Here is a 202,167-nt window from a genome sequence, read left to right as displayed (position 1 = left end):
CCAAAAATAAAATGTTTTAAAATGGGGTGGGGGGGGCGCCTGGGTAGCTCAGTGGATTAAGCCTCTGCCTTCAGCTCAGGTCATGATCTCAAGGTCCTGGGATCAAGCCCCACATTGGCCTCAATGCTCAGAAGGGAGACTGCTTCCCCGCTCTCTCTCTGCCTGCCTCTCTGCCTATTTGTGATCTCTGTCAAATAAATAAATAAAATCTTAAAAAAAAAAAAAAAAAAAAGCCGGGGTGGGGAGGCAGAGGGAGAGTAAGAAATGGACTCCTCACAGAGCAGGGAGCCCAAAACAGGGCTCAATCCCGGGACCCTGGGATCATGACCTGAGAGAAAGGCATACACTTAACCCACTAAGCTACCCAGGCATCCGGAGATCAAGCATTTTTTAAATAAATGCTGATGAGAGGAATACAGTACAGAGAGAAATTGTCTCTATAGAAAAGAAAGATTAAAACAATTAGCTTTAAGATAAGGACATTTATTGAAAGCCTCCATTGTTCTAAATCCTAGATTCAAATGAACACATGGTATTAGGTAGACGTGTTTATCATTTTCTTCTTCATTTTACAGATGACAAAACTGACATTTGGAAAGTTGAAATAACTTGTCCAAACTCGCACAGCTAAGTGGCAAGTTGACATACGAACCAGCGCAGTCTATTTCATTTGATTGGCCTCTCCTAATCTCACAAAATACATTTCCCTACAATATCCTTTGAGGGAAAATCTGGGGGAAAGAAGAGAATTAACAAAGCACTTTGACACATTTCCTCTAAGTTTTTGTGTTATCCCAGGGATTCTTCCAAGGTGTTCTCTATTGCCAATGCTGTAGTACTTGGTATGTGCCTTTGGATGATTTTGCATTTATTTAATTAAGTTCTTCAACCACCATTTAACCTGATATTGCCCTTCAACCTAATTACAGTTGAAATGGCATTTCACCTTACTCTCCATGCAAGATTCATATTTTTCTGGTTGCCAGCTGCCCTGCATTAAGTGGTATTTTGTTCTTTGGGCACCCATATGCCCAAAGAACATCCAGAATATCATGTTCCAGAAAGGTTGTTTCTTCTGCTAATAGAGCAAGCAGCCTAAAAGCTGGAGCCTGGCGCCATTTGCAAACCATCAGTGCATTTATTTTTCTTTTTTTTTTTTTAAAGATTTTATTTATTTATTTGACAGAGAGAAATCACAAGTAGACGGAGAGGCAGGCAGAGAGAGAGGGAAGCAGGCTCCCTGCTGAGCAGAGAGCCCGATGCGGGACTCGATCCCATGACCCTGAGATCATGACCTGAGCCGAAGGCAGCGGCTTAACCCACTGAGCCACCCAGGCGCCCCCATCAGTGCATTTAGATGCCCAGTCTCTGTCAATCCTGTGTCATTCAGAGCTATTCTGAACACTCAGCCTCCATTCCAACCGTAGCCCAGTCAATCGGTTCCATCCTCCCAACAATTCTCCTTTCTCTGTCCTATACCAACAATTTTCTCCTCTCTACCTGGTCATTGCCATGAGCAAACAAAAATCTTTGATCTTAAAAAAGAAAAAAATCTTTTCTTAACCCCACTTCTCTCCCCCTCTTCTGTTACCCCTCCCTTTTGCTCTGCTCCCCTGGAAACATGCATATATATTTTTTTCCCCTGGCTTTTCTCAATTACCTCTCCTCTCATTCTCGCTCTATTTTTAAAGATTTTATGTATCTGAGAGAGAGAGATAGAGCATAGCAGGGGGAGCAGCAGGTAGAGGGAGAGAGAGTAGCAGGCCTCCCACTAAGCAGGGAGACCCATAGAGGGCTCCATCTCAGGACCGTGGGATCATTACCTGAGCCGAAGGCACACACTTAACCGACTGAACCATCCAGGCACCCCTCTCTCTCTTTTAAGTAAACTCTACACCCAACCCAACACTGGACTCAAATGCACAAGCCTGAGATCAGGTGCTGCATCTGAACCAGACAGTCGCCCCATCTTTCATTCTGTCTTTAGGTTTTCACCTAGACCATGCTACCTGAGCTGTCAGGTGTCTCTGTCTCTGTCTCTGTCTCTCTCTCTCTCTCTCTCTCTCTCTCTCACACACACACACAGCCTCCAGGACATAACTCCTGTGACACAGATTTTTGTCCATTTTCTTAATTCACGTGGACATGGCCTGTACACAGCATATGAATAAATCCCCATTTCTCCAACAACCGCAACACTTCTCTCTCAATTTCAAGAGTGATGTGATTGAGAGACTTCAAGGGTGATTAAGGGTTAAAGGGCACAAAAGGCAATCTGGGAGACTATAGCTGACTACGCAGCTTCTCCTCCCTTCTGCTTTTTTCTCGGAAAGGACTGGCCTTAGGGAGAAAATACTAACGGAGGTTCATAGATGGGAAATTGGATCTACTTCTCAGGAGCACCGACCCAGGGAGTACCCCTTACAGGAGGCTCACATAAAGCAAAGGTGCAGACTGTCGGAAAACGCGGCCCACCGCTAGAACAAGCCAGGGAGATACTGGGAGAGAATCTGCAAGCCTGAAACCAGAGAGAACTAAAAAGGCACCCATTCCGAAGTCAGAAGCTAAGAGGAATAAATAAATAAATAAATAAATAAATAAATAAATAAATAAATAAATAAATTCTGCCGCTTGGCCTCATGGGAGTTGTAGTCTCTCAGGGCTCGAAGGGCTTTTTATAAAACTTCGGCAGGAGGCGAAGAAAACAGGATATTTATGGGAGTCCAAAAGGATCATTATGTCCACGCAAACTTAAATACACATTTTTCCTTTCCCTTAGCCTTGGTCATTCTCCGGAGCAGTTTCTCCCCAGCCCACCTCCAACATCCCCTGTATTTCCGCACTCTGGGCCAATCTAGCATTCCGCTCGTTCGCTTTTCCACCTCCCTATCCAATCGTAGGTGAGTTCCTGGTCAGTTCCCGGAGTTCCTTGCGGCTGTAATGGCTGCTCCCAGCCGTCGCGCGGCTACGCTGTTTCGGGCGGTGTCAGGGGTCCGGCAGTTGGGCCCCAGTGCCGCGAGGGAGTGGGGGGTCCGGCTCTCCTCGCTCTTTGACTGTCAGCGGAGGTGCGTGTCCTGTTTCGCGGGCGCCGCCTTCTCTGGTCCCCGCCTGTCCTCTGCTTCTCGCCGTTATGGCCAGAGCTCAGCCTTGGACCGCTTCCTTGGACTCTCTCAGCCGGACAGTTCGTTGACTTCTCACCCTCCCGGCGTGTCTATGCACAGAGGTAAAGCGCCCAGATAGGCTTGTTCCGGACTGTCCCCACTTTAGCGAAAACGTGAAACTTCTGGGTCGGGGAAACTCCTCAATCCCTGGGGATATCGTCTTTGGTCCTATATTATGGAAAACGATCTTAAGGCCCCGAGAGAGAGGCGAGCCTTGGAGTATCTCACAGGAGAGAGATAATACGTTCTAAGAGTTAGGAGCCAGAGGGAACCGATGTGGTCACAATCAGACGCTCACAAAGAGCAGGAGATTGAAGGGACACGGGCAGGGCAGAACTGTGGCTCTCTGTCCCGAAATGGGAAGCGAACTGGATCCAATAAGTGCCCCATCTCCTTGTCAAGAGACTGAGTTACACCTAGGAAATAGCACCCTCTGTTTCTCAAGCATCTGAGACTACATTCTGGTAGGGAGGCTGGACACAAAAACTGGTCATGGTAATGCAGTATTATAAGAAACTAATACTTAAAAACACTGAGAAAGCTTGCAGAGCCTTTATAACACCCTTAGTAGGGTGAGATTGTCTGAGCTGGAGGGATTTCTGACTTTATCTGTTCTGGCTGTGCTTTCACACATGTACACATGTACATACATTTATCAGGGACAACTACAAAGTACAATTCCACACAGTGATTGAGTATTAAATGCCAGGGATTGTGTTGATGGGTTTTGCAAAATTGCCAATCATCAGAAGATTTTAAGGAGGCATTGTTAATATTATCTCCCATTTTACAGGTGAGGAAAACTAAGGAGATTAGAGAAGTTAGAGAATTTGAGAAAATCATATAAACAAATGAATGGGCAAACTAAGTCTTGAAGCCAGGTCTCAGCTTCAGCCTGGTACACTAAGCTTGTATTCCCTATTTCCTTTGTGGGCCAGTAGGACTGAGTACCTGAGAGGGGATCCAGATTGCATTACCTGTCACTTCCTTCCTGCCCCTACCCCACACACAGATGAGCAGGATCTCCTATTGGTCCATCATCCCAACATGCCTGAGAACCCCCGGGTCCTACGAGTCGTCATCCTGGGTGCCCCGAATGCAGGGAAGTCAACACTCTCCAACCAGCTGCTGGGTCGGAAAGTATGCTGCATCTTTGACATCCCCTCCTACCCCGCCCCTTTCATCTGTCACTATTTCTGTTTCTTTATGATTGTCCCATAGTGATCTGGGAACTCAGTTGGGACTTACTTGTTTTTGGCAGGTGTTCCCTGTCTCCAAGAAGGTGCACACCACTCGCTGCCAAGCTCTGGGGGTCATCACGGAGAAAGAGGCCCAGGTGGTGGGTACCTTCAAAGGAAGTCCAGCATACTGGACAGGGGGTGAACTTAAGAGGGTCTCCCTTACAGTTAGACCTGAACAAAGTATTTAGATTCACTTTTTTTTTTTTAAAGATGTATTTATTTATTTATTTAAAAGAGAGGGAGATCACAAGTAGGCAGAGCAGCTGGCAGAGAGAGAGAGGGGGAAGCAGGCTCCCCACTGAGCAGAGAACCCCATGAGGGGCTTGATCCCAGGACCCTGAGATCATGACCTGAGCCAAAGGCAGAGGCTTAACCCAGTGAGCCACCTAGGCGCCCTGAGATTCACTTTTCTGAGGGAAGGGGAGTCTCCTCTTTCATCAGGCCTAGTGCAGTTCTCTCTACTTTTTACCCTCTGGCTTATAGTCAGAAAGATCTATTTCCCTCTTTACTCCTTCCTAATCTTCCATATATTCACAGTCATTATCTTTCTCTTAGATCCTGTCTAGAATTAAAACAAAGCTGAAGGGTAAAAATCTAAAGTCATCCTGTCCTAGAGTGGGTGCAGTTTTCTGACATCAGTGGTGGCCTTTCTCTCACTTGCTAGTCATAATTGTTCCATCTTGGGGGGTGGGCATCTCTCTTTCCTGATTTTAGATTCTACTTGACACCCCTGGCCTCATCAGCCCTGTTAAACAGAAAAGGTAATAGCTGTGGTAACAGGTATGTAGAGGGAAAGGTGTTGAGGAGAAGGTGGGGAGATTCCACCATAAGGTCTGGAAAACCATCTTATCATACCCTATCCCTCATTAGGAGTATATCAGTCATAAGACCCTTTCTGACCTGTTTGTCTGTCCCTCAGGCACCATCTGGAACTTTCTTTGTTGGAAGATCCATGGAAGAGCATGGAATCTGCTGATCTGGGTTAGACTTATGATGGGAATCTGGAGCCCATATCATGGACATTTTGGAGGGGTGGGGAGAGAGTGGTCATATATTTTTCCTGTTCCCCACCCTGCCACCTTCTAGTTGTGGTCCTTGTGGATGTCTCAGACAAGTGGACTCGGAACCAGCTCAGCCCCCAGGTGCTCCAGTGCCTGACTCAGTTCTCGCAAGTCCCTAGCATCCTTGTCATGAACAAGGTGAGCACCACCTACTTGATGAAGGGGTCTACTCTCCTCTGTGGGGCCCATCTCACTGACCACACACCCTCCGCCCATCCTCCACGCCCAGGTAGATTGCCTGAAGCAGAAGTCCGTTCTTTTGGAGCTCACAGCAGCCCTTACTGAAGGTGTGGTCAATGGCAAGAAGCTCAAGATGAGGCAGGCCCTTCGCTCACAGCCTGGCACTCCGTGCCCCAGCCCAGCAGCTGAGGGCCCAAAAACACAGTCTGTGGGAGGCCCTCAGAGGATCGGCTGGCCCCACTTCCAGGAGATCTTCATGTTGTCAGCCCTAAGCCAAGAGGATGTGAAAACACTAAAGGTCAGTTAGCCTTGACCGGAGCCTGGCCTTTGATTTCTACCATGTGAAGACAAGCCTCGGAGTTCCTCCTGAGAGTGAGTAGGAAAGTCTTGGTTGGGACTGAGCTGCCCACCTGTCCCTCTCTGTACCCACAGCAATACCTCCTGGCACAGGCCCGGCCAGGACCCTGGGAATTCCACAGTGGAGTCCTCACTAGCCAGACACCTGAGGAGATCTGTGCCAACATCATCCGAGAGAAGCTCCTAGAGCACCTGCCCCAGGAGATTCCCTACAGTGTGCAGCAGGTGTGGGCACAGTGAAGGAATTTGGGGGCTCTTCACCAGGCACAGCACCCAGGACCAGACACCTGGGGTCTGGAGAGCTAGGAATGCGGGTCCGTCTGACTAATCATGATGTCTCCCTGTGCAGAGGACAGTGATGTGGGAGGAAGGGCCAAGCGGGGAGCTGGTGATTGAACAGAAGCTTCTGGTGCTCAAAGAATCTCATGTGGTAAGCAGGGTTAGGCTTGGAGAAAGGACCAGGGCATTAGGCAGGGGTTCTTCCTCCACTGCTCAGGAGCCCCGAGAGCAGTCTTGTGTGTGTGTGTCTCTCTCTCACCCCACCCTCAGAGGATCCTGATTGGTCCAAAGGGGCGCTTGATCTCCCAGATTGCACAGGAGGTGGGCCGAGATCTCATGGACATCTTCCTCTGCGATGTACAGCTGCGGCTCTCTGTGAAGCTTCTCACATGACCACCCTCAGCTGCCTTTCCCATGGCATCCCAGCCCTAGCTGCTGGCAGGAGCCACTGACCAGGATGGCCCCTGCCTGGGATGGGGACTGGTGAGAGGCATGGGCACTGCCTGATGGACTGACTGGCTGGCATGGCCTTAGTGAGTCTGCCTAGGCCCTGCCTGACCACATCTGTTGGAGGAAGAAACTTAGCTCAGTTACGGGGTCGTGCCTCTGCCTGGGATTCCAGCTGCTTAGGTCTAGAAATTGGCTCTTCAGTAGGAGCAATGCCACTCTGCTTCTGGCTGGCATCAAACCCAGAGTTTCTCCCTGAGTTGCCAGTTTTAGCAGAGAGGCCTTTTTCCTATCCCCTCAGTTCCTCTACCTTAAAACCACGCATAAGGACTTGTGGGTCCTAAGGGAGATAGTGCCACTTGCCCCATCCCTCTTCCCAGGCTCGAATGCTAATAAAATTAAAAGACAAGCATACTGGTTCTCATCTTTATTTCTTTAGAACAGGAAAGAGAAAACCCATTCCCTCACCCCCACCCTGTTGTCTGAGCTGGAGTCTCCCTCCCTTCCAGTGTCTGCTCCAGGGTCCTGAGCTCTCTTCTTGACACGTATTCTGGGTACAGCAAGAGAACCGTTACCATTACTAAACTCAGTAATGGTAACGGTTTCCTCGCCATCCCCAAGCGTCCCGGCGGTCAGCAGGCTGTGATAGGCTGAGCGGCGAGCTTGGTGGGTTTGCAGCATGCCCTGCCCCCCTCATCTGGCTCCAGAGCTGTGGGGACCCGGACTAGTACATCATCTATACTGTAGTATCTCATTGCAAACTTACAGTATATGATGATATCCCAGCCAGGGCCCCGCAGCAGGCACAGGGAGCATGGCTTGGAGAGCACTGAGGCAGGGAGAGACACGGGCTGGGGGCAGAGCAGGACCAGTCAGTGCTGGATACGCAACACTCCCCACTCCCTGCTCCATAGCTTCTGAGCCAACAGCTCCATGATGGCTGTGGTCAAGGTCAGGTAAGGAAGGGGACTGGCCGGGAAAACCCTGCAGAACTAGGGTCTGTTGAGATCTCCCTGGGGACCCGAGTGTCAGAATTAAAGAAGCCAGAGATCCCATGATGAGGCAGAAGTTTCCCTCAGGTCAGACCAACAAGCAGACAGGCCCAGGAGAGGGTACTCACCTGGAGCTGGAACTGGAGACGGGGAGGCCTTCAGGGGTGAGGAGGCCCTGACCCTGCCTCTCAACTCAAGCTGCCCGCCTTTTAATCCACTGGCCCCTCCCTTGGGTGGGACACTTTCTCAGGTTCTAGAAAGCCCGGCCTCTTAACCCTTTCCCTGCTGGGCTCCTTGGAACAAGGGTGACTGGTCACTCTATCTAGTAGGCCCTTTCTCCCATAGACTTTATGGACCTTTCTAAGGCTACGGTCTACCTTTCAGTCCTGTCCCCTTGAAGTTGATCATCTGTCTGCCAGGACTGGGAGGAGGAAGGACAGCCTCATCCCATCCTTTAGGGTTTCATTGTTGGCCATAGCCAGGTGCCGGTTGTTTCGGCCATGGCACTAGTGTGGTGGCAGTGGAAATGTTAGTTGAATCCTATAAAGCAGGAAGAGTCCTGAAAGCTGGATTCCTAGGGCAAGCTCTGGCTTAAATTTCAGTTCCTGGGCCCCTGCCTATGTTTATGTAGAGCCCAAGGAGGGTAGACCTAGGCTACCACTGCCATGCAAGCTCCCCTTGGTGGAATGGTCCTCTGCTGGGTCATTTGAGGGCAGGGGGATTCAAGCTCTTCTGAGAGCCAGCATAAGAACAGGTAGGGGCCTGTTGAGATCTAAGCCACTTAGAGTGAGAGCTTGGCAATATTTAGTGCAAGATTCCTAGTGTAGAGACTTCTCAGAAAGCTGGCAGGGTGGGGGGAGGGTCTGTTTATTTCATTTTATTTAATTTTGGGATCAGAAGGAGAAGCAGAGCTGGGAGCCCAATGTGGAACTCATCCCAGGACTCCAGGATCATGACCTGAGCTGAAGGCAGTTTGCTCAACCAACTGAGCCATCCAGGCACCCCTGATTCTTAAAGATTTATTTATCTGAAAGAGAGAGCATGTGCTTGTGATGTGGGGGCGGGCAGTGGGACTAGGGGGGTGCAGAGTAGCAGGATCTAAGGGAGAGGAAGAGACTCTCAAGCAGATTCCCGGCTGAGTACAGAGCCCAATGCAGGGCTCAACCCCACAACCCTAGGATCACACCCTGAGCTGGAACCAAGAGTTGGACACACAACCGACTGAGCCCCACCAGGCACCCTGCAACTGTTATTTTAGACCCCCCATTCTGGGAGACACATCTGCTGCTCTGCTCCCTCCCCTTCTCCATCCTAGACAATCTGATCTGTGTGCTGGGAGGCAGTTAGACCCCAACTCTGCAAGGGCAGATGAGGCCAAGATGCGGAGTGGGAGGGGAGACCAAACCTTTTGGTTCCTGGGGGATGTTCTACTTCCTGCTGCCACAGAATGTTGGCACATGCTCTTCCCCCTGGTTTTGGTTTTGGCATTTATTTATTTTTAAAGATTTTACTTGTCCATTTGTCAGAGAGGCAGAGTGGCAGGCAGAGGCAGAGGGAGAAGCAGGCTCCCCACCAAGCAAGGAGCCTGATACAGGACTTGATTCCAGGACGCTGGGGTCATGACCAGAGCCAAAGGCAGCTGCTTAACCATCTGAGCCACCTAGACATCCTGGTTTTTGTTTTTAATCTTTTTTTTTTAAACTTTATTTTTTTAAGATTTTATTTATTTAATTGACAGAGATCACAAGTAGGCAGAGAGGCAGGCAGAGAGAGAAGGAGGAAGTAGGCTCCCCGCCGAGCAGAGAGTCCGAAGTGGTATTCGATCCCAGGATCCTGGGATCATGACCCAAGCTGAAGACAGAGGCTTTAACCCACTGAGCCACCCAGGCGCCCCTAGTTTTTATTTTTTATTTGAGAGACTGCAGACCAAGAGAGAGAGAGATCATGAGCCAGGAGGAGGGGCAGAGGGAGAGGGAAAAGCTGACTCCCCACTGAGCAGGGAACCCCTACACAGGACTTGAACCCAGGACTCTGAGATCATGACCTGAGCCAGATGCTTAACTGACTGACCACCAAGGTGCCACTGTTTTTGTGGGGTTTTTTTTTAGATTTTGTTTTTTTAAGATCTCTATAGCCAGGGGCGCCTGGGTGGCTCAATGGGTTAAAGCCTCTGCCTTCCGCTCAGGTCAGAGTCCCAGGTTCTTGGGATCAAGCCCCACATCGGGCTCTCTGCTCAGCCAGGAGCCTGCTTCCTCCTCTCTCTCTGCCTCTTCTCTGCCTACTTGTAATCTCTGTCAAATAAATAAATAAAATCTTTAAAAAAAAAAAAAAAAGATCTCTATAGCCAACAAGAAGCTTGAACTTACAACACCAAGATCAAAAGTTGCACGCCCGCCTGACTGAGGCAGCCAGGTGCCCTGCTCTTCCCTCTGGCACAATCTTCGCTCCTTTATCATCTAGTTAACTCCTGTTCCTCTTCATATGTAAGTAACACTTCGCAGGGAAGTCTTCTCTGGCTGGTTAAATCTCCCTGTTATGGGGTCGTTTATTTGTGTGATTAATCATTTAGGCAAATAATCACAGAAGCCTGGTTATTGGCCGATCATGTCAAATGACTGGGAGCTAAACTGTTGATGTGGGGGAGGAGAAAAACTTTGGCCTGGGGAGGAAGGCAGACAAAATTGTGGCTCTTAGGCAAGTCTTTTTCTCTAGGCCCTTCCTGTTCTCCATGTAGACAGTAATAGCCATCCCCAGTTCAGTGCTGGGAACTCGGTGACTAGCTACCTGCAAAGCACTTAGCCAAATGAAGTAGCCAAATGCCCCTCATGGAATATTCTTGAAAGCTGCTTAAGGCCACTGAGAGCCCAGGTTTAGAAGTAAAGGGCCCTGGGACAACAGGCTGGCTCAGTTAGTGAGGCATGCGACTCTTGACCTTGGGATTGTAAGTTCAAGCCCCACACTGAGTGTAAAGATTGCTTAAAATAGGGAGGACTGGGTGGCTCAGTGGGTTAAGCATCTGCCTTTGGCTCAGGTCATGATCCCAGGGTCCTGGGATTGGGCCCTGCATCGGCTTCCTTGTCAATAGGGAGCCTGCTCCCTCTGCTGCCTGCTCATACTGTCACTATCTCTGTGTCTCTCTCTCTCAAATAAATAAAATATTTTGGAAAAATAAATAAAATCTTGAAAGAAAAGAAGGAAGGGAGGAAAAAAGAAGGAAGGAAGGGAGGGGGAGAAGGGAAGGAAGGAAGCAATTATAGACCCCGAATGACATCCGTCCCCTGCATCCAGCTCTGTGTCCTTGGACCAAGCACACTCAGGTTCAGTTTTCTTTTATGTACAGTGGGAGCAATCCATACCCAGCTCCTGTGGAGGTGACCAGGGTCATGTCAGTGCTCATCAAACCCCCAGGTTGTGCACCTATGGAACCAATGTCCATGTGCTTCCCTCTTTCCTCTGTCTCACTCATTAGCTGTGTGACTAGAGGCAAAGTGCCACTTCTCTGGGCTTTGCTGTTAACACATAGTTCACCAAGTTTTAAGAACTGAGAAATATGGCTGAAAAACCTTTCTGGCCCTCTAGCCAGGTGAGGAATTATCATATGTCTGCTCCTTGCCCCCTTTCCTGTCCTGCGACCCCTCCTACCTCGCCACCTCTACTCCGAGACCTCACAAGCAGGTCAGGCTCCTTTACCAGAGTAAAGGCTTTATGCAGGGAAGCCAAGATTTACACCACTCATTGCCTAGGCTCCTGCCTGGTCCTCGCTTAGTTCTAAGACCAAAGGTGAACATGGGCAGAAACCAGGGGTCTTGAAGGTAAAACAGAGATACCTCAGCCCGCCAGAGATTCTGAGGCTGTGGCCCTGGCTGGGGTGGAGGGTGCTCTCATCAGGGTGTGGACTGGAGTAGAGTCTGAGCCTGGGTGGGGTAGTCTGGGGACCATGATAAGCAGACTTGAGACTATCAGGGTGGTGGCCCTTCTTATCAGGAGACTGCAGATGGCACAATAGGACCTGGGGACACTTCCCGCCCAGCGCTGTCTCCTGGATGGCCCTCTTTCATCCCTTTGCCTCCTTAGAGCCCTTCAGGAAGTCATATACAGACTCTGCCCCTTCTCCCTGGCTAGCATGGGGGTGGGGGATACAATCTATTTCCTTGGGTCTAGTCTTGCATTCTAAATTTTATTTATTTATTTGAGAGAGGAGGCACAAGCAAGGGGAGCAACAGAGAGAGAGAGAGGGAGAAGGCAGGACTCTATCTGAGGACCCTGGGATCATGACCCGAGCCAAAGGGAGACACTTAAACAACTGAGCCACCCAGGCGCCCATGACCTTGCATTCTAACAACTGTTGCTTCAGATCAGGAGTTCCATGGCTCTCCTGAGGCCAGTGTGGACTGGTCTGGGACCTTAACCTTCTCATGTCTAATTCCAGTCCCTGCATGAGCAGCAGCTTCGAGTCCTTTACTCTTATTTTGATCTTCTTTGGCTGAAATCCTTAAATAGTACGGTGAATGACAAAGTTAAAGAGGGTCAGATCTGCAAGAATTCTTCAAAATCATGGAATTTGAGTAATCCATGCATAGAGGAGAGGAAGCCGAGGCCCAGAGAAGAGGAATGAATCACCCCCAAAGCCTCAGGGTTCTGTCCACCTCTCCACACCTAGGAACCCATGTTCAGCAAGGCAGATATACAGACACATACAGCATGTGGAACAGACACACATGTGCACAGCACACATGTGCAATGCCTGCAAATACACAGATATACAGAAATACACAGTGCACGTATTTTTAAAAAGTCAGGTAGTAGAATTGCTCTTAATTCCCTCTTCCTCACTCTTTGAAGTTCCATGGAGTTGACAGTTGTGCACAAAGATGGTGGCCAAGTCACAGGGTCACTAGTGTCCCACTCACAGTACAATCAGCAGCAAAACTCATCCTGGAACCAAGGACTAAATGAGAAGTTCTGGGAGGTTCTTGCTTTCCTGTTTTGCTTTACCTACAGGGAATCCAAAGCGAGAGCCTGGTACAGTCCTAGGAGCTCAGCAGGTGTAAGAAAGAAAAGCTGAAACACGGTTCTAATGTCCACTCTCTCTGTGATGGACTGGGGCTTGAGATCTAGGGGAACTATCAGAGATGATGGCTTGGTTTCATCGTGGGCAACCCGTGAAGCTTCCCCTAACCCTCCCTGACACCTGCTTCCTTGTGTCCAGGCTTTGAACCTGCTCTGTTTCCTTCATCACGTGGAGAATTCATGTGATCCCTTATTTGTCCCCAGTTACCCTGGGTGCAGGCACCATTGGAATCTTCTCTGTGGCCCCCACAGCCCTCATGGGTCTTGTCCTGCAATGTGCTCAGAGGACATGTTTGCACTGAAAAGACGCTGCCCCAGCAGATGGTGTCCCATGAGCGTGTGAGTTCCTGCCTTGCGCCTTCACACTCTCTGTGCCTTTCAGCCCCATGAGCAAGTGTACGTGTTGAAGATCAAACAGACACAGCGGAGTCCTAGCCCTGGCTTCTGGGAGACTTTGCCAATGTCCATCCATCAGTCTCCAAAAGGTGACTACATGCCAATTTTATTTGTTTGGTAAAGATTTTATTTTCAAGTAATCTCTATATCCAGTGTGGGGCTCAAACTCATGACCCTGAGATCAAGAGTCACACACTCTGCTGACTGAGCCAGCCAGGCGCCCCATGGGCCAATTTTATCGTAGAGAAATTGAGGCTCCTGGAGTAAACGCGTGGCCTGTGTGAGCGAGTATATTGGGAGATGAGGCAGGACTTCAGTTCTGCTCTCCAGACCCCAGGCCCCAGACTTTGTGCACAAGCTTGCTACGAATGAGGTGGATTTTGTGCGTGTCTCTGTGGGGACTTTTTGAGTTTTTTTTTTTTTAAGATTTTATGTATGTATGTATGTATATTTTTAAAGATTTTATTTATTTATTTGAAAAAGAGTGAGAAAAAGCATGAGAGGGGAGAAGGTCAGAGGGAGAAGCAGACTCCCCTTGGAGCTGGGAGCCTGATGTGGGACTCGTATCCTGGGACTCCAGGATCATGACCTGTGCTGAAGGCAGTCGCTTAACCAACTGAGTCACCGGGCACCTCTATTTATTTATTTGAGAGAGAGAGAGCTTGAGCGGGGTGAGGGGCAGAGGGAGAAGCAGACCCCCTGCTGAGCAGGGAGCCCCATGCAGGACTCAATCCCAGGACCCCAAGATCATGACCTTAGCTGAAGGCAGATGCTTAACTGACTGAGCCACCAAGGCACCCCCCACTTTTTGAGTTTCAAAGGAAAGAGAACGAGACCTGAGTTTTAGCACTTACCAGTAATATGTTTCTGAGCCTGTTGTCTCATTGCTCTGAGCCCTGGTCTCCCCATCTCTAAAATGGGGATGACAGGGACGCCTGGGTGGCTCAGTTGGTTAAGCAGCTGCCTTCGGCTCAGGTCATGATCCCAGCGTCCTGGGATTGAGTCCCGCATCGGGCTCCTTGCTCAGCGGGGAGCCTGCTTCTCCCTCTGCCTCTGCCTGCCATTCTGTCTGCCTGTGCTTGCTCTCTCCCCTTCTCTCTCTCTGATAAATAAATAAAATCTTTAAAAATAAAATAAAATAAAATGGGGATGACAGGGGCACGTGGGTGGCTCAGTGGGTTAAGCCTCTGCCTTCGGCTCAGGTCATGATCTCAGGGTCCTGGGATCAAGTTCCACATCGGGCTCTCTGCTCGGCAGGGAGCCTGCTTCCTCCTCTCCTTCTGCTAGCCTCTCTGCCTACTTGTGATCTCTCTCTGTCAAATAAATAAATTAAAAAAAAAAATGGGGACTACAGTAATACCCACCCCACAAGACCCTGGGAAAGATTCGGTGAATGAATGTGTGTGAAGCCTCAGGATGCCCTTCTCGCTCCCACTTGCTCTGATTTTCCCACCTGTCCAACCCCCCCCTTTTTTTTTTAAGATTTTATTTATTTATTTGACAGGCAGAGATCACAAGTAGGCAGAGCAGCAGGCAGAGAGAGAGGGGGAAGCAGGCTCCTCGCTGAGCAGAGAGCCTGATCCGGGGCTCCATCCCAGGACCCTGAGATCATGACCTGAGCCGAAGGCAGAGGCTTTAACACACTGAGCCACCCAGGTGCCCCTGTCCAACCCCTTTTTGAACTTCCTCCACAGCCGCTCCAGCCAAGGAATAATCCTCCCTCTTCTGGTTCCTGCCGTTTGTGGACCAGGCCCCTGTGCGGGGTTCACCAGCCCTGGACTACCATGCCATCCTTGGCTTGAACCAGAGCCTTAGCCTGTATAGTTCCGGGTTTATGCCTTCGGGTTGCTTTTCTTCCAGACCACCTGCCCCGGGGAGGGACTCAGAGCCCACAGGGAAAAGCACAGCTCCAGATTTGTCAGACCCTGGACTCCGCTCCTCCCTGCTGGGTAGCCCCAGCGCTTGCCTATCCTTGGAGCCTTGGCTTCCTTATCAGATACATGGGCTTTAAATGGCTTTTTTTTCCAGGACTGGTGTGCAGATGGAATGAGATCGTAGAGGTGAAAAGTTCTAGGTAGAGTCTGGCTCCCATATCCTAGGAGCTCCACAAATGTGGGATTTCTTCCATCCTGGCTTTGCAGCGGCCTTTCCCTTCTAGCCCTCCCCAGTGTGGTAGGAACCATGGGCATGTGTGCTCGCTCAAACGCCTATGCCGGTGCCCGTAGTAGGGCACCCCTCGCACCCCTGCCCAGACACACACTGAGTCAGAAATAGAAACTTCCCAATCAACACCTCCCTAAGTCTGTTCATTCATCAGCTCCCACTTCCTGGTCTCTGGATCTGTGGGAACCCCCACGTTCGGACTCGGGCCCTGACCTATGGCTTGCAGGCACAGTCCTAAAGGTGGCTATCGGGTGGGAAAGGATCCCCAGGGAGCCCGGGTGTCCCTCCTCAAATCCTTCCCGCCATCAGCCAGGCCCTTACTTCCCTCCCTGCCAGGACAACCTGTCCGCCTCACAGCTGCTGTGGAAGAGATAGGCAGCCTGGATTATCAGGGCAGACAAGGCTCCTTCTGACAGTTCCCCATGACCTCCCCACCCCCCTGCAAGGCAAAGGTTCCAGGGCCCTTAACTCCCTCTGTGCCGGGCCCTCAGGCCTAGGGACTGGGAAGAACAGGGAAGGGGGTAGGCCTCTGCCCCCCCCCCCCCCCAATAATCAGTTCCCAAGACCAGAATCGTGAGCACAAGGAAGTGGGGTACAGTATCACCTGTGTCCTCCAGGAGCCCAGTCTACACACTGGGCTCTCTCCAGCCCGTCCTGGATCCATGGCAGCCTAGGGAATGAAGGGACAAGCCACCCCGGGGCAGGCCATTAAGGGCTTAGGCCAAAGGCTCTATACTCTCTACCTCTCTACTCCCCCTTCCCGAGGCTGGTTCCAGGCTCTGGGGACCCCTGGCTTCAGCAAAGGTCCTGATACATCATCCCTCTCCTTCCTCCCCCACATCATGGCTGCTTCCTCCTCTGCAGGATCTTTTAAGCCCCTGTCAGCAGGTCCCCTGTTTTCTTGCCAATTGCCTTTTTCCGGGTCGCTCCTGTCATCTCCTCAGGCTAGCCGCGGTCCCAGATACTAAGGCTAACCAGGACCGAGTCCTAGTTGGTCCCCACTGCAACTCCCCCAGGCCTCCCTTTCCTGAAGTCCAGCAGGAAGGTATGAAAAGAGCAGGAGCATGGAGTCTGGGAGTCTGGCTTGCAGTCCTGGTTCAGGCTCAGACACCATGTGACTTGGGCAAGTTCCTTGAATTCCAGGCTCCTCTGTGTCCTCATTTGATAAAACAGAGGGCAGGAGCTCTTTTCACAGGGTTGACTTAGGGATTAAATGAATTAAATATATACATATATATATATGTGTGTGTGTGTGTGTGTGTGTGTATACATATATACATGTATAATTTTAGTAATCAGCTAGAAAACAACATTAATATCTGAAAACATGAGGTAACTGGCTGGCTTAGTTGGTAGACCATGCAACACTTGATCTCACGGTTCTAAGTTTGAGCCCCATGTTGGGTGCAGAGATCACTTAAAAATAAAAAACATAGGGGCACCTGGGTGGCTCAGTGGGTTAAAGCCTCTGCCTTTGGCTCAGGTCATGATCTCAGGGTCCTGGGATCAAGCCCCACATCGGGCTCTCTGCTCAGCAGGGAGCCTGCTTCCCCCACTCCCCTCTCTCTGTCTGCCTCTCTGCCTACTTATGATCTGTCTGTCAAATAAATAAAATCTTTAAAAAATATATTTTAATATATTTTATTATTTACTATATAATACTAATATAGAGTATAAAATATATTTTAATATATTATATATATTTGTATGTGGGGATGTGTGAGTAAAGTGATAGAAGTTTATTAAGTAAGGATACAGAAAAAGCTCTAAAGAATGAGAGGTGTCCCAACAGGGTTGCCCTAAAATATATTTTTTTAATGTTATTTATTTGAGATGGGGAGAGAGAGAGGACAGACAGGGGGATCAGGAGAGAGAGAAGCACCATTGTGGGGCTCCATCCCAGGAGCAAGCTCTGCTTGCTTTTTGGACTTCAGATAATGGAATGATACACTATGTATTCTTTTGCCTGGTTTCTTTGGTTCAATGTTATGTTTGCAAGATTCAAATTGTTGCGTGTATCAATAGTTCATTTTTATTACTACATGGCATGCAAAGTCATGAATATTCTATGCTTTATTTATTCCATCTTTTTTTTTTTTTTAAAGATTTTATTTATTTATTTGACAGGCAGAGATCACAAGTAGGCAGAGAGGCAGGCAGAGAGAGAGGGAGGGAAGCAGGCTCCCTGCTGAGCAGAGAGCTCAATGTGGGGCTCGATCCCAGGACCCCGGGATCACAACCTGAGCCGAAGGCAGAGGCTTTAACACACTGAGCCACCCAGGCACCCCACCCACCATCTTTTTTTAATATATATTTTTTAAGGTTTTATTTATTTACTTGATAGAGAGAGAGAGATCACAAGTGGGCAGAGAGGCAGGCAGAGAGGGAGAGAGGGAAGCAGTCTCCCTGCTGAGCAGAGAGCCCAACTAAAGACTCGAACCCAGGACCCTGAGATCATGACCTGAGCCAAAGACAGAGGCTTAACCTCTGCCATGTAGTAATAAAAATGAACTATTGATACACGCAACAATTTGAATCTTGCAAACATAACATTGAACCAAAGAAACCAGGCAAAAGAATACATAGTGTATCATTCCATTATCTGAAGTCCAAAAAGCAAGCAGAGCTTGCTCCTGGGATGGAGCCCCACAATGGTGCTTCTCTCTCTCCTGATCCCCCTGTCTGTCCTTTAAACAACTGGTTTGTTTGAATTTAGAGGACATTATTGATAATACTGCTAAGAATATTCTTGTATGGACATATATGTATATTTCTGTTGGGAGTGGAATGGTTGTATCAAAAGATATGCTTATGTTCAACAGTAGTAGATGCCATCAAATAGGTTTTCTTTTTAAAAAATATTTTATTTATTTGACAGAGAGAGAGACAGCAAAAGGGAATATGGGCAGTGGAAGAGGGAGAGGGAGAAGCAGTCCTCCCACTGAGCAGGAACCCTAATGGGGGGCTCGATCCCAGGACCCCAGGATCATGACCTGAACTGAAGGTAGACACTTAACTGAGCCACTCAGGTGTACCTCAAATAGGTTTTCAAAGTGTTTGCATCAATCTTCATTTCTTGGGGTGCCTGGGTGGCTCAGTGGGTTAAGCCGCTGCCTTTGGCTCAGGTCATGATCTCAGGGTCCTGGTATCGAGTCCCGCATGGGCTCTCTGCTCAGCAGGGAGCCTGCTTCCCTCTCTCTCTCTCTGCCTGCCTCTCCATCTACTTGTGATCTCTCTCTGTCAAATAAATAAATAAAATCTTAAAAAAAAAATCTTCATTTCTTCTGGTAGTATATGAAATTCCTAACTGAATCACATCCTCACCCGCACTCGAAATTGTCACTCTTTTCCATTTTGGTCATTCTGCTGGATGTGTAGGGACATCTTTTTTTTTTTTTTCTTTTTTTTTTCATTTTGGTTTTAATTTGCATTTCTCTAAAGACGAATGGTTAGGCTGCCCTTCCCATTATTGCTGTGTAAGAAATCATCCTCAAATGTAGAAACTCAGACAACGAACAGTCCTTTTACTATCTCACACTGTTTCAGTTTTGAGGGTCAGGATTTCGAGAGGTTGGTTTAGCATTTCTCGTGAGGATGCGTTCAGATGGGGGACCAATATGGGATTTAATACCAGGACTCTGGGATCATGACCTGAGCTGAAGGCAGGCAGTTAACCCACTAAGCCACTCAGACAGAAATGGGCTCTTTTAGCCTGGTATAATCCCCTGGAGATTAATATGTCTTTTGATAAATATATTTTTTAAAAATTACATTTCTTTTTTCTTCTGGGTGTTTATTTAAGGTAAACCCTTAAAAATTAATAAATTAGGTAAATTAAGGTAAACTCCCAACATGGGGCTTGAATGTATGACCCCAAGATCAGCATTCACAGGTTCTACTGACTGAGCTAGCCAGGCACCTAGGTAAATAGATATTCTTTTTTTTTTTTTTTTTTTTAAGATTTTATTTGACACACAGAGATCACAAGTAGGCAGAGACATAGGCAGAGAGAGGAGGGGAAGCAGGCTCCCTGCCAAGCAGAGAGCCCAGTGTAGGGCTCGATCCCAGGACCCTGGGATCATGACCTGAGCTGAAGGCAGGTGCTTAACTGACTGAGCCATGCAGGTGCCCCAAAGTTATTGATTTTTGTATTGGTCTTAAAAAATGTTTGCTTAAAAAAAAGTTTGCTTACCCTAAAGTCATATTGTTATTTTCTATATGTTTATTTGTTTTTTAAAGATTTTATTTATTTATTTGATAGAAGACACAGCGAGAGAGGGAACACAAGCAGTGGGAAAGGGAGAAGCAGGCTTCCCGCTGAGCAGGGAGCCCAGTGTGGGGCTCCATCCCAGGACTCTGGGATCATGACTTGAGCCGAATGCAGATGCTTAATGACTGAGCCACCCAGGCGCCCCTTTCTACATGTTTATTATTTTACTTTTCACATTTAGATCTACAATCGATCTGGAATTGATTCTGTGTATAATGTGACGTTTAAGTTCAAGAAACATCCCCCCACCCCTAGATGTTTAGTATTTTTTTAAAGATTTTATTTATTTGAGAGAGCCAGAGAGCAGGAGCAGGGGGAAGAGCAAAGGGAGAGGGAGACACTTAACGACTGAGCCACCCAGGTGCCCAAAATGTCTAGTATCTTTTATTGAAAAGACTGTCCTTTCCCCACAGCTCTGCATTGCTACTTTTCTCATAAAACAAGTGTGGGTTTATTTTTGGACTCTGTTCTATTGCACTGGTCTACTATGTACCAATTTCAGACTGTCTGAATGACTAAAACTTTAAGTCTTGGTATCTGATAGTTTTAATCCTTCAACTTTGCTCTTTTTCAAGTTTGTCTTGCTTATTCTTTGTACTTTGGCATTTCCCTCTAAGTTTCAGAATTAGTTTGTCAATTAAAAATCTTTGAGGGATGGCTCAGTGGCTCAGATGGTTAAGCATCTGCCTTCTGCTCAGGTCATGATCTTCAGGTTTGGGGATTAAGCCCCACATCTGGCTTCCTGCTAAGGGGGAGTCTGCTTCTCCCTCTGACTCTCCCCTCTGCTTGTGCTCTCTCTCTCTCAAATGAATAAGTTCTAAAACAAAACAAAACAAAACAAAAAACAAAACACCTCTTGGACTGGGGCACCTGGCTGGCTCAGTTGGTAGAGCATGTGACTCTTGATCTGGGGTTTTGACGTGGAGCCCCATGTTAGGTGTAGAGTTCAATTTTTTTTTTTTTTTAATAAGAAACTTTTTTTTTTTTTAAAGACTTTATTTATTTATTTGACAGACAGGGATCACAAGTAGGCAGAGACACAGGCAGAGAGGAGGAAGCAGGCCCCCTGCCGAGCAGAGAGCCCGATGTGGGGCTCGATCCCAGGACCCTGAGATCATGACCTGAGCCGAAGGCAGAGGATTAACCCACTGAGCCACCCAGGCGCCCCTAGAGTTTAATTTTTTAAAAAAGATCTTTAACATATCTGGGTTTTGATGGTGTTAAGTTCTTGTTTGCAAACCAGCAGACTGGAAACTCAAGAAATACAATGATCAATCCAAGTCTAAAGGGGGAAAAGACATCCATGTTCTCACTCAAGCATTCAGGCAGGAGGATCTCCTGTTTTCTGAGCGTTTGTGTTCTATTCATGTCTTCACTTGACTGACTGGCATTCACTCACATTATGGACAGCAATCTGCTTTACTCAGTCTACAGATAAATGTAAATCTTATCCAGAAACTCTTTTAGAAACATGCAGAATAGTGTTTGACCAGATGTCTGGGGATCCTATGGCCCCATCAAGTTGACACTTAAAATTAACCATCACGTGGAATATATTTGTTACTGCTTTATGAACTCCTGTTTTCTGCTTATCATCATATCTCATATGGACAACCGCTTAGCACCCCTAAGCAGTATGTCATGATGACTATTTGCCAATTGGAAAAAAAAAATGATTACAAAACATCCCTTCAGAAGAATGTATTAAAGACCAAGTATAAACTTTGAAAAAAAATAAAAAATAAAATAAAATTAAATTAAAAAAGGGGCGCCTGGGTGGCTCAGTGTGTTAAGCCGCTGCCTTCGGCTCAGGTCATGATCTCAGGGTCCTGGGATCGAGCCCCACATCGGGTTCTCCACTCAGCGGGGAGCCTGCTTCCCTTCCTCTCTCTCTGCCTGCCTCTCTGCCTACTTGTGATCTCTCTCTGTCAAATAAATAAATAAAATCTTTACAAATAAAATAAAATAAAAAAGGCCTTTAAGGGTGCATAGGTGGTTCAGTTGGCTAAGTGTCTGCCTTTGGCTCAGGTCATGATCTTCAGGTTCGGGGATCGAGCCCCACATCGGGCTTCCTGCTCAGTGGGGAGCCTGCTTTTTCCTCTCCCTCTGTCTGCCGCTCCCCCTGCTTGTACTCTCTTTCTTTCTCTCTCTCTGTGAAATAAATAAATAAAATCTTTTAAAAAAAGATCTTTAAAAAACCTCTTGGGATTAATTTCACTCATGTGGCATCTAAAAACAAAACAAAGCAGAAACAGACCTATAAATACAGAGAACACACAGGGTGGTTGCTGGAGGGGAGAGGTAGTAAAGAGAGGGGAGATGGGCAAAATGGGTGAAGGGGAGTAGGAGATACAGGCTTCCGGTTCTGGAATGACTAAGTCATGGGGATGAAAGGCACAGCACAGGGAATACAGTCAATGGTACTGTAATAGTGTTTTGTGGTAACAGATGGGAGCCACACTTGGGAGCATGGCCTAATGTGTACAGAGTTGTAGAATTACTATGTTGTACCTCAAATGTTACATTGAGTGTCAATTATACTTCAGTGAAAAAAAAAAGATACACAAAATAACAAATATTGTTAAGTGTAAAAAAGAAAGGGAAAAGAAGTGAAAAAAATCTCTTGGGATTTTGGTTGGAATTGTGGAGAATTGGTATCTTTGCAATACGGAGTCTTCAAATTCATAGGCATGGCATATTGGAGACATATTTTCTCTTTTTATGTCACATCTATTGTCCTCCACTCTGGCTAGTTCGAAATATATCCAGAATTACAGTGCTTCTCACCACCCCCATTGGTCTAAGTAGTCATCCTATTTTGGCTGTATTATTGCAGTATTGGTGAGAAGCAACTGTCCTCCCTGCTCCCTCCATGGCCCTCTTCACTTTTTTTTTAAAGATTATTTATTATTTTTAAAAAATATTTTATTTATTTATAAGATTATTTATTTGAGAGAGAGTGCACAAGTAAGCGCGAGCAGGGGGAGGGGCAGAAGGAGAGGAAGACAAGCAGACTCCCAGCTGAGTGGGGAGCCCCACTAAGGGGATCAATGCCAGGACCCTGAGATCATGACCTGAGCCAAAGGCAGATGATTAACCAACTGAGCCACCCAAGCATCCTGCCAGACCCACTTCTACCTCAGGGTCTTTGGACAGGAAGCTCCTCATTCATGGCTCATGCCTTTACTTTCTTCAGTGCTACCTTTTCAGTGAGGCCTTCCTTTGACAACCTAAAATTTCACCACCACCCCAAACTTTCTATTTTGTACCTCCACCTGAATGTAAGCTCTAAAAGCCAGCGTCCATATTGTTCACTGTGGTCTCCTCACCATCCAGGACAATGCCTGGCACAGAGCAAGCATTAGAGAAGTTTGTAAAATGAGTAAGAATATGAAAGCCCAGACAGATGACGTTACTTGCTCAAGATCACACAGGGGAATACCAACAGAGCTAAAATTTAAACCTAAGCAGTCTGACTTCAGAGTTCATGCTCTTAAGGCTGAGAAATGGGCTCCATTACTGAGCGGGACTCAGGACGGACAGCGAGGTGCAGTGAACCCAGCAGCCCCCACCATCTTCTGCCTGCAATGGAACCATGTCTCCCAAGGCTCAGCTCTGGCCACAGCACCCGGGCCGATGGCCTCGCCGCCCCAGGGTGCTACTGGGGACAAGGCCGGGGTGCTGATGCCCCCCAGTGGCTATAATGGGTAAGAACAAGGTGTAGCCTTCAGGCCGAATGTGTGTATGGGTGAGAACCTGGTCCATCTTTGCTTCCTAGTCCCTCCCCTCACAGAAGACACAGTCTGGGGTATAGGCATAACAGATCTTTATTTTACTAGAAGGGACAGGCAGTGGGGCAGTGCAGCATCCAAGCCCCAGACCAGACATGCAGCATCCACATGCAGGAACAGCTACACAGGCTGGGGCAGAGCCAGAAGTGGGAGACAGGGACCAGCGGATGCCCACAGCACCCCCACCATGACGCTTGGACTCTGGGTTCTTCTGTCTCCACTAGAGCCAGGAGACAGAGGGCTGGGCTGCTTCCCCATGGCTGGAACCCTATCACTCTGGTCAGAAGAAAGATGGCACAAGGGGTATAGAGTCTGGCCAGTCTACAGCACTTGATTCTGCATGGGGTTGGTGCAGTCATGCCCACTGGAAGGGCCTGGCCCCATACCTGGGACAGCGCAGGCCTAGCAGGAAGAGGGTCTACACACCTTCTAGTCCCCAACAGAGCTAGACCCTGATCCCAGAAAGGCTTAACAGAGTTGGGACTGAGCCCTACTCCACCTAGTAGGGACATGTCCATGAAGGGGACTTCCCTGAGCACAAGCAGGGGCCTCCTAAGGCAGTAGTGAACTGAGGGAGCTGCTATAGACAGGAGGCCTTGCCTCTGTGCCCCTAGGTAGGGAGAGAGAGGGAAGGTGCGAGTGCAGGGCTGGGGAGGGCGATGGCCAGCGAGGCCTAGGGGCTCAGGAGTGGGTAAGGCTGGGGACTTCCTGGGGTAGGGCTTAGGGCTGGGAAGACCAGGCCAGGAGAGGGGAGGGGCGCCATCCAACCCAGACCCTCCACACCCATGCCAAGTCTGGGCAAGGGCCACGGGGAGGATGGTCAGATGCACAGAGAACTTCAAGGCACCAGGATTCAGAGAGGCAGCAGGGCCACCGCCCCCCACAAGACAAGACAGTGATTATAATAAATGTCTTCAGTTTGAACTACATGATCTGTGTAGAGGGTGGGAAAAGAGAGGGAGAGAAGACGACAAAGGGAGAAACGTCCGGGGAGATGGGAGACGAGGGCAGAAGAGACGAACCAGATGGATGTGGCAGTGAATGTGAAGGTGTGGGAAGGAGAGAAGTGAGAGGACACAGCCAGAGACAGGAGAGGCGGGAAGACAGCCAGAGAAGGCCTGAACACGCAGCACTTCTGGTCCCTACGAAATAAGGCACCAGAGTCAGTAATGTTCCTGTTGTCGCTGTGGTAGGAAAACGGCTGCTGAAAACGGCTCCTTCGGGAGCCTCACGCCTGTGCACCGGTGGCCTTCTTGATCAGGGGTATCTGCCAGGATGGGAGATGCTGTGAGGCCGGGGCTCTGGGGCCGGTGATGGCTCCTCCTGCCACCAGCCAGGCACTCACCTTGGACAGGTCCACACCTGTGAGGGCGTGCACGGAGGCTGGCAGCTCGGCCAGCAGCCGGTTGACTTCTGATGTCACCTTGCTGTTGTCCCCGCTGAGGATCACAATCTCATCAACTCTGGTCAGGGGGGCGGCGATTTTAGCAGCAATCTAGGAGGTGGGGAGGTGGGAGGAGAGCTTGGCTGGTGCTGACTCGGCCCACCCGCCCCATCCGCTATCTCTCCCTCCTCCTTCTACCTCCCTCCATCCCAGCGCAGCTTGGGGCTTTTAACCCCAAGCCACAGCAGAGACCCAGGGGGTCAGGTGAGCCCATGTGTGTTGTAGGGGTCCTGCCCAGCTGCTGGGCCCCTCTGCGTTGAATGCTTCTAGCCAGCCTATGGCTGTGCTCTGGAAGAGGCCCCCCAGACCCACCCCAGGGTGGGGGCCTCACCTGGGGCAGGGCCTCCAGCACCAGAGCCATCTTGGCAGCATCCCCGTATTTCTGGTAGGCCTCGGCCTTGAGCTTCATCCGCTCAGCCTCTGCTGTGCCCATTGCCTCGATGACCGCTGCCTCTGCCTCCCCGAGCTTGCGGATCTTCTCAGCCTCTGCCTGCGCCAAGAGGACCTGCTTCACCCTGTAAGAGTTCACACCAGGCAGGATATAAGTGGCAAGAACCAGGGGCCCCCCAGGCCTTGCCTGGGCGCCGACAAATCCTCAAGCCCTCTGCTCTGATGGGTGTTGGAGGGCGGGGACCCAGGAAAGGAGGTGCCCCCGCTTTCTGGCTCTGGCCAGGGGAGGCCACTGGCTGCTTAGAGGTAAATGGGAGGGGGGACTAGCCAGGATGCCCGCTGAGCCAAACCCCACAGCGGGCCCTCAAACCTCCATTATCCCCTCCGGCCCTCCCAGTGCCAATCCCATGGGGGAGGCAGGTCACCTCCACTTCAGTCAGGAGGCTCCGGGAGAGGCGGCTTCCAAGCTGGGGCTGGGAAGCAAGCAGGGTGCACGGACCAAGGAGCCTGTCTAGTGCCCACCGGGCTGCAGCCAGAGTACTCACTTTTCACCCTCGGCAATCTGCTGTATGCGGTGGGCCTCAGCCTCAGCAGGGCGGCGCACTGTGGCGATCAACTCCTTGTCAGTGCGAAGGATCTCCTGCGCCTCCACTGCGATCTGCTTCTTGCGCTGTACAACCTCGATCTCAATCTCTTCCTGCCGGATCTTCTGCTGCTCCCGGGCGCCCTGCAGCTCATAGGCCAACTGGGCCTCTGCTGTCTGCGGTGGGAGGATGGGCTGTCAGAGGCCGGCTGCCAGGTTCTGAGCCCTGAGCCCCGAGCCCCGACCTGGGATGCCCGATGGCACCTCACCTTGATGTTGACCTCCTCACTAAAAGCTGACTTCTGCAGCTCAAAGGCTCGCTTGGAGTCGGCAATCTTGGTGTCTGCCATGAACTTCACATCCAGCATCTCCTTCTTGCACTCCGCTTCCTGGCAACCGCAGGGGCAGGTGCTGAGGGTCCCCCGTGCCGGCAAGGTCCCACCAGCCCTGAGATCCCTGTCCCTGGGGGTGGGAAGGAAAGACCGTGTACCCGGATGCCTGCGTCCCGCTCGGCCTCGGCCACCCCAATGTCTGCATCTCTCTGCACCACGGCGGTCTGCGTCTTGCCCAAGGAGCTCAGATAGTCCACTTTGTCATACACGTCCTGGGAGGGAAGGGGGGAGTCATCCTTGGGAACAGGCACAAAGGGGCCAAACACCCAAAGGGGGCCTGCACCCATCACCTTGATGGTGAAGCTGAGGATCTCGATGCCCATGCGGCCGACGTCAGGGGCAGCCACCTCCCGCACCAGCTTGGCAAACTGGTCTCGGTCCTGATAAATCTGCTCCACGGTCAGGGTCCCTGGGGAAAGAGGGATCGTGGGCTGGCTTCCTGGGGGCCCACTGGGCAAGGGAAGCACCATGCAAGCAGTGGTCTGAGTGTGTGCACACGTTGTACTCTGAGCTGGGCCTTCCTTGGGGTTCTTCTTCACAGCATTTAACACCGAGCCTCCTTCTGAGAGCCCAGGCTGGATGAGGAGAGGTGTCCCAAGCAACACCAGGTGCCTGACCAGACTGGCAGCCCTCGTCCCCCCCATCGCAGCGCCCTCCCCTTCCCTTGGGCCACCTAAAGTTTTGAAAAGAAAGTCTTGGTGGGACTGACGGATTCCCTTGCCCTGCACTGCACCCCTCCCTGCCCCGGCCTTGGAGATTCTGTGAAGTTCTTGAAGGCAGCAGAAGGGTCCCTGGGCGGGCCGGGGCCTTACCGAGGATGGAGCGCAGGTGCCCCTCCAGGGTCTGCAGAACAACGTTCTTGATGTCCTGCACATTCTTGCCCAGAAACTGTTCACAGGCCACTGCCAGCAGCTCCTTCTCTGTCATGATCTTCACCTGCCAGTGATCACAGAGGTGCCTGAACCAGGCTGGAGTGGGGCAGGCAGAGGCCCCAGACCCAAAGGTGTGGAGGATGGTGGCTGTGCCCCTCCCCCCTCCTTTTACAGACCTGGAGGCCCAGGGGCCGGGAGGTGGTAGAGACTGACCAAGGCCTCTAGTTGGGACAGCACACCAGGAATTCTTACACTGACAAACCTGATGTTCACAGGCAGCCTCATGCCCTGACACGGCCTGTCTGCTAGGCATCTGGGGCTCATCTCTTCACCCCTCAGCCCATTCACTCTTCCCTCATTAGCCAGTTCCTCCCATGCAGGCTCCCCACAGGTGGGACACCTGCAGGCTGAGGGTCAGAGAGGGTGAAAAGGAGAAGGAGTAGTAGGGACACAGACAGACAGGCTGAGGAAGAGAGCCTGGACAGGGCAAGAGACAGGTCTGGGGGGACGGCCACTGAGGGTGGGTATCTTCCTGCCTTTCCTTCCCCAGGTACTAAGGCAACCACCCCCTTACCAGAGGCCTCTAACACGGTTGCACCTTGCTGCTCTGTGAAGTTGAGAACTGGGCTAGAGCAGGAAGCCCCTTGCCCAGGCCCTGAGCTGGGAATACTAAGTAACCTCCCAGAGAGTTGCTCTGCCTTATGTGGCCTTGTCCTCTGGTCCCCTCCCCTTTAGACCCCAACCCAGGCACAGGGAAGGCCTGGATTCTGGGACGTGGCACTTCCAACACCTGCAAAGAATCGGGGGGGGTTAGTCAGATAGCAGCCCTCAGCACTGTTTCTGTCCCTTGCGGGCCCCGCTGAGGAGAAAAGGGGTGTCTGTTAGTCCTGCTGAGTGGCCAAGGGGCCGAGTGAGCACGTTCCAGTGGCGACGACCCTCTCTTGGTGGCGGGGGGTAGGGGCAGGGGCACTGGAGAGAGACTGCCCCTGGCTGCTGTCCTCTCCTCCTCCTCCCACACCCAGCAGAGGGACGAGGCAGCTCAACGGACATGCGCAGGGCTGCTGAGTTACTATACCTGGGCGACACCCGTCACAGTTAAAGCTACCCCCTCGGCCGTCTCTACGTCCTCGCAGCGGGGCTGCAACGTCATAATCTCTAGGGAAATCCTGCCAAGAAATGCAAAACAGGGGCATGGGTCTGGGGGCCCCGGGCCTGGGGTGTGGGGAGAGTCCAGCACCTCACTGCTCCAGCTGGGATGGGCTAGGGTCCTGCTACAGAGGGATGGGGGGACGCTTTGAGGGCTTGTGGGGAGGGGTGTGTGAGGAGATGCGGGAGGAGGCAGAGCAGCACCGGTGGAGTGTGCTACCCACAGCACACATGTCCCCTGCTCAGGGCAGCGTGGCTAGCGGTATGGGGGAAGGAAGCCGAGAAGTGGGTGGGGGTGGCCTGGGCCGGTTGGAGGGTTGCAGGGGTAGCTGTATGCGGATGGCCTGGGAATGCTCCGGAAGTCCTGGTACCCCCGGCTGTGCTGTGTTGGTCGTCTGCGGGCGTCATGGGAACATCCCTCAGAGGCCTTCGTCTGATCCTGGGTCTGCTCGGTACCCTGAGATACCCTGGAAAGCTCTGCCTACTAGCCTGGCTTGCTCGAAGTCTACCCGCAGCTGGACCTCGAGGGAGGTGATCCTTCGTCTGCCCCTCGCCGGGGAAGTCCCGGCTGGTCCCTTCAGCTGGCGGCAGGTTTGCCTTGAAGCCTATCCTCCAGGGCTGGTCCCGCGTGGCTCAAGTGTGGAGTGAGGGCAGAGGTCACATGAAAGCTCCCTGGCCCAGACCATCTCAAGGGACCACACCACCCAGCTTGAAAGGGACTTTCCAATTCCTCTGCAGACTTGGGGATGTGGGCACTTGCAGCTGTTCCAAGTAGGTAGTGGGTTGGAGGGGGAGTGGAGCCACTTTTGCGAGGGAACCGGGGACTCTGTCCACTCCACACAAGGTGCTCTGGGCTTCTCAGGCCTCTGTGCTGAGGCCCAACTGCCAGAGGCTACAAGCAATGTGTGAGGTGGGGACAGTCCTCCACCCGGGAAGAGCCAGCAGGACAGGCGAGGCAGAGGAGAGGTGGTGTAGGGTTTTGCCTGAGAAACCTGAAGGGCGATTTCACGCAAGAGAAGGGGATGGGTAAGAGGATGGTTAGGGCTCTTCCAGTCTGGGGACCCAGCGTGTAGGCTGAGGGGGGATAGGGGCTTTTTGATGCTCACTGCTACATCCACAGTGCTCAACAGAGAGCTGACGAGTGAAGCGGTGAAGGTGAGTGTTGGCACAGCACAAGGAAAGCACTGGGAGGGGTCAGGAAAGGGTTTCCCCGGCCATGGCCAGCTGCACAGCAACGGAGAGTAAGATAGCCGGTCACTTGCTTTTCTAAGTGAGATTGGATCCATGATAAAGCCTGGGTTTCTCTAGCACTCCCTCTTCTGCTGCTTTTTTTTTTTTTTTTTTTTTTTTTATTAGGCTCCATGCCCAGCATGGAGCCCAAACCGGGGCTTGAACTCACGACCCGGAGATCAAGACCTGAGCTGAGACCAAGAGTCAGACGATCAACCGACTGAGCCCCCCAGGTGCCTCTCTGTGGCACTTGTTTTCCAAAAATCCCAAAGAGCCCTCATATTGCTTTACTTGCCTTTCCCAACTCCCTACAAAGCACAGAGGACAGGATTCCCCTATCTCACATGTAAGGAAACTAACACAAGTGACGAGAGATTTGCTCAGAGGTTTCTGCACAAAAACGAGGGGTAGGAAAGAGCCAAGACTGGTTTTGCTAAGACCTGTCAGGGAGATCAGAGGAGGCCAAGGAGTTGGGAGAACAGAAATCTTCAGGAAACCCATCTTCTGGCCCTTCGAGGAGGAGGGCTAGGACTCGACGTGTGTCCAGATGGACAGGTAGGGGCTGGCTAGCAAGGGGCTCCGTGGTGCCTGGAGTGGTTGGACTGAAACCCCTCTACCCCGACAGCCTTGCTCTGGCACACAGGGGCCCTGTGTCTCCTGCCTCAACTTACCCCTTGGCATCCAAGGACACCCCCCTGGCAGACTTAGGCAGGGCTTCCAGACTCCCTTGCTCTTTCCCCACTAGCAGCCCCAGTAGGTGAGGGCAAGGGAACTGGGGATCTACAGGGGTCTATCCTGGCACCCAGAGCAGCGCAAGAGAGAGCAGAGGAGAGGGAGGCACACTGTCAGGAGGGGAGTCCATCTGGGTCTTGCCTGCCGGGCCCCACAGGGCAGGAAGAGAAAAGGTTAGACACAGAGGAGGAAGCAGGTGGGTTATTACCTGTGCAACCCCTGTTACGAATAGCGGGACCCCCTCCGACGTCTCAATATTCTCACAGCGACACAGGATGGTCATAACCTCCAGAGACAGTCTGAGGAGCGGCCAGGGGGAGGGAGAGGTAGGGACAGGAGGGGTAGGAGGGGACACAGCAAACACACACAGTGGTTACCAGACTAGCAATGATGCCTGATGCCTGGGGGCGGGGGGAGATTGCTCTCAGTATTTGAGCCCTCTCTTGCCAGCTCAGCCTAGGACTGTAGGGGGACAGAGGAAACCCCCTTGCTGGCCTGGATGCTTTCCCTAGCCCCCATATCCATCTAAGGAGGAGCTGTTGGGCTGGGAGTAAAGCCTGCTGACACCCTGGGCCTCCCCGAGGTGGGGAGGCCTATGCACAGGGCACCAAGGTTGCCCACCGCCTCACTTTCTCAGGACAGTCCTGGCACAGTCTGGGAGACTTGGCCTCACTTCTACCTTCCAAACACAGGCAAACCTCTGTGTCCAGAAACTGGGCAGGAGAGGCCAATGTGGGGATTCACAGGCCAGGGAAAATACCAAGTCCTTCTTTGGTCTGCGCTCCCTCTCACTAAGAAGGGAATTTTGGGCCAAAAAAGCCTAGGGAGAACCTGGGATTTTCTGATTTGGGGGGACAGGTGTCAGGGAAGGCTGGGGGAAGAAGTGTGTCCCTGCCAGGATATTCACAGGGACAACAGGGAGGGGATGGAATAATTCACTTTGGAATTTCCAAAGTTGGGCCCAGGTAGAGAAGGGGTTATGGCAAAGAAAGCGAGGTGCCTTGAAGCTGCTCGGCCCACCCTCGCTGGGCCTCCCTAGCACAGCCTGTGTGAGTGTGAGTGTGTGTGTGTGCTGGGTAGCGGGCTGGGCTAGGCTGTGGGCAGCGTGGGAGGTTTCCTGAGATCAGAGGAAAGGAGGACAGTGGCTGAGGCCCAAGGAGCAGAAGCAGGTAGGCCGGGGGATGGGAGAAGTAGGCCTCGTGGAGCACTGCTGGCACAGGTCACAGTGCCAGCCCTGGGGGCCCTCAGCCATGCAGGTGTGCAAAGGCTGCCTTCATTCAAGCCCCTAATCCTAGCACTCCTGGGCCTGAGAGGACTCTAGACCCGGCTCAGACAGGAACGCACCAAGCTCTCTTCCAGGGAAGGAGGAGAGAGGGAAGGAAGGAGAGAAGGAACGAGGGAAGGAAGGAGGCTGCAACTCAGACGCCAGAGGGGGAGCAGTCACTCAGGGGAGAGAGAGGGAGCCCACAGGAGGGCCTCAGGATCCTATAGGACTTGGCAGCAAAGAGCAGTAGGAGCAACTTCACGGAGGCTGGAGACGGATGGCTGACAACGGAGGTGGGGGACGTTGAGGGTGGCTGTGGGATGGGAGGCTTAGAATCCAGCCTGGGGTTAGAAGCCCCTACTCTGACCTGAGAGGCTCCTGTCAGCCTCGGAATATTGAGGCCCCAGCTTGTAGAGATGTCCTTCATATAGGCCAGGGGTCTGGGAAGGGGCGGGGCTACGGGCTCAGACTCCCCAGCAAGTGGGACCAGAGGGAGAACGCTAAGCTTGGGTGGGGGAGATCCGTTTCCTAGGACAAGGCATGAAGCCCTCTTCTCCTTACCTCCAGACTTACTGTCAGAGAAGCCTGGCCCCTTGTCTCAGGGGCTCTGCTCCCTAGAGTAAGCAGCAGGGGATGGGGGGGGTGCCAAGAACACTGAGCAAGGGCTGTAGGGGTGTGACCCTAGTGGTGGATGGCCGCGAGGGACAGGTGTCTGGGTGAGCTGCGAACTCTCCAGGGCCAGGCGTGCAGCAAGGTCTTTGGACAGGACACTATCATCCCGGGACAATGCCTCTGGAGAGGGCAGCCTGTGACTTCCGACAGGCCAGCTGGCCCACTCCTGAGAGGAAGCTGTGACCAGTTGTGGTTATTCTCGGACACTTTCAGCCTCGGGCCCTAACAGTCCCCTAGGATCCCTCAATTCAGGTGGAGCAAAGTGAGGAGAGGGCTACTGGGAAATCAGTGAAGTTAAACAGTTGATCTCCTGCTCTTGACCCTAGCCAACACCCTCAACCTCTGTGTAACCATGGGGCTTCCCTCTGCTGACTGGTGGAGCTGGGGCAGAGGGGGATTTCCACTGGAACCGCCACTGCCCCTCCTACCCTCCCAGTTCTGCTGCCCCTGCTGCCTGGGTCTGGCCTGGAAGGATCTGGGCACAGTCAGGAAGAGGGTGATGGTGGAAAGGTGGCTGGCCTGCCTCATTTCTTCCTGGGGGCCGGGGGGGCAAGTCTGGGCCTGCTGGGGGTCCTGGGGGAGCTCCAGGGAGAGCCGGATGACATCTCCCTTCGTTTAGTGAGTCTTTCCAGACTAACCACAGAGGTCCAGATCTGTTTTGCCCCGCCCAGCACCAATTCCTTGGCTCTCCTCCCCCTGTCTGTAAGTAGCCACTGCCTGCATTGTCTGGGCCTGCACAGGTAAGGGCGTATGTGGGTCTTTTCAGCCTCTCCTCTGCACAGGGAGGAAAATTTAGAATTCGTGAATAACTGAGCTAAACTTACGGAATGAGGATTCTGTCTGGGCATGACCCCCAGATGCTCTGGGACACAACCAATGTCTCCAGCGAAACAAAGCATCCCCACTAAGGAGAAGGTGCCCAGACGAACCCCCTACACCCCTTCTCACCTGCACCTTAGGAGGTCCCACCCCCCAGGATGGAATGTGGCAAGTGGTAGATGCTCTAGCTCACTGCAGGGGGAAGCGGGGCTAGGGGAAGGCTGGAAATCCTTCTTTCTCCCTTGCCCACCTGGATGCCAGGTTCCTGGGGGCCCCTGAACCCTTACCTCTGAGTGTCGGAGATACACCACCAGGCCCAGGCCCAGCCGCCAAACACGTACTGTTTATAGTCAGAACCACAACAGCCCCCTGGAGAGCAAAGCAAACCACTGCTGGTCAGTCAGTTCTTGGGTCTCTCTACTCCCCGTCCCTTCACCAGCAACTCTGGCCCTTTACTGGCCCTGACCCTTGACAATTCCCATTGTTGGTTGCTGAGGTCACACAGAAGGGGAAGAGAGCTCCTAAGGGCCTGAAACTCAAGTTCAGTAGATATGTGATTTGCATAAAAAGCTATCCAATGAGTGGTTCCGAATGTAAGTGTTTTCAGGGAACAGAGGAAGTCAGTGGGCAGGAGTGAACGGGAAAAGCTTCCATCTTTCATTCAACCATTCATTCAGCAAACTCGTTATGTAGGTTTCTGGGCTAGGAAGTCAGAGATGAAGACACGACTCCCATCTGGAAGGAGCTGGGAACTTCTCCTGAGATCATTAATACTAATACTGTGTGATCTGCATGTAATCAAGGCGTGTGCAGGCCAAGGGGGAACGCAGGGGACCCTGGGCGGGGGGCACGGGGCACTGGGAGCCCGATGGGAGGGAGGAGTCTCGGAGCCAAGATGGGATCCTCACTCACGCCCAGCAGACACATCTCAGTAAAGCTGTTTCTCTATTTCCAGGGCTGCACACTGACTGTGGGCCTCTGGGGAGTAGAGTGAAGAGGGAAGGCAAGGCCTCCAAACAAAGGCCAGCCTGTGGCACCCATGGGATAAGTGAAGAGAAAGGGGAAAGGTCGAAAAAGGAAACTCTATCAATTACACAGAATGTTGAATCAGGCCCCAACTTGAATCTAGCCGTAGACATGACCGGCACGCTGTCTGTGCAGAAGTGAGAAAAACCAATTCCTGAAATTCTTGTTGTGAACTCTCCTGCAAATGCCAAAATTATTCATCAAGTTCAAGGAAACTTTAGTAAAAGCTAGAAGGCAGTTTCCTTGCAGCGCAAAAAAACCAAAAAACAAAAAAAGAAAAACAAAAAAAACCCCAAACCAAAAATGTACAGGAAGTAGATGATTCAAAGGAAATGTGATTTGGGAAAAAGCCAGTGGGTGTCGTCATTTCTGTATTTACCAGCTTGGATTTTCGGGAAAGACTTAGCATGTGTGCTTCCAATGGGCAAGGGTCAGGGGTCGTTTCCTGTAGCTGGGTCACAGCGTCTCTGAGGACCCAGAGCAGGGAGAGCAGATCATAGGGTGTCTCAAGTATCAGGCCAAGAAACTGTGTGCGTGCGTGTGTGTGTGTGTGTGTGTGTGTGTGTGTGAAAGAGAGAGAGAGAGAGAGAGTGTGTGAGAGGGGGTCACATAGGGATTTAAGCGGGGGGAGCAACAAAATTACATTTGCATTTCAGAAACACCACTTTGCACATGGAAGATGGGGATGGGGTGGTCTAAGAGACTGGGGAGAAGACTTCTGCAGTGACCTAGGCAAGGCATGGTGGCTGATGTTGGGGAATTAACTTCCAGAGCAATCTAGTCCGAGAGGATTTCCTGTGAGGGTTGAAATGTTGCATAGTTGCAGTGTGTAATACGGGGGCTTACTTCACACCTGAAATGTGGCCAATGTGACTGAAGAACTAAATTTCTTTTCTTTTCAAAGACTTTATTTATTTATTTGACAGAGATCACAAGTAGGCAGAGAGGCAGACAGAGAGAGAGGAGGAAGCAGGCTCCCTGCTGAGCAGAGAGCCCGATGCGGGCCTCGATCCCAGGACCCTGAGATCATGACCTGAGCCGAAGGCAGAGGCTTTAACCCACTGGGCCACCCAGGAGCCCTCTTTTTTTTTTTTAATTTTTTTAAAGATTTTATTTCTTTATTAGGGAGAGTATGAATGGGTGGGGGGCGGGGGAAACGGGAGGAGCAGAGAGAGAGGGAGAAGCAGGCTCACTGCTGAGCAGAAAGCTCAACACGGGGCCCATCTTGGGACCCTGGGATTGCAACCTGAGCCAAAGGCAGACACCCAACCGACTGAGCCACTTTAAGTTTCCATTTCTAAATTTCTAATTTAGAAATTTAATTAATTTAAGTTTAAATGGCTAGTGGCTACCCTATCAGTGTAGCTGTGGAGTCCAGGTTGGAGTGGGTGGGGACACCAACAAGGGAGAGAAAGACAACAGGGAGCTGGAGAGGAGTTCTGGACAGGTGGAGGCGAAGGGGCCCCCACAAGGGCAGAGTGACAACCAGCACAGAGAGCTGGTGCCTGAGCCAGCTCATTGGGCGGCCGGCCCACTTGGCCTCCAGGGCCTGCACTGTGCACAAGGAGCCTTACCGGAAGTTCAGGGAGCAAACAGCCGGCATGCAATATGAGTAGGGGAGGGAAGAGGAACTCTGTTTCTCTGTGATGGAAATACCAGCCTGCAGGGCTGCTGCACAAGGGAAGCTACTGCAGGCTTCTCTGCCCTGGGAGTGGGGTGGGGAGGCTCTAAGGGTAAGTGATCAAGCTGAAACCTAAGCCATTTTAGGATATGAGAACCTGAAAGGGTCACACATCACAGCCTGTTTCACTCTGGCCTGGTGAGGGCTAGGGCCTAGCTGCCTCTGGCCAGTGATAGGGAGCTTCTTCAGTGTAGGGGGTAGAGGTGGTAGGGGTGGAGAGGGAGAAGCTTAAGTAATGGGAGGTGGGGAGGTCCATGCTTTACCCTTAACTTAGTCTTTGACCTTGGGAGCAGGCTGTCACCACTTAAGCTGGGTCTTGGCCAAGGGCAACATGGCCAGGTTCTCAGGGGTAGCAACAACAGGAAGCTGGGCCTTCTAGTCTGCCTGCTCTGCCCACCAGCAGGCTCCTCCCCCTGAAGGCATCCTCCTCCCAGGTTCCTGGTCACCCTGAGTCTAAGAAGCACCACTCCCCAAGGAGACCATGTCCCTTCCTTGATCTCCCTTGCTCTCACTCTTTTCACACCTGGAAGTTTCTTCTGGTTTTATCGTACGTTTTCTAACCCAACTTACTTTCCTTTGTTCTGTCTTTGCCCAAGCTGAAGAATCACAAAACAGGGGTGCCTGGGTGGCTCAGTCATGAAGCGTCTGCCTTCGGCCCAGGTCGAAGGGTCCTGGGATCAAGGCCTGCATCAGGCTCCCTGCTTAGTGGGGAGTCTGCTTCTGCCTCTGCCCCTCTCTTCCACTCATGCTCTCTCTTTCTCAAATAAATAAAGGAAATCTTAAAAAAAAAATCATGAAACATCCCACAATAACCTCCACCCCGCTCTCGGCCCCTCCAGACCCAGCCCACCCCTCTGCCCTCTCAGGAACACTCTCCTCCCTTCCTGCCTCTTTTCTACCTTCTTCCCACTACTCCAGAAGACCATACTCTACAAGGGGGATTTAGCTGTTTTTGAGTCACAACCCCCCTTGGCCATTGAGCAATGCTGGAGTGTTCATAAATGCATAAAAAAAACAGGAAACACATCTGGAAAGTTATAAAAATATTAAAATAACCAAATGTATGGCATGTAATACGTGGTAATACATGTGATACAGTAAAACATTAAATAATAAAATCCAGTGGTAAATTTAATAACTAGCTTAACTTCAAAGGCATGATGAGCACGAGTGACTTTGATGGTACCTACAAAAACTGTGGTGTGGTGGGAAAATATCTCCTAATACTATCCCGGGTTGTGGCCGGCATTTATAAAGTGAAGAAATGTTAACTTTCGATTCAGGTTAGTGAGAATAAAAATTCACGTCTCTCCCTATCCAAATGCACACACCTCTAAATTCTCCCCATGGACCCCAGGTTAGGAACCTCTGATTTATTGTAGAGACAAGAGAAAGGTGTATGGGGTTTGGATTCTCCTTTTAGGTTCCTGACAGTAGAAACAGAGAAAGAGGTTTTATATTACAGATGGGCAGAGGGAGGTAAGACAACCAGAAAAACTTCCAGCCTTTTCAGGTGGAGAAGATGACCAGGGGATATATCAGCATCCTTCTCCAATTGGGCTGAATGAGATGCTTCTAGACTTGGACACCAGCTTAAGTAACCAGGTGGGGGCAGGGCTGGGAGGGCTGCTCCCCTCTTCCACAACTTGGGTGCAGGGAGAGAGAGGGATCTCGGCAGGATCAACTCAAATCCCCAGGTACTGTGATACTCCCTCTTCTCACCCATCCTTCCTCGACTCCAGCACCCTCAATTCTCAGCTCAGCCTCCTCTCCCCACCCCTGAAACAGCTTCGAAGCTACAATGCACTGGCCTCTAGCCAGAAAACCAGGATTCCAGCAAGGGGAAGGTACACAGTGGCCCATGTTAGGTGCTCCTCTCACCTCTCAGTCTCGAAGCTTGCTCTCTCAGCCCAGAGTCTCGGCTTCCAGAAAGAAACTCCCCGAGAGAGAAAAAGTGTGGTGCAGATAGGTTCTAAAAGTTGTCTTTAGGATCAGGGCCTGGGAGACAGGTTCAAGTCTGGCCTCGGTGCCCTCCCAATCCCAAGGCCACCTCTGGTTTTATCTGCTCTCCCCCCAGAGAGGAGCGTGCTTGTCAGGAAGAGTGGGGATTTCCTGTCCTCCAGGAGAGACTGATTCTGAGATCCAAACAGCCACAGGCCAGGTTCTGGGGTAAAACCTCCCAGTGCATTGATCACACCACCCCCAAGGCACAGCTCCAAACCCTGGTCTAGTCCACCCCCTTCTACAGCCCTAACAACTCTTCACACAGGCTGGAAACTGGCATCCATGGGGGGATCACCTGAAGGATTCCTGCAGCAGGTCTTCAAGCTGTCAGCAAACACCACCCTCCCCAGCACCGGTGAGCCAGGAGCTGCACAAACGGGGCTTCAAAGGCTTCAGCCATCTCTCAAGATACCCAAATATACCAAATTAAGCAGCCTTAAGGCAAAGGTACATCTGCCCTCCCCAGTACAGCAGTCCCACGGCCCTGTGGAAGCTCCCAGAAATTCTAGAGCCTGTAGCATTTTTGCAATCAGGGCGATACAGCCCAGAACCCGATTTCTCAACCTGTAGAGGCCGCACCCGCATTTCTGGGGCGGGCAATGTCAGTAAGCCCCAGCAAGCCCCAACCTGCTCAGAATTAACGGGAGCACAGGGATCCCCGTCTCAGCGCCCCTCCCCGGGCAGGCACCTGCCCTCGGAAGCTGTAAGACCCGCCCCAAGGCCTGGGCGCCGGAATCCAGCCAAACCGCTGTGTTCCGGTAACCACGGGTTCACTCTCTCCGGCCTCAGGTCGGGACCCCCTAGGCCACGGTGGAGTAGAGGGGAAGAGGCGGAGAAGGGAGAGAATAAACACGAGAAAACACGCAGTGGCAGGGGGAGTCCCGATGGGCGCCGAGCACCGCAAGCGTGAGAATGGGGGGGGCCCTTCCTGGAAGGTTCTCAGCCCGACACCCGCGCCCCTTACCCCGTCCCTCACCCTCCGCGCCCTTCCCCGGCCTAGCCGGTCCCCGCTTGCTCCGCAGCCCCGCACTTACCCCGAACCCCCTCCTCGACCACCTCAGCGGGCACGGCCGGCGCGTCCCAACACCCTCCAGGCCCCTGAGCCCCGGCCCCACCTCCCTCGCAGCTCTCTCACCTGAAACCACCAGCGCCTCGTTGGGCCCCACCGTGTGGCAATTGCCCATGGCGCCAGCGGGACGGAAGGCCCCCGGGCACCGCAGGGACCTGGACAGCACCGCGCGCACCACCGGCCGCGCCCTGTCTATCCCGCCACCCCCAGCGGCCGCCCGCCCGCGCCCCTCCGCGCTCGCGGCCCCGCCGGAAGTGTGGCGGCGGAAGGCGGGACCGCCGGGCGACAGCGGCGGCCGCAAAGCTTCGGGCGCCAGTCCACACGTTTTATTTCCCTGGGGTCCAGCCCCGCAGCACCCCGGGACAGCGCACCCTACTCCTGCGGGCCGCCCGCACCCGACGGCGCGGCCCTGCCTCACCTCTCCGCACCCAGCCGACCGCCGTGGGCCCCGGAGTCACACCGCTCCCGCCCTCCCCTCCGCCCCACCACCGGCGGTGAGACCTTGGGCAAGTCCCTTACCTCTGCAGCCCAATCCCGCCTCAGCAAATGGGGGGCATGTAACTACGTGGCAACATGGTTTTGCAAAGGGCCCAGTTCGGTAATTCTCAGTGTTGCACTGTAATTAGAAATTACAACCCCCGTACGCCCTCACCCAAAGCTGATCAGCATCACCCAGAGTGGGGACAGAGGTACGGAATTCATATTGCTCAGAAGCAACGTCTGGCGCATTAGCCCTCACCTCTCAATCTGGGATTATTGTTATTCTCAGGAAGAGATCACCACCCACGATTTCCTTCCACCAGGAAAAGAGCTGTTCAGGACACAATCTGAAGCCCCAGCCAGGAGGCATGGAGGTAAAAATTGCAAACCCCTCAGTGCCCAGGGCAGGGTTTGACATGCAGTTAAGGTTTTCCAGGGCCACCAAGTGTCATGGAAAGCATCCCAGCCTGGGGATTAGGAGATTTAGGGCTCAGGTTCAGTTTTAACGTGAATTCTGTGTGTGACCTTAGATAGGTCTGGTGAACTCTGAGGGCTGGGGTGGGATTCAGAAACTGTGGGCTCCTTAGAGTGGGGTCTGCTCAGGGAAGATGGGGCCCCTGGGTCCTCAGGCTGGGGCTCTTCATCAGGTTCGGCCTCCTCTCCAGGCCCAAGGCCTGCCAGCCTCTTGCTGGCCTCCCATAGTCGGTGAGCTGCACGGTCATCTCGGGCAGCTGGGGACACCTCCTCCACATGGCAGTTGGCAAAGTATCTCCCACTAAGGGGCTCAATGCCCTCCTGGAGAGCGCAGTACAGGGGTGTCTGGGCACCTCCTCTTGGAGCCCGCAGCACAAGCCAAGCTAGTGGGCGCAGAAGTGGGCGGAGCCATCCAGGAACATGGCGCAAGAAAAGCTCCGAGTTCACAGGCCCTGTAGACAGGAAGAAAGGAAGGAGTAGTGAGGATGGTGGGCGAGGGCGCAGGGGAAGAGCAACAAGAACAGGGCTAGAAGCGAGTGGGGAACAGAGTCCAGTTCCAGGGAGACCAGGATAGTATTGAGTGAGCATTCAGGGTCCCCACAAGGTGACCTCACTCATTTCAACAGCAAGGCTCCTCCTCTCCACCTGTACATCCCCCATCTCCCAGGTTTTCCCACATGTTGAATCCCCTGCCCAAGGGGACCTCTTTTCTTCTAGCTCAAGTCCTATTCCTTTGTTTAACCAGCAAATGTGTACTAATGCCTATGGCAGACCAGCCACTGTTCTGGACATTAGAGATGGGAAGTGTAATAAAGGCTTATAAATGTTAGCTGTGATTATTATTGTCACTGTTATAATTACTAGTGAGCCTCAGGCAACGACTTTCTAAAGTGCAGTATGGTTGGTGTCTCACTCAGTCGTTGGAGTGTGACTCTCAACCTCCGGGTTGTGAGTTTGAGCCCCATGCTGGCTGTAGAGATTACTTAAAAATAAAATCTTAAAAAAATGCAGTATGGCAATATGGGTCATCCTATAATGTGTTCCATAAGGCAGAGATGGGCCTTATTCATCCATTAACTCCCTCAGACTAAAAGTTAAAATGCTAGAAGTGGACTTCTAGACCCTAGATGACCCAGCCCATCTCTATACCTCATCTCTCTCTCTCTCTCTTTTTTTTTTTTTTTTAAGATTTTATTTATTTATTCGACAGACAGAGATCACAAGCAGGCAGAGAGAGAGGTGGAAGCAGGCTCCCCGCTGAGCAGAGAGCCCAACGTGGGGCTCGATCCCAGAACCCTGGGATCATGACCCGAGTTGAAGGCAGAGGCTTTAACGCACTGAGCCACCCAGGTGCCCCTATACCTCATCTCTTGCCACTCTCCTCCTCTAACTCTGTTCTAGCCTCATGCGGTCCCTTGTTCCTTCTCAGGTATACCAGGGACTTCTGCCTCAGGGCCTTTGCACGTGCTATCCACTCTGTTCTTTATGCTCTTCTCCTCTGAAGACCACATGGCTCATTCTCATCTCCTTCAAGCCTGTCACCTTTTCGTCTATGCCTTCCTTGACTGCCACAGAAAAATAGCACCTGCTGTCATTTCCTATCCCTGTCACTCTGCTTTATCTTTCCCATAGCATTTTATCGCCACCTGTCATTGAATGTATTTATTAGCGATCTCCCCTTCCCTTAAACTAGAATGTAAATTCTACAAGGAAAGGGCCTGTTTTATTGACTGCTGTCTTCCCAGCACCAAGATTAATGCCTGGTACATAATAGGTAATCAGTAAAAGCTTCTTGAATGAACAAGTAGTTATTAGCCATCATCATCATTATCCTCCTATTATAGTGAGTTCATTCATATGGATGGCTCCTTGGGGTGAGAACCTGGGCTTCAGTTATTACATACCCTATCCAGTAGCCAGCATCCAGGCTTACTGGTGTGAGAGGAAGAGCTCAGACAAGAAGAACCTCCTTCCAAGACCTTCCAAGGAACAGGTCTCTCCTCATACAGTGCTTCCTTACTGTTCTGAGAGTCTGGGGCTCAGTGAGAGGTGGGGGGTGCACAGGATGGGCCGTGGATCGGAGAGGGGACTCAAAGCACAGTCAGAGAGCCAGGCCTCACCTGGGTGGGCTGCATAGCAGGTGACACCAGTACCCTCCAGCTGCGTGGCGAGCTCCCTGGCAAACAACACGTTGGCCAGCTTACTGTCGGCATATGCCCGTAGCTCCTGCCGCCAGCCCACCACCGGGCGGTCCAGGCGCGTGAAGTCGAGGCGCCCTCGCCGGTGGGCGGCTGATGATACCACCACCACGCGACTTGGGGCGCATGTCTTCAGCCGGGGCAGCAGCAGATGAGTCAGCAGGAAGGGGCCAATATGGTTCACTCGCAGCATCAGATTGAACGGCTTGTGGGTCCGGCCACAGGAACTGATCCCTGGGGCAGGGGCTCGACATGAACCACTGCTCCACTGGGACCCCTGAAGACCTCAGTATCCCCATCTGTGAGAGGGTGGTAGGGGGCATCCTTCCCATGGATCCACTGGCCCTTGGCATACACCTGGCTGGAGGGGACAGTTGCCCACCCGCCGCCCCCCCTGCAGGGCCTGCTGCCCCTCACCGGCATTGTGGATGAGGATGTCCAACCGTGGCTCAGAGCTCAGGAAGGCGGTGGCAAAGGCCCGCACGGAGGCCAGACAGGCCAAGTCCAAGGCCATGAAGATGACCTCATTGTTCCCACTTTCCTGTGGGGCAGCAAGGGCTGGGCTTGTCACCAGGCACCTCTCTCCTCTTCCCTGTCCCCAGGTACCAAATTTTGAGAGTCCTCCTCCTCCTTTTACTAAGATCTGCCCTTATGCATTAGAATATAGTGGACAAGTATATGGACTCTGGATGCAAAATCCTGACTCTGTCTTTCATTAGAGCGTGACGTTAGACAAGTGTGACATTCATCTCTCTGGGGCTGAGTTTTCTCGCTGTAAAATGGGAACAACGTAGTATGTATCTCATGAAGTTGTTGTGAAGATTCAATGAGTTAATAAGTGTGAAATACTTAGAACAGTGCTTGGCCACCAGTCAGCACTGTGTAGGTAGCTCTTGGTATTATCATCATCATTCCCTCTGACCATTATTGCTTATCCTAACATTTACAACTGACTTCTTTCTCCTTGGTCTCCCCTCACCCATTCTTGCCCCTCTCTTGCCCCTCCTCTCACCCACCACCCCCACCCTAGTCCGGGCCTGTACAGCCACTGAGGGGTTTTTCCCATAAGTCTATTTTGACAGTCCATACCCTGCTCAGGACCCTTCACTGGATCTTCACTGCTCATCCTATAAAATCTGAGTTTCTCAACAGAGTCTGCAAGGGATTCCAGAATCTAGCCCCGGTTCAGAGCTTCCAGCCTCTTTATTTCACCTCTTTACTCCATATTTTGTGGTCCATCCAGCCTCAATAAACCTTTGCTTTCAGTTTTTAAAAAATCAATTCAGCTATCTTGCCTCAGGGCCTTTGCATATGCTGTTCCCTCTGCTGTTCCCTTTCCTACTGTCTTTCATTGATGTAAGTTTTACCGATCCTTAAACGTCTTCAAAAAGCGATCAGTTCTTTCAGAAAGCCAACGTACTAGCTAGCTTGAGTCTGGTGCTCCTTCCCTGTATGACCAGAGCACCAGCCGACTGTTTTCTGCAAGTAACGACCAGTTAAGGAAGCCGCTCTGTTCGCCCTTCCGCGTCCTAGTGTGTTTTCCGCTCACCCTCTCCCCTTCTCCGGCCTCTCCCCCGACCCCTCACCTGGCGGAGGTCGAAGGCGGCCGCCTCACCGCGCTCCCGGCTGCGACAGGCCAGCACCACGCGCGCTCCCCGGCGCGCCAGCTCCAGCGCCGTCATCTTCCCGATGCCGCTGTTGGCGCCTGCGGTGGTTGGGCGGTAGCCTCGCTGAGCCCCGTGGGTCACTGACCCCGCCGTACGGCCTCCCCGCCACCCGGCCGCCCGCGGGCCTTCTAGCACTTACCGGTGACCACTGCCGTGCGGCCGCGCAGGCTAGCTATGCCGCCGCAGGGCGGGGCCTTCACCAGGTTGTAATAGACAAGCACGTAGGCACCCAGCAGCAATCCCGCGCCCAGCAGCAGCGCCTCCATGCCCGCCGTGCCGCCAGCACCCCCACGCCGCCCGCACAGGCCCCGCAACTCCCTGGATCGTCGCCCGCCCGGCGGCTGCCGGCCCGCCCCGCACCCGCTCGCGCCTCCTTGGAAGGCGGAGGCGGAGGCGGAGGCGGGCGAGAGGCAGGACAGGGGTGTGTGTGCGTGCGTGTGAGCGTGGGCCCTACGAGCGCCCCCTAGGCATGCGTCTTCGTCCTCCCGGTGTGTGCTTGTGGAACACCTTCTAGGTGCGCGTGTGCATTTGGACCCTGGCAGCGCCCTCTAGGCGTGTGCCTGTGGGAACTCCTTCCAGATGCCTGTTTCTGTGCATTCACACCTACTCTTGAGAGTGTGAATGACTCTGTGAGTGTGTAATGTGCCCGTGGGCCCCAGGATTGCTCTTCAGGTTGTGTTTGTGCCCTTGGATCCTAGATGTAAGCACCATGGAGATGTGGGTGTACTTGCAGGCCCAGGAAGTAACCTGTGGCTGTGTGTGCTGCGGAACCACCTTTTACGGGTTTGTGCCCATGAGTGCCAAGAGTCCCTCCAGGTTTGTGCATGCATCTCTGGTCTCTGTCAATGTGTGCCCTTGAACGAGCCTCTATGTAACTGTCCTTTGTGCGCATGCGCCGTAGCAGAGGCCTTGCCGGAGGGGCTCACAGGGTGTGTGTGAGTCCTCTGGGTGTCCTCTGTGCTTAGCAGAGTCTTCCCCTTCTGGAGAGGTGTGTACGTCAATGCTGTTATGTCTGAGAGGGAGTGAGTCTGGTCCTGGATGCCTTGGCCTCCGTAAACAAGTCCTTCAATTCCTTATCCTCACTTCCAGCCCTCAGGTTCTAGAATTCTTCCTCATTTTTCCTATAAAGGTCAGAGAGATGATGCCACACTCATTCATTACCTGTCTTTATCTCCCTGCCTTTGGTACCCTCTGATGCCCCCCCATCCCCTACATTTCTGAAGGGAAGCAGCAGGAAGACAATAAAACACAAAATCTATTATCTGACTTCCAGGAGGAAATTTCTCTGGAGTGGTCCTCACAGGTGGTAGAAAGATAAGAATCTCCATGACTCAATGCAAGAAGAGACTATGAAGGCAAGGTGGGTGGGGACAGCTAGGGAGGCTCGGGTAAGGGGACTGCTGGCCAGGTGACTTGCCAGGACAAGGACTTGCCTGAAGAAACCATTACAACTGAGTACCCACTGTTTGACACTGTGCCCAGCAGTGTGGTTAGCCTTGGAAATACTGAGAGGAACAATGTGTTTCTGCCCTCAAGGAGTTCAGGAGGCCCATCAGGGTAGGAGGAGCTGAGTGGTGGAGACGAAGCTAGGCGGGTAGGTAGAAGCCAGGGACAGACCCGATTTGGGGAGAGGGGATGTTTCCGACTTGGCTGCGCTATGGATTTGGGGTTCAGTTGTAGATGCTGTGCAATGAAGCTGGTAAGAATATTAATGAAACAAATCGGTGCGCTCTCCATCCTCAAGGCAAATTCCTGACACACCAACAGGTACCACTTCCTTGAACACTGCTGGGATAGATAAGCAGGTATCTCTAAGGAGTCAAAAAGAACTTCCCAGAGAAAGTGTCTCATGGCAGGTCTAAAAGGAGTTGAAAAAGGATTAGAGCTTGGTTTGATGAGAGGATTCTCAGGGCCTTAGAATTAAGGTAACGCAGCAGATTCTACTGATGAGCTGTGATTATAGGGAAGTTAGGATTGCTAGTCAGGCACGCTGCGGCTCCACTGGTCTTTTTCTTCATCATGCCTCCCAGAGACGTTTGAATTGACTGATTGCTCCCCACTAGATTCTAAGCTTCAGGAGGCAGGAGCCATACCTCTTGACTGCTCATATCGAGTTCCCCAGACGAAGTCCAAAGTCCCAGCAAAGGCCATGCATAGGGGAGGGACTCTAGTGATGCCTGAATGAGTTGCAACGTGCCCAGTTCAGGCGGACAGCTAAAGGACAGAGCCAGGTGTTGACTTCTCCCAGAACTGATGACTCAAATATGATAGCAAACAACTGAAACTAAAGGCAGCCCCAGCTCCTGAGGTTCAAGTTTCTAGACCAGCATGCAGAGGTCTCAGAACAGCTCCTGTTTTATTATCTTGGTTTTGGAGTCATCAGGAAGGAGTGAGGGCCTGCACGTTCTCAGATTCTTGCAGTACGTGGTCATGTCAAATGATTCCAGGTCACTCGGAAGGCCAGACAACAGCTACCCCCCACCCAACCGCAAATGCACCCCTAGCCCTCCACTTTCCCACACCCACCTCGGGCTCTTTCCTCCCAGACCTCTGCTTTTCTGCTTTCCCTTGGGGACTGAGTGTCTGGGAATGAGACTAGTTCAATAAGACTGTGACCAGAATCTTGGGGAGGGTCCCCTCTAAGGGTGATGACAGGTAGGACAGACAGGCAGAAAACATAATTTGAAGTATTTTTGTTTTTTTATATACAGAATACAGGAAAGTTTCTGTAAAGTCTAAAACATTACAATTACTATGTACATTGGTACTACTTGGGGGTGGGGGTTGGGGGGAGAGGAGGGAGCCAGGGGTGGGAGGAACAGGAGAAGTGGCAAGAGAACAAAAAAAGAAGACGAAACAGGTTTACGACAAAAACGTTTTTGCTACAATAGACAATTTGAAGAAAACGCTCTACCACATGTAGTACTGTACAGTTTTTAAAAACATTGAAAAAAATGTCATCACTAGATGTATTTACACAAAATCCAAATACACTTTTCCTTATTTGAAATAAAATAGATGGACAGCCAGAAAAAGAATTCATTTCTCATTTGTCCATAATACACAGTAGCTACCTGTAGTGCAACCGCTGCAGAAAGGGAAAATAACTTGGAGGGTGGGAACCACGGAAGTAGGGTGGGTAGCGATCTTTATATTAAATAAAACAATGATATTGTATAGATTTTGCTGTATGAAAACTGTATTTTTTCTTTTAATATAAAACTATTGTCACTGCCACAAAATAGAACAAGTTTCTGATTATTTTACAACGGCGGGTGAGGGGGAGGGAGCAGGAGGTGGGCAGGAGGTGGGTGGGGAACGGTTTCGTGTTGGAGGAAGTGTCCAGACCGTGGGCCTTCCCCTCCCTGCCCACGCTGTTCCTCAGCTCGGGTCTGCCGCTTTCCCATGAAATGTTGAGTACAAATATATGTGCAAATGCCCCCTAAAACTTGAGAAAAGAAAAAGGATTTTTAAAAAACAGTCAAAAGGTTTTCTTCATTTCATGCAAAGATTGTAGTTGAAGGGTTTCTGGTGGAGTATAGAAAAAACCCGGGCTTGGTTTGTGTACATTTTTGCATTGCAGGAGTCTTGGGTTGGGCGGACAGGCGGGTGACGGGGTAGCCGCCAGTCCTAGGGAACGGAGTTGGAGCGCAGCACAGGGCCCTGGTGGGGCTTGAGAGACAGCTTCTCGGCCAAGACCCCATCCTGCAGCAGGCCAGCATCGCCTTTGGGCTGTTTGGTCGCAAACTCAGTGATGCTGAAGACGAACTGCAGGCACCCCAGCTTGATGTAGCTGCCGTGGTGCAGTAAGGCCGTGCCCTCCCAGCCGGCCCCACTGCCCCCAATCAAGCTCGAGCTGCTGGCTTTGCAGTTGCAGGGTCTCCGCGGCGGCCCCTGGGCCTGGGAGCTCATCACGGCTGCCTCCTCACTCGGCTCTTCGTCCTGTTTCCGGTGCCGGCGGCGCCCTGGGAAGGAGGAGTGTGGTCACTGGGAGAGGAACAGTGAAGGGGCCGGGGCTGTTGGCTGTGGCTGGGCCCCTGCACCTCCCAATTCTAACTGCAGGGTGACTAGGGCTGGGGGATGCTGTGAAAGGACAAAGGGAGTCTGAAGTCCCCAAGCAGGTGTGCACATGTATGGCACTGGCTTCTCCGTGGCTTTCCCTGGGCCCATGAGCAAGGAGAGTCTGCCCAGTGGGACCAGGAAGGCACGTGCCAGTCATTGGCGGCAATCCAGAGCCACCCAGTTGGGGCTCTTAACACAACAGGTCCAAAAACAGCCGGCTCTGGGGCCACAGGGTCCAACTTACTGATGACACTCTGCACTTTGGCAACAATACTGCTTGGGGGGGTTGGCGGGGTCTTCTCAGAGAAGTCACACGAATACAGCACATTGTCCACCGTTGTCCCGTGCTCACTGTAGTTTAACAGCTCATAATGTTTGGTATTCTGAGGAGGAGGAGGGAAGATAAGATGTGTGGTCTGCTGCGTGGGGCCTGGGGCTAAGGGGAGAGAGGACACATGGAGAAGGCTGTGCTGCTCTACCTGGGGAGCTCTCTTTCTTCCCCAGTCAAGCCCCGCTTCCCTGTCTCTTTCAAATAGGGCTCAAGACTCACCTCCTCTGGGAAGCCTTCCTTCCCAGTGGCCCCCACCCCCCTACCTCACCCTCCCCTCTCCCATTGCTCCTTTACTCTGCCTCCTCTTGAAATGTTATTCACTGGCACAGAGGACTTGGCTTCCTTCTATGCTGGTCCCCTGCCCTGATTTTGGGGGAGCTCCCCCTGCTGAGCCCATGACCAACCTCAGGAGAAATGGCAGCCCTGTTCCTGGGGAGGGTAGCCATGGTAGGACACCTTTTCATACCAAGACTCTTCTCCTCCAGGAATGACAGGGACGGAGGAAGAGACGACCTCCCCGCCCCGCTTCCCCACACCCAGGACACTTGAACAAAAACCCCAGTGCCTAGGAGAGGGGTTGGGGAGAGCCCCCTCCCACCCCACCCCCAACCCTCACCTCATCATAGAATATGCAGGCGTGTTTCCCGGACACGTAGTTACAGTGACCATAGTTTGTAAGGCACACGTCCATGTCAGCTCCTGCAAGTGGCAGGAGTAGAAGCAAAGGCAGGCAGAGAACAGACTGTAAGGTGTATGCATGGGGAGGGTAGGGGGCAGGGAGTTAGCTTCTGGGCGGCTACTGGTAAGACCTCACGGTGAAGCTAGCTTGGGGCCCCTTCCTTGTATTTTTGAACAAACACTGACTTCTTTTCCAATCCCCTTGGAAAGAACAGCTGTCCCTGCCAGCCAATCTCATTCAGAACATGCGGCTACTGCCCAGAAGGGAAGAGTGAACTCCTGAAGAGGGGGGGTTATTTCCATGAGGGCACAACATGGGCTGCAGGGTTCATAAATCCTATCATCGGAAAGAAAGGAGATTTCTTGGGTCACAGGCTAAGCTGACTATCCCTCTGTACAAGATACAGGACTAAGGAAAGGTTATGGGTGTGTGAGCCCTATCACTTTCTTGAAGACCTCCAGGGACACAGTGTGTGCCCTCTACACAGGTATTTCCTGCACGCCTGGAATGGCTTGCTGAGCAGCAATCAGAGCTGACTCCCCTCTCTCCCGAGGTCATGCTGGGCCCAAGCAAAAGAGCTGGAGCGGGGAAGACAAGCAGCTGATAATCTCCTTTCTTAGTCCCTCTTGCCTGGATATCTGCTGGGTTAAACCAGTCAGCCCTGGAGAGGGTTTCCCTCCCCCCTTTCTAGCCTCTGTGGGTAAGGATATTAGTATTTGGGGCTGAAGAGATTTCGGTGCCTTCCCCAGATGGCTCACCTGTCCCGATGTATAGGGTTCGGTAGCACATGTTCACAGCTCCTCCCAACCCTAAGAGAGGGTAGAACACAGCTCGGGCCTGTACCTCCTTTCTTTGCACTACAAGACAAACACAGGGATAGGATCATTCAGAAACTCAGAACCTGAGACCCAAACATAAACCAGAAGAACCCAGACCTTTGGCTTGTGGCCTACAGAAAAAGATCCCACTAGATGAATTATCCCACCAAACACACCTTGGACATTGGGCTGCTTCAGTGTGACACTCTCCCCCCACCCATAGCATTCCCAACATGGGTTAAGCATTTCCACCTTAAAAGAAGGTCACAGAAGTCATGGATGAAAGTACTCTAAGTTCCTGGGCTGTTGACTGGCTTATCAGGGACAGACCAGACGATACCATAGAGAGGGATGCCAAACAGCAGAAGGCACAGACCAGCATTTCTCAAACTTTGGTGTGCACACAAATCAACTAGGGATCTTGCTTAAATGTTGTTCTGATGCCGCAGGTCAGAAGTGGGGCCTGAACTCTCTGTTTCCCACAAACCCGCTGGTACTGCTGGTCTGGGGACCACATGATTTCAATCAGTAAGGCTCAATAAGGGTTAATGCTCAGAAAAAGAACCTAAGCAGTTAGACTTGTGGGAAGAATTTCAAGAATTTCCAACTGTTATTTTCTTTCTTTTTAATTTTTAAAGTAGGCTCCATGCCCAAGACGGGGCTCAGCCTCATGACCCTAAGTTCTAGAGTCTCTATCAACTGAGTCAGCCAGGTGCCCCTAGCCCAACTGTTATTTGGCTTCTCACCTTGAACTTGAATAATTCCCTCTTGGGAAATCTTTGTAACCCAAATATCTGAACACCGTTCAGCAGAAAGCATACCATATATACCCAAAGGCACCAGTAGCTGCCCTCTGTGTCTCAAAGCGGATGAGCATGAAAGAGAGTTAAGCAGATTTCCCTGAGTCTGAGGTGAAAGCTGTAGTTGCTTTTTGTTCCTGTTTTCTGGGGAAAGAAACCACGATGCTTTACTGAGCCTGTGAAAGGCACACACGGGGCACTGTGATTCTGAAAACCGAGATGGCTCAAGGAGTGGAGTCAGCTGCTCACACACAGAGGGGAGACTGGATGGTGGGCTGTAGCGGCAGATGTGTGCACGCGCACCTTCAGTGTGGTGCCCTCCAGAAGCCAGCGGGTGTGCCCCGACACTGCCCGGTGAAGCTTGGACCCGGGAGGGGAAAAGCTGATGTATTCTCTGCAAGGCCAGAAACTTGATCAGCTTCTCGTCCAGCATATTTATCTCGATTTCTATTAACAAAAGAGAAAGATTAAAAAGCAGCTGAGGAGGAAATACAACGTGGAAATAGGTGAGGATCACACAGCGAATTGTTTAGCATTTCTGCATTCTAGCCAAGTGACTGTTCTCGAACGGCAAAGAGTACAAAGTGGCGTAAGGATCCCGAGCTGGGCATCTCTCACGGCCATGTGCAGTGAGAGACGGGCCCCACTGCAGCCAGTGCAGCTGTCTCTTGGAGGTGGGTGGCCTGATTTCGGGTCGAGTGGTCCTAGAAGGGCAGAGCAAGATACACCACTTGCCGCCTGTCGGGGGAGGGCTGGATATCTGACCTGAGAATCAGATTTTTCTACCCAGCCTCTCTTCACAGAGGGCCAGTGGCGCCTCCGTTCTCTCTGACTCAGGGAACAAGGACCTCCTGGTTTTACTCTGCCCTGGGTAATTATCCTTTTTTATCACAGGCTCAGCTGGCTCTGCTCTCCCTTCACCTTTGATTATGAGGTGTAGAAGGCAGAGGAAGGAGGGGCTTTCTTTCTTAACCCACCTCCCCAGCCCTTGGAGATCAGGCATCCCTTCTGTTCCCTTCTGAAATGAGCTCGAAGGCGCAGGAACAGCACCTCCACGCAGTAGCTCACTCACTCACCTCCATTTCCATCCATAAACGCTCGCAGTGAGCTGGTGAGGTCCACCATGGCAGTAGAGTTGGCTGGGAAAGAGGGTACGGTTAAAGCGCTTCCTATGGATAACGTGCCGGGGCTGACCTTGCCATCTGGGGATGGAGCAGGAAGATGGTTACTTACGTCGCCTTACGAGGGAAACCCACCGGTCCAATCCCCCACTGCCGAGACAGGTCTGGATTTCGGACCCAAGGTGATGTTCCCTTCTTGATTCTCACCCCATAGGCTCTGGAACTCCTAGAGCTAAAAATGTGTGGTGAGGAAGGGCAGATGGAACAATGCACCCGGGCACGCAGGAGTCCCCAGGGCACCGGGAGCTGGTGAAATCTACTGCTCTGGGGAACGTGACGGGGTGGCTCTGTTCTCTGGGCCACCGCTACCTCCCTGCACTATGCACTCACGTAAGCAGCGCCTGCCCCTGTAACTCCTGCCTCCTGACGCTCAACTCACAAGGAGCAAAACCTATCCAGGTTGGTATTAAGAGGTAAACAAAGACAGGAAAAGAGCCTGAAGGTAGGGGCCATCCTGGGACCAGGGGCCCCCATGCAGAGAAGTCACAGTCACCTGGTTACCGAGACTCCCAGCTGACTAGGAGGCCAGCTTCAGTTCACACGGGAGAGACCACAGGGGTTTCCAGCAGCATCTGAAACCTGGTTCAGATGCTGGGGTCAGCAATCTCGAGGTCCAGAGTGCTGACTGGGGACAGCTGAGAGAGCAGGCCCACACTAGGCCAAGTATGGGTACAGGGGACTGCCTTTTTGCACGTGGCCTGAGGGAGAGTGTTTGGGCCAGGCCAACCTCTGCGGGCATGCCGCTGTGCTGCTATTCTGAAAGGCAGTGTTGCTTTCTATCCCTGCTTCCCCCGACCTGGAAGTTCCTTCAAATGAGCGGGCTCTGAGAATGTAGATCAGGTGGGATCTGGTCTCTGGTGCGGATACTGAAACTCGGGAGGCCACTGCCTAGAATCTCCAGCTGGCCACAGTGGCTGAACAGAGCATGCTGCCTTCCTCTAAGGAGATAGAACAAGAACAGGCAGAAGACTAGGCCTGAGAGGTGTGGGAAGGGGAGTCAGGAGACCTGGCTGTAGTTCCAATCCTGCCATTGACTTGGTAGGTTACCTGGAGGAAATCACTGAACTTTCAGAGCCAAAGCTTTCCCACCAATAAAACGGGGACAAGTTAAAGCATGCCTTCCCCTCTACCACCTAAATGTGGGGAGGGCAAGTAAGAGAGAGACCAAAGTCCTCTGAAATATTCACAGGAATACAAGTGTTTTTTGAAGTTTAACTGCCAGGAGGAGCACGAAAGGACTGGATCCAAATTACCCCAAGGCTGAGCAGCACTCACCTGATGATGGCGCTGGTGAGCAGAATCGTTGGTTGGCTCCTGTGGCCAAGATACCATCTCCTGCTGCTTGAGGGGGAGTGAGCACCCGGGTGGCATTTGGGGGTGAGCCCAGTGGCCTTGAATCTGTCAACGGAGGTCCTATCTGTGATTGGACAGTCTTTCTTTGCAAAGTGCTGGTGTTCTCGATGCTGGCACAAGAGCTGGGAATGGAAGGGGGCAGGCTTGGGACAGGAACCAAACTCCTCTGGGGGCAAGAGCTGGGGCCAGTGGCATTCTCTGTCTTCACAATGATGCCGACGGTGTGGTTCTGAAGCCCCCCAGCCGCTGGTGGCGTGAGGGGCCGGGGCCAGCCTTGCCGGTGGGAGAGGCCTGGTAAGGGGGTGTTGGCGCCTGGAAGTCGCCGGGGGTCCGTGGAATCAGTGGGGCTGCTGTAGAGGTGTGGGCCATTGGCTTTCACCTCTGTGCTCACTGGCCCGTTGGCAGTCCCGCAGGGGGCTTTCTTGGATTTTTCCGCACAAGAACTGCAGCTGATGTCCTCTAGGGCTGGGGGCTGGTGGGGTGGAGAGCAGCTCAGGGAATTCTGGGTGCTAATCCCTGAGGGGCAGGACAAGGGGCAGTGGGAAGGTGTAGGTGCCTTGTCAGCTGTTTGCAGGGAGGTGGTGATTGAGCTGTCAGTCACAATAACAGGCTTAATATCAGCCTTCTCTGTCTGTTCAGAGTCCCAATGCGAAGGCATCTGCTTAGCAGATAAATGTTTCAATATGCTGCACTGGAGCGCAACAACACTACAGAGCCACTGCAACGGAAGGAGAGGAGAGGAGAGGAGGGTGAGAGGCCTGGGAGGCGCTGGTCCTTCCTGCCCCAGTGGCCGGGGCTAGAGCAGAGCCGATAAGCGCCGTTTCCGAGGTCCCATCGCGAATGCCCAGAAAAGGTGTGCTGGACTTCCGACAGGATTCCACTTCCAGTCCCAAGTGAGACTTGTTGGTGCACTCAGCAGGCAACACCCTGGTCATCAGAGCTTGGGGTTCCCGTTCGGGCTCTGCCCCTAAGGCTCACCTCGCGAACCAAGAGGCGGCAGGTACCCTAAGCCACTGCTGTGCGCTCAGCACTACCACCTGACCTCTCTGGGGGTCTACTGCGCTCTTTCTACGAGACGGATGTGCCCGTCTCGCAGCACAGCAGGGGGCCAACGGAGAGAAGCAGACTGGTTGACTCTGTACTTCTTTTATTTGCCTCAGAATATTGGCCAGAAGTTCTCTCCGGAATAGTCAACTCTTGGGGGATGGGGGAGGGGTGGGTGGGGTTGCAGAAGATGGGGATGGGGATGGCACTGAGGCTACTTCCAGTAACAGCTGTGGTGCGATGGAAGGAAGACTGGCTGCAGGATCCCGGCCCTGCCTTCACTCACCTCTTGCTGCTCTGCCTGGGTGGCTAAGTGCTCAGAGTTCAAAAGGTGCGTCTGCGATTCCTCAGGGATCCCATTGCAGATCAGCTCCCCGTCCCGAATGGCCGCAGGTGCAATGAGAGGGGGTGGAAACTGGTACTGGGATTTGATAGCATCAGGAACCTGTTTAGGATAGACAGGAGGAGGAAGGAGAGGGAGATGGCGTCAACAAGTCCAGCGGATTCTGCCCCGACTGCGTTTTTTCTGCTGGTGGAGCCAATGCCCATGGGACCATCATGCACTCTGGGGTCCACTAGGACAAGGAGGATCCGTGGGCTGCAACTGCTCTGTGCCTCAGACACACACTCGTCAGCCTGAGAAGGCACAGAAATGGAGACAGCAGGCACATGCTGCCACCACCCCCCCAACTTCTTCAGCAAGGTCTAAGGCCCACGGAGGGCAGAAACCACTGCTTTGGCCTAAGAAGTGTAAGACTGACTCTGGACACAGACTCACAGCAGTACTCTAGGCTCCCACTGCTCGGCATCAAGTTTGGGAGGGGAGTGAGCAGTATCTGACAGGCAAGAAGTTGAAGGAGGTCATGTTCACAGTGGAAATGCTCGGCATGAGGCCTGGCCTGTGACAAGCACTCAGTCAAGGTCAGTTTTCTTCAGCCATTCATTCAAGACTAATCAAACAGCTAAAGACCTCTTTGTTGTACAAAGACAGAAGACACATTCTGAATCATACCACGTAAGAATGAAAGAGCCACACCACAAGCAAAGAGTCACTCATACATCCGACCAGTATTTACTGGGCACGTCCTGAGTCTGGGTACTGTCACAAGTCCTAGAGATCCAGAGACTAATAAAACTTAAGCTCTGCTCTCAAGGAGCGCACAGTCTACTTGGGGAGATAAACACAGAAACATTACAACACAGCACAATGAGTCCTAGGATAGAGGCATGGCTAAGGAACTATAAAAAACATAGAGGAAGAGTGCTCATTTTTGTCTGGGTCGGGGGGCACAGGAATTTGGGATTAGGAAAGATTTTACAGGAAGGCAGTATTTGATCTGAGCCTTGTTGAGAACTTCCAGGCAGAGGAAGGGGAACTAAGGGCAGTGGAGCAGCATACATGGCACAGAGATGTGGAAGCACTTGGTCGATTTGGAAAACATTTGGAGGACAGATTTGGTGATCAAGTCCTTATGGAGCATAAGGGGAGAAGAGCTGAAAATGGTTTCCAGCATTTTGGTTTGAGAGGCTGGGTGGAAACTGTGGTTATTTACTGTAGAAACAAGAAAAACAAGAGAAAGAGCAGATTTGGAGGCAGAAGACTTTTGGTCTTGGGCAAGTTGAGACTGAAATGCCCGTGGGATGGGTAGGCAGACATAACTCTGGATATGAGGAGAAAGGCAAGGCAAGTGGAATTAAGAGTCAGCACCATTAATATTGATGGCCAGTGCCAGGGGCTTGTCTGAGGTCATCCAGGAATGGGAGGCGGAGGAATGGAATGGTATGCAAATCTAAGGTTGTCCCCTGGTGAAGAGTGAAGACGTAGCAGGAAGATGAATCCCCAGCAAAACTACAAAGTTCTTAAGCTGATTTTGCTGCACTGCTCGGTCAATGATAGAGATGTTCCAGGACAGAGCTGAGCAGTCCTTGGCCACAGTCCTCAATCCGCTCCCAGATTGTCTAAGTACAAAATGCTTCTCAGAAAATTCATGGCCTTGGATTTTCCTCAAGAACAGGGAACCCTTTATAGAAGGGGAGGGGGTGCCTGGGTGGCTCAATTGGTTAAGTGTCCGATCCTTTTTTTTTTTTTTAACAGATTTTATTTGAGAGAGAGAGAGAGTGAGAGAGAGAGCGCGCGCACATGCATGAGGGGAGAAGGTCAGAAGAAGCAGACTCCCGTGGAGCTGGGAGCCTGATGCTAGAGTTGATCCTGGGACACCGGGATTATGACCTGAGCCAAAGGCAGTGGCTTAACCAAATGAGCCACCCAGGTGCCCCTAAGTGTCCAATTCTTCTTCTTCTTCTTTTTTTTTTTTTAAAGATTTTATTTATTTGACAGACAGAGATCACAAGTAGGCAGAGACACAGGCAGAGAGGAGGCAGAGAGGAGGAAGCAGGCCCCTTGCCGAGCAGAGAGCCCGATGTGGGGCTTGATCCCAGGACCCTGAGATCATGACCTGAGCCAAAGGCAGAGGATTAACCCACTGAGCCACCCAGGCGCCCCCCCCCCCTTTTTAAAAGATTCTATTTATTTATTTGACAGGCAGAGATCACAAGCAGGCAGAGAGGCAGGCAGAGAGAGAGGGGAGGAAGCAGGCTCCCTGTGGAGCAGAGAGCCCGAAGTGGGGCTCATTCCCAGGACCCTGGAACCATGACCTGAGCCGAAGGCAGAGGCTTTAACCCATTGAGCCACCCAGGCGCCCCAAACAGCAGGGTTTTATCAAGGCTTCTTGACCTGTTCATTTTAGTCATCAGGTTCTCTTCCTAATCTACAGTGCAGATCTCTTTTAAATCTATTTCACTAAGGTATGAGTCATGCCACCTCTATAATACCCCCAACTGAAAACACCTTCATTTAATTTTGGAAACTGGTGTTTGCACTAAAGTGTAAATATTTACATGGTTAAGAGATTGTCATACAATTTCCAACAGTTAGCATCTTGCTGGTGCTGACATCCACTGCCAAGTGATGGGAGTGGTGTGAGTGCGTTAAAGCGAGGATGCCACCAAGTGGCCCTATTTGAGAACTGCTGGTCTCCACTGGCACGGAGCACCATCTGTGGGATTTCTCAGAAGATAAAATTCACCCCTATGTTTGTGTATACAGTGCTGGGCTCTCCAGGTTAAATAAGGGAACTGACTGGTTTATGAACACAGCCTCAACACCCCCAAATGCTTTTCAACAGAGGGATTTTTTTTTCCCCTGTTGATCTCTGTAGACACATTTTATTTATTATTTTTTTAAGTTTTTTTTTTTTTTTAATTTGAGAGAGAGAGAGAGAGACAGACAGTGAGAGAGGGAACATAAGCAGGGGGAGTGGGAGAGGGAGAAGCAGGCCTCCTACTGAGCAGGGAGCCCGATGTGGGGCTCAATCCCAGGACCTTGGGGCCACCACCTGAGCCGAAGGCAGATACTTAATGACCGAGCCATCCACATGCCCCCACACTTTATTTTTAAAAAGCTTTTATTTATCTGACAGAGAAGAGAGAAGCAGAAAGCACAAGTGGAGGGAATGGCAGAGGGAGAGGAAGAAGGAGGCTCCCCACTGAGCAGGAAACCTGATGAGGGGCTCAATCCCAGGCCTCTGGGATTGTGACCCAGGCTGAGGGCAGACGCTTAACCATCTGTGGACACACTTTAGCAACTGTCAAGTGCATATGAATGTTAGGTAATATTACAGCCAAGGCCACAATTTGGGGGTATTCATGATATATTACCAGCATCCTGGAAAAACTGTTCTAACTCTCCTTTAGTCATTCTCCTCTTAAGTTCCTCAGCCGGGACAGGTGGTCCTCTGCTTCATCACCACCGCCTTCACCCCACCAGGCAGCTCTGGGACGGGGGTCATCTCCCAGGAACAGAGAGCATGAGTGCCCCATGAGGGTAGCAGAGGCAGAGCACATCTGTTTGGCAGAAGGGGCTAAAGAGCACTGATCCTCAGAACGGGAGACTCGTAGAATTTGGGGCTTGGCCTTCGTAGTCCTGATCTCCATCCTCAAACATGAAAATGTATGGTCACATTCACCACTTGTTGAGACACCAGAGACAAAAGTCGGGGCTTCAGTCTCCCTATCTATAAATTCAGGCCCATGATCCTGTCTGTTCCCTGAAAACAATCAGAGCCCACCATCCTGCCTGTACCAGGCTGGGACTCACCTTCAAGCTTCTTCTTTTGACTGACTGGAGCACACGGCGGTTAGGAGGGTGCTTCTTATGGATTCGGTTCAGGAAGTCCACTTTGACCACGTGCTGTGAAATGGTGTCCTGGAAACGGTCAAACACCTGGCACCGATTGCTCAACGTCATATTCTTCTGGTTCAGCTAGGGACAAAGGAGACACACTCTCGCAATGAACCTCAAAAGGCATCCCCTTCCCAATGACCTCTATTCTCTAGGTTCGAAAAATAGAAGCTCTTGGCCACAGAGGCTTCTTCTATCAAGAGCTGGTATTATAGCAACTCTCCTATCAGAAGGCCAGGGGAACATGGGTAAGACGTCCTCCCTCCACTCTGCCTGGTCTAGCCAGGGAAAGCTGGTATGTTCTATTCCCTAGAGAGGCTTGAGGGGGACAGGAAATAGGAAATTAGCCAAGAAATGCCCTTCAAATTCAGCCTCTGACAGCTCACACCTTTTGTCAGCATACCCTAACAGAGCACAGGTTTCAGTGGAGATGCAGGCCTTGGCCCTCAAGACCCAGACTCCCTTTCTAGAAGGCACTCTTGCCCACAGGAAGCAGGATAGTTTCCTATACAGGAGTGTGGCTGACAGCAGGGATCAGCACCAGAACGCCTCTTTCAACATAACACGGAGTAGCAGCAAGCCCACTTGGCTCCCACAGTCCTGCTCTACAAGAGGTGGGAGACTGGGACTGCTCTCAAGAGGCCAGAGGGAGGGAAGAACGAAGCTGATGCAGTGGCACACAGAAGGCATACAAATCCTGAGCCACCTTTCCGCTTCCATGTCTGATCCACTACACTGTAACTCAAAAGAAAAGATCTGCACCACAGCTTCCTAATTAGTCAAGTAGGAAGAACCCCTAAGTGGCTAATAAAAAAATTACCTAATTAATTTTTCATCTGTAGGAAAGCTGCTCTTTAAGATTCGTATTTGGCCATACCACTCATGGTTGCTTTTTTTCCAGTTCAGCAGGAGGCAAAATGAAACACTCATAACTGCGGCTCAGAGAAGCATCCTCCTAGCTGAGCCCTGAGCAGCGTCAGCCGAATGAAGAGGCCGAAGCAACACGCGTACAAGTCTCTAACTACGGACGGTCCCTCAGTGCAACGCGAGGAGCACACGGTCACGCTGAGTGTCACAAGACATTCCATGGTTATTACCATCTGAGAGACAGTGTCTTAAGCAATAATCTCTTTTTAATCTGAAAGGCTGCTCTTCTGAGGGAGCTGCTCTTCGGAAGCCCTCACCCATTCAACCTTGTAAATGACTGTTCTTAGTGCCTAGCAGGAAAGGAACTAAGCTTAAGCCTCTTTTGGAGACAGCAAACTAGAGTTCTGTTTGAGCCCCAGGAAGCATCTGGAAACTGCACCCGAGACTCCTGGGAGAGAAGATAGAAGGACCCTCACACCATTCATTCATTCGACGAATATCTATTATGTACCATGACAAGGTGGGTGTCAAAAACTAGAGAAAGGAAAGAGACTCATGTGGTGCCCAAAACACATTAGGGTTTAGTCACTAGCTGACTGGCTGTGACCCATGCCAATTCTTCAACTCTCCTGAGTTACTGGGAGTTGACTGCCTGTGATAATTCCTAGGATAGAAGAATAAATGTTTTAGAGTTTCTTATTTTGTTTCCTCTAAAAATAAGAGGTAGGAAAATATGGAAGCAACTACTACAAGAGCATTTATTCCCCTTTTAGAGCTGTAACATCAGCTGCTTAATTCACTGTGGCAGAAATTATACATAAACAACCAAGTCTGCCTGTACAGCTAAAACAAGGCATTGCGGGGAAAGGCAAAATGCACAGCTGAGGCATTTCAAAATAATCAAACCTGAAGAGGACGGTCTACAGAACCCAGTATCTGCGAGATTATGGTGAACTCTGGTACAAACCTGACCCTACTATGCTTTCTACTGAATCAGTCCACATGTTCCAGCTGTGCCCAAAGAGAACTGAAGGGGCGACGCTATACTTACCACCACATGTTCGATGTGATTCGGACACATCCATCTGCCCAGGGGCATGGCAGTGAGCGGTGGCTCGAGGCAGTCCATGTGGAACAGGAGGGGGCAATAGTCACACTGGATGAGAGGGGCCACACGGCAGCTCCTGCAAAAAAGAGTTGTAGGCCATTTCTGTGGCAAGTTGGGAAATTCAAACCAACTCTGCACTGTGGAACAGCCTCTCCTCCTTAACCCTCACTACGTTCTCCCAGAGCCTCCTCCCCAAGTGATCAGTTCCACTCACGATCAGGAAGATGGATGAAGTTCGGGGCTGCCACCAGGCTCTCCATTATTCTCTCTTTTCAGAGGAATGTGTCTTGTGGGGAAGGGAATGTTTATTTGGAGTACAGCTACAGTGGCTGTCAGAGCAGGAACGATCAATGCTCAGTACCCACAAGGGGAAGACGGCCAACTCTGCTCTGATCTTTCTACTCCTTAAAAGAAAGTTAACTTCTACCTCATTAAAAAAAAAATCTCTAGCCATGTTTCTAGAGTCTTACACTAAAGTAAGAAAAGACGTCTCTTCTGCACGAAGCACTCAGCAAAAATGACACACAGAGATCCGTGTGCTGGGGAAGGATTTTGTAACATATTACTGTATGCATGGTTTAAGGGAGGAGCTTCAGCAAACACCAACTCTGACTTGTAACCACGATTCTCCTCAGGTTTCTGAGATGCATGGGAGCCTCGGCCTGGGCCTGGCTCAGAGTTCTACTGCTCTACTATCTAGTTTCCTACAGCTTTTGTTGTGGAACATTTCTTTTTTTCCCTTTGGCACATTTCTTTTTGATAGCTATTTTCTCCTGCTATCCTGCCCTTCTAAGACACCCAAGTCACAAAGTCCGGCTTCAGTAATTGAAGCAGCAGGTTCCTGTCACTGAGGAGATCCTATCTGAAGGAAACCAGTGTCTCAGGAAAGCTACAACTGGGGAATCCTGGAGGCGTTTGGAAGTCATCCAGTCTGATGCATACTAGCTACATGGACACTTGAACTACTTTTAAATTCACCTTTGGTGATTTAAAAAATTATCTGCCTTTTCCAGGGACCTGTGTCTCTGCTGGCCAGAGCTGCTCCTCTTAGCTAGTTTAAGTATCTCCTGCTTCTGTTTAAGTCCAACTCCTCTCACCCAAGTTTCTGTAAACACAGTCTCAGGTACTTCAGGGAATTTGTTAAGACAGTCAAGGCTCTGGTTAGTCGGTCAGCCAGTCTCTGTACTCACACCATCAGAATACGGGTTGTCCACATTTAACAGAGAGGGTTTGGAAGAGGAGACAGGAGAGAGAAAAAATATCATTTGCTGACTATGGAGAAGAGTCCTTAGGATGGAAGAAAAATACCTGTTGCATGTGAAGCAGACTTTGACTGGTAGGGGAACAAGACCATTGTGATCTAACTCGTGCTGTGTCTTTTTAACGTTTTTCCCTGTGGTTTCCTCCTTTCTTCTCCTCTTGCTAGAACCTAGAAGAGAAATTGATGGTGCTGAGCTTTCCTGGATGTTGAGTTCCTAGTCTGGGACACAGAAACAACAGTATGTGAAAGATCAGATCTCAGGAAAAAGCATGTGGCATGGCCTAGATATGGGTCTCTCTCTGAGACCCCTTGGGATGGCTTCAAATGAGAAACAGAATAGGAAAGCAGGGAAAGGAACACAGATAAAAATCAGAACCATGGTCAGAGGTCATTTGTTCTGGGGCAGAAACACAGCTAGCTCTATGTTTGGCAAATATGAACCAGTCAAAAGCCCGGGTTGTTAGATACTGGTAACCTAAGGAAATATAAGGGCCCGAGTCAGTCTACAAAGACTGTTTGATGGAGGTGCCTGAGGAAAAGACTGTAATTTTACTGCATTTTTAACAGAAATCAGAAAAGCTTGGATTCCATATACAACCTGCTGACAACCAGGATTTTTTTTTTTTTTTAATTTTAATTATTTATTTATTCATCTGAGAGAGAGACAGAGAGAACAAGCAGGGGGAGCAGTGGGTAGAGGGAGATGGAGAAGCAGGCTCCATGCTGAGCAAGGAGCCCGATGTGGAACTCGATCTCAGGACCCTGGGATCACGCATGACCTGAGCTGAAGGTAGCTGGTTAACCAAGTGAGCCACCCAGGTGGCCCCTGACCAGGATTCTTAAGACTGCCAATTTCACCTTCTCTGGGAAAAAGAAAGGAACATCTAGAAGCTTTGTGGTATCAAGTGGAAGACATGACTTGATTTAAAAAAAAAAAAAAAAAAAAAGTATGGAGGGCAATTTAGTAACATCTTACCAACCGATAAATGCATAGTTATAACCCAGCAATTCAAACATTAGAAATTGAAATTTACCCTACAGATACAATCACATGTACACAATGATATAATTATAAAATTTGTTGAAGCACCATCTATAGCAACAAAAGATTAGGAACAACCGGAATGTCCATTACCAGGAAATCAGTTAAATAAATTATGGCATGTCTATATAATAGGTCATTATGTAACCATTAAGAAAAACTGAGGAATGCCTACATTTAATATGGAAAGACTGGGGCGCCTGGGTGGCTCAGTGGATTAAGCCGCTGCCTTCGGCTCAGGTCATGATCTCAGTGTCCTGGGATCGAGCCCCGCATCGGGCTCTTTGCTCAGCGGGAGCCTGCTTCTCTCTCTCTCTCTGCCTGACTCTCCGCCTACTTGTGATTTCTCTCTCTGTCAAATAAATAAATAAAATCTTTAAAAAAAAAAAAAAAAAAATATGGAAAGACTGCTAGAGGATATCGTGAAGTGAAAAAAGCAAGGCGTAGAGCAGTATGCCAAGTAAGCTAGTTAGAGGGAAAATACTGAGCATATTATCTATGACTGCTTGTATATGCACAAAGAAACTCTAGAAGGAAATACACAAGAACCAAACAGTGGTTATCTGTGAGGGGTCGGAAGGTAGGAACAAGGCAAATGGCAGACGGGGCAAAAGGGAAAATTTTCACTTAAAGTCTTTGTATATTTTTTCGCTTTCAAACCATGAGAACATATTACCTGTATTTTTAAAAAGGTGATACACTGAAGGGCAGAAAACAAAAAACTGAATAAGCAGAGTAAAAGCTAAAACCTTAAAAAATGTCCAGGAAGAATGAAGAACAGGAACCTGAGGGCAGCTCCGCGCACAGTGACCCCACAGGCAGCACAGCCCTCCAGCCCGACAGCAGCCCTTTGGGGAAGCTGGGGTGAGGTGGGGGTGGGGTGTAAGAGTTTGGCTAACCTGGTAGTGCGGTGGTACAAGTCAGTTCATTGGGCAACTGAAACTGGGTGGGGTTCCGCTCCATGGCGGCAGCGATCAGCAGCTCAAAGGGCCGCCTTAGCTGGGGCTGCACGTAGTCCGGCTCCGCTGCCACTGGCTCCTCGTCCACGTCAATGATGTCCTCGTCGACATCATTCTGCTCAGAAGTGGGGGTCTCTGTGCTGGCATTGGATGTGGGTGTGCCAGGCCGGCTGGCTCTCCTTTCCAGGATCCGGGCATGGGCAATGGCCTTGAGCTCAGTTTTGCTGGCTGATCTGTCCAACAAGTCAGTATCACTGCTGGGGGATGTAGTCCGTTTGCCGGATTTGTCCACCAGTCCATTAACGTGGCCCAGCTCCTTTTTCTGCTCTCGTTTCTGTGCAAATGAACAGGCAGGACCATCACATCAAGTACCACAAAAGAGAAAGAAACGGATACTACCAAGTCCTTGCTAGGCCACTAGCCAAAATTATGAAATTTTCTAACCTGTCAGACTCCTCCACCTGGAGACTCGGAACACCGGTCTCACACCTGTCTGTTCAAGTTGACAAAACTACACCTGAACTACACTAAACAAACTACAGCAGCAGAGAATCACCAAACAGCAGGGAAAGTTAGAAACAATTATACACGCTTCTCATACATCCTTTACTCTAAGTCATCGTATGATCCACACTATCTCTATACAAAGCACGGAGGCAAAGGGATAAAAAGTTACCACAGTGAGAATAAAGAGTGAGGCTAAGTGAGAACAGTGAGAAAAACATAAAGGGATTCAACATCACTGTAGTTTGCCTTGAAGCATCCTGACCTTCTGAATGGTTTTAAGAATTTTGCTCCAAATAAAGTCTGCAAATACAAAGGTAAGAGGTAAAAAGGCAAGCATAGCTCCCTGTCCAGGGAGGCTGGGTGCTAACATGTAAAGTAACTACACTACAAGGTGGACGGCGGCTGGTGTGTGGAAGATAGCCACCACAGTGACTGAGACCGGTGGCTTTCAATGTTTCAAGTTTAACTAGAACTCTGAAAGAGACACTTCTTTCAAATGGGATGATGGGGAAATGGAAAAAGACTATGTTTACTCAGTAGGACTGGATGGCTGGTATTACATTTTCCTCTAGGACTCAAAGGAGTGGTCAAATGAAGGTTTAACACTGGTCCCCAGTCAGGAGACCTGGGATCTGTCCCTGTACTGCCTGCCAATGATTCCTTATGACCCTAGATGACTCAGGTTGGTGTGCAGGAATTTCTCTGTTTGGAAAGTAAGACTTATAAAACCTTTCTTCTCCACCTTTCAGAGATATGGTAGAGAATGAGGGTCCCATATATGAAAAGGATGAAGGCTCTGAGTCAGGGGAAGATCCAGCCTCCACTAGGAACAGGACCTGAACATCAGAGGTTGCTGAGGGCCAAAGGATGTATCATTTCAGTCTACTTCAGCATAACTACAGGAGGTCAAAGGCAGACAGAGATAGCGGTGCTTGGCAAAGGCAGACTTGACAATGGGCAAAGAGCGCCATCCGAGAGCACGTCGGAGTGGCACTTTGGGGAAAGCACACTATGTTAGAAAAAGGCTACTAGAATCCCCACCAAGCAGCTCTGCTTCTAGAAAACTGATGAAGAGGTAACAGAGCTTTGGAGCGAAGCAATTTGGCTCAAATCTTGGCTCTGTTAATTCTTTACTTCTAACTTGGGAAAGTTACTCTACATTAGTGAGCCTCAGTTTCTTCCTCTTTAAAATGGAGGTACAACTCCCGTACCCACAGATGGCTGTATGGATTAAATGAGACAACATATGCAAAATACCCGGCACATGATGGGCACCAAACTAATGTTAATTCCTCTTTTCCACCCTCTTTTCCTGGCTTCACTTCTCCCTGAGCTGTTCCCAAACCTTTCACATCCAGCTTCTTCAGTGGCAGGTTTCTGAAAGGCCTCCTGGCTGGCAGGTGCCACTAATGGGCCCTGCTCTAACCTAACCAGAGACACACAGGAAGAGATCTTGTGAGGTGGACAGGCTGGAGGACAGCCTGGTTTGTGGACCTTAGGAGATAATCAAACTACAGCTGGGGCTAAGTTGTTGACTGGGCCTTGCCTTGCCTTTTAATAAGAACCCTTGTGCACATGTTGAAAAATAAAAGTCTATCTGTTTACCTTCCTAAAGGCCAAAAACTGTTATACACATAAACCACAATCTCTGAATCATCTCATCCTGTTTCTGCAACCAAGGAAATCATCATTCATTGTGACATCACGTTCAGGGGCTGGGAAAACAGAGGTGATGTCACAACGAAGGCAAGTTTCTTGCTGTGTAATTAGTGTGATGGGAGGGAAGGAGATAGTTTACGATTCATAGACAGATTCTAATCCACAGTCTATAATTTGAGGATTGGGTCTCTCATAATCTGGATGGAAACACACCTACTTCCTTTTTTGAGAAAGAGGAATTTAGCTTTTGCAAGCCATAAAAGGTCTCAAAATAGAAAATCACGTTCTCCAAGCCAGTGCTGAATTATCAAAGACAAGGGAAGGGGAGCTAAAGAGGGATTAGGCAACCTGGGGTGCAGATGGGTTCAAAGTCTTCGGTCCCTCATACACCTAGCCAAGCCTCTGGATATCAGTGATTTATTTGCCTTGGGGTAAGGGAAATCCTTTTTCCACCAAGCTAGAAAAGCTTGTTTTTCTTTAGCCACTTTCAGTCATGGATATAGCTGCCACATTCAAGCCACTTATCAGCCTACTCCTGTCACTAGTGAATGAACAGGGCTCAGTAAATTAACACACCTCTTCTGCCCATTTCAGCAGCTCATGTTTGGATTTTAGGCCCTACTGGATTCCAAAGAGTCACCATGGGGAGAATGAGGGTGATTCCAGGGCTGGAAAAGACAAGAAGAAGGGACGAAAATGCCTTCAGGGCCAGGCCATCTTAGCTCTAGAATATCAGTGCTCTAGATCTGGCATTCTGAGCAAAGCCTGCAGGAAGCAGCATTATTACCTTTCGGCGAACAGTGCACCGGTGACACATCCACTCCCCAGGAGGCAACATCTCTTCACTCAGTGGAGGGTTACTGTAGGGAAAAGACAATGGCAAGACTAATTACTAACCTTTGATGCAGCATGAAAAAGCCTGCCTAGGTCTGGCACAAAGACGAAAGTCCCCGATTCTGGCCAGTCCTGCAAGCACTGCTAGGGTGCTCTCTTCCTTCAAAATGGTTACCTGGCATTATTTGTAATAACTTCAAGAGTGAGGACCCCCTCCCACATCTCAGAAAGAGAAGAATTCTATAGCTATGAACACTAGGCTTACAGGAAAAGACACAAAGAGCTAGTTTGGAGCCTTAAGAATCATTTCCCAAACTGTACCATGCTGATAAAATCATTGCTAGGTCCTCCACACTCCTCAAAGTCTGTCAGTGTAAGGCTAAGCTCTTCCACCTGCTATTCGGAGCCCTGTGTAGCACAGACCCATCACCCCTTCCCAGGACACCCCCCCCATCCCCTCCTGTCAAACCAAAGATTTGCAGATAACTCTTTCTCTACACTACTTTTTCTCCTAGAAAGCTGTGCCTGTTAAAACCCTATTAATCCTGTAAAACTTGCCTCAATCAGCATATGGTAGATTAAAGATGGCTGCAAATTCTTTGCTACTCCTACTCTCCAGAGGTAGGCCATTTCCTTCCTCTTGAATGAGGCTTGTCTTGTGACTTGTTTTGACTAATAGAATGCCCCGGAGGTAACCATGTTGTAACTTCCGAGGCTGGGTGTTAGGAGACCTGCAGATTCCATTTTTACATGTTTGGAATGTTCCATCTCAGAGCCCTGCTGTCATGCTGAGAGGCCACACTGTGGAGACTTAAGGCACTCCAATTAACAGCTTCCTCTGGATGCCAAGCCAAAAGCCAGCATGAACTACTGCTGTGTGACTAAGTCCTCTTGGACCATGCCAGCTTAGACGAGCCTCTAAAGGACTGCGGTCCCAGACAACAGCACACTGAGCAGAAAAACCACCCAGCTGAGCTCAGTTAACCTGCAGGCTTAAGAGAGATAATAACTAGCGTCTGTTTCAAGCCACTGAGTGTTGGATAGCTTTTTACGCAGCAACAGAAAACAGAGTACAGCTCCTCCATACGCTCTTCCTGGGTTACTCAGACATCCTGGACCTCTGAGCTACATGGTTTAGTTCTCTTTTTGTACTTTCTCTACCCTCACCGCTTTCTCTTTGTATTTCTCTTGTTTTCCCTTGTGTGACAGGTTTTTTCTTTTCTTTTCAAGTAATCTCTACAACCAACATGGGGCTCAAACTCACGACTCCAAGATCAAGAGTCATATGCTCTTCTGACTGAGCCAGACAGGAACCCTAGTTCTCTCTTTTCTTATTTATTACTTATTGTAAGCTCTATGCCCAATGTGGGGCTTGAACTATCATTCATTCATTCATTATAAGCTCTACGCCCAATGCTGGGCTTGAAGTCACAACCCTGAGATCAAGAGCTGCACGCTCTACCAAATGAGCTGGCCAGATGCCCCTCTTATTTCTTTCATTAGAGGGCCCAACACAAAGACTGGATCTCTTCCCTCTCTGTAGGTTTATATTATAATACAGAGGTTGTACACAGAGTAGTCACTCAAGTCAATACTGAGTCAGAATCAGAGCTGTGTAGGGCAGGCTTTACTGATCCTCCGCTGATTTCCATTAAGGTAACACCAAGAACCATATAATGAGACTTTATTAAATCCTTGGGAGGGTTACATTTCTAATGTCTATACAGTAGTGGTTCTCGAAGTGTGGTACCTAGATCAGAAGGAAAAATCAGTATCATCTGGGAGCTTATGAGAAATGCAAATTCTGAGGGACACCTGGGCAGCTCAGTCAGCTAGATGTCTGCCTTCGGCTCAGGTCATGTTCCCAGCATCCTGAGACTGAATCCCCATGGGGTTCCTTGCTGGGTGGGGAGCCTGCTTCTCCCTCTGCCTGCCCTTCCCCCTGCTTGTGCTCGGTCTCTCTTTGACAAGTAAATAAATTAAAAAAAAATTTTTTTTTAAAGATTTTTATTTATTTACTTGACAGAGAGAGAGAGAGAGAGATAGATCACAAGTAGGCAGAGAGGCAGGCAGAAGCAGGCTCCCTGCTAAGCAGAGAGCCCAATACAGGGCTCAGTCTCAGGACCCTGAGATCATGACCCAAGCCGAAAGCAGAGGCTCAACCCACTGAGCCACCCAGGCGCCCTAGTAAATAAATAAAATCTTAAAAAAAAAAAAAAAAAAAAGCGCAAATTGAGACCTCAGTTCAGGCATGCAGAATCAGAAATTCTCTTCTATAGAACGAGGCGGCTACATTTATGCTTAAGAAAATCTTACATTTGGTTCCTGGGAATCACCTATTTGGAATGGGAAGGAGGAAGTTTTTCATCAAAAAAGGATGAGAAAGGGGCGCCTGGGTGGCTCAGTTGGTTAAGCGGCTGCCTTCGGCTCAGGTCATGATCCCGGCGTCCTGGGATTGAGTCCCACATCGGGCTCCTTGCTCGGCTGGGAGCCTGCTTCTCCCTCTGCCTCTGCCTGCCATTCTGTCTGCCTGTGCTCACTCGCTCTCTCTCTCTCTCTTTCTCTCTCTGACAAATAAATAAATAAAATCTTAAAAAAAAAAAAAAAAAAAAAAAAAAAAAAAGGATGAGAAAGGGGCACCTGGGTGGCTCAGTCGATGACACATCTGCCTCCAACTCAGGTCATGATCCTGGGGCCCTGGGATTCCGGGGCCCAAGTTAGGCTCTGCTTTAGCAGGAAGTCGGCTTGAGATTCTCTCCCTTTCCCTCTGCCCCTGCTCCCACTCATGTTTTCTCTCTCTCTCTCTAATAAATAAAATCTTAAAAAAAAAAAAGAACCCCCCCTCCCGAGAAATACTAAAAAATAAATAAATAGATAAATAAAAAATTGAGGGCTGAATAACATAAGGACTCTTCCTGAAGTCCCAGGGCTTAATATTACATTGGTCTGTTTCTAGCTAGGAGAGCACTTGACTTGGCAAACATTTCTCGCTCCTGCTTTGCCATGCTTCCCTGCAGCCCTAGGTATTCCACCAGGCCTTCACAGGTCCTTGCTTCCTTTTCTCCCTTTTTCCTTGGTGGAATCTCAGGAGATCCTTACTAGGAGGCAGAAAACTGGAGCACAGTGGTCTACTGTGACAGGTCTTCAAATCCCAGAGGACCACAGATGAATGTCACCTGTAAAGTCTTTCCCACTTCTCTCCAATGGATTTTTACATAGGCCACATCCAAACTAATGAGATGCCTGCATGTAATCTGCAAAGGCCTACAGACTGCTATGCTTCAGCAGCTGTCATATTAAAATTAACCCTGAAAAGGCTGTCACTTCTGATTCAGTTTTTCATCCTTTCTTTTCATCTGCCCGCTTGGCTTTGTACCAAGACACTATCCACCAAACATGTAAAGCAGAGATGGGCAAGGCAAGGTGGTTTGAGCTTCGACCTTTTACCAAGATGTAAATGGCCTCCTGGCCATCCTTCACACTTCCCTCAATCTAGCCCCAACCCCTGCTGGCAGAATTAGTTATTTAAAGCACAATTCTGACCATATCACCCTCCTAATTAAAAAGTTCTTCAGTATCACCCCTACCCTACCCTATCCTTTATTACAGGATAAAGTTTAAGCTTTATCAGTATTAGTATTATAGGTTAAGACTCCTGTGGCCAGAATTCTCCATCTTTCTCCAGCTTCATTAACCAGGCGGCTCCCCACACAGTCCATACCCTTCCTCCACACTGCATGTCTATTCATTCTGGAGCTGCTCCCTGTAATCACAAAAGCTGGGCCTTCCCTCATGTCTTCACTCAGTGGACTCTTTATGTTTTGGGGCTCAAGTCAGGTAGTGCCTCCAGGAAGCCTTCTCTGGCAACCCCTGATTCCCTATAGCAGTTCTGTGCCACACTGTACCAAAATCCCTTTCTTTATGGCTTATTTATCTTTGTACCTCCACACTCTGCAAGATGCCTGGCACATACTAGGTGCTCAATAAAGCTTGAAAGAACTGAGGGACACGAAAAGAATGAGCTTCTAGGAAGTGAATGTAACCCTCCAAAGTCATGAGGCAAGGCAATGCAATTGGGAGGACCCTTGTTTTGGTGGTTAAATCACATATGAAATAATTTGTTTTCTAAGTCACAAAACAGTAAGACATCAGAGTCAAAGTCCACACTTGCAAACCTGAGACTCACTGAACCACCCCACCTGACTCATTTATATCTTCTTTAAACAATTTGATTTCTCATTTCTTTTTCTAAACACGTGGGTCAAATGCTTAAAAATTTTAAGAGTTTTTTTTTTTTTTAAGATTTTATTTATTTATTTGACAGAGAGAGAGAGATCACAAGTAGGCAGAGAGGCAGGCACAGAGAGAGGGGAGGCAGAGCAGAGAGCCTGACACAGGGCTTGATCCCAGGACCCTGAGACCATGACCCAAGGCAAAGGCAGAGGCTTAACCCACTGAACCACCCAGGCGCCCCTTGAGAGGTTTTTTAAAAGTAGCTCCTGGTTGGTTTCTAAAGGATCACTTTCAGGGAAACCAAGTTTAAGAACACTCATTTCTCAGAATTCTAGATCACGGCTACAGGCTCTTCTTGTCTGCCCTAAAGTGCATGATGAGGGCTGTGAGTTTGGTTTTGTTTTGTTTTTTAAGATTTTATTTATTTATTTGACAGACAGAGATCATAAGCAGGCAGAGAGAGAGGGAGGAAGCAGGCTCCCCGCTGAGCAGAGAGCCCGATTCGGGGCTTAATCCCAGGACCCCAGGATCATGACCTGAGCCGAAGGCAGAGGCTTAACCCACTGAGCCACCCAGGTGCCCGAGGGCTGTGAGTTTAGGGAATAGCACAAGAAAGTCAGAGTACTGTCTCCAGGATGAACACAGAACATTTAAAAGAGTGAGGCCTTGTTGAGATTTTGCTGCTTTCTCAGAGAAAGAATGTACATCTTGAAATAAACGTGAAAATGTGTATTTTGAGAAAGCAGTAACTGTAAGATAGGATGGACAGGGAAGGAAAGTCTGTGTTTCTAGACAATGCTTAGCGCAGGTACAGCAGGAATACAGAAACTGCCCATCATAAAGTTTTCTCGGTGTTTCCTCTTTGCCCCTAGCAATTCCTTTTAAGATATTTAGTAGGCAGTTTCCCCCCCCACCTTTTTTTTCCAATTTATATGACAGCAAGAGAGGGAACACAAGCAGGGGGAGTGGGAGAGGGAGAAGCAGGCTTCCCTCTGAGCATGGAGCCGGACATGGGGCTTGATCCCAGGGTCCTGGGATCATGACCTGAGCCGAAGGCAGATGGTTAGCCATCTGAGCCACTGAGGCGCCCCAAGCAGGCAATTTTTCAACTCAATTATCTAGAGCAAAAGGATTCATGAAATGGATCCAGGAAAGAAAGACTGTTGGAGTAATCAGCTCAGGAACTATTTTGGAAAGAGGCTGCTTTGCAAAAGACTAGTTTTGCTCTATGTCAGAAATACTGCCAATAAGGAAAGGATTCTAGGGAGAAAGGAGATTCTGTAACCTCAGGACCCTCATCCACATCCTGAAGACTTTCCCATCTCAAAGCTCTTTCCCCCATAAGAATGATACTCCCTTAAGTTTTGTGTGCAACCCTGAAACAATTATACACATGCGAGTCTTTAAACCATGATACGTTTGTCAAGAAAAACAAGGCTCTGTCTCAGCATCCTCTTATCCTTATGTATCAGTGAAGACAAGGTGCTAAGGGCCATTCTCTATAAAAGGAAATCATTAAAAGTTAAGAAGTCAGGTAATGTTGGAAATGCTCTATCAGAGTTTCCGCTGCTCAGCAGTGAAAACCATGAGGACGCTATAATGAGCCAGTGCTGCTTGTAAAGACATCAATATGCTTCCTAATCACTAAAGCCTAGAAATAGCAGAACGATTATCTCATCTTACATCTACATAGTGTACTACAGTTCACAAGTGTTTTCACAGATGGTCTTATTTGATCTTCACCAGCACACTGTGAGAATTCTTACTCCCATCATGCAGGTGATGAACAGGACTTATCTAATGCCACAGAACCAGTGAAGTTGCAGAATTACAACCCAAATCAGTTTCCTGGCTCTTTCAAATCTTGAGTCCTAGCTGTTTGCAAAAAACAAAACAAAACAAAACAAAACTCTGGTAGTTCTCTTATTTCTGGGGGACACAGTGGACTATCCATCAAGGTAGCGTTCTCAATCTCAAGGTTGAGCACTTCCTTCTCCATCAGTCAATATTTATTGCATTCCCACTGCTTACTAACTAAACTAACTAACCAGTGCCATGCCAGAGGCACCACACTGGAGGAAAGACACAAAGCAGACAAGTTATGATCTATCCCACCAAGAAACAGCCTTTGGGGAGAGAGGATCAAAGTCATTCAAGCATTTAATGAACAATTAATTATTTCACACTAGGCAATGTGCTAAGTGGTGAGATTTCAAAGTCTTTGTTCTCAGGGATCATAGCCTAGAACAACTTGAAAAGGAGAGCTGACAACGAGACCACATACAATCAACTATGAACTGAACCTACCCTAAAGACCTACAGAGGACTCAGCTGTTCATCTAGAACCCAAAAGTACGTAAGACTTTAGCATTCCTTCTGAGAACAGTCCAAGTCCTAGAAAGGAAGGTGAGTCCTGGAAAGTCTGTGAGCTGGCTTGTCTTGGGAAATGTAGCTCTTTAGAGAGTACCCTGCGAGGGCAGAGCTTCTGCAGATATCCATCTGCCTTCACTGCTATAAATGTTTCCTCTCAGATCATTTGTTAAAAAGCCCCGGCCTGGGGCGCCTGGGGGGCTCAGTGAGTTAGGCCTCTGCCTTCGGCTCAGGTCATGATCTTGGGGCTCTGGGATTGAGCCCCGCATCGGGCTCTCTGCTCAGTGGGAAGCCTGCTTCCCCCCCCGCCCCCCACCGCCTGCCTTTCTGCCTGCTTGTGATCTCTGTCAAATAAATAAATAAAATCTTAAAAAAAAAAAAAAAAAAAAGGCCCTGGCCTGCAATTCCTGGCCAGAAAGTGGCTATTCACAGCTTTCTAACTTGCTGCTTGACCACCACCTGATCTCAAAGACATTCTGTCAGCTATAAAACAGTTCGTAACAATAGAGCTCTAATTCCTCAAAGACTCTACAACTGAAAGATATGCATCTCAAAGCCTGGGGTGGCTCTCTGTGAGGCCTGTCAGGGCCTATAAACCGATGACAGTAATACCTGTACACAAACCAATTAGAAAGCTGGTCAAAGCATTAATTTTTCTAAGAAAGATTTATTTATTTTAGAGAGAGAGGGAATGTATGCAGGAGTGGGGAGTCGGAGGGAGGGACAGAATCTCAAGCAGACTCTGTGCTGAGCGCAGAGCTTAATGTGGGGGTTCATCTCACAACCCTGAGATCACAACCTGAGCCGAAATCAAGAGTGGGTCACTTAACTGACTGAGCCACCCAAGTGCTCCTGGAGATTTTATTTTTTAAGTAATCTCTATATCCAACAAGGGGCTGGAACTCACAATCCTGAGGTCAAGAGTCGCATGTTGTTTTGACTGAGCCAGCCAGGCATCCCAACGATTTTTTTTCTTTTTAATTCTCTTTGGGAGAATGGGGACTGACTTAACTGACTCTGCCACCCAGGTGCCCCTGCATTTATTTTTCAAAACTAAAACTCCTAAAGCCAGCCTCTGCGGTAGGACTCCAGCATCCAGACTCCCACAAACAAATCCAAATGACCTGACTCTATAGCTGATGACGCTGCCTAGGTTGGAGGAGTTATGGAAGAGAAAAACCACACACACACACACACACACACACAACCCCCCCCCTCGGCTCACTGTAATGCCTGTGCTGATAGCCCCCCCCCACACACACACACACAACCCCCCCCCCCCCCCCCCCCCCCCCCCCGGCTCACTGTAATGCCTGTGCTGATAGCCCCCTCAGTGTCAAAGATTCAAAGCCCAGAGCCAGATGATCCCAACTCACAGCCAAAGGATGAAGTCCGGTTTTAATTTAGAATGCCTCTTTCATTCACTAATGAGGCGGCAGCCCACCACTGCCGGTGGAAGGTGTTAGTTGTCATGGTTCTTGGCTCTCTAATTAAGAGGATCTATTTCAAGTCATACACCAGAGTGGCTGATCTGAGTCTCACCTCACTCATCTCCCTCACCTATTAATACACACGTGAGCCTGCACCACATTAACATTTACTTCAGATTTAGTCGCCACCAGTGGGACCTGTTGCTCCATAGCTCTGCGTTAATTATCCATCCAGCGCAAGCAGTTTTTCAATATGGAACTGGAAGGGAGCAGGGGGAGGGGAATGAGAGAACAAAGGGAGGAGGGGAGAGGTGAAGGGAGAGAAGGAGACAGGGAAGCAGAAAGACTGCCTTTGATTTCAGAGACCTGTTTTTTTTTTTTTTTTTTCCCATTACAACATGCAGATAAAAATGGTGGGGAACAAAATGGTGTTAGGCTCTGGACTTATTTTTTAAAAATATGTTAGTTTACTGATGTATGGCCTGCAAATGTCTATCCAGCTAAGTGACACTGACATTTTTAAAACTTGAGCCAAAGGCAGCTGGGGAGACATGGAAATATCACTTAACCAAATTAAAAGCTTTGGTATGTGTCTTAGGACAAAAGGAAGCAAAACAGATGAAAACTATTTAAGAAAGAAGACATTTTATTGTCTCTTCCTAGACTGACAAAATATTCTATTTAATATGAAGACTGAACAGGAACACTATGCAGACAGCGTATCTGTACACAATATACATACAGCATTCCACTCGGGTTCACTTCTAAAAGAGGTCAGTCGCGTGAACTGCTAGGGTCCCTCCTGTCAGAACCCATCATTCTCCAAGAATCAGAAGCTCTCTAGCCATATATGGTAGTCTCAGTTAAAATATCAGACTAAGAAAGATTTCATTGACCCCTCCCCGCATCTGGATGTCTCCTCCCTTTTTTGGGTGGTGGTAAGGTATTCAGCCAGCAAACAATAGCACCGAGCAGTTTTGATTTTTAATTTCACAGTTCATGGGTCTCGTCCATCCATCTGAGGTCCACTACCAGATAAAAATCCTGCAATCATATCTAACGGCATTGTGTAAGAGTGACTGCAAAAGACAATACATGCTCAGAACAGGCCTGCTCTCCCTCAAACCAGCCCCGCTGCCCTTGGCCAGCTGAGGATCTGCGTTGGTACTAGCCAAAATGGGAGGGAAGGTAACCACTGATAGGACCATCATCACATCTCTGCCTCCTGGTAGCTATCTTATCTACAAAGAACCTATGAGCACAGAAAACAAGCCTTTTATAAACCGAAACCAGCTTCTAGAACTGAAACCAGTTCTAGAAAAGAGATGCTGAGTAAGATTTAATTTAAAAATTATCTTTTAAAGCATAAAAGCTGTATTAATGTACCCCAATTTAATGGCTTGAAACAAAATCTAATAAAATTTAAGTGTCAGCATAAATAGCCAGCTTCCCCTGGACACTTGTATGGGCATCAGTTTTTATTTTCAAGTACAGCCTACCTTTCAAAGGCTAGGAAGACGGCCACACTGGAAGATGCAAGAAACGAGAGCAGAAAGGTCCTGGGGTCCCTGATCCTTAATTCCTTACCCTCCTCCATCCCAGCTACTGACTCAAATACAGCTAATGTCACAAAGTACATAAAAAGTGCAAGGACCGCTGGCTTTTTCATGCAGAGCCTCAGGAGCAGTGTTAACAAGGAGACCAATGAAGTGCCAGGCCATTACAAGTGCCCCATTGAGAAACTTCGCTAGTTGCGTCACTTCCACAGGCGTACGATCCTTTCAAATTAGCGGACTGGGCCCCCAAATTTCACTGCCTTCTATGCAGAGCTGGGCTGTGGTGGCATCCTCCCAGTGAAGGACACCTGGAGAACAGGGTTATGAGTCAGGGCAGCAAAAGGAGGGTGGGAGGGTAGAGTACCAACAGTTACACTAGGTGTTGCCCCTGCTAACTTCTCGACAAGCTGAGACTGGGTGCCACAGGGCCTTATCTATCATTAGTTTGGCTATTCTGGCAATCTTGGCTTCTCCACGATGGAGAGGTGGCTGCAAACATTTTAAAATGGGTTTCGGGGAGCCTGGGTGGTTCAGTTGGTTGGGTGGCTGCCTTCGGCTGAGGCCATGACCCTGGAGTCCCGGGGCCAAGTCCTGCATCGGGCTCCCGGCTCTATGGGGAGTCTGCTTTTCCCTCTGACCTTCTCCCCTTTCATGCGCTCTCACTCTCTCTCTCAAATAAAAATAAATAAAATCTTTAAAAAAAATAAAAGAAAGAAAATGGGTTTCATTTATTCACCTCCCTCCTGATAAGATTTTGGAGCCTAAGTGTTTTGGAAGAGTCACCATTCTGGCCTCAGCAGACACTTTCTGATGTTCCCAGGGAATGTTCTTCCTTGGAAGGAAGAATCAACAACTGTAATTGTGTATTCCAGAGGAGTCTCAAAGGTATGGAAAACTGGGTACTGTTCCATGGTCAAATCAAGGAAAAAGGCAGGACACACACACACACACACACACACACACACATATTTTGGCATACGCAGCTCAGGCGATCTCGATCAGTTTCTATCTTATAGATACTAGATCTAAAATTGTATAAAGGCTGGGAAAACTAAAAACACTAACAATGTCTTGGGGTAACTGCGTGGCTCAGTTGGTTAAGCGGCTGCCTTTGGCTCAGATCATGATCCTGGAGTCCAGGTATGGAGCCCCATGTTGGGCTCCCTGCTCAATGGAAGTCTGCTTCTCCCTCTTACCCCCCACCTCGTGCTCTCTCTCATAAATAAATGAGTAAAATCTTAAAAAAAAAAAAGAAAAGAAAAGAAAAGAAAAAAAGAAAGAAAGAAAGAAAAAGAAAAAACTAACAATTAAAAAAAAATTTTAAGTTAAAAAAAAAAATCTTTATTTGAAATTCAACTAAATACAGAGAGAGCAGGTTTCTATTTAAGACCCAGCTGCTTTTCCCTAAGGAGGATTTCTGCTTCATTTACCCTCCTCTGAAAGGGTCTTCTTAAAAGGAAAGATAGAGAATAATGATATGATTTGCACCAAAACAGCACAGGGCCTATTCCCTCTTTCTTTTTACTCATAAGCCCCATTTTACTCATAAACCTCAAAACTCCCCACCTGACACGACTGAAGTAATCTCCTGGGCATGCTGTCAAACTGTGCTGTCGTGGTTTGATGCCACAGCTAAGTGCTGACTTGGGCTTCTGAAGCCTTCCAGTTACACCCCCAGTGACCTATTTAGGAGGTGAACAGACCTCTCAGAGACAGAGCACCATAGTTTTTTTTCCCTTTGGCCCACTTTTCTCTCAGATGATTCCTAACCAAAGAATGATCACCCCAAAGGCCTGAAAGTATGCACACAAGAGGTAAGATTTTGAGGAAAGCTCAATGCAGGAATGCAGCAAGCATTCAAGTCCTGAACATAAGCTCTTTCCCACTAACTTAAACTGCAGATACTTTTCTTACCTTTCAGCTTACTTCAGCTCCAACAAACACTAAGGCCTGCAGTCAAAGATGTCTCATGAATTAGTGTTAATAATTAAGTTAAGCTAGAATGGCTAAGTGTTATCTAAGCCAGGCAAAACCATGAGGACTACAACCAAAGGATTAACAAACAAACAAACAAACAAACAAAAAAGATAGAGCAAAACAGGGGCACCTGGATGGCTCAGTGGGTTAAGCCTCTGCCTTCAGCTCAGGTCATGGTCTCAGGCTCCTGGGATCAAGCCCTGAATCATCCGGTTCTCTGCTCAGTGGGGAGCCTGCTTCCCCTCCCCTCTCTCTGCCTGCCTCTCTGCCTACTTGTGATCTCTCTGTCAAATAAATAAATAAAATATTAAAAAAAAAAAAGATAAAGCAAGACAATGTCTATCAAAGGCCAAAATCATTAACAGAATTCTCCCTACATTTAAGATGCTCTTTCAAAAAAATGGCCAGCAAGATCAAGGAAAACTGAATATAGCTAATCTATGTATAGAAAGAACTACAAAAAGGTATAGATTTAGACACATTTAATGAGATTAACAAAGTATAATTTTCATAATGCGTTCTAATAACTGATGATTGAAAACCCGAAAAAGTTCACTGTAGAATTTCCCTCTAATGTCTCCAGAGCTTCACTAGAACCAAGAATCAGTAGAACTCTATCTGCTGGTTCAATGAATGTGGGAATTAAAAAGCACCCAGCTCATCACTGGAAACCTCGTCTGGTGTAAATAATAAGAGTAGCTGCTCACTACCCAGTTTTGTAATGAGGAGACTTACCTACAACCACTTAAGAGTTCTATGCATTTCATTAGCTTCTCTGCTCTCTTCTCTGCACTACTGCAGACAGGAGAAAAATACTATTCAACATCTATCTAAGGATCACAGCTGGATACAAGACGGCCAATGTGTTTGTGCTGCTGCAAACAGGGTTCCTTCCACCCCGAAACTCAAGCTTGCTAGTAATTGAGAGATTCCCTCACCCTTGCCTGGCCTGGTGGTAGAGTGATGTCTTCCGGCTATGGTTAAATTCAAACCCTGTGAAGAATCCTCTCTTGCTCACTCCAGCTTATTTCAAAAAAGAGCCTCATGCAGAGCCCACATCAGTGGGAAACACTGACGCTAGGTACAGGCTTGGAGTCCCCGCCCCACTGTTACATTCCCTGTCTTTTGACTTTTCAAGACTGGGAAACATTTCCTGGGAGATATATCTTATATAGTTTGTCAGAAAAACAAGGGAAGGGCAAAGACTAAATACCAACGCTATTAATATACAGGAAACAAATCTAATTAAGGGGAAAGGAATAGTGACCGTGTGTTCCTGTTAAAGGTATCATCCACTTGGTAGCAGAAGACATCAGTTCTGTTCCCCAACTAAGTGCTTATCTTTGCACGTCTCGCATTTGTAATACCACTACATATTGCACAGCAGTGAACAGAGGATACATGTCAGCCCCTGGCTTTTGAGTAGTGTAGTGTGCATTTAATACATGGTTGCAAAAGGGAAAGTAGCTTTTTTTTTTTTTTTTAAAGATTTCATTTATTTATTTGACAGACAGATCACAAGGAGGCAGAGAGACAGGCAGAGAGAGAGGAGGAAGCAGGCTCCCTGCTGAGCAGAGAGCCCGATGCGGGGCTCGATCCCAGGACCCTGGGATCATGACCTGAGCGGAAGGCAGAGGCTTTAACCCACTGAGCCACCCAGGCGCCCCGGGAAAGTAGCTTTTTGAATGAGCGAGTCAAGTTCTATACTACCCGAAACGTCATCAATCTGTAAGGTGTACTTGGAATTTGCTTACTATGAATGCAATAACAGGTCTACATAGTAGGTAAGTTCTTTTTTGACAAGGGGTCAAAAGCAATGGTTTTTCCTTTTATTGGTGTCTACTGTAACCCTCAGGGTCTTCTGCCTCCCATGCAAATGTGCTAACACTTCATCTTTATACTTATTTGCTGAGACCTAGATTCAGAAATAATGTTAGACTTAAGGGATGAAGACTTTGACACCTATAAATGGCAGGCAGAAAAAGGAGTCACCTTCTTATTCTTCTTAACTGCTCTCAAGTCATGGGAAAAGCAGTGAGCTAGTGACCTGTGCATGTGTCCTGGGCATGGTGACAAATCCGCAATACCAAAGTGCCTTTCTGAAATTTGGTCTAGGACTTGCACTGAATACAATGTCCTCCTCTTTCAGGAAACTGGCAGGGGGACAGCTGTACTCCTGTCCAGTCTCTTGGGAGGCTATGCAGAGGTGCTCTTATAAGTGTCACTCACTGAATGGCAATGCAGCTGGCCATGTTTGTACTCCTCAAGGACTTTTTTTTTTTTTAAAAGATTTTATTTATTTATCTGCCAGAAAGAGAAAGAGAGATCACAAGTAGGCAGAGAGGCAGGTGGAGGGAGAGGGGGAAGCAGGATCCCTGATGAGCAGAAAGCCTGATGCAGGGCTTGATCCCAGGACCCTGAGCCCATGACTTGACTGAGGGCAGAGGAAGGCAAAGGCTTAACCCCTGGAGCCACCCAGGCGCCCCCTCCCTGGGGACTTTTAAGTCAAAGGAAGAGCACAGTAGAAGTGGGAAAGCAAACCCCCCCTCCCCTGCTCTGGTGACTTAAAACTCTGGCACCTTAAAATAGGAATGCATTTCCAGGAGCCAGTGCTGCATTATCATAATAATATAACCATCACAATTCCAACCAGGGTCCTGGTGGGATCATGCCCCACAGCAGGAGCCTGCTTTTCCCCTGCCTGCCATTCCCCCTGCGTCTGCACACTGTCAAATAAATAAATAAAATCTTTAAAAAAAAAAAAAAAACTGGACAAAGGATCAAAACAAACATTTCTCCAAGAAAATATACAAATGGTTAATAAGCACGTGAAAAGATGTTTGGGATCATTAGTCATTAGGGAAATGCAAATCAAAACTATACCACTTCCTGCCCATAGGATAGCTTTTATCAAGAAGACAGATAATAACAAGTGTTGGAAAGGATGTGGAGAAACTGGAACCCTGATGTATTGGTGAGGATGCAAAATGGTGCAGCCATTTTGGAAAACAGTTTGGCAGTTCTTCAAAGGTTAAACATGGGGGCGCCTGGATGGCTCAGTTGGTTAAGCATCTATCTGCCTTTGGCTTGGGTCATGATCCCGGGGTCCTGGGATGGAGCCCCTGCACTGGGGATTGAGTGAGGGTGGGTGTCTGCTCAGCAGGGAGTCTCTGCTTCTCCCTCTCCCTCTGGTCCCCCACACCTCATGCTCTGGCTTGCTATCTCTGTCTTTCAAATAAATAAATAAAATCTTAAAAAAAAAAAAAAAGGTTAAACATGAGTTACCCTATGACCCAGCAATTCCATTTCTGGGATATACAACCAAGAGAAATAAAAACAGATGTCCACACAAGATTTGCACACAAATGTTACAGCATCCTTATTCACAATAACAAAAAGTAGAAAAAACCCCCAAATGTCTATTAACTGATAAATGGATAGACAAAATGTGGTATATCCATACATGGAATAGTATTCAGCCACAAAAAGGGATGAAGTACAGATAAACCCTACAAGGGTGAACCTTGAAAACTCACTGAGCCCTTTTGAGTTATCACTTGTCCTTTCACTCAGAGCTTAATAAAAACCATTGTCTCATTCAGTAACACACAGTAGTGACTATTTGGATCCTTTTTCAGTTCAAATTACATAATTTGTTTCTATTTTACGATTTGGCTTAAAAAATTCTCTTGGAGGGGAGCCTGGGTGGCTCAGGTGTTAAGCGTCTGACTTCAGCTCAGGTCATGATCCCAGGGTCCTGGGATCGAGCTCTGCACCAGGGCTCCCTGCTCAGCAGGAAGCCTGCTTCTTCCTCTCCCACTCCCCCTGCTTGTTCCCTCTCTGGCTGTGTGTCTCTCTCTCTCTGTCAAATAAATAAATAAATAAATAATCTTAAAAAAAAAAAAATCTCTTGAATACATACTTAAGAATTTAAAACAGATCAACATGAATCCCTTCTCCAGTTATAAATGAAGATGCTACCTAAATATGTCTTATACATGATTTCACATGTAAACAATATAAGCAGTCCTAATATTTTAATATAGCCCACCTACAAAGTACTGTGAGAGCCTTAGAAAGCAGCAGGAAACTGCTGAGTTTACAACTGTATTCTACCTCTCACTGAGTATGGCGATTAATCTCGGGACAGACCCCCCCCCCACAAAAAAATTTCCCGCAATAGTACCATGAAATGCTTGCCTTACGTCACACAGACACTGTTACTTGTGAGGAGCACTACCTCCTCCTACAGTTCAAAAAAATTCCTGATGCTTCTTTTCTTTTTAAAAATATTTTATTTATTTATTTGACAGACAGAGATCACAAGTAGGCAGAGAGGCAGGCAGAGAGAGAAAGGGAAGAATGTTCCCTGCTGAGCAGAGAGCCCCATGTGGGGCTTGATCCCAGGACCCTGGGATCATGACCTGAGCCAAAGGCAGAGGCCTTAACCCACTGAGCCACCTAGGCGCCCCATGCATCCTTTCTTAACCAAAGCCACCTAGATCCTAGATCACACCCATTTTTTTTAAAAGAGTTTATTTATTTGACAGAGAGAGATCACAGGCAGGCAGAGAGGCAGGCAGAGAGAGAGGGGGAATCAGGCTCCCTGCTGTGCAGAGAGCCTGATACAGGGCTCAATCCAGGACCCTGAAATCATGACCTAAGCCAAAGACAGAGGCTTAACCCACTGAGCCACCCAGGCGCCCCCAGATCACACCCAATTCTGAGCAAACATTTCATACTAAATGTTATCATTTTTAAACAGTGATTATACTTTCATCACTGAAACAAAGCACTCTGATCACGAGAATGAGCCCAAGCCCCACGTTAAGTTTACAAAGCATGTATATAAAACTGAGCTAAAGCTGAATGTTACTGGACCCTCCCTGCCGGAGTGATTTAAAAACAGTAATACACACCCAGATTCCAACACAGTGTAGCAAATGCAAAAATAAATAGATAAAATACACATAAAACCAAATTAGGTTTGTTTATTGTTGAATCATTTTACTACGGAGGAGGCAGGGTGACAGGAGGAAGTCCAGATGCCGACCCCTCCAGTTCTTCAGTGCCAGGTTTCCAACTACCTCAAATGTCAGAAATAACAGATTCGTAAGATAACATTAAATTAAATGTATTTTAATTCAGCACTAGCCTGTTACTTTTCTAATGAGGAGCTAAATGCAACAAAATCAGAAAAAAAAATCACCTTCTGAAAAGTTCAAATAGCAAAGATGTTCTGCAACACAGTTTTCTACTCTATGTGTGAAACCTTTCTTGTTATGACTCACTGAAAATTAAATATGCAAAACTCCAAGCTGAGCTTAGTTTTGCCTGTGCACAGAGACCTTTTTACTCTCATTCTTCGAAAACCTCATTTTGGATCTCACTGCCAACACCGAAGAGAGGAAAGCCGGCCAACAATTCCAAATATAACATGCGGAGGCAAATGCTACAGAAATCTGTCTGACGGGAAGCAACCATGCTGAGGTCTGCTGAGGTAGATGCGTTTCTCAGACCATTTTGATCCCTCAGTCCGTTTGGAGCAAAATGCCATGAGAAAACAATCAGAGAAAAACATCCAGTTTTTTCAGCCTCATTACTGATGGCCTATGGTGCTCACTTTATCAGTGAGAACAATTCAATCCATTTCAAACAGAAAGATGGTCAGCGGCAAATAGAGCTCCACCAGTTATTCCTTTTTTTTTAAAACCAATTCTTAGGGACCATTCCATGGAGACCAGTATTTTCAGAAAGTTCAACTAATGGCATGACAATTATGATAGGGGTCGGGTTCACCAGAAAACACTTAAAAAGATACCTCTTTCCAGTTCGTGGGGCAGGTTTAGTAACCCCCACTACCACTCTGAATAACTGATAAGCCAGTTAAGCTCAGATAAAATGATCACACTGTTACTTAAAAACTAAACGATCACCTCCTTAAGTTTAATTCTTCAGCGAGGTCATGGTACTGAGCACAGGACAATTCATTCCCTCACCCAAAGGCTCATGACAGGGAACCCAGAAATAGGGCTCCCAGTCTAATTGGGAAGAGAGAACAGTTCCTCATACAGAGCCCTGGCCCCTGAGAAAAGACAAGACAATTAACAGTTTATCTTACCAGTCATTTCCTACGGTAGTTTATCTAAAAAAAATACCCTGTGGTTATGACTATGTCACTAAGCCCAGGAGGTAAAGTTTGCCTAAATCACTTTTGGAACATTTTGTTAGATCTTGTTCACTGTGAGGCAAGCTGGCAAGACGCACTGGAGACAGAGAAAGGATTGTCTCAGAGAATTTTGAATGAAGACCCGCAATAGCACTACAATTATGATCAACTGGGTTTGCAAAACCTCCATCTTCACTCTTGTACATTCTGTACGTAAGGAAAATGATAATTTTTGTGCTTGTCTAAATACAGCTGACCCTTGGAAAACATGCATTTGAACTGCAGGTCCTCTTCTATGGAGATTTTTTAAGAGTATGGTACCGTACGTGCATTTTCTCTTTATGATTTCCATAACATTTTCTTTTCTCTAGCCTACTGTGTTGTAAGAATACAGTGTACAATACATACAACATGCAGAATATGTGTTAACTGACTGCTGATGGTACCGGTAAGGCTTCTTTCTGGTCAACAGCCCTGTAAGGAGTTAAGTGTTTGAAAAATCAAAACTTATGTAGATTTTTGGCTGCATGGGGGTCAGTGTCCCTAAGCCCCCAGCATTGTTCAAGGGTCAACTGTAAGCCAGTCATAGCCAGCTGAAAAGGAAAACAAGAGAAAATATAGCCACACCTAACTGCACTCCTACAGGGCACAAGTAATCAGTAATGGCATGAATTAAAGCAGGCACACTCAGGAATAAAAATGGTCTAAGAATGTCAAAGGCAGGACCCGACTACTCTCGTGGAGATGGTTAACGAAGTAGTTCACTTGGGCTGGAACGAGTGTGGAACAGGAGGCAGGAAAGTGGGATAAGCCTCACTTGAAAGAAGACTTCTTGTCTTTGTACCAATATCCAGAATGTTTTGTAATTTATATAACAACTCTGCTAAGTCAATGGTACCTTCAGTACTGGCATCTTCAAAGAGGGAACTGGAGATGTAAAATAAACCCTGCCTCACTTACTAGGATTCTCAAATCTCTGATTACCAGTTCCCATTCATGGTCTTAAAAAAAAAAAGAAAGTATTCAATGAAATGCACAGTCTGGGCAAGTCTGAGTCTCACCAAAGCTACAAGCACCTCCCTCTTTCCTAGCAGAAGCAGAAACTGTTAATTGTTACAACTTGACAAGTCTCACACTCATCTAATTAGAAGATCCAGAGGTTAGGTTTTAGAATTTGAAGCCCAAACTCAGGCAAAACAGCACACTTTTTCCATACCTAAAATTTCGAATAAACAATCTCAGCTTTGGGGCGCCTCGGTGGCTCAGGTCATGATCCCCGGGTCCTGGGATTGAGACCCACATTGGGCTCTCTGCTTGGCAGGGAGCCTGCTTCCCTTCCCCTCTCTCTCTGCCTGCCTCTCTGCCTACTTGTGATCTCTGTCTGTCAAATAAATAAATAAAATCTTAAAAAAAAATCTCAGCTTTACTAAACACAGGAGACTAAAGATAAAGAGCTTATAAAATTCCCAATATGGAGATCACCCTTCTCCTTTAGCTAACCCTAGCTTCATCCTAGAGGTGAAACACCCACACTTTACATGAAGAAGCCTACAATTCAGTACGAGCATATGCATCAAACAAGCACAATAAAAAATGTAAGCAACAGGGAAAAAACTGATAAACAACATACATATCCAAGTACAAATCTCTTCTTTGCTCAAGAACATGGGGAAACTTGACCAGAGGTATTTTCTCCAGGTGGATTACACCTTACAGGAAGCAAAGCTAAAAACCACAGACCCTTCCTGCTGGTATTAGTCACCTGGTAATAAAAATTTAAAACCAGCAACAAAGCTTCCTCCAGGATAACCATTTTTGTCCCTGCAACATTACAAGCCCAGATGGGGTGCCCTCCTGGGCAAAAGTATCTGGGGAATAGCAATGGGAGCTTCCTACATAACTTCTGACCACAGACTTAATTTGCCCAGTATCAGTCATCTGTCTAATAAGTGTTCCAAAACCTGCAATTAGTACAAATACACAGTAGGCACTAGTCCACAAACCAAGAGACGGAATGTGAAATGGAACAGTGTAGAGTTTAAGAAAAACCTCATTTTTTCTTTTTAAACAGTAGACTTAAAAAAAAAAAAAAAAGGCAACATCAAAAACGGGTGGGAACAAACAGAAACCCCTCTCTTTCCCGCTCTCACAAACGCCTGCATCAGTCAACTGTTGCTGAACAGCAGAACAAGACCCATCACAACACGACGCAATCTGAGTTCCCTAAGCAGATGTGGGATTTCTGTGGAGATGGTTTCTCCAGGCAGAAGCTGGAGTTTAAACTCTTCCTGGCCGGATTGTTCTGGGCCGAGCTGCTGAGGAGGATCACGCAGCAGGCGATCAACCCAGGTCCCTCCCTCCCTCCCTCTCTCTCCCGTCTCTCCCCTCCTCTCCCCTCCTCTCCCCTTGCGGGGGGGGGGGTGCGGCGGAGGGAAGCGCACAGCTTTCCAGCTCTCTGCTCCTTAAAAATGCCCTCGCAGAGCTAACCGCACACAATCCCACCCCGGCAGCAAAGAATTTTGCCGCGAAGGGCTCGCCGATCCGGAGCAGAGACGTGAAATCGGCGCCCAAGGGCAATTTTAATTGTCTAACCCGGCCCGATTTCCTAAGAGGCGGCAGCGCGGGGAGGGGAGGGAGAGAGTGAGGCAGCTCCGAGAGGCAACAGGGGGCAAGCGGAGCCAGAGAAAGGGGACCAAAGCGGCGAGATCCTAGCCCGGGTCCCCGACGAGCTTCTGCAGAAAGGACTCCAGGCCTCTACCCCCACCGTTCCCCGGGAGACGTTTGCAAATCATATATGCAGCCAAAATGGCGCTGAGAATAAAAATATAATTTAAAGGCAGGTCGCCATATTGTAAACAGAGAAGCGGAGAAGAGGCGGACTCGAGAGACACCCTCCATGATTTCTTCCACAGCCGCAATCGCCCGGGTGTCCGGCCCCCCGGGTCTGGACACCGCCAACTCCGGCGGCCGAGGGCTCCGCGCACCCGCCCGCAAGAGAGCCCAGCCCGGCAGGAGCCCGAGGGCGGCGGGCGCGCGGGCAGGCGAGCGGCACAGGGCCCGGAGCTCCTCCCCTTCCTCCCCCGCCACCGCCGGCCGTGCCCTGCCGGCTCTGTCCCGGCTACCCAGAGCCTTCCAATCCCAGATGGGGCTCTCCTCACTCATCCCAACCCCCACCTCGGGGTCCGGACCCACTGCTGCTCCTCCCCCCACTCCCAAACGGCCAGATCCCGGCAGACACCTGGGGGCGGGGAGGCGCTCGCCCCAGCCGCTGCAGAAAGTCAGCTAGCGGCTGCAAGCGCCCGTTATTTCGGCAACCAGGGGTAGGCCGGGTGAAGGAATGTGCCGAGAAGGGTCCGCCAAGGAGCTCCAAAGGGGTCCCCAGACCTTACCAGCACTGGAGGTGGAAGGCGGCCGGGCAGTGGTCACAGCACAGAAGATCCCCACCTTCTTTGCAGCTATCGCAGCTGTCGTGGTTGGTGGCCCTGCCGCTTCTCCGGGGCTCTTTTTCAGGTTTCCGACTCCGCTTTTCTGCCTCGTCCGTCTTGGGGGGAGCCAGCAGAGCTTGGATTTGCTGCACACACATACAAACGGCGTGTGTGCACACTCGGAGCTCCCGGGCGGTCCGTCGCCCCCCCGGCAAGGCTTCTCCGTCACCCACCCTTCTCCCCCCTTTTGTCCTTCTTCCTCCCATCCAAGCCGCTCCCAGAACCTCTCAGCCCCCGGAACCGGGGGGAGCCCACCCTAACAGCTTTCCTGCAGCACAACGAGAACAGCTTCTTCCAAATGGGGAGGATCAGGGTAGGGGGATGGGGAGAGGGTGCGCGGTTCCCTTCTCGCCACTTCCTTGTATGGACAGTGGGGGACTCCAAAGCCAGGCTCTGAAGAGGCCTGAAACCCGGTACCCGGACGTGCTGGGGGAAGCACAAAGGGGCCGACAAGAAGGGGGTGGGGAGGCCCGCCGGTGCAACGACATGGAGTGGGTTGGTGCCTCGGGAGAGCGAATCCAGGGCGGCGGGTAGGTGAAACTGCTGCAAACGTCCTCGGAGGCTGAGCTCAGCCCCTCGAATTGCAAAGAAGGGAGGGAGAGTCTGGGTGAGGAAGAAGCCCCCCTTCCTCTGGCCCTTTTGCGCTGTGAGCTCAGGACCGGCTTTGTGGGGCGGAGGGCGGAGGTTCCCTCCCGGCGCTGGGGGAAGGGGATGAGGAGGGCCACTCTTACCTCCATCAGCCCCCCCGACGTGTCCAAGTCGTACACGATCGTCTTGGTCTCCATTTTCTCCCACATTCATCCACCTCCCGGGCTGGGCGCTCTCTGCTCCGGCCCCCCCAACCCCGGGGGGAGGGGGGAAGCGGGGGGAGGGGGCGCTCCTGACCCCGGCCCCCCTTCTTTTTTCCCAACACGGGTCCCGACTTCCTCGCCCTGGCTCCCCCCCACCCCCCGGCCCCCAGTCCCCGGGACGGCAGCGTCCTCCCCACGGGCCGTGAGGGGGGAGCGGCCCCTCAGCCTCGGCCCGGCGGCTGGCTGCACGGTGGGTCCCGGCTCCCGGGGTCAGGCCTCGGCGGGGCCTAGTCCCACAGGCTAAAGCCGGCGCTGGCGACCGCTGGTCCGGCCGGGAAGGCTGGCGGGCGCTGCCATCCCGGGGTTGGGGGGATCGGAGGGGGGGTGAGAGGTTAGGTGAGGTTGTGGTACGTGAGGTGACTGCGGGGAGGGTGATGGGGGGTGGTCCCCGGGCTCCGCCTCTCGCCGCCGCCGCCGTCTGCGTCCCGGCTGCCGCGCACTTGGCGCAAACTTACCGCGAGCGCCCGCAAAGCCACCCGCGCAGGCGCCCCGGGATCGCCGCTCGCCGCGCGCAACCGCAGTGACAGCCGGCGGCCGGGCTCCCGCGCAGCCGCAGTGAGCGGGTACCCCCCGGCGCGCAGCCGCGCTGGCATTCGTCTGGAGGGCCGAAGCCCCGCCTTCCTGCCTTGCGCCAGCGTACTAAGATAAGAGGGCGGGACCTGAGGTCTCGCGCAGGCGCCTCGGAGAGTTTCTAAGGGTCATAGCGCAGCCGCAGGAACATGGGGGCTCTTCATCCATTGGTGTTTGTGTATAGACCAAGACTACTCTGTTCCTGCGCAGGCGTGTTGAGAATGCTCCCCTCCCGCCCCACAACACAGCCGCCTTCCGCGCAAGCGTATTGTCATCTGCAGGCCCTAACAAGAATGCTTCTACTTTCGCCATTTTGGTAATGGGATCTAGGCTACCATGTCCTTGGAGTCCTCAGGCAAGAACAAGAAGGAGCAAGGTGTGGTGTTGGCTGGAGCCGATAGGCTGTCGGTGACAGCAGTATTCCTAGGGATATTGTACTGGATCGTTTAGTTCCCAGCATCAGGTGTGGCAGAACTAGGCGCCATATTGGTAAAGAGAAAAGAAAAGCCACCGCGACGGAAAACTATTCTTTTGGTGACGGGTTGGATGACTGCTGTACACACTACCCTCCCGCTCCTGACAGTTAATTTTAGCCTCAGCATCCCTGCCTTGCGTAATGAAGACACCGTGGAGAGTTTAGCAGGCTCATTACTACCCTCTCTTGATCACTGTCCCTGAGAACTGTTCCAGGGGAAGCCCACAGCGAAGAGTTAGTAACGCTGACAACGCCCAGCTACCTGTCTATAGCGGACTTCAACTCCCAGTTTGCAACGCGCAAGACGTCCAAAGGCCGAACGGGAGCGCACTGCACCCTGGGAGCAAGAATTCGCGAGGGATGTGGTGGGTTGTGGGAGCCGTAGTTCCGTGTGCATGCCGTATATGCACTGTATGGTGGGATGGACTCGGGGAGGAGAGATTTGCCTGCCAGGAAGGGGATGCTTTTGAGAGCTGCTGTGCTGTATGCTGGGATTTGTAGTCTGAAGGCCTCACCTCGAATTCTGGCTTCCTCCACGGCACGCACCCCTGCCCTTTTTATCGCTTTCACAGATGGCCAGTTATCTTGCCTGACTGTAGGCGAAGAAGTGGAGAAGGGGATAACGTCTCTGTGCTTGCCACTAGGCGTTTAGTTGGCATTGTTGCCAGGTAGTTGTGTCCTGCTCACCTGTGATCGTTAGGGTGTACTTAATATTTGCAGAAGAATAAAACCGGAAAGGGGTTAAATACTATCTTTGTTAATCTCATTTCCAGATGCATAGAGAGGAGCGGTGATTTGCCTAGTTCTCATAGTGAATTTATGGCAGACCTATGAATGAAATAGATTTGATTCCCAGGCCAAGACACTTTCCACTACACCAGGTTAACTGTCTGTGAGGAGTTGTTGCTGCTTCTTCTTTTGGGATAGTAAGGAGGATGAGTTAGATACGGTGGGGATGTCAGCGTGTGGTCTTGGGTTTCCGTTTTTCTGACTTTTCTGATGATCCTCTTGGTGCTTAGGAATAATGATAAGGTCATGGGTGTGTGTCGTGTGTGTGTGTGTGTGTGTGTGTGAGAGAGAGAGAGAGAGAGAGAGAGAGAGAGAGATTAGCTGCTTTCTGCCCTCTACCAGCCTCAGCACACAAGAAATCCTTGTGGTTATAGATCAGAGAGGTGGACTTCAGAGAGAGTAGGGCTGAGCTAGTTATATGAAAGTGGCCAGACCTCTTCTAGTCTGAGGTTTTGTTTCATGCCATGGGTCCTCAGAAGTTGGGAGCACATGTGCCCTCTTTACCTGGCTTCTTACTGCTGAGGACCCAGCTGTGCTGCTGTGCCAGCCTGAAAGCATTATGGGGCAGATAAATAGTCCATTGGCCTATGCCCAATGAGAAAGGCTTTGCTTTGATCAACATCATCATTTGCAGCGGAGAACAGGAACAGCTGTTGGGCTAACCAGGGAAATAATACTTGGCTCTGTTGACAAGTGCCAGGGGGAACTAATCACTCTACACACCTTCCTCTTAGAACTTGGAGGGGGAGGTCAGCCCAGTGGTTGAAAGTTGGTACCACCTTGGAGAGCTCCAGTCCTGGTTATTCAAGGGGGGTTGAGGCGAGCTAGCAGGTGGGATACAGATGTCTTCTGAAGTGACCTCTTGTGGCTAGTCTAGGGACTGCACTCTGCATGGACGAGTTTCTCAGGCCTGCAAGGTGGTCTGTGGTAGAGCCAGAAGGTGGCCAGCCATGAGTGACCGGGACTTCTCTGCTGGAAGACTGTGGAAGTAGAACGTGCTGGTGGCTGTCATTATTTCCTTCAGGGATTTTGTTTTCTGGCCTCGGAGTGTCCATAACTCCAATGCCTGTCTCTTGCTCTTACTCTGGAGAGCAGCCATGCATAGTGCACCTCTAAGCACAGATGTGCGTGCTGGGGACCAAAACTGAGCTAACACTTTCAACTCAGGAGGTGCTTGGGAGACATAGGGAAGGGGCATTGGGGCTGCAAGTGACCAAACATGGCAAACTTAAGCAGGTCCTTTCCAGCCAACTTCTTTCTGGAGCCCATGGAGAGGGCTTTTGCTAAAATAGGAGCCAGGTCCCTACCCTAAGCTGCGTTGCCCCTCCTCCTGATAGTCTGGATATTCCCAGAGGCCAGGACGGACTGGAGCCTCACGTTTTAGGGGTTCAGACTCTGATTTTTATTCCAATTTCCTAACCCTTGCTAGCTGGGGACGAAGGGGAAGGAGAGAGGTGTTAGGCTTCCTGGGCCTTGTCAACAATACAGTGGTATTGAGGAGGGGTTTGGGAGTGTGTTGGCCTGTAGTACTGGACCTAGCAAAGAGAAAGAAAGGAAGCATTGGGGTAGGTGAGCAGTTGGGTTCCTGGGCTTCCACGCCCCTGTGGGCCAGCCACTGGGGTCTCTTACTTCACCTGCCGTCTGTTGCATTGACCTTGTTGGGACAGTGGTCCCTGAAGTATCTGCATGTAACTTGTTTTGGATGAAATGTGGGAGTGATCAGTTGGTGGGTCCATCATGCCTTCTGAAGTTCACATGGCACTTATTTCCCACCTCCCTTCCCTCCAAGAAAGCACCATCTACCTGGCCATTACTTTTTTTTTTTTTTTTTTCCAAAACACTGTTTTAATAAGGAAACAACAGAAATAGAAGATTGTTCTCTGGCTGGAGCCCAGACCCCATATAATACATTACATGTACAAAGTGGCCTGTAGCCAACTCCTGGGTCTCTCTCTGGGTCTCTAACCCCCTGTTCCATGCCAAATTCCTGGGCCCTTGGACCTCAGCTCCTCTCCAGAATATGCCTGCCCGCTCCCCTTATCCTAAAACCCAGTGGCCAGGAAGGGAGACTGGTGAGTGGCTGGGGTTGGGGGAGGGACTAATGGGAAAGAAAATGTTTGTAAAGCCAGATCGACATCAGGGGAAGGTCTCCCTCTCACTGGCATGTAGGGCTGCCTGGGAAGCAGTGGGGTGTCCTGCTTTGGTGTGGAGCATGAGTGCCTACGGAAGCCCAACCTGAGCTTGGGATGGGGTCCCTAAACCCCTTAGGGTCCCTTAGAATTGTTGCCTCCAGGAAGCAGAACTGTCCATTCCTAGGGCCTTAGAGAAGGACTAGAGACCTCCCCGAGAGGCTGATGTCAGCGTGCCAGGACTCCCCAGAGGTCACGGTTGACAGCAGATTTGGCCACTGGTGATGGCCCCATGAGGAGCACCCTGGAGCAGTTTCCACCACCATCGAGTTCACCCTGCTGCAGGGTGCCACATGCCAGGCTGGATGGTGGTCAATCTGGAGAGAGGTGCTCTTCCTCTGCTTGTGAATTCCAGGCTAGAGGTCCAGGCCATGAAGAAGGGTCAGGAGAATGCTGGTTCTTGATGCGTGTACTCCAGCTCTGCTCTGCCCAGAGGAAGATGCCGCTTGACTTGAACCCAAGCAAAGGCCCTGTGTGGGCAGTGGTACCAAGAAAATAGGCCCTGGTGGGCATTGCAGGTGGGGAAGGGCACAGCTTCTTGAGGGACTGGTGAAATCTCTTCCCAGATGGTATGTACAGGAAGTGTAGGGACAGCAGGAAGCTGGAAACTCTGCTGCTGGGCTGTGATGCTGGGCTGAGCTGGCCTCTCCAAGCTGCCCCCACCTAGATGGAGACTTCATATTCTTTCGTCTCCTGCAAAGTAAAGAGACTGCTGGGAGTTGGAAACTTGTATAAGGTTTGCCAGCCCATAATCCGCTTCCCAAGGAAAAGGGGAAGAGTGAGAGGGCTTGGAGGGACTCTCAGGGGTACCCACCCAAGAGAGCATAGAATTAGGGCCTGGATAGGGTGCAAAGAATGGCATGGGTACTTACTCCAATCTCGTAAGTTGGATTGTCAAATGCTGACTCCACAGTAATGCGGTCGTAGGGACGGGGTCGTGTCCGGGGCAGCCGCAGGGGGCTTTTCCCTTGGAGCCTGTGGGACGGAGATGCCTGTGAGTCAAAAATGCTGGGCAGAAGTGAGTTGGGTATGTAGGGCAGGAAGGGAAACCAGACTCACCTAGAGAAGTAGAGGTACACACCTCCCACCAAGAGCGCCATCACCACCAGGGGCAAGAAAATGGCAGCTGCAATGTGGGCGGCATCCAGGGAGCTGGAGGGAGCAGGTGCCTTGGCAACTGAAAACACAGTGGGTGGGATTGGGGCAGAAGTTCCTGTGACCCAGAGCCCATATCTGTCCTCACCTCTGGCCAGGAGAATCCAGGGACCAGCTCCCTGTAGCTAGCTGGGGGCAGCAAAGGGAAATTTTGCTTTGCTGGTCCCAGACCTCTCTCTTTCTCTGCCCTCCCTTCTGGGGGAACCCATGGCCTGGGAGCTGTGAGAGCCAGGGGCAGAGAGACTATTTCCCTGACCCTCAAGGGGGGGGCTCACCATCCAGGCTGCGGCCGCTGTAGAACCCATCCAGAGAGGCTGGAACAAGAGGGGAGGGCCAAGGGCAAAGGTAAGACCAATGGGCCAAACCACTCCAATGGGAGTAGACTGATCACGGCAAGGATTTGTCCAAGGAGAGCCCACACTAGCATTGTCTTGTCACCAGGTCAGAAGGATCTGGCAGAGACTGGAGAGACTAAGGGTAACATGAAGGGGGCTGTGGACAGGTCGTTCAACACTTGGCATCTTTGCTAAATTCTCTGCTAGAACAGCCCTGTGGGACGGGCAGGAGTTTTGGCTTTTTTTTTTTTTTTTTAAGATTTTTAAAATTTATTTGAGAGAGAGAGCATGAGCAGGAGGAGCAGAGGGAAAGGGAGAGGGAATTGTAAGCAGACCTCACACTGAGCTCAGAGCCCGACGCAGGGCATCATCCCACAGCCCTAAGATCACAACCCATGTGAAAACCAAGAGTCAGACACTCAACCGACTGTGCCACCCAGGTGCCCCGGGGCAGACAGGAGTTCTGAGGGTGGCAGAACACTCACCAGCCCTACAGATGGGTGGGGGGTCACTCCAATGGGAAGGGTGCCCGGGCACACACTTGATGCTGGCCTGGCCCTTCAACACGTAGCCAGGGGCACATGAGAAGTGGACAGTAGCCCCTGCTGGGTGAAGCCGCTTCTCAGGACTGTGGGCACCGTTCTCAGGGTCGCTGAGGCCGTGGCATGGCTTGAGCTGTTCCACTGCAAAGCAGGCAGAGCCCAGTGAGGGTGCCAGGTCCCGAGCCCCCAGAGGTGGCATCTTTTGATCTTTTGTCTCCTACAAAATGATTCCCCTCTTCCCCATTCAACACTTACGGAGACACTTGGGGGCCCGGTCGCTCCACTTGGGGCTGCTGGCCTGACGGTCGTGGCACGTGAGGATGGGACTACCGGTCAGTACAAAACCCTGGTCACAGATATACTGCACGGTGGCCCCCACAGGAAATTTGGGGCTAGATACGAGGCGTCGGCTGTGCTCCACATCCCCAGGGTCATGGCAGGAAGTTACTATAGGGAGAGGGTCATGGGGGAAAGTAGCCCAGGTAGAACTCAGCAAAGGCCAGTCCACCCTGGCTTTGCTCCAGGCCAGCCCATTATCTTCTTGTCACATGGCGCTGCTGCCTATTTCTCTGTCCCTGCCATTTGGCTGGGGTGCCTCCCTCCTTTGTCCCCTTCCTACCCGCTAGAGTCAACAAACACTGGCTATCTACCAGGAAGGAAATATTTGAAAGGCTTGGCGGTGACCCTTTGAAAAGGTATCATCCCATATCACAGGGTAGGCAACAGAAGCTACAAGAGGTGGAGGAAATTCAAGGGCACTAGCTGGTAACAGCCGAAGTCAGGTTCAGGATCAAGGAGAGAGGCTAGTGTCTTGCACTGAGGAGGGGACCGTTGGGAACAGGTACTCACCTCTCTGACAGGAAGGCAGGTCCTCGCTCCAGGTTAGGTCCCACTGGCACATAAGGACACTAGATCCTACCACCTGGTAGCCAGGGTAGCACTGGTAAGTGACGACTGTGCCATGTACCAGCTCAGGCTGAGACGGGCTCTTCCAGCCATTGGGGATCTCTGGCAGCTCTGGACATGTGTCATTGCGGGGCACCTCTGGGGGACACAGAGGCAGCAAGATACAGGCCCTCAGCGAGCACTGAAATAACTGTGATTACTTTCCCAACTGCGAGGGCACCCCACTTCCTGCCGGTTCGGCCTGGGCCTCGCCTGGCCTGGACAGGCATAGCAACGCATTCCTTCCTGCCCAGGGGCCCCTCCTGGCCTGTCCCCGACATCATTCGGTTTCTGAGCTTCGTGGGTTATCATTTTGGCTTTGGCTTTACTTTAAAAAGCACATTGGCCGGTTCCCCGGTCCCGAGATGGGGGCTGGGGAGGGTGGGGAAATAGTCACTTCTGTTCAAGATGGTCAGAAGGTAGAAACAAACCCCTTTCCTTAGTTTGTCACATTTGTGACAAAGGTCTTCCTGCTGTCTACCCAAATCTCTTCAGTGGAAGGCTCCCTATCACAGGGCCCCGAGGGACGATGCAGAATTAGACTAGCTTCCTTCAGGGGCTGGGATGCCTGGAGCTTTTCCCAGCTTTCCCTTGTCGAATAAGAGAACCAAGGCTCATTGCCTTGGTCTCTCCAACTTGCGGTTTAGGATCCATATTCGGGCCTCCCCTCTCCCCTGACTCCCCCAAGGACAACAAGCTCACCAAAGAAGTGGATGACAAAGCCCTGTTGGTAGCCCAGCACCGAGGCCCCGGGGTCTGACTGGAACTGTATGGTGACGTCGGCCATGGAGGTAAAGAGCTTGAAGTGGCCACGGGGCCCTGAGTACTGGCCCAGGACCCGGGCCGTCAGGTCGTCCCCATCATAGAAGGTAAGCACGTCACCAGGGCCTATGCGCAGCCTGTGGAGGAGGACTGTCAGGGAGGGTTGGCCTGGGGACTCCAGGTTGGGCTGGGGCCACAGATGGCCCCAGAGCCCAGGAGCTGGCTCGGCCTCACCCAGCGGGCACTCACACTCGGACGTCCAGCAGGACGCGCTTGTCCTCCTCCACGTGCACACCCCAGATGCAGTCTTGCCCGCGGCTATAAGGCTCCGGCCAGTTGGGGGAGAGCACCACACCAGCTGAGTCTGTGATCTCCCCACTGCACACAGCTGGAAGGCAGGGGAGGCCCCAGAGGTGTGTCCCTTCTGCATTCCACCCACCCCCCCCGCCCCCTGTGCTATGTTCTTGGGCTGCCACCTGCCCACAAGAGTGCTGACCCATGGCCAGGAGCCCCCACCTCCTCCTTGCGTTGGGGGTGAGCTTGAATCTCACAAGTCACAGGGCCCCTATGGCCCCGGGCTCTGCCGTTGGCTCTGGTCCCCCACCTTGCTTCCTGCCCCCAGGGCAGGCCCATCCACAGGTACCTACTGACCTCGGCAGGCTGGCTCTGTCTCGTTCCACTGCGGGTCGTGGGGGTCAATGCACTCGATGATGATAGAGCCCTGCTCCAGAGTGTAGCCAGGGTCACAGCTGAACTCCACGGTGGTGCCCACAGGGTAAGAGGGGGCGCTGCTGCTGAAGTTGCCGTATTTGACAAAAGGTTCATAGCAGTGGCCCTGCTGGAAGGCTGCAAACCACGGACCGGCACAGCTTAACCTCAGCCAGGCCAAATGGGGGGTTGGGGGAGCAGGTGTCCTTCTGCCTCCAGCCCCAAGGTCTTTATCTTCCCGACCACAGTCCTAGGCTTGCAGCAGAGAAAGGATGCCCAGAGCACCATACCCTATCATGTGCGGGAGACAGGCTTGATCACTGTTGTATTCCTAGCACCTAGTTTTGTGCTCCATACACACGAGGCACTCAATAAATGGTTTTTAAATTAATTAATGCATGCATGCAGGAGCGATTCTAGAATATCTCTTGCAGCAATTGTCCTTCTCTATGGGTTAGGGCCTTTTTTGCTCTTCAAACTCTAAAGGATTCATTCTCTCGGACTCGAGGGCCTGGGTCCAGGCGAGGGTCTCCTGCAAGAATGGGGTGGGAATCCCTAAGGACTCGGGGAGGGGCACCTAAGTGCTAGGTGAGCAGGGGCTGAGTTGGAAGGAATGATGATGGAATGGAGGCAGGGGCGTGGTGTGAGAGGAGAGGACCTAGGAGCCCTAGGAGAGGCCTAGGCTCCAGCCCTTCAGCCCTGCCGGCCCCCTGCAGGCTCACCCTCATAGCGCAGGGCCATGCCGGCAGCTGCCCCGCTGCTGTCAGTGCTGAGCTCCACGAAGAAGTGCCGGCCGGAACTGAGCAGTCCCTCGATGGGCAGGTACTCTACCTCGTAGGAGTCATACACTGGAGGGGCCTCCACGTTGTCTCCATTGCGGATGATGAGTCTGGGTCAGGAGAGCAGGAGGGGCACGGCTGGTCCCACTGTCCCGGCTGGGGTGTGGCCCGGACTTCTGTTCTGTCCCCACAGCAGGAATGCTGGCTGGCCTGGTGCTCCCAACCCCCCACAGCTCCCCTCACCTGTCGTCATCCTCTGCCAGGGAAACCTTCTCAAAGTGTAAGTGCAGCCTCTGGCCTTCTGGGGCCTCAAGCAGCCAGTGGCAGGTGAGATTGTTGCTGTAGTTGCCCGGGAAGCCCGGGGAGACAATACGGCCAGTGGTGGCATTGCGGGTCACTCCACCGCAGGCGGCTGTGAGACAGGGCCAGGACTGTGGGCTGGATTCTGGATGGCCTACCAGACCTGCCAGCCCACCCCGGCTCTTGTGCCCTCTGCACCTTTGTGGTTCTGGAGGTCCATCCTTGGCCTCCATGACCCTTCAGCCCGAGACAGCCCGGTTTCTAGAATCCTAACCTTCCACACCTCTGGGATTATTCATGTGCAGCTCCATTGACAGTGGTAGATCTAGCCATGTGGCCCTGGGGAAGTCACTTTCCCTCTCCGCTGACTCCCCTGGGACACCTTCCCTAACTCCCTCCAGGAAGCCCTTTAAAGGCCTTCACACTGGGGCTCCAACCTTCTTGGATATATCTGCCTCTTCTATCTCATGCCACTTTCCTGCAACTAGTTATTGCTTGGATATGTCCCTTCATTAGGACTCCCTCGGGCACGGGCGAGGTCTTTTCAGGCCAGGAAGAGTTGGTATTCAGTGTCTGTTGAATAAAATGAGTGAGTGGGGGTAAAAAAGAGGGCAGGACCCGCTCTGGCCTGACAAACATCTGGTATCCCTACCATCTACCTCCAGATGTTGCGCCCTCAGCGGACACTGCTGGCCAGAACCTGGCCTTATCTACTTTCAGAGATAGCCTCACTATCACCATTGTTTCTGGGCTGACCCCTCTGGCCTGGGACTGTCCTTTTTCAAGGGGAAGCTGAGTAGCCCACCCAGCCCCATCACCGAAGACTTCTGGGTTATGTGGCCACAAGTAATTGAGCGGGGCCAGAGAAGGGGTTTCAAAGGCAAGAGGAGTCCAGGAAGCACTTTCCTCTCCTGGGCACTCAGCTCTGGACCCTGCCTGCTCTGAGACCAGGCTGTCCTGGCCAAGACACAACACCCTTGTCTCTAGATATTTAAGATGGCAGAATATTTTAACTTAATAAAGTTCTTGGGGAGGGGCTTGTGGTGAGTTTCTTCTCCACTTCCCTGCAGAGAGGGCAAGACCCATCTTTCTGCCTGGGCTCAGAACAGAACTGCCCCGCGAATGTGATCATGCCCACCTTCACTTGAATTTGTCTGTGGTTCCCCCAGGTCATCCAAGCTCAAGGTGGCCTTTAAGCCCTTTACGAAGCTGGCCTTCTCCTGACTCGGCTTCAGCCCCATCCCGCATGCGCTCTTCAGGCGCACCTTGTCGTGTCCTCACTGTAGCATGCTTTGTGCTTTCCACACCTTTGCATGTTCCGTCCCAAGAATCCACTCCACTTCCCTGAGCTAACATTCTTGTCCTTCCATGCTTTCTCCCTGGGAGGCTCTCTTTGCCTTCTTCTTCATTTTGGAGCAGCTCTCCCTCCCTTGGATCCCGACCATGCCCTGAATTCACCCCATCCCAGTACAGTTTGCACAGAATCTGCTGCATGCTGGTTTCCCCACTGGCCAGAGAGTTGCCGGAGAGCAGAGACCACATCTGGCTTATTCACCTCTGCTTGTTCCTGGCACCCAGGAAGAGTTTATAAAATGACATAAAGGAGGCGCCTGGGTGGCTCAGTGGGTTAAAGCCTCTGCCTTCAGCTCTGGTCATGATCCCAGGGTCCTGGGATCAAGCCCCAGATGGGGTTCTCTGCTCGGCAGGGAACCTGCTTCCCCCTCTCTCTCTGCCTGCCTCTCTGCCTCCTACTTGTGATCTCTGTCTGTCAAATAAATAAAAAATCTTTTTGAAAAATAAAATGACATAAGGTTTAAGAACCTGAGCTATTAAAAAAGAAAGAGAAGAGAAAAGATGTCCAAGCACCACCCCCCTTACTCCTCTGCCTTTTACACTGCTGATTAAACGCTCCATCTTCCTTCTGCCAAGAAGCCCCTCTCCCTTGGCAACAACCTCAGAATTATTCATTGTCCAGGCCCAGAACCTGGGAGAAAGTCTCCTTTCACTTGTCCTGCTTTGCTCGACAGTGTCTCTGGGACCTCTTCCCTCCTCTCTATTCTCAAAGTCACTGTCAAGTTTGGAGCCTCTTGCCTGCCTGGCCTCCTGGCCTCTGGATACCACCTAGCTGGCTCTCCTGCAGAATTGTTCTGAGCTCCTCCCTGGCTGTTTTCTGAGCCCCAAACACTGCCTCACCTTGTTGCCTCTGTGCTAAGTGCCTGTACTCTTGTCTATTCACACAATTAATATGTGTCATTTGCATAATATGTGTCCATATTTTAATGGTCAAACCTTCAGGGGTACCTGGGGGGTTTAGTCGGTTAAGTGTCTGCCTTCGGGTCAGGTCATGATCCCAGGGTCCTGAGACTGAGCACCATATCAGGCCTCCTTGCTCAGTGGGAAGCCTGCTTCTCCCACTCCCTCTGCCTGCCGCTCCCCCTGCCTGTGCTTGCTCTTGCTCTCTCTCTCTCTGTCAAATAAATAAATCTTAAAAAAAAAAAGTCAAGCTTTCAATGTCAATTCCCCCAAGATGCCTCCCAAATACCCATCCAAGAACCATTGCTTCCTCCCTGCCCACGCCATTGGTGTTTTTTTATGACTCTTCATTGGTGTTTTTTACTGCCTGCTTTGGAAATTGGTGATCCATGTGCTTCCTTCTTCTTCCATTTCCCAGAATTGTGGACCCTTTGAGGGCATGGTTTCCATTTAATTCAGTTCTGTATACCCGTAGTGCCTGGATATAGGAGGTACTCAATATAGGGTTTGGATAAATGCTACAGAGGTATGTGACCATTTTCTGGCTTCCTTTCAGAGAGTAAATGAAGATTCCAGACAGCAATGTAGAGCAGGGATAAGCACTACCCCCCTTACTCCTCTGTTTAGCCCTGAGTCCCCTGGAGCCACTTACCAATGCAGACAGGCTCCTGGAAATCCCAGAAGGGCTGGGTGGCATTGAGACAGGTGAGAAGCCTGGCACCCTTCAGCTGGTAGCCAGTGGCACAGCGGAAGCGGGCGCTACCTCCTGGGTGGAGGCTGGTGACGGTCACGGCTCCATAAGCAGGACGCCGGGGAAAGTGGCAGCTCAGGAGGTAGGCTGCAGAGAGAAATTGGGTGACATTGTGTGTGTGTGTGTGTGTGTGTGTGCGCGCGTGTGCACTAAGGGGCTGAGTCATAGTCAGGACAAAAGAGGTCTGCCACAGCCTGCCTGGAGGTGTCACTCGGGACCGGAAGAAGCATCGGGAATTCCAGGAAAGACTCTGCTCCCCACCCCAGAAGGGGCCAGAGATATTTCCAGCATCCTGGGCTGGTGAGTGGAGCAAGCGCAGAGCTGGAAGTTAGGAGGCTTGAGTCCTGGTCCAAGCTTCCTGACGCTTTTGGCCAATTTTTCAGCCTTTCTGTGTCCCAGTTTCCCACTTGTTAAATGAGGTTCAAAATGCCAGGCTACCTACAGGGTTATTAAGAGAATAAAGGGGATAGGATTTTATTCAGCTTTGGCGTCCCTGGAATCCAGCTGAGAGCACATCTTTAAGAAAGGTTTATTGAATGACTTATAGATGGGAAAGCACTTGAAACAGTAAGTCTATCCTCATGTAAAGTATTGATGCTATTTTTCCTGTAGGGGATGGATATGAATTACAGCTAGAACGACTGAAGTCAGACAGTAAAAGCTTTCCCAGTGTTCACTGGCAAGGACTGTGGACTTCTTTTAAAAACAGGATGGGGTGGTGAGTGGTGTGAAGTGTGTAAACCTGGTGATTCACAGACCTGTACCCCTGGGGATAAAAATATATGTTTATAAAAAATAAAAAATTAAAAAAAACAAAACAAAACAGGATGGGGCAAGGGTGGGGAGGCAGGGCACGCCTGCCTTGAAAGGTGGGGGAAAGACAAGTTGCCTGGGAAAGCTTGGTAACTTTTGGAATTGTGATACCAAGTATGACCGAATGGTGGCAGCAAATCCTACAAGACAACCTGGCAAGTCCCAGCCCGGTGCCAAGCCAGGGAGATAGCTAAAAATGAGGGTTAGGGCTTGTGTCCCACAGGGGGAAAGAAGGCTGGAGGAGGTCAAGGAGAGAGGCCGAGTGAAGGCGTGGGCTACAGAGTCTGAAAACCCGTGGGGGTAGTAAGAGGGATAGGGATTGTCTAGACTGAGGATCTTGGGGTGGAGGGGCCCGCCCTTACTGATGGCACTAGGTGGATGGAAAGAGAGGTCCAGGCAGTTCTAGAGGTCCTCGGCTAGCCTCCGTGTGGTTTGTGTAAATAGACAAAGGGGCCGCCTCTGGGCAGAACAGGATCCAGAAATGAGTTCCATGATTTTTACCCATCCTGGCTCTATAGTCACTGGGCTTACGAAAAGGGAAAGGATGATTCTTATTCTTCCCTCTCTCATAGCCAATGAGTGGTTCTTTGTGATTGACAGGGATGAAAGGGTAACGTTTAGGGAGTGGGTTCTGGGGTCTGACTGCCTGGGTTTAAAGAATACAAGCTCCCTTACTTGCTGTGCCACCTTGGGCAAGTTACCTAACTTCTCTGTGCCTCCATTTCCCTGTTTAGCACCCCCTCCCCTTCCAGTACTGCATCCAGACTTGTTACATGAGAGGTTAACTGAGAGGACATATGCATAATTCCTGGCACAGAACAAATACCAAATGTCCCAGCCTGCTGTTATTGTTCGGAATCTCAATTAACAAAAGCACCTCACATCTGCAGGCACCTTCCAGCTTCTAAAATGCCTTCACACTTCTACAGTATGCTTGGGAGGAAGGAAGGCAAAGTATGGATTATTAACACATTTCCCAATAAGGAAAACTGAGGTTCAGAGAGACTGGGGGAATTGCCCTGATCACATAGCCAGTAAGTGGTGGAGAAGGCATTTGAAGCTCCTGGCTCTAGAGCTTTCCATCTCCCGTCTCCCACCTGCTTCCCCTGGTGAAGTAAAAACCAGGGCTCAGGATTCTGAGGAACCCATGAGTGATAGACAAGATTGCCCTGGGTAGTTGGTGAGGGTGACCCCTCACAATGACCTGAGGAGAGACCCCTGGCCAGAATGGGATGCGGAAAAGAGTGTGGGGCACTCCCAACCAGAGTGCAGGGAGTGGGGGGTGATACCCAGACAGCTCCTGGTCATGAGTCAGATGTCCTTATATCTTCCCTGTGGGTCCTTATCGCAACCCTGGAAAGAGCGGTCCCCCATTTCACAAATTAGGAAACTGGGCTGGGAAGAGGTGAGAGCAGGAGGTTGGGGGCAGATGAGGAAGCCCCCAGACTCCATAGTGGCCACTTCCCAGGAGGAGCTTCCTCCTGTTGCCATGACTACCGTTCCCAGGGAGCCTGGATGACGGCAATCTGTTGAGCTATTTTCTCCCGGCGTCTGTTTCTGGGGCCAAGTCCAGTGCCAGGAATGCTCAGGAGGGAGGAGGGGATGCCTGGCAGGGCCCTCTGCTTCCTCACCCTGCCTGGGGCTGTGGGAGGGGAGTCGGAGCCTGGTTCTACAGATGAAGCCCTTGTGGGGGCCCTTCCTTGTGATCTCCAACATTATCTTGGATAGCTCCGGCAGTGCTGTGGGTACTAGTCCCCTCGCCCCCTCTTCTGGCACCCTCTTTCTCCAGCCCAGGGAGACACGCGTGTGAGCACATGCTCCTCCTGTTCCCATCTCTGGGATCAGGGCTAATTACAGCCTATAATTAGGGGAATTACACTCATTAAGGAAAGAGCTGATCATTGACAAAAACTGGGCCGAGGAGGGAGGGCTTCTGGGAGCTGAGCAGAAGGCAGGACTGGGCCAGCTCTCCCAGCCCCTCCTTGGGGTCTGTACCCTTTGCCGGGTCTCCAGCTCACTGTCTTTCAGCCACCTTTGTCTGGCCCAACAGAGAGAAGGTCCGGGGTTTTGTGCAAAGGAATTTGCGGCAAGAGAGGTTACCATGCCGTGAAATTATGCCCGCTGCTGGGGAGGATTGATGAGCCATTAGGGAGGCTGGACGGGCCGCCTAGATGCTCACCCTTGTCTCAGCTGGCCCCCTGCCTCTGCCAAGCCCTGCTGGCCATTCCTGATGCCAGCACCAGACTGCTCTCCCAGTTTGGGTGGAGAGGCTAGCGAGAGGTGAGTGCTTCTTAGGTGGGTTCTAAGCATTTCCCTCTCCAGCGCCCCGTCCTCCTCCCCCTCTGGGCTGCAGAATCGGTCCCTGACAACGGCAGGGGAATGCCATAATCGCTCACACCAATTATTTCCCCATTAGCACTCCCCAGTCTGAACTGGTGAGTTACCCTGTCAAGAAGACTTTGCCTGGGGGGAAGGGGTATCAGGAGAGATGCTGATGGGAAAGGGGCAGAGGCGAGCCCCTTTTCCTCCCCTTCCCATCCTGCCAGTTCTTTAACCCTTGTTTCTGGTTCCTTCATGGAACACGCTAAGTTCACGGAACGGGCTAAGTGCTAAGCATTTGCCATGAACCCTTTTGTTTAATCCTCCTTGTGACTTTATGGAATAGGCATGTTGGTCACATGTACAGCAGAGGAAAGGAAGGGTTAGAGAGGTCAAATGACCTGTCCAAGGTCAACAGCCAATGGGAAGAGGATTTAGACTCAGATCTGCCCATCTCTTGAGTCTGTGATTTTTCCCATTTTATCTGGCCACTCCCCTATTTCCAGAGGTTTTCTGAGCTGACTGGGGCATGAGCCAGGTCTAGAGTGGATGAGGTGGTTCAGGAAAGCCACGTTGGTTGCTAAGAACCTCCAGAAGGTCACATCAAGCCCCTTTGACCTTGACCCCCTTGCATTTGGGAGGTAGGCCTTCTATTGTTATTGCCTATTTCAGTGTCTACCTCCTCTAGAGATTCTGAACTCCTTGAGGTCAAGGAATGCCTCAAGGCCCTCAAAGATCCTTGACATTGTCATTGTCTAGCACAGCCTGGCAAAGAGCAAAGAGCGGATACCTAGGAAGAGTTTACCGAATGAATAAGTGAGTGAATGAGTAAGTGGAAATGGGCCCCCTGGGACTACAGGGTTCTGTGTCAGGCCCCCTTCACAGCCAGATTTCTACAAGGTAGTAGGTGGCAGAGGGAAGGTTCTGGAAGTGTCAGGTGTGCAATAATCACCTTTAGTTGTACAGAGCGTCACAGGGCACCTGCGCCTGTTCCGCTGACTCCCCACACCCATACCTATAATGGCACCAGAGATCCCCAGGAGGACACCCAGTCTGGGCTGGTTCTTCCCCCAGCTGCCCAGGCCTACCTTGGTAGTGGAAATGGAAGGTGCCAGGCCCAGCAGGTGGTGGGAGGCTCTGGAACCTCAGTGCTGCTTGGTGGGTGGGGCTACGGATGACTTGCCCCCTCAGTAGGAAAGACTGGTTGGCCAGGGGCAGTGGGTCAGGCCCCCCCAGGCCCTCCACAGTCACCGTCTCCCCCTCTCGGAGGCTGATGTTCTGGACCTGTCATGGGATAGACAGTGCAAAGCGGAGCAGTCAGCCTTCTTCCTGCTGACGGAGCCCTGCTGCCCACAGACTCCTAGGGGCCCCAGACACAGCCAATCCTCAGCGCCCCTTGGCCACTGGAGCCCCCAGGCCCTGAGCTGGGCACTTGAGCGCAGGAGGGGCTCATTTCACCTTCCCGATAACCCTGGGAGAGGGGATCTGAAGTTCATATCCAAGGTCACACAGGGATGATTAGCAGAACTGGAATTTGTAAGCTTGTCTTTCTGTCTCCAAAACTTTTCAGTGACACCAGGACACCAGCTGCTTCCCGTCCCTTCACTTCTCAGGGCTCAGTTTTCCCATCTGCAAAGTGGGGACGGAGTAGGTGTGTTGAACTAGAGGGTGTCCAAGGGCCTGACCAGCCCTTTGAGGTCTTTTTTTTTTTTAAAGATTTTATTTATTTGACAGAGAGAGAGAGATCACAAGTAGGCAGAGAGGTAGGCCAGGGTGGGGTGGAAGAAGGCTCCCCGCTGGGCTCGATCCCAGGATCCTGGGATCGTGACCGGAGCCGAAGGCAGAGGCTTTAACCCACTGAGCCACCCAGGTGCCCCTTTGTGAGGTCTTTTAAGCATCAGACCCATGTACCCACTTTCCCTGGATGCCCCCTGTTGGATGTCTCCCAGGCACCCCACCCCCAGCCTGCCTCACACTGAGCTACCCTCTTCCTTCTCCCCTCCACCCGCCGCCCTGTTCCCCTCCACCAGCAGCTTCCCTCTCCATCCATCCCATGCCCAAGTTTGAAACTGACATCTTGCCTCCTCCCTTATTCCCCACAGCCAATCAGTCATTCCCTTGGATCTATTGGACCCAGATCTTTTTATTACTCTTCATCCCTCCTGCCACTCCCAGCTCCTGGCTACTATGGTTCACTTGGAGCCGGCAGCAGTCTCCCAGCCGGCCTCCCTGCCTCCAGGGCTTCACCACTCCTCCCTCCTCATCAGTACTTTCAGAACTGCGGCCGAATAGCCCCAACCTGTGGCCAGCCATCGGAACAGAGTGCTTCCTTGATGAAATCTTTTGGTGGCGCTCCACAAAGCCCTCACTACCTGGCCATCAAGGCCCTGCCCAGCTTGGCTTCGGCTGACCTGACTGCTCAGCCAGCCTCTCTTGCACACACTGCAGCCTTCCCTCCCCTCCACTCCCCTGGGTATTTGCGTATGCAAGGAATACCCTCTCCTCCTGCCCTCCAGGTGAAGCTGGTCATTCTTTCCCATCTCAGGACCCTCACCCTCTGCCTACCAAGCCTGGCCAATCAGTTCTTTTGCCTCAAGCCCTCCCTACTTGTCCTCTCTGCATTTCTTCATTAAAGCCCAGGGCAAAGAAAAAAAAAAAAAAAAAGCCCAGGGCAAGATCTGGGGTCACAACACCCTCTTCAGTGGTGAGTTGCAAAAAAGATGCAGTTGCAATCAAGATGGAGACACTGAATGTGTGGACCCCCTGGAAGTACATTCTTCGCCTGATTCCTGTGGGCTGAGAAGTGCAAGGATGGATGCTGAGCTCAGGCAGATTGGAGGAGACAGCCGAGCTCTGGACCCCTGAGACTCTGGGTGCTGACAATGCGGACAACTGAGGTGCCCTGGGGACATCTCTGCCTGCCCGGGAGAAAAGACCCTGTGGGTCTTTGGGGCCCCAAAGACAGCTCATGGCAGGGCAGCAGTGTTGGCTCTCTACAAGGAGCTTCCCTTCCAGGGGACATTCTGGGGGAGGCTGCCTGACCATCTGCCGGGGACATTCCTCAGGGAATTCCTGCCGCCCCGCAGAGGCTGGATGAGGTCCCTTCAAACTTGGAGATTCTATGATTCTAGAGTTGGGCAAACAAGACTCACACACGTGGAATCTGTAATTATTGAGAGATGCTAGGCAGCATATAATTCTGCCTTAAGTGGCACTGAATGCATGCGGCAGGGATCCTCTGGTGGGGGGGAGGGGTTGCAGGCTCGAGGAGAGTGTAGAGCAGGTGGATCTCAGAGGGCCTTGGGGGGCTGGACCTGGGGGGAGGAGGGGAAGGGAGGGAGGACATCCCTGCAGGGAAATCACTAAAGAAACAAAAGCAGAGAAGCAGAGATGAGTTTAGCCTTGTGTCTCATTGCTGTAAACATCCTTTGACCTAGAGCTTCCAGTTCTGGACCCTGCCACTCCCCACCAGTAATGAAAATATGGCAAAAACAATTAGTATTCATGGAGCACCTGTCAGGTGCCAAGCCTTGTTCTGTTCATAGGCATGATTTCCTTGCCCCCACACTTCTATAAGGCTCGTGGTGAAATCCCCATAAGTCAACAGAGGCTCAGAGAGGCTAAGGAACATGCAAAAGGTCGCCAAGGTGTTGAGTAGAAGAATCTTGCCTTGTTGGAGGCAAAGGCAACCCCTTCCCTCCCAAACTCCCGCCGCAGTCACCTGCAGACAGACATCCAGATGTCCAGATGCTTGTTCCTAGGCCCTAGGCCCATCAGCTTTAGCGCTGGCGTTTGGGCCAGACTGAGCTTTTTCCAAGATGTTAAGATTTATGTTTCTATCAGCTATCCTAGCTATCCTTCCACACAACACCCCTCCCCCCATCACCCAGAACCCTGTAAGGCTGGGAAAACTGGGAGCTGAGGCTTATGGCCCCCTCCAGCCAGCCTGGCTTCCAGCCCAGCCATGGTGAGGGCTACCTCAAGACCATGGGATGGAATGGGCTTGGACTACCCCGGGGCTCACTTCCTGAAGGCCTCCTGTTCTCAGCTAGAGGCTGTCTGAGCGGCTCTGCTCCCCTTGGTTCCGAGCACCCACTTCCAGGCCTGCCGCAGTGGCTGCAATGTAATTTGTCACTTTTTCGAGGGCCCGGCCTGACAGGGGCCAGACAGGGCTGAGTGTTGGACAAGGAGGGTGATGGAGTCTTGATGCAATTTGCAGGCATCGGAAGAGCTTGGGAGACAGATTGAAATGTCAGCTCTGCTCACAAGGGCCTTCTTCCCACACCCCCTAGCCTGTGACAAGGGGTGAGGAGGAGGGAGCTGGGGGCTGGGTAGGGGGAAGGAGCAGAGGGAGGTGAGGACAATTCTGACAGGACCTAGGGCTGTCTTGCACTGCCTGGCTTCCTGCTGCCCCTGAAGTCAGTACAAGGAAGGACGTGGGGTGGGAGGAGGGGACACCACTCCTTCCTAAACTCCTGGGAGGCAGGGAGGATTTAGGTTGCCCTCTCCTGGCCCCCCCAGATCATCAGGCTTGACTGGCTTGTCTGTCCCCATTGAAGCCACCAGTCAGGTTTCCAGAACATGCCCTAATGGTGTGACTCATAGGTGGGACAGTGCCACAATTCCCCCCAGTAAAAACCCTGCACAGGCCAAGGACAAGCTCAAGGGTGACTCTGGTGTGTGAGCCCCTCCCCCAGAAGATGGCCACAGGCCCTGCTCCCCTACGCTCTTCTGGTCACCAGCACCCACGTGTGTACTCTGACACAAGCCCGGTTGCACACATGCAGCTCCCTCAAACACATGGCAGGGCACACGTGCGCCCTCGTTCCCATGTGCTCCCCCACATACATGCCCCTCCTCACATGTGCATGCTCCACAAAATCCATGTGCTCCCCCAACTCCACGTGCTCCCCCACACCCACGTGCTCCCCCACTCCCCACAGCAGGAGAGGCACAACTTTTCCCAGGAGACCCTTTGTCGTTTCAAAGCTTTCACACCCTTTATCCTTTCCTGTATCACAAAATCTCAAGGAGGGAATCCGAGCAGATTTTATTTACTTCTGCTCTATAGACAAGGGCACCTCGCAATCAGAAAAGTGCAGAGTTCCTCTTTGTGTCATACCATACACCCAAAGCAAAGCCAGGATTCTGGACTGGGACCCCCCGATTCCTGGCCTAGGGCTTTGTCTTCATGCATAGCCTCCTAGGCCCTTCCCCAAACTGGAAGAATTCCAGGTGGGCGTCTTACAGGCGCAGGCAGGGAGGAGCTGAGGAAAGGGATGCACCCCCATGCACCCCCTGTTCGGCTTAGCCATGCCTGGGCCAATCTCCTAGGCCAGGGGAAGAACAGGGGCTCTTGAGTCCTGAAATAGCTCTATCACCAGCTCTATCACTGACTAGCTGAAAGGTCCTTGGGGGAAGTTACATGACCTTCCTGAACCCCAGTTTTCATGTGTGGAACGGGATGGTTGTACCTACTTGATAGGGTTGTAAGGATTAAGTGAGATCCCACCTGTAAGGGACTGAGCACTGCCGAGGGGTCCTCTTCCCCTTTTTGGGGGGGATCTGGGCTCTACCTTGGTGAGACTAATGCTTTTGACGTGATGGTAGCTGGCCGTCAACCCACCACAGCCCCAGCTCTTCTAGGGCTCTGCCTCGGGGATACTGTCCATGGGAGCCACCCTCTCTCTGGACCAGGTTCTACAGCTGCTAGGAAAAGGAAGCAGGGTCAAGAGCTTGAAAGACCACGGCCCTGTTGGCCTAGAAGGGGGCTTCCTGAACCCGGGAGAGGGGACATGCTCAGAAGGACTGACTGGGAGCGCCTTTCAGCATCATCTGATTCATCTTCTTTTACAGAGAAGCAAACAGTTCCAGGGAAGGCTGGGGGCTTTGCTGGTCACCAAGGGACGGGCTGCCGAGGCTGGAACCCCAGTCCCACATGACAGCCTCTGTGCCTGTCCACAAACCCTTATGGGACAGAGTCTGCTTTAGGGATGGGGAGAGGGGTCTAAATGCATGGGGCCAGACCTGCCTGCACCTCCCTAATTCCTCTCAGACGAGCCTTCCAGAAGCTGGAAAAGAGGAGGTTGCCCAGAAATCTCACCCCATGGACCCACCACCCTATTGGTGTCCCTATCAGGCCTGGTCCTGGAGTTCTGGCTATCAAAGTGGCAGCTGGCCTGGCGTGGAAGAGCTATGTTCCAATGGGGCCACCTGGGGCACAAGGGTGGGGATAATGGGCAGCTGTGCCCAGGCTCCAGATGGTACAGAGAGCAGTCAAGCCAAGATGGAGACTGGCAGTGAGAAGGCTCTTGAAATGCCAAGTGCAATGAGATGCACATGCCAGGCCCATTTGAAAGGCCTGGAGCCCTCAGGGGAGACCGGCTGCCTGGAGAAGGGATGGCACCCACATGGGCCCAGGGTCTGGTGTCCAGCCATCCTGAAGGGACTTCTCAAGAGAGCCTAGCCCAGTGCCTGACCCCAGCTGAAAGAGGTAAACCTCCTCTGTTTACGGAGGACCTGAGGTGGCCTCCTCCCTCTGGGCAGCTCAGACCCTCGGCCACAGTGCACAGATCAGTGCAGCGGCCTGAAGGGAGGTGGGGGCAGGGGATAAAGCAGGTTATGAAGGGCTGGACATGGAGAGCAGGGGAGTTTGGAGTTCTGGAAGCCCTGAGCCTGTTCCTCATGAAAAGAGGCCCCAGACTTTAGCCAGAGCTATGGTCACATGGCAGGGGCCCAGCATGGTGTCAGGGATGTGAGCTGTGGGTCCTTCACATGCTTCTTTCCTCCCATGGTTTCTCCCACACACCCGTGCCTGGATTCCATCCCTTCCACCTGCCCTGAACCGTACCTGTGAACTCGAGGAGGGGCAGGCCAGGGCTCACCCACATTGGAGGGAAGCCACAAGTCTTTCCCCAAGTCTGAAGAGGCCACGGGCACCTTCTCAGTCTTCCAGCCACCTCACCCATTCCATTCCCCACTGCCCAGGGAGACCAGCACTGTTTTCAGGCCTAGCCTCTGGCAGGAGGGCGATCCGGAAGCACCTAAGTTCACCTCTTGCTCGCATGCAATGAAAGTCACCTGTCCCATGCAGTCCTGGGAACCATCAACAGCCAGACCACCTTAGCCATGGCTTCCTGATCCTGGTGTGTCAGCTGACCTCTCCTCTGTCAGGTCCCAGAGCGGCTATCATGGCCTCCGGAAGGCCTTCTCTGACCCTCCAGGCTGAAAAGTGTGCCGTATCCCTGCATTCCTGCCATGCCCCTGCTTCCCACTCCATCCCAATGGTGCCGAGCCTTCTCCGGTCAGTGCTTCCGATTTCCATCTCCCCCAGGAACTGTGTCCAGCGCCCCCTCACACAGCCTGCCACGTAATAATTTCTCCATTTATGTTTGTAGAGCAAAGTCATTCATCAAACAAAAAAATGTGAGTTAATGGCTCACTGAGTGACCTTAGGGAGTTGCCTTTCCTTGCTGGCCTCAGTTTCCCCAACTCTCCATTGGTACCGGTCTGCAGGATCGATAATTAATTCTTCTGGTCCCCAGGAGATCTGGGTGGTGTGGCTGGGAGGCCCAGGAGGAGCAGAGGTTCCAGATCTGGCCCCCGAAGGAGATGAACCGTAACCCTTGCTTCAGCACTGGCTGATGCTGTCCCTTCTCCCCCTCCCCACCCCCTGGGCCTTCCTGCCATGGTCTCAGACTCTTAATTCTGGCCATCAGGGCCAACTGGATCCCTCAAGGACTCTGCCCCACGGCGGTGGGGTGGAGGGCGGTGCCAGCGTCTGGCTGCCACATTTCCAGACCGCCATCCCGGGCTGTGACAGGTCTTCATCTCAGGGTTGCCTGGTAACAGCTTTTGCATTCTGATGGGAAAAAAAAAAATGTGGCAGCCCCAGACGACAACAGACATAGGGCTTATGGTGGGGGGCAAGCAGGGTGGGGCTCATGCCCGGGGCCAGGGCTGGAGCCCACAGAGCCAGCATCTTGCCCCTTTGTGGAGAGGACCTAGACCGGGCCCAGCCTGGTTCAGGGGGCTTCAGTGGGAATGGCAGCCTTGGGGGGCAGGTGATGCCAGCTCAGGCTGGCAGGAGGGCCCTTAGCCTGGCATCTGCCCCTTCCCACCCCCTTCCCCACACCTGCAGCTGGTGCCTTCCACCCGGTGAGCCACAGCCGGTGCCACCTCTCATTAGGTGATGATTTTACATTAATTACCTTAATTAAGCGGCACTGAGTGCTAATGGCTTGGGGGGGTGGTGGCGGAAGCTCCTAATCACCCTCCCTGTCAGCCCAGAGCGAGGGGCCCAGGGCTTGGCAGAGCAGGAGCAAACAGTCACAGAGAGAAGGGGAGGGGCCCACTGGTGGGGGGAGAGGGTTCCCCTTCCTCTGGGCCTGACTCAGAGACCTGGCCTTGACATCCCCAGGACAGGCGTAGCTGGCTCCAGGCCCAGATCCAGGGGTTTAGGGATGGGTGGGGAGCATAGGGACGGGTAGGGAGCAGGCTGAGAGCTAGGAGCGGCCAGCACTGCCCTGTTTCCCAGACTCCTCCTCTGCCCCCTTCCCTCTGTTCTCAGTCACTTGCCTGATACTCTCAGCTGGGCCGAATGCCCACCTCTACCTCCATTCTCTCTCCATACTCAGGCCGCTGTTACCTCTTTCCTTCCTTCCTCCAACCATCTGTGCATTCATTCAGCCAGTCCACGGAGACCCCATTCTGGGCCCCCACTCAGGGTACTCCTCAAGGAGCCCACAGTCTGGCTGGGGATGTGGCCAGCTATTAACAGACTCATAGGATGGGGCCTCAGGAGAGAAGTCCCCGAGAAAGTGACACCGAGAGTGAGTCCCAGAAAGGGATAAGAGGATGACACTTCTGGGCAGAGGGACCAGCATGTATCATTGGGGCTTGTGGGGAAAGCAACCTTGGCCCATCCAGCTAGCTGGTCAGTGCAAAGGGTCAGGGAGACAATGAGGGAGGGAGTGGTTGGACATGGGCTGGAGGGACTGGCCTCCATTCAGAGGCCTCTGGGGAGGCGTGGAGGTGAGGACTGTCTTCATATGGGAAAATGACTGCAGTGGAGGGGCGCCTGGCTGGCTCAGTCTATAGAACATGCGACTCTTGATCTTGCGGTCATGAGTTCAAGTGCCACGTTGGGTGGAAGAGCTTACTTATATAATTAAAAAAAAAAAAAGATAAAAGAAAAGTGACTACAGTGGAGGGGGAGGACAGTGGGGGCAGGCAATAGTGGGGTGACCAGTGAGGCAGCCACTGCTTCATCTGGGGAAGGGATGATGGAGGCTGGACCACATGGTGGTGGTGGGATGGACGGGAGAAGCCGGCAGATCTGAGTTTTGGGGAGTGTCATGATAGAATGGAGACACCAGTTGATGGGACTCAGGGAAGAGGAAGAAAGAGGGGCCAAGCTGGCCTCCAGGCGCCATCCACATTGCATGGTGGCGGCCCTGCTCCCTGTTTCTGAAGGGTTGGGGTGTCCATCTCTGAGGTCAGGAGTGGTGTTTGGCAAGCAGGTTTAGGGGAGCAAAAGGGAAGAGTTAGCTTTGAGGCTCGTGGAGGTGGAAGAGCCTATGGGACATCCACGAGGACCTGCAGGCTCAGGGTTGAGGAGCAAGAGAGAGTCTTAATCCCAAGGGAGGGATGAGATGGCCCAGGGAGGCAGGGGGAAGGAAGCTGGGGCTGTGGGTCTGACTTGCCCACCAGATGGTTCTCTCTGATGGTGTGCCATGTCTATCTTCCCCAGCTCTGCACCCCAGGAGCCAGCACTGGGCCTGGCCCAGAGTTGCTGCTCAGGGAGTATTTGCTGAAGGAATGAGTGAGTGCGTAAGTCAGTCAATGAGGCCCCCTGGCTCTTTCAGGCCCAACCATGGAGCCCTACATTCACGCTCCCCCAACCACATAAATTCAGACCCTCACACACTCCTCTGCTCATCCAAGAGTTGAGCCCCTCCTTAAACTCTCCTGAGCTCCTGATGAAGCCCTTGGGAACAGAAACTCTTCCCTCTCTAGAGCACAGGGCAGAAGCTGACCAAGTTTTAGGCCCAGCCCCAGCTCTAGGCCAACCATGCCGCTGAGCATCCTCACCTCGGCCAGTGGCCAGCACGTTTCTGGAAAAATAACACACTAGTCCCAGCTTTGTCCCGGTGGGAGCCAGGTTGCTTACCTTGATTTCTACACCGTAGCCGGGGTAGACGGAAATGTAGTAGAAACAGTCCAGGCCGACATCTGTAGGTGAGCTGGGGGCCGTGGGGGAGTCCAGAGAGCCCTCCGGGCCTGAGAAATTCCAGCTACAAGGGCCTGGGAGGCAGGAGGAAACACAAGGCTAAGCCCAGCTCTGAGGGTGTTGGTTCAACTAAAACTGACCACTGTGTGTGTGTGTGTGTGTGTGTGTGTGTGTGTGTGTGTATGGTGAAGCCCAGCTCTTGGGGCACCTATTTCCCTGTTGAAAGAAGGGGACCACCTTTGAGCACCTACTAGGTGCAATTTTATCTCAGTTGTCACAGTGGCTCAGTGAGGTAGGTCTTATCACCATTTTACAGATGAGTCTCATCGAAGTTCAGCAAAATTCCTAGGGTCTGTTGTCATTGCTTCAGATCCGGATTAGAACCCAGGCCATCTGGTTCCCATCCACTTGCCTACTGCAGGCTGGCCCTTGGTGCCAAAGAGCAAGGCAGACTGGCATAGTGACAGGGGCAGGGGACTACAGGGGCCCCGCCGTTCCCCCATACCCATTTCCAGATCTCCAAGCCAGCGGGGAGCTGACCTGGTGGCTGGACGGTGGTGATGGTGGTGGTGACAATGGTGGTGGTGGTCTCCTCATCGTCCCCTGAAGCCGTGGAGGTCGTGATGGCTCCCTCCATCCCAAGCCCCAGGGTCTGGGACTTGACCTCTGGAGCCCATGGTCTGCCCATATCTCCAGGACCCTCTTGGGTCGGGGTCCAGGCTCTGCTGGGGGGTGTAGTATTAGGCCTTTCCCCGGAACCCAGGCTGGGTACGGGAGGTAGGGGAGCTGTGATATGATGTATGGGGGGCTCAGACTCCCGGCTCCAGGGTCTTTCTCTGGCCTGGGGGTGAGTGGGAGCTGCAGCCATGGCCGGAGTAGGGCTGGTGAAGACAGGGCGGCTGTCCTGGTTGGTCAGGCGGGGAAGGGGACTCGGGGTGAACGGTGTTGGTGGGTCAGGCTGGAAAGGCAGTGCTGGCCTCAGCCCCTCCTCGCCACCCTCCAGCCCTTCTTGTAAGAATTCCTCGAGCAGTGGGTGGTGGTTGAGCAGCTTCAACGTAGGGGCTGTTGTGACGAAGTGGACGCCTCGTTCTGGCTGCTCAGGTGTGGGGGCCACAGTCAGCTCCCCGTCTGTCTCCTCGATGCCTGGGGCCTGCCCGTCCCCCGTGGTTGGGGTCTCTGAGGAGAGTCCTGAAATAATAACGCATGATCAGAGATTCTCCCCCTCCCCCACGGAGGGGGCACCACAGCCCATCCAAATCGTAGGAGACCCTATGATTTGTTGAGATCCTACGATCTGTTGAGAACCAGGAGCTCTAGAATCCAAGACCCGGGAATGAGATGATATCATCTATTTCCAGGATGTCTCATGAGATATCCTTTCTCCTCCAACACCAGAGGTAGACAGACATTACTGATTTATCTTGCCATGAGTTCCCGCTCTTCTCAGATTTGGCCTCAGAATCCTTCTCAACACAACACTCTGGGCAGCCATGCTTGCCACCTTAGACTGACATGAGAGAGAAATATTTGCCACACCTAATCGGGGTCTCATTTAATAGATGAAGAGACAGGCCAAAGAAAGGAAGTGGCTTCAACCAGTGAGTTGAAGCCCTGAGGTAAGACCCTTACCAAGAAGGCCAGGCCCCACCACAGTGACTTTTCTGCTGAGATTATAGGTCATTCAAGTTCATTTTCTATTCTCAGTGAAGCTGCTGGTCATTAGTCTCAGCAAATGTTTCATATATTTGGGGTTTTGTTTTATTTTCAATTTTTTTCCCTTCATTTTATTTATTTATTTGAGAGAGAGAGTGGGAATACCGGTGGCGTGAGGGGAAGAAGGAGAATCAGACTCCCTGCCAAGCAGGAAGCCTGATGTGGGACTCAATCCCGGGACTCCAGGATCATGACCCGAGCCGAAGGCAGACACTTAACTGATTAAGCCACCCAGGAGCCCTGGGGTTTTGTTTTAGATTCCCTCATGGGTACACGACATCTTTGTTAGGGTCCCATTATGTCCTATTTCTCTCACTTCTCAGTCATTTATCTTTTTTTATTTTTAAATCCTTTTAGAACAGTGATGTGAATAGAGGGGGGAAGAGACAAGCTCTAGAGTAAAGCCTGTGTGGCTTCAAATCCCAAATCCATTCCACTTCCGGGCTGTGTGACCTCAAGCAAATAACCTAAACTCTCTGAAACTTCGTCTACTCATCTGTAAACCAGGGTTTCATTTTTAGGATTAACTGAGGATTAACTGATATTACTTCTTTTCCTCATTTGACACATCTTTCTGAATTCCCATTATCTTTCTTTCTCCGCCCTCCCCCCATTATCTTTCCTGTGTTACTAGCCAAAGCAGGGATAGAATAGTTAGTCCTAATCCATGGCAGACACTGTTAACCAATTTTGGGTATTTCTTGCTGAGCCACATGGGACTTCAGAATCCTTCTCAACACAATTATCCCAGCAGCCACTACCAGTCAATTAGATAGGCTCTGGAAGATGAAACTTAGTTGCTCTTGCTGGTTCGAGGTACAGATTGCTCTGCCATTAATTATTTTGACTTTTACAACCCCATATCTGGACAGATGATGCCTATTCTGCTTGTGGCCCACTAGGCTCTCCAGCTCCTCATCTGCCGGGAAAAGGTCAATGGATGCTGGCTCCAGATTCAGCTCCTGTAGAATTTTGCCTGCCTGAGAAGGCTGGGAGGAGATTCTGATCCTAACAGCTCTCAAAATGGCTGCATGAGCACTTGACGGGAGACACAGCCAGGGCGTTAACAGTTTGCAAGAAGAAGGTTGGTTACTCTGAATGTCTGATGGTGGGGCTGTCATTTCACAGACTCACACCCACCCCATGGATTGGCAGGCACAAGGAAGTGGCAGATGGCCTACATTCTGTTCAGGAGTCCATAGCAGCTCTGATGTGTCAGACAGAGGGGAGGAGGGAAGAGATGTGGTGGGAGAGGTGGGTGGAGGTCAGAGGGCTGGCTCTCCATTGCTTTGGGTCAGAGGGGTCTGGATGCCCCAAAGCACCAAGAAAACAGGACCAATTGCATCTCCTGAGATGTCCAGCAAAGCAGCCCATCTGTGCCTTGGCATTCTGTGCCAGTCACCAACAACACAGCGCCCAGGCAGGCTCATACCCTCTGGAGCACATGATCTGCCAGTGGCCCCGCGTCATTCATTTGAGTCATCGATAGAGGGTCTGAGCAGTGGCTATGACATGCCAGGACATGGTTCCTCTCTTTGCCCACCTCCCAGATGTCACACGGTCTTTGCCAGGTGAATAGAGACTGATCTTAGCCTAGTACAAGGAAGAGGAGCCTTTCTCATCACATAGACTGAAGACCAAGTGTCTCTTTCCAGGATTGCCCCCTAAGAGATGTGGCCTGTGGCTCCCAGGGTAGGTACCTGTGGGATTCTTCCCTGGGGGAGGGAGGGCAAGGAGACCCTCTGCCTCAGGAAGACAGCGCAGCGGGCAGAGCTCCTCCCGCTGGCTGCCAGGTGGGTGCTGGGCAATGGAGCAGAGCTAATGGGCACCTCCCGTGTCACTGTCAATTGCACTGACTGTGTTATCTGGGGGGACTGAGCTCTTGGTTAAATGGGATCGAGATAGCATATCAAAGGAGCAAATTGATTCCGTAATCAGCTGCCACTTGGTCCCGGAGGGTGCTACCCACTGTCAGAGAGGGTAAGATAATCTCCAGGAGACAAGCCATTTCTGGGGACAGGGCATCTCCGGATATCTTGGGTGATTCTGATGGAAGCTTGAGGCCCTGTGACCTGCCCTCCCTGCCACCAGGCTCCCTAGGTTCTCCGCTGGCGCTGAGTTCAAAGGTACAGAGATTGACAGAGAGGGAGCATGTGATGTTGGGCATAGTGAAAGGGATGGCAGGGACCCACATGCTCAGTCAGGCTGTTCTCAGATCTTGTATTATATCATTGACATTGCAACTCTGGAGATGGGAATTACAAAGAACCTGAAGCCCAGATAGGTGGGGTAAGGACTCGTTGGGTCATACAGTGGTGGAGCTGGGGTTTGAACCTTTGCTTAGTCTTCCCAAGATACTAGCCTGTCTCACAGGAGGAGAGAGGAGCTGTCCAGTAGAGAACCCCCCTAGCCAGCCTGAGTGACTGAGGCTCAGAGAGAGAATAGACTTGTCCAAGGTCTCATGCAATCTGGAAGTAGAGCTGGGATCAGAATTTCTAGTATCTAGAACCTGAGTCGAGCCTGACCTGGTCCGGACTCTCAGGAAGCCTCCTGGCTGGGACCCAGAGAGCACACACCCAGTGCCCAAACCACATCTGAGTCTGGACCCCAAATCAGAAACCCTTAACACTGGTTTCTCTGGGCAGGGGCAGGGGCAGGCACCCCTGTGTTCAAATGTCAGCCCAGGAAAGCTGCCTCTCAGAGCTTTTGAGGCTACAGGGACTCAAAAGGGCGGGCAGCACCCCCCACCATTGGGGCAACATTGAGGCAGGCCTGGGGTGGGGAGAGGACAGCTATAGATGAGGCCTCTGCTGTCGGAGAGAATGTGTTGACCCTGAGCGTATCAGCATCCTCATCTTTAAATGAGGATATTACTGCCTCTGTCAAGCAAAGGGCAGCTGCGTCTAAGGCCCCCGTGTAGGACGTGGACGGGTTCCCCCAAGGTCTCCCCACCTGTGTGCTCTGCCTGGTGCAGGAAGGCCCAAAAGCACTCCCAGGGCTGCTCCTCTCTCCTCTTCTCCAGGAGGGATGCAGGGCCTGGGGCCTCTTCCTTTATGAGGGGTGGGTCCGGGGAAACACCCCTTTCCTCCCCGCCACCGCCATCCCCACCCCGGAGGAGCCCCGGAACTCCCCGGCAGCCCCCCGCCCCGGCTTGGCCCTGCCGCCGCCTGGGCCCTCCCCCCGCATTAGCTCTTAAGCTATGCAAATAGACATCGGAGGGAGCCCTGTTTAAAGTATTTAGACGAAATGAAAAAAGGCTTTCATCGGCACTAATGAGCCATTCAGGATGCCTCCCCGGTGGATTCTCTCCCGCTCCCGCCTCCCAGCCCGTGCCACCCCCACCCCCCAACCGTGGCCCCTCTTGGGATTGGAGGCCCCTCCCCTTCCCCAGGCCCAGACTGGGCCTCCCGGGGAAGGCCACCTGCCCTGGCCGTTCCTCCCCAGGGCCCAGCTTGGTAAGGGGAGAAATGGGAGTCGGGTGATCCACACCCGGCAGCCTCTGATTGCATGTGGGGGCGGGGTGAGGGGTTGTCTAGCCTCTGCTTAGGGGAAGCTGGAAGGACTGGGGACTTTTCTTCACAGCATCCAACCAGGTAGGCATTATCGTCCTTGTCTTTTAGATGGGGAAACTGAGGTGCGCTGAGGCCCAGGAGGCTGCCGAGGGTTTACAGTGCTGGTGGGCTGTGGAATTGGTCTGTGGAGGGAGTGATGGAAGGATTGGGGTCACAGTGGAGTGGTCCTGCCTGGAGCACCTGCTGCATGCCTGGAACAGACTCCAGATGCCCCCTCAGGACCAGCTGGGCTGCCCCAATTGGTGCTATTGTTTCTGCAAATCTTTCTGCACCAGCCAGCTGGAAAACTTCAGGTTCCAATCCCAAATCCATATGTCTCACTGCCTCCGTGACCTGGGCAGGGGGCCGCCCGCTTGGGCCTTGGTTTCTCCCTCTGTGGAGTGGTGACATCTGGGTTTGGTGAGGGCCATCTAGAGACAGGCCTCTGCTCCCATCTGCCAGCCCCACCTGGTTCTCTGCAAGGGCAGAAGGGGCCCCTGTCAATCTGGTAGTTCCTGCAGAGGGCCACAGTTGCTGGCCTCCTAAGGAGGAAGCCAAAGAGGGCACAGGGAGGGGAGCCCAGAGTTCTGAGCTGAGGTCAGCCTTGATCCCTTCTTTGTGGTAGCAGTGGCTCCCAGCTGGGGTTGTGGGGGAGGGGAGAGCTTGACAGCAGGTGGGTATACAGGGGTGCCTGGGGATACAGTGGGCTGGGAGCCCACCCCTCTGGGTTCTGGAGGTTAAGCTGGCGCAGCATAAGAATGAGAATTTAATGGGATACATTTATTATCCCATAAAAGTTAATGAGTTTATTCTGGAGGTTCCCTGGCCCCTTTCAACTTTTAATAGGGGATTAGTGAGGGCCTGGCCCCTGCAGACCCTCATTATCCCAGAGCCCAAGGGAGGGAAGAGAGGTTCTGAGAGTGAGAGAGCCTGGGCCCCCAGAGCGGCAGCCTGGTCTCCATAGTGACAATACTACTGGGCCCAGGCCTGCCGCCTGAAATAAGAGACCCCAGCTAGAAACTAGCAGGGCCACATAGGGCCCCTGAGGCCTGAGGTCCAGTTCTGGAGGCTTCTGATTTGATTCTATGTGCTCCTGTGGTATTTACAGCCACTATCCCCACATCTGAGGTCGGTTTGCTGCTGTCTGATTACTTGTATTAACAGGAAAGGCGATATAAACCCCATGTGACAAATGGGGAAACTGAGGCCCAGAGCGGGAGTGTGGTTCTCCAAGGTCACCCAGAAGACATGGCAGAGCCTGAATGGACACATTCGGCCTCATCTGGAGCTGGATAGCTGTCAGGACTCAGTGTTGACCCAGTACCTTCACGTGCCACCCTCCTCCTCCCCTTCCTCTAAGGAGGTTTGTATCATTATCCCCAGAGATAAAGACTCCCAAGTCCAGAGAGGTTAAGTAACACATCTAAGGTCTTGCATCTAATGACTGGAACCCCGAGCTGGACAGCTCCATAGCTCATCTCTGTCCACTCTCTCCCTGGGGCCTCCGGACTGTCTTTCCAGCAGCCTGGCCCCACTATCTTAGGGCACTTGTCATGGGAGCCCCACAGCATGCGGCGATGGGGGAAGGAAGTCCCCATGGTTTCCCATGGGGACAGTGGTTAGAGCGGACACAGAGATACACTCAAAGGGACCTTCTCAGCTAGAACAGGTGCCTTCTTCCTTCTGCCCCATTTGCTCACTCTTCCTTTATCTCTTCAAACCCTCCCCATCCCACTAGGCCCAGCTCCTATCCCCCTTCTGGAGAGCCATCGGTGCTGGCCAAATGGGTCACAATAGCTCCCACCTCTGACCTCCTGGGTGGGGGGGACTTCCTGGCGGGGGATGCTCCGCACATGTACTGATTGGGTCTGTGAGCAAGGGTCCAGCACAAGGCCTCTCTCTTCCCACATCTCTGCCCACAAATGCTGACCCCTGGTGCTTGGCACAAGGAAGGGTGGGCTCAAGGATTCTGCCTGTCTGCATACTTGGAAGGCTCCCTTCTCCCCAAAGTGCCTGGCCCTTGTCCAGCAGGGGTGGGCAGGGGAGGGCAGAGGCGGGCAGGGGCGGGTCCTACAGGGAAAAGATGGGCAGCCATCCCTTGGCAGTTCCCCAGCACAGCCCCAACTGGCAATTGAGGAAGAGTGTCTGCTGACACAAGCTAGTGGGCCTCCCAGTCCCAGACCACCATCTTCTTCTCTGCCACCGTTCACCTTCTCATCACACCCTTCTACTACCCTCTCTTGGTCAACCCCTGGCAGTCCAGTAAAATCTGGAGTGCAGATATGAATAGAGGCACCCCTTCTTGGCCAGGCCCCAGGCAGGGAAGACACTGATCCCCAGAATCTGAGCCCACGGAGCCTCTGTGAACATCTCATCCCTCCCTCATTAATACAAGAGGAACCTGAGTCCAAAGGGCTTTCCCAGGTGATGCAGCAAACTTGGATCAGGGCTGGGGGTCAGGATGTTGGGGCTCAGGGAGCATCTTGCCTAACCGCTCTGAAGAATAAACTCTCTAAAACTTCTGGGGCTGTGTACCATCTGTAGGCATACCTCTGGGGACAGAGAGCTCACTACTTCATAAGCTGCCAGGGGTAGATTTGTCTCCCAGCATCGTGGGTTGGGGTGGTGGATAACCCTGGGCTTTGGCATCTCAAGGTTGGGGTCTTCTTGCTAGATGGAGAGAGCAGGTGTGGGGGTAAGTAGAGACCACCAGCCAGGAGTCAGCCCACCTGGTCCTGGTCCAGTCCCTAATAGGCTGGGGTCCCCTGCACAAATCGCTTCCCAAACCCGAGTCTCCATCTCCCCACTGGTAAAATGGGAGAAGTATCTGAGGACCCTGGCAGATCTCACCTCCCAAGATCCACTGAGCTAAAGAGGACTTTGTGAATAAAAATATGGAATGTTGGGGTGCCTGGGTGGTTCAGTGGGTTTAAAGCCTCTGCCTTCAGCTCAGGTCATGATCCCAGGGTCCTGGGATCAAGCCCTGCATCGGGCTCTCTGCTCAGCATGGAGCCTGCTTCCCCCCCCCCCCCCGTCTCTGCCTGCCTCTCTGGCTACTTGTGATCTCTCTCTCTCTGTGAAATAAATAAAATCTTAAAAAAAAAATATGGAATGTTACTGTTGATTGAAAATCTGTCACATGTCCAGCACCATTTGAAGGGCTTTACCAGCATTAACTTGTCCAATTCCCACAATAACTCTGTGAGTTACGAACTTTCATTATTCCATTTTACAGACGGAGAAACTGGGACTCAGGGAGCATAGTTCGCAAGATGACTAATTTGAATATATCAGATTCAAACACAGGGGTGATCCAGCCCTGGGGCAGTGCTATCTAACAGAACTTTTTGTGATGAGGGGAAACATTTTATATCTGTGTGTCCAATATGGTAGCCAGTAGCTACACATGGTGATTTGGGCCCTTGAAATGTGGTTTGGGAGACTGAGAGACTGAATTTTAAATTGTATTTCATGTAACCGAACTTACATTGAAATAGCCACATGTGGTTATTGCTATCATAACGGAAAGTAGCTCAAACCTAACCTTACCTCCCATAGTTTTCACCACCTCTCAGAAGGGAAGAGTCTAGAGCTGGGGTTCTGGAGAAGAGTTAAAATGGCATGGCAGTCTCTGCTTTCCTCCTTTAAGCTTAGAAAACTGGGGACTGGGGTTGGCAGGGAGAAATGACAAGGAGCCCTGGAGCTTCTTCAGATTTTCCAAAAGGTCTTATGAGAGCTGGGCCTATCATCATTCACCCTTTGGGGAGGATGCGTGCTACCCACCAATGCTGTTGGCTTCCCAACCTTGGCTGAGCACTGGTGTTCTGAGGAGTGGGGTGTTTGATGGGCAATTTTGGAAATACAGATAGAACCAGTTTAGGAGGGCTTTGTGGGTGGCCAAAAGCCAGGAAGCCTTGGTCTCTTGGGATACAGTCCAGGATGGGACCAGGGTGTGTGAATGTCCAGTGACAATGTCCTCTTGTGCTTTGTTGGCTTGCCGCAACTCCCTGCCCAGTCATTAGCACAGGGGGTAGGGAGCCTGGCCTGTCCCTCCACAGGGCTCCCAGGGCAGCCCCAGAGCAGCTGGCTGACCTTGAGGCCATGGCCTCACAGTTACTGAGCACCCTCTATGGGCAGGGGAGGACCTTTGAGAGAGCTGTCTTCCCCCGCTGGAGCATCAGCCTTTCATGCTTGGAATCAATATTTTCCGCTTTACATATGAAAGAACCAAGGCTAAGAAGCAAAGTAAATCATCCCAGTTCATAGTGGAAGAAACTGGCGAATGAGGGGTTTGAACTGGGTCTGCCTGTTCCCCCGTCTGGGCTTGAAATTTCTACCACACTGGGTTGCTGCTTGTGTATGCGTGTATGAGTGTGCGGATCTAGGGGTATATGTGAGTGTGTGTATGCGGATCCAAACACATGCATGGGCTGTAAGTCATTACTATTTGTCCCTGCCCATGGATGGCACACCCTGGAACATGGCTGGCTTCCTACAGTCCTCAAGCTCCAGAAGGCACTAGCTCCCAGAAAGGATGCACTTTTCCCCAAGATGGCCACTGTGCTCCCTCCTTTTTACTCTGCCCTTTTCTTGGACCGTAACCTGACTCTTTCCAGGACCATGTGGCCTGGACAACTCAAGGGTCTGGGTACGTGGGCTGGGTAGGGGGCAGTGGTGCGGGGGTATGGGGAGACAGGACTCTGGACTGCAGGGGGGCGGCTTTCTTCCCTTCATCCCACTGCACCCTTTCTCCCTTAAGGCTATGACCAGGGGCCCAGGGTAGAGGGAACTCCCAGCTAACTGCCATGTTCTCTGCTTTCCAATTTAAAATCTAATATGGTCTTGCCACTGCAGAGCTGGGGGATGGAGAGGTGATTAATGAGGCCTCTGGAACAGTGTCACCTGCTGCGTGCTCCACCTTCCCCTGTGGCCCTGCACTCCCCTCTCCTGCCTGCCTGCTGGTCCTGGGGACCCAGGGGTCCTAGCCCTGCCCACCCTCAGTTCCTTGGGGCTGGGAAAGTGACACTGAACTTGGGGAAAGGATGGGGGTGGCCCTAGAGGGAAAGGATAGGGGTGGCCCCGGAGTAGAGGTAATAGAATTGACCTCCACCCCTGGGGGAGACCAGAGGAGTGGGGGAAGCTGCTGGAGTCCCAGTGGCCTCACCTCCCTCACCAGCCTGTTAACTCATTAATCTGCCATACTCCACCCCGATTATGTCGCGTAGTGTGGCCAGGGCAAGGGAGGGACTTGGCCCTGAGCTGGATACTCAGGTCAGCCCTCTCCCAGCTCTAATGCTCCAGTCACCAGCCTGTTAGCAGCAGGGAGGTATTTCTCTGAATGAAAAACCTTGGGAATGTTAGCTGGGCCGAGGAAGGCTGTGAAGGCAGGAGCTGCATTCTCCCTGGAGCCTGTGCTGGGGCCAGCTCGGCCCAGCCCACTGGTGAAGTTGGGGAACAGGAGTTGATCTCAGGAGGAACAGCTATCCCCTCCTTCTTTTGCCCGCTTCCCTCTATCTACCTACCATGGACAGTTCCTCCCAGCCGCCCAGCCCAGCGAGACCCGGCCACAGGGTGTCAGGGCCTCAGAGTGGGTACCTTCCTGAGTTCCAGACCAGCATCTCTGGGCTGCTGCCCTTTCCCTGAAGTTCAACAGCTAACACCACTGAGGTTGCTCTCAGGGCCTGTGTTTGACATGGAGTGAATGAACAGCGCGGTAGCCCGAAGATTCTGAGGCTTGTTTTGTGCACAGAGGCCAAAGTTATGTCCCGGACCTTGTGATTTTGGCCCTGTGGCTGCTTTTGTGAGCCGCCTCTGAGAGGAGATGGCCTGGGAGAGTTGGCTAGGGATGGAAGGGAGCTGAACCCAGACCTCTGGGCTGTCCTGGTCCTTAATGCTGCTGTATGCTTCTGGCCACTCTCTGCCCAGGAAGTCACTTGAGTGTCTGTTCTTAGCTGTGAAGCTGAGGAGCCTGGTGAGGTCTTGTCAGAACTCTGACTCCAGCATGAAGGTGGCTCTCTCCACTGACAAGCTGTGTGACCTTGAGCTTGTCTTGCCTTCTCTGGATCTGTCCATTTTTTTTTTTCTTTTTAAAAAAGATTTTATTTATTTATTTATTTGCCAGAGAGAGAGAGAGATGGAGAGAGAGGGAACACAAGCAGGGGGAGTGGGAGAGGGAGAAGCAGACTCCCTGCTGAGCAGGGAGCCCAATGTGAGGCTCGATCCCAGGACCCTGGGATCATGACCTGAGCAGAAGCCAGACGCTTAATGACTTAGTCACCCAAGCGCTCCCCGTCTCTTTTTTTATAGAGTACTTGGACTCTGGTGTTTTAGAGTCTTTGGATAGGTTGGGTGGAGACTCAGCCCCGCCTTTGCTGGGGCTGGATAGAAGGCTGTTGGAAGGAGAATGGATGGGTGGATGAAGGATTGTCAGGCTAAGTTCCTAATGGGAGTTCCCACGCTCAGGAGCTGATGGAACCACTTGGGCAGGAGTATATGTGCGGGGTTGGGAGAGGGCTGACAGCATGGGACACTGTGCTCTTTTGACTTACCACTTGCCTTCTGTATGGCAGTGGAGCTCAAGATCCTCACCTCTCTATGTTGGTCAGTATTTGTTGAGAACTTGGAAGACTAGGCTGTGTGTATGTGCGTACACATGTGCAAGTAATTATGTGTTTGTGTTATGTATGAATATATATATTATGTGCATTGGGGGAAGACAAGCTGGGAGGTGGGGGATGGAGGTGTGAGAAAAGAACCCCGGGAGGGATTGAATATTTTTGAGCACCTATGGTGTGCCAGGATCTGCTGGCCTATTCACCCACACTGCTTGATTAATTTGCCCCATCCCATAGTTAGAGAACTTGACAGAGGTGGGAAGTGCTCTAGTGGGTCCCAGAAGCTGACCTGGGGCTATCCCTGCCCTGCTAAGCTCAAGAGACAGGCAGAAGAGAGACAGAGGAACAAAGGCCCTCAGAAAGAAAGGGCGTTCAGAGCCCAAAGGGCAGGCACCCACTCCAAGGAAGCCAGCTGGGGCTGCCTCCCTGCTCCGTCCTCTTTGGACTGCTGTATCCTAGCCCCTTTCAGCTGGTGCCAGTTTCCAGAGCAGATGAGGCAGTGGTGGGGTGGGACCCAGGAACACCAAGAGTCTGGGGCTGAAATCACTTTGGGAAGTGCCAGGGCAGCACCAGAAATCGGGGGTGGGGGTCTTGGGGGGAGGTCACCTAGTCCAAGTTAGCCCCCTACACTGAAGTTCCCGACACTTTGAGCCCCCCTCTGACTTCAGCTTCTATGGGCGAAGACCTAGGAGTTCTGGCCTTACTTCCAAAGAGCTTAGGGAAGAGTCACTGGAGACCTGGGCTCTGCTCTTAGAAGCCTGGGGAGAAGGGAGGGAGAGAACAGCCTGGGACCTTCTCCCAGCCCCAAGCAGATGGGATGGAGCCTAATCTGCCCCAGGGTATGGGCCCTGAACCTACGGACAAGCCCAGGCTCTCCTTGCCTCCATAGACTTGTAGGACTGAGGGGAGAGGGCCTTACCTACCCAGCATTCCAGACTGTGAGGCTCCCCAGCCTCTGCTCATCCTCCCCACTTCCCCAGCAAGCTGAGTGGGGGAGGGGAGGGGTGCAGAGCTACTAAAAATAGCAGCAGCAGCGCCAGTTACAAGTCTCCTTGAGGGGTCAGTGGAGCCCAAGGTTGGGGAGGAAAAGAATGGAGGGGGCTGCAGGGAGGGAAACACACCAGCCTCAATTGGGGCCTCTTGTGCCTCCACCAGGACCACAGCCCTATGGTGCAGAGATAGAAGCATATGCAGGGACACACGGACACGGACACTCAGGGAAAGAAGAATAAGCCAGGTGGAGAGGCACACAGATGCAGCTCTTTGCACATCTGGGGCTTTTTCTTCCCAAGACCCTCAGGAATACCAGAGAGATCCAGCTCTGCTGCCCCCAACCCTTCAGCCTTCTCTCCTGTCTCAACCTTGTTTTGACCTCCAAGGACTCTGCCAGATTGGGTGTGTGGTCGCTTTGAGTTGAGAGGGCTAAGTCTTCCTTCTCTGATCTCTCCAGTCTCATCTGCTTGAAGCCCAGGGTTGGGAAAGTCCAGTGGGCAGTGTCAGTGACACGGCTGCAACAGCGACCAGACTCAGGGTACCACGCAGGTGGTTTGAGTCTCAGGAATACCACCTCAACTTAAGCAGCAGGTGTCTTCCTGGCCTGGCTGGTAAGGACCCAGCAGGGCAGGACTAGAGATCTACCAGGGGATGGGCAAGAAGTGAATGGGCAATGAGGGAAGAGGAAGAAGCAGAGGCAGGATAAATAAATAAATAAATAAATGACCTCTCTCAGGCATGCCTTGTTTCATCCCACCTTTACACCTTTGCCTGGAGATGCCAGAGGCTCTTCTGTCCTCAAAAGAAGGCGACTCTCTTTCCCCCATTTCCTCTAACCAGCCAGAAAATAGGGCCTCATGACAGGAGGGGGCCTGCCAGCTGCTGGACCAGATGTTTCAATTCACGAACACATCCCCTTGCTAGATGCAAATGATTTCTAAGACAGTGTCCATCAGAGCAGCAAGTGAGGGTCGAAGGCCCTTAGAAGCACCCTGAATCCAACCTTCCTCCCTCTGAACTGCTAGTCTCACCTTCCCGGTCAGGCCTGGACCAGCTGGTGCTCCCTCTGCATTCCTGCCTTAACAGTCTGTCACTGGGCTCTTCCACTGACAATCTGAAAATCAGCCCTTCTTGGTGCTGGACAGCTCCGGATCCCGGAGGACACCGCCCCAAGTGGGGCTTTTGGTTTCCTTCCAACACCACTGGCTCTGATTTCCTTTGATCTCCGTGATGTTCAGTGAAAGGTGGGACAGGTGCCATGAACCCCCAAGGAAATGGAGGCAAAGGAAAGTGACGTGAATTGCACAAGCTCACCCAGCCAGCAAGAGCCAGAACTGGGTTTAAGTCCTGGGGGGTCCTGGTTCGCTGAGCACTCTTCTGCTCTTCCTTAGAGGATGTCCCCTCCTCCCTGAGGCAGAAGTTGGCTCTCCACACTGCCCCGATAACCCCCCTCCCAGGCTCTGGGACTCCCTAGGCACCTGCTGGCTGATGGGACCCAGGCCAGACACTCAGCAGGTGGCTGCTTGGGGGACAAAGGAGCTGGTGCTCAGCTGCTGTGCTGGGAGGGAGGGAGAAGCAATGGGGGGTGGGGTGGAGGGATCTGGTCTAGGAGTGGGGAGAGGCAGGGTCTGCTTCTGTGCCTTTAATAGGGAGCAAGCATGCAAAGGGGGGGGCTAAAACAGCATGCAAATGAGCATCTGTGTGGAGGGGGTGCTCAGTGGTTCAGGCACTTTTCATAGGGGCTCTCCAGTTCTGTCCTTCCAGCCCAATGACCAGCTGAAAGGAGGATCCTGAGGGTAGAGGGAGGATCCCGTGGGGAGGGAAGGATTGGGGGACCAAGGAAGATGCTGAGGTTGATGTCAGGATTCTGACTGGGATCCTGGAGAGGGCAGGGGATGTGGGAGGGTTGGGGGAGGAAGGGAGAGACCCACTGCTTGCATTCTGCAGCATGGACATGACTTGTTGCCAGGAGGGGCCCTGCAACTGCTCTTTTTGGGGGTTAGGGGACACCTAGTCCCAGCAAAGATGGGAAGAGTTGTGATGAAGGGCACCACAATGGCCTGCCCTAAGGGTCCCAGAGGCTTACTGGACCTTCAAAGACCTAAAAGGTGAGCCCTCTAGCCTCAGACAAGAAACTGACCCAGAGCAGTCCCTGGCTAGGAATCTCCTGTGCTTCCGAAGGCCAGGGGTTGGATCACGTAGGTGCTGTTTGGCATTTCATTTGTATCTCATTTCATTAAAATCAGAGGGTCCAGGTCTAACTGAGAAGGCAGTGACAGCTGAGTTTATCATTAAGAAGGCAGCTCCCCCTCTAAACTGGGTTCCTTTAGGGCGTTGATCATGTTGTATTCCTACTTATCAAACACCTGATGAGGCTGGATAGAAGGCTGTTGAATGGAGAATGGATGGGTGGATGAAGGATTGTCAGGCTAAGTTCCTAATGGGAGGTATTTAGCTTTTAGAGGACAGAGAGCCCTCTGGGCTGGAGGATCAGGAAAAGAGGGTGTGGGAGAACAGAAATAAGCAGAGGGACACAGGATAGCATTTCAGGAATGGAAAAATGGCTAAGCAAAATTGTAGAGGTTGGCCCAAACAAGACACGAGTGGGGTCTGGGGTTTACCCTAGCATCTTCAACCAGTCTCTCCATGGCCCTCCCCTCCCATCACCACTCAGTTTCTTCTCATCTCTTGGCAAAGTCCCTTGTCCCTGCTGGGACCAGCCAGGACCTCCCCCGGCCCTCCCCCCACCCCTCTTGCCGGTCTGCCTGCCGGCAAGACTGCAGACTGAAGCTGGAGACCCAGGTTGTTGTTGGAGAAGCGGCAGATTTGTTTGCTCCAGAGCCCACCGAGAAATCTCAACAATCAATGGCCAACAACACTGCCGGCGGCTGCAGCATCGATCTCCCCTCCCTGGGCTGGCAGCTGGGTGGCAGGTAGGCAGGTGGAGGGAAGCTGGGGCAGGCTTGGCACCCGGCCCTGTCTAGGAGCTGAGTTGAGCTTCAGGCAAGTTTGGGCTTTCCTGCCCGGTTGGGGGGAAGGTGGGGGAGGGGTGGGCCTCAGCAATGGGGCTAAGGGGTTAGGCTGGGGCAGTCTGGAGGCCAAGACAGGATTAACTGGTCCTCTCATTCACCAAGGTCCCCAAGACCAAGATTCACTTGACTCCTAGCCTCTGCTCTGGGCTCCAAGTGTCTGAAGGGATGTTTGATTCATTGCCACTAAGAACTGAGCAAGATAAAATATCCCTAGTCTACAGCAGCAAGGAAGAGAGTAGACAGGAAGCTAAGCCACTGCCATCATCAGAAATGTGCAAGAAGAAAGTTAGGTGATATTTACAGTTCTGTGCAACCACATGGGCTTGAACTTGGTCTATGGAATGCAGGTAGTAACTTCTATCTAGAGTTGGGATGATAACTAAACGAGCTAAGGTATGGAAAGCGCTTAGTATGGTGCCTGGCACAGAGCTGGTACCTAATAAATGTTTGCTAGTATTGCTGTCATCATGGTGATGAGAATGAGTGATAGTCGCCTGGGTTCCCATGAGCTTGTACTAAAGCTTTGCCTCCATCTGGGCAGCACTGGACACAGTGCTGTCTGTAGCCAGGTTTTGCAAAACAGGGAGGCACTTTGGAGTAGCCTACTTAATGGCAGTGAAGCCCAAGTTCAGTGACTTAATCTCTCTGAAACTCAGTCTTCCCATCTGAAAAGTGGGGATAACTAATCTCTTGTATTAAATAGAAAGAGCATGTGAGGGCACCTGGGTGGCTCAGTGGGTTAAGCCTCTGCCTTTGGCTCAGGTCATGATCCCAGGGTCCTGGGATCGAGCCCTGCATCGGGCTCTCTGCTCAGCCAGGAGCCTGCTTCCCCCTCTTTCTGCCTGCTGCTCTGCCTACTTGTGATCTTTCTCTCTCTGTTAAATAAATAAATAACTAGAAGAGCACGTGAGAGGCTCGTCTGAGGGTTCTGGGCCAAGCCTCATGCTTCAGTACCTGGCTGTGGCATGAATGAGAGAAGTATGGATACAGGTACTCTAGGGACTGTTCTCTCAGGAGAGGTGGAGGGAAGCTGGGGCAGGCTAGGCACCTAGACTGTGAAAGCTCTGTGGACATGAATTACTAGATGACCCCCAGACCCTCACTTTCCCATTCAAGGACATGCTAGGCTGAGAGCTGCTCCCAAGGTTTCATGCTGGCCCCTCTGAGCTTTGTGAGGATGTCTGAAGCTGAGATGGACGGGGAGCTATGGTGAGAAGTCTGACAACATGGGGTTGCCCCTCCCTTTCATTAGTCCTTAATTTCATACAGGGCACCTCTCTCAGCTGGCAGAGGTGGTAGGCAGGTGCTGTGGGAGGGAATCAAGAAGACCAGGCTCTGGGCTTACCTTCACTGCTGTCTGCCCGTGCAACTCTCATGAAGTTATTCAACATGTATTTAATGTCTGTCATATGCCAGGCTCTGTGCCACAGGGGACACAAGCAGGGGTGGCTGGAGACAGGCTTGAGCTTTCTCAGAATGGCCATCAGCATCCCACCCCCAAGCCACCTCAGGCTGACGATGTGACAGCATAATTTGTGGAACGAAAAAACTAAGTCAAGGCTATAATTTATAGTGGGGATAATTGGCCAACTGTTAGGAAAAGGAAAAAAAAATCCTAACATACAATCTATGTAAAAATAGTGTGCTTGCTAGGCAAACGCAGCCTCAAGGCACAGGCTCCGCTGCTCTGCCCCCACCTCTCCTTACTGACCCTGAACTTGATCCAAATAGGACTTCTTGGAACTGCCCCGAGAGAGAGGGGCTGAGCAAATCAGACTTGGTTGCCTCCTTTCTGAGCTCAGTCTTGCTCCTTGGAGAGAAACAGCAAGCAGCTGGGCACTTGAGACCTAACAAGATGGGTACCCTGATGAGGGAAAGCGGGGGCTGGTGGAAGGCCGAGAGACCCCTGACCCAGGCCAGAGGTCCAGTCGGATGAGATTTCCCCTGAAGAACCAAAAATACTGCTGAAGAATTGCAGGAAGTGCCAACCAAGGCAAAACCCAAAGCATGAGATAGAGTGAGAGTGGCCCAAGAGGGGAAAAGAATTTCATGCAGAAGGAATGGAAAGAGCCCAGAAGCTGTTGGGAATTTGGATGGTTTGGTGGATTGATTGGCCTAGCTGGGTGAGTGGGCTTCCTAGACCTGGTGCTTCCTGCTGGAATTAGTCTGGAAGGGGACTTGAAGACCCCCTCTGTCTTTCCCATACCTCCCAGCTGCTGACCATGGCTAGCAACATTGTTTCCCCCATTCCCCAGACTCTTACTTCTAGATCCTGGCTCTTTCTCCCTCAGAGCAGGCCAGGAAGCTGGGGGCTCAGAAATCTGCATGACTTGACAAGCCCTTGGAGGCCCTGATATGCTCCTAGACTTGGCAACCATCAGGTGGTGCAAATGTACGTTGAGCACTCCAGACAGTGGAGACTCAGAGAGGGCAGAGGTGCGCCTTGGGCCACCCAGGGGGCCTGTGCTCTTCACCATCAGGGCTGAGAGTTCCTTCACTAAAGTAATCCCTTTTTTCCCATCTTTCTTGTTTGGGGGGGTGGGGTCCCCCGCTCTGACACTTCTGCCCAGGTGGGGGCGTAACATCCCTGAGCGGAGATCATCCAGCACATACAGACCAAATGGACTAGGAGGGATGGGGACAAGGAGGGAGGGGGCACGCTGGAGGACTTGGACATCTACGTCTGGGTGGAGGGAGGGGGTAAGGAAGCTGACATTCAGAATTCCTCCCAGCATTCAGGCAGCCAAGGTGGGAGGGGCATGAAAGCTCTAATTAAGCCCAGTTTCTAATTAAGCCCAGCCCCTGTGTCGCCTCACTCCCCATTATTGTCCCCAAGGCATTTTAAGCTGCCACCCTGCTGAGGAGGCTGGGACAGCCGCCAAGGCCTGCCAAGCCTGATGAGCCTAGACCCAGGAGGGGCAAGAAGCCAGCCCAGACTTCCCTTCTAGTCTCTGGGTCCTCTAGTCTCCTCAGAAGCCTAGGCAAGCCTCTTGTGTACCATGTCTACCTCTGGGGCTCTGAGTGACATGTGACTGCATCCCATGGGGCCTTATCCCCAGCAGCCACTTCCTGCCCCCAAAGTGCCAGACTTGGGGCAAAGAGCAAGACCTGGCTTGGGCCTAGGCTGCAGCCCCCAGATTTTGAAATGTACTGTTAGAATTCCACACCTCCCATCGAGTCTACAGGAAACCGCAATTACCATTTTAGGTTAAAGCAGCCCTGGTTTGTTAACCCTTTCCGCACTGAGACTCCTGAGGCCAAGCCCTCCTCTTTCTCTCCTTCCTCTTCCAAGCCTTGCCTCCCAGACACCATCCCCTGGTTCCTGACAGAGAGAGCAGTCCCTGTTTGTGGTCCCCTCCCTCCCTCCCTCTTTCTGCCACACACTCTCATCAGAGTTTAGAGACTGGAAGCATTGGGTCCAAGGTCACAGGGCCAGCAAGGCAGTCTCTGTCCCAGGAGAGACCCTACCCCACCCCAGTCTGTACCACTTCCACCTTCACAATCTCCCCAGGCCACATTCACACACGCAGAGTTTAATTAACTTTATTGATATTCAGAAATTAGGAGAATGACTAAAGGTAATTGCTCATTAAAAATCATTAAACTGACACAGCAGGCCCAGGCACACACCACCCCTCCCAGAGAACGGCTTTCCTCCATGTGGCAGGATCCCTGGGGTACCATCCTCTGGTCAGGAGGATCACGGTGGCCCACAGTGGCCCTCAAACCAGAGACCGATATTACTGCACCCTCCCCCGACCGTACAACTGCGGGGTGGGATCCAGAGAGGGGTTGAGCCAGGCCCAGGGTGATCTTACCCTTCCTCCCCCCACCCCACTTCTAAGGCCTCTGACATCAGAGGCCCTTGTGCCACTTCTGGGCGGGTCCCAGGGCATCTCATGGGCTGCCCAGAGCTGTCCCTCAACTTATGTGTGAGCAAAACTCTGAGGTGGGGGCGATCTTGAGGCCACAGGCCTTGCGCTGTACCACCTAACCCTAACCCCAGGTCTTTACTGCTCGAGGCCTGCCTTCTCATGGCTGGAGCTCCCAGGAGCCCCGAGATGGCCAAATGCTCTGCCTCTCAATGAGACAACTCAGTCCCCCAGCCACTAGGACCTGGAATCTCCACGGAGATGGAGGGGCATGCCAAGGCTTGCTCTGGTCCAGGTCCTCTCTCCTCATGCCTGGCACTGCATGGCTGCTTCCTTTTCTCCCTTGGGGAGTGAAAATAAAGGTCTTGCCCAGCAGGTGAACTCCTAGCCCCTTGGGCATGTGGCCCCATTGGCATTGGAGAGGTCCAGCTAGGTCAAGGAGGGATCCTGACTGGGGGCACCCAGACTCTTGGCCACAGTGGACAGATTCCTCCCAACACTTGCACACTTATGCCCAGTGGGGGTCCCCCAACTCTCAGCCACACCAGCCATCCATCCTCCTGGAGACCCACAGTCTCACTCCAGCCCTGCAGGGAGCTCTCTGGCATAGGCTGCGCTGCACACTAGCGGCCTTACACACTCTTCTCACTGGCTCACTGCTGAGCCCTCACCCGACATCCAGACCTCCGGAGGGGCAGACATCCTTGGTTGGACCTGTTATTCCAGACACACTGGGCCCTGGTTCACATGTTCACACTCAGACCCACACACCTGCAAAAGAGGCTTCAGACACAGGCTCTGCGCCCCAGGGGAGGTGTCCAGAGCAAGATGTGGCCAGACCTGGGAGTCCCGGACGCCCAGGGACATCCTCAGATGGCTGGGCAAGGATGCAGGCTTCTTCCTTCCTCTTCCTGCCCCCAGCAGGGTGGGGTTTTGGGGGTCTCCTTGCTTTCCCCCACCCTCCAGCCCACAACGTGAACACTAGGTTCTGAGTTCTGGGCACCAAGGGAGGACCAGGCGTCAAAGGAGGAACAGAGGAGGGCAGCCAGGGGGCGAGGCGAGGACACCCGGCTCCCTTCCACCCACACCGATCCAAGCCTGGGAGTCTCAGAGAGCAGCTTCTGCGTCCCTAGGGACGCAGAGCGCAGAAAACTGCCATCCAGAGGCCCAGCCTGGGCCTGGCCCCGCTGCCCTGACCTCCAACGTGGCCTGAAAAGATCCAACGAGTAGATTAGAAACTCCCACCTTCTCCCCACTCTACATCAGAAGCTATGAACCATATACTTTGAGGGACAGCAGGTCCCAATTCCAAGCAAGGTGCAGGCGAGCCCACCAGACTACCGGCTGCGGTGGAAGAAAGACCTGGGGGTCTATAGCTTTGGTGAATGTTTGTTTGAGCCGGGGCCGCGCAGGTCCCGTCGAGACTTGGAAACCTTCCTTCCCCAGAGGCATAGAGCCTTCATCCTCTCCCTAACACTCCCTTGCTGCTCACTTCAGGCCAAGCTTCCCTCGACCCGGGACCAATTAAGTTGGAGACCCGACTGCGAGCAGAGGACCGGAGGCAGCAGGGTAGGGTGCCTGCTCTCCTGCGACGAGTCTGCGGCCGTGGCGTGGGCGGGGGCTGAGCAGGTCCGCGGGCCGGGAGGGAGGAAAATCTCCGGGAGTGGGCAAGGCGGAGAGTGCAAGGAAAGGACTTCGGAGAGGGAGGCTCTGGTGCAGAGTCCCTAGCCCAGGACCTCAGCCGTTGCGGCCCATCAGAGCAAGTAGCCGAATCTGGGGGCCCCGCTCCCCCGAGTTTCTCCCTGGAATTGTACTCTAGGTTCCGACTCCGGCGTGGCTGCGCGAAGCGGAGGGAGGTGAACGACTTCCCAACCCCGGGGTCCGGCCGCCATCCGGCTCCGTCCCTCCGCAGTGAGGACGCGGGGGGCCCCGGTACGGGCAGCAAAGTCTAGCGAAGTTTGGCGGGCAGTAGGGAAGGCGGGACCACGGGCGGCCAGCAAGACCATCCAGACTCACCGCCCCTTGCCCTCTCCCCCTTCCTGCACGCGCCCCGGCGCTGCTAGACGCCTGGAGTGTGGCGAGGTAGCGCGCGGGTGAGCGCGTGAGTGTGTGAGGGGAGGGGGTGGCGTGATGAATTGCAGCAGAGAAATCCCATTAGATCCGGGGAGATGATTAAAGGCGAGGTCTTGGCCGGGCGCGAATGGCGGGAGCCGCGGCAGCTTCCCGCCGGTTGGAGCCCGCGCCCCGCCCGGCTCGGCCGGCGCGGGGGCCAGCGCAGCCGGCAGAGCGCGGTGCTTGCGCTGGACAGCCAGATGCGCGAGGCTGGGCGGCGGTACGGTCCTCTCTTCCCACCCCCGGGACCCCGCCCCCGCCCCCGCCCCCGTCCTGCCGCCGGACGCCGGGGTCCCTTACCGTGAGCCAGGAGCGCCAGCAGTGAGGGCAGGAGCAGCAGAGCTACCGAGCGCATGGTGCCGGTTGCGGCCGCGCCCCGGGTCGGAGCTACGGCGGGGAAACGGGGGGTTAGGCGGGGCGTAGGCGCGGGGGACAGCGGGGTCCTGCCGGGTAGAGGGAGCGGGGCCGCCGCCGCCGCGCCGCCAGCGCCTGACAGAATCAGCACCACGGCCAGCGCCTGGCGTCGGCGCCGGGGATCGCCGCGCGGGGCTGGGGGCGGGGGCGCGGGAGGAGCGTTTACCGTAAAGTCTCAAGCAAAGGCGCAGAAGACCCAGCGGCGGGAGCACAGGCTCCCGCGCCACCGCCCGCTCTGAGGAAGAGCTGCCCTGTTCAATGTGGGCACACGGCCTCCTCCCTTCCGTGCTGCCCACGCCCAGCCAAGCCTGCCACCCTTTCCCTTATTAACAGCCTGCCAAGGAAGTGGGGTCCTCACCTGATTTTCCATGAGAGAGCAACCACCTCTCCACCTCTCTCCACCCCATCCTGGTACCTGAGGGCACCAAGGGTGACCTGGGAAGATGTTCTCGAGTGAGGCAGCTGGTGAGGCCTGCGTGCCCTTGTGGCAGCTCCGTCTTGGGCTCATAATGAAGATGGCTTTTGAGCATACAAAAGATAATAAATTATTACTTTGCGCTCAATAAATGCCAGGGCTCCAGGCAGCTGCATCAGCAGCAAACTGTGCTCACAGAAAAGCTTAATTATTCGATATTACAGTTAAAAGCCAGTGGTACTCGCGTCCTGGGAAAACATTCTTCACAGGAGGCAACTTGGGCCAACCTGTGGGCAGCTGAAGATAGTATTCTCGGTCCTCATGCAGCCCAGGAGCTCCAGGACCCTGTTTTGGCAACATGCACCCCCCACCCCCAGGACCAGAGAAACCAAAGAACAGCCAGTGAGAACAGACCCTTCATGCCTATCCATGCCCACTTTCCTGGAACTGGGGGAGAAAATGGGACAGGCATGGAGGATGGGAGCCTTTCCCTAGGGTTATTTTAGATAGAAACTTGAAGCTCAGGGGAGTAGCCAGGGAGGCTCTGCCATTCAAGGACATGGAAAAATAAACTTCCATGGCTCTGCTTGGGCTCAGGAGCTCCAATGAGTCATAGGGCAGCAGAAAGGGCAGTCAGAGCTGTGTCATCCTTGAGGGTGATGTTTAGACTTAGGGGTTTCTGGCTCCATAGACAGGCTCACTTGAGCCTCAGTGGACACAGTGGGACATGACCATGTGACTGATGATATTCCCCATAGAGGAAGAGGAGGGCTGAACAGCTTTTTTATTAGTGCTTTTCACATGAACTTGACTCTTCCCCAAAGCTTTCAGAACCTAGTGACTGTCCAGTACCCTTCCTGATTTCATCCTGGAAGCAGGTGGCAAGACTTCTCTTCTTAAGTCTCATTCCTCAGAGAATCTTTTGATCCTTACTACCTCCACTGTCTTCCAGCTCAGCTCATCACAATCTCTCCAGATCCTCTTGCTGTGGGCTCTCGGGAGTCACCTTCAACCGAACCACTACCATAAAGAATCCCAGGCAGCAGGCAGGTGACTTGCGGAATGGAGGATTTTTGGACAGTCTTTTCAAGAAGCTGAGAAAAAAAGAGGACAGTAGCAGAAGATTGGCAGAAGTGTGTGGGGGGGGAAAGGTTGACAAAAGAATCAAAGGTGAGGAGAGGAAGCCAGGAAAGGTGCAGAAGAGAGAAAAAGTTGTCAGGACAAGAGGGAGGTAGAAGGTTCTGTGGCTGAGGGAAGTTTGGGGAAATGCTGGTAAATGGCATGAGAGTCCTTCTTTCCTCTTTAAAGGTATTCCTGACCTTCTCCTTGATTTTTGGCCCATTTGAACTTAGTAGCTTGGGAAAAGGAGGGCGAGTCATGACCCAGGGATGAGCTTTGTATGACAGGATGATTCACGGTGTTTTGGAGGCTGGTGGGAGGCTTGTCTCCAGGCAGCTGTGGTGGACACTACTCACAAGAAGGGTAAATGGAGACACCCAGGAACTTGCCAGGTCTCCTTCCCTATTGCTTGAACTAAGGTAAGCATTCAGGAGAGAATCCAATGGAGACTACAAGTCCCAGAATGCAGCACTCTGCCCTGAGCTCAGAGGATGGGTGTGTACTGCATTATGGGAAGAATAATGCTCCCGGGTTGTCTCTCCCTCCTAAATATGGTCAGCGTTGTCCCTGTGAAATGGGTTCCCAGTTAGGCTGAGGTGAAGACTGGCCCAGACTGGGAAGCAGTAGAGTTTTTGTCAAGCACCCTGTCTATGTCCTCCAAGAGACCCATTCTGCCTAGAACTCAGAGAGAGTTGCTTAATTGTCTGTCTTCTCCATTCATTGTCAACTCCTAGAAGGCACAAAACATACCTGTCTCCCTCATTCCCAACCTAGCTCACTATGTGCCTGGCACTTAGTAGGTGCCTCATAAATATTTGTGAATAAATGATGCGGGAGTAGCGGAGGTAGGGTGGTGAGGGAGGATTGTCTAAAGCCCAACGCAGGTCATTGGTGCCAAACGAGTGCTGTGAGATCCTGGAAAAGGGGGACAGGATCTTCTTGTGGCGGTGAGGGGAGGTCATTGAAAGCATCACACAAAAGACAAGTGGACTGGCACAAAGTCTTAAATAAGTTTTAGGTTTCAGTCAGTGGAAAGGAACGGGGAGGACATCCAAAGTTGAGGGAGTGGCGTGTACGAAGACAATGTGGTGGAAAATGCGAGAGAGTCTGGGGTCAGTGTGAAGGCTTGGCTCTGGTAGAGTGGGACATCCTTGTAGAGATCTAAGAGGGAGGATGTGGGGCGGCTTGTGGCCAGACGTGGTGGTCATCTGAGTTGCAAGGCATTCTTGGGGGCTCTACTGAAGGATTTATCCCATCACAGAGATATCTGCACCAAAACAAGGGAGTCTGGAATTATTAAGGTGGGTTTTTAAGCACCACAGCAAGTGGTAGTAACTGAGAAGGGTTCAGGGCTGACCCTGAAGGTTGGAGGGTAGGGGTCTGAGTTACAATGGCTGTGCTAGGACTGAGGGCCAGAGAGAGAGAGAGAAGTGGGACTCTCCAGTCCCAAGGACCTTTGCAGCTTCTGCCCAGACAGTGGCAGACAACCAGCCCATGTCTCTGGAGAAGCCAATTCCAAACAGCCCATCAATTTGCAGGATCACAGGCGCACTGGTGACTTATTTTGAAGTCTCTGTCTTCACATGGATGACACTTGCTTTCTGAGTGAGAGGAGAAGAAAATTAGTCTCCTCCGAGATAGTTCTCGAACCAAAGCTACATCTTCTGTGGAGCCAAGGGGGTTGGGGACTTTAGAGAAGCAGGGGCAAGAGACTGCCTGACACCTGACTCTGGAGATTCCCGGGGACACAGAGCTGTGGGTTCACTTCCACCCACTCCTCAGAGGGGGCTCCCAGACCTGGCAGCATCTTGAACAAGCCGGGATAGTATTTCCTGGAAGGCAGCTATGCTCACCACTATACCACCAACGCAGGGATAGTATTTCCTGGAGTACCTGAAGTCAACCCTTTGAGTTTAGGGGTAGGAGGTGGGCCCTACCCTCATAAATGGGGAGTCCTGGAGCCTGGGCATTTGCTCTTGCTCCAGGAGCAGGACCACACTGCAGCAAGAGCCCAGGATGGATGGAGACGGTAGCACATAGTGGTTTGATGTGAGCTGTTTTCCAGCTCCAAACCAAGGCCTCCAGCCTGCCCGTCACCCCCAGCCAAGGCCTTTGATCCTCTACAGCTCCATAAATGTTTAATGCCACTGGCTGGGCAGAAATGAGGCAGGTGCTGGGACAGAGAGACTGGGAATAGGACTTAAAATCCACAATGCTGGCCAGATTATTATCACGTAGGAGCCCTGGAATGGGTGGGAGGAAGCCTTTCCCCCTCCACGTGACAGAAGTCCCAGGGTTCAAGTTTGTGGCACTAATAAAGGAAACTCTTTGAAAACCCACCAAGGGGCTGAAAATAAATGAATAATCAATTGCAACAGCCTGATCCGGAGTTTGATTGAAGGAGAAAGATGGAAAGTTAAATGACAATCAAATGCAAATACAGCTCAACAAACACCATAGCAATTATCAGGCCAAGGAACCACATGGTGTTTGCAGGCAGCGGGGGTTGGCAATTTGGAAGCCTGGGCCCGTGCAGAGGTGACGGGCGTGGGGCCGTTTTAATGGACAATTAAATAGATGCAAAAAATCCCTGCATCTATTTTGCATATACTGCTAATGAGTGGGGATCCAGAATCCTGGCATCCAAGGGGAGGCTATGCCGAGGTCTGTAGCTGCCTCTGCACCATTTCCGAATCGAAGAGGCCCCGGGTGCTTGGGAGGTGAGACTAGGGGAGGCGCATGAATCAGAGGACCTTGAGAGGGTCACTCCAGTCTCATTGGAATCTTCACACCAGCTGGTGCTGAAGGGATGAGTGTGGAAGTTGAAGGGAGCCCGTGGGGTCCTCCAGGAAAGAGCTTAAGGTGTTGGCCTTCCAAAGGCCCAGAGGCCCGTGAGAGCGGCCTTCTCCTCTAGATTTGCATAATGTTTTGCATCTCATTTGAATGCTATTAATTTGGTGTCAGGCTAGGTTGGCATGGAGTAGAAAAAAGAACAGCTGGCCTTCTCCCTCCCCTCTGTACCCTGAGGCTCACCCTGAGCCTAGCCCTCCCTAACTTGGGGAGATAGAGGTCTCCCTTCCACCACCACACCCCAATGTTTCCTGGCACTTGGGAGTCCCTTGGTGAAGCCAGCTCCCAAAGGCCAGGCCTGCGTGGGCAGTGTGGACACGTTCAGGGTGATACGAAGAAATGATCCCTTGAGGTCACTCTCACCAGACCCACAGATACCATGGGATGATGCTGGCAGCCTTCTCCCCAAGCAGTCAGGTGGCTTGGCTTGGAAAGGGTCCAAAGATAATAACCAGGAGAGGGAGGGAACCAAGACAGGTGATAATCCCAGAGAAATACAGAGGGCTCTAGAAATAAAATTCCCTGAACTCAATATTTCTAGTACTTGAACTTACATAAAATACACTTGTCCAGAGGCATGGGGTTCATGGTGGTGTGGCTCTAGGCCTGGGGCCCTGGTACCAGGGTGATGGTCAGTGAAGAAGGGGTGGGGCACCAGACCAGGTAGGGCGAGCCCCTGAGAAAGGAGGAGAAAACCCTCTGTGTATCCTGAGGCTGCCCCTGGCAGCTGGGCCTCAGGAAGCTACAGTCAGCTGGGGGCGTGGGAGATCAAAGCTTCCCAGTCTTCCTCAAAGGCATCTCAGTTCTTTCCTATGGGGAACCCGCTAGGGTGCCCAACTAACCTCTTGCCTGAGTGGTCTGTCCTGAAATCTTGGTCAATAGATGTGAGGGTGTTTATGCATCGGACCAGCAAGGAGGAGGTGTTTGACCCAAAGGTGGTCTCCTTTTTGTCAGGGGGAGCCCCTCAACCCGACAGAATCCCTGGTCAACTCCTCCCACTTCTGAGAAATAGGGCAGGAATGGGGGGGGGTGGGCGTGAACAATTATCCCAGCCAGATTGACCTCACACCCCTGTCCCAAACAGTACTCACTCTGGGGCAAGCCATAGCTGGGGGCAAAAGATGCTCTGTATCCTTTTTATGACTGATGCAAGATTGTTGGGGGGGGGTTGCTTTGAATAACGCAAGAAGATAATTGAGTTTTCCTCTTTGAGCAAACCCAGGCAGGAAGCTTTGGCATTACATAAGGAATGGGCTCATAACTGGCTCATATTTTATGGAAAGGGTGTAAGTATTGCCTCTTTAAAAAGATTGCCACACAGGGGAGCCTGGCTGGCTCAGTCAGTGGAGCATGTGATGCTTGATCTTGATCTCGTGGTTGTAAGTTCAAGCCCCATGCTGGGGGTGGAGATTACTTAATAAAACTTCAGGGGCTGGTGAGTGGCTCAGTCAGTTAAGTCTCTGCCTTAGGCTCGGGTCATGATCCAGGGTCCTGGGATTGAGCCCCGCATCGTGCTCCCTGCTCTGTGGGGATCCTGCTTCTCCTTCTGTCCCCTGGCTCATGTTCTCTCTAACTCAAATAAATAAGTAAAATCTTAATAAATTAAAATAAGATAAAATCTTTAAAAATAAATACATAAAAATTTAAAAAAATTAAAAAGATTGCCACCTGCGTCTAAAACAGATTCACAAAAATGTATTATATTCTCATTTTTTGGGAAATTAGCCCCTGAATCCAATGGGCTATTCCTGACCTTTAAAAATAAGAATACTAGCACCATTTATTACTTGCTGTTACCGGACATCGGGCTGAAGGATTTAACTACATCTTCACAACAATTCTCTGAGGTATGTACTGTTATTGTCCCTGTTGTACAGATGAGGACATGGAGGGCCTGAGTGGTTGAGTGATTTGTAGGCAGTTCATGGTTAAACCAAGATGTATTAACAAGGCAGAGCAGAAAGGCATAGGTGCCCGTGGGCCTTAGAAGGGGGAGGTGTGGGAGGGACCTCAGGCTCCCTAAACCTCTGGCCTGTGTCCTGGGTTCACCTGCAGGGGGCCTGTGCCTACCTTTCCTCCTCTGGTGCAGTCCAGGGAGGGTAGGCTGCTTGGAATAGGGGAGGGCAGGGCTGGTCACTTATTAACTTGTTCATTAGACAAATATTTATTACATATCCAATGTCCTAAGTGCTGGGGGTACAGAGGGGAATGAAAGTAGACATTGGCCCTGCTGGATCGGAGCTCACAGTCTAGAATGGAGACCCTACCCAGAACCACCCAAGTAAATATAAACTGTTAACAAACCAGGTACTCAGGTGAGGTTCACAAACTGGGGGTTTGACCCAGTCAGGGAAGGCTACCTTGAGGAGGCAGTGATTGAGTAGAAAGCCGCAGGAGGGGTTGGTGTTAACTTGATTGAAGAGGGAAAGGAAACACCTTCCATGCAGAGGGAACAGCATGTGCAAAGTCCTGGGGTCAGCAGGACTAAGAGATGGTTGATGTGGCTGGATCACAGAAAAGAAGGATGTGGTGGGATGCTGCTAGAGAGGTAGGCAGGTGTAGAGCTCCAAAGTTTAGTGGAGCTATACGTGATCTACCCTTCTCAGCTGCCTGTACGTCCATCCATCCATCAGTCCATGCGTTCCCTCCTCCTACCCAACTTCCTACCCATTTCATTCATCACCCTTTCACTCATTTGTTTACTGAATGAGGGAACATCTTTTTGTGCCAGGACCTGAGGGGAATAGGGAGAGGCAGAGCCTCAAAGAGCTCCCAGACCAGGGAGGGGAGATTGAGTGTCAGGTCACTGTGATGCAGCGTGTCTATCTCTGCAAGGTGCTTAAACAGGATAATAAATGCCTAGAGGCTGTCTCCCATGGTTTGAGCTTCCTAAGGCGAGGTGACATCATTCCTTCCATGGGGGTCTTCCAGTCCCGTGGTTCCTCTTCCAACCTCATTCCTTTCTGCTCCCAATGCAGCCCACTTCTTACCACCCCAGGGTGGGGACTGTTTCTGATGTTTGTTTTCATTGACCCCTCTTTTGGGTCTCAGAGGTCTCTTCATCTCAGGAGAACATAGGGAAATGTGGCCAGGTCTCCCTCAGATATTGGAATACAGCTCCAGACACTTCCTTTCCTGGGCATAAAAAGAGGACAGAAACCCCGGATGTCCCTCAATTCTAGCCATGCATTTCCACCCTCCACTCCTCCTTGAACTACTTGTCCTCTGCATGTGACATCACAATGGTCTCCATGGCAACCAACTGTGAGGTCACCAATCCTTAAAGCAACAGAATCTATGGGTCTGGACAATGGTTTGGAGGAGAGAGGGTGTGTGCAAAATGCGGGTCCAAGAGGGAAACCATCTTCTCCCGGAAAAGGGCCACCTAAAACCTATGGGAGGGAGGAGGGTTCCACTTCAAGCCCCTTTGCAGAGAGGGGTTTAAAACAGTTTCTTGGTCTTGTCCCTCACTGAAAAGCTTCTACACTGACACTGATCCCCTCCAAAATTGCCCATGAAGGTAGAACTTCATATAATCTGACTCAGATGGGCTGCAGAAATTGATGGGGTTGCTGAACAGAATCCTGGGATCACTGACTTGGCCCCATGTACCACTGGGAAGTGGAGGTGGGGGAGTGGTTCTGGTCTCAACCCCACTGAGTCAGAGGGTCTGACCAAGACCTGACATATGTTTGAGCCTTGATTTCCTCCTCAGAGGAGGAGTGAAGGTGCCAAGGAACCTTGATTCCTGACTTAGAGGATAAGCAACAGCTTGGCTTAAGGCTGTTGGGTCTGCCCTCCGTCTTCTGTGAGTGAGTGGGGGAAGTGGCTGTGAGGGGAGAAGGGTAAGGGTGGGCACACGGGTGTTTTTGGATGGGCTGGGACAGCTGCTGGTGTCTCTGAAACCATGTTAGTGTTTTGTGAGAGCAGGACCCCCTGGAGAGGGAGACCACTCATCCAGGTGCTTAGTGCCCAGGCTTGAAAGTCAGGTCTGGGTTCAAGTTATCCCAACCTCATGCTTTCCTTGGGCAAGTTTCTGGGCCTCACTGGGCTTCCACTTCCTTACTTAGAAAGGGAATACAGGGGTGCCTGGGTGGCTCAGTGGGTTAAGCCGCTGCCTTCGGCTCGGGTCATGATCTCAGGGCCCTGGGATCGAGTCCCGCATCGGGCTCTCTGCTCAGCGGGGAGCCTGCTTCCTCCTCTCTCTCTCTCTGCCTACTTGTGATCTCTGTCAAATAAATAAATAAAATCTTTAAAAAAAATAAAAAAGAAAAGAAAGGGAATACAGGGGTGCCTGGGTGGCTCAGGCAGTTAAGTATCTGCCTTTGGCTCAGGTCATGATCCCAGGGTCCTGGGATGGAGCCCCACATTGGGCTCGGTGCTCAGCAGGAAGCCTGTTTCTCCTGTTTCTCCCTCTCCCTCTCTGCTGCTCCCCCTGCTTGTGCTCTCTTGCTCTCTCTGCCAAAAAAATAAGTAAAATATTAAAAAGAAAGAAAGAAAGGGAAAACAGTACTACTTGCCTTTGAGAAAAGTATTCAGTGAGATAAACTGTAGGAAGGCTTGGGACAGAGTAAGGGACTCCATAAATGCTTGTCATATTCACTTTTATATCCCCTTAGCTCTTAGCTGAGGGTTTTGTATATTATATGTGCTTCGTTAATGCTTGTGACTGTCAGAACAGCATGAGGAATAGAGGACAGTGCTTAGAGCAGGGGAAGTCCACAGGCCTGGGTTCAAATCCTGGTCCTTATAATAAGCCAGGCACGTGTTAAGCGCGTGGTGGATGGTGGCACCTGTCCTCAGTTTTGAGGAGGGCTGTTTTTGGCAGTTTCTGTTCCCTGTCAGCTTCAAGGAAACGAGAGTTAATCCGTGGCGTGTCCGGAACTGGAGAGTGGGTGAGCCTTGAGACTGGGGCATAAGAATGGCAACCTCAAAAAAAAAAAAAAAAAAAAAAAAAAGAGGCCACCCAGCTCATGCTAGTCACAGGCGCTGGGGTGCTGGCTGGCTTGGTACTCCTTGAAGTCACAGCTGAGCAGTGTCTCACTCATCGGTGAAACCCAGAGCCTGGCACATGGCAGAGGCTCAGTAGTGGTTAAGGTCCATGGAGTTAGACCGTGTCTTTATGGTCACGGGCTGGCTAACATATCGCATGTACACCCTGTCCCAGGCTCTTTTCTAAGCTCTTCGCCTGTTGCCGCGCCCCACGCAACCAGACAGATGATATTAATCATCTTTAAAATGAGGAAAGAGGGGCACCTGGGTGGCTCAGTGGGTTAAAACCTCTGCCTTCAGCTCAGGTCATGATCCCAGGGTTCTGGGATCGAGCCCCGCATCACTGGGCTCTCTGCTCAGCAGGGAGCCTGCTTCCCTTCCTCTCTCTCTGTCTGCCTCTCTGCCTACTTGTAATCTCTGTCTGTCAAATAAATAAAATCTTTTAAAAATAAAATAAAATAGGAAAATAAAATAGGAAAGAGAGCCCAAGGTCACACAGCTGGAAAGCAATGATGGGTCTGGAATTTGAACTCAGGCTAGTTCTAGAACCTACCCTCTCCATCCCCAGGGTCTCCCCAGCCTCAAGGGGGCCCTGCCCATCCATTCTGCCTCATTCGGCCTCCCTGAATTCCCTCCCCTGCCTCTCCCTCCTGCTCCTGGCTTCTTCCAGCTGAGCCTGGATCCCGGGCAGCCCAGTGCAGGATGCAAATTCTACCCCCACCGGGCTCAGCCATCTGCCTCCCCCTCTCTGCTGAAATAAAGCTGTGACTGCCACTGCCACTGCCACAGCCGAAGCCACTGCCGGATCCCTTGCTTATTTCAAGTCCTCCTAAAGCTTGTTGAGTTCTTAACTTATTAAAGATAAGCACATGGAAATTGGGAGCAAATCTCTTTATTTATGACATAATCTCCAGCCCAGAAAAGCGGCAGGAACAGTGTTGCCTATATTAGGGAACCAATAGGAAAAAAATCAATTAGATCCGCCAGAGCATTTCGCTATTAACTTTCTTCTGATGTTTCTCTTAAGGCTGGCTGTGGGGGTCCCTGCCAGCCACAAGCTGCAAGAGAGAGGAGAGCTTTGCAGGTACAGAGCAAGGAATATCGCAAAGAAGGCAGCAGACCAGGCTCCCAGACAGGCCTGAGAGTCTCTCCATCCAGGGTCTACTTCACAGCCCTCCAAAGCGCGGCCGGGAAGTCCTGATGTCGGTTCAGCCTCCATGCTTCTTGCTGCTCATCAGCTGGTGTTGTCAAGGACAGCTTGTTATTTTTTGCTTCTTGCAGACCTGAGCCCCAAGCCTGATCACATTTCTGCCAGATCCTTAGAAGAAAGGATTCTCCTCTTCTGGAATAACGTTATTCTGGAGGGGCTCTTTTTTTTTTTTTTTTTTTTTAAGATTTTATTTATTTGACAGAGAGAGAGAGTACAAGCAGGGGGAGCAGCAGAGGGAGAGGGAGAAGCAAGCTCCCTGCTGAGCAGGGAGCCCGATGTGGGGCTCGATCCCTCGACCCCAGAATCATGACCCGAGCCGAAGGCAGATGCTTAACCGACTGAGCCGTGCAGGCACCCCTGGATTTTTAGTGGAGTTGTCTACTGATGGGGGACATAGCCTGGGACTGGCAGCCACATCATGAGGTCCTCAGGCTCCTCTGCTGGCCTCCATGAGCTACTTCCAAGCTGTCTCCCACCCATAGGGCTCCCCCCTTGTTCCTGAGAGCCTACAAGGGGGGCTATTCTGGCTCCCATAGTAACCCAGGCTTCATCTCAAAGGCAGGGGATCATGGCTCATTCACCAGTGTTTCCTCGGGGCGCTCAATAAATATTCATCGAATCAATAATTATGATAATAACAACTCCATTGATTGAATGCTTACTCTGTGCCAAAGCTGAGAAAGGCAGACGCTTTTTTACCTAGAGTCGGACCCTTTTGCTTCTCTCTGAACCAGAAGAGGCTTCCAGTGTTTTGCTTTATGCTATTTTCCAGAAGCAGCTACAAGAAGTATCATAAACCCCACCTTACAGAGGAAACAGACACAGGAAGAACTAGCCTGTCTCAGCTAATAAGTGAATGGTAGGCTCTATCCATCTCTTTTAGTCATGAGGAAGTCCTCCTTAAGGTCTAGCCTTAACCTTTCACGTTGCAACAGCACCAGTCTCGTCTCTGTCCCGTGCAAACTTCCCCCAGTTGCGGAGGGTCCACCCACTCTTTGCCTGGGTTGGCCTGCAAGGAATATTAAACACAAAACCTCACAGAGGCCAGCCCTCAGGGCAGGCAATGAACCAGCCCTGCTCATGCCTGTTCATTATTATAATTAATATTGAGCCAGGCTTGGTGGTGACCTCGCCCTGGCCAGGTATTTGCGCTATTTTAGAAGCTTATTCAGATCAATGACAGACAGCTCCAAACAGATAAACTCCCTGCCATCCAGACGAATCAATTGTAACACTGCCGTCACAACAAGCCCAAGAAATCAATCTGATTTCAGGCGACATGGTAACTCAGCACTGGGCAAGCTGGTTTTAATTTCCGTGTGGCTAAGACCCAGCTTCCGCTGCGCACTGGAACACCGAGCGCTTTCCCAGCCCGTGTTGCAGACTCTCAGGGGGCCTGGGCAGGCCCTCAAGGGGACTCAGGCCAAGGGGGCGGTCATCACATGGAGGGCAGGGTGACTGGGAGGTCGTGTGACCTTGAGGAAGGCTCTGGAACCCCCAGATCCAGGAGGAGTTGACTCAGACCCGTGGTTGGGATCTTTTTTGCTGGCTTCAGCTCCATTTTTTTTTTTTCTTTCCCGCTGCCCTCTGCAAAAAACCAAGCCTGGAGGCCTTTCCGGGCTGCCTCCCAAATCAGGGAGTCAAAGAGAGGGTCTGCCTACCTCAGGAGGCGGGACAACTGCCCTTCTTGGTCTTGGAGATGGAGTTTGTGTAGCAGAGCAGCAAATAGCTCACCAGAACAGAAACAGTCTTTTACTGGGGGCTTACTCTATGCTCAGGCACTATGCTAAGTGTTTTATACCTCCTTACCCCTCACAGCAGCCCAAAGAGATAGGGAACAGTTCTCCACATTTTGTAGAGGAGGAAACCAAAGCTCGGAGAAGTTAAGCTACTTGTCCTGAGTCACACAGCTGACAGATGATGGAGCCTGAATTTGAACCCAGGACTGTGAGACTCCCTTCCCCTAAGCCTTAGCCACTGACAATGTCTTAAAGATGACACCAGAGAAGCCCTCATTCTCCACCCCCACCCTTCCCTGGATCCTGTCAGGTGAAATGAAACCATTGCTTTACCTCCAGGCTGCCAGGGAAGAGAGACTCTCAGACATCCCCACAATCAGTAATTATTCCCTGAATGTTCCCCCTGATTTTCGAGGTACTGAGTTGAGGGTGTTGAGGACACATGAGGGTCAGGAGGCCAAGCTGGCCATCTTCCCACAGTACAGTATGTACTCCCTTTCCCTCCCCCAGTCCTGTTAACGTAACTAGGTGATGAGGAGTGGGGCCTGGGACAGGCTGCAGGGTGTGCACTGAACGGCCAAGGTCAGGGCTTTTCAAATATATTCTAGCTAAGAAGCTCTCTAATCAGGAGACTCCTTATGAGGAAGGCAAGGATACAAACAGACAAAATGGAGCCGGTCAGCTGGCAATAGGGGCCTGGGAGCTGGACCCTTCTCTCACCCCAGCCTTGGAGCAGCAAACCCCAGGCCCCTCCTTCCCACACCTTCCAGGTGCTTCCGTTGAGCCTGGGGCCTGGCTGATTTTCCAGCTTCAACACTATCCCTCAGCCTGTTCTGGATTTAGAGCATGGTAATTTAGGTGCTAAGTGAGCAAAGCTGCCCTTGGCCCCAGCGAGGCCCCACATCTATCTCCTTTGGGGGCTAGCATTGGGTGTTGTGGGGAGGTACAAATCTGGAGACCAGAAGGCCCTGGATCATGAAAGGGGTCTTCTTTTTTTTTTAATTAAAGATTTTATTTATTTATTTGACAGAGATCACAAGTAGGCAGAGAGGCAGGCAGAGAGAGGGAGGAGGAAGCAGGCTCCCTGCTGAGCAGAGAGCCCGATGTGGGACTCGATCCCAGGGTCCTGGGATCATGACCTGAGCCGAAGGCAGAGGCTTTAACCCGCTGAGCCACCCAGGCGCCCATGAAAGGGGTCTTCTGTCTGTCCTGGGGAGCAAAGGGGCTGGGCAGGCCCTTGTGGGAGATGGATGCCTGTTCATCGAGCTCAGCCCCCCATGTCCTCCCAAGGAGGCAGGGACGTCCAGATTCTACACCCTAGCAATGGAGAAGGACACAAAGGACCACACAGCTAGAGAGTGACTGAGGAAGATTCACACCCAGGCCTATCTGGTTCCAGAGGGCCATGACTGCCTGCCCTTCCACCCACCAAAGACAGAATTTGGAGAGGAACTCAAATTGTAGCAGGAGGGAATGGGATTAGATACGGGCAAGGACTTCCTGACTCAGGAACTTGCATTCTAGGATGGGTCGGGAGGCAGGCAGGGGGCTCTATCCTGAGGGTTTTCAGGTAGGCTCCAGGTACGTCTGTGCCCCTGTGGCTCTCACTTCCCGAAAGCTCCTGAGAGTCAAGAATGTCCTCTGCTGCGTGTGGCTTTGTCTTTTATTTATTTATTTATTTTTGAATAGGTAATAACTACCCATGGTTCCAAACATAAGGGTGGTCATAAAGCCATTGGGTGAAAAGACACCCCCCACCCCCGTCTCCCAGTTCTCCCCAGAGGCAAGAGCATTATTATACGTTTCCTGTCTAGACATATACAAGCAAATAGGGACACATATTCTCTTTCTTTCTTCCTATTTTTAATACACAAAATGTAGCCTACCCCGCACACTGTTCTGTGCCTTGCCTTTGTCACCTGACAATATATCTTGGAGATTACTCCGAATCAGTACATAAAGAGCTGCTTTACTCTTAGGTGTCTTTTTATGGTCGCAGGCTTCTGGGGAGCTCAGAAGTAATCACATCTGGTTTGATTAGCTTCACATTTCCATTTACGACGTCCCCGCCCAGAGAGGGCAGAAAGCTCTCCAAGGTCACGCAGCAAGGACTTAGGGGTGCGCGCCGGGCTTCTCCCCCTCCTCTGTCCCCAGCTCGTTGCCCCCAGCCACCTCGAGGCTCCGCGCGGGCCTGGGCAACGGGGGCGGGGTGGGGGGAAGGCCAGGGAGCGGGGCGTCTCTAATTGAAATGCTGGCCGCGCGGCTCCTCGGCAATCGGCACCTGGCGGTGAGCGGTGCGGGAGCGCGGCGGGCCCGGGGCGCCAGGGTGCAGGGAGGACAGCGGCGGCCGCGCGCCACGTGGGAACAGGCGGGGCCCGCCGATTCCCCGGGAACCCCGAGCCGCGTGCTTCCTGGTAATGAGCTCCCGGGGCCCGAGGTGAGCTTCCCCTGCTGCTCACACGGCAGCCGCGTGGCACCAAAGGAAACGGGTCCTTTTTTTTCTTCCGCGCCTGACAGCTCATTAGAAGAATTAATTTACTCCAGCGTTTGCAGTTTAAAGGACATTATTTACTGGTTAATTGTTGTTATTACAAAATGTTAAATATCATTATTTATTTCCCAGGCCCTGACAGCCTCTCTGACGGGAATTTATTAGGTGAGTTGGCATCACCGGTGGGCGTCCCTGTGCAGGGCAAGGTGAGGCGGCAGGTTTGCTCCTGGACCTGGCGCTTTGAGGGGCTGCCCTCTGGCCCACCCTGGGACAAGCCAGTCATTGGCTCCTCCTCGCCCGGCTTCTCTGCCTGCTGTGTGGGGGCGGTTGGTGATAGATGGGCGGGGGACAGCACTCGCCGGGAGTAGCAGTTTGAAGGTCGCGATGGAAGTTGCCAGAAGGAACCCCAGACTTTTGACTCTGGCCCTTAAAAGGTTACCCCCCGCCCCCAGAGGACGCCTGGGTGGCTCAGTCAATTAAGCAGCTGCCTTGGGCTCAGGTCATGATCCCAGCATCCAGCTCCTTGCTCAGCGGGGAGTCTGCTTCTCTCTCTGACTCTGCCTGCCACTCTGCCCGCCACTCTGCCTGCTCGTGCGCACGCTCTCTCTCTCTGATAAATAAATAAATAAAGTCTTTTTTAAAAAACCAAAAAGGTTGCCCCACCTCCCCCCAACATAAGTATCCAGGCCACTTTCTTGAAATTCCTGTAATTTAAGAGCCAGAAAGGAGGTCAAGGGTCACCTGGTATTTCATCCCAAACTGGCAACCTCCACTTGGCAAAAGGTCTACAGGTTTGAGTTAGACCCGGTCAGCGGAGCCCTCACGGAGAAATCTAGATTTCTGGCTTGTCTCCAAAAACAAGATGTCGCCACACCAAACCCACGGTTTTGTATCAGTTGACAATGACCAGCTGGCGGTGAGGGGTAGTGCCGTTCAGAGGACACGCTGGTTACCTGACTGCACTGTCTTCCACCCTCTGCTTCCCTCTCCGGGTTACTTTCCTCCGTAGGTATCCCCGAGTTTTCAGTGGCTGATCTGATCTAATGATCACATGTAGATAGATGAAGGAGCTGTGTCGGAGCAGTTAAGTCTCCGATGGCGATGGCGGGGACAATAGCCCAGCATGCTTTTGACCAAACTGGGGGCGGCCCCTGCAGCTGGCTGCCCCTGCCTCCTCCAATGTCCAGTCTGGAGTGAGCCGGGGCAGGGAGCTCAGGGCTTAGGGTAGCCTCTGGGCCTGGAGTGAGATCCCTTAATGAGAATTTACAAGAATTCCTGGGCCCCAAAATTGCGTTTATTTATTCAGGAAGTAGTTTCTGAGACCTACTATGGGATGTATTAAAACTGATTTGGATATAAATCTTGCCCTTAAGTAATCCGGTGTGGTGAGACTGTGTGTGACACAGGCATCCAATCGTAATTCTGGGAGGCAGAGGAGTGGAGAGGGGTGGGGCAGCCCAGAGGAGGAAAGGGGGTGACTGGTAGGAGGGGAGGCTACCTGAAGAGGAGGCTTTCCAGGGGAGGGAATGAATACTTCAGGGAGCACGTTCTAGGCTGGATGGGCTCCCTGTGTCCTCATACACAGACACACGTCACCTCCTGTACCTCTCATAACATGGTCGATTAAAAATGTCTGTCATTGGGGCGCCTGGGTGGCTCAGTGGGTTAAAGCCTCTGCCTTAGGCTCAGGTCATGGTCCCAGGGTCATGGGATCGAGCCCCGCATTGGGCTCTCTGCTCAGCAGGGAGCTTGCTTCCTCCTCTCTCTCTCTCTGCCTGCCTCTCTGCCTACTTGTGATCTCTGTCTGTCAAACAAATAAATAAAAAAATCTTAAAAAAAAAAAATGTCTGTCATCGGTTGATACATAGTTTTTTCCCAGGCCTCAGGGAGCCTTCATCCGCCATCTACATCATCCCCCACAGTGGATGCTGGGAAGCTGCTCCAGCTTTGGGGACCCTCTGCTCTGACTGGGCGGCCACCTTGCTACAGGGTCTGTCAACCATCACCCACATGTCACTGCCTTCTACGGGACAAGGTGGATTACCCTCCTCTGACAAGCTGGGAACTGAGGGAGGCACTGGGGGCTGATGGGAGCAGAGGGGCCCTGCACAGGAGGGAGAGCGGACTCTTGTCTGAGACCCAATGCCCAGCCCTGGGAAACATGGATCTTCGGGGCAGACTTCAAACAATGGCCCTTCAGACAGGCTTTGGACCCCGTCCTTTCCTGCCCAGGCATCAGACAGCAGCAGGTAGCCTCAAGGAAAATTGGGAGAACTAAAAGGAGATGAAAAATACTTTGAAAAAAGTATGAAAACGGGATCAACCGAGCCATTACTGTTGCCGTGCTGTAAATTATTACAAAGTTATTTCTGGCTGGCAGCCTGGTTTATTTTAGACCCTACCTCATTTCTTCCAGGTTATGGGCCCTAATTCCTTGCCCGGTGAGTCAGAAAGAGACTAGCATTACTGGAGTGAATCCTGAGCGGATTCAGAACCCGTTACTACAGCTGGAAGGATTCCACAGATTTCCAGAATACCAAGGCATGCTGCCCTTTGGAGAGCTTCTCCACCAGCCCCCTCGTTTTATTTTATGGCCATATTAAATTTTAGAAAATTTTATTCATTTTTTTGAATAGGTAATCCATGTCCAAGGTGCAAAATTCAAAAGACATAAAAGAATATCTGGGCACTCTCTCTTCTCACTCCTTGGAGGCAGCCAATGGTATGAATTCCTTGTGGTTTACTCTGTTTTAAGATAGCATTGTTTCTCTTTTCTGTTCATGTAGAAAATGCAGTGATTTCTGCAGAAGGAAGAAGTAAAGATCATATACAGTCCCACTATTTAGGGCTGAATACTGTGGACATTTTGGTGTAGAAGCAACAAGACTTTTCTCTTTGCATGGATGTGTCTCTAGTTACCAACTTGCATAACCTGGGTTTCTTATTTGTTTACATTAAATGCGATTCTTTAAAATAACATGCTAAACTGCTAATAATGAGTACTCAGAGGGGAGGAATGGGACTGGGTTAGGATTAGGGAGGGGGAGGGTGGTTTACCTCTATTATTTGACATTTTTTTAGAGTGAAAATATATTTGTATATTACTCCCCCCATATTGCAGAATCTTATTTTAAATGACTGTATCAGCAACTATTCAGGGGCACCTGGGTGGCTCAGCTGTTAATCATCTGCCTTCGGATCTGGTCTGGATCCCAGGGTCCTGGGATCGAGCCCCACATCAGGCTCCCTGTTCGGCAAGAAGCCTGCTTCTTCCTCTCCCACTCCCTCTGCTTATGTTCCCTCTCTCACTGTGTCTCTTTCTCTCAAATAAATAAAATCTTTGGAAAAAAAAAGTGACTATTTATCTGATCCTTTATGAATGTGGTGTTAAGATGTTTCCAGGTTTAGGGGCTCCTTGGTGGCTCAGCTGGTTAAGTGTCTGCCTTGGGCTCAGGTCAGGATCTCAGGGTGCTGGGATCAAGCTCCTTGCTCAGTGGGGAGTTTGCTTGTCGCTCTCCCTCTGTCCCCCCCCCCCCGTTTTCTGTCTCTCTCAAATAAATACATAAAACTTTAAAAAAAAAAAAAGTGTTTGTAGGCTTTGCCATTATCAACAAGCTGGAATGGACATTTTTTTTTTTTTAAGATTTTATTATTTATTTATCAGAGAGAGAGGGAGAGAGAGCGAGCACAGGCAGACAGAATGGCAGGCAGAGGGAGAAGCAGGCTCCCTGCCGAGCAAGGAGCCCGATGCGGGACTCGATCCCAGGATGCTGGGATCATGACCCGAGCCGAAGGCAGCTGCTCAACCAACTGAGCCACCCAGGCGTCCCAGGAATGGACATTTTTGTACAACTTTGTACACCTGTCCAGTGTTGCCTTGGAGCGCTTTTTAAGAGATGGACTTGCTCCGTTAAAGGGAATGTATGCTCTAAGGCTTTTTGATGTGTGGCGTCAAAATTCCTTCCTTCCAGGCTGTTCTCATCTCTCATTCCATCAGCAGAGCCCACTCTCTATTCCCACGGCTGCACAAGTATGAGGTTTGTGAGATAGTGAAACAAAAGCATGGAAATTGGGATGGTTTCTTCTCCAGGTGAGGTTTAAGAACAGGGCAGTGCGTGATTTTGGGAAGCCTGCCCTGGTGCCTCAGGATGCTGGGATGCTGGCAGGAGCTCACAGGGGACCTCAGTGGCCAAAGGGAAAAAGGAGGAGCAAGGAATGAAATGCAGAACCCTCAGGGGCCTCCACTTGTCCCAATTCCAAGGCCTATGGGTTGTGTCTGATCTAGAGCCTTCCTCCAGGCATCCAGCTATAGGGTGAGTTCAGCCCCTCCATCCGCAGTGCAATTTAGAACTAATAGCATGGCTGGGATGCCTTCTCTGAGAGCTCTTCTAGCCTATGAGGGTTACATCCCTCAAGTTCAAGGTGGTACACCTTCCAGGAGCGAGGTCTCCAGCTCTTGCCTCCTGAGGGTCACAGTTATTCTTTGATTCCAAGTGTCGGTCGTGCCCACTTCTGTGGGTCTCACGTGCAGCCTTTGTACCCTTGGATTCTCCGCCAAGCTGACCCATCCCATTTGGAAAGCTTCAAGAGGAGATAGAAGGAGTGGAGACAGACTTACTGATTTAATATTGAAAAGATGGCACTCTGGAGGTGCCCCCGGATTTCTGGAGCCCAGCGTCTCCACGGTGGCTGAGGGTTCTTCTTGGTGGGGGTGACAAGGGAAAGCCCAAGACCGCATCTCATTGGTGAGATGAATAATACATTTGAAGCATCTCGCAACCTATGTTTGATCCGCCTAAAGCTTCAGCGGTTAACGGTTTTCTCTTTATCCCCAGCAAAGGAGGGCTGGGAACTGTCAACATTTTCCTTTCTGCCTAATTTGTGCCTTCTCCATCAAGAGAAAAACAGGGGCGAGGGAAGGGAAGGAGGCAGAGGAGGAGGGTGACACACTCCCCGAGCAATTCACTGAGCCAGGGTGCTGGGGCGGGGAGGATGCTCCCACAGCCTGGGAACCCCCGGGGATCACCAGGTCAGAGAAGGGTAGGGAGGCTCTGGGGTGTGGGGCTGTGTGGTGGGTGCAGGGGCTCTCCTGTCTGCAGGACGGCATGCCCCTAAGACATTGATCCCTGGGTGGGCCCATCTCCAGCGTTGCTGGTGGGGGGCCAGAAGTGCTGCCAAACATGGGAGAGGCTCCCCTCCTCTCATGGGTGATGTGGAGTAATGGCCGTGCCTCTGACTGAGCTCAGGGGCCAGGTGCATTCTGTGAAGAGTGTCCTTAAGTTCTAAGGATCTCCCCCTCCAAGGTCCCTCTGCCAGTCCCTGTTGGGCTGTCTGGCCCAAAAGTTCACGTTCTTAAGCACAGTGCTGCTCTCCCTCTTGAGTCATCTCTGATGCTTTGCCAAACTGGTCTCCTGTTCTGGAGGGGTAACAGAGAAGTGACTAACCTCTCCCCGTGCCTCAGTTCTCTTGGGTATAAAATGGAGATGTTAACAATCATACCAACCTCATGGGATTGTGGTGAGGGTTAAATAAATCATTACACTCCAGGCTCTGCATAGGAAGCACCGTGTGCCTTTGTTCTTTTTCCCAGCTTATTTTTACTCCAGGTCAAGTTGCGACGACACCCCTCCCACTGACCTTGACCGATCGTCCCACTTGGGACTGCCTATCTTTGTCCCAATCTACCTTTTCTGTCCAGCCGTCTTGGGGCCCCACCGCCTGACTCCCCACACCCCCTATTGACTGGTCCTCTGCTTCCCACAGACCTTGCTGATTTCCGAGGCTCTTTTCTTTTCCTCGATCGTGGCTGGTGGAGGGAACGCCCATCCCCTAGGTCGCTGACAGCACACTTTTGCAGGAGGCAGAGCAGAGGAGAGAAGTCCTCCCTGGGAGGAAGCGGAACAGATCGTCCCCACTGGGGAAGGAACAAGAGATGGAAGAGCGACAGAGATTTTCCTAATAACTGACAATGTGTCTCCACCCTGAGCCATTCATTCCTGTACTTTCACAGGCTCCTCCTCCCCCTGGGGAAGCTATTCATCACATCCACTCTCAAGCCCTCTAACTGCAGTGTGACCTGGGATTTATGCAGAGAAGCAAAGAGATGCCTCTGGATTCCCAAGTGTGGAACAGAAGGAAGGCATCTGCCAAAGCCAGTACTGAAACTGAATTTTGGAGGGGACCTCCTCAAAGCCTGAGTGGTGATAGGGGCGTCCTGGGAGAAGGGAGACCTCTCCCCACAGGGCAAGGAAGGCCCAGTGGACCCTAGCAGCCCGGCCTGTGTGCTTACCCCGTGCCCCCAGAGCCCTTCTGTTCAGGCCTGGCGTCCCACGGAGGTGGCATTCTGCTCCGCAGCTCAGAGCACAGACGGGAGGGCGGGCATTGCCGAGAATCGATTTGCGGGAGCAGCGGGGGCTTTCTCTTCCTCCTTACTTTTCTGGTCTTTGATCTCCTGTCCTTCCTCTGCAGTCCCATTTTTCTCCTCCTTCTTCCCTTGATCGCTCCCTCTTTCTCTCCCTTCAGCCAAATCACAGCAGCTCCCTGGAAGGGGGGTGGGGGGCAGCAGTCCTTTGTCCTCCTGCTCCTTCTGACTGGGCGGGGCTCGCTGCCCGAGGTGCCAGCCTCCTGCCCCCCCTCACCCCGTCCCGCGGGGCACATTTGGCCCTGGTGGAATGACACAAGCACACACATACACACACGCACGCATGCACACACACACAGGGTCCAAAGGCAAGAACGGAAACAGAGCAACCAGGAAGAGTGGGAGAGGCAAAGATAGAAAGACGGAGACAAGATTCAGAGCATCAGAAAACCAGGGAAAGAGAAGGAGAGAGGCAGAGACAACGGAAAAAAGAGAATTCAGCAAATTAAAAATTTTACAACCATCCAGCAAGTCTGCAAAAATGATCTTCCCTGCGGTCTTTCATTTATCTCATTATCTGACTCCTAATGTGCTTTTTCCCCCCTTTCTTTTCTCGCCACACTTGGTGCAAAATCTTATTAGCTTTTTTTTTTTTCTTTCTTTTTTTTTTTTTTTTTTCTGGCAGGGGCTTCATACAGTCTTTTCATTACATTTCCTAATAAAAGCAATCACTAGGAAGGCACGGCTGGAGGATTAAAAAGCCACCTCAGCAGCCGCCTGGCCAGCAGAGCCATGACTTGGGATAGGCTGGTTCATGCTGCTAGGGGAGCTGGCCAGTCCCGGTGGGCTGGGTCAGGGAGACCCAGGCTGCGTTGTGGAACATTTCCAGGGTCTGGAAGGTGACTTCGCAGCTGCAGGTGAATAAGGTTATAGGAAGTGTCAGAACGGAAGACCTGGAGGTGTAACTTCTCTCCCCGGAGTGGCTTTGGAGCCACTCCGTGAAGGCTGCCTGCTTGACCCCTCACCCCCACCCCAGTGAATAACATCAGTGATGTCAAATCTTCACCTTTTGAGAATAGATGATTTTTTTTTTTTAATTTGTGGTGGTAAAATTCACATAACTTGGGGCACTGGGTGGCTCAATCAGTTAAACCTCTGCCTTCAGCTCGGGTCATGATCTCAGGGTCCTGGGATTGAGTCCTGAGTCAGGCTCCCCACTCTGCTGGGAGCCTGTTTCTCCCCCTGCCCCTCCCCCAGCTTATGTTCGCTCTCTCAAATAAATAAATAAAATATTTTTAAAAAAATTCATATAACTTCTTATTTGCCATTTTAAACAGTTTTGAGGTGAACAATTCATGGGTAAGTGCATTCACATTAGTTTTTTTTTTTTTTTAGCTTTATTAATTTGAGACGTAGAGAGAGCATGAGTGAGGGGGAGGGTCAGAGGGAGAGGGAACAGCAGGCTCCCCACTGAGCAGGGAGCCCAGTGCAAAACAGGGCCCGATTCCAGGACCCCTGGATAATGACTGGAGCTGAAAGTAGATGCCCAAGTGACTGAGCCACCCAGGTGCCCCTAAGTACATTCACATTGTTGTGTAAACCTTACCACTGGCTATCTCTAGAACTTTTTCATTTCCAGACTGAAACTCTTATCCCATTAAGCACCAACTCTCCCATTCCTTTTTTTTTTTTTTTTTTAAGATTTTATTTATTTATTTGACAGATAGAGATCACAAGTAGGCAGAGAGGCAGGCAGAGAGAGGAGGAAGCAGGTTCCCTGCTGAGCAGAGAGCCCGGCTTGGGGCTCGATCCCAGGACCCCGGGATCATGACCTGAGCCGAAGGTAGAGGCTTAACCCACTGAGCCACCCAGGCGCCCCCAACTCTCCCATTCCTGCCTCTCCTGGTCCCTGGCAACCACCAACCTGTTTTCTGTGTCTGTGACCTTCACCGCTCCAGGTACCTTGTACATGCAGAATCCTGCAGTATTTGTCCTTTTTGTGACTGGCTTATTTCACTCAGCATAACGGTTTCAAGGTCCATCCGTGTTATAGCCTGTGTCAGAATTTCCTACCTTTTTAGGGCGGAATGATCCTCCATTGTGTAAATACACCACCTTTTGCTTACTGCACACTTTTTTTAAAAAAAAAAGATTTTATTTATGTATTTGACAGAGAGAAAGATCACAAGTAGGCAGAGAGGCAGGCAGAGAGAGGGGGGGAATCAGGCTCCCTGCTGAGCAGAGAACCTGATGCGGGGGCTCGATCCCAAGACCCTAAGATCATGACCTGAGCTGAAGGCAGAGGCTTAACCCACTGAGCCACCCAGATGCCCCTGGTTTGTTTTTGTTTTTGTTTTAAACAGAAACACTTCTATCCATATAAGGAAAGTGAAAAGAAGCGAGAAGGGAGAACCCACCCAGATCCCATGGCATCAATATAATGGTCCCTCTCCCTTTTTTGTGTTTCTCTCTTATGCTAAAAATTATATTTCCACCCCCTCAATGAATAATCCTGTCCTCCCAGGGCCGGTTCAAACCACTCTGAGCCGGCAGTGTGACAGAGGATATAGTGTTTGGAAAGGGCAAAGTTACCAGGAAACAGGCGTGATAAACAAGTTAAGGCAAAGGAAGGAACCTCTGTGAAGTAGTAAGACATTTTATTGCGTAGGTTATAAACTGGTTCTGAAGTATTAACATATGGCCCTCTAGGATGACATCGGCCACACATCCAGTGACACTGGGTTAACTACAAAACCTCTCAGGGGGGTAACTTTGAAGAGTACAGCAGTCATTTGGAAATATTCGGCTTATGTTTTTAAAAATAAAGGTACAAGGGACACTTGGGTGGCTCAGTTGGTTAAGCCACTGCCTTGGGCTCGGGTTATGATCCCAGCGTCCTGGGATTGAGTCCCACATCCTGTTCCTTGCTCAACAGGGAGCCTGCTTCTCCCTCTGCCTCTGCCTACCACTCTGTCTGTCTGCTTACTCTCTCTGACAAATAAATAAACAAAATCTTTTTAAAAAAAATAAAAATAAAATAAAGGTACAAGACAATGCAATTCAAAGTGACGTTTCAATGCCTTGTTGCTTTGGGAATCACCGTAGTTGCTCGGCTGGGATGTCAGAGTGGATCCCAACCAGCATTTCTCCAAGGCCAGAGAGCACCACACATTTAGAAGACGAGCAAGAGGAGGTATTACTGAAGAAGTGTGCCCATCAGTATCTACTACGGTACCTTGGGCAACTCCACAGCCTTTTCCGGGCACGGAGGCTTCCATCTCAGCTGGTGGTTCGGTTCATAATGGCAATGCCTTGGATCTCTGTGGTCCTTCGGGAAGCTTTTACTTTTCATTTCTTGCTACTCTCCTCCAGGACTCTCTTGCTCTTGGTCTCTGCCAGTCTCTGTCCCTGGCCCAGACCCTGGAAGAGAGCAGACTTTGCTCAGGGAGGGTAGACACCTAGAGGTTACAGAGACAACCTCACAGATCGCCTTTCCTCCCCCCGCATCTGGTGTCAGAGCCCCTGAAACAGACCACGGATTTCACTACCTTTCCTCTCTCTATAGGAGCAAAGGTGTTTATTTTCCATGTGGCCTTAAAAACTGGATCTTTTCCTTATACACTCACACACGTGCACACACACATGCACACACACACACACCCTCTCTGTTTCCACTAACATCAGCCTAGAAAAGATCACGCCTTTTCTCTTCCAGAGAAGCTGCCCCCTCCCTTCCATCTGTGCTCCAGGGGGCTTTTATTTTTCTTTTATTCTCAGCTTTCTATCAATCAAGGGGAGGGGGAGACACTTTATCTGAACCCTTAGTGAGCCACAGCAGCAACCGGCAGCTGCTAGGGCAGTGGGAAGTTCATTTCCGGCACTGACGTTTATAAATGTGGCACAGAATACCAGTAGGGACTAAAATAAATCAAACAGCTTCTCCAAAGGTCCCTAGGGGCTGCTTTAGAATATCTTTCCATTGGGGGTCATGTTCTTTCTCTTTCTTCGCAGGGGAGGGGTGGGAAGGGCCACGATTTGCAACATGGAATGAGCCACCTTCTTGCTCCTTCGTAAAAACGCTGAACCAGGGACCCAGGATGGTCTGCATTGAGAGCATTGGGTCTGTCTCTGGATGCAGAGAAAGGCTTGGGGTTTCAACTCCTGGGTGGGTGTTAGAATGCTGGCTCTGTCACTTCCTAGCAGTCAGTTTCCCCGTCTATAAAATGGGACTAAGAATGCCTCCTCTACCCACCTCATGGGCTGCCTTGCAGATTGAATGAGATGTCTAGACAGTGAGCACCCTGGAGCTTTTAATGAGGTCACGTGATGTGGTGAGGGTCCCTAAGGGGCAATGATAAGGACCGGGGTCGTCTGGGAAGCTTTAGGGATGGGCTCCAGGCAGACCTTCCCTAGACCATTCCACAAACCTTGGCTGTTTCCTTTCCTTTCAGAATTCTGGGCAAGGAGCACGGATAGTCTGTTCCAAACACAGCTGGACTTTTCCCAATGCGTTTTCTAAGCCTTCCTTCTTCTGCCCCTCTAAATCCTGAGAAAATAAAGGTGGACAAGTATGATAGGGAGAGGGAGGGAGAGAGAGGGGCTGGGGTGGAGAGACACTGAGAGAGACAGAGAGAGGGCTGCCAAGGACGAAGGCAGGAAGAAGGGAGACTTCGGTTAATACCAGGCTACTGTGAATTCGCAGGGATCCTTCCAAAGTTCTGAATGAGAACCCTGCTCAGAGAGATGAGACCCGGCGCAGGCGCCGCAATCTCACCCCTTTTACATTCCCTACATTTCAAGATGCTGCACACGCCTTTCAGCTGTTTTTGGGTCTTTCTGTGGATTTGGATCCTCTCCAGGCCAAACCCTTGCTGGGGCTGGGAGCTTGGGAGCAGGCAGGATGCTGACGATGCCCTGAGCCCCTCAGGATGGCAATTACCTGTACAGCATTTTCTTCTAAGCCTTTTTCTGTAACAAGATTCTACCCAGCTTCACTCCCCAGAGGCAACTTGTGTTGCCAGTTTCTTCCTATAGTTATAGAGAGAAAACTGATTTTCTTTAAATATTTGTTCAACACTTTATTTAAAGAGGTTAGGTGCTGCAAAGAAGGATGAACAGAGGACCGGGCGTCTCTATTGTTCTCAGCAAGGCAGCCTCCCCGTGGGTGATTGCCTGCCCGTCTTTGAAACAAAAGCTGTAAATAAGCAGGACCCACTTTCTTCGGAAAGCAGTTAACCTTGGAGGTCACAGCCTGTACCTGCCTCTGACCAAAACAGTCCTCCTTTCGAACAAACACAGGGATTTCCCTGAAAGCCACCAGGGCAGCTAAATTCTCTTCTATCTTATTCCAATTCATGATGAGGCTTTAGGGTCACACATATTCTGGCCCTTTACTGAAGTCTGGCTGGTCCACTCCTAAATCCGGTTCAGCTGGTAGCTATTATGAAATTCTCACTCTCGCTGCTCTCTGAGGGAGGTGTTTTTTTTTTTTTTTTTTTTAGATTTTTTGTTTATTTATTTGACAATGAGAGAGAGAACACAAGTAGGGGGAGTGGGAGAGGGAGAACAGGCTTCCTGTGGAGCAGGGAGCCAGATCCCAAGACCCTAGGATCATGACCGGAGCCAAAGGAAGCTGTTTAACTACTGAGCCACCCAGGTGCCCAAGATTTTGGTTTTTTTAAGTAATCTTTATACCCAACGTGGAACTTGAACTCATGACCCCAAGACCAAGAGTCACACACGCTCTTCTGAGTCTGTCAGGTGGTCATTCTTGCTGACAATTGCCACTTTGTTTTCACTCTTTGTATCTGAGGCCCAGGGGACAGGGGAATGTAAATGAAGGACGTACTGTTGCGACCATGTATTCTGGGTCCCAGTAATCTGGTTGTAGCTGAGGTTGGAAGCCTGCTAATGTCAGGCTGAATTATTTGGACAGACCATCCCAGTAAAAACAGCTGGAAGTGCTAGATAAAATATTTTTAAAAAGGGCACCTGGGTGGGTCAGTCAGTTAAGCATCTGACTTCGGCTCAGGTTTTGACCCCAGAGTCCTGGGATCGAGCCCCGCATCGGGCTCCCTGTTCATCGGGGAGTCTGCTTCTACCTCTCCCTCTGCCTGTCTCTCATGAATAAATAAATGAAGTCTTTCTTAAAAATTTTAAAAGATATAAAAAATATATATATATTTTAAAGATTTTATTTATTTGATAGAGAGAGACACAGAGAGATAGGGAACATAAGCAGGGGAAGTGGGAGAGGGAGAAGCAGGCTTCCTGCTGAGCAGGGAGCCTGATGCAGGGCTCGATCCCAGGACCCTGGGACATAACTTGAGCCAAAGGCAGATGCTTAATGACCAAGCCACCCAGGCACCCCGCAAAATATTTAAAAAATCTTAAAATCTTCAGAGTTGATAAAATACCAAGAAATCAACAGACCAACATGGAAGAGAAAACCAAAACATAGGAACTAATTTTCTCTGAAAAAGCATCTGTCAATCCTAGCAAATCTGAACTTTTATTTGGAACACCTGGGAGAATGAGCGGGCTAGCAGTCCACGCTCAGTGCCTGCACATGGTGGAGCATTTATACCCTCCCCTCAATACACTGAGATCCCAAAGGACTTTTGCGTGATGCAGAGAATCTGGGACCTGGGACTCTGTTTAGATAGCTCGGGACTGGTGGTGCCCTTGTGCTTGGCAGAAGTCAGCACAATCCTCTCTGGAGGAAAGCCCCTTCATATTCAAATTATTCCTGTATGGAATAAATTATAATATATTGTAAATTATAACATATAACAAATAAATAAATTATAATACATAAATATTTATTATATAATGTATATAATATAGATATAATATATAAATAAATAATAATATATAATATATAATATTATAAAATAATAATTTGCTCAAGTGCAGATAGATACATGGAATAAGAAATTATCTAAAGGGACAAAATAGACTTAAAAAATTCCAAATGCAAAATCATTTTTTTAAAATTTATTTATTGGGGTGCCTGGGTGGCTCAGTGGGTTAAAGCTTCTGCCTTTGGCTCAGATCATGATCTCAGGGTCCTGGGATCGAGCCCGGCGTCGGGCTCTCTGCTCAGCAGGGAGTCTGCTTCCTCCTCTCTCTCTGCCTGCCTCTCTGCCTACTTGTGATCTGTCTCTGCCAAAGAAATAAATAAAATCTTAGGGGCACCTGGGTGGCTCAGTGGGTTAAAGCCTCTGCTTTCGGCTCAGGTCATGATCCCAGGGTCTTGGGATCGAGCCCCGCATCGGGCTCTCTGCTCAGCAGGGAGTCTGCTTCCTCCTCTCTCTCTCTGCCTCTCTGCCTACTTGTGATCTCTGTCTGTCAAGTAAATAAATAAAATCTTAAAAATAAATAAATAGGGACGCCTGGGTGGCTCAGTTGGTTAGGCAGCTGCCTTCAGTTCAGGTCATGATCCCAACGTCCTGGGATCGAGTCCCACGTCGGGCTCCTTGCTCAGCGGGGAGCCTGCTTCTCTCTCTGCCTCTGCCTGCCATTCTGTCTGCCTGTGCTCGCTTGCTCTCCCTCTCTCTCTCTCTGATAAATAAATAAAATCTTTAAAAATAAATAAATAAATAAATAAAATCTTAAAAAGATTTATTGCCTGATTTTTAAAAATAGTTTATTTATTTGATAGAGCTAGAGAGCACAAACAGAGGGAGCAGCAGAGGAGAGGAGAAGCAGACTCCCCCGCTGAGCTGGAAGCCCAACGTGGGGCTCAATCGCAGGAGCCTGGGATCATGACCTGAGCCAAAGGCAGATGCTTAACCAACTGAGCCACCCAGGTGTCCTCCCCAAATATAAATTCTTTTTTATTTTATTTTATTTTATTTTATTTTATTTTATTTTATTTTATTTTATTTATTTGTCAGAGAGAGACAGAGAGCAAAGGCAGGGGGAGCAGCAGACAAAGGAAGAAGCAGACTCCCTGCTGAGCAAGGGACTTGATCCCAGGACTCTGGGATCATGATCTGAGCCGAAGGCAGACACATAAGCAACTGAGCCACCCAGACATCCCTACAAATACTTAAAATTTAAAAATAAAAGTAACTGCAATTAAAATTCAACCCATTAATTTAAAAGCAGCTGAGATGCAGTAGAACAGAGAATTGGCAAAGGGGAAGATAATAATGAGAAATTACCCAGCATGGAGAAACAAAAAGGGGAGAGGGATGAGAAGATAGTAGATACAGTAGCTAGAGCCCTAGTATGTGTTTAATTAGCATCCCCCCAAAAATAGAAAAGTAAAATAGGGCAGAGACAAATATTTGAGAAGAGAAATGGCTGAGAGCTTTCCAGAAAGACACTAAGTCTACAGATTCAAGAGGCCAGTGAATCCCAAGCATGAATGTCTTGTCTAAATCAGTAGCCATATAAGAGAGGAGGGAGGGATACAGTTCAGAATTGTGTCTCCAAGAAGCAGACCTTTGTGGCTTCGATGCCTGTGATTCTCTGCTCCCTTAGGGTCCCCTCCCTCTTCTGCTGCCTCAAGCCCTCTCTCCCAGCCAGGACCTGGTATCCTACCACTTCTCCACAAAGGCTCCCGCTCGGACCTCTCTTGCTCTCTTGACCTTAAGGAAAGGAAGGAGACCTAAGACAGAAACAGAGAAAAGCACAGGTGAATAAGAATCAGAGAGAAATCAGAGTAAGGGAGATGAGCCTTATAGGCGTTATGACTTGGGTGATGGGCCAGTCTGGCTTTGGGGGTCAACCTGGAGGCAACAGATGAAGATGACATAGGATTCTCTATCCAGAATTCTACTTCCCTTCCCTTTCCTCCTCTCCCTCAGGCTTCCCTCTGATTCTCTGCCTCCATGATCTTACCTTCGGCAATATCATGTCAAGAAGACCTGAGCTCCCATATCTACATTCCCTAGAAAACAGCAACATCAACAGTCAGGCTGCAGAGGCAGGAGAAGGAAAGACCATGTTCCCTTGAAAATTGGAGAATGCCAGAGCCCTGAGGCCCTGGAGTTGGTCCTCCTGCATGCTACTGAAGTTGGGTTGCTATTTGTCTCCTGTGAAGCCAGCTCGATCCAGTGAAATCCACTTGATTTTTCCTGTCCCCAGTTCTCACTCCTTGCTGCAAATCCCCATCCCAGAGTGTCCTGATAGCCAAGCTATGAAGCATGAGAAAGCCATGGAAGAATCTCTCCAGAGAAGGGAGGAGAGGGTCCTGTTGGATGATTGATATATTGTTTCCATCCCTGATACACCCTCACCTCCAAAGGGCAGAAATGGGATGCTAGTTTTGAGCTCTCCTTGATTTGCCATTTCCCCCAGTGTCTGCTCAGCTTTAATGGGACCTCGCCAAAAGCCTAGTGGTAGAAATAGACCAGCTCAGATACACATAGGTGTAAAGAGACCTACTTGGGGGTACCTGGGTGGCTCAGTCAGTTAAGCATCTGCCTTCGATTCAGGTCATGACCCCAGGGCCCTGGGATGTAGCACTACCTTGAGCTCCCGGCTGGGTGGGGAGCCTGCTTCTCCCTCTCCCTCTGCCTGCCACTCCCCTGCTCGTGTTCTCTCTCTCTCTCTGTCAAGTAAATAAGTAAAACTTTTAAAAGAAGAAGAAAGAGAGGAAAAAGAAGATTCCAGTGTTCAGGGAAGTTTCCCCTTAAGACAATGAGAACATCTCCTCCCACATTTTTAAAAAAATTATATATATTTTTAAAGATTTTATTTATTTATTTGACAGACAGAGATCACAAGTAGGCAGAGATGCAGGCAGAGAGAGAGAGAGGAGGAAGCAGGCTCCCTGCCGAGCACAGAGTGAGATGTGGGGCTTGATCCCAGGACCCTGAGATCATGACCTGAGCCAAAGGCAGAGGCTTAACCCACTGAGCCACCCAGGCGCCGCTTAAAAATTATTTTTATTAACATATAATGTATTCTTTGCCTCAGAGGTACAGGTCTGTGAGTCATTGGGCTTACACAATTCACAGCACTCACCATAGCACATACCCTCCACAATGTCTACAACCCAACCACCCTACCCCTAACCCCCCACCCCCCAGCGACCCTCAGTTTGTTTCGTGAGATTAATAGTCTCTTATAGTTTGTCTGCCTCATGATCCCATTTTGTTTCATTTTTCCCTTCCTTACCCACCACAAGCCCCCTGCCCTGTCTCTCAAATTCCTCATATCAGAGAGATCATATGATAATTGTCTTTCTCTGATTGACTTATTTTGGTCAGCATAATACCCTCTAGTTACATCCACACCATGGCAAATGGCAAGGTTTCATTTCTTTTGATGGCTGCATAGTATTCCATTGTATATATACATCACATCTTCTTTATCCATTCATCTGTTGGACATCTAGGTTCTGTCCATAGTTTGGCTATTGTGGACATGGCTGCCCCTTTGGATCACTATGTTTGTATATTTCAGGTAAATACCCAGTAGTGCAATTGCTGGGTTATGGGTAGCTCTATTCAACTTTTTGTCTCCTCCCTCATTTTTATTGCATTTCCTTTTGTCCTAGTGAGGTGTGAGGTGGCTGGTCCCTTCCCAAGCTACATGGTGATTTAGTTTTTTTCTCAGAGGTTTCAGCCCCAATTCCCAGGACTTTCCTTACTACCTTTCCTCCCCTGGAGACTGCCTAGCAGTGGAACCCTTGTATCTTGAGGGAGTGAGATGGAAGGTAATATCCGCCACTTAAACAAATGCAAACATGAAGCTGGGGTAGGAAGCAGAAGCCAGGGTCCCCGGGTGTGTTCCCCTCACGACCTCCAGGCCTCAAGATGGGCACTGTCCTCCCTGTAGCTCATAGAGGACACTGTCAGCCTTTGATAAATCTTGCCAGGCCAGCCTGGGTAAGACCTCCCTGAACACCCAACATCCGATGTGTGGAGAACGGTGTGAGTCTAGGGTGCCTGAGGAGGCCAGAGGAACCCACCACACATTCAGCAAACATGCACGGGTGCCTTCTCTGTCCTAAATGCCTTCTCTATGCACGGACAACTACAAGGCCATCAGGAAGAATGGGCCAGCCCCATAGGACTCACGTGGGATCCATGTTATAAAAAATGGAAACAGCAAGGTGCCATAGAGTGTACAATGTCTGAGATTTCAAAGAAAGAATGTGCACTTTCAATATGTTTGCACACTCATAGAATGTCTCTGCAAGGAGACAAATGAAAATGCTAACACTATTGCATGCCAGGAGAACAACGTGGCTGAGGGCAGGGTGCGAAGGAGACATCCTTTTTGCGGTTTTCTCTTTTGAGCCCTTTCATTGTTGGTCCCTATGTCTGGGTTACCTACTGAAGAAGGCAATCAGAAGCAGACCCCTGTCCCCTTAAGGAGTGGCGAGGGGGCGGAGGCAGCCCTCCTAACAATTGCAATCCACTTTGCTCATTGGTACCCCTGAGACTAGACACAGATAGTGAGAAGGGAGTCTAGGACAGAGGACATCCAAGCTGGCTTGAGGGTGTCGGGGAATTTGGAATCATCATCCTGGCTGGAACCTCTCTCAGCTCAGCCTTGCCAGGGCCTAAAGAGCACAGGGAGAAGGGACCCGCCCTTGAGCTGCAGAGGCCGGGATGCAAACTGCCGCCTGCGTGCCAAGCTAAGGAGCTGCGATTTTATCGTAATAGGAAATAGGCAGCTGTTACGGAATTTTCAGTAGGGGAGAGTGACCTGTGCGATTTGCTGTTTAGAGAGAGAATTCTGGCAGGAGTGTGGAAGGATAGATTAAGAGGGGCAAGGAGAGGCCGGGAGACTGGTTATGAGGTTAATGCATGAATCTAGGTGAGCGGAGGCATATGGATGACCTGGGGCAAAGGCAGCAGAGGGCAGGGGAGCGATGATGGAGGTGTGGGGGAGCAAAACCCGAGACATGCAGTGGGTCTCCAAGCTGCACGGAGACCACGCACAGATCCAGCTCTGCCGTTTTTGGTTTTCTCACTCTGGCATCTTCTGCACATTCAGGGCCCCAAACCCCCCTGGCAGCTGGCAGGATGGGTCTGGAGGGGCCACTTCCTGGTCTGCCTGCCTGCCTGCCTGCCTCCTCACCCCAGGCTCCAGCGCCTTGGCAAAGAGGGCCGGGGCCGGGGAGGGGGGTTAGAGAACAGAAGATTCTCCCCCACCATTCAACTCCTAGGTCTCTCTTATTTATGCCTCGCTCTCTCCCGACTCGAGTCCTCTCATTATTTCGAGCTGTACAGCTTGCTGCTTCCCTGGCTGGGCTCTCCCACCCCCGTGTGCGAAGTGTCAATCAAGCCGTCAGATGAGCAGCTCAGCCTCACATCCTCTGAGGCTCTGCCCCAGGACACAAGCCGCAATTGCTGACACACAGCAGCGCGGTCTAGGACTGCTGGCTCTTTCTTTAATAGTCTTCCGATCCAAAATGGGTGTTAAAATGGAATTTGAGGGGATCGCTTCTCTCTGCCTGCCCCTGTCAGGACAGCCACAAGGACGGGCAACCCTGAGAGAGAGGGGAAGCCTTCAGAAGTCGATTTCCTTTTCATTTCAAGGTTGGGCCGCGGCCAGCGTCGGCTTTCCGAGGAGCTGTTTGAAATTCTTAACAAGAAGCCGAATGCTTGAGTCCAGGAATCCAGGGCAGGCTTGTGAAGTAGGGATGGGGAGATGGAATTGTCATCTTATTTCTGAAGGGATATTATATTAAACAAAGGAGAGGTGGGCTATAGAGCCGCTTTTGTAGCCTCCCTGGAGAACTGAACAATAAGAAACGGGTCCTGGGAGCGGGGGCGTGGCAGCAGGAAGAACTGAGGTTAGAACAAAGAAAGAACTTCCCCCCGGGCCCTGGACCCAGTGACCAGGGAGATCTGAGGAATTGGGCTTCCCCAGCGGATTCCTCCTCCTTTTACAAATTGTGAATGGAAGCTCGGTTTTGATAGAATATGGAAGCTAATGAGCATTAAGCCTAATTACTGTGCCAAATTCTCTTTAGAACTTTGATAACAGGCACACACAGAACTCACGGTTATGATCCGAGTGTGTCTATTTGTGTTCTGTTCTTTTTCTCGGGATGATTTCCTACATACACACATTTCTATGTAGCCCACAGTCCACAGCTTGTCATTTTGAATCGCTACATAGTATTCCGTTGTGTCAATGTGCCAGAATTTGCACAGCCATTCCCTCTGGCTGGGTTGTTTCCAATTTTCTATATTGTAAGCGCACGGCTATGAGTGTCTTTATACAAATGTCTTTTTCTTCCCTAGGATATTTCCTGGGGGTATGGTTCCCCGAGTCAGATTTCTAGATCAAAAGGTGTGAACCATTCGATCATGGATGCACACTGCCCAGCTCTTTCCAGAAGGCCCAGACCATCTGAGTTGCCACCCTATTCTCTCCGCTTTCCCAGAGCACTGACAATAGATTTTATCATTTTTAAAAAATTTCTGCTTATTTAATAGGCACATAATCGTACCTTGAAGTTATTTAATTCCCATTTCTTTCCCTGCCGGTGAGGCTGGGCACTTTCATGTGAAGATTTATTGTCTGCTTTTCCTTGTGTATAAACTGTTCATCTTCTCTGACATCTTATCAAGAGGAATCTGGGGGCTGACCTTACATATTTCTACCAAGCCTTTGCATATTTAAACAGTACACTTTTCCTGTTATGTCTACCATGTTTTACCTCTAAGGGAAATGTCCGGTTGTGAGGCAAATGCTAGCCCGTCCATGTGGGTTAGGGGTGAGGTGGAGTTGAGATGATTCCTGGACTCTAGAGTCATCTAAAGCCAGTCATATGGTACCCCCTCTCTGGACCCTCATTTTCTTAGTAAAGGAGGGGCTTGGTGGAGAAGACAGCTAGTTTCTCTGGTCCCCCGGGAGCATCCTTTGTTGGGGGCAGGCACTTCGCCAAAGCTGGGCAGCCACCTGGGGTCACACGGATTTCCTGATCCAATATTTTTCCCTACTCACATATGGCCATGAAAGAAACAGCAAACTATTGAAATCAGAATCATCAGTACAAATTCTGATAAATCCCTAGTATGGCCTGGTGCTTAAGAGAACAGGATCAGGAGCAGATAACCCCAGATAATCAGGATCACATCTCAGTGCCTATGTTTACCAGGTATGCGGCTTTGTAAGCCTTAATGTCTTTGGCCGTAAAGAGATATTTCAGGGGCGCCTGGGTGGCTCAGCACGTTAAGCATCTGCCTTTGGCTTGGGTCATGATCCCGGAGTTCTGGTATTGAGTCCTGCGTCGGGCTCCCTCCTCTGTGGGGAGCCTGGTCTCTCTCTCCCTCTGCACCTTCCCCCAGCTCCTGCTCTCTCCCTCTCAAATTAAAAAAATAAAAAAATAAAAAGAAGTGTTTCAGGTATGGCTGTATACCCCAAAATTTCGTGGCTAAAATAACTGTTTCTATTCTATCACAAGATTCTGTGGATCAGGAATTCGGGTGGGGCTTGGCTGGCTAATTTTCTTTCACGTGGCCTTAGTCGGGTCACTCAGCGGTACTGAGCTTGTGGCTGGGCTGAGCTGGGGGTCCAAGATGGCTTCCCTCGTCTGTCCGGCTCTCCATGCAGTCTCGGGGCCTCTGTACACGGTCTTTTCCACAGGCTGGTGGGACCTCTAAATGGTGGCTCAGGGCTCCAAGAGGCGCTGTAGGACCAGAAGAGGAAGTTCTCAGTGTCCTCAGGCCTGGGCCTGTGTCCCAGGGTCACTTCCGCTATGTTGGTCACACTGTCACAGAGCCCATGGTGAGAGGAGTGACGAAGAATTGGGGACCATCTTTAATGTGCCCAAAGTGGAGATAAACATATGTCCTTCTAGGGCTGCAGGAATTCAAAGAGGTGATGCGTACAGAGACAGATTTACCGTGAAGCTAACTTCAACCACAGGGCTCGTTAATTAGACAGTTTCTTTCTAGTCCCTAGCACCTAACTTTGGATTCATAAATTTTCTTTTCCTTTCCTTAAAGAAGATCCCCGAATTGTCTAAGAACCAGGCCCTAGAAATCCCAGCTCTGTCCTGAATGCATATAGTGGTACTTACTTAGCACACAGCCGGGCCCAGAGGGTGGCCGGCTCACTACAGGGCCCCTCTCTGCCCGGGGCTGGTGCCCAGTGCCCCCTCTGCGTCAGGAGAGGTCTCCTCCTCTCCCTCTGTCCTTCCCATTTGTTCAAGATAATTTCTTCTCCTGTGCAAAAAATGAAAGTAAACCACACTGAGAATAATTTCATAATCACAAAACAGCCCTCCTGATTGTTTCCTGGGTCTACCCCTGACCTCGCCACCCACGGGGGAGGTGGGCCTTACCCTGGGCAAAGTGCCAAGTCCTTAGCTTGGCCCTTTCAGAATCTCCAAAGGAAATCAGGCTGAAGGGAGGGAAGCCAGCAGGGGGAGGCAGCATTCCCGGTGCCCAGCTTGGTCTAGGAGGCATTGAAATTCCAGGGCCGAAGTCCCAGAGACAAAGATCATAATGAGACAGGAAGGTGGCATAGGAAGGATCCATTTGCATGACAATAATTGAGCCAAGAATAGAAAGCTAGAGGGATACAAGGGTGAGGCCGGCAGCTGAGCTGGGCTAAACCTCGGAAATCAGACTACCCAGTCCCGCTCTGCGGGGGAGGTGGGGGCTGAGCCCTAGGCCAGGCTTTGCCACGAGGGAGGAGCAGGGGAGAAGGACACAGCCCCGGAGGATTGTGGGAATGCTGGTCACGCTGGACTTTGCCCTACTCCTCCTCCTTTAGCCCCCAGCTTGCTTTTGCTTGCTTTCTCCTTTGTGTGTGGGCTTTGTAGCTGTAGGGCTAAGCGGGCATCATGGCTGCTCAGAAAGATCTCTGTGATGCCATTGTGATCGGGGCAGGCATCCAAGGCTGCTTCACAGCATACCACCTGGCCAGACACGGGAAGAGGGTCATCCTGCTGGAGCAGGTACTGTGTCCCCTCTGCACTCCCCACTTTAGGGACTGTCCCTCCCTCCTCCTCTAGCGAGAAGTTTCCAGAGCCAGCAGGCTTTGGGGTGAGGCCAAAGGGTCTGACTGTCAAATTTTGTGCAATTTGCAGCTTTGCTGCCTGGTGTGTTTCATGACAATTCAAAGAGAGTTCTACCCTCCCTAAGACCCATATTGGGTTTCCAGGCACATTTCCTCCTTTTCTTGCCTCCTGGTTCCTGTCCTTGATCAAGAACTATCCCAGGTCGGGCGCCTGGGTCGCTCAGTAGGTTAAAGCCTCTGCCTTCGGCTCAGGTCATGATCCCCGGGTCCTGGGATTGAGTCCTGAATCAGGATCTCTGCTCAGCGGGGAGCCTGCTTCCTCTCACTCTGCCTGCCTCTCTGCCTACTTGTGATCTCTGTCAAATAAGTAAATAAAATCTTAAAAAAAAAAAAAATGTATCCCAGGTCCTATTCTCTTCCTTCCTGCCACTCAGTCTCTTCCGTGCCAAAATGTTTGATCCAGCCCAGAAAAATTATCCGTTCTGCTTTGGGTTACCTTAAGTAAAAATAATTTTGCCCAGAGGGAAAAGCTGATTTGTCAGCCTAAGAGGTAGGATTCTTCCCTGGGTTTCCCTGGCCTCACACCTTGGAACCCAGAGGAAACTTCTGGTTTTTTTTTTGTTTTATTTTTTTGTTTTTGTTTTTCCTGCTACCTCTGGTTGATAGCAGCCTTATTGTTTGATACACCAGGAATAAGTAGGTCTTATTTGTCATTATAGAGAAGGTGACCCCATGCAGTCTATTCTACTGTGATCACTGCACATGTTGGGGTCAGGGAGCTCTGTATCTCCAGGGTCCTTCCCAGGGCAGGTCCACGCAGACCACTTTCCAAGGGCTTCTATTCTCCCATCCTGCCTATGGCTATCCAGGTGGCTTTTCGTTCACTCTTCTTGGTAATGAACTGGGTTGGTTAGAAACCTTTTTTGTTTCTCTCTTGGTTTTCAGAAAGCCTAAGGGATTCCTGGTCTAACCTTGCAGGAAACTCTCCATCTTTTGCTAAATCCCAAGGTGGTTCCCTTGTCCCAAGTGATCGGAACCCACAGAGAAAAATCATCAGCTTCCTTGTCCAGAAAATGAAGGGAGTTATGGAAAACAGCCTGGAGTTTCCTCTAAAAGTTAAAAATAGAGCTACGCTACAATCGAGCAATTGCTCCCCTAGGTATTGGACCCCTAGGGTATAAAAATACAGATTTGAAAATGTACATGAGTCTACGGCCATACCACCCTGAATGCGCCCGATATTGCCTGAAAATGTACATGCATCCCCAAGTTTAGAGTAGCATGATCAACAATAATCAAACTACGGAAAGCCCAAGTGTCCATCGACAGATGAATGGATAAAGAAGATGTGGTATATATATACAATGGAATATTACTCAGCCATCAAAAAATGGAACTCTTGCCATTTGTAGTGATGGGGATGGAACCAGAGTGTATTATGCTAAGTGAAATAAATTAGTCAGAGAAAGACAAATACCATATGATTTCACTCATATGTGGATTTTTTTTTTTTTAATGTGTGGAATTTAAGAAACAAAACTGATGAACATATGGGAAGGGGGCAAAAAGAGAGGGAAACAAACCATAAGAGACTCTTAACGATAGAGAACAAACTGAGGGTTGACAGAGGGAAGTGGGCAGGGGATGGGCTGGCTGGGTGATGGGGATTAAGGAGGGCACTTGTGGTGATGAGCACGGGGTGTTATAGGCAAGTGATGAATCACTAACTTCTACTCCTGAAACTGATATTACACCATATGTTAACTAACTAGAATTTAAACAAAATTTTTGGGAAAAAAAAATAAGAAGGGGCTAGACTGGAATGATATCAAAGTTTCTTTCTGGTTATGCTCCTCAGGCGCCTGGATGGCTCAGTCGGTTAAGTGTCTGTCTTCAGCTCACGTCATGATCCCAGGGTCCTGGGATCGAGCCCCACATCGGGCTCTCTGCTTCCTCCTCTCTCTCTCTGCCTGCCTCTCTGCCTACTTGTGATCTCTGTCTGTCAAATAAATAAATAAAATCTTTAAAAAAAAACAAACAAAAAAACCAATTATGCTCCTCTATGAGACCAAGTGGGGAGGGGTTGCAGCAACATGACCAAAGACTAACTAACAGAAGGATTTAGGGAAGTGAGTAATGTTACCAAAAGGGAAGCTGAGTTAAGCTACTGAGAACATCTATGCTGTTGGCCAGATCAGTAACTTGGCCATAAAGGGAGACTGTATGGAAATATTTAAAGAATAAGCGCTCCTGCCTGACAACACACAAGAAGCTAGCTCTTAAGTGGGGGAAGGGACCGTGTGCAAGGGGTAACAGCTTCGGTTGTCTCTCTTGTTCTCCATTTCCAGTTTTTTCTACCACACTCCCGAGGAAGCTCCCATGGGCAGAGCCGGATAATCCGGAGGGCATACCCCGAAGACTTTTACACCCAGATGATGGATGAGTGCTACCAGATATGGGCCCAGCTGGAGCGTGAGGCTGGGACCCAGTTACACAGGTTGGCAGGTGGGGGAATTGTTTGAATTGTGGGACCCAGGGCCTGGAGGAGCTTTGAGTAGGTGAGGCGGCAGGGCCATGAACACCGGAAGTGCAGTGGAGGGACACAGGGCCTAGGGACGTGCCAGACACGTGGGCGTGTTCTGCTCACTGTCCTGATCGCCCTGTCGGTCAGTCCAGCTGGCTCCTGCCACACTCTGAGTTCCAGCAGTGGGTTCCCAGCATGTGTCCACTGTCCTGATCGCCCTGTCGGTCAGTCCAGCTGGCTCCTGCCACCCTCTGAGTTCCAGCAGTGGGTTCCCAGCACGTGTCCAAGGCCGGCAGAGCGGGTGTGGGGAAGATGACTGAAAGACACTGGGAGCAGATACCCAGAGCTGGGGTTTACCTCTGCATCTCGGTGTAGTCATCTGAGACTCTTTTAGGGAAGAGGTTGAAATAAAGGAAGAGGCTGCCATCTTCATTCTTTATATTCCTGCTAATAGCATAACCGGGTCCTCTCCCCTAGAGCGACCCCTATCATCCATTCATTTTCTCTGAATGCCTCTCCCTGTAGGCCTCCTCTTCAGACCCCATTGCTTGCTAGGGATCTCTGCTGTCCCCGTGGCTCTCTAACCCTTAAGATTCCTCTGCTCCCCCCAACTCCTGCCCACAACCTCCCCTGACCTTTCAAACACCAGGGGGGAAGAAGGCAGCCCATAGAGAGCTTTAACCAACCTGCCCCACCTCCCTTCCCACCGTCGCTGTGGCTCTTAACCGAACTTTCTACAAAACCTCAGCTCTATCCTAGAGGGTGGCAGTTATTTTAATGGCCAGGAACCAAGAGGTTACTGTTCTGTTGCAAAAACACCATTAACTTAAGAACAAAGTGAAATCCATTATGCAAATACAGCTAGGACAGCTAATTACAGATTTATTCCAGAGGCAGCTAATGTGCCCAGCACCCAAATAAAGGAGCATGTCTCTCTGAAGGGTGGCCCAGCTAAACGACCCCCCTCTGTCAGCCATCTGTGAATACTGCTGAGTTTCGGGTACTAAAAGAGGTGGTGAGGCCTTGGAGGGCACCCTTCTCCCCAGCAGACAAGGAAGTAATGAAGAAATGATGTTAGGAGAGTCTCTGGAATCTTTCAGAGGGGACATGATTCTGGAGAACGGGCTTGAACTTGACTTTGTGCTCTACCTCTTACTGGCTGCGTGACATTGGAAAAGTTTGTGTACTTCTCTCTGCCTCATTTTTATTTCACAAGGCTTTGTGGAGGATTAAATGAGACTTTATCTGTAAGAGAAGGAGTGGGGAGGGGCAGAGAGCGAGGAAGAGAGAGACTATTAAGAAGGCTCCACGCCCAGACGAGCAGTTGTGGGGCTTGATGTCACAACCCTGAGATCACGACCTGAGCTGAAATCAAGAGTCAGAGGCTTAACCAACTGAGCCACCCAGGTGCCCCTTAAACGAGACTCTCATGAAGTACTTGGCATAGAGCCTAGCCCCTTTCGATAAATGGCAGCTCGTTCTACCTATTTTGCACCAGCTGTATCCTATCTCCATTGCACAGGGAAGAAGAAGGGCAAGGGGAGACAGGTGGGATGCAGCACCTGTGGACGTCAAGGGGAATGGCGGCTGGAACGAGGGAAAGGAATGCTTGGGTAGAAGATTCTCATCTCGGGGCGCCTGGGTGGCTCAGTGGGTTGAAGCCTCTGACTTCAGCTCAGGTCGTGATCCCAGGGTCCTGGGATCGAGCCCCGTGTCGGGCTCTCTGCTCCGCAGGGAGCCTGCTTCCTCCTCTCTCTCTCTCTGCCTGCCTCTCTGCCTACTTGTGATCTCTGTCAGATAAATAAATAAAATCTTTAAAAAAAAAAAAAAGAAGATTCTCATCTCATCGTCCTCCTCTTGGCAGGAGGACAGGAATTTGGAAGGGCTGTGGGACCCGGTGGACCTAGCTTTACATGTCAGCTCTGACACATTTAGGTGTGTGGTTTGGAGCAAGTTGTTTAACCTCTGTGAGACTCAGCATTCTCACCTGTAAAGGAGGGGTGCGGATTTCATGGGACTATGGTGAGGATGAGTCGGTGAAAGGCTTCGAGTGGTACTGACCAGTCCTTCGCCATCACCATCACCGCCATCATCCTGTATTTAGCGCTCATGATAAGAAACTAAGGCTGTTTTAGAAGTGCTCAATAGGGGGGCGCCTGGGTGGCTCGGTGGGTTAAGCCTCTGCCTTCGGCTCAGGTTATGATCTCGGCGTCCTGGGATCGCGCCCCGCATCGGGCTCTCTGCTCAGTGGGGCTCCTGCTTCCCTCTCTCTCTGCCTGCCTCTCTGCCTACTTGTGATCTGTCAAATAAATAAATAAAATCTTAAAAAACAAAACAAAACCTCAATACATGTTAAGTCACTTAATTCTCCCCATAACCTATGAAAGGGTTGCTACCGAGCCGTGAGGGTCTTAACCTGTTAGTGCAAATCGCAAGCCCTATTCTTCTTAGTCTAGAATAGGGCTTGGTGGACTTTTTCCAGAATGGCCGCATAGTACTTTAGACTTCGCAGACCGTATGGTCTCTGTTGTAACTGTTCAACTCTGCTGATTACCCAGTGCTGCCATTGTAGTGGGCAAGCAGCCCCAGATGATGCGTAAATAAATGAGCATAGGTGTGTGCCAATAAAACTTTATTCATGGATGCTGAAATTTCATTCACTTTTCGTGTCGCAAAATATTCTTTTTAAATCAACCACTAAAAAATATAAAAATCATCTTGGCTTGTATGACAAACAAGAAAAGTTGGTAGACCTGATCTGGTGCCTGGGTCATAGTCTGCTGGCTGGTTTGGAAGATACTGCAGACTGGTGACCTTGTCCATCCCCTGTGTTCAACAAACTGATGTCTAAATCATTCTGGGTTGAAAGACTGCTAATATATATTTAAAGCCAGGAACATATCGTAGACCCTCTGGAAAGACCATTCTGATGCCTTACCTTCCCAGTTATGAAAAATGAAGAGTAAAGTGAATGTGCTTTGGAAAATCGTTCAAGCTCAACAGGGGGCTAGGTGTTGCCATTATTATTATTACCATTATCATTATCAAGTCCTTTCTCGTGGCTAATGAGATTTACACGGGCCCACTCATTTATTTGGTTCTTTGACTCAGGAACACAGAATGGATACTTCCCATTTCAGTCCCTTTAGCTTTTGTTCTTGATTCTGATTTTCTAAATGATTCATCATCTTCGTGGTTCTTATTCTCCTAGGTGCTGCTGGGAGAATGAGCACAACATCATAATCAAACTGATAGATAGAAGTGTATTTTCTTAAGGCTATTTGATGGTGATAACAAACAAACAAACAAGTATCTTCGGGAGGTGGTCGCTAAGGCAGCTGTCCGATTCTTTATATTCTGTTCTGCCTCTTTCCGTGACAGTGGCATACTCAGCCTGGGTGGGCTCAGGGTATTTGCATAGATGCCGGGTACAGACGACCCGTGTGTCAGATCACAAGGTCTGAGTGTTTTGTGATGTGTACAGCCGGGGACCCTGATGCCACCAGCAAATCCCAGCTCTGGGGCCCATCTCTCGCTTGCCCCGCCTTCTCCCTTTGAGTCCTAATATCTAGCTCCTGACCCAGGCTGCCCCTGCTTAACTGACAATATCAGACAAGATCACAGCCGTAGGCAATACAGCTGCTGGCAGAACCTGGCGGGCCCCCTCCGCAGCTGCTGCTTCCTGTGTCTGTGAAGTGTCTGGCTTGTCAGCCACATCCCCTCCCCGGAGCAGTCTTTGTTAACCAATTCCACCTCGGCCCACTGAGCGGAAGATGAAAGCCAAGAGCTCCTCCAAAACCAACAAAGACAGCAGCCATTACTGAGTCTCTTCCCCAAGGTGACTCTGGGAGCCTGCTTGACTGGCATTTTTTAACCCCCGGAGGGGGAAGTGGGAGCCGGGGATGGGAGGTGGCAGGTGCAGGGAGAGCTCTGTGCCCCTCCCGGTGGCTCCCTTCTCCATGCGGCCTCCCGTCCTGCTGTAGTAACAGATGGAAATCCCTGATCACCAGCTCCTTACATCACGTCTGAGGCTTAGTCGGCTAGAGGAGCCAACAAGACCCTTGGGAGGATTCTTCAATGACCTCTTCCTCGTGCTGGATCCAGCTAGGGCTGGAGGAAGGCACAGCTCATACCTCATTCTCTGTGCTCAGCTGGCAGCGTGCTGGGAGCTGCGCTCTTTCCAAGGGTCCCTGACAACCCAGTCTTACTTCATGGAGCTTCTTTCTAGGCCAGCCCTGACCAGGCATTTCCTGGACCTTTCTTCTTTTTCTTCTTCTTCCTTTTTTTTTTTTTTTTTTTATGATGGCCTTGTCTCTTCTCATTCCTCTCCTCCCAAACTTTTGTAGCCTAGGTCTGAGTCGAAAAAGAGAGGAGGGAGGCCCAGAGCACAGGGGTGAGAAATTGGTGCAGAACGAGCCGTCTGTTTATTGGGATCTAGGAAAAGCCATTAAGAAAATAAGCACTTAAATGATTTTCAATCTGCCCGTGGAAGTCATCTATCTTCATACTGGGGAGAAAAGGCCCATTCTCTGATCCCGGTTTTGACTGACTGATTTCCAATTCTCGAAGCATTTCCCACAGGAGCCTCTCACCTATCTCCCATAATGACAGGCCTTTGCATTCGCAGGCAGTGTTTTACATTTATTTCCGATTTGCTCATAATGGTCAAAAATCTCTCTCCAATCCGAGGCATTTCTCCAGCAGTGCACGGTTTCCCTCAGGCCAAATAGCTCAGCTGTGATCCACGGAAAATGAGAATTTCCCAAACGCATCTTCGGACTAGGGGAGGGTCCAGCATCACACATTCAGATGGAAAATTTCCCACTGTTAGATCAATATCTGGGCTAAGAAATAAATGCCACAGGGGCAGAGAGCTGGAGCAAAATGATTACAATCGGCACAATTACATTCACCGGCAGAATCAGCTCACTGATGACTCCCGGGGATGGGAGCTCCGGCTTCATACACCATGGGACGGCTTGGGAATTAGAACATCACTCAGCATTTCAGAATTCGACAGATTGGTCTGTTGTCTTGGCTTGAGTTTGTTTTCCCCATACAGCACCTTCTTGTACGAGGAGTTCGGACTTCAAGGAAAGAAGGAAGGAAGGGGGGGAGGGAGATTGGAAGGGAGGAAGGGTGGAAGGGAAGGAGCTAAACTGTAGGGTACATGGGAGACCGTGGTGGGTATACTGCAGGCAGGGGTTGGGATAGGCTGCTCTGAGATTCCTGAGCCAGGGATCTGACAGGGTAACTGCGAAGGTGAGGGTTAAGCCCATCTTCCCCAGAATCCCATCCAGCCCCAACCGCATCCAGTAAAAATGGCTCAGGGTCGGGCGCCTGGGTGGCTCAGTGGGTTAAGCCGCTGCCTTTGGCTCAGGTCATGATCTCAGGGTCCTGGGATCGAGTCCCGCATCGGGCTCTCTGCTCAGCAGGGCGCCTGCTTCCTCCTCTCTCTGCCTGCCTCTCTGCCTCCTTGTGATCTCTCTCTGTCAAATAAATAAATAAAATCTTTAAAAAAAAAAATGGCTCAGGGTCATGCACGTGCATGACTTCTTAAGGATCCCCTTTACCTGACTGAGGAGTGTCCTAGGCAAGTTTTCATCACCTGAGAACCAATCTGAAAGTCCTTTTGGGGGCCATGGGGAAAGGCCCCTGCTGGCTAGTGGGGATTCAACAGCATCTTCCTTCTGCAAAGCTTTGAAGAGGCAGAGGCGCTCAATTCTTTTTGCCGGTGCTCAGTGCTGGGTAGGCGGGGGCCATGGCGAATGGATTGGGCACGCTGCGCGGCTCTGTGTACTGACACCGGCCCCAGGGCCCGCTGTGTCCCTACCCCCTCCCAATCTTCTCTTTAATCCCCCCAACCAGATAATGTGGGATTTGGAAGCATGTAATATCCATGAGACTCCATTATAGGCTATTACGAGCTTTATACACAGTACCTGGGGGATGTACCAGGCTGATGCTGGTCACCGCAGCTGCTGAAAGGGAGAGGGACTGCGGCAATGGTCCCAAGGGCCGAAGTGACCCTTACATTGTTCAGATCCGTTCCCACCGAAAGTATAGATCGGCTCTGGTCTCTCGCAACAGAGAGACGGGAAATATTAAAGAAAAACAGCGTTCCCTCCCCTAGAGAGTAAGAAGCAGAAAGGGAAGTAGAGGGAGGAACAAAACCATAGAATCGCTGGGATCGAGCCCTCTGCTGGAACCCTCAGAGACCACCTCCTGGTGTTTCTGCACGAGGGTGCTGTCCGCATGCATTTCGGCGGGATCTCACTGAGGTTTGCAGGGTCAGCCCACTTAATGTGAGGAGCCACGCCCAGGCATTGTGGCAACTTAAAAAAGGGCCCATGCCTGGTCCCTGTGTCCCAGGGTGGGGGCGAGAGCACCGATAGGCCAACCGGCATGCATTACAGAGGAATCTGGGGCCTGGAGCAGTAGGCAACCCAAACATCAGGAGGCATCTGCCCAGACAGGACCCAGAGCTCTGTCTCCTACTTTAGGATCCTTTCCAGCAAACAGACAGCTTGGGAAACAACAGAAGGGGACCTGAGAGATGCATAGCAAGGGACAGAACATGATAGAGGGGGAAAGGGCCACAGGAAAAGAAAGAGCAGGGCGGTGGAGGAGGGGGGAAAGAGGATAAAGAATCAAGATCAGGGGCACCTGGGTGGCTCAGTCGGTTGGGTTTCTGCCTTCGGATAGGGTCATGGTCCCTGGGTCCTGGGATCAAGCTCCCTCTCCCACTTCCCTCCCCGCTTCTCATATGTATTCTGTCTGTCCCAAATAAATAAAATCGTAAAAAAAAAAAAAAAGGATCGAGATCAGAACAGTGAATGGGCCAGGGAATGGAGGAAGAGGAAGAAACACCTACCACTTTCTAGTGCAGCGATAAGAGGATTTCCGATGTCTGCCCTCCAGGGAGGGATGGATCCTGAGAGGATGGAGGGACAAGCAAACCAATAGTGAGAGCCAGGGGCAGACTTGGGAGTGGGCAGGCAGTCAGCTCAGGAATACTGAATGGGACCCTAATGACAGCATTGAGATGACTTTACCAGTTCTTTTTATTTTATAAACATATAAATATATATACATATGTATATATATATTTAAAGATTTTATTTACTTATTTGGCAGAGAGAGGGAACACAAGCAGGGGGAGTGGGGGAGAGGGAGAAGCAGGCTTCCTACTGAGCAGGGAGCCCAGTGCGGGGCTCGATCCCAGGAGGCTGGGATCATGACCTGAGCTGAAGGCAGACGCTTAACGACTGAGTCACCCAGGGGCCCCTTAAGTATATTTTTTAAAGATTTAAAGAGAGAGAGAGAGAGAGCTTGCGTGAGCATGAGCAGGGGGAGGGACAGAGGGAGAGAATCTCAGCAGATTCCCCGCTGAGCTTGGAGCTCCACACGGGCTTGATCCGTGACCCATGAGATCATGACCTGGACCTAAACCAAGAGTCAGACGCCCAACCAACTGAGCCACCCAGGCACCCCCCCCTTTTTTTTTTTTTTTAATCTTTCTCAGAAGGCTCCATGCTCCACTGACTGAGCCAGCCAGGTGCCCTGACTTTACCAGTTCTTTGCACAGGGTCCCTTGATGGGACTCTTGCTGAAGAATGAGAGTGAATGGCTCAGGGCCCTGACTCATACCCTCACCCATATGCCTTTATTTATTTATTTATTATAGGCAGACTGGGCTACTGCTGCTGGGAATGAAGGAGAATTCAGAATTAAAAACCATCCAGGCCACTTTGTCTCGACAAGGGGTGGAACACCAGTGTCTCTCGGCTGAGGAACTAAAGCAATGTTTCCCCAATGTTCGGTTGGCCAGGGGAGAAGTGGGGCTCTTGGACAAGTCTGGAGGCGTTCTCTATGCAGACAGGGCCCTCAGAGCCCTCCAGGTAATACGTACAACATTTGGGGCAAGGTGGCCGACGAGGGCCTTCACCCTGCTGGGTTTATTCTGGACTTTTTGGGCAAGGCACTTTATATATGCTGCTAGGCCTTGTCACTATGGGACAGGAGGTCTGGAGTCTGTGCTCTCTGTTCCCCCGGAAGTGAGGGACTCTTGTTCACCAGGGTGAACCACACAGAGAGCTAACTCATTTTGCCCATCCCTGCCACTGCCCTTTCAGGATGCAATTCAACGTCTCGGAGGCCTAGTGCGTGATGGAGAGAAGGTGGAAGAGATAAAACCAGGGCAACCCATCACAGTGAGAAGTACTTCCAGGAGCTACCAAACCAGAAACTTGATCATCACAGCGGGTCCTTGGACCAACCGGCTCCTCCGTCCCCTGGGAATTGAGCTGCCCCTCCGGGTAAGGAGTCACTGGAAGCCTGAGAATTGGTGCCTAAGAGAAGATGCCTGGGAGTCTGATGGACTCAAGCTTGAGTCCCGGAACTGCTGCTTGCTGGTGGACGAACGTGAGCTGATTAGTTCCCCTCAAGAACCTCAGTTTTATAACATGTAAAATGGGGATTGGGCTGTTGGAGAATTAAATGATCGAATCAATAGAAAGCCCTTGGGAACTCACTAAATCTGAGGCATTAGTAAGTGCTGGAGAGAGAAGTAGGGCTGAGTGCAGTTGTGGGAGACTAAGTCTGGGGGAGGAGACAGAGATGTGGAGATCTTTATGTCTCATATTAAAATGGAATAGATCACTGATGTGAGAATTGGGTAAAACAGGATAGACAGGTTAAGGGGGGCATCCAGGCTTGTATTCAAGAGCTATAGGATCTCAGAAGAAACTGTTCTCACCGTCTGGACAGTTTCATGGCTTTCCCCCTCATCTTCCACTTCCTCTTTCTGCTTCAAGACCCTGCGGATCAATGTGTGTTACTGGCGAGAGAAGGTTCCTGGAAGCTATGGTGTGTCCCAGGCCTTTCCTTGCTTCCTGGGGCTGGGCCTCAGCCAGGCTCCCCACCACATCTATGGGCTGCCTTCCGGAGAGTACCCAGGGCTGATGAAGGTGAGCGGAAAGGCGCAGAGGGGGCTAGTAGGGCCCACCCACCCCCGACCCTCAGATCTGGGGCAGCTGCTCTAACTCCCCTTTCAGCAGATTCCAGGGATCCCCCAGCAGCAGGAGCGGAGAACACTTCCCTCTTCGTTATTTGCAATGCAAGACACCCCACCCCCAAGCTGTCCGGAGGCCCAATAAAGGGAACCCTTCCTTGGCAAACATGGGGCTGTGGGGGGGGGTGAGGGGGGCACTGTAGAAGGAACAGCCAAGGGAACCTCCTGTGGTGACAAACGGCATCTGTCAGGGCTGGGGATGGCTGGGATGATGGACGGGGGCACTCTGTGCACGAGTCTGCCCCCTGGGCTGGGTGGGTGTTCGGGAAGGCCCAGCCCCTCTCCGCTGCTCACACTGCTCTGATTGGGAGCTAGGTCTGCTATCACCACGGCAACAATGCAGATCCTGAGGAGCGGGACTGCCCGGAAGCATTCTCAGAAACCCAAGACATCCACATTCTGAGCCGCTTTGTTAGAGATCACTTACCTGACCTAGAGCCCAAACCTGCCATTATGGAGCGCTGCCTGTATACGGTAAGGGTGTGGGCAGCCTGGCCAGGCCCGGCCCCTTCACGGCCCGGGGAACAGGGGAAGGAGACAGACTCTGCACAGCTCGGGCTTGCTGCTGTTTGACCCCTGACCTGGTAGGTGACTTGAAACGAATGACTTTTTTCCGTGGGTTTGGTTCCTCTCCATATCAGAGAGGACCCATGAGAGGTTTTCATATTCCTTTTCATTAGCAGGCTAGGCTTATGCCTGGCAGCCCCTCGCGACGTTTCCCAGAAGAGCTCTAAAAGATTTTTTGGCAAGATGTTCTAGTTGAACAGGCCGTAGGGACGAAGAGAAGAGACAGATGTCACCAGGGCCCGAGGCGTCTTGGCTAAAGTTAGTTTATATGCATTCACTGAGCACCTACTGGGTTCATAGCCCTGGATGAGCGGAGAGGCAGATGGACAAATGAGAAAGACTGTCGCCCCCGGAGGGGGCGCTGGCATGCAGAACTCATTCCCGTGCCCCGTTCCCATTCTTTCTGGAAAGCAACCCAGCCTCTTCCCCTCCCCCTGAACCTGCAGTTCTTCCTTCTCCCTTCTCTCCTCGAAGGACAACAGTGTGATTGTTTCTTTCTAGAACACCCCAGATGAGCACTTTGTTCTTGATCGCCACCCGAAGTATGACAACATTGTCATTGGTGCTGGATTCTCTGGTGAGCCTGAGTGGGACAGGATGTGCCTCAAAGCCCATCTATCTCACTTGCCAGGCAAAATGGCGTCTTCTACACTCTGGGCTGGCCAAGGCCTAGACTTGAGTGTACAGAGGGGCTGGGTGAGCAGACAGAGAAGAAGAGGTACTTCTGTTGGGAGGCAACTTCCCATGTTGGGATGTGGACCAAGAAGAGAGTTAGCCCAATTTGGGGAGAGGGTGGTAGACATCTAGGCCGTTGTCCCTGAGGGTGCCTAATCTCACCTTCTCTCCTTTACGTAGGACATGGATTCAAGCTCTCCCCTGTTGTGGGGAAGATCCTGTATGAATTAAGCATGAAATTAACACCATCCTATGACTTGACACCTTTTCAAATGAGCCGCTTCCCTGGCCTGGGTAAAGCCCACCTTTGACCCCTGGCCAGCTTTAAACTCTGGCTATTAAATGGCAGCCTGTTCCCTTGTCTCTCTTCAATCCCCTGTCAACAGCAGATGATTGAATCGACCTTCTTTCTCTGGCCAGCTCCCCATCCCACTATTTTCTTGCTTTCAGAAGGTCAACCAGATATTCTATCATCACCAAGTAGCAAGGACCTTTGAGACGGATGTCTCAATAAGGAGGATGCTCAGGGACGGGCTCAGGGAACCCAAGCAGTTATTAGAATTGTCTTCCATGAGACATTTATAAACTTGGGGTGGTTTAACTGAAGCGGCCCAGGGGAGGGTAAATAAGATGACGTGTAGATCTCTACTGCCTTTGGAGTTCCTTTTCTTAAAACTAGAGCCACCCTCCATCACAACCCCAGCCCCACAAATCTGGCTCACCTTGGGTGCACAATAAATGTTTGTTGAAAAAACCGTGTTGAATAAGCAAAGAAATGAAGAGCTGCATTGCATTCAAGTCTGCGGTGGGCTTTTTTCTCCATGCGACCTTACTTCTTAGAGACTCTTGTTGTCTAAATCAGCGCCAGAGTCCATAACCCCAAGAATTCTTGGGGTCTTTATCCCCTCAGTGCCCTGTACCCTCTTTCCCTGGATCCTTTGTCTGGTCCTCATTCTCTCTCTAGCTCTGTAAAGAGGCTTAGCTCCCCAGTCTCTCATTAGGGTGTATTGTCAGGTCCTTATGAAGATGGAGCTGTTATACCAGAAAGGAAGAGAGAGACACACTCGCTTAGAAACCCTGTTCAATGTTTGAATGTTAAATGTGCCATTTTATTATCATTAGGATTGCTCCCACTTAATGAAACGGCATTAGCACCGAGTCGGCTGGCCTCCTTGCACTAATTACTTTGGAAGGGAACAGGCTCATAACGACCCCAGGGTGGGTGGGGGAGTGAGGGGTGGAAACCTGGACTTGGGGGATGTGTGCTGGGCAGAGACCCCTGGGGGAGCATCTCCGGACCAGGCTGGTTTGACCTGAGAGCTTGCCTGCTCTGGGGAGGAAAAGGAAAAACCCTGCGACCGGTTGGGGCAGAAATGTGAGAAGGCGGCCCTGAGGGGGAAGAGTGGGAAATGGGAGTAAGAGTAAAAATATCCCCAAAGGAAAGACAACACAGAGGGAATTGCCTCATAGGCCTAGGCACACGGATCCACCCTGATTTCTCCAGGGTATTTTAAAAGCCAGACAGCGTCCCCAGCCCCCTGCCGGGTCTGCATCATGGGTGCTCTCAGAGGCTCCCCGAACCTCAGCCTCCACAAAATGGGACTAATCACATCTGTAAAGTCGGAATAATGCGCCACAATGTGGATGAGCCTTGCAGACGTGCTGCTAAGTGAAATAAACCAGACACAAAAGGACAGACCCTGGAGGGTTCCATGGACAGCAATCAGATGCAAAAGGACGGGAGGTGGAGTGGTGGCCTGCAGGGGCTGGGGAGAGGGGGCACAGGAGACATTAGTGTTTAATGGACACAGGGTTTCAGTTTGGGAAGATAAAGACGTTCGGCCGATGGATGGTGGTGATGGTTTGGATGATGTGGGAAAGAGGTTAGGGTTCCAAACTGACAGCCAAGATAGAATTCTTGAGACATGGTTGGTGCCAAAAGGTGGTTTTATTAAAGCACGGGGACAGGACCCGTGAGCAGAAAGCTGAGCTGGGGTCCTGAGGACTGGCGGATTATGTACTTTCAAGTTGGGAGGGGGTTAGGAATGGCGTAAGCCTCCCAGGTATTTTGGAAACGAGGTATCCTGGATTTTTTTAAAAAAAGATTTTATTTATTTATTTGACAAGTAGGCAGAGAGAGGCAGGCAGAGGGGCGGGGGTGGGGTGGGGTGGGGGAAGCAGGCTTCCTGAGGCAGAGCTTGATCCCAGGACCCTGGGATCACGACCTGAGCTGAAGGCAGAGGCTTAACCCACTGAGCCGCCCGGGCGCCCCAGTTTCCTGGGTCTTGAGGGGTCTAGCTCTTATTGGGAAAAGGTCATTTATTACTGTTTAGTAAACCCTCAGTCATGAGACCCTTCAGAGGTATAACCGTGGTTCCTATGCTTGGGGGATGATTGCCAACATGTATCTTGGGGTGCGGTGGATAGAGATAAAGGAAGTTTCCAAAGGAATTTTTATATGTTAAAGAAGACTTACAGGATCCTGGAGGGTTGGGCTAAGATTGTCTTTTGCCTTTAGCAAGGTATTAACATCCAGGAAGCTGAGGCCGTAGAGGACTGTCCCTAGCCTGTTTCAAGGACTTGTCAATGGGCTGTAGATAGTAAGGAAATGTAATAATTTTTCTTCTGCCTTTGTTTCCCACATCAGTTTCACACCATTTTTAAAAAATAATTTTTAAAAAGATTTTATTTATTTATTTGACAGAGAGAGACACCGCAAGAGAGGGAACACAAGCAGGGGGAGTGGGAGAGGGAGAAGCAGACTTCCCATGGAGCAGGGGGTCTGATGTGGGGCTCCATTCCAGGACCCTGGGATCATGACCTGAGCCGTTAATCACTGAGCCACCCAGGAGCCTCCCACAAAACTATGTTTTAATCACATCGCAAATGTGGTTTGAGGGTACTTACTACCTAAGGGAGGGTACTTAGGGGGGCCCTGATGGTCGAGTCAGTTAGGCATCTGACTCAGTTTCGGCTCAGGTTGTGATCTCAGGGTCATGAGATTATCTCTGGAGTCTGGCTCATGTCCAGCGGGGAGTCTGCTTAAGACTCTCTCTCCCTGGGGTGCCTGGGTGGCTCAGTGGATTGAGCCTCTGCCTTCAGCTCAGGTCATGATCCCGAGTCCTGAGATTGAGCCCCGCATTGGGCTCTCTGCTCCGTGGAGAGCGCTTCCTCCTCTCTCTCTGCCTGCCTCTCTGCCTACTTGCTATCTGTCAAATAAATAAATAAAATCTTTAAAAAAAAAAAGTCTCTCTCTCCCTTGGGGTGCCTGGGTGGTTCAGTGGGTTAAGCCTCTGCCTTCAGCTCAGGTCATGGTCCCTGGGTCCTGGGATCTAGCCCTGCATGGGGCTCTCTGCTCAAAAGGGAGCCTGCTTCCCCCTCTCCCTCTGCCTGACTCTCTCTCTGTGTGCCAAATAAATAATAAATAAAATCTTAAAAAAAAAAAAAAAAAGACTCTCTCCTCTGCCTTCTGCACACTGCCCCAATAATAAATAAATAAATCTTTAAAAGAGAGAGAGAGAAAGTGCACTTAATGCTATGGAACTGTTACACTTAAAAATGATTAAAATGATACATTTTATGTTTTGTATGATACATTTCATGTTTTGTATTCCCATTAAAAAAATGGGAATAATAATACGGACTAACTTGGGGCACCTGGGTGGCTCAGTGGGTTAAGCCGCTGCCTTCGGCTCAGGTCATGATCTCAGGGTCCTGGGATCGAGTCCCGCATCAGGCTCCCTGCTCAGCAGGGAGTCTGCTTCCCTCTCTCTCTCTCTGCCTGCCTCTCTGTCTGCTTGTGATCTCTGTCTGTCAAATAAATAAATAAAATCTTTAAAAAAATAATAATAATACGGACTAACTTTACAAGAGTGTGTGGGGATCGAATGAGATCATTTATCCCATCCACAAATATTTACTGAAATTCCACAATGTGGTGGGGACTGTACTGAGCATTGTGGATGTACCTGTGAACAAAACTTTGCTCTTGTGGTGTTCACCCAGTCCAGTGAGAAGACATATAAACAATATGTATGAGTAAATGATATCCTAATGTGGAAGGTGACAAGTGTGTTGGGAAAAAGAACAGGGCAGGGAAGGCAGAGGATGCTGGGGGAGGGGTGCCCTCTGCCACAGTGGTGATCGGGGTGATGGGGTGATGGTCGTCTTGGGGGGGGACACACAGTGGGGATGGGCATTGGAGCAACCCCTGGAAGAGAGGGAGAACACCATGAGGAGATCGGGATATGTACAGGAGAATGTGGTCAGCTGTAAAGCGAGGTATTGTGTTATTACCAAGAGAGAGAAAAATGGGGTACAGAGATCATTGGAGGAACGTGCCATCTTTCAGGCTGGCAAAATTGGGGAGGAAGGGTGTTGGGAACCTCTCCTTCTCTTTCAACGGCTTCCTGCCCGTAGTTCCCTCTGCCTCTGCTTCTCCCAGTATGGCCCTCCTCCCCCAGCCAGCTGCAGCTCCCCTTCCAAAATATCCAGTCTTATTCAGCTTGCTGGTGACAGTAAAGGAGGGGACCAATGTCTAGAAGAGGCTGAGAAAGGACAAGTGGGGGATGCTGACACAAGCCCTGCCCAAACTGGTGTGTCCTAGAAACCCGAATGCCGGGAGGGGTGCGGCAGGGGCGGGTGGGGGTGGGAAGGGGTGTGTGTGTGTGTGTGTGTGTGTGTGTGTGAGTGTGTGTGTGTGAGCGATGAGGTCAGGGCGAGGAGTGGAGACAAAAAGGAACTGGAGAAGAAACTGGTAATATGCAGGCCAAGAAGGCAGGTGAGGACCTCCAGGGAGGCTGCCCGTCCCCAAAGCCAGAGGAAACTGGTCTGGAATGGCCAAGAGCATTTCTTATTGCTGCTGGGGTGGGGTCCTAGAGGCAAAGAGGGGATGTAGGGCTAGAGGAGAGGAAATGCCATTGAAGAAGGCAGGGGTGGGGGTGGGGAGACAACCAGAGGGTTTTAGAACCACGAAAGCATTTGCTAAAACAGACCCACCAACATTATCTTCCTGCTTCCCTCCTGCCCTCCCCCCCTGTGGCCAGGCACCCCCTTTCAGGCAGACCCTACATATCTTCAAGATGGAGGAAAATCACAGCGCATCGGGTGGGCAATGAGAGACTTCTGGGAGGGCAGCTAGGGTCTGCACAGGCTGCAGGGGAGAGATAAGGGCAGAGAAGGGAAAGAGGCCGGCATGGTTGCCAACCAGACTAAGGAAAACAGAGGCAGGCTAAAAATAGGTTGGGGGGTGGGGAGGGAAGAAAGCCAGTCCAGAAAAGAAGGGAAAGCAGAAGCAATCGATGCCATTGAGACTCTGACCCAATTCTTCATCTCTCAGCTTCACCAAACTGAAAAGCTAGAGAGGGATATGGGGAAAGGGAAAGACTGGTGCAGAGGGGCCCGAGTCAGAGGAAAGAATCGGAGTCCTAAGACCTAGGCGGCTGAGGAGCACAAGTCAGTAATTATGGCCCTGAAAAGAGGGGGTCACGTGTAGGTAGTGTTTGAGTACTTGGGGGAGTCTGGTATCCTGGGACGGGCTTAAGAGGTTAAGGAGTGTGAGCATGACTTGGAAGGAGGTGGTTCAACTGTTTAAAAAGGTAACAGGAAGCAACAAGAATGAGTTAGTCTGGAGACCGTAAGCTAGGGTGACTTGATACTTGACTTTTACTTCCCAGAAAGGTGATGAAAGAGAATTTGTGGGGCGCCTGGGTGGCTCAGTGGGTTAAAGCCTCTGCCTTTGGCTTGGGTCATGATCCCGGGGTCCTGGGATTGAGCCCCACATCGGGCTTTCTGCTCGGCGGGGAGCCTGCTTCCCCCCCTTCTCTCTCTGCCTGCCTCTCTGCCTACTTATGATCTCTGTCTGTAAAATTAAAAAAAAAAAAATCTTAAAAAAAAAAGAGAGAGAATTTGCTTATGAGATACTGTCTTTCAATGGTGGGCTTCCAGGGCTACAAGAAGGATCTGGATTAGACCGCAGAGAATCTCTGCCACTAAGTAGATTAGTGAGACACTAACACAGGTACCTAAGCATTCTTACAGAGCCCTTTCCTTGGAAATCTTTTAACAGCGAGAAGCCCTTCCATCTGGGCTTATGGAGGCGTTCCTGTAGGCCAGAGCCTCCCCATAAACCTCGGGAAGACTTCTGGCTGGAGAGATCTGGGATTTTTAGAACCCTTGAGGTAGGGTCTGAAACGGATTTCTGGATCCGGGCCAAAGGCGGGGCAAATGTAAGCATCTGGGGGTGGCAGTGAGGGTGGGGCGAAGGGGAGGCACAAGGTGGGCTGGATCTGTCAAGCACGGAGAAATGCAGAGACCAGGGGCAGGATTGTAATGGGCAGGACCCAGTGCCATTTGCATAACTTTGAATAATGAATAAGCCCAGCTCTGGGGCTCCTAGTCGGCATGCTCATCTGCATCTTTATTAAGCTTTATAAATGATTCAGCTCCCTACCCCTTTCCCCCAGCCCCTGCCCAGCCTGCCCCAAGCATCAGGGTAGTTGATTGCTCATTATTTTAGACTAGATTTGTTTCACCAACATTCAGTGAGGCATGGAGTGGGGGACACAGGAGGGAGGAATGAGTCCAAAAGGCAGGCAGAGTGGAAGGGTAGGGGAAGAACAAAAGCAGCAGCCACGGGAAGGCTGTGAGCTAGGGACCCGGGCGTAATTCTCTAAAAGGCTCCCGGGGCCGACATCTTCCGGAAGAAGTTTCTTAGATGCCCCGAAATGTGTGCTGGGTTCCAGTTCCATTCAATCCCCGGTTTCCTTCGCATCTGCTGCCAAGTCCCTGACATGCCCCTTGCTCAGTTCCATTGTGGTGTCGAACCACAGAAGCAGCCAAATGAGTACAGCCGCCAGGGAAGTTCTCATTTTTTTCCTGAGGCAGGAATTTTGCTATTTTAAACCGCACCACCCACCCCCCCCAAATCTGCAACGCTTGCAAGGTAAGAACCGGCACCAGGCATACTAAGGGAAGACAAAGATAGGCACAGGCATACATGATACATGAATTGGTCAGGGAAAAGAAGGCCTGTGCCCACAGAGAGTTCGAGCCCCTCTGAAGGTGAAGGCTGGAGAAGGCGGTCCGCCCTCCACGCCTCTGGGTAGGCATGGGAGCGTCACATGCCCTGGGACCTGCCCCGGGGACCGGCTAGAGGCAGGCTGAGGTATTAAAAGCTGAGGCAAGGAGGAGTTGGTAGGAAATGAGTGGGAGAAAGGTAGAGCATTTCTCAACCTTGGCCGCACAGTAAACACTAGTCAGGGAGCAAAGAAATATGATGCTGGGGACCCACTCAAGACCAACTAAATTGGAATCCCTGAGTAAGAAGGCCCTTAAGCACAGTATTTTTTTTTTTTTTAATATTTCGGTAATTTTTTTTTTTAAAAGATTTTATTTATTTATTTGTCAGAGAGAGAGGAGCGAGAGTGAGCACAGGCAGACAGAGTGGCAGGCAGAGGCAGAGGGAGAAGCAGGCTCCCTGCCAAGCAAGGAGCCCGATGTGGGACTCGATCCCAGGACGCTGGGATCATGATCTGAGCTGAAGGCAGCTGCTTAACCAACTGAGCCACCCAGGCGTCCCGCACAGTACTTTTTTTAAAAGCTCCTCAGTGTTGTTTGGATCCTAATTTGGACATATTTTAATTTTATTATTTTTTTAACAATTTTTTTTTTTAGATTTTTATTTATTTATTTGACAGAAAGAGGTCACAAGTAGGCAGAGAGGCAGACAGAGAGAGAAAGAGGAGGAAGCAGGCTCCCCGCAGAGCAGAGAGCCCAATGTGGGGCTCAAACCCAGGATCCTGGAATCATGACCTGAGCCGAAGGCAGAGGCTTTAACCCACTGAGCAACCCAGGCGCCCCCGGACATACTTTTAAAGTTATATACACACGCACACACATATAATTATTATATATTAAAATATGTATAATTTTTTTTAAGATTTTATTTATTTATTTGACAGAGAGAGATCACAAGTAGGCAGAGAGGCAGGCAGAGAGAGAGGGGAAGCAGGCTCCCTGCTGAGCAGAGAGCCCGATGCGGGACTCGATCCCAGGACCCTGAGATCATGACCTGAGCCGAAGGCAGCGGCTTAACCCACTGAGCCACCCAGGCGCCCAAAAGATGTATAATTATTAATACATAAAATAAAATCAGCAATCTAAACATTGACTATTTGGTATTAGGAAGTTATTGATAATTTATTTAGGTATGATAAGAGTATTGTGATTACATTTTTTAAAGTCTTTTTTAAAAATTAATTTATTTATTTAAGGAAAGAGAAAGTGTGAGCCAGGGAAGGGGCAGAGGGGGAGAAGGAAAGCCCTCAAGCAGACTCCTCACTGAGCACAGAGCATGACGTGGGGCTCGATCCCAGGACTCTGAGATCACCACCGGAGCCCCAATCAAGAGCTGGCCGCCTGACCGACTGAGCCACCCAAGCATCCCTAGAGTAATTTTCTTTTCTTTGAGGGATAGACACTAAAGTATTTCCTAACGAAGTGATAGCCTACCTGGGATCTACTTCAAAATAACCCAGTGAAGGGAAAGGGAAAGTGGGGGGGGGGGTAGATGAAACAAGATTTGCTCAGTGTTGATAACTGTTGAAACTGCTTGATAGACAAAGAAGTTCATTATATTATTCTTTTTACTTGTGTACAAAACGTAATAAAGGGAGCTCCTTGAGCCTGTCTCCCTCCATCCCTCCCTTCCTTCCTTTCTCTTTTAGAGAAAGAATGAGGAAGAGAGAGTCTGAGCGGGGGGGGGGGGGGGGGGGGGGGGAGGGGGCAGAGGGAGAGAGAGAATCTTAAGAAGGTGCCATGCTCCGTGCAGAGCCCAATATGGGGCTCTGTCTCTCCACCCTGAGATCATGATCTGGGCAGAAATCAAGAGTCTGAGGCTTAACGGACTGAGCCACCCAGATGCCCTGTCCTGAGTGTTTTCTATATGCACCAGGGTAAGAACCACCCAGCCAGGCATTCAGCAGGAAAGGGGACACCATGACACCTCTGTGAGCACAAGTGGACTCTAAATGATAGGTGAGCGTCCTGGCCACAGGCAGAGCAGCAGAAACCACTTGGGGGAAATGGTACCTGGCAGTTAGGGATGAAGCGGGCGTGAGTCTCCTTGCCTAAACTTGTCACCTGCTGCGCTCCAGGCTGCACGGGGAGGGGAGCCGTCTAGATGCTCCCCCCCCCACTTCCTCTCCCCTAAATACCCTGTTCAGGTTCCACCTTCCAATCTGCTCCTCTTCCAGCTTCTACTCTCAGCTGTGCCAAGAGATGCCCTGGGATGGGGAGTGCGCAAGGGCTCTCAGGCTTGTTCTCCAGCCAGCACAGCTTCTGAATTCCCATGCTCTGTGCCCCAAGGTGCAGGGGTGGGGAGTGACTGGGTGGGGGTGGGAGTGGGTTCGTGGGGTTGGCTGCTGGACCAAGGGGAGCCACCTGCCCGAGGAGCAAGAAGTCAGCTTCACTCCAATCTCAGTTCCAGCCTTCTCTTGATTCACTCCACGGGAGCTGGACCTGCATCTCCCAAGGCACCCCTCTTCCCCAACTGCAGTCACCACTGCTTCCCTGCACTGTCACTCCCCCGACGGGCTCATCTGCCTCTGCCAGGGAACATTAGTCCAGCTGACTTCATCAAGGAGGTGAGGGGAGGCAACACAAACCCACAGAAGACTGGGCACCCAGGCACCCACTCTCAAAGGGCTGCTGGCAGAGCTGTCTGAGCTGCTGAGAGAGTCGCTGTACCTTGGTCTCATTTGCATATCACTCCTTTAATGAACAATTCAAATGAATCCCAAATTTTCAGTTCTCTACTATCCCTGACATGGACCGACCATTAGCGCGTTCTCCACATGCTCTTCCGAGATAACATCCTGCCCAGCGCAGGGGAATGAGGCCCCCCCACCCCACCCCCATGCCCCTCCCACGCAGAACTCAGCCCTGCCCAGGTCCCCACCCCCACCTCCACCCAGCGGCACCACCGGTTCAGCATCAGGCTGGCTTTAGGGGGGTGTTCGATCTGTCTTCTCTGCTCCATTACCTTTCCCTGATGGCCTCCAGGGGCTGGGGAGGGGGGAGACGTGGAGGGGGTCTATTTAAAAGATTTTTGGAATCTGTGCCCGCGCATCACCCGCTGCCATGAGTTATTTCAGCGCCGATGTTTGTCTCGAGCTGATTATTCCAGCCTGAGAACAGGTGGAGCAGCCTGCGGTGGCTTATTCGTCAGCCAAGGCCATCTGTTCCCAACAAGCTGAGATTTGTAGCTGATTTCTACTGGGGAGCAAGGAGTGGGGGCAGGGAGGGAGAGGAAACTCATGTGTCCCCCACCTCCGTCCCAGGGGACTAACTCCTGGATCTTCTGCCATGCCCTTTCTAATACCTCTACCTTCTCATTTTCTCAGAGAACTCACTAGTCACTTGACTTTCTGAAAGAGCAAAAATAGTTTTTCCTTCAGGGCCTAAATCTTCTTAGATGGAGTCAGGTCTGAGAAGCACAAATCCATCCGCCGGGCACAATATCCGTCCACTGAACCATGTCCACCCGCAGAGATCTTTAAAAAAAAAAAAAAAAAAAAAAAAAAGGTATACAACCATGACGCACATATCCTAAATGACCTCTGGACTCCTGGCTTCTCCTCACCCCACTGCACCAGGCCCTTCACCCACAAGCGGGAGTGAGTCTCCTTGCCTAAACTTGTCACCTGCTACGCTCCAGGCTGCACGGGGAGGGGAACCGTCTAGATGCTCTCCCCTGCCTTCCTCTCCCCTAAATACCCTGTTCAGGTTCCACCTTCCAATCTGCTCCTCTTCCAGCTTCTACTCTCAGCCGTGCCAAGAGATGCCTGCTGCTTTGAAAACGGCTTTCCCGGAGCAAGGGATCTAAGCGGTTTCTAAGAAGCTTTGCCACATTGGTTCCCCCCACCCCCAACCATCGGCTACTATTTCTATCTGTGAAATGCCGGGAAAGAAGCTACTCTTTAAAATCACACTAATATGACAATTTAGGGCTTTCTTTGGTGTTTGGCACAGACATACATCTGTAGGGACTTAAGAACAATGATCTGAAAACTTTATAAATAGAGATACTTCATCTATAACCCACATCCTCAAATAAACTTATTCTAATTTTTCAAAAGATTTTACTTATTTATTTGAGAGAGAGAACGTGCAGGAGCAGGGGGAAGGGGCAGAGGGAGAAACAGTCCCCCTCCTCCTCCAGCAGAGAGCCCTCTGTGGGACTTGAACTCGGGCCCCCCAGGATCATGACCTGAGTGGAAGGCAGATGCTCAACCAACCGAGCCACCCAGGCGCCCAGCCTATTTTTAATTTTTAAGGGGCCTTCTGGGGTTTATCTATTTATCTGTGTTTTCACATGTACTTTTGTCATAGGCACATGTCCTCTTAAGAACCCATTCATAGAGTTGTAAGACCGCCTCACTTTCTAGTTGGTTCTCTAGTCTTATTTTGCCAGTTCCTGGGAGCAGAAATTCATTTTCTATTATTCACTCTTGCCCTGTTGGCTCAGTATGTGGCCTACCAGAAAGAGCAGCTTCCACAGAGGCGCTCTAGGGCTTTCAGAGGCTGACTGCAAGTTCTGTGCTTCTAGAAACTTCCAGGGCAGTGCCACTCCCTGGGGTAACTCTTCCTTGCTCTCCCGAGGATAGTACTCCTACGGGGGATGGAAGCATCCCTCAAGAAAAGGTGCCAACCTGCCACTGCCACCTGTCTGTCCCCAGGACTAAATATGAGCCATAAGGCCTATTTCCCTGCACACAATTTTGCATTTGCCTGATTACCAGTCATTGATCTTTCAGAGACATAATGTTTCCAAGGCTATTGGCCGCATCTTCTCATACCAGAATGTGTGTGTGTGCGTTTTTAAACTCCTTTTTTGATTCTCTGCTTTCAAATTCCCTAGCGTCCTCTTTTCCCGAAATCCATTTGCTTCTTTTCCTAATCTAGTCAGATCATAGATGTGGCACAAAACATATAAAAATTTATTAAAATGTGGAAACTCTTTGACTCTTAAGCCACCTCAAATAGAATTTGTCTGGATGGTGTTGAACCTTAATATCCTTTTTGAGGTTTTTTTTTTTTTTTTTTTTGGTAAAACTGTCATTGCTGACTTTTGATATCTAAAGCATATTCTATCTGCACATTTAAGTATTCCACTGGGAGATTTATGTCACTGACTTCAATTGTAAAGCACACATCCCTTTTGGAATCTCCCTCATGTATATGACCCATCACTGAGGTTTACACTACAAAAGACTCAATTTCTCTGTGAAATTCCTTCTAAACAAATCTAGTATCCTTGTTAACTCCAAAATGACTATTGGTCTGGAAATTACTCCTCCCAGATCCAATCCCAGAGAACGGTCTGGATTTTTCCATTATGCTGTAATGAAATTAGACTGAGGGAAATATAGCTTAATATATGCATTCCGGGCCATGTGGAGCTGTTACTCATATTGTTGGCACCATATGCATGAAGCACCGAATGTGATAATGTATGGAGGGTGCTCTGAAAATTGTAAGGAGCAACAGAAATGTAAGGTTGACATTTCCCCCCAAAATGCCAAGAAGTGTTTCCTTACTTAGGCCAAGCTTTGCTGAATACCAGGCACACAGCGATTAAAGATGAGGAACATGACAATGATTCCTGGGACTCTCCCGTCTCCCTTTTTCCCCTGACAAGGCCAGAAGAGCTGGGAGACACCTGGCCCTTTGCTGGAACCAAGCTGTTAGGACACACATCCCCTCTTTGAGCCTCAAGGAGAGGACACTGCATGGTTATGACAAAGGTTAGAAGACATAGTAAATGCTCAGCAAATGGGAACATAATAAGTAGGTGCTCAGCAAAATGGGAATTATTGTTGATTTTGTCATCCTTCTCATCCCTGTTTTACAATGACAGGGGGGAAAGGGCACCCTTCATTCCCAGCTTCTGCCAACACCTCCAAGAGCCCTCAAAGAGGCGGGAAAACAGTACGTCGGGCTGAGGGAGGAGATGGGTCCTCACGCAGAGGGAATCCTTGAAGGGTAAGGCCGATGGGCTCAGCCCCAGTCAACTGCTCTAAGAACATTTGGAGGAGGCCAGCCGCTTCCTGGCCTCGGCCTCCCGGAGGTGCGGAGGTGCCCGAAGACCCTTCAGGCGGGGGTGGGGTCCCGGTCATGCAAATGTCATATGAGTATGCTAATACACGGCTCCCAGCGAATGGGAGGGCGCCTTCCCGGACTGGCAGAGCTTGCTGGGTGGGACCTAGAGGACGTGAAGAGGACGCAGAGGTTTCTCTGGTCTGCTGGACAGGAACCAACCCCAGACAGACAGACTCCCACCGCTGGGGTGGCAGCCAGAAGCAGCAGCAGACAAGGACAAATGACCATAGGCTGGTCTGGAATGTGTTGCTATGTAGAAGGTGAGGAAGAGTTTCAGCCTCCCTGAGAACCAGCTCAGAGGAAATGAAAGGGGAACAGAAGGATGATGGTTAGATTTAAGGCAGCACTTTCTCCCAAGGATGACAGTGGGGCCCTTTGTTCAGTGACAAGGAAGGTAGGCTGTGGATTCAGCCCCCTCTCTCCCACGTGGGAGCCCTTGGGAACCCGGCTCCCTCTAGTCCCACAGGGCCCAGCGTGGAGGACAGGAATGCATGATTGACTTTGAAAAGTCCCCACCATTCAGGTAGGAGATCCTTTCCCCGCCATGGGCCTCCTGGGCTCTTCGTGGAGGATGAGGACAGCAGAGGGCTGGCTCTGGGGCCCGGAGGGGAGAGCAGCAGTCATGGCATCTCTTGCAACACGCTCACCGCCAAATTGATTCAAATTGGCTTGGATATGAACATATGATTAAAGGAGCGGCGTGATTCATTTATCAGGAGAGATTAAAGAGCGGCATCTGCGCAGCCTAGCTGGGGGACAATTAAGGAGCAAATCGCTAAGTGTCTGTGCCACCAGGCATGGGGGCGGGGCAAGGGGGGGGACAACTAGGATAATCTGCCAAAGGGACACAGAACAAAAGGAGGTAGTTCAGGAGTCACTGTGGGCTGCTATCATCTCTGGGCCTTAACCGGGTACCACGGGGAGCCTCGCTGGGCTTTGGTCCTCACCTCTCATCCAGGAGTCAGAGCAGTCCTGAGGGTCTGAACATTGGAGAGGAGAAAATGTCGAGGCACCTTTGAGCCTGGTACAGGCATAGATCTGCTGCCTGTTTTGCGAGAATCCTTTATATCTTAGGGACCAGAGTTGGCATGAGTGTACAGGGGAGGGTGGGAGCTTATAGAGCTCTGAAGGCACACCCAAAAGGAAGTTGGGCTTTAATGGCCCCCTGCTCCCGGACTTCTCTGGGGAGTTGGTGCTGAGGGCATGGCCTTGGTCCCAGCCTGGAGCCTAGCACCCTGGGACAAGGGGCTTTGCTGCAACTTGAAGTGTTGGTCATGAGAGGCTGTGTCAGGCTTCCTTAGGCAACCTGTGGAGATCCCTACCACCAGCCATCTTTCCCTGCCTCAGGGCCTTTGCTTAAGCTCTTCTTTTTTTCCAGTACACCTGTGGAAGTACAAGCCTTTCTTTAAGCCCCAGCTCAAAATACCAGCTTTTAGAAGCCTTCCCATCCTCCTCCACCTGAAACTCCTCTCCCAAAGCAACTTTTTCCTCCTTCTGTTAGGTCTCATGTAATTATTTCCATGTGGGTCTGCCCCAATCCATGAGCCCCTAGACGACAAACACTATGAATTACATCTTTCTATTCACGCAAAACTTGCACATACATATTAGTAGGTACCTATTTTGTATGTCTGTCTTCTCCACTAGAAAATCTACTTTACGAAGGAAGGAAACTCATCGATCCCCAGTACTTAGAATAGGGCCTAGGTCACAGCAGGCAGTTATGAAATATCTGTTGAGTAAATGAATCAATGAATAATATAAGCTTTCAGACTTGAGCAAAGCCCCCTGCCCCAGACTACTGTTGGCATCAGTATATACTGATGATGGTCTTTCTGGTTAACCAAAGGCCCAAGACAGTGTGGATCAACAGAGTTGGAATCTTGTCTGCAGATGGGAGGGTTGGGGTCACAGTAGCTCCTGGGAGAAACAGAAAATGCACCCACCTATTTGAAAGCATGAGTAAAAGATGAATATGAGGAGACAACAGTTTAAAAAAAAAAAAAAGTAACTTTACTTTTACTACCTTCTCTACTCAACCAGGGAAGGGGAAGCAGTGGAGAGAGGAAGACTCTTTCATTCAAGATGGACCCATTTTATACTCCTCTCCCAGTCATTCTGGGGGACTCTCCTCCCTCCTTCTCTTTCTTGACCCTTTCTGGATGGCTGACATCACCAGAGCTTTGGTGTTAGGACTGTCTCATACCCTTTTCTGCCTTCCTGTACAAACCAGGGGAGCCTAATTGACCAGTTATAAAAGAAACTTTATGGGTGCAGGGATTATAACTGGTCACATTACAGAAGGTAGAGGAGTAGGAGGAGTCATTTGTTTTTTGCCCTTTTGCAAGAGCTGTCTCTTAGCTGTCAGTGAGCAGACCAAGCGTAAATGGAGGCATGAAGGCAGAGACTGAACAAGGCAGAGAAGCCAGAACTCTCAGCCTACTCAAGTTGCCCTGTGGCC

At 51.0% G+C, this 202,167-nt stretch overlaps 6 protein-coding genes and 1 long non-coding RNA gene across 22 annotated transcripts; 2 read left to right on the top strand and 5 right to left on the bottom strand.

Annotated features, from left to right (window-relative positions):
• Positions 1-2,915: 2,915 nt before the first annotated feature.
• Positions 2,916-7,138, top strand: ERAL1 (Era like 12S mitochondrial rRNA chaperone 1). Of its 3 annotated transcripts, none has more exons than XM_032321611.1 (10): positions 2,916-3,223; positions 4,174-4,301; positions 4,423-4,500; positions 5,117-5,163; positions 5,322-5,383; positions 5,489-5,601; positions 5,693-5,941; positions 6,076-6,225; positions 6,350-6,430; positions 6,550-7,138. In XM_032321611.1, the coding sequence occupies exons 1-10, from the start codon at positions 2,941-2,943 to the stop codon at positions 6,670-6,672; spliced, it is 1,314 nt and encodes a 437-aa protein (XP_032177502.1). In that variant the 5' UTR covers positions 2,916-2,940; the 3' UTR covers positions 6,673-7,138. The 3 variants fall into 3 exon arrangements, with proteins under 3 accessions (XP_032177502.1, XP_032177501.1, XP_032177504.1); XM_032321610.1 differs by having other exon boundaries at positions 6,507-7,138; XM_032321613.1 differs by having other exon boundaries at positions 6,512-6,734.
• Positions 7,139-23,426: 16,288 nt separating this feature from the next.
• On the bottom strand, positions 23,427-38,957 carry FLOT2 (flotillin 2). Of its 7 annotated transcripts, none has more exons than XM_032320635.1 (11): positions 38,799-38,957; positions 33,240-33,321; positions 30,406-30,496; positions 27,030-27,153; positions 26,508-26,626; positions 26,316-26,429; positions 26,095-26,214; positions 25,788-26,002; positions 25,184-25,367; positions 24,754-24,903; positions 23,427-24,675 (listed from the first exon to the last, which is right to left on the bottom strand). In XM_032320635.1, exons 1-11 carry the CDS (start codon positions 38,845-38,847, stop codon positions 24,637-24,639), a joined length of 1,287 nt encoding a protein of 428 aa, XP_032176526.1. In that variant the 5' UTR covers positions 38,848-38,957; the 3' UTR covers positions 23,427-24,636. The 7 variants fall into 7 exon arrangements, with proteins under 7 accessions (XP_032176526.1, XP_032176525.1, XP_032176527.1 ...); XM_032320634.1 differs by lacking the exon at positions 30,406-30,496 and adding an exon at positions 28,165-28,255; XM_032320636.1 differs by lacking the exons at positions 30,406-30,496; positions 38,799-38,957 and adding exons at positions 28,165-28,255; positions 36,230-36,330.
• An 89-nt stretch (positions 38,958-39,046) lies between these two features.
• DHRS13 (dehydrogenase/reductase 13) lies at positions 39,047-44,003 on the bottom strand. The gene is made up of 5 exons (XM_032320642.1): positions 43,691-44,003; positions 43,471-43,589; positions 42,302-42,425; positions 41,807-42,118; positions 39,047-40,138 (listed from the first exon to the last, which is right to left on the bottom strand). The coding sequence occupies exons 1-5, from the start codon at positions 43,815-43,817 to the stop codon at positions 39,696-39,698; spliced, it is 1,125 nt and encodes a 374-aa protein (XP_032176533.1). The 5' UTR covers positions 43,818-44,003; the 3' UTR covers positions 39,047-39,695.
• Positions 44,004-46,412: 2,409 nt separating this feature from the next.
• Positions 46,413-88,975, bottom strand: PHF12 (PHD finger protein 12). 5 transcript variants are annotated; one of them, XM_032320107.1, is made up of 15 exons: positions 88,823-88,975; positions 87,421-87,602; positions 66,250-66,322; positions 63,237-63,630; positions 61,343-61,463; positions 59,978-60,110; positions 57,976-58,140; positions 54,106-54,264; positions 52,698-53,493; positions 51,318-51,443; positions 50,545-50,688; positions 49,382-49,480; positions 48,561-48,643; positions 47,858-47,996; positions 46,413-47,516 (listed from the first exon to the last, which is right to left on the bottom strand). In XM_032320107.1, the coding sequence occupies exons 1-15, from the start codon at positions 88,958-88,960 to the stop codon at positions 47,182-47,184; spliced, it is 3,087 nt and encodes a 1,028-aa protein (XP_032175998.1). In that variant the 5' UTR covers positions 88,961-88,975; the 3' UTR covers positions 46,413-47,181. The 5 variants fall into 5 exon arrangements, with proteins under 5 accessions (XP_032175998.1, XP_032175999.1, XP_032176000.1 ...); XM_032320108.1 differs by having other exon boundaries at positions 87,421-88,091; positions 88,248-88,916; XM_032320109.1 differs by having other exon boundaries at positions 88,248-88,916.
• Positions 88,976-92,003: 3,028 nt separating this feature from the next.
• Positions 92,004-136,708, bottom strand: SEZ6 (seizure related 6 homolog). Of its 4 annotated transcripts, none has more exons than XM_032320112.1 (17): positions 136,471-136,708; positions 114,824-115,471; positions 114,224-114,357; positions 105,141-105,336; positions 100,822-101,007; positions 97,860-98,028; positions 97,560-97,726; positions 96,781-96,975; positions 96,379-96,517; positions 96,070-96,266; positions 95,272-95,466; positions 94,678-94,869; positions 94,366-94,563; positions 93,821-93,859; positions 93,450-93,567; positions 93,263-93,365; positions 92,004-93,099 (listed from the first exon to the last, which is right to left on the bottom strand). In XM_032320112.1, exons 1-17 carry the CDS (start codon positions 136,523-136,525, stop codon positions 93,067-93,069), a joined length of 2,964 nt encoding a protein of 987 aa, XP_032176003.1. In that variant the 5' UTR covers positions 136,526-136,708; the 3' UTR covers positions 92,004-93,066. The 4 variants fall into 4 exon arrangements, with proteins under 4 accessions (XP_032176003.1, XP_032176005.1, XP_032176004.1 ...); XM_032320113.1 differs by having other exon boundaries at positions 92,005-93,083; XM_032320114.1 differs by lacking the exon at positions 93,821-93,859.
• A 35,527-nt stretch (positions 136,709-172,235) lies between these two features.
• Positions 172,236-188,524, bottom strand: LOC116578502. Its single transcript, XR_004280910.1, has 4 exons — positions 188,444-188,524; positions 180,644-180,650; positions 172,432-172,436; positions 172,236-172,246 (listed from the first exon to the last, which is right to left on the bottom strand). It is a non-coding gene; the product is annotated as an uncharacterized LOC116578502 (long non-coding RNA).
• On the top strand, positions 173,469-187,362 carry PIPOX (pipecolic acid and sarcosine oxidase). The gene is made up of 8 exons (XM_032322927.1): positions 173,469-173,644; positions 176,055-176,203; positions 183,918-184,131; positions 184,366-184,548; positions 185,047-185,199; positions 185,619-185,777; positions 186,372-186,447; positions 186,726-187,362. The coding sequence occupies exons 1-8, from the start codon at positions 173,531-173,533 to the stop codon at positions 186,854-186,856; spliced, it is 1,179 nt and encodes a 392-aa protein (XP_032178818.1). The 5' UTR covers positions 173,469-173,530; the 3' UTR covers positions 186,857-187,362.
• Positions 188,525-202,167: the final 13,643 nt, after the last annotated feature.

The sequence above is a fragment of the Mustela erminea genome, chromosome 18 (assembly GCF_009829155.1).
Source record: "Mustela erminea isolate mMusErm1 chromosome 18, mMusErm1.Pri, whole genome shotgun sequence".
NCBI lineage: Eukaryota > Metazoa > Chordata > Mammalia > Carnivora > Mustelidae > Mustela > Mustela erminea.
This window is presented reverse-complemented; position numbering and strand designations above follow the sequence as displayed.

Coding starts and splice junctions, on each gene's coding strand:
- ERAL1 (XM_032321610.1), top strand. CDS start 2,941: ATGGCTGCTCCCAGCCGTCGCGCGGCTACGCTGTTTCGGGCGGTGTCA. Junction 5,164..5,321: donor AGCCCTGTTAAACAGAAAAG/GTAATAGCTGTG, acceptor TCTGTCCCTCAG/GCACCATCTGGAACTTTCTT. Junction 6,431..6,506: donor TGCTCAAAGAATCTCATGTG/GTAAGCAGGGTT, acceptor AGGAGCCCCGAG/AGCAGTCTTGTGTGTGTGTG.
- FLOT2 (XM_032320635.1), bottom strand. CDS start 38,847: ATGGGCAATTGCCACACGGTGGGGCCCAACGAGGCGCTGGTGGTTTCA. Junction 30,497..33,239: donor TGTATCTCCGACACTCAGAG/GTAAGGGTTCAG, acceptor GCCGCTCCTCAG/ACTGTCTCTGGAGGTTATGA. Junction 24,904..25,183: donor TGCTGGAGGCCCTGCCCCAG/GTGAGGCCCCCA, acceptor CCCACCTCCTAG/ATTGCTGCTAAAATCGCCGC.
- DHRS13 (XM_032320642.1), bottom strand. CDS start 43,817: ATGGAGGCGCTGCTGCTGGGCGCGGGATTGCTGCTGGGTGCCTACGTG. Junction 43,590..43,690: donor CCGCACGGCAGTGGTCACCG/GTAAGTGCTAGA, acceptor CAACCACCGCAG/GCGCCAACAGCGGCATCGGG. Junction 42,119..42,301: donor CATCCTCATCCACAATGCCG/GTGAGGGGCAGC, acceptor CCCCTGCCCCAG/GGATCAGTTCCTGTGGCCGG.
- PHF12 (XM_032320107.1), bottom strand. CDS start 88,960: ATGCCAGCGCGGCTGCGCGCCGGGGGGTACCCGCTCACTGCGGCTGCG. Junction 66,323..87,420: donor GCCTTCCACCTCCAGTGCTG/GTAAGGTCTGGG, acceptor TTTTCCCTACAG/TAACCCTCCACTGAGTGAAG. Junction 47,997..48,560: donor CCTGCATATTCTATGATGAG/GTGAGGGTTGGG, acceptor CCTCCTCCTCAG/AATACCAAACATTATGAGCT.
- SEZ6 (XM_032320112.1), bottom strand. CDS start 136,525: ATGCGCTCGGTAGCTCTGCTGCTCCTGCCCTCACTGCTGGCGCTCCTG. Junction 115,472..136,470: donor GCTGGCGCTCCTGGCTCACG/GTAAGGGACCCC, acceptor TTATTATTTCAG/GACTCTCCTCAGAGACCCCA. Junction 94,870..95,271: donor CCTGCCTTCCTGTCAGAGAG/GTGAGTACCTGT, acceptor CTCTCCCTATAG/TAACTTCCTGCCATGACCCT.
- PIPOX (XM_032322927.1), top strand. CDS start 173,531: ATGGCTGCTCAGAAAGATCTCTGTGATGCCATTGTGATCGGGGCAGGC. Junction 184,132..184,365: donor GGGCCCTCAGAGCCCTCCAG/GTAATACGTACA, acceptor CTGCCCTTTCAG/GATGCAATTCAACGTCTCGG. Junction 186,448..186,725: donor CATTGGTGCTGGATTCTCTG/GTGAGCCTGAGT, acceptor TCCTTTACGTAG/GACATGGATTCAAGCTCTCC.